Source organism: Pyrus communis, chromosome 14 (genome assembly GCF_041283825.1).
Source record: "Pyrus communis isolate YQ-2024b chromosome 14, ASM4128382v1, whole genome shotgun sequence".
NCBI classification, from domain to species: Eukaryota; Viridiplantae; Streptophyta; class Magnoliopsida; order Rosales; family Rosaceae; genus Pyrus; species Pyrus communis.
Genome location: NC_142578.1, coordinates 8,890,260 through 9,177,224, shown reverse-complemented (window position 1 = coordinate 9,177,224; position 286,965 = coordinate 8,890,260). Strand labels below are relative to the sequence as shown.

At 37.2% G+C, this 286,965-nt stretch overlaps 23 protein-coding genes, 3 non-coding genes and 1 pseudogene across 36 annotated transcripts; 16 read left to right on the top strand and 11 right to left on the bottom strand.

Annotated features, from left to right (window-relative positions):
- Positions 1–5,740: 5,740 nt before the first annotated feature.
- Positions 5,741–21,576, bottom strand: LOC137712272 (RING-H2 finger protein ATL20). The gene is made up of 2 exons (XM_088683623.1): positions 20,693–21,576; positions 5,741–6,355 (listed from the first exon to the last, which is right to left on the bottom strand). Exons 1-2 carry the CDS (start codon positions 21,543–21,545, stop codon positions 5,889–5,891), a joined length of 1,320 nt encoding a protein of 439 aa, XP_088539749.1. The 5' UTR covers positions 21,546–21,576; the 3' UTR covers positions 5,741–5,888.
- A 16,959-nt stretch (positions 21,577–38,535) lies between these two features.
- Positions 38,536–43,667, top strand: LOC137713105 (uncharacterized). The gene is made up of 6 exons (XM_068452360.2): positions 38,536–39,070; positions 39,219–39,336; positions 40,450–40,608; positions 41,635–41,895; positions 42,616–43,263; positions 43,411–43,667. The coding sequence occupies exons 2-6, from the start codon at positions 39,256–39,258 to the stop codon at positions 43,498–43,500; spliced, it is 1,239 nt and encodes a 412-aa protein (XP_068308461.2). The 5' UTR covers positions 38,536–39,070; positions 39,219–39,255; the 3' UTR covers positions 43,501–43,667.
- A 5,158-nt stretch (positions 43,668–48,825) lies between these two features.
- Positions 48,826–49,559, top strand: LOC137712274 (uncharacterized). Its single transcript, XM_068451380.2, has one exon. It carries the CDS (start codon positions 48,948–48,950, stop codon positions 49,284–49,286), a length of 339 nt encoding a protein of 112 aa, XP_068307481.2. The 5' UTR covers positions 48,826–48,947; the 3' UTR covers positions 49,287–49,559.
- Positions 49,560–53,975: 4,416 nt separating this feature from the next.
- Positions 53,976–54,918, bottom strand: LOC148691185 (uncharacterized). Its single transcript, XM_088684700.1, has one exon. It carries the CDS (start codon positions 54,871–54,873, stop codon positions 54,457–54,459), a length of 417 nt encoding a protein of 138 aa, XP_088540826.1. The 5' UTR covers positions 54,874–54,918; the 3' UTR covers positions 53,976–54,456.
- Positions 54,919–66,248: 11,330 nt separating this feature from the next.
- LOC137713085 (uncharacterized) lies at positions 66,249–69,227 on the top strand. 5 transcript variants are annotated; one of them, XM_088684348.1, is made up of 9 exons: positions 66,461–66,646; positions 67,024–67,266; positions 67,540–67,698; positions 67,792–67,897; positions 67,983–68,065; positions 68,278–68,341; positions 68,437–68,554; positions 68,656–68,810; positions 68,951–69,227. In XM_088684348.1, exons 4-9 carry the CDS (start codon positions 67,835–67,837, stop codon positions 69,026–69,028), a joined length of 561 nt encoding a protein of 186 aa, XP_088540474.1. In that variant the 5' UTR covers positions 66,461–66,646; positions 67,024–67,266; positions 67,540–67,698; positions 67,792–67,834; the 3' UTR covers positions 69,029–69,227. The 5 variants fall into 5 exon arrangements, with proteins under 5 accessions (XP_068308437.2, XP_088540473.1, XP_088540471.1 ...); XM_088684346.1 differs by having other exon boundaries at positions 67,787–67,897; XM_068452336.2 differs by lacking the exon at positions 67,024–67,266 and having other exon boundaries at positions 66,249–66,502.
- Positions 69,228–75,866: 6,639 nt separating this feature from the next.
- Positions 75,867–78,781, top strand: LOC137713086 (nucleoside diphosphate kinase III, chloroplastic/mitochondrial). The gene is made up of 7 exons (XM_068452337.2): positions 75,867–76,105; positions 76,822–76,959; positions 77,677–77,714; positions 77,811–77,861; positions 77,971–78,138; positions 78,216–78,328; positions 78,480–78,781. Exons 1-7 carry the CDS (start codon positions 76,021–76,023, stop codon positions 78,601–78,603), a joined length of 717 nt encoding a protein of 238 aa, XP_068308438.2. The 5' UTR covers positions 75,867–76,020; the 3' UTR covers positions 78,604–78,781.
- A 5,181-nt stretch (positions 78,782–83,962) lies between these two features.
- LOC137712046 (cytochrome b561 and DOMON domain-containing protein At3g61750-like) lies at positions 83,963–86,886 on the bottom strand. The gene is made up of 4 exons (XM_068451193.2): positions 86,168–86,886; positions 85,657–86,062; positions 84,868–85,154; positions 83,963–84,385 (listed from the first exon to the last, which is right to left on the bottom strand). The coding sequence occupies exons 1-4, from the start codon at positions 86,399–86,401 to the stop codon at positions 84,092–84,094; spliced, it is 1,221 nt and encodes a 406-aa protein (XP_068307294.2). The 5' UTR covers positions 86,402–86,886; the 3' UTR covers positions 83,963–84,091.
- A 10,323-nt stretch (positions 86,887–97,209) lies between these two features.
- On the top strand, positions 97,210–101,372 carry LOC137713222 (UDP-glucose 4-epimerase GEPI48). Of its 2 annotated transcripts, none has more exons than XM_068452500.2 (9): positions 97,210–97,978; positions 98,480–98,529; positions 98,630–98,765; positions 98,948–99,049; positions 99,180–99,407; positions 99,687–99,765; positions 100,021–100,103; positions 100,684–100,775; positions 100,854–101,372. In XM_068452500.2, exons 1-9 carry the CDS (start codon positions 97,796–97,798, stop codon positions 100,945–100,947), a joined length of 1,047 nt encoding a protein of 348 aa, XP_068308601.2. In that variant the 5' UTR covers positions 97,210–97,795; the 3' UTR covers positions 100,948–101,372. The 2 variants fall into 2 exon arrangements, with proteins under 2 accessions (XP_068308601.2, XP_088540769.1); XM_088684643.1 differs by having other exon boundaries at positions 97,225–97,978; positions 98,483–98,529.
- A 25,364-nt stretch (positions 101,373–126,736) lies between these two features.
- On the top strand, positions 126,737–132,050 carry LOC137713144 (dynamin-related protein 5A-like). The gene is made up of 16 exons (XM_088684742.1): positions 126,737–127,032; positions 127,420–127,483; positions 127,635–127,742; positions 127,998–128,099; positions 128,635–128,685; positions 128,771–128,832; positions 128,922–129,012; positions 129,205–129,269; positions 129,894–130,088; positions 130,224–130,343; positions 130,477–130,547; positions 130,665–130,890; positions 130,992–131,042; positions 131,193–131,421; positions 131,550–131,689; positions 131,799–132,050. The coding sequence occupies exons 1-16, from the start codon at positions 126,904–126,906 to the stop codon at positions 131,925–131,927; spliced, it is 1,833 nt and encodes a 610-aa protein (XP_088540868.1). The 5' UTR covers positions 126,737–126,903; the 3' UTR covers positions 131,928–132,050.
- Positions 132,051–134,276: 2,226 nt separating this feature from the next.
- On the top strand, positions 134,277–137,041 carry LOC137713457 (GDSL esterase/lipase At4g10955). Of its 3 annotated transcripts, none has more exons than XM_068452752.2 (3): positions 134,277–134,523; positions 134,941–135,046; positions 135,783–137,041. In XM_068452752.2, the coding sequence occupies exons 2-3, from the start codon at positions 134,985–134,987 to the stop codon at positions 136,777–136,779; spliced, it is 1,059 nt and encodes a 352-aa protein (XP_068308853.2). In that variant the 5' UTR covers positions 134,277–134,523; positions 134,941–134,984; the 3' UTR covers positions 136,780–137,041. The 3 variants fall into 3 exon arrangements, with proteins under 3 accessions (XP_068308853.2, XP_068308854.2, XP_088540240.1); XM_068452753.2 differs by having other exon boundaries at positions 134,472–134,653; XM_088684114.1 differs by lacking the exon at positions 134,277–134,523 and adding an exon at positions 134,535–134,627.
- A 1,989-nt stretch (positions 137,042–139,030) lies between these two features.
- LOC137713787 (uncharacterized) lies at positions 139,031–140,631 on the bottom strand. Of its 2 annotated transcripts, XM_088683785.1 has the most exons (2): positions 139,888–140,631; positions 139,031–139,454 (listed from the first exon to the last, which is right to left on the bottom strand). In XM_088683785.1, the coding sequence occupies exons 1-2, from the start codon at positions 140,491–140,493 to the stop codon at positions 139,419–139,421; spliced, it is 642 nt and encodes a 213-aa protein (XP_088539911.1). In that variant the 5' UTR covers positions 140,494–140,631; the 3' UTR covers positions 139,031–139,418. The 2 variants fall into 2 exon arrangements, with proteins under 2 accessions (XP_088539911.1, XP_068309240.2); XM_068453139.2 differs by lacking the exon at positions 139,031–139,454 and having other exon boundaries at positions 139,690–140,630.
- A 4,166-nt stretch (positions 140,632–144,797) lies between these two features.
- Positions 144,798–148,214, bottom strand: LOC137712892 (phosphatidylinositol 4-kinase gamma 2). Its single transcript, XM_068452077.2, has 2 exons — positions 145,854–148,214; positions 144,798–145,360 (listed from the first exon to the last, which is right to left on the bottom strand). The coding sequence occupies exons 1-2, from the start codon at positions 147,213–147,215 to the stop codon at positions 144,983–144,985; spliced, it is 1,740 nt and encodes a 579-aa protein (XP_068308178.2). The 5' UTR covers positions 147,216–148,214; the 3' UTR covers positions 144,798–144,982.
- An 8,004-nt stretch (positions 148,215–156,218) lies between these two features.
- Positions 156,219–158,328, top strand: LOC137712275 (GDSL esterase/lipase 7-like; annotated as a pseudogene). The gene is made up of 5 exons (XR_015956008.1): positions 156,219–156,717; positions 156,982–157,105; positions 157,194–157,446; positions 157,533–157,795; positions 157,892–158,328. The product of XR_015956008.1 is annotated as a GDSL esterase/lipase 7-like (transcript).
- On the bottom strand, positions 156,343–159,601 carry LOC137713666 (calcineurin B-like protein 5). The gene is given in 6 exon segments (XM_088684804.1): positions 156,343–158,604; positions 158,682–158,762; positions 158,906–158,958; positions 159,037–159,247; positions 159,367–159,449; positions 159,532–159,601. Coding segments are annotated over 6 exon segments (783 nt in total). The 3' UTR covers positions 156,343–158,319.
- Positions 159,602–162,781: 3,180 nt separating this feature from the next.
- On the top strand, positions 162,782–171,288 carry LOC137713040 (RING/U-box protein). Of its 2 annotated transcripts, none has more exons than XM_068452272.2 (15): positions 162,782–162,928; positions 163,086–163,191; positions 163,467–163,552; positions 163,666–163,756; positions 164,042–164,091; positions 164,342–164,411; positions 165,096–165,205; positions 165,307–165,372; positions 165,892–166,427; positions 166,608–166,682; positions 166,808–166,886; positions 167,652–168,933; positions 169,023–169,097; positions 169,559–170,683; positions 170,854–171,288. In XM_068452272.2, the coding sequence occupies exons 2-15, from the start codon at positions 163,120–163,122 to the stop codon at positions 171,076–171,078; spliced, it is 3,942 nt and encodes a 1,313-aa protein (XP_068308373.2). In that variant the 5' UTR covers positions 162,782–162,928; positions 163,086–163,119; the 3' UTR covers positions 171,079–171,288. The 2 variants fall into 2 exon arrangements, with proteins under 2 accessions (XP_068308373.2, XP_068308374.2); XM_068452273.2 differs by having other exon boundaries at positions 162,848–162,928; positions 165,924–166,427.
- Positions 171,289–173,933: 2,645 nt separating this feature from the next.
- On the bottom strand, positions 173,934–176,789 carry LOC137713982 (E3 ubiquitin-protein ligase SINAT5). Its single transcript, XM_068453342.2, has 3 exons — positions 176,373–176,789; positions 175,139–175,525; positions 173,934–174,491 (listed from the first exon to the last, which is right to left on the bottom strand). The coding sequence occupies exons 1-3, from the start codon at positions 176,586–176,588 to the stop codon at positions 174,165–174,167; spliced, it is 930 nt and encodes a 309-aa protein (XP_068309443.2). The 5' UTR covers positions 176,589–176,789; the 3' UTR covers positions 173,934–174,164.
- A 16,006-nt stretch (positions 176,790–192,795) lies between these two features.
- On the top strand, positions 192,796–198,660 carry LOC137713613 (putative inactive ATP-dependent zinc metalloprotease FTSHI 1, chloroplastic). Its single transcript, XM_068452934.2, is given in 16 exon segments — positions 192,796–193,664; positions 193,758–193,842; positions 194,324–194,758; positions 194,843–194,896; positions 194,994–195,059; positions 195,198–195,293; positions 195,398–195,526; positions 195,892–195,944; positions 196,094–196,289; positions 196,590–196,655; positions 196,657–196,705; positions 196,777–197,051; positions 197,388–197,471; positions 197,551–197,663; positions 197,758–198,007; positions 198,147–198,660. Coding segments are annotated over 16 exon segments (2,862 nt in total). The 5' UTR covers positions 192,796–192,969; the 3' UTR covers positions 198,363–198,660.
- A 457-nt stretch (positions 198,661–199,117) lies between these two features.
- LOC137713962 (SUN domain-containing protein 5) lies at positions 199,118–202,622 on the top strand. The gene is made up of 4 exons (XM_068453322.2): positions 199,118–199,678; positions 200,513–201,852; positions 201,963–202,048; positions 202,169–202,622. The coding sequence occupies exons 1-4, from the start codon at positions 199,402–199,404 to the stop codon at positions 202,422–202,424; spliced, it is 1,959 nt and encodes a 652-aa protein (XP_068309423.2). The 5' UTR covers positions 199,118–199,401; the 3' UTR covers positions 202,425–202,622.
- Positions 202,623–212,364: 9,742 nt separating this feature from the next.
- On the top strand, positions 212,365–214,761 carry LOC137713519 (F-box protein SKIP8). The gene is made up of 3 exons (XM_068452825.2): positions 212,365–213,158; positions 213,804–214,000; positions 214,236–214,761. The coding sequence occupies exons 1-3, from the start codon at positions 212,691–212,693 to the stop codon at positions 214,486–214,488; spliced, it is 918 nt and encodes a 305-aa protein (XP_068308926.2). The 5' UTR covers positions 212,365–212,690; the 3' UTR covers positions 214,489–214,761.
- An 818-nt stretch (positions 214,762–215,579) lies between these two features.
- TRNAQ-CUG (transfer RNA glutamine (anticodon CUG)) lies at positions 215,580–215,651 on the top strand. Its single transcript has one exon. It is a non-coding gene; the product is annotated as a tRNA-Gln (tRNA).
- A 2,237-nt stretch (positions 215,652–217,888) lies between these two features.
- LOC137713092 (RNA polymerase II transcriptional coactivator KELP) lies at positions 217,889–219,234 on the top strand. Its single transcript, XM_068452347.2, has 3 exons — positions 217,889–218,292; positions 218,421–218,526; positions 219,013–219,234. The coding sequence occupies exons 1-3, from the start codon at positions 218,005–218,007 to the stop codon at positions 219,102–219,104; spliced, it is 486 nt and encodes a 161-aa protein (XP_068308448.2). The 5' UTR covers positions 217,889–218,004; the 3' UTR covers positions 219,105–219,234.
- A 205-nt stretch (positions 219,235–219,439) lies between these two features.
- On the bottom strand, positions 219,440–220,536 carry LOC137712277 (uncharacterized). Its single transcript, XM_068451381.2, has one exon. The coding sequence runs from the start codon at positions 220,400–220,402 to the stop codon at positions 219,659–219,661; it is 744 nt and encodes a 247-aa protein (XP_068307482.2). The 5' UTR covers positions 220,403–220,536; the 3' UTR covers positions 219,440–219,658.
- A 3,773-nt stretch (positions 220,537–224,309) lies between these two features.
- On the top strand, positions 224,310–226,844 carry LOC148691184 (uncharacterized). Its single transcript, XM_088683932.1, has 3 exons — positions 224,310–225,269; positions 225,375–225,485; positions 226,275–226,844. Exons 1-3 carry the CDS (start codon positions 224,310–224,312, stop codon positions 226,842–226,844), a joined length of 1,641 nt encoding a protein of 546 aa, XP_088540058.1.
- Positions 226,845–230,864: 4,020 nt separating this feature from the next.
- On the bottom strand, positions 230,865–230,936 carry TRNAC-GCA (transfer RNA cysteine (anticodon GCA)). Its single transcript has one exon. It is a non-coding gene; the product is annotated as a tRNA-Cys (tRNA).
- A 1,658-nt stretch (positions 230,937–232,594) lies between these two features.
- Positions 232,595–235,132, bottom strand: LOC137712630 (DCD domain-containing protein NRP-B-like). Its single transcript, XM_068451743.2, has 4 exons — positions 233,887–235,132; positions 233,663–233,763; positions 233,255–233,449; positions 232,595–233,012 (listed from the first exon to the last, which is right to left on the bottom strand). Exons 1-4 carry the CDS (start codon positions 234,704–234,706, stop codon positions 232,971–232,973), a joined length of 1,158 nt encoding a protein of 385 aa, XP_068307844.2. The 5' UTR covers positions 234,707–235,132; the 3' UTR covers positions 232,595–232,970.
- A 7,980-nt stretch (positions 235,133–243,112) lies between these two features.
- On the bottom strand, positions 243,113–243,186 carry TRNAV-AAC (transfer RNA valine (anticodon AAC)). The gene has a single exon. It is a non-coding gene; the product is annotated as a tRNA-Val (tRNA).
- A 4,402-nt stretch (positions 243,187–247,588) lies between these two features.
- LOC137713555 (3-oxoacyl-[acyl-carrier-protein] synthase I, chloroplastic) lies at positions 247,589–251,322 on the top strand. Its single transcript, XM_068452866.2, has 8 exons — positions 247,589–248,232; positions 248,898–249,256; positions 249,356–249,787; positions 249,895–250,068; positions 250,180–250,293; positions 250,463–250,564; positions 250,673–250,739; positions 250,849–251,322. The coding sequence occupies exons 1-8, from the start codon at positions 248,067–248,069 to the stop codon at positions 250,914–250,916; spliced, it is 1,482 nt and encodes a 493-aa protein (XP_068308967.2). The 5' UTR covers positions 247,589–248,066; the 3' UTR covers positions 250,917–251,322.
- Positions 251,323–286,965: the final 35,643 nt, after the last annotated feature.

Below are 286,965 nucleotides of genomic sequence, written 5' to 3'. Positions count from 1 at the left end.
TTCGTATTTGTTTTATTTTTGTATCTTTAAGCTTTTGGAGTCATAAACAATTGCAAATTCGTCTAAATCAAGTTCTAGCTTCTATTTGAGTCAATTTGATTGTTTTAGACAATTTGAGTTTTTCAAAGCCTTTCTGAGTCATAGTAGTCTTGTTAAGAGTATTTTAATTTAGTTTTTATGTTTTTAAGTCAATTTAGAAGGTTTTAGCAAGCCCTCCTAATCCCCGGTCTAGAACGATCCCTCACTTATCCATTCTACTACAATTGTCAAACGAGGGTTTAATTTGAGTGTCAAGTAAATCTCGCAACCATAGGGCGCAAGATGTATTAGCTGCTTCGATGACACGGCTATATTTGGCCAAGTATATTGAAAGATTGTATCAAGTACGCACAACGATGTGTACAATGTCAAATTCATGGGCCTATACAACGAGCCCCAGCTGAATTACTTTACTCGGCCACCAAACCCTAGCTTTTCAGAGGATGTGCCATGGACATAATTGGCAAAATTACGCCATCTTCCAGATTAGCTAAGCATGTTTGGATACTTGTCACAACAGACTACTTCACCAAATGGGTCGAAGTAAAGTCGTACGCCGTGTTAACGTTTACAAAAGTTTGTAATTTTGTGGAAGAAAATATCGTAACCAGATTCAGCATACCAGAAATGATCATAACAGATAGTGGTACGATCTTTACATCCGACTGGTTTAAGGAGTATACAGCAAATCTAAAAATTCGACAAGAGTAGTCTACACCGTATTACCTGCAGGTGAATGGACAAGCCAAAACAAGTAATAAAGTTTTGATCGGTATTCTCAAAAACATGGTAAAAGAGAGGCCCGGTATATGGCATTTAAAGTTAAATGAAGCGTTATGGGCTTATCGAACTTCATTCCGATCAGCCACCAGAATGACTTCATACACATTAACCTATGGACACGAAGTGTTGTTACCAGTCGAGCTAAGTATAAACTCACTGCGAGTAATTAAACAAAGTAGTTTGTTCAGTGCTAAATACAATCAAGCCCTGAGACAATAGTTAGAAGACTTGGAAGAAATTCGGCTTGACGCTTATAATTTATTGGTGGCACAAAAGAAGATTGTCGAGCAAGCCTATAATCAACGAGTCAAACAAAAAACATACGGAGATGGAGAGTTGGTTTGGTAAACTGTGCTGCCCATGGGGATTAAAGACCCTAGGTTCGGCAAATGGTCGCCGAATTGGGAAGGACCATTCGTCGTTCATAAAGTTTTTGGCAATGGGGCATACCACCTCAAGGATCGGACTAGTTGAATTCACAAGTTGACAATCAACAGGAAATTTTTAAAGAAATATTATCCAATCACTTGGGAAATGAGGGAATAGAGGCATTTCATTAAAATTGAAAAGATACAAGTGACACAAAATTAAAGCAGCCTACAAATATACAAAGTTCTAAAGGGTCGAATGAAGGAAGGCCTCGAGAGCGGCATTTAATTCTAGCCATCTTACTTCACCCATTGTAACCTCGGTTTGTTGCGTCTTCTTGTCAAGTTTCATTTGTTCGATCCGCCTCTCGCCAGTTGCAAACTCTGTCAACTTAGCCTTGTTCGATTCGAAATTCTTCTTGAGTTCAGAAGTAACCACCAATCTCTGTCGTTGAAGTTCCGTATTTTGATGGTTGAGATCGGCCAACCGTTTCTTCTGATTTTTTATCACCTCAAGCTTTGGTTGAATTGCTTCTTGAACAACCATTGCAGCCTTCAAGTCATATTCTGCTCGAAGAGCCCTCTCAAAAGTAGTAAAATATTCTCGAGTTCTCTCCAAGACCGATGACAAGTGAACAATAGATTCATTGCTTAATTGACCTTCAGATGCAAGGATGTTCAGACACTCTTCTACGGAGTCGAGGCCTTTATGCTCTAAAACTTGTGAAGTTGAAAGAGAAATGAGTTCTTGTAGTTTGACAAAGGCGTTGGTTTTGGTCACAGTTCTAGTAGGTTCGGTCGAGGTGGTTGAGGGTCTAGCCGTCACAGAAGTACTCAAGATGAGAGTGTCGAGCTTGACTTCCCACAAAGGCTGTACACGAAAAGATTTTAGGCAAAAGGAAAATCGTAAGGAATATAACAGAGAGAATTTTTTTTTAGACCTGCCGAGAGGAGACTTTGGCCATGTCCCCTGGTTCATTGCTTGAACTTAGAAAGCTTAATGGCTGAGCCCAGTGTTTAAGACTGCTTCTTAATTCACGCGGCCAATGAAGGTTATCTACATTCGATAGTCACTGAGGTGGCCAGGAAATATAGATAACACCCTTCAGCATATAGAATTTTCGGTGAAACGAATAATCGGGTACCTGAAATTTAATATTTTTCGGTTCACACTTGTTATAGTAAAAGTAACCAGAGAAAGGAATTGAGTCTTATAAAAGCCGAAGTAACTTCTTGAGGAAGAATGCCAAGGTCTTAATCCTGCGGATGGATTGGTGTCTCCACCATCACTTCAGGCCAGACAAGAGGCCATTTTCCATGATCGGCTGTAGGAGGATTGACCTGGTCAGTTACCCCAACCGCAGGTGGAGGATTGGTGGTAAGAGGATTAGTTGGTCGATGTCGACTCGCTAGCAGAACTTTCTTACTATCGTCATCCTGAAATAAGAGTTGTTAGCATTCAGAATCTAGTCAAAATTGCCAGTAACATAATCATACCTCTTCTTCCAGAACGACCACTTGTTTTGTTTTTAGATTCGAGGGGAGGGTGGTAGACTTCCTAACTTCCTCGACGAGCCTCACAACCATATGGCAGGTCGCAAGTGATGATAAATGACCTCCAGGAATTTCAGAGATCAGTTTCCTTAATGTCTTCTCATGTCGATGTTAGGAAGATAATAGAGGAGAGGTACATTCGCCGATGACAAATCTAGAATTCATCGTCCGACAAGTCTTTTAGGCCAAATAAATATTTAAAGATCTCTTCAGCCGAGTGGGGAAGAGTGGGTCGTAAGGCCAGCTCAAGGCCCATAGCTTCAAAAGAAGGGAAACTTGCAAGGTCTGGCCGTATCGTCGAGAAATAAACCTGTAACCAGAGCTGGAAAACCCAAAGCAGGCCGTTTTGGTGGTGTTCAATTTTCCCCACAATAGTCTCGGTCAAGCACCTAGTGAGATTAGCGAGAATGGTCGAACTAAGGGCCAGGACATGACCGTTGGCCAAGGTTTCAGTGACGGACATATTTTTGTCCAGGCATTTATTTGACTTAGCACAAAATATGTATTTGCTATAACAATAGAATAAGAAGGCCTCGTGTTCACCTTTCTTAAGATCTTCCTTTCTCGAGTCGTCGAAGTGAGTGATTAGAGTGTTGTAGTTGAAGAAGTTCTTATGTAGTTTTTGCGCGTCTTCTTTCAGCGATTTTTTGTTCTCCTTTGTCAAGGCTTCGACGGCATGTTCCTCGAAAATGGTTTTCAGGTCTAAGTCAAATTGGTACCCGGAAAGAGAATTGTCGACTAGGATGCCATAGGAGAGGTGGCGGTGATGTCCATCACTGTTAGGCCAAAGGTGCCAAGGGGAAGGACCATCGTATTGGTGGCCGAGCACCAAAAGCTTAGAGCAGCCATCATGGGTTCTCAATCCAAGTTAATTTCATTGGTCGAAAGTTTAATGGCATTGAAAATACCGAGAGCTTTCTATTTGTCGTCGAAATATGGCTCCATTCAAGTGACCCAAGAAGCCCAATTTGCAGTGGTCGAAGGCCAAACGCCTTGGGCTTAGCTGGTTCCCATTTCAGCCAACCATACCCTTGGATTTGTGCCCAAAATAATATTATTAGAAACGAGGGGCAATGTTTGGGCCCAAAATAATATTATTAGGCCGAGCTTAGGTTTATGTTCAGCCCAATGCTCTTCCAAAAATCATATGGGTCGTCCAGTTATCATAAGCCACCCAATTAGATCGACCGAGTCCTATTGCAAGAAGGATTGATTTCGATAAGAGCGAAGAAGTCGAGTCTTGGTGCGATAAAGAGGGTTTCAGAGTTGGAAATGCGGAGAAATAGGAGTGAATATGATTTATTATAGAAGCTTGGTTCAAAAACCTATTGGAACTAAGATTGGCTGAATCCTAATCAGAATAGATTTGGGAATTATAGTTCAGATACATTTCTAGTTTGGCTAGGAGTAAGTTTGCTGCTATATAAAAAGGGTAGTGCATCATTCAAGCCCTTCAATTCAACACACAAACTGCCCTGCGCAAACCCTTGCTCTATGCGAAACCTTTCAACAACCTTGAGATTTTTTGTTTTTTTTTTTTTTTGTGCCAACACTTCATCAATTTCGATAAACAGCACAGTGAAGGCAACTGGTGACATCTTCAGTTTGGATAAACAATACTGTTGCCGTAGAATCAACCGACCGCGAAGCACCTTCAGTTTAGATAAACAACATTGCGTCGAGCCGACTGGTTATCTATCCAAGTCTCGGTCAAGAAGGATTTTCGAATCCTTATTGGCAGAGGTCATCTCATTAGCCTTCTCAGCAAAGTGAGGTGTTATATGTTACTATATTCGGCACATTGAAAGCTGAATTTGATATTGAACTTCGCAAGACTAGCAACCTTATCTTCAGGCGCTAGAAACCGAAGGCCGAGACGTGTTTCTTCCTCGGCCATAGTCGCAAGATCAAGAAGTCAACAGCGTGCCCAACGCCACATCAACATATTTTACTCCCTGGTCGAACTCGGCCGACGAGTTGGCACGCCTTGCACATAACCGAATGGCGTAGTTAGCTTATTAATTACTCGGCCTGCACGCCACATAGACTTAGTAGTTTTTAGGGTCAACATAATCACAAAACTCCATTTTCTAAATTGTTGAGAATGAATCCCACATTGACGAAATGGGGGGCTTTGCATGGGTTTATAAGAGGTTGGGTTACTCCTCATATTACCAATTAGTTTTATGGTGGAACCCCAGCTTTCTTCATGGTATCTAAGCAGTTTATCCCACGTGTAAAGGCAAACAACCATACACACTCTACGTCACCCCGTTATGTTGTCCACATGTTACGTTTGAAAATTCACCACACGTGAGGGGGCATGTTGAGAATGAATTCCACATTGATAAGAGGAGAGAGTCGAGGGACCTTGTATGGGCTTATAAGAGGTTGGAAAACACTCTTCATATGATCAATTGGTTTTATGGTAAAACCAACGTTCTTCATATATGACTCGTTATCAGGTGGTAATAACAAATTCGTCGGCACAGCAACGTTATTGTAGGTTTCACTGTTGAGGCAAGACAGGTTCATAATTCAATGCTGCTCATCTTGAGACATGCAGTTGAGGAACGTGTGGTTTTCAAGGCCATGCAGGTAGAAGAAGGGTGAATCTCTAAGACTGATGTCATGGTCGAGGAACCGCTTAGGGAAACAGTGGTGGTGTCATTGATTGATATGATTTGGTGCCAGTAGTCTATGCTCTCAACGTTGAAGTCCCCGGATAATGCCACAGTGAGAATGGTTTGGGTTTGGTTGTTACATATGAGAGATTAAACCTTGGATACCTTGGATACCCACAACTTGAGGGTTGAAGGTTGCTTAGCCGAAAAGGGAATCAAACCGGTTGGCTGCCATCGGCACATTTTGATCCACCATAGGTGGTAGCTCGTAGTGTTTGAGGGAGGAAGAGAACAAGAAGAATAAGCAGGTGAAGATTTCTAAGTTAGCCATATGATAGCCGCTGAAAACCAGACTAATATGGGAAATCGCCATAGCAAACCCAGTAAACAACCTCGTTTGATTATTGTAGTAGTACAAAACAATCATTTGTCTCCAGCTATTGCAAGCCCGAATATATATATACAAATCAAATCACAACCATACCTAAATTATGGCAAAAAATAACACGACAATCAAAATCTATGGTGATGCTATAGAAAAAGTTGAAGACGATATTGAGGAAGAATGGGTAGCAACAGATGAGCCCTCTGGTGAATTCCTACAAACCGGGCATGTCGCATTCATTTTAAGCCATTCGTCTATGCAACTAGCATGGAAATAATGATTACACTCTGGTATAGTCCTCAACGCTTCCATGGCCTCGTACTCACTTAAACATATTGAGCACGTGTTGTCGTTGGGCTTGGCCAATCTCTTACTCTCTCCGAGCAAAGTCTTGGGGTACGATTGAATGGTTGGGCCATCAAGCCCTATTGTAACGAAGGTTGGTTGCCGAGAAGCTAAGGTGGAGAGATCCATGCTTGGCTGATGGCGACGAGTGTGAGCCTTTATCCTGCCGAAGGCACAACTTGCGAGTCCAATGATGCACAATAGTCCGGGTATTCCCACGCCTATGATTATACCATATTTTGCACTTCTTGGAAGACCTGAACGTGAAAGACCATAGGAATTGCAATTGGTTAGTTCATATATTCAGTTCATTTTCAATGGAATGGACATCAGTATTAATATAAAAACTTTCGTTAGTAAATAGATGGCAGAAGATATGTTTCGTTTGGAGTGTTTGACATGTATATGTGAACATAAGTTGAGGAAAAAATTAAATAAATTTCAATATTTTGCAAAGTTAGAGTCTATTTGGTACACTACTTATATCCAAGTTTTTAAACTAAAAAACAATTTTCAAGTTTTAGGCCTTAAAAACTTATTGGGTAAGACTATTTTCAAAAACTGAACTCAAGACTAACTCAAAAATATAGTCAATTCTCTAAAAACATAAAAGATAAGTTTTTAGAGTTTTGAAACTTAAACTTACTGTTTTTTTTTTCTCTCCCTCCTCCCCTCTCACTCCAAATCTATCTCTCGTTTCTCCTTCTCTCCTTTTTTTTTATTTTTTTTTATTTTACCTTTTTTGTCTCTCCTCCAATCTGCTCTTTTTATTCTCTCGGTTCTTTCTCTCACTCCTCTTTCTCTCTTTCTCGTCCAATCCTGTCTCTTCTTTCTCTTTCCTTCAATCATCTCTTACTTTATTTCCTCATCTCTCCTCTTTCTCCCTCTCCTGTGAACCCCTCTATTTAGATCTTTTTGTCTAGTTTAAATCATAAATTTAAAATTTTTAAATCGCAAACCAATTAAGTTTTTTAGTCTTAAGAAAAAATTGTTTTCAAGAAATATTTTGAGAAATGATAAAAAATTTCAAATAGAATACCAAACAAGCCCTTAGATATTTTCCTAAGTTTTAAATTTGTTTTCTCAACTAACACTTTATTTGAATGATCGGTGCATGAATTCAGATCATAAGTGGTGTCTAATTAAGAATTTTTTTTTTTTTTTTAATAATCTAGTCTATTGATCACACTCTAAATTACAAAAACTATATTACTAGTGTACAAAAAATGTTTTATGGATCACTAGGTGATTCCAATGAATGATGGTTTCACTCGTCTTTATATTTATATCAAGGATATGTAGAATAAGTGAATGTGCATTTAGTGTTTTAATCTCAATCTTTAATATCAAATTAAAATATTATGTTGATCAAGAGAAAGAAAGTTAACTATCTTAAATTATTATGATCAAATGTTAAACTATGACAACTGCATTCAGGTCAGGTCAACACCCAATTTCTTTGAGAGGACATGATCATGACGTTAAAGGTTTTAAAACGGTAAGTTGGTATGCATGGAACTTTCAGTCAAGTTCGGCGCTTGTGCATCCCTTATTTCTTGTTTGACTACAAGAACACAGAGATCACGATAATCCCAAAAATCTAAGGTGGCACTTTAATAAAGCTACCAGGCTACGCGGGATTACCTAATTCCACGCAGTAGATTTGCTTTTTCTTCTTCTAACGACTGAAAGATATGTTCAACCTCGAGGGGCACATGCAACATTACCCCTCCCCAAGCATTCACTTATTCAATATTTGCTTACTTGGCTAGACACAGTGTCCTCTCTTGATCGAGGTTCGTTCGACTCAGGTGGAATGTTCGTATTCTATGTACAATAGTCAACTAAACATAGAAGATGCAGAGTGATTTCACATTTCTCGGTTAAGTTCAAATAGCAGTACCTTTTGTCCCATAACACCGATCGAAGATGTATAAATGGTTACAAAGAATTACAAGATTGGAAGAAATCCTAATTACAATAAGTCAACTCAGTTTAATTGTGCTGGCCGCACTTTAACAAGAATAATTATACCATGAATTAAGTAATTTGTATGTATCCTTCCTTTTAAACAAAAAAACAAAAAAAAAAAAAAAAATATTTATTTTGATGAGTAAAGTTTATGTCTCATTGCAACTTTTTTTTTTAATTATAAAAATAAATAAATAAATTAAAAAGATTGTCTTACTGCCAATTTGAATCATATATTTGACAAAACTAAACTTTATTAAAAAATTTGTCTTACTACCAATGATCTAGATGAAAAAGTTAACAATCTAAACAACATATATATCGTAATGAATAACACTTGCATCCGCTAATGTGGGCATGCAAATATTCTCTTATTTGCGAATAACGTATCTCGACCAAATGAAAATTTGATATTACCCTTTGAAACTATATTTTCCTCTACTAAAACCCATCTCCTTTTGTTTTCTTGAATAAAGCTCATTGACTAGCCTCCAACTAAACAAATTCTTTAATTAAGTTTGACTTTTCAAATTGTGTATTTTTCAAATGCCTAAACTACCCCTATTAATACTTGGATGGGGTTTTTGGATCACTTACTTGTTATATCTATTTAATTAATTATATATATTTTACAAAAATAATCATGCCATTCATTGTATATTCAATGTATTAACTTTCAAATTGTTATAACGTGCCAATTGAAAAATAATAATACTAATTTCATAATTTTGTGCATTACATATATAAGTTAATTTACCTACCAACACAACAATAAACCTAAAACAGCTTCGGCTAATATTCCAATCCCTAATACACAAAACAAAAGCTATATGTTCCGCACAATTCTTACCTACAAAATAGTCTAAGTTACCTATTACATCAAACCAAAATTTAAAGGGTCTAATTTACCTACATGATTTATGTGCATTAGATTAAAAGTTTATTTAATTGCCTACAAGCACAAACCCACAACATTCAAACATTATCTAATATCACTTCTTTTTTTTTTTTTTTTTTTTTGGAATAGATAAATTAATTTAAATGTAGGTAAATTAGTATAATATTAATAAGTAGGTAAATTAATTTAAATGTAGGTAAATTAGTATATTATTTTATAAGTAGGTAAATAAATTTAAATGTAGGTAAATTTGTGACAACCCGTTCCAAATTTTACGTTTTTATTTTATTTTAAAAGCGTGAATTTACTAAATTGCCCTAGAGGCAAGGACTTTGACTTCCGTTGACCATCGACTTGAGAGATGTGGGACTTATTCTTTAAGCATATCCTCGTAGTACTCTTTGGTACGAACGTATAGGCGAAAGCCGTTTGCGCGTCCGGATTATAACGGTATAGTTACGGACGTTCGAAATTGGTTATTCAAGGTTTAGTGTGTATTTAAACTAAGAAGCCCAAAATCAGAAACGGAGGGAGGAAAAAAAAAAAAAAAAAAAAAAAAAAAAAAAAAAAAAAGGGAAGAGAGCTTCCCGTGCACCCATACCCGCGCCACCACGAGACCATCTTCCAAGGCCGATTCCGGCCAACTCCGGTGGATTTTTTCGATGCCACCACCACCATCTTGAAGCTCTCATTCCCCTATACAAAACCCACCCAAGAACCACCTTGATTGACCATGGTATGAGGCGGTTTGAGGCCACGAAAGTTGACGAAAATCAATGGTGCTCCGGCCACCCTTTTCAATTTTCCGGCAAATCGGCAAAGCAATGGCCGATGCCACCACTTGGGCTTTGTAGCCCATCATCCCAGGAGCAAAACCCAACCAACCTTGACCCCGTTGGACCACCGTAGACGACGAATCGACGTCGGGAAGTTTTAGGCATCCGCCGGCTTCGTGGGCAAAATTGACCATCTTCCGTCCACTTTTGGACTTCGTGGCAGGTATGAAAGTTGCTCCACTCACTGAGATCTTCATTTCTGTGAAGTTTGAGAATTTTTGGAAATAGTTGGATTTTCCGACGAGTCGGGGCGGCCGACCGCCACCCGCGGCGGTGCGTGCGGCGGCGCGTGGCCAGTGGGCCGCCAATGTTATTTTTAGGCTATGTCAAATGTCTTGAATTCAGTTTTGTCATTTGAATGACGTAGGTTGATCGTTGGAACCTAAATTCGTTATGATACGTTACTTGATAAAAATGTGAATCGATGATCCGACCGTTGGATCGTCATCAAAATTGGATACATTATAATATGTAATATTTAAAGATTATAGGAATTTACGGATCGGGAATCCTACTTACGGATCTTCCTGAATTGGATTTGTAAGTTAGTAAAATAAATGTTCACGGCCACTTGTTTTAGGCAATTGGCGGAGATCTGACCGTTGGATCGTAATGAAATTTTAATATGTTATTCTAGAAACATATTTTGGATCGTTGGGAGTTGTGGATTGAAAATCTGATATGCGGATCTTCCGGGTCAAGTTATACAGGGTTGTAAACCCTACCGTCGATCTTTGATCGACGGTTGACTTGTGGTCAATGGGTATCAAACTATTTCAGAATGTCGTTGAGGTTGTGTTTTATGTGAATTTCGTATTCCATGGATAAGAGTTCTGAGATGTGATTTGATAATTGGCCACAGGGACCGATCATTCAGGACGCCTCGATGCGCGTGCTAGAGAAGTATAGTGTGGACTCCAGGTGAGTGGATCTTTTCCTTTTTATTGTGCATATTATTGAGAGTTCTATCGATACTTTTAAATTGATTAGGTATATTACCTTCATATAATTATTGTGAATGCTTGAAGTACCTATATGAACTACGAATGGCTTGATCCCTGTTTAGGGTACGTAGGCAGTCTAACGAGACGTTAGATGCAGCCATAAAATATTTGAGACAAAAGCCTTATTTGGGAAATTGAGTAATGCGAAGGAAATTGATAAAGACAAGTTTTAGTTTTGTGAATTAGTTAGTTAATTAGTGTTAATTGTGTTATTATGGATAATTATCCCTGAAAATAAGTAGTTACTGAGTAGAGCGTTATTGATTGTACATTTCACACCGTATTGTTTATAATTGAGAATGTTTCGACATGGTTGAGTATTAGATTGCATCATGATATATCCATATGTATATTACTTGCATATAATTATTGGGAATGCTTTCAAGTGCAAAGGTGAACTCAGGACACCCAGGTAAGTTCAGGTGAGTTTATGGTACTAGTTGAATCGATTACGTTATAGCATGACTACAGTTATGAGTTAGGCAACTTCGATACTGTCGTACTGGTTGCTATGAGTTGCACATGTTATATTGAGATGCATTGAGAGCTCATAAACTTGCACCCCGGTGTTAGTGCTCCCGCCCGTGGCCAGGGCACAGTCCTTCACGTGATGTTCACCTCCCGCACCTTATGCTCACCTTGGATTCAAGGTAGGTGCACAGCCCTGTCGTACAGACCACTTTAGGTGGTTCCGACTCGTAGGTGACCCGCGATTATTCGCCCAGTCTTCACGTGATCGTAGTACTTATTTACACCCAGGCTTGTCGTACAGACCACTTTAGGTGGTTCCGACTCGTGTGCAGGTATACTTATTGAGCTATGGGCTAGCCAGGATTGATGAGATATGGATAAGTCGTACAGGTCATTATAGGTGACTCCGACTTATATGCTAGCCAGGATTGATGAGATATGAATAAGTCGTACAGGTCACTATAGGTGACTCCGACTTATATGCTAGCCAGGATTGATGAGATATGAATAAGTCGTACAGGTCACTATAGGTGACTCCGACTTATATGCTAGCCATGATTGATGAGATATGGATAAGTCGTACAGGTCATTATAGGTGACTCCGACTTATATGCTAGCCAGGATTGATGAGATATGAATAAGTCGTACAGGTCACTATAGGTGACTCCGACTTATATGCTAGCCATGATTGATGAGATATGGATAAGTCGTACAGGTCATTATAGGTGACTCCGACTTATATGCTAGCCAGGATTGATGAGATATGAATAAGTCGTACAGGTCACTATAGGTGACTCCGACTTATATGCTAGCCAGGATTGATGAGATATGGATAAGTCGTACAGGTCACTATAGGTGACTCCGACTTATATGCTAGCCAGGATTGATGAGATATGAATAAGTCGTACAGGTCACTATAGGTGACTCCGACTTATATGCTAGCCATGATTGATGAGATATGGATAAGTCGTACAGGTCATTATAGGTGACTCCGACTTATATGCTAGCCAGGATTGATGAGATATGAATAAGTCGTACAGGTCACTATAGGTGACTCCGACTTATATGCTAGCCAGGATTGATGAGATATGGATAAGTCGTACAGGTCACTATAGGTGACTCCGACTTATATGCTAGCCATGATTGATGAGATATGGATAAGTCGTACAGGTCACTATAGGTGACTCCGACTTATATGCTAGCCATGATTGATGAGATACGGATAAGTTGTACATGTCATTTTAGATGACTCTGACTGATATATCACTTTGTATTGATTTAGTTCATTTGGCCTACTTATTAATGTATGGTGGATTTGATGGCAAACCGTGGTTTTGGTCATTTCTGAGTATGGTTTGGATATATGTATATATGTTGTACTGTCTTATAGAAAACGATACGGATTTTACATTTAGGGGCATTACTTTTAGAGAGGTAGTAACTTTGGGAAGCTTGGTTTTATTGCTTACTCACACCTTCTGTTTGGTGCCCTCCAGGTTTTAGCTGCTGAGTTTGTATCGACAAGAATATGTGGCGAATCTTAGTATTGATGGATATTTTTGAGGGTATGATTCTTACCCACATTACTGTACCTTACTTATGCTCTGACATCGCGTGTGAAATGGGTTCGCTCCCACTCATAGCGCACTCTGGTATTTAGACACTTTTAGATTCAAATTCATTCACTTTTTATACACTATCACATTTTATGGCTTCGTCACCTTCCAGGTGTCGGCCAGCACAGCTTGATTCAGGGTCCAAGTGGACTTTCTGGGTCGGGGTGTGTCAGTTTGGTATCAGAGCATATGTTGGGCAGTATTGTGTTCATCACACGCGTGATGTGAGCACTCTTGGTTTTTGTGTTTGACGTTCAAATGATGCCACCTCGTCGAATATGGAAAAGTATGCTAACTTTTCTTAAGTTTTGGACAATTATGTTGTCTTCACGACATTTTATAAAATCATTTTGGCGGTTGTCCTTAGAATTAAAACGAAGATTTTCCTTGTGGAGGAAAGGTATAAAAGTGAGGCGAGTTGATGGCCTAAGTAAATGTTTTGATAATCATGTATCGCCAGAGATATTACCAAATAATTCTATTATTGTCCTACCGCCGTTAGTATTGATTCTTTAAAGATTGGAAATCTTAGTTAGTCTTGATTTCTTAGTAACATTTCGTGGAAGATCATCTGAGGGATAATTATTGGTCGGTCCCTATTAGCACTAATATCTTCAAGCATACTTGGATTCATGTTGGATCTTTAGGAGGAAGATCGAATGTCAATGAAGTCTTTTTGAAAGTAGATATTAAGCAAGGTCTTTTTCTAGCATTGAGATTTTTCAATCAACGCTATTCCAGATTTTTGCTTTCGTAGTTGTACTTATTAAATGTGTGAGAATAGGCTTGCGAATGTAAGTTGTCATATCCTGGGAGTTGTAGAAATCCGAAAAGCAATCATCAAATCCCCCTAGGATCAATGAACTACTTCGCTTGAGCCGAATAAATTAGGATCGTGGAAGCTTAGGAATAAGCTTTGCAATAAGACGTTAAACTCATGATTGTTGTTTTACCTTATCACTTATTTAGGTAAACGAAAACCCTTTGACTAACCACCTCTCGATCACTTCCATAGACATTAGAATCGAAATGCGGGATGATATCTCACTGTTAGATTGTTATAAGTGTCGAGGAAACTGTGAAGACCTTTTAGTTCGTGTCGTAGAGTTGGTTAGTAGTACTGTAAATTTCGAGGACGTATACTTTTGGCGTCATATCCCAAAAATCCTACCGCGGATACCACCACATTGTTAAGTTGGTATGGCAACATGACGGAGTATTGCTTTTACTTTTCACGATTAGAATCGTTTGAAACGAATCATCTTATTCATTGACCTAAAGTCAACAGTCATCACCTTATTTCGAAGGCTAAATGACACTTCTCGGTGGAGATTTTGATGATGCATGATGATTGTCGATTGATGTGATAAGTCAATTCGGATTTAGACTTTCTTAGTATGTTAACGCTTATGTTTCTCGGTGGTAGAACCGCTAAAGATGAACCATCATACTTCTGACCTAGAATTAACAATTTCTAATTTCATTGGAATATTGATTGGGACTCTTATGTAGAAAAGTGTGTCCAAATCTTCATTGATCTTAGAACTTTTTATTACATTTACTTTTTGAAACAAGCTAAGTTCTGTCAGAGGCAATAGTAGAATTAAATTAGCATCTATGAGTGCACTATCGTGTATCTACTCTCGCACATTTCCAACTTGTCCTTTTCTATTTAATTGGGAAGTATCTTTTTATATGCGCAGTTCGAGATATGTGGTATATGTAAAGAATGTGAAATTCATTAATCGTGATGCTAAACCGATGATACGCCTATATGATGTTCTAATTGGTGGTTGTTTACTTAAGTAGAAAACAATATTCTTCTTGCTCTAAAAATTGAAGTATTGGCAATAGTTATTTCCTTAAAATGGGTGTTGAAATTTCAACAACAAGACACTTGTGAAGACCACTAAGATAGAAGTGGGATGTAGTCAACCTCTTCGGGTGATGTGATTTAGAAGTTCCCTTTGTGACGTGATCAAAAGTGGAAGTAGGGAAGAGATAAAATCGAGGCTTCCTTTGATGTGTTTTAAATGAATCCTCACTCTAGATGGACCTTGCTTTTGATTAATGTCGTGGGGATATGGAGGATATAGAGTTCAAACTTCCTTGGGCAACTACAATTTTCTAATTGCGTCCAGAGGACGATGACTTTTTGAGAAAACTACTCCTAGACTTCTATACAAATTCAACAAATAGAAACCTGACAAGATTATCATCTTGGTGTATTTATATTTCATCGTGTTACATGTTTCACTTCCAAGCCTTGGAAGTCGTTATGAAGGTTTTGAGTATTGGAAGTTGTTCAGTATCGCATTTCTAACCCTAGATTAACGATTAGTTTGAAATGAGTTACTCAGACCTTTGTGGACGAGTTGTATCTTGTTTGTCCCACCAGTAGCATGGTTGCAGTATATCTTTATCTCCATTCTAGTCATTTGTAACCATAGTTACAATTTCAGGTTAACTATGGTATCATTGGGGTTGATGTATGGAGATTTTACGCACATCGATGGACGCATACTTTTGTTAGAATTATGGGTAACTACGGTTACATTCCTGTTTAGGAGTATGGTATCCTTCGAAATATAATACAAATATTGTATGTGCAGCTTGTGATTTATAACAGATTATTGCGAACAAATTGAGATTGTGATGTAGAAAATTTATGTTATTGACGATGTTGCCTCAGAAGGTAGTGAATGAGTACGATCGAGGCTGGTATGTGTATTTTCCATTGAGGGGCAAGATGGTAATATTGCACCCTCGGGAATTGTTACTTGCTTATCAAGACGACAGTGAATTGTCAATATTGTGAACTGCATACCATAATATTAATAACTTATTCGTTGGGTTATTAAGCAAATAAACAAGTAGATTATTCTACGTTAATATTTGTATTTACTTATTTAATTCGTTAATGGTTGTTTGGGCTTGACCCAAAAATATTACATGCTTAATTTCGAAGTACGTTACGCTTTGAACACGTTTATGAGAGGATAGTAGGAATTTGGAGGCATGAAAGAAGAGTCACTACGCTCCGATCATGACGGAATGTCATCCTCTTTTATGTAGTCGCCATCACTTTGTATCTTCCTCGTGTATGTATTTACATACATATATCTCTTTAATTTTGAGTATTCTACTTTGGACTGATGATTTTAAATTTCGAGGACGAAATTTTCTTAAGGTGGGTAGATTGTGACAACCCGTTCCAAATTTTACGTTTTTATTTTATTTTAAAAGCGTGAATTTACTAAATTGCCCTAGAGGCAAGGACTTTGACTTCCGTTGACCATCGACTTGAGAGATGTGGGACTTATTCTTTAAGCATATCCTCGTAGTACTCTTTGGTACGAACGTATAGGCGAAAGCCGTTTGCGCGTCCGGATTATAACGGTATAGTTACGGACGTTCGAAATTGGTTATTCAAGGTTTAGTGTGTATTTAAACTAAGAAGCCCAAAATCAGAAACGGAGGGAGGAAAAAAAAAAAAAAAAAAAAAAAAAAAAAAAAAAAAAAAAAAAAAAAAAAGGGAAGAGAGCTTCCCGTGCACCCATACCCGCGCCACCACGAGACCATCTTCCAAGGCCGATTCCGGCCAACTCCGGTGGATTTTTTCGATGCCACCACCACCATCTTGAAGCTCTCATTCCCCTCTACAAAACCCACCCAAGAACCACCTTGATTGACCATGTTATGAGGCGGTTTGAGGCCACGAAAGTTGACGAAAATCAATGGTGCTCCGGCCACCCTTTTCAATTTTCCGGCAAATCGGCAAAGCAATGGCCGATGCCACCACTTGGGCTTTGTAGCCCATCATCCCAGGAGCAAAACCCAACCAACCTTGACCCCGTTGGACCACCGTAGACGACGAATCGACGTCGGGAAGTTTTAGGCATCCGCCGGCTTCGTGGGCAAAATTGACCATCTTCCGTCCACTTTTGGACTTCGTGGCAGGTATGAAAGTTGCTCCACTCACTGAGATCTTCATTTCTGTGAAGTTTGAGAATTTTTGGAAATAGTTGGATTTTCCGACGAGTCGGGGCGGCCGACCGCCACCCGCGGCGGTGCGTGCGGCGGCGCGTGGCCAGTGGGCCGCCAATGTTATTTTTAGGCTATGTCAAATGTCTTGAATTCAGTTTTGTCATTTGAATGACGTAGGTTGATCGTTGGAACCTAAATTCGTTATGATACGTTACTTGATAAAAATGTGAATCGATGATCCGACCGTTGGATCGTCATCAAAATTGGATACATTATAATATGTAATATTTAAAGATTATAGGAATTTACGGATCGGGAATCCTACTTACGGATCTTCCTGAATTGGATTTGTAAGTTAGTAAAATAAATGTTCATGGCCACTTGTTTTAGGCAATTGGCGGAGATCTGACCGTTGGATCGTAATGAAATTTTAATATGTTATTCTAGAAACATATTTTGGATCGTTGGGAGTTGTGGATTGAAAATCTGATATGCGGATCTTCCGGGTCAAGTTATACAGGGTTGTAAACCCTACCGTCGATCTTTGATCGACGGTTGACTTGTGGTCAATGGGTATCAAACTATTTCAGAATGTCGTTGAGGTTGTGTTTTATGTGAATTTCGTATTCCATGGATAAGAGTTCTGAGATGTGATTTGATAATTGGCCACAGGGACCGATCATTCAGGACGCCTCGATGCGCGTGCTAGAGAAGTATAGTGTGGACTCCAGGTGAGTGGATCTTTTCCTTTTTATTGTGCATATTATTGAGAGTTCTATCGATACTTTTAAATTGATTAGGTATATTACCTTCATATAATTATTGTGAATGCTTGAAGTACCTATATGAACTACGAATGGCTTGATCCCTGTTTAGGGTACGTAGGCAGTCTAACGAGACGTTAGATGCAGCCATAAAATATTTGAGACAAAAGCCTTATTTGGGAAATTGAGTAATGCGAAGGAAATTGATAAAGACAAGTTTTAGTTTTGTGAATTAGTTAGTTAATTAGTGTTAATTGTGTTATTATGGATAATTATCCCTGAAAATAAGTAGTTACTGAGTAGAGCGTTATTGATTGTACATTTCACACCGTATTGTTTATAATTGAGAATGTTTCGACATGGTTGAGTATTAGATTGCATCATGATATATCCATATGTATATTACTTGCATATAATTATTGGGAATGCTTTCAAGTGCAAAGGTGAACTCAGGACACCCAGGTAAGTTCAGGTGAGTTTATGGTACTAGTTGAATCGATTACGTTATAGCATGACTACAGTTATGAGTTAGGCAACTTCGATACTGTCGTACTGGTTGCTATGAGTTGCACATGTTATATTGAGATGCATTGAGAGCTCATAAACTTGCACCCCGGTGTTAGTGCTCCCGCCCGTGGCCAGGGCACAGTCCTTCACGTGATGTTCACCTCCCGCACCTTATGCTCACCTTGGATTCAAGGTAGGTGCACAGCCCTGTCGTACAGACCACTTTAGGTGGTTCCGACTCGTAGGTGACCCGCGATTATTCGCCCAGTCTTCACGTGATCGTAGCACTTATTTACACCCAGGCCTGTCGTACAGACCACTTTAGGTGGTTCCGACTCGTGTGCAGGTATACTTATTGAGCTATGGGCTAGCCAGGATTGATGAGATATGGATAAGTCGTACAGGTCATTATAGGTGACTCCGACTTATATGCTAGCCAGGATTGATGAGATATGAATAAGTCGTACAGGTCACTATAGGTGACTCCGACTTATATGCTAGCCAGGATTGATGAGATATGAATAAGTCGTACAGGTCACTATAGGTGACTCCGACTTATATGCTAGCCATGATTGATGAGATATGGATAAGTCGTACAGGTCATTATAGGTGACTCCGACTTATATGCTAGCCAGGATTGATGAGATATGAATAAGTCGTACAGGTCACTATAGGTGACTCCGACTTATATGCTAGCCAGGATTGATGAGATATGGATAAGTCGTACAGGTCACTATAGGTGACTCCGACTTATATGCTAGCCAGGATTGATGAGATATGAATAAGTCGTACAGGTCACTATAGGTGACTCCGACTTATATGCTAGCCATGATTGATGAGATATGGATAAGTCGTACAGGTCATTATAGGTGACTCCGACTTATATGCTAGCCAGGATTGATGAGATATGAATAAGTCGTACAGGTCACTATAGGTGACTCCGACTTATATGCTAGCCAGGACTGATGAGATATGGATAAGTCGTACAGGTCACTATAGGTGACTCCGACTTATATGCTAGCCATGATTGATGAGATATGGATAAGTCGTACAGGTCACTATAGGTGACTCCGACTTATATGCTAGCCATGATTGATGAGATACGGATAAGTTGTACATGTCATTTTAGATGACTCTGACTGATATATCACTTTGTATTGATTTAGTTCATTTGGCCTACTTATTAATGTATGGTGGATTTGATGGCAAACCGTGGTTTTGGTCATTTCTAAGTATGGTTTGGATATATGTATATATGTTGTACTGTCTTATGGAAAACGATACGGATTTTACATTTAGGGGCATTACTTTTAGAGAGGTAGTAACTTTGGGAAGCTTGGTTTTATTGCTTACTCACACCTTCTGTTTGGTGCCCTCCAGGTTTTAGCTGCTGAGTTTGTATCGACAAGAATATGTGGCGAATCTTAGTATTGATGGATATTTTTGAGGGTATGATTCTTACCCACATTACTGTACCTTACTTATGCTCTGACATCGCGTGTGAAATGGGTTCGCTCCCACTCATAGCGCACTCTGGTATTTAGACACTTTTAGATTCAAATTCATTCACTTTTTATACACTATCACATTTTATGGCTTCGTCACCTTCCAGGTGTCGGCCAGCACAGCTTGATTCAGGGTCCAAGTGGACTTTCTGGGTCGGGGTGTGTCAAAATTAGTATAATATTTGTATGTAGGTAATTACATGATTCAAAATGCAGTTTATTAGTATAATATTTTATAAGTAGGTAAATTAATTTAAATGTAGGTAAATTAATTACATAATTCAAACAATATTATTTTTCCCGTACAAGATTGTCTTTCTCTTTTAAATTTGGTAAATTAATTTATATATGTTGCTAATATTTATGATACAAGAAAGGTAAAATATCCATATGGATTTAATTGCTCATCATAATTAGGATGAGTAATAACATTTATTGACCAAATTAGGATTCTATGGCATAAGTTGTAATTGTATTGTAATAGTTGGTCATATATTTGTCTACATGGTAGTTTATTTGAAATTTGGATTTTATTTGAATGTTTAAATTTAGATGGGTTTTTATTTGGAAAATAAAAGTTTCAAGGGCCTATATCTAAAGAACTCATAAATCAATGATCAATTTTCATTTGAAGATCACTCCTACAAAAAATAGTTCGAATTGGATTTCGTTTTATCATCCAAATGTATCAAATAAATGAAATAGTTCATCATGAATATGTTTCTTGGTATTTACACTATCGATTTGTTCTATACATTTGTATGATTAAATGATCTCCAATTGAAATAATTTTTTGTAGAGATATCTCCGATTGAAAAAAATTTAACAAGTCCGATTATTGATTCTACTTATAGTCACCCAAACTTGTATATTATAACCAAGAGTGAGTGTTATTAATAAATTTCAAGATGTGTTCAAAGATAAAAGATTTATTTGTATAAGCCATGAAAATCAAGAGCAGAGTTAGCAGCTTAATTATACGCAAGTAACCTATAAAATAGTACATATAGTGGAGTAATTGGAAAATTAACCTACCTTCACTCTTAGCCTTAGGAATATTCGAGCACACAATCCGATCAGCATCTCTGTTAAACCCACAATCTCCACCACAGGCTTCACAATCACGACGGTCAGGCGTTGACCAAGTCAACACAACACCATCCCCAACATGCCCAAACAAATCCGCAATCTCATCAGCAGCTGTAGTCGGAACCATAACACTAGAAATCACCTGACACAAAACCTCTGACGGTGACGGTGACGGTGACGGTGACGGTGACAGCGAAGCTGACGAAGACGACATTGACTGAAGCCAATTTTCGTACTCCCCCGACCGAACAGCTAACACCATGTGATTCTCAGTGCTGAGACAGGAAATAATCGTGGCTACGGGTATCGACATCGCGTGGCTTGCTCCTGCCAGAGAGGAGCAGTTGAGGAAGGTGAGGTTCTGGACTCTGTCGACGTGGAACGGCGTGCCGTGGAGGTTGAAGGTGTTGTCTACGAACCGTTTGGGGAGGCAGTGGTTGGGGTCGTTAATGTAAAGCGTTTGGAACTCGTAGTCGATGCCTTGGACTATGAAGTTGTCGGAAGATGCTGGGAGGGTGAGTGTGGTCATGATTGGGGTTTGGTTGCTGCATGAGAGGTCAAACCCTGGATTGTTGTACCCACAGCGTGGGGATTGGAGGTTTCGAAGCCAGAAAGGGAATTGAACCGGAGGTCCGCCGGGGCAGTTTGATGCAGGGCAGATGGAATAACCCCTTGTTGGATGGAAGAAGAAGATCAAGAAAAGTAAGAATAATGAGAAGAGTTGTAAGGCAGCCATTTGATAGTACTGGAAGTTGTTTGGTGAAAGCCTTAGCCAGGTAGGCATTGTGTAGGGGTTCATAGCTGCTATATATGAGTGTCTTATAAATAAGAGTAAATTACTAACACTAAGACATTCAAGAGTAGATTATATTCCCTTCTATTCTCATCCTCTTCTCTCTTCTCTTCTTATAGATTGCTTTTTTATCTTCTTTTGACGATTAAAAAATTATCACAAAAATTTGACGTGGTTTAACCGAACCATTTAAATAGGAGAAGAGAGAAGGAAAGAAAAACTAAAAGGGGTAAAAAATCATATTCATAAGGACATGATATTGGGACATACAAACATGGTATTTGGCCAAACAAAATTAATATATTTATTTCATTAAAAAACCGACAACCGACATATTTATTAGTGTGTGTATATATATTTTTTTTTCTTTAGTACATTGATATTTTTACATTAAGAGGAGGGAGAGTTTGGCTAAGCCACACAATAGACAGCCTAATTTGGCATCGAATTCACCATCCATAAATTGTAGTAATTTTATATATCTATGTATTTTAATTATTCATTTCATCTTTCACCTAAACTATATATTTTGATAATTGGACTAGTCCAAATACCTAATGATGTGACAACTAAATGGAAATCGTCTGACATTTTAGCATTTTGATGGACGCAGATGGACGTCGTGACGTGCGTGTGGGTGGCGGTGGAAACTGGGGGAATGTCATCGGTTTCATACCGCAAACTTACTGGGAGGCCATGGAAGAGGTCCAGCGTTTGACTATTTGATAGAAAAATGGCAAATTAAAGAAGTTGGGTCATTGAAGGCATTGAATGTCTTTCAAACTCATATGGAGTGACAGGAGAGACTAGTCTTTGGTTTGTCTTGCACGGTTTTACAGTTTACCAAGACCCTTTTTAATTTTCTAGATTATGAGTAAGACTAGAATCACGACCTTAAGGAATCCTGGAGCTTCCAAAAATCAATTGATAATTAACAAGAAGAAACCATATTTCACAAGATCAAATCGACTTTACAGTATTTTGTATGAGAAACTATACTTTCTGTGAGCAATCTGCCTCAGGCTTTGAGATTTATATGTTATGTATTGGACCATATATAATATTAAGTCACATCCCAAATGTTTTGGGCCAAAACCCCCATTTAGCTATAAATAAAAAATCTCATGTGATCGAAATTACACTTTTATACAGTCCACTGATTTCATCAATGGGGTGCAGTGTTAAGATGGCTACAATTGCAGTTTCTAAGATAGAGAGAGAGATGAGGGAGAAGAGAGAAGATTGTATCAGTGAAATGCTTTCTTCATTAATTCCATATGGTTTACATTGCTCACTTATATAGGAGTTTTCGATACCAAACTTACAGAGCAAGTAAACCTTTTTAACTACCTCCTTATATCAACCAACTCCCTCTAACCAAAGCACCAGATTCCAACTAACTAACTATATGTATAGCAACCTATTTAATCTCTTGACAAGTGGCTTTGTTTTAACCATTGATAATTTCCTCACTTGGATCACACTCCTGAACTTCATCCTTCTTACATCCCCCCTCAATCTGATGCTCGAGGACACTAAGCATCATATTGCTGCAATGTTGTTGAAATAATGGTGCAGACAAGCCCTTTGTTAGTATATCTGCTGACTGATCTGTCAAAGATGCATGTTGAACTTGAAGATCACCTCGAGTGACTCTCTCACAGACAAAATGATAGTCGATCTCAATGTGTTTGGATTTAGCATGGAACACAGGATTTGTAGAGAGTGCAATAGCTGAGACATTATCACAATATATCATTGGAAAGGAATACAAAGGTATATGCATATCACAAAATAGTTGTTGAATCCAGGCAAGTTCTGCAACCATGATTGCTAGAGCTCGATACTCAGCTTCTATGGATGATCAGGATATTATGTGTTGCTTCTTTGATGCCCATGAGATAAGGTTTGAACCAAGAAATACAACAAATCCTGAAGTTGATCTTCGATCATTTGGATCTCCTGCCCAATTTGCATCACTATAAGATAGTGGATGCATTGGTCCTGGTTTAAAATGAATGACATAGGTAGATGTCCCTTTGAGATATCAAATGATTCTCTTAACTGCAATAACATGAGAAATCATGGGATTGTGCATGAATTGACAAGCTTGATTGACTGAAAATGCTATGTCGGGTCTCGTAAAAGTAAGGTACTGAAGAGCTCCAACAACACTCCTATATTGTTCAGGACTGTGATAAGGCTTCCCATCATCCTTGAGTAGCCTGTGATATGGTAGACATGGTGTAGCACACGGTTTAGAGTCTTGTAAGTCAACTTTATCAACCAACTCATTAATATACTTTGTTTGTGACACAAACAATCCTTCTAAGGTGTAACTAATCTGCAATCCCAGGAAGTAGTGCAATAGACCCAAATCCTTCATTTCGAATTCTACAGTGAGAGGTGTGATAACTTGGTTGATCAATTGAGAGCTGCTACCTGTACGAATGACATCATCAACATACAAAGGTAATAACACAATTCCCTTTGAAGACTGTTGTACAAACAAAGAGGGATCAACCTGTGAAACTTGAAATCTCAAACTTGGTAAGAAGTTGGTGAATCTTTCATTCCAAGCTCGAGGAGCCTGTTTTAGACCATATAATGATTTGTGAAGTTTGCAAACATAGTTTAAGGGATGTGTTGCACTCTTAAAACCCAGAAGTTGTGCCACATATACTTCCTCTTGAAGTATGTCATGTAAAAAAACGTTTTTAACATCGAGGTGCCTAAGAGACCACTTGAATTGAGCAGTTAAGGCAAAGATCAGCCTTATAGTTGTAGGTTTTACCACATGATTAAAGTCTCCAAATAATCAACACCCTCTTCTTGGCTATACCCTTGTGCTATAAGTTGTGCCTTGTACCTTGCCACAAACCTATCTGCATTTTTCTTTATTTTGTAGATCCATTTACACCCAACTAAATTCTTATTAGGTGGTAATGGGACTAAAGACCAAGTCTTTTGACAGTGAAAAGCTGTTATTTCCTCTTGCATTGCAATCTGCCATTCCGAAACTTGTGATGCAGTTTTGAATGTTTAGGGTTCTGAAGTAACAGTAGCTAAAAAGGCTTTCTTTTTTAACACCCCATTCTTAGACCATGTTTGCATGGGATGTACATTCATTGGTATTGACAGAACCACACTTAGTCTCTCAAGGTGGAAATCAGGATCCATAGGGATAGGGTGTTATGTACTAGAACTAGTTGGGGACAACTGATGTAGTGAAAAGTCACAGGGTATGTGTAATGTAGTGTTGTCATGTGTAGGTAAAGAATCAAACTCTGGACCCCTAGATGCAATTGTTTCCAAGGATTCTGAGGCTCGAGATGCAGAAAGAGATTCTAAGGCACTAAATGAATGCATAGTCAAGGAGTCTATGGTTTGAGATGATATTGAATGAGATGAGGGTGATAATGCTTGATTTGTTAATGTGATGACTAGAGTTAACTAGGGTGAATGCACTGGAATATGTGATCATGCAGAAGACAATTTGGAAGTGTGTGACAATTTGAAAGTTGAGTATGGAAAACTAGCTTCATCAAACAAAAGATGCATGGACACTTGAATTTTACCAATAGCAATATTTAGGCATATGAACCCCTTGTATTGGCTTGCATATCCCAAAAACACACAAGTTGTTGTTTTAGGCTGAAGTTTAGAGGTATTATAGGGTTTTAGTTATGGAAAATATGCACAACCAAAGACCCTGAGATATTTAATCTCAAGAATAGTATTATATAGCATTTGAAAAGGTGACTGCATATGTAAAGAAGCACAGGGCATCCTATTTATCAGGTAAGCAGCAATAGCATAAGTACGAACCCAAAATTGGTTAGGCAGTTTTGCAGTTTAAAGGAGTGTTATTACTGTTTTTGCAATATTTCGATGTTTTCTTTCTGCCAAACCATTCTGTTCAGGTGTATATGGACATGATTTGTGATGTAAAATATCATGTTGAACTAAATATTGTTGAAACTTAGTGCTTGTATATTCACCACCACCATCACTTTGGAATATTTTAACTATAACAAAAAACTGTGTACTCAAATAGGCATGAAAATGAACAAAATTTGCAAAAGCTTCTAATTTATTTCTTAATGGAAAAATCCATGTGTAATGTGTACAATCATCTATGAAGCTTACATAATACCGAAATCCTTCATATGATAGTAAAGGAGCAGGTCCCCATACATCACTGTGGATTTTCTCTAAAGGATGTACAGATTTGTTTACAGGAAAATTAAATGGTGATTTGGTGAACTTTCCCTCTAAACATGGTGTACAGATGGATGAACATGTGTCTAGTGATGCAAAGACTTGAGATTGATGTAGAATTGCAGAAGTAATTGCATTTGATGTGTGCCCTAGCCTTTTGTGCCATATGCTTGAATGAACTGGTTTTGCAAGGAAACATGAATGAGATGCAGGCGATGAAGATAACTACTTATGTGAAATAGTGAATGGTATAGGGTAGTAACCAGCTCTACACAACCCCTTGAGTAGTATTTTCCCTGTGGATTTGTCCTGAACCCAAAAAGAAACATCATCACAAATGAATCTGCACCTATTGTCTTTTTAGAGTTGATAAATGAATAACAGATGTTGAGAACGCTTTGGAACATGTAATACATTCTTAAGAGTGAGGGAATGATGTGGAACAACCAATTTAGAAGTGCTAATATTGGAAATATACAAACCTGCACCACTTGCACTGGTAATTATATCAATTCCTTGATAAGGAGTAGATAGTTCCAAATTCGTCAATTCAGATGTCATGTGGGATGTAGCGCCAGTGTCTGCAAGCCAAAACTATTCAAATGGTGCTGAAGGTTGATGATTGGCATGCATAGCAGTGAGATTAGTAGTTGGGGGCCTCTCTTAATAAGCAAAATTACTTCTGTGGTAGCATTGAAGGGCTGAGTGTCCATATTTCCAATAGGTTTGACATTGAATAGGAGAGCTTGAGGCTGTGTTGGTATGTCTTTGAAAGTAATATGCAACAACATGATCCTTCTTGTTGCATATTTGACAAGTAGGAATCTCAGAAGGGTGATCCGAGCAGTGAGACTGATATGGCTTTTGGAGTACCAAGGATGCCAGGATTACCATTGGAAAATCTTGGGCCCAAATTGTATTGAAATCTGCCTCTTCCTTTGCCTCTGGAATTTTTACCTTTATAGTTGTCATAGTTGTGATAACCCTCATTATTATAAGATCCAGTACCATGATTAGGAATAGCAAAACTTGATCCTCCATTTTGCTTGAAAGATTATCAGATGAGGACCTTGGATGATCTTGATCAAGAGCAAGTGTTTTCCCTTTGTCAAATTGAATTCCAGCAACCATGGCACTGCCAAAAGATAATCCGGAAGAACTGTCAAAAGATTGATCAATAATAGCTTCTTCTGCCAAAAGTTGAGACCTGAAATCTTTGAGAGATATTCCATTCTCCCTTCCTTTAACACACATCGAAATGTGTTGAATTTTGCAGGTGGCCCTTTCAATGCAAGTATTACAATATCTTGATCATTAAAGATTACTCCAGCTGCAGTAAGATGATCTCTTGCATCTTTAATCTTTTGGAGATAAATAGAAATGAATTCTGACTCTTTCTTGATATTCTGAAGTTCTGTCTTCATCTGGAAGATTGTTGCTTTTGTCACCACAAAGAATCGCTCAGTGCGATTCAACCACATTTCAGCAAAACTCTTGCACCCAATGATGCAGGAAATGGCAGTCGTTGATAATGTGGTGATAAGCAACTGCATCAGTGCATGATCGTGCATTTTCCATACCAGGTAGTCATCAGTTTCAACCCTTTCAATGTCAGAATCTTGGTTGAACCTTGGTGGGCACTTTCTTGAATTATCAATAAACCCCATAATTCCATGACTTTCCAAAAGTAGTCGAACCTGAAGGCTCCAAGTAAGATAGTTTGAATCATCAAGCTTTACTGTAACAGAAGTGGAGACTGTGGAAAGAAGATTGGTGATAGGCGACTGAACAATTTGCAACTAAGCAGCAGTGACCATTTTGCAAAATTCGTGAAGAATCTTTGGTTGAGACTTTTGATCGAACAGTTGGTGGGCAGACAAGAAGAAACCAACTTTCTGAGCGACTGGTATATTTTCCAACTTCATAGTCTTATTTTTCCACCCATTTTTTAATGAAAATTTTAGTAATGAATTTAATCTTATGTAAAAAGACTTCAAAAGCCTTGTTAAAAGTTAATCCTTTATATATTCTTCATAGTCAAAGAAAAAAAAAAGAATAGAAAAAAATTTAAAAACTAAAATGAGAAACGAATCAAATCTCCCAATTTTGTCTCTTCATCCCTCACCACTGTCAACTCTTTCTTCCTCATGCATCTTCTATCTCTTCCGTCCACCCCACCCCCTAAATTCTTTCTCTTTTTTCCCTTACTTTCAACCCTTAATTCTAAATTAGAATTGGGAAATTGAATCTTAAATCCAGATTTGGTGGGGGGAGAAAAAAAGAGGTAGAGATGAACATAGAAATGAGAAGAAAACAAATTAAAGGAAGATAACTTCCCCAGCGACAAAGGGAAAATGAGTTGTCACCGTCATATGTAGTGACACACCCCGACCCAAAATGTCCACTAAGACTTCGAATTGAGCCGTGCTGGGCGACACCTGAAACCGGCCCGGGCCCCCATCACATCCCGGGGCGGGATGTTACATGTAGTGCCTGGTTGTGGTTTTTTCGCTAGGTTAAGTAGGAACATTCACAGCCGTTCCATTCTCTTAAAGTTGATTCAATCATTTTTTTTATATTTATTTTATTTAGGAAACTGTTAGGGATATTTTAGGAATATAAGTAGGTGGGAAGAAAGTGTTTTATTTTTTTATTTTTTTTTTTATTTTTTATTTTTTATTTTTTATTTTTTACTTTTTATGATGGGTAAAAATATGACGTAAGTGGAAAAATAAAATTATGAAGTTGGCATAGTAGAACTCACTATTAATAACTCAACAAACAATTCACAGAAATGATTAACATTACTAAGAAAAGAAAAAAAGGAAAATAAATGGCAATCTACATGCGTGCATGAGTGATTGATCAAAATGTTTAATTTTCAAAAGTCTACCCTTTTTTGTTTTGATTCTAAAATATATTGATGTTTTGCCAATTAGTATTACAGTCTAGTGGTATTCCTCTTTACTTGTAAGTGAGAAGTCTTATGTTCGATTCTCGCCAAAGACGAATTTGAACTACATTATTGCTAACTTATTATGAGCCTAAGGCCACCCCGTCCCCTTTAGTGTAGATAATATTGTTTATTCAAAAAAAAAATTATATATATATATGAAAAATTAATATAAAATATTGATGTGGCTTAACCGTGACCACACAAAATAGGAAGGGATGGGAGTGTATGGGAACTGGGAGGGCAGAGAAGCCAGGTCCATGTTTTAGTGTTGCGACTAATTTAGGCGGGTTCTGTTGCCTGTGGGAGTGGACAATAGACTAGCCTAGGCATTTGGGAGGTGCGCCTAGACTTCTGAGGTGAGTCTCAACTCTTGAGGCGTTGACAAGGCGCCACTTATATGGGTGGGTTCAAAAAACCGAAAACCGAAAAAAGCCGACAATCGAACCGGACCGAGGCCGAAAAAAACCGAACCGAAATTGTCAAATCGAACCGAACCGAATCTGACCAGTTCGGTTTCGGTTTTTTAGGCTCGGAAACCGAACCGAACCGATATATATATATATATATATATAATTTTTTTGAATATTTATAAATAGTTTAGTCATACAATCATAACAAAACAGAACCTGTTGCCAAGTTGGTTTCAGTGAAACTTTACAAGCTGGAGGCATGGGTTCGAACCCTCATGCCTCCAGGATTTGTGAGATTATTTTTAATTTTTTAATCTTTTTAACAAAACCCTTAACTGTAACCCTAACCCTCCTCCTCCTTATTTTTCATTCCGCCTGGCCTCTTCTCTCTAGACTCTCGTTCCCTCCCTTCCCTGCCTTCAGTTCTTCTTCTTCAGTTCAGAGTTCGTTCGCAGTCTCGCGCAGCCTGAGGCCCTGAGCCTCTTTCCGCTTGGTCCCTTCCGCTTCGCCCCTCCCATCTACTTCTTCTTCCCCACAGCTTGCATACAGACAAAGAGAGAGAAGGAGAAGAAGGAGAAGAAGAAGAGCCGCAGAAAGAGGGCAAAGGGGAAAAGGTTTTGTTATGGGCTACTTGGTGAGAAGAAGATGGAGGTCTGATTCTCCAATTTTCCAATTTGTTTTTTTTTTTTTTTTATTTATGGGAAATTTATTAATATGTTTGGATTCTGAGAAATCATTCAACCCTTTTCACTAAAGTTCTAATCCTCTGTTTGTTTACACCCATATGAAATTGCAGAATCTAGGGCAAGCAAGGACAGCCGTCATCGATGGATCTAAAGTCGAACTGGGTGACCTCGAAAATAACTTCATGGGTATGTTTATTTTTTGTTTTGGTGAAATGGGTATGTTTTGAATAGTTGTTTTCGTGTTTGATTACTGTTTTTTCAGTGTTTTATGCATTTTGGTTGTCAGATTTTTGGTAGTTGATGAATCCAGTGTTGGGAAATCGAAAGGGAACTGTGTTCGCCAATTTCTCCAAGAATTGCTTAAATTTAGCTTTGTATCTCGATTTTTCGATTGTGTTCTACCACGAAGATCGTGAATTTTGTGTGTAATTTTAGTTTTCTTGGGTCAGTAGTGGCTAAGCGGTACGAGCGGGTGGTAGGTGATTAGCGCCGTTGAAATTGTTTATGTACTTTGCAATGGCAGTAGTCTGGTGTACTGAGCTGTACGAGCGAGATGTTTATATGCATAATCCTGCATCAACATTTTTGCCTTTTCTGCATTTTCTATATAATCCTGCCTTTTCTGCATAATCCTTCATGAAATTCAGGGGTAGTTATTTCGTTTGGTGTTCTATCGATCTACCTTGGCTTTACTCCCATAGCACTCTGCCACTCTATGTACTTTAATTTTGTTTCCTTTGGGTTGTGCTTTAATTTTGTTTGGCTTGGCTTCAGTTTGTTGTATTGCATAATTTTAGTTTACTATCTACAATTAGAGTTAGTGAGATTACTCTCGGTTTCAATATCTAATTGGGGTTTTTTTGGTAATCAAATTTTCAGAGCTTCATTCTTTCCTGTATCTAATTGGGTTTCTTTACAGGTTTTCATGTGGATGACTTTGAAGAAATGGCTTTGAATGTGAAGTGAACTTTCATATTTCCATTTTTTTTTTTAATAATTTTGGAGGGAGAAAAAAAAAAAAAAAAAAAAAAAAAAAACCGAAACCGAACCGAAGAAAACCGAATCGAAAAAAACCGAAATAAAATTGAACCGAACCGAAATTTCGGTGCGGTTTCGGTTTTGAGAAAAAACCGAACCGATTAGAACCGAACCCAGCCCTAGCCACTTAGGCATTTAAATTAAGGAAAATTAATGAAAATGGCTTGACAACTTTGAGTTTTAACGATAAGGACAAAATCAAGGGTAAAATGAATAGTACTAGGATTGACTTTTTAGTGTAAAAATGTGGTTTTTCGTTGAAGTGAACAGTACCAAGAGCTTTTCATTAAAGTTCCCTTTAAATTATTATCATTAAAAAAAGGTTTTTTTTTTTTTTTTTTTGTGTGAAATATCATATCAACGTTTACATATTTTTTAATTTGTCATATATACTAAAATTTTAAGGAATTTGTCATATCAACTTTCTAAAATCATTAATTTGTCATCTCATCATAACTCCATTAAGTTTACCATCCAAAATAATCCATGTTCCTTAAACATGACTTGGTTTCAAGGTTATTTCAAACTTTTAACTCCCCACACTCTTTCAAGATTATTTCGGACATTTCAAGTCATTTTTTGAAGATCAGGTGAACCGTGTTAAATTATCAAAAAAAAACTTGTGAAAATAAGGTCAAAAGTGCAAAATAATCCGGAACACAAGTCAATGCACATGACTTATTTTGAATGGAAAACTTAACGGAGTTAGGATGAGATGACAAATTAATGATTTCAAAAATTTGATTTGAAAAATCAATTAATTAAACAAAACTACCTCAACTATAGGTTGAACTACAATCTCATACCTCATGTTTTAAATTGCAATGTCATACCCCCAACTTATAAATTCATTGTAACGTCAGACATCCATTAAAATTTTTATCAATTTGGTTGCTAAGTGATGATGTGACAGGTGTGAGGCCCACTCATCACTCAACTGAATTTAAAAATTAATAAAATTTAATAAGTTAAGATTTTTTTTTAATCTGAAAAAAATAAGATTTATTAAAACAACCCTCCACCCCTCACGTCTCTCCCTCTTCTCTCCCTCATATTTCCCTCGTCTTCGAAAGATCGGCAAGGGAGTTATGGAATGCGCTGTGTGCTTGAGCGAGTTCGACAACTTCGAAACGTTACATTTGCTTCCCAAATCCGACCACATCCATCTAGATTACACCTGACACCTGACTCGCACTCGACGGGTCACTCGCAGATCCGACCCAGATTGGACACAGACTGGTTCACGTTGAGATTGCTGGAAAAGGTGAGGAGGCAACTGGCTTCGAGAGGCAACAACAAGAACCTGTGCCCACTGGACCACCTCTGGGAGCTGGACGATTTCCACGAGCCGATCCACCACCACAACCCAGCGAGGCAACGAAGTTTCAATCCTTGTCGTCAGTCTAGAACATAAGATTCTCGAGTTGCACTGGTACAAGCTCGCGGGGAATCAGAAAAAAGAGACACCCAATTGGGCGGTGGCTAAACCAATGTAGAAATGAAACTGATTGGTGGTGGCTGAAGCGGGGGAGGTTGGATTGGTGATGGTTGAAACGGGGGAGGCTGCAAAATCAAGAGACACCCAAGATCAAATGTATACATGTTCCTCCAAACTGTACTTACATATCATTGTTTTTTTTTGTAATTTGGGAACGTTGCTGCAAATCAAGGAGAGAGTTTTTTCAATTATCTTAATTTTTTCAGACCAAAAAAAATTCTTAATTTTTGACTTTTTCACACCAAAGCCAATGAAGTAGACGAGGGAGATATGAGGGATAAAAGAGGGAGAGAGACGTGAGGAGATAGGAGGTTTTTTTTAATAAACTTTATTTTTTTTAAAACTAAAAATCTAAACTTATTAATATTTAATTAATTTTTAAATTCAAAACAAACACATACCAAATCCAAACAACATCGTTCTAGGCATATTTTTTTAGAACCCAGTAATTCTCTTTCTACAAACGAATTCCAAATTTGTCATGCAAACTTTCCAGTTTGCCCTCAAATAAAAACTCAACGAACTGGTGACCACCAACCACATCCAAACCACCTCAACCATTTTTCTCTCATCTCATCTTTACCTCGAGTTCAAATAATTAAATTTTCAATTAATTTTATTTTTAATTAATTTTTTTATTTTTCATCATACTCATCCTTTCAAATGAAGTTTGAGAGCGTTTGAGAATGTACAAAAAAGTATGTGGAAAAGATGAAGCCACACACCCTTTGCATTTAACAGTCGCCTCCCAAAAACATGCATGTTGTGAATAGACATATGATTACTCTAAATACAAGCATCTGCATGTATTCAAACCACTGAAAATCATTTATCTTTTCATTCAAAGCATACTGAGAGAACCACAAAGATATTTGCCAGAAGTCTAATGTGAAGTCTAGACTTTTAGGTTTGGCTTTCCTTGTCAACATGGTAATTGTACCACATGCTCAATATTGCTTTAGGTTTTTCTCTGTTTATAGGCTATGTTTGCTAGGAAGAAATGTTCAAGAATGTGGCACATCTTGCTTCAAAAGGTTTGTTCATGCATCTCCATTAATTTCACATCTACATTTCTGTTACATTCTTACTATCTTAGTTGTCTTGCCAACCTTGCACGCAGATTTCCAGCAAGCTGGGCACGCAATTTAAACATGCCCACGTGGGCTAACTGATAACTTTTTGCCGAATGTTTGTTTTCCACCCTTGATTTTTCAAATCATTTTGAAGCATGACATGTGTCCCTTATTGGTTGAAAAATGAACCAATGCTTTTGGGGTTAAGATCCCTAGCAGGTTTCATTTGGTTTTTTGGGGTTTCTAGATTTATTTTTCTAGAGTGAGGGAGAGAAGCGTTAAGGCTTGACCTTCCTCTTTGTTCTTCAATTATGAAACCCTAGTTGCAAAACTATTTTCTTGCATTAAACACCCAATCATTGAAGAATAGGGTTGCATTGTCTTTGGGGTTTTACATTAAATTTATGGTGAAGTTATTCAAGTTTCAAATTTGATTATTGACACATTTGAGGATTCACATCAATTTCTTCCTTCAACTGTTTGATTGGAAAAACTGATTGGAAATTGAATCCAGATCTGCATATCATTATCATAACATCATATGCATAGTTTGTGTTGGTTTGATGCCATAAGGTGAAGAGCTCAGGAAGAGCTACCATTTCGCAAAGATTGAAGGAATCCTCAACTTGTGCAAAGTAAGGCTGCACAAAGGTAAAGCTGCTATGTAGACCATGTCTAGGAATTGAGCTTTACGTGGAATTTTTTAAGAACCTTATTTGTATTAGTGGATTGGACTTAGTGGAGAGTCCCCAATTTTTTAACCCAAAGGTGGGTTTTTTCGGACAAAAACTTCTTGTGTTGAAAGCCCTTTATTACTTGTCACATATATCATCTATATGCACATGTTACATGTACCTTTTAACTTGTTAATAGATATGTGCATGAAGTCATGCTCACCCAATACAACAATAACCTAAAGTAAACTAGTGAAGTGCTGACTAGGACGTTATTTATGTTTTAGATTGGAATATATAATCTGTGTTTGGTTGACTAACGAATATGTCTTAGTTGACTAGTATGCTTGACTAGTCAGTCCAATAAATCATATTTTTTTTTATAAGATATTCCGCCTGTACTAATTTCATCTAGTTTTCCGATGCTGGAATCTCGACCTAAATCGTTGAATCCTGGTGAAGTAGACGTCCATCAAACTACAAGCACAAAGTATGTTTCTAGGACATTGCAGTACGCAAGCCTTGATCATTGTTCTTACCTGTTTTTGTTGTTATTAGCATATTTGAACTTTTTCTATATATAAATTTGTCATTGATTGTTGATAAATATCCAACAATGCACTCTTCCACTCATCCATCCAGCTTGTATTCTATGGTTTATATCTTCATCCACTTCTCTGTTATTTTGCAAAATAGATCCAACATAACAAAACGTTCACTCTGTAGACCAGATCCTCATTTAGTACGTAATGGGGACAACTGCTTTGTCTGTTGCAAGAATTTAGAGTCAATCCAAAGTTAGTATTAGTTTCTTTCTTCAAAGACGATCAATTTTCAGCACAATCACAATAAGAAAAGACAGCCATTGAAGAAATGGTCGAGTAAGCTTCATTTTTCCTATCTCCAACTTCACAATAGACTGCAGAATTGGGAATGGCTGTACCGTTACGCAAACTTGCACATACCATATTGACATAGAGCTAGCACCATAAATCCTCATGTTAATTCAAGACCAAAAAACTTACCAACAGAATACAGGTGTACAAATATTGGTCTAATAGAAGATACAACAAAGATTCCATATGAAATGCTAATTTTTAATTCAAAAGACTCACCAATCCACTTAGATATGAATAATCATTGTGTATCTATCACAAAAATATAATACGAAGGGTTTCCACCTTTCTCAACATCTTGAGTAAGTTTACTTAGAGCCAAACCAAATGTATATGAATCATCAGTCTAGTTATCTATATCCTAATCAATTTTTGAAATGTATGTGGATACAAATAACTGCAGAACCTAATAAAAAGAAGGAAATAGAAAGAAAATAGATTATGCAGGAAGTAGATTGGTAAGAGCATAAATGGGTGCTTAACCAATGATCTATTTTATCAACATAGAAGTAGATTCTGCAGGGTTGAGGTTTAGGAATATTGTCCCTATTTTTGAAGTTTTAGGTCTTACGTACCAAGGATGATGTTTTGGGCTATGATGCACCTCTTGGCAAGCTCTAATTCTACCATATATTGTAAAACAAACCTTAGAATGGGTAAGAAATAGAGACATTCTTGGGTTCGAAAGGTTTCACTTGAACCATACGAGTCTTTTTGGTACATCCTCGCTGAAGCAGAGCATGTCATTCAGTAGGCTCCAACTGAAACTGCATTAGGCCATTTGGTAGAATCCAATCGAACTGGCTCTACACCGTTCAAGTACCTCCAACCAAATCATCGAGGTACCTATCTCTCACATTTGTGGTAGTAATCAAATTCAAGAATTTGGTAAACTTCTGCTCTCTACAATGCTACTTCAAAAGTAAGTTAGAAAAAATGAAAGGACGAGAAAACTATTCTCCAGTCAAAATTCAATCAGATTTATAAACTTCAAAATCGTACTCATTCATGGACATAAAGGTTTCAATCATGTCTTGCTTTGGGCAAAAGATCATCTTTACATGATTGAAATAGTCCGTAGAGCGAGCCAAAGAGCCATGGAATCCTCGTTCGGGAGATATTTTCATTTGTAATGCTTCGGCCATAAGTTTTCAAATGAAGATAATGATTGAGGCTTATTCAACTCTTCCATGTCATTGTTGGCTTCAATAGTTTCTTAGCTTCTTGATAGTCAAGTGGAGATTCACATCTTGTACCCATATAAAGCGGTTTCTATTGGAAATGTCCAAATCAATGAAATCGAACTTGTGATGGTTAGTCCATCCATTGATTGGACAAAATTGTGATTGGTGCTATGATAAATAATACATTATAAGCATCAAAGTTAGAAATTTTCAAGTTCTAAGATATGGTTTACATGAAAAACTTTGGCTTTGAAAGGCACTAAATTCGAAACTATAGGTTCAAGTTTAGTTATGAATTTCCGGTTCTAAATAGGGGTACCTGTAAGAACACATAATACAATATATAACTAAGTGTAGTGGATTTGGGTTACTTTAGGAACTAAATATGAGTGCTTTGGCTTTGGGACTACGAAAGTGAGTCAACAGTTTGAAGAAAAGAATAAAATATTGAATTGTTAATGTCTAAAAGTAGACTTCAAGCCAATAATTTTGGATGTCTTGTCAGATTAATCAATTGTTGGTCACTTTAATTAATTCAATAGATTTTAACCATTTAGCTTTGATCGTGGAAGCAAAATAATGATGTTCGAGCCATATCAACTTTGATTGGCTTTGGGCCAAGCGATCATGAAATTATAGCCTAATACAACATTAACCAAAAATGTCCCAAAAATATTTGGGTAGGTAAAGAAGCAAGGGATGCCAAATTATGGCATTGGGTCGAAAAAAAAGTATGCAACCCAACACACTTGGGATGGTTACAGTACATAAGGCTCTACAAAAAAGCTGCAAGCCTGTTGGTTCGGGGGAAAGGCTACACAATAGCCCAGTTTGGCTGCAGGCCAATGGGCCATGGGTTAGGAAGAGCCTAGTAGTGCAAGGATCCAGGCTTTGGGCCTAGTCATGGAGAAGCTAGCTTTCGCTAGCTTCAGGTTTGACGGAGGACAAGCCCAGCAAGCATTGGCTTGTTGGCAAGTGGGCTGAAGGCACGGAACAAGCCTAGCATGTGCTGGAGTGTGAGTAGCCCAACAAAAAAGTTGCTAGCAACAAAAAAGTTGCTAGCACTGTGGGCTTAGAAATGTAGTAGGCTTAGCAAGTCAAACCTAGGCCAGAGGCCTGGTCCACGCATATAGCAAAGCCCAAATGGCTGCTACATCACGGTGACATCAGAACGATGTCATTCCAGCACCCAAGCCTCGAGCTGCAGCCTCGACTTGGCATCAAATCGGTGTGGTTCCAAGTCACGGTTCAGCCGTAAATTTCCCAAAATTTTAATTTTTTTTTGAATTTCCTAGGATTTTAAAACCCTAATTGCTTCTACCTTCTTTTGATTCTTTGACTCACAAATTCCACATAGCAAATTTATAATTGCGTAATGCATGAACATATATATACGTTCATGCATTACGCAATATATATATATATATATATATATATTGACAAATATATGAACATATACAATATATATATATATATATATATATATATATATATCGGAAGGTAACTATAAATGTAGGGAATTCATGCATCATGAGGAATGTTTTCATGCTTCATGGTCATTTTAAATATCTTAATTTATTTTAAAAGAACTTGATTGGCAGAAAACAACTAAGCCTTTGAATTTGTAGAAAATCCTTCTCAAAAAGCCAGAATTGCATCTCCAATGATTTGTATCACGTTCAACAAAGAAAAATTAAATTGAATCAATAACATGTAAACCAATTTAATAAAATAATAAGTTAATCATAAAAAGAATGATTAAAAAGTAATACTCCCCTTGATTGAAGAACAAACTCTCTTTAGCTCAATGTCAAGAGCGTGTTGATAACATGTTGTAGACCTAATTTAGTTAACAAAATAAATGACAAAGAGCAAAGGGGTGAAGCGGCACAAAGGAGAAGAAAGACAGGTGTGATCTGAGTTATGTATTCTCACACTCATCATGTCTTTATATATAGTAGTAAGGAAGGTAAATTTCTTACCCAATTAGGATTACAACTCTAATAGATAATATCTAATCTAAGAGATATGGTAGAATCCCACAAGGATATCTCATATATGATAAGATTTACACAATCACATTCTTGAACTAATAAGATTGGAACAACATTTTTTTTTCCGTTGTAAAGATTTTCACATATTTCAATGGCAGTGGCACCCCCTTGATTATGATGTTATAAAGTTAAACTTTGATGGTTTTGTCCCTCCGGAGAGAGCTATTGCTGTCTTTGTGTTAAGGAATTCTAAGGGTTGGGTTATTGGTGCTAGTGCTTTAAACCTAGAAGGCGTAACTATTTCAATGGCTGAGGTTATGGGTTTGAGTGAAAGATTAAAGTTTGACATACACAAAGGGCTTCAAAACATTCTGGTGGAGGGAGATTTCAATGTTAATCATCTATGTAATTCAAGGAAGACGGGATGTCCTTTGGAACTTAAATTCTATTTTTGAGAATATTCGTAGGATGACATCAGAGTTCAATCGCATAAAATGGAACCATGTTTTTAGAGAATATTTTTTTTGTAGCGGCTGCGTTACCTCATCTTGGTTTCACTCTTGAAAATCCGCATTTCGTGGATCATTGTCTCCCTAAACGCCTTCCACTTTGATTGCCCGGGTAATGGTTGTAGTATGAGGTTTTTCCCTTGATTTAATGAAAAAACATATATATTGGACGAAGCGGGATGTGAAACTCTCACCACTATTGGTCTATAGTCTCTAGTCTAGTGGATCAATATGGCGGGAAAATGTCCTTATGGTCCTTACAAGATATAAAATCCCTAACCCCTCTTTCTCTCCTTCTCTCTCTCCGAACCCCCTCTTCCGTTCTTCAATCTCACACCCGCTTCACCATTCTCTTCGACCTCTGAGGGCCCTAATCCTCGCCCGAAAAATTGGTAAGTTTCGCGACATCCCACTTCCTATTTCTCGAAATCTGGGGTTCTTTCTGTTCTACTGCGAATTAATCCTTTTGTTTGCAATTATGTAATTGTCGATTAATTTTGTGCTTAATTTCTTGTTTTTAATTTTGGGTTTTGGGTGCAGAGGCTTTGGACCGAAGCAATCGGTTGTCTTTGTGAAGATGGACAGTGCATTCGAGGATGAGGCTGAGCACACCGTTTCGATCCAAGAGTATCTTAAGGATGTTGAGGAACAGGAACTGGTTTGCCTCTTTGATCATAATTAGTGGCTAATCTGTTCAAGTTTAACTGGCTGGAATTGATTAGTGTGATTAAATGGTTAATAATGTAGCAATTTTGTGTTTCTGGTGTTTTGAAATTGAAGACAATTCTGTGTTTTTTTTTTCTTGAGTAGAATTGTTATAATAGACTAAGTGGGTTGCAAATGGACAAGGAACGATTGTATAACACTTGTGTAATTCAGCTCTCGAGGTTTCCTTTCAAGTTTGATGATTTTCTTTTAATATGAATTGGGTGTTTTGAAATTGAAGACAATTCTGTGTTTTTTTTTTTCTTGAGTAGAATTGTTATAATAGGCTAAGTGGGTTGCAAATGGACAAGGAATGATTGGCATAACACTTGTGTAATTCAGCTCTCGAGGTTTCCTTTGAAGTTTGATGATTTTCTTTTAATATGAATTGAAGAAAATTGTTTCTTGTAATGCAAAATAAGTATATGGTGAAAACGACACTTTTAAAAGACAATAAACTTTTTAAGGAGGGTTTAAGTTGTGAAAAATTGCTACTTTTGAGGTTGTAGTTATGTTGGGAAATTTTGATCTCAGCTTGGTAACTTAGTCTAAGAGCTTGTCTAGAGTTTTAGCTAGGCGCAGAACAGCCTAGCTCACAAGTCTTAGGTAAGTTAACAACAGCCATGTGTGGTACTCTAGAGCAAGACAATTAAGCTATTGAAATGTTCAACTGAAGAAAGGGTTGGGACCCCAATATTTGATTTTATGAGGAATTACAAGATTATCGTCTGAGGAAGGATTCAATGAAATATCAATGGATTCTGCAATAAAACATAAATCAGTAGTATGTCTATTGGGAAATCTAGTCTTAATTCCACAATTCTCAGTCCCTCTACTTCTCAAATTGATTAAATGGATGTTTAGTCTTGGCTAATATAACTGTTGAGCTTCAAAACAATCCTGTTTTCTTTGATCAACAAGCCAAGACAAATCGTTCAAGGATCAGGACAAAAATCTCCGCGCACTTCTTTGTCTCCCTTCGTGGTCTTAAATTTGAACAGAATACAAATAACGAGTCACTAATTTATCTATTAATTCCTACTTTTTGGTGTTTGATCACTCATAGGAAGCTGATTTGGTTTTGGGAGGCGACGAAGGCAAGGAGTGTACCTATAACAATGGTTATATGAAGAGGCAGGCAATTTTCTCATGCCTGACTTGCACCCCAGATGGGAATGCTGGAGTCTGCACAGCTTGCAGCTTGTCTTGCCATGATGGCCATGAGGTATTTTGATATCTTTTCCGGTATAAGCCATTATCTAAACTGAATAAAATTAAAGCTGGGTCATTTCTTTTGTGATGTGATTCCAAACTAGTTGCACTATTTGATTCACTCCAGTCTCCAACTGAGAAAGAACCTCATATTTACCTTGTTGGCTGAAGGGAGTGATTAATATCCTTACAGGGTTCACAATCTTTGTTTCCTCATTGGCTTGAAAGATTTTTGGTCTAAAAAAACAAAAAGGTGGTTAGTACCTTATGATAGAATATGAATTGATTCAAATTTAAGACTTAGAGAGTAACATAGATAATATGGAGCAAGACAGGTGGCATTTATTGTGACATCCCACATCGCCCAGGGGAGTGATCGTTATATGTATTCCCATCCCTACCTAGCACGAGGCCTTTTGGGGGCTCACTGGCTTCGGGTTCCATCGGAACTCCGAAGTTAAGCGAGTAGCGCGGGAGAGCACTCCCATGATGGGTAACCCACTGGGAAGTTCTCGTGTGAGTGCCCAGATACAAAACCGTGAGGGTGTGCTGGGGGCCCAAAGCGGACAATATCGTGCTACGGTGGAATCGGGCCTGGGAAGTGGTCCCGCCCGGGCCAGGATGAGTGGGCCCGGGAAGTGATCCGACCCGGGCCGGGATGTGACATTTATGAGGCTGGGTTAGAAAGCATCTTAAATGGTTGCCTCTTTCCCCTCTGAGTCTCAAAAGATACCTTTGAAGTTGAACCATTTGTTGTTCTTTCCATTCTTTCTAACCAAACCTAGTAGCTCTTGCTCCCCCATTTTAAAGTCGGTTCAGATTTTTTTGTCTCCTTGATAGTTTCTACCTCTTGTGGAGAAAATGACATGTAATTTTGGGATTTGGGATTTGGGATTCATGGTGTTTTATATGTATTGCTTTATATTCTATACTTCAAAATTATTATGCATTGATGTTTTAGCGCTTTTATTTGACTAGGTTATTCTATTTGATTTATCTTCCTATATCTAATGATGACCGTTATTGTTACTCGGAGCAGATTGTAGAACTGTGGACCAAAAGAAATTTTAGATGTGATTGTGGAAATTCAAAATTTGGAGAGTTCTTTTGCAAGCTTTCCCCAAATAAAGATATAGAAAATGTTGAAAATTCTTACAATCAGAATTTCAAAGGATCATACTGCACCTGCAGTCGCCCCTATCCTGATCCAGATGTTGAAGAACAAGTAGAGATGATACAATGCTGCGTGTGTGAAGACTGGTTCCATGAGGAACACATTGGTCTCGACTCTTCTGATGAGGTTGGTAGCTTGGGATACATGTTTGCCATGTTTTCTGCTTCTTTGTATCATGTTGTAGGCTCTTGTTTTCTGCTTGTTTTGTATTATGTTGTAGGATTTATCTCAACATTATGTGCTTTAGTACCAAGTAGCATAATGGCATTGGGCTTTGGGTATTGCTGTCATTTTGAACTGTGAATATTTAGATGTAACATAAAGTAAACTCATATTGATGAGTTTGTTGCAATTTGAAACATTGGATAGGCCTCAAAATTTCTCACTGTTGTGCTGATTAATAATTGGTAACATAGGATCTAATATCTTGGGGCTCATCCTATGCTGCTGCTGATTTACTATGCCAATGATATCAGATGACGAGCTTTATTCTGATACTGTTACTGATCAGTTATTTCTCCATCAGTCTGGAGGAAAGTTGATCAACGTGATGGTAATTTTTGCATAGTTGTGTAGATCACCAACTTTTTAGCCACTTTAATTCTGAAGGTAGTTTCGTACTTTTATACCTATGTATTTCTAGACGTTATGAATGTTTGAAATTTTGTGTGAACGCTTATCTTACTATTTGTATATGGTTACAGTCTACATTGTTGCGAAAAAAAAAAAAAATATCTCACGTCTCTCAATTGCTAAAGGCCACATCCCAACTTTTTAATTTTCAAATGCTGATATTCTATCCAAAGTACGTTGCTAACATCCTACTTGTCCCCTTATGCACTACAGATTCCAAGAGATGAGGAAGGTGAACCTCTTTATGAGGATTTTATTTGTAAGGGGTGCTCAGCAGTTTGCTCTTTTATAAGACTCTACAATCAAACCATCTTGGCATCTGGGAGCCAAAAAGATGCTCCCGTTGAGACTGCCAAGGATAAAAAGGTTTTGAGCGATATGCCTTTAGCTGGTAGATCTGGAAAGCTAGAGAATGATATTTCTCAAAGTTCTGATACTATTTCTGAACCTGTATGTGGTGGGGATAGCTTGCTCCTTGGAGAAAATTCTGGGAAGAATACAGATTCGGATCAATGCCTTACAGATGCAAATGCACCTGTTACTTGTGTTATTGGAGTTAATCTGGTGGTTGCTTCCCCTGTTTTAGAGTGTAAGCCAATGTTTCTTCTGAAAAACTGGAGGGATGTACTCTGCAAGTGTGAAAAATGCAGTGAGTTTTACGAACAGAAGCATATTAGGTTTCTGCTTGACAAGGAAGACTCGATCATGGAGTATGAGAAAATTGCAAAGCAGAAGAGAGAGGAAAAATTGCAGCAACAGGAGGGGGCTGAGTTGACTATGCTTGATAAACTTGGCCATGTAGAGAAAATAGAGATTCTTAGTGGCATCGCAGACATGAAAGATGAGCTTCGTTCTTTCCTGGTAAGTCCTTGATGATTATAAACTTTAATTTTGTTTCAAGCGTTGCTTTTATGATGTAAAATCACATAAGAGACCATTTTAGAATATGACTTTTTGTAAATACATGATTTTAAGTTCTGATCAAAACTATGCTTCCTAATTTTGCAGGGATCATTTGATCCATCGAAGACAATCACCTCTGCTGATGTCCACCAGATGTTTGAGAATCTAGCAAAGAAACGAAGGCGTGTAGAGTGAGTTATAACTGGATCTTTACTGCAGTCATATGCACTTGGTTGCTATTGAAGTTAATCCTGGTTTCAGTAACATTAAAAAAGCCTACGTAGCTAGGCAGAATGCTGTACTAGTATCAGTGTTGCTACCTTGCAGACTTATATCCTAACAAATTATGGTGTTTAACTTGAGGTGCTTATTTTCAACTGCCCGACACGCAATGCTTCTATAGATAACTGGATCACGTAGTTTTCCATGATTGTGTTGCAATCTATGAGTTACCTTCCACTCTTCGCAGTATGAAATGTTAAAACATTTATGCATATTTTTTGGTATGTGCTTCGGACGGGTGCATGCGTTGGGGTGTTTTATTTAATCACGTGATTGTTCATGAAGCATGTGAAACTAAAGTAGGTTGCAGCGCTAGCAAATTATCTAACCTTGTGAAAATAGTAGGAACCATATCTAGCTAGTCGGCTACGTGTGTATGACAGTCAGTGCAAGACACAAAACTCTTGCGATAGTCGGCTACGTGTGGGTGACTCCCAGCCGTTGATATGAGTCACCCACACGTGTAACTGTCTGACTGGCCGACCCGTAGCATTCTTCTTAGAGCTTGTGGCACTTAAAGATTGGGGTGGAGCATTATTGTAAATCTTGGGGCCGTGATTTTCTGATTGACAGAAAGTATTCTTGTAAATTGCAAAATTGTCAAACACCCTTTCAACAAGAGGGGACAAAAGTAGGCAGTTTTTTACTCCCATGGGAAAGGGAAAGGGAAAGGGAAAGGGAAAGGGAAAGGGAAAGGGAAATGATAGTAAAAAAGAAAAGAAAAATGCATGCTGTTAATTTTAATTTTACAGTTGATCGAGTCTTAATCGATAATTAAAAAAGTAGTCATTGTCTTTACCTAAACCATGGAGACTGTCGAGTCCCTCTTTATTTTTTAACCCCCAAATGGAGAAAATTTTGTATTTTTGGTTACAATATTTGAAATTGTAATTGTATATTGTGGAAGATTCATATAATTTATAGTTATGTGGTTGTTGAATCTCGCGATATTACTCAGTACTATGGTCTGGTAGTATTCCTCTTCACTTGGAAGTGAGAGGTTTTAGGTTTGAATCTCGCGGTATTACTCAGTACTCATGGATGACGAATTCAATACCAAATTAGGCTGCTCATTGCGTGACATTGCCAAACTCTCCCTTACAAATATCGATGTACTAAAAAAATAAGTTATGTGGTTGCCTGTCATCTAGTTATATTTTTGGCAAGTCAAATTTTTTCGTTTTCAACTTGTTATGACTAATATTTATTTTCTGCAATTACTATCGCCATCTATTGTTATGATTACTTCAAGTTTTCAACACAGGGAGTTGAGAAACTTGCATGCAATTAGTGATATAACGGACGATAGCCAAAGACTTTTTCCTTAATTAGCTCATATATGTAAGGGACTTACGACTCATATGCAGCTTTGATGCTCAATCAATGAAATATTTAAGCGTCCGATAGATTGGAAATTTCGATTCCCTCTAATGTAACAAAAACAATCTCAAATATCCATCTAGCAGAACGTTTGAAAAAAAAAAAAAAAATCAACCGAGCTTTCATGGTAGAAAAATGATAATCTTCAAACTTCTCTTTTTCTAGCAACGTAAATAAACAGAAGTACGCTAAAACAAAAAGTAAGTGTGAAAATCGTTCCTCTTTAATAAGTTTCTTAACACTTCTTATCGTTGCTTTACAGTAAAATAATGATATATGGATGACTCATGAAATTCACATTCACACCTCTTTTAAATAAGGAGCATAAAATATGAGACAGGACCAGTTGATCTTGACAAACAAACAAACGAACAAACAGGTAGTTGTTGAATTGCAGACCAAATTGAACCTTCTGCACTCTTGATTTCAAACACAACTTTTATCCAGAATTCTTATGACATGATTCTTCTGTTTGTTACAACTTTTTCACTATATATCACTAATCACTTTAAGAGTGACTAAAGTTGAAACTCCTTTTAATGAAATAATTAAGATTACTTTTATCATTAAAAAATAATATAAGCTTAAGCTCCCCTTCTTTTCACCAGATCTATTGTCTTCAATCAAAGACTAAATCTATATATATATATATATATATATATATATATATATATATATATATTGTGTTGTGGTAAATGGTAATCATTTTCTTGCTTTACGATTTTCTGGTTCTGCCTTTGAAATTCATTTTTCTTTCACAAAAAAAGGGTATCCAGCATATCACTATCGAAAGTGGCATTTCACTTTAAAAAAAAAAAATCTCAATTAGGTAAATCCCTTAGACTTTTTTTCCACGTAAATTATGCCACACCACATGCACATTATGAAATAATGGACTCAACTTTCTTTTTCTCTTTTCTTTTACCTCAGTGGAATGATGACCTATTGTCTGGAATATTAAAAGGGATGAAGAAAAACAAGAAGAGAGAACAAGTCTAAAGAGATGGAGGGAAATGTATAAGGAAATACATTGTCAAAGTCATTTAGTATTACAGTTTGGTAGTATTAATCTCTATTTATAAGAAAGCGGTTTTAAGTTTGAATCTCATAAATAACGAGTTTGACAGCAATTTATATTCCATAGTATGTAAATATATCATTGTATATATATATAAAAAAATAAAAAAATAAAAAAAGTACTTGATTCCTATCTTGTAAGGAGTCTTTCTTCTGCGACACAAATCACAGCTTTATACATGTACAACATCATATCATTTATTCGTATGTTCTAGTATGGTATTTTAGGAGGTCTTGAGTTTGAATCTCATTAACGGCGAGTAAGAAGAAATGACATGTAAAATTCATGCGATCAAATCATGTAAATTGTGATTTACTAATAAGAAGAAATGACATGTAAATTGTGATTAAAAAAAAAAGGTTTCTATAATTTTAAACTGTGATTTACTAATAAGAAGAAATGACATGTAAAATTCACACGATCAAATCATGTAAATTTTTCAATAGATCCTCATGCTTGCTTTTGAGGTACGGGAGACGGAATCGGAGATTATTAGAGATACATTGATTCCACGAAAATGAGGATGGTGCTGGTTAGACCTTAAAATTTGTTGGAACAAAAAATATATGATTCTCATTAGACAACAAATAAAGTAAATCGTGAATAAAAATTGAGACGATGTAGGCAAAACTATAGAATAATAATATAAATGGTGTCGGTGACTGCATTATTTTCAGTAATTTAAACAAACAATTTTGCATCCGTGATTCCATGCATAAAACAAAAACTAATTAGATAGATTACGAAAAAAAGACAACTTCTGGGCCTGGCTGCGGCAACATATATCTATAAATTTTGGCACCTTGTATTATGTATGTCATGGTGGTGGTGGGCAGGGAGGTTAGGTTTGCAGCAGATTTCCTGTATGCCCGTGACATGTCGAGGAATGGGGTCTCTAATCTATGAATATGAACATGAAACTTCTACTGATTTAGGTTTGCAAATTCCACGAAATGTTCATATTTTCAACTGTTAATTTTTAATGTTAGCTCCAAATGGAAAAAAAGAAAAAAAAAAAAAAAAAAAAAAAAAAAAACTGTTGTTACACTAGAAAGAAATTGACAAGAGAAAAGCAAAATAAGAGTAAAGTTCTTGTACTGTGTCGGTATCTAATATAACATTTCCACATTTAGTGTGAGAATTCTGCATAACAGTGTATCTAATACATATAAAAGTTTCTCCTAAAGAAAGTTGTGTGTTGTTAGATTCTAATTAGTCTCACGATCTTGACCAAGAGGGGTTTTTCTCTTTTCGTTCGTTACAAAGAGATGCTATGTTCTCCTTGTTGAGGACTTGATGTAACTTCTTGTATGTTTTATATAGCATCTTTGAACCATCCTTCGTAAGCTCTTTTGGGTTTTGAAGTCATTTTGGCTTAATGAAATACCTATCGTTGCACCTCACAAAAAAAAAAAAAAAAATGATATGTTCTTTCCTTCTTGTTTTGTATCCTATATATCCTACAATTTTCAAAATTTTCGACCAATTATTTGGTGATTGCAAGTACCTTCCACTATTTCATAGTAAGGGAAAAAAAATTTAACAATAACAAATCAATCATCATCAGAAAATTGGGTCCGACGTATGATGATGTTCTTTGATTGCTTTTAATCAAAGACATCAGTTATGATCTTTGAAACACGGTACTGGAGCGGGGAGGTCCGGCAACTCGTGGAATTCAAAATTTTTAGATTTGGAAGCGGCATAGATTCCGCAATTAAAATTTTTTTAAATTATTAAGTTATTCCGCTTCTTATCATACCACAGTAAATATTCAAATTCAAAATAAAACCACTATTCTAAAGGCGATGGTTGGCCACTGTCCCAATTCGTTCATCTCTAGACATTTGAAAATTAAGAAAATGCACATAGACATGCTTAGGCGTCCACCTAGCTCGCTTAGGTGCTTGCCTAGCCTGCCTAAACTTGCCTACGGCACGACCCTGACTTAGACAGAACATCAATAACTTTCATTTTGCATTTTAATTTTTCAATAAAATGTAAGAAACTTGTTGAATATTTGGATGACCACTCATTATATGTTTGTTCCCTATGTTTCCAATATGTTCTAATATTTATAATTTATATATCATTTTATTTTGCAATAGATGTATCTCAATATAATTATGTGTGTGTTTTAAGTATAAATAGACACTTATTTATACAATAAACAATCATTTACTTAAATCTGCCTAGTCTGCCTAGGCGCTAGGCCCTAACACACCGTCTGACTAGCGCCTAGCGTCTTTTAGAATCTTAAATAAAACTATAAGTAGTGGATTGCCTTAATGATTAGGGTATTCATCTTCAACTCATTACATCGTAGGTTCAAACTCTCCCCCTCATTTAAGTAATTTTTTAAAATTATAAAATAACTGAAAAGGTTTTTGAAAATTCCAGTTACACCCTCATTTTAAAGATTTTTTTTTACAAAATGATCCTTAATGCTCCTGAGCCGAAGTACGCAATTAGCTCCCAACGTATCCCGCTCCCGCACCCAATCCCGGACAATAGTAGCGACTCGTGAGAGCTTTAGCAGTACATCATGGTCCCTTAAAATATCACACAAACAGACAAATATTTACATGACATGGGCAGTGAGCAAATAATTTTCTCACTTATTTAAATTTTAAAGTAAGAAGAAGAATCAAGGCTCGTGAACAATAAAACAAGTCTACATAATCTTTTTCTTTGTATTTTACTGTTAATTATTGGATTTTCACACCTATATATATATATATATATATATATATATATATATATAAATACATGTTCTCCTTTCGCATGCACCAACTATATATAGTGGTTCTTTTGTTGCCAACCAATGCTTTTCATGGTTTGATTTAAACAAAAAAAAAATAGAGTTTTATAATTTCTCATACAGGAATTAAGGTGGTTAATCATGGGAAATTGTGTGGAGACATGCAAACAAAAGCAGGAGCAAGAAGATGGTCAAATGCAACAGCAGCAGCAGCATGAGCAAGAAGACGATGAGAGAGAAAATAAAGATAGATTTGTGAAGGAACAAAATTTGGGGAAAGATGGAAACATAAGAGTAAAGATTGTGTTGAGCAAAGAAGAGCTGGAGTGGTTGATGCTTCAGCTGAAAGATAGTGGAGGGAAGAACTTGGAAGATGTTTTGCAGGAGATCCAGAAAAGCAGAGCCAAAGCTATTGAGGGGTGGAAGCCTTCTTTGGAGAGCATCATGGAATGCCCTGAAGTAATTGAGATGGATAGATGAGTCTAATATTTCGAAATTTTGCTGCTGCTGCTCTGCTGCTTCTTCTTCGTCTTCTCCTTTTTTTTTTTTTAGTTTGTTTATTTTCAACTTGTTTTTAGGGCTTTGAAGTGGCTGATGACCCAACTGTGTAATTAAGGTTTTTCATTTTGTTTTTTTTTTTCTCTCTGGAATGGTGAGCCCTGATGTTGTTTGTGAGATGTAAAAATAACTTCTTCAGATTTTTGATCGGGACCATCCAAATAAGGTAATGAGAAATGCTAGATACCTTCTTCATTTGCCTTTTTCTATTTACTTTTTTCATTCATTACTTAATACATGTATTTATTAAGAAATTAAACGACATAAGAGCAGTTCCAGCGTGCCCAGGCAATACACTATGTTATCTATCCAATGAACAGTAACTGCCCTTAATGAACAGTAATCGTCTTTTGCATCTCCACCGTTGCACTTCAATAGCCCTGGTATTAGGCAATAAAATGTTAGAATTTTTTTATTTATAAAATAATACAAAATAATTTTATTTGTAATTTCGGATAAGATTTTTAATCGTTCTTGTTGCGCCACGTGTCATTATCTGAAAAGTTATAAAATAATACAAAATAATTTTATTTGTAATTTCGAATAAGATTTTTAATCATTCTCATTGTGCCACTTGTCATAAAATCTGAAAAGACAATTATTTATAGAAAAGTAATTGTTGCACCATGTAAGATTTTTAATCGTTCTTGTTGCGCCACTTGTAATTTCAAGGATAATGAAAAGGTATTTATAGAAAAGTAAAATCAATTTTTTTTTAATTTTTTCATTTTTTTTTTCCGGATTTTTAATAATTTTTTACATTTTTTAAAATTTTTATTCACCTAATTAATCTCTGCCGTTGGATTAAAAAAATTTGAATTTCCAACACTCCAGATTGTGCCACGTGGCATAATGGTAACATTTCAGAATTTTAAATTGTTTTTTCCTTTTTTTTTTTTTTAATTTACATAGCCTAATAACATGGACTATTGATCTCAGATCCAACGGTTGAAATTAAATGAGGTTTTTAAATTTTTTTTTACCTTTGAAAATCCAACGGTCCATAAAATATAGCCGATGAAATCCAATGGACACGGGGAAGCCACGTGGCCTCCCCAATGGTAAGAAATTTGAGTGGGCCGCGGGCCTTATTTCTGAATTTATGTCTCCTGACTCGCGCCCACGTGCCTAATAGAAAAAAAATTAAAAAAACAGCTGACGTCGCCCTAACGTCACACCCACTCCGGGTTCTCGGGCTACCACACGCTGGACCAAATCCGTCGAGCTCTCTGGCCCTGTTCACTCCACTGTCCCCCGAGCAAGAGCTCTCGCTGGAGCTGCTCTAACTAATGCATTAAAATCATAAATTTTACTTTTCCATTTTTTTTAACAAAAGATATTATTTACACTAAGTGGGAGGGTGGACTTAGCCTCACAATGGACTAGCCATAATGTGGTTCAAATTCGTATTTGACGAAAATTGAACCTAAGACCTCTCAGACTGTAGTACTATGTAACTTTTCCACCTTAAAAACATAAATTACGTAATTTATTAATTTATTAGTAGAATAAATGTGTCAAGTGATGAGTGGAGAAATTAGATGGGAAAAGCAAATGGAGAAGATAAATCTTATATATTTGTACACGCATTTTATCTGCTTATATATTAGTATTGTGTTTCTTATTATTTAATTAAATAATAAAAAAGTACCGAAATTCTTTCTCCTAATTAATTTCCTCTCGCCATTAAACCATTTGTATTTTATTATGAATATTTGCATGTATTTACCGATAGGCATTTGCTCATACAATTAGATATCCGTACAAATTCAACTTGAAAATTGGTTTATAATCTTCACGGTCCAGGTTAAGTCCATGACTAACTTTTTATCTAAGAAATTCATCCTTCATATATTTTGTGGTTGATTTATAAGAATTCGTGTTTATGATCTGAATTGTTCATATTATATATAAATTATTATGTAAAGATCATTTATGCAAAAAATCAATAAAAGCTAAATTTGTTTATTCAGTCAAGTATAGCAAATAGATAAACCGTTAGTAATATACTTTTACTAATTCCGATCATTTATTTTTATACAATTTGATAACTAAAACAATCTTATATTTTATTATTTTTTAGAGAAATAATCTTTACATAGTAATTTGTAATATTAACAATTCTGATTATGAGCAGCGATTTATGTGATTGGCCACAAAGTGTTTGAGGGAATTCCTCCCCATCCTTTTGAGGAGTCAAGTCAGTTGCATTTTTTGCCTACTATTTTCTGAGTATCTAGTTAAGGGTTCACCAACAGAATTGTGTATGGTTTCATTCAAACGGTCTTCCACGGCAACAAGTTTCGAAGACGTGAGGCTCGTATACCAATTGACACAACAAAAGTATCCGGAGTTGACGAACGATTCCCCTTTGAAATAATTCTCAAAATCCAGATATTGAGAAAAGCTCTAGTTTAATCGACAATTTGGGGGAAGTTGAATCAATGCAACCCTAAAAGTCAATTATAAAGTCTTAGAGAAAACCATAGTTGCAAAAGGGAAATTACAAAATTACTCTAAACACACAATACAATTTAAAAGTTGTTTTAACCCCTTAAACTGTGTTAAAATGCCAAAAAGAGTCTTATATCACAATAAAAAAAAATCACAGTAAATCAGTGAGATAGACTCGTCTTGCTGTTGTCTTTCCAAAAGATATCGTGGATCCAAACAAACACATAAAATCCAAAATTTACTATTCATCGAAAAACTTTGGCGCTCGCCGTTCAAATCACTTCTTCCAGCCCCTCGTCATATATACTCGCTAAAATTAACCTTGAGAGAGCTCTTGGAGTTAATTTTAAGGTTTAGAGTCAGAATTAACTTTGAAAGAGCTATTGGTTTAATTTTAGGGTTAGAGAATTTTGACAAAATCTCTTAAGTGTGTTTTATATCTTGCAAATTACAATTCCTCCAAAAAAGCTAAACTCAAGTTTCTGAGTTTTTAATATTTGGTACATAAAATTATTTTCATTCCAGAGTGGTATCTAAAATCAAAATTTTGGGACAGTTTCATACATCCATTAAGGTTGCACTTAAGTCAACCATTAATTGATGATGTGACGCCCATGTGAACAATGATTGGCGTCATGTGTCAATCTGGCCCACGTGCAAATTAAAAAATAAAAAAATTATATTAAAAAAATAAAAAATTAAACTGAAAAATTAAACCTAAACTGAGGATGCGAACACATGGTCGCAAAGGAGTCCCTCATCGTTGAAGAGCGTGGAGATCGGGATCTTCATCACGTTCAACCAACTCTTGTTTCTCAGATCCAGAACCTCGCGGTTCATCCTTCCGATCTGAACGCTCGAGCCGAGCTTGTACATTCCCTCTTGGATGATCGATTTTCTAATGATTGTGTTAGATGTGGACGCATTCCTTCGCATATCCCGAGGTGATCATATCCCGATACGTGTTTGACTTCGAGATGGCGTCTGTGAAGGAACGCGGGGGGGGGGGGGGGGGGGGGGGGGGGAGTCGGCGAGGACAGAGGAGGAAGGAGACTGTGCGATGGCTGAGGGTTAAATTTAGGCTTTAGGTTTATTTTTTCAATTTTTTATTTTTTTTAATTTAAATTTTTTTCGAACTTTTAATTTTTAATATTCATGTGGATCCAGATTGACATGTTCTGCTAAGTTATTGCCCACATGAGTGTCACATCACTAGTTAATGACTGACTTCATACAACTTTAACAAGTGTATGAAACTGTCTCACAATTTTGATTTTAAGTACCATTCTGAAATTAAAAAAACTTCATGTATCAAATATTAAAAATCTATAAACTTAAGAGTAGTAAATTAAGATTAACCCTACGTTCAAATATTCCATCAAACTTCAAAGCATAAATCAAATCAAACTTAAGACTTTGGGCCTATAAGTTGAAGCAAGCGGGCAAATGCATGTCGCAGTTGAATTATGACTAATGAAACGAGTGATATGATATGATATGATATGTCTCACAACTATTGCGAGTTTGGCACCAGCATTAACTAGCCACAAACTCAATCTCTAAATAAGAATTGTTATTGACACTTTAAATTTCTTATTCTACATTCCAAACTTTTTATATTTAGAAAGAAAAAATACACTTGTGAGGAGTGTAGAATGAAAATTTTGAAGTACCAATAACACTTCCCTTTCTAAATACATTAATTTTTTTGGCTCCAACTCGATATGATCAGTGATTATTTTTGGTAAAGAAAAGAAGTGGGGGATGTAACTTGAGAACATTTCAAGAGGTCACCCATCCTAATATTACTCTTGGTCAAACTTGCTTAACTTCAGAGTTTTGATGAAATACGATGCATATGAGTTGGTATGATCGCATCCTGAGACCTATGTCTTTAGTAACATGTTTTTGGGATAATCTTTACCGATGCATCAACCAGGTCATAACACTTGTCCATTTTAATTGAAATGCTATGGTTCAAGTTGTCCTACCAAATAAGAGGTGAAGAAAAATAAAATAAATGAACATTGAGCACAAACCCCTCATAACCTGTCACACTAAAAAACAGTAGCTACTTGGCTCCAATTTGATCAGTGGACACCCCCACAAAGTTGAACTGAAGACAAGTTGTAAATGGTCAAAAGCCCAATCCATAGGTATGTCCTATAGTTTTGCCTATCCAAACCATGTTTGGGTAAGTTTGAAATCAATTTATTTCAAATTATGCCCAGGTGCAAACTGTAATTTTGAAAACGGAAATTACTGCTTAAGCCTGCATAATCCGGTATAATTTATAACAATTATACAAAAGGAAAGACAGTATCTTATCAGTTAAAATCTAAATTACAAGTACAAATTTCATGTAAAATTTTACAACTAACAAAATAGCTACTTCAACTTAGACTAAAGGTCTTAAAAACTGCAAGAAGCATGTAGCTCAAATAGTTAGTGGTGTATTCACACACCTACAGTTCCGTGTTCAAATCTCACCTCTCCCAATACTCTAGAGGGGAGGAGGGGGGGTGCCGCCGGGCGGCGGAAGGCTAGAAAAAACTAATGGTACTAATCAAGAGAGGCTAGTAATACCAATAATTATAAATTAAAAAATCGCAATAGTAAAATTACAAATAAACAACTCTCAGAATTCTTCAGGGATGCTCTTCAGAACTGGACATGCAGCACATAAAGTGCTAGCTGGGGACGCCTCAACACTGATATGACCCTTCGGAATCTGGGTAAACTCACCAGCTACATCCTTGAAATCAAGAATGCCTCCATTCTTGCACTTCGAAAGCATTCGTGCCGCTTCTTGCTTTGTCATCTTGACTTTCACTCTAATCACCCCTCCTTTCCCATCTTCTAACTCCTTCTTGATCAGTGGTTCAGAATTTTCATAGTAAATGCAGGTGCCATTAATTTCTTCCTTCCTCGAGGAGAGCTTCTTACTAATTAACTCATCTATGTATACAACATTTTTTACGTAGGGTTTCCTAAGTTCTAGCATGTTATCTATCGGTTTGATCTTATTGAAGAAAGAAAGCAAAGAGTTCAACATTGTTACAAGAGAGAGAGAGAGAGAGAGAGAGAGAGAGAGAGAGAGAGTTATGCAATATGTTAGGGTAGGAAAGTGTATATATAGAGAACCTGGAGAAGCTATGGAGTGTTAATTGGGTAAAGATAAGTCTTGATTGTGTGGTTTGGCCAAGCACAGGTGGTAGACTGTCTTATGAGTACTAATGGGACCCCGAAGTATGATTAAGTAAAATTAACGTTGGACAAGAAATCAGAACACTTTAGAAGTGGTCAAAGCTCTTTATATGTATTTGTATTAAAAAAAATGAAATAGTAACACTTTGCGAATTTATCATTATCAACTAAAAATTTTCTAGTATTGCTCATTCATTTTTTATTCTAATGTTTTGCTCGTCTATAATTGTATTTTTTATACGATAATGCACAGAAGCAGGAAATTAAGAAAGTATATAACTTATCTTGTAGAAATTTCAAAACCAAATTAAAATATTGAAATATATATGAGTGGCTTTCATGTACCCCGTGAAAGAAGGCAATGTTAACATTCAAAACTTTAGTCAGTTGGACGAATTATATGGTTGATTATCATGTGTTCTGCCGTCTGGTCGATTAATACGCGTTTTGGATATACAGTCTTGCAACTAATGACGCATGAGGCTGACTTGACTTGACAATTGTCATGATGAGTTCAGTACTAACTTGATCAAAGGGGCGGGTGAGGTTGAACAGGGTAAACGAGGTTCGTTCTCTACCCACTCAAGTTACAGACCTTAAATTTTATTTGATACGAAAATTGAAGGATATCTGTCTAATATTACTGAAAAACTCTCCAGTTATTCAAATAATTATATTAGTTTTTTGGTTTTATTAAGAGAAGTAAAAAAGGAAGAATTAAGTTATATCCTGCTGGGGATAAGTATTAAAGCTGAATCACAGTATATGAAAATATGTTACCAAACAAAGTTGTAAGATTTAATTTATCTTTTCATAGATCAGTACAATCAAATCTTGGATATGTTTAATTAGGATTTTTTCTTTTAGAAACGATACGATATTTACGATGCATTATTAGATTACATTCACAACAAAGCAACACCACACCACACTACACCACAATGACACAACTAGTTAGATATCAAATTTATCAAAAGTGTATGCCGTCATAGCATCCATATAGAGACAACCACAACAATCAGAAGAAAAATGCAGATAGACCATGAGGTCTCAATCACTTCAGCCTCATGGAATTAAGGTCTAATAGAAGCATCATTAAATTGACTAATTTAATCACGTAACGAATACACTGCGAAAGTAAGCAGAAGAAAATTCTAGATTGCCCGAAAGTGCCCTACAACAGCTTGCGCGCCGAACCTCTTTTCATTGGTTAAAAGATCTTTACCCAACGAAATATTCAGTTTGTAGAGGAAATCTGGTCAACATTACGGTTTACATAAAACCTTTACGAGACGGAAAGTATTTGTAGAGCAAACTTTTATTCATCGGGCAAGATTTTGGCGCCAAGAAGAAAAAAATGATGGGCAGTACTTTGAGGTTTGTGGGACGAACTCCTAGTTCTACAAAATGTATTTTTGGTAAAAATCTTCTTGTAATCCATGTCAAAAAATTCGAAAACAAGGATATAATTAGCAATAATGTTATTCTTACCATGTTACCACTTTATGTGGCATCTAATGTGGACAACCACATCATTTAAATTAATCAAAATTTAATTTAAATTAAAAACCATTTAATAAACAATAATTATAAAAAAAGCTAGAATTAAATGGTGATTGTGGCATATGAGGAGTCTTCTCTTTCCTTCCACGTTCAATCCTACTCCTTCTCCCGTTTCTTCTTCTACGCCAGTCTTTTCACACCATTTTTTTCAAGTCAGTCAAATCCACCACAATCTAAATTAAATCTCATATAGCAAGGTTCATGCACCCCCCCCCCCCCCCCCAATTTGGATTATTGGTACGCATCTATCGTTTTTACCAATGAACCTTGTCATACACTTGCAGTGGAATTTTCCAAACTCATTCAATTCCGATCAGCCCTGAAACCCCGATTTAGGAGATGGAATGCCTCTGGTGTCTTGAAACTAACTTTGAATCACCAGGAACATTTGAAGTTGGACTATGAGAACTCCCGGATGTCTCCGAGCTCTTGTTCTCTACATGCCCCTTCCTCACAAACCACAATTTGTCAAAGATTCTCCTTGACCTAGACGGCAGCAATTGCGCACCACTTGCATTGTTTTTGCTGCTATTCTTGCCAAGTTTCGCGTTCTTTTAATTCTAGTTTTTTTTTTTAATTATTTGTTTATTAAATGGTTTTTAATTTAAATTAAATTCTGATTAATTTAAATGATGTGGTTGTCCACATCAGATGTCACATAAGGTGGTATATAAATGTAGTATAAAAACATGGTAAGAATAGCATTATTGTATAATTAATCTAAACCTAAATCTAAAGGTATTTGAACCTAAATAAAGTAACATAGGAAAAAAATTCAATGGAAAAAAAAAAAAAAAAAAAAAAAAAGGGGAAGAAAAAAATAGAAAATGACATATCGGTACTTCGTTACTGATCTTCGTTGAGGATATCACTACCATGCTAGCAACTTACTCAATTAGACTTGCTAACTTCATAGCGATCCCTCCTTTTCAATTTTTTTGTTCTTTTTCAGTTTTTTATTTATTAATTTTTCTTTTATTTCTCTTACCATAACAACAAATTATCATATTCACGTTTTCCAATCAATTTTAAAAACTTTTACAAGATTCATTATAAGCCAAAATTTGAGTCATTCTAAGTGCACCACATGTTTTCTAAAATTAATTTAGGACATTCCAACATGTGGTGCAATTAGAATGACTCAAATTTTGGCTTATAATGAATCTTGTAAAAGTTCTTAAAATTGATTTGAAAACGTGAATATGATAATTTGCTGTTATGGTAAGAGAAATAAATAAAAAATTAATAAATAAAAAACTGAAAAAGAACAAAAAAATTGAAAAGGGGGGATCGCTATGAAGCTAGCAAGTCTGATTGAGTAAGTTGCTAGCATGGTAGTGATATCCTCAACGAAGATGATAATTTGCTGTTATGGTAAGAGAAATAAAAGAAAAATTAAAATGACTCAATTATCATTTTGCACTGAATATAAATTTATAGAACATTAAAGTGATAGTTTGGTGGTGTGGTATGGGAAAAATGAAAATTTAACAAAAAAATTAATAAATAAATAATAAAATAAATCAATTAATGGTTTAGGCGCAACGAGATGTAGCTCAAACTCATGCCCAAGCCCAAACTCGTGCCCTCAGGAAGGTCCAAGGTGAAGTAGAAGCGATGAAGGCCGATGAGGTTTAGAGTTTAGGGGTCTATGAATAGTAATGGGTGAATAGTAACACCCTGAGTTCAAGTGTTTAAAGGCATGTGAATAAGAACACCGTGAGTTCGCCGCGTTTTAGCACCTAGCGCACTTGAATTTTTTCCATCGCCGCAGCATAGCGGAGAAATGTTTTTTTATTTTTTTTTATTTTTTTTATTTTTTATTTTAAGAAAGGGTTCTATGTTAAAAGTTACGATTTTAGTGTGAATTCTATCATGGTTAGTAATGGCTTACAAATGTCCCACCCCTAATAATAATGCTTCGTCAGGCTAACCATGGCTGACCTCTAGGATTAAAACTAATCCCTACACCCTATTGATAACGATCTATAACTGCCCACCCCCGGGCACTAATGCTTTGTGCAAGCAACAACGATTGACCTGTGCGATTAAAATTAAACTACCCCATATAAATGCCCTACCATTGCCACTTATGGTTTGTACGGCAAACCATAGCTAACACGTGGGATTAAAACTAACCTACCTCTATAACTGCTCTACCCCCGATGCAATTGGTTTGTACGGGCAACAATGGTTGACCCATGAGATTAAAACTAAACCCTACCCCATATTTATAGTGGCTTATTTATGCTCCACCTTGACACCAATGTTTCATGCAGGCAACAATGGTTGACCTGTGCACCTAGGCTTGCATCATTTTGTGTGCCAATTCTTTTCGTGTGATGAGCTCGCTTGATTTTGCTTACCAAAAGTTTTTCATGAGATGAGCCCGCCTCATTATGCAGGTAGACTTTTTTGTGTGCCGAGCCCAATTTTTTTTTATTGCCTAGAAGCCCATCTCGTTTTCTATGAGTGGAGCCCGCCTCGATTTGCTCATGCAAAGTGTGCCTTGTTTTGTGAGCTACATTTTTCATGCCCTGAGACAGCCTTGTTTAGCATGGCAAAAGTCCATCTCGTTTTCCGTGAGCGAAGCCTGCCTCATCTTCTGTGCACCTGAGTTCGCATTGTTTAGCATACGTGGAATGCATCTTGTTTTAGGTGCCACATTTATTGACCACCAGGCAATCCACCAGTAAGTCCCATCAACTCTTTATCCAAACTAGAGGTAGGAAATTTTGCCATAAACCGATTTACCGACCGAACCATACTGATCGATTCATAAAGGTATGGTATATTTTTGGCATTTTATCATAATTGGTTGGCATTATACCAAACCGACAATTAATGGCATGGCTTTAGTATTGGATTTTGTATATCGGTGATATGCCATACCGACCAATATATATATATATATATATATATATATATATATATAAAGATATTTTCTATTTAGATATTTTAGGTATTTTTTACATGTTTGACTCCTCAGTTTTAGGGTTTTAAAAATAAAGATTGTTCAAATTTTTTTTTCCCTAACTCTTGCACGACTTCGAGCAACCTTGATCTATCAATTTTCTTCTTTTCTTGAACGCACACCTCCCTGGTTATAAGGAGATCTTATAACCAGAACCATACTTTTGAGTTTTGAGTTTTTGTTTATGCATTAGTTGCTACAATTGAATTTAGACAATTATATTACTTAGAATTTTGAGTTTGTAAACTTATAACTATTTGGATTATGTTTGCTGACAATTGTTGTTGGCTTATTAAGTTTTGATCTGATTTCCATTTTAATTTTTTAAGTCATCATTATGTTGGCTTATCATCAATTGAACAATAGCGGCAACAACTTCTTTTTCTCTTTTCTGGTTTGTTGTTTATGGGTCGGTGCATGCTCTTGTGCTATTGTTTTTGTAGCTTATTTGCAACCACCAGTTATGCCATTTACCAACTGAACCAACCAATAATTTTGGTTGAACCGATTTTTGGCAACCACAAGAAGACGGTTGGCTAGCGGTAAATGATTTTTAGTAATTATGTATATATGGCTGGCATGTGGCACAAGGAATTTGGCACGGTTTGCCAACCGAACCTAGCCCTAATCCAAACCATCTTCTTGAACACTTTCAATTGCAGTTCTTGCAGAACTTTCTGGTTTCTCTTCCTGTTTCGGCGGCAACCCATGCTGATGCTTCTTCCTCTTCGACATCTCTTTTAAGCTCTTGTAGTAAACCTGCTCCGCCATTGCAGAGCCCGTTGCCTAGCAAGATTTCGGATAAGTTAAATTTGGCAGAGGGTCTTAGGGGGTGAGTTGATGGCATCTATAAGCTTGATTTGAGAGATCACTTTTCCCAAGAAAATTGGATTTAAAAAAGGCCCTTGAAAGCTTGGAATAGCAATGCTAGAAGCCATTGTTTTACAGCTTCAATCAACTAATGAGAGCGAGAAGGTATTTAGGCTTATAACAAGCAAGAGATGTGGGCGCGATGCTACAAGATTGAAAATCGTATATTTAGTATTATTTACATTCAAAAGATACTTGATGTGTACGTGCACACTATTAACAAACAAAAGATTGGTAGATAGTTCTATTTACATGCAAAAGATAGTACTTGATGTGTATGTACATAATATTTACATAGGATAGATTATCTTATTTACATACAAAAGATGGTCACAACATTAAGAGTTGTTCATTTATCTTCTTTGGGTTGTTGAGGTGCCTTCTATCTTGTTAATGTATCTGTACCCTTCTCTACCAAGCTGTTCAAAAATAAACGCGACCTTTCAATAAAAATTAGAACCGGTGAGATACATTTTAAAATTAGATAGAAAAAAGGAAATTTGGAATTCAAACCTCTGCATGCATCTGGAAATCGAACCTTGGTATTGGAAGATCTTTTACAGATGGTCAAAATTGTACAAAGTGAACTAAAGTGTTCGATATTAGAATTCTTTATTCTGCACTTAACTCCCTACTCTTTTGGTAGATTATCTCATCAACCAATAAGTGGTATCCATTGAACCATTCATAAAGGAATAGAAATGAAGGAGTTCAACAATTTATCAGTTAAGTATCCAAACATTTCAAGGATATGCAGCAAAATTCATCAGTGTTAGTCGATGAAAAATGTAACACACTCATAGATGCATACTGAGCAACCGTAAATGAAGAATCTGAATTGACTATCAGCACTGCATAATTTCGAATTGACTATGATAAAGAAATCTAGTGAACAGTTTTGAGTTTTAGGAGAATAGGCAATCATGTTTGATCAATGTATTAAAAGCGTGAGGCGTGGGCAAGGCGTCTGAGGGATAGCCCAACCTAGGCGTGAGGCGAAGCCTCACGAGACCTAAATTTTCTAATATATACACTGAGCGTACACATATATTACATTAAAAAAGAAGAAGATTATTAATCAATAATCACCCTGAGCATACACATATATTATAAATACATATACACACACACATGTATATAATAGAGGATGAAAAGCATAATGAGCACATATATAACAATGCACGCAAACAACACACACATCCATTATATAAAAAAAATCAAAAAAAAAAAAAAAAAAAAGCAGAGAGATGATAGTGCAAGGAAGATGTATGAGGCAGTTAAAACCATACACAAATTTTGGGTTTAGGAGTAAAAATAAAATAAAAACCCCTAAGGAGCACCTAGGCGGCTTCGGCGACGCCTTCCGCCACCTTTCACCCACTCCCTCAAAACAGAGGCCGCAACCCTCAAGCCCAGCCTCACAAGGCACCTAGGCGTGCCCTGAGGTGAGCCTTTTAAAGCATTGTGTTTGATAGACAATTAATAATTCAAAAAAAATTGAGCGATGAAAGGGTGTATAACTGTTTTGCAAACAAAAAAAATATGGTTTCATAATTGCTTGGCGAATCTAATACGTATTTGGTTGGAGCCTTTGGAGTGGAAGGGTATACATATCTGGATCAAGAACATTGATAGTGTTTTAGCACCCTCTAACGGTTGAGATTCATGTTGTGGCCTTGTGGAAGGTGGCAAAATCCTGATACGGTTCCTAGACTCCCTAAATCTGCATTTATAATTATTTTTCAAATGAGGAGGAGGATGTTAGCTTAGTTTAGAAAGCTAATGTATCTACATGTTTGGATTTGAATGTAATTTTGGGTATTTTGAAAGAAGAGGTGAAAAATTCATATGATGCTCTGTATGAGTAATTTTGGGATGTTTGGATTGATGACCTGATTGATTGTTAACCATTATGCAAGATGAAGAGAACAAAGAGATTATAGAAATAGAAAGAGAAAACAGAGGAAACTTAGAGAGAGAAACAAAATGATTTCTCACTTATATTTTCTTGATTGAATTTCTTGTTACAAACTATTGCTATATAGATGGATATCACCTAACTGACTTATCCGAATCTTACAATTCCAACAATCCTAACTGCCTTATCTATATACCCTAACATCCCCTCGCAAGCTCATGGGGGTCTAAGCATGAGATTGTTGCAGTGAGTGTTGAACAATGGTGAACTCAGGCCTTTGGTAAGAATGTCAGCAATTGCTAGGAAGAAGAGACAAACTAAACCAATAAGCTTCTTGACAGATGACCATCATGAGAACAGATTTTGATAAGTCATAAAAGATTGATTGAATTCTTCCAACCAAATGCACAAGTAATCTAATTATAGCAATAAGAAATTCCAACTCAAACTGTAAAAGCCAGCCCAGTAACCCAACAATTAAGAAGGAAGAAATCATTCTCAAAGTATATCCAAGATAAATGCTTCTGAACAAAAACGTGGGGCCTCCACCTTTGTCAAAAATTCTCATATGGTAGCCTAACTGAGTATCACATATACTTCCACCATTGCATAACCGAAGTACATAAAATCTTCGGAACTCATGTACAACAGTTTGAGTAGGAACACCAATTTTCACCTTGTTGTCAGAGTTCAGAACTGAAAATGTCACTTGAATACACGATTGTAAATCCACTGAAATCAACTGAGAGTTTGCACTTTCCTTGTCAATACATTCCAAAACTTGTTTTTCTACATCATCTAAAAACATTTCATCACGATCATTCTACTTTGAAGCACTGATAGAAGCTCCCGTTGCGGAATTAAGTGGCAGGGAAGATTCAAGGTAATGAGATAAAGAATTGACCATAACAGAGTCTGTCTCAATTGAATCCATTGAATCAGAAACTCAAAGCTGATCCGGCAAGTTTGAATCTTGTGTAATAGATGAGTTAGTAGTTTGAGTAGAACAATGGGCAGCAAGATGATCCTTATATGAACAAGTTTGACATGTAGTAATTGCACGTGGCAGAAAACTAGGATATGAAGGAAGTGAGCTAAGAATTCCATTATAACTATCAACATTATTACTATAGCTTGATTGGCATGAACTAGAATTGGATTGGGCACGGTAACCACCATTGAAGCCAGCATGAAATTGAAAGCTAAAGAGAGGAAAGAAAGAACCTTTTTTTCTCACATTCAACAAGAGCACAATCCAAAATGGCTTCCTCAGTGAGCAATTATGAACAAAAGTCCTTGAGTGAAATGATACTCTCACGCCCTCTGAGTACACATTTAAATGTGTTGTATTTTGGAGAGAGTCCATTCAACGCAATGATCACAAAGTCTTCATCAAAAAATGTGACACCAAGAATAAAAAGTCCATCCTTTGCTTATTTAATTCTTTGAAGATACTGGGAAATTGAATTTGATCCCTTCTTAATGTTGTAAAGATCAATTTGTAATTTGATTATACTAGTTTTTGTACTTGGGAAGAAAAATTGGTTTTGAAGACGAACCCACATCTCTTGAGAACTCTTGCTACCAATCACATAGGAAATATCAAATGAAGAAAGTGTGTCAGTAATTAACAACATCAAGGAATGATCATACATTTTCCAGACTTTGTACTCACCATTTTCAATTCTTGAAGATGAAGTACCAAACGTTACCTCTGAATCTCCTGAAGAAGTAGAAGAAAACTGAGCAAGACAGAGATTTGATCCGTCAACAAACCCCGTAAGTCCATGGACTTCAAGCCTCAACTGCATCTGAAAATACCATTGTAGATAGTTGGTCTCATCCAGTTTTACAGTAACAGACATGGAAACGGATGAAATCAATGTAATGATCGGTGACTGCAAGATTTGAAGTTGATTTGCAGTTACCATTTTTGGAAAATTGTAAAGAAATCTTTCTGAGGAAAAGGCTCAAACACCTGGTGTGCACAATCTTTCAAAGCGATGAATGAAGAATTGGGCTTACGGCTGCGAACCCACAAAACAAAGCAAGTCTTCCCTTAGCTACCCACTTTATCAGAGAGAGAGAGAGAGAGAGAGAGAGAGAGAGCAAGTGTAGTTTGAATTGGCCAGCAAGTCGACTCAATTACCACAATGAAGATGCCAAGCGAGCCAACTCGGATAATCCTGGCAGTGAACGAGTCAACCATCAAAGGCTACCCGCACGCCTCGATCAGCAACAAAAGAAAGAATCGAAGAAGATGGTTACAGAAGAATAAAGAATTTCGTGTAGCGGAAGCAAAAGAAAGGATCGAAGAAGCTGATCAAGCTTTAATGGCTCTGATACCATGTTAACCATTATGCAGGAAGAAGAGAACAGAGAGGTTATAGAAGAAGAAGGAGAAAACAGAGGAAACTTAGAGAGAGAAAGAGAATGATTTCTCACTTGTATTTTCTTGATTGATTTTCTGATTACAAACTATTGCTATATAGATGGATATCACCTAACTAACTTATCCGAATCTTACAATTCTAACTGCCTTATCTATATACTCTAATATTGGTGACATCATTTTCTAGTGGAAAGAATGTGAATTCTGTTCCAAACTGTTACCGAGACATCACGTTGTAGAGACAAATTTACAGTACATTATAATTATTGGATAGGAACATCACGATGATGATAAATCAATTTCACGTAAGTTATTTTCTGTCATCCCAACGAGATAAAATTATAAATTTTCTGTTATATAACTGTGGAAGAAGTTAGTGCAAGCTAGTGCAAAGAGGTCATGTAAAGTGTAGATGTTGTAGTTGTGGAGTCCAATCTCGATGGTTGTGAGGCGTCGTATAAATCAAGGAATTTTCTTGCCTTTGAAATGATTTCATTCTTTGTGTTTAGTGATTGGATGATAATGTATTAAATTTGAGGGAGTCGATTCTGAACACATCTCCCACCAAAAGTCCAATTTCTCCAAAATTAGGGGTTTAATTTAAAGCTGCTAGACCCACCTAAGTGTCATATTTCTCTACCCACATTATATTCTCACTCACCATGAAAAGATAAAAAATTAAAATGTTATTTCTCAACCTACTATTATTCTTAAAATAAGCTTCAATATGCTATTTTCTCATCCACTATTATTTCTAAAAAATTAAAATGTTATTTCCCCAACACCGAAATCTCCTCCGACAATAATCTATCAGCAAATGAATGACATTTCAAATGCTCTGTTGCCGTTATTATGCACTCCAATAACTGTCATTAATATTCAATCATCATCATTTGCTAGCTTCTTATCCCTTAATTGAAAAGGGTATCCACACTTTTTCGTTCCAAAATTCCTCCTATCCTCATGCCTCGTTTTTTTGCAAATTCAAGTTACATATTGTCCATACATATCACAACTCAATGTAAGTTTCGAGCTCCTATTACCTTTTGGCATCCAACATATTATTATTCAATAGCTTTTAAGGTCCTTATCGGTCATTTTACAAATAGAAAAACTTGTAATTAAAATTCTCATTAAAAGGTGAGTGGGAAGATATGATATTGGCACGGGAATAACAACACTCTTAATTTATATGTTGTACTAAGTCACACTCGTTTTTTCACTCTCAACCACTAGTGTTTATAAACGCATGAGTAATCTGTGATAAAAACTTAACTCCTTATTTTAATTTTGATTATGAATAAGTAAACACGTCCGAAACAAATTTCATGATGGTTAGATATTCACCTTGATTCAACATAATCAATTATTCAAATCGATGATTCCCCAAAACACAAAAAAAACAATTGACATGGGATTTGGTTATAAAACAACGATGGCGCTCGGCCAATTAGGGAATAAAATATAAAAGAAATTATATCCAACAAATGCTAGGTGGGTAATCACACTTCAGACATGATAATTACAAAGTTTGGAATATAATCATCATTAAGGTTGTGTTCATCCATCCATTTGCAAACCAAGTAGAACATCACATGATCCCGGCGGGGGTAAAACAGTCATATCACATCTAAAGCTGAACTACTTATGTTACCAAATAGTCAACACCGAATGGGATCAAACGTTTTCCCATGAACACGAGGGGTCAAGGACCCTCCGACCTCCCATCAGCTTCCTTGTCTTCCTGTTAAACTCTCCTTGTACGGCTACGATTCCCTCTCTGTGCCCATAGCTTTTAGTTTCTACATAAAATAAATACAATTATCTGTGTCCAAAGTATTTCTTTGTTTTTATGCTGCAATTTGCTTGGTATGTATGCTGTATACTCAGTCGATCAAATTCAAGTAAGTTTTAATCTTGCTCTTTTTAATGGAATTGTTATGTTGTTTGATTTTGATTAGATTTATTTGGAACATGATGATTGTTTTGATTAGATTTGGTTTAGCAGATTCTTGCTGTGTTTTTTTTTGCTCTTCAAATCATGTATTTTTCTTGCTTTTACTTCTTTCCCCATGTTTTAATATCTCAGCTTTTGGTAGTTTCACAAATCATTCAGTGGAGAATTATGCGTTTTTTAATTAATTTGTGTTGAATTGAGTTCGCGTGATTAAATCCAAGTTGTTAAGACCTGCTTTCGGTGTATTTCAATTTTTCAAGTGTTAATTAATATGCTTTTTGTTTTTCTGCATTAAATGTCTGAAAAAAAAACATGGGGATGCAGACTTGCAGAGCAACATATAGCTATGGATCTCATGTGATTTAGTGTGAGTGATCAGAGCAGATGTTTTGGTGGTTATTAGAAGTTCAAGGTTAAGACATTGAAAAGGAGAAATAGTTAAAAAGGATAGCTGTTGGTAAAGATGACGCCGGTCAGAAGGCGAAATAAGGATTTCTGTGGTGAATCAAAGTAGTTAGTACGAGGCTTTGTTCTTTTGGTCTAAGTTGTATTTGTTGCAGAAAAAAGGTATTCCTCACATGAAAATTCTTTGATGTTATCTCAAGGTTTTGGCAAGATAACTTATTTCTACTCTAGGATCGAAAACTAGGATTCCCATTTCACAAGATAGTTAATTACATGAGATCCACAACCATATTTCTCTGCCATTGATCTTCATAGAATCTATATATATACATATATGATGCTGTGGTTGGATGAATAATTTATTGTATAATAATTTACAGTTTGTCATTCTATACGTGTTGATTATCGATTCTCATTAACATGGTATGAACACAGGTCTGCACTCACTCCTAGAAGTGTACGTAAGCTTCATGGATGATGTACTTGGAAATATAAAGATCGTCCCAGATCATTTTAAAGCATCCGAACTCAATATAGACTTTTTCAACACGTAGCTTCTTTTATCTTGCGACCAAGAACTGATAACTATCTGAGGTATTTCTTTTTCTTTAGAGAAAATAAAAGAACAAGAAAAATAAAAATTTAAGAATAAGGTCATTCAAATTAAAGCTATCTGGTGTAGCATAGGTCCCGTTCGTGGAGTAGGAGAAAATTAAGAAGTGAAGCATACATGTTGAAATTCTTTAGTCTGCGGGGACTGCCATGGGGGTCTAGCACAGATGGGGAAGAAAAGGTTGATTCAGTAACTCTTTCAGTTCCTCGATTGAGTCCTCTGAAAATTCCATGTCCCTAACAGCTAGAATTGTTTTAACTGTCAGGTTGAGCTAACTGCTGTAGAACTAGAATCACTTCGAACGGATCTTGCTGATTTAGAAGAGAAGGAAGCGCACTTGAAAGCTCAGTACGGGAATTTGATACTTTTACCATTACATGTGATTTGCGGCTTTGCACACTACATGATAGTTATAATGCTTTTGAACATTTTCAGTTTTTAGCTGAGGTCTTATATCACTTTGTGTTAGTGGACCAGAATTTGTTTTCCTTTTAGGATAGGCTTTGAACTGAAATTATGTCCTCGTCATATCAATCATGAACTGCTTATGTTTTATGCAGATTGGAACACGTTGATGAAATTTTGCGATCTGCTCGTCTCTCTGGCTATTTGTACATCCGAACTGTAATGACCACCCCCTAGTCAATTTTTACTTTGAGCATGTACTTAGTGCATAATGCCAATTACGGTTTGCTTATATTCTCTTTTCGATTTGATAGAGGTGGAAACCACTACCAGGAGAACCTCCCCCTCTTGATGATACTGACGTTGATGACTGGCTTCCTCGCTTTGTTGTCTTGCAAGGGCCGTGCATTTTCTTCTACTTGTTTTCCACGGGTAAATATTCAATGAATCATAGTCCCCTGATGTCCTAGCGTCATTCTTCCCATGCGGACTTGAACATATTCTGACAGCTGATGAGCTCCTTCTTCTTCCAGATTTGAGTCCTCAAGACTCCACCCTATTAGCTGATATTGTTGAAGTAAGCCCCTTGCCCAGCTTTACACGAGACGATGAAGGAACTCGACATGCATTTTGTATCTTAACTAGTCAAGGACTGCGATTCGAGTGCTCAAGCGCTTCTAAGGCGCAGGTACGCCAGTTTTTTCTTTATTTTGGTGTAGTGTTCTTAAAGCTATGCCTTCATTCTATGTTGATTTCTTGCGTTCTTTTTTCCTACTGCCAAATTGTCCGTATTATCAATTATACGATTAAGTTCTCGCGTTTTCTCAGGTGGACTCGTGGTTGTCAGCGTTACGAACGGACTGCGAATTGGAGGGTTCAGATGCCACAGATCCAAAGGACTCGTGAGATGCAAAATTAGACAGTTTAGGAGCAGCAAGTTGTAGATAGGTAGAAATGTAAAACCCATACTTACATTAGTTCGTCTGACTCTGATGTTATAAAACTGGTTCATATTTTCTGACGTACTTACCATATAAGAATTAATAACAGAACCTAATTGAAGCAGCAATGTTATTACTGATATTGGATGCCCGTCTTCTTCTTCCTCAGGTGATTACCATTACGTGTTGCCTTTTCATTTACTTTGTTTGAATGCATATCATTGTCTCTTTCCTCCATAAATGGGTGGCAATGGGTTTTGTTGGGGTTTATCCATGTTTATCTGTGTATTGTTCGGTGTCAAATCCACGGATTGATTGACACGTAAAACGAAATACGAAAAGTTATATAGTAAAAAAAATTGAGAAATTTTTTCATTTTAACTATAATAGTTCAATAGTGTTAAAGGTGGGCACATGGAATCCTATATTCGTGCGGATTCTAAGTCGCCTTTAATTTGACAGTAAGAAGCACCAGGTATTCACCCCAATTGAATTAAAGCTATATTTATGGAGGAAACTCTAATACGGTGTAGTTAATATTGTTTAGAAATGTGATTGTGTAAATTTAAAAATAAAATTTGGGATATCTAATCCTTTATGACCTGTATTCTTTGTGAGGCAACTAAAGCCAACCTTATTAATATAAATAAAGGTGTAGGGCTATGAGGAAGAGTGTGATTCACAACCCCGAGTTCTGTTTCTCCCTCTTGTTGTCCCCTCTTTACCCTCACCATACAAATTTTCCTTCAACACGTTATCAAGACGAATTGTCTCTCTGGAGGGAAGATTGAGTCAAGAACGGTGTCTTTGCAATCGTATGTCTAGTGGGGAAGTTAGTTAGCTGGTTGATAGTGCTACAACGCATACCATCTTGCGTGAATGCAAGTACTTCACCAACTTCATACATAAAATCTCGTCTCTGACAACTCTCTCATGCCCATGGTATCGTGTTTACCATAAATGAAGCATTATATTCTCCACATTTCTAGTAGAATGCTTTTCAACTTTAAAGATATTAAAGAAAATGGCTATTAAGACAAAACCACCAAAGAAAGAGGAGTAATATCTTTATATTACTTCCTATAATGGCCTAAGCGTATAAAAAAGATAGAGCGACTTCTAAATGGGTTGTACCTAATAACCATCTGAACCGCTAAGGTCCACTATGTGGCCAGCCCTAAGGTGGAAAACCCGTAAGTTCTTAAGCTTTGACACGATCATCTAGGACATCTGGGTCAGGATATGATGCACCGAATCCTTAAAGGTACAAAAAGGCATCCTCTTACTAAAAATAAGATTGTACATTTAAACGTGCCATGTCAAGCTTACTCCTTGGGACAATTAATCCCAAGACCATCTCCAACAAGTATTGATGCCGACCTTTTTGCTTTCGTCCAAAGGATTCAAGGAGATATCTGTAGGACCAATTCAATTACTACATCGACACATTGGTCACATGTTTACTTATTGTCCACAGGCAATGCTACCTCTGCGAAGATCATGGCGTAGATTGTTAAGCTGATGGCTCACCACCCTAATTATCCGATAAAGTCGATTCAACTGGATAATGTCGAAGAATTTATGTCAAAGACTTTGCATGACTATTGCATGTCTAAAAGTATCGAAGTTGAACATCTTGTTCCCTATGTTCACACCTAGAATGGTCTCGCAAAAATGTTCATAAAGCGCCTTTAATTGATTGCTAGGACCTTGGTCTTGCGCACTAAGCTTCCGATTTTTGCGTGGGCCTATGCAATTTTACATGTAGCAATACTTGTCCGCCTACAACCCATCACTACCCAACATTAATTATCGTTATAGTTGGTTGCTAGATAAAAGATTAGAGTCTCACATTTATGCATGTTTCGGTATTCCATTTGTGTGCTTATATTGCTGCCACAACATACCAAAATGGGTCCACAAATAAGGTTGAGAATCTTTGTCGATTATGTTTCACCTTCGATTATTCCCCATTAAAGCCCTTGACAAGCGGTCTCCTTATCACTAGATTTGTGGATCCTCACTTTGATGAGGCAGTCTTCCTACCGTCAGGGAGATGAAAGAATGTCAATGTTGATGATGAACAGTATGAATTAGCGTGGTTGGTTCCCACTATGTCTCATCCCTATACAGCATAATGTGAAATGGAATTACGACATATTCTAGATCTTTAAAGCCATACACTTTTAATTATCTAGCAAGAGTGATAATATCACATATATCAGCTATAAACGTGTATGTAAGGATTGACATGCCAAGAAGGCACCAAAGCCGCATGCCAGAAAGGTGTTTCATACCCAATTGTATTTCATCGAGGACAACAGCACCTAATGGACGTGCTAGTGCATTGACGGCCAACCAATTAGCTACCCAACCCTAGAAGCGAAGCAAACTAGTAAGTTTGAAGGATTCACACCCTTATAAGAAGAGAAAAACTGGCACAGCCTAATCCTAGCTAAATCGTTGTCTCTATTTTTGCAACACATGAGGTATTCTAGACTACGGTAGTGCCTTGGATGAGACAGAATCGCCTCTTGAAAATCAAGAGATTTGAGTCCACTATGCTTGCTTGGATGCACTTTAGAATAGGAAAGAGATGATCACTAATGATGCATTTGCATATACTGTAGCTACTGGGATCTGGCAAAATGATGACATCGAACCACGTTTCATAGACAAATGTCAACATAGATCGAACTTTATTCCTTAGCAAAAGTGAAAGGTGTTTGGTCCCATAAGGCCCACACCGCCTAATGTGAATTCGATTGGTCATAAGTGGGTTTTATTCAGTCCACCAATTGCCACCTTGTTGGAGCCTTTTGATTGGTTAATTCTTGTATACAAGGTAAAGTGAAAACCCAAAATATGGGTTACATCCTGAACCCATTCAAATGCCCGATTTAGTCAGAAAAATCTATAAAATTTGTCCATCTTATAGCTTGCTTAACTTATAAAATTGGAAAGAAAAATCGTTAAACCCGTCCAAAAAAACCAATGGGTAAACCTAGTCTATAAATTGCCCAATGCTTTCTTGCCTTCATGATGGGGGTTGATTGAAGCTCTGATTGGCTTTTCGGCGACGATGACAAACGTCTTCAATTTGCGAAGGAGAAGGTTCTTTCAAAAGTGTTTGCCTTGAGGTTGCGTAAGTCCCAACCACACGATCTCATTAAAAGAGTTTGGATGACTTTGCACACCATCTCTATTTATGGGCTAAAATAATGCAAAAACAACATAAATGGTGTTATCCACACATCTCTTTTTACCTCTCACACACCTTTTGTTGGAACCAAATATGTGCCCTTCCGCGAACGGAGACGAAATCCAGTCAAAATTACTTACGAGCTCCGACAAAAGGAGAAATGGGTTATTGGAGGATTTGACTGAATCCAGATCCAACTACCTATATATTTCTGGTGAAAGAGAATCAAATTACTAGTGTAGTTCTATGAAAGTCGTATGTATGTATGGTGTGTGCTACATCGGAATACATCTTTGATGATGGTGCCTTAGCTTGGCAGGCTTTAGAGATGTTTATCCAATCTTCATGTAGATGGCGACGTATATAAGAGATGTGTATGGTAGAGAATATCAATCCTCATAAAGATAATGATCAGAGAGAGGTAGAAGTTCTTGATACATACCTAGGCTAGAGTATTTATAGAGATCTTGAAAGTCCTTGTAGGGAGAGTAATCCCTATTAAACTAGGAGGTTATCTAGGAAGGGATCTAGGATAAGATTGTTGGAGTTATGCCCTAAAAACTAATTTAAGAGTTCCCTGTACCGAAAGAATGGTTTAAGAAATAACAAACAAAGTCATGCGAGGGTCGTAACAGATAGGCCCATGCTAGGTGCATAAGTCATTGCATTGGATGTTATTTCTTGACCAAGTTATCTTGCTTATGATCGATTGATGAAACCAGATTGGAATCAGTTAGAGGCTGATTAGAGGAGCCATACATAATTGAGGCTAATTTAAATTGGAGTTTAGCTCATGCAAGTGGCACGTTATGAATCTTGTGATTCCAGGCCCCAGTCTTGTTTGAGAGTTTTTAAAGCATGTAAAATTTTATATTTAATCATGTATACAATTAAATAATTAAAAGTACTGACCTCTTAAAGCGCTACCATGATTTCTACCAAGGTTGTTCACCCGTTGGATGGGCCTTCACGTTGTCTTCCTCATTAGAGTTCGAACAAGAAAATGTGAACTATGCAAATCCGCAAAAAATCACTGTTGTTTTGTCTGTAGTAAAACAACGATATATTCCTCGTTAGGGACTGGAACCAGAAGCCGTAAAATTCTATGGAAAGTTGACATCTGTAGATTTCCAACAATATAAGCCTCGTTGTCCAATTATGTCTGAGGAATTCCAGTTTAGTTCGCAAAGTGGACTCATGTGCATAGGCAGTTTGTTGATTATCGTTTACTCCGTGCTCGAGTTGGTTCTTGTTCCATGCTTACATTCCATTTTTTAACTATGTGTGGGTGATCCGAAGTTGCAAACACACTTCTTGTGTCCTTCAGATTAACTAATACTTGCACTTTAGATTATAGACAATGACATGTTGTCTAAGCTTAATTACGACACTTATTCATTTTCCATGAAGCATTCGGGATTTGCAGGATCGACCTAAATATTAAGATCATTTGTTGCGCTCGCCGATTCCTAGATTGTAGGAATCTCCAAGAATATAGGCAACCTACTTGATCCCCAACTGGATTAGGCTTCCATGTCTTTTGAAACAAGTAAATCTTGTCTGAAGCCTAACAAAATGTGGTGCCACATGGGTTCGTTTGTTTTCAGCTGATTTCAATCAGAGTTGTTTAGTCCATAACTGGAATATGAAGGCGCATTTACTCCGACTTGACTTACATTGGATAGTTTAAAAGTAAGAGTACCAATGTCGTTCGGATTTGTTTATGTGTAGGAATCCGGATCCATAATGACCATGGATGTAGGAGTCATTTCAGATTCATAAACTTTTTCTTCTACTCTATATTGTATGCCCCATGTCATTTTCCATTACAAACCAGCTATGAAGGAGAACAAGTGTGGAGTTGTCACTCAATGTTTTGCGAGTGACTTTGTTTTTAGCTTATTGAAGTGGACTTGTGTTGGCTGAAATCCTTAGGTTAGCCGTTGACTTAATCATTATTGTGTCTTAGACCCATATGTTGTTATAGCCTATTGCGCGTCGTTTGATATATGTTCAGATGAAGAACTTGAGGAGTTTTGCATAGAATTTCAATATGCGTTATGAGTGGTAAATTGGAGATAACATTTTCCACGTAGCTCGAAATTGCATTTCGTGTAATTCTACAAAAATATGACATTTGTATCTTCGAGATGGTGTATGGCACAAAACCCAGTTTTTTCTGAGCATGTACAGTTTAATCCGTCAAGTTGACAGTGCTGCTGCGATGTGATGGTTAGGCTGTCTTGTTGTTCAGCTGCTTTGTATGCCAGATTTAAGACTGTTCTATCTGCTGAAAAATTTTGAAAAAATATTAACATTGTATCTCCACTTCTTAGCTTTCCAGCCCAATATGGTACGTCACTTGGAAAGTCAAGAAGGCTTCAAAATCTTTGTTTTCACAACTATGCTAGCCATGAGAGAATGCAGCTTCGACTGTCTTCCTTCAAAAAACTGGAAGGATTGATTGTGTAAAAAATTATGAAAATTTGACATAACGATCTTCAGTACCTTAGCCTTTTGTTTCTAATTGGCCGTACATTGAAATTAATTTCAAACAGTTAGTTTTTCACCAAAAGTCATTCGAGTGAGCATAATGAGTTTTAAGGCACAAATACGTTGCTCCTAGAGCTTCACGAACACTTACCTTAGTCGAAGTGTTATTGGACTTGGGATAAATTCCATGAAAAGCTTATTGCAGACTTTAAACAAGAGGTCTATGAGTCGAACGTGCGATGAAGTGTTGGTTCGAACGGAGCCAAAGCCGCATTTACTTCTTAGCTTGAAAGTATGATCGTTGCATTTTGGAATCGATGCTTATGCTCTTTCTAAAGGCGACTTGCACCAATGAATTTTTTCCTACGTTGGGATTTTACTATGCTTGTCGGCGCAGTTGTGTCGTCATCGGAGTTATTGGCTCTACCAGAATGGTTGATAGAATTCGTATGATGGCATGGACTTGGATTTATAAGATTGCAGCAAAATAACATAGACACGTTGAAGAGAAGGGTTATGTGATCAACACATCTCTTTTGTAAAACGATAACAATTAGTCAGATTGTGTTCTTAGTTGTTTCACTCTAAAGCGAATTAAACTTTACAAAAAAAAAAATATTATTGGAAGAAAATAACTAAAAGTGTCATAAATCTTTCCTTTTGTGTTTTTCTAGGAAGACTCAAGCCTTGATCATGGATAGTAGCAAAACAATTCTATTCATAAAGTATTCTTCGTGTGAGTCACTAGAATTGGTGGTTGTCTCGAATTGTAGAAGATTTGTTTTTTAGAGCATCAATATCAAAGCTCTGCCTTCAGGATCTTCTGGGTTTTATTGTCGCTCATTGCAGAAGTCGTTGGCTAGGAAAATATGAATTCAACTATCAATGAAAGCACCAATTGTTAGAATCAAATTCGCGTACATCTGAAAACAAAGGCGAAATCCAATCATAATTACCATGACTTCTCTACAAATTTAGAAAAATACCACCGCAATACTAAGTGGCTCGTGTACCCTTGTATTAATTAAATAATAATCCAAGAAGTCATAGTTCCTAAATGGGCCAATTCCTTCCAATTATAGACCGGTAGGTGGCTCTTACGCATGGTATCGCATTGGCAATTTCGCACCCGTGTTGGCATTCGTTCCTTGTACTTCGGTTAGGTTTTTTGACTAAACCACAAACTTAAAGCTCTCTCATTCCCTCACCTGCTCTCTCATCGCTCTCTCTCTCTCTGATCTGAGCTGAGCTGAACTGAGAAAATGAGGTCTCAGATTTGCAGATCCGCTTCCAGAGCTGCGAGGTCCTTCCTCTCTACTCCCAAGGCCTCCTCCCGTTCCTACTCCGGTAACATTTCATCTCCTCTCTGTTTTCACCTTATTTTTTCAGCATTGATTTCTACGTGTTCGTTTCGTTTTTTGTTTCAGCTTTCTACTTTATTGATTTTAATCAAGTGTTTGATTGTCACAAATTCGGAGCTCGATCAATGATCTATACGCCATCTGTTTGTTTTCATGGAAATTGAATAAGAATTCGATCTTGACTAAGAAATGACTGGATTATTTTCTAGTTATTGGATTGTTTGGACGGTTCAACTTTGTTTACCTTTCCATGAATTGCTTTATCGTCAAAAACAATAAAAAAGGAAGTATTTTTTTACATGAATCATTGCTTTTCTTTTCTATTTTTTGGGAAATTATTATTGGGTTTTGCTTTCTTCTTTGATTTGATCTGTCGTCTCTGGATTTGACATGGATGGTCCACGTATTGGGACACCGATCTTGTGGGACTCACCTACCGACGGTTGATGTACTGATTCTTTGATTTTTTGATTCCATGATTGATAAGTAGGAACCGTTGTACATATAAAGCGGCATTGCTTTCTATCAACTGTTGTACATATAAAGGTCGTGGCTTTGTATGTGTTAGGCCCTTCCCACATCAAAAATCAGTGATTATTTCACTTTTTTATCGTGACCCACGAAAAATTTAGGATGATGCTTGTGTTTGTGTAAACCGGAGTGCAAGTTTTTTTATCGTGTACCATGTTGTCCACATTGCAGAAGGGCGAGCTGTAGCTACCGCAGCAGCAGCAGCGTTGGGTTCGAAGGTGCCTTTGTTTGCTTCAAGTTTTGGAAGAGCTGGTTCTGACAATGCATCTAGAGGATGGATTTCTGGAGCCCTTGCCATTCCTGCCGCAGGTATAGAGGAATAAAACTTTATTTCAGTTTCCATTTACTCTTTTTGTCATGATATGATTTTTCTTTTTGTTTTTTAATCTGCTTTTAGTGCTGTTCATGCATATCTGGTCTCCTAATGCAATTATTTTAATTGTCTAATCGTGTTTTTGAGATTGTTAGATTATGTTTCAAAAGTGTGATATAAACATTTTAGAAGGACATGACGGTATTAGATGTTAGAATACAGTACATTATCTTTGATGTCGATAAGTTTGGGTCCAAATGAAGAGGGGCCTTGTCCCTTGCCCAAGTTTTAGCATTGTGGCTTCCGGATCCTCTTCAACAATAATCATACTGTGCTTAAGCATGGTAATGGGTTGGAATTGTATCGCTTGGGATGTTTTCTTGACTTGACTTTGTTCCTTAATTTCTTCCAACCGGACATTATACATGAACCCCGCAATATATGTTACCTACCGTCAAACCTCTGCACTAATCAAATTCTATGTAGTCCTATTTATGTTTATGGGTTCTTCTCTCTCTCCTTCCCCTTCCTGTCTTCTTGTCTCTCTCACGTGCACATGCACATCCACACTTGAAAAGCTTTCGTGCATTTTCTGGTATTAAAGTTACTAGACAAAATCTTTGTAATAGCATGGCCAATATGATTCTTTTAATTTCAGTCTCTACAAACTAAATCCTAACACATCCTTGCTTTCTTTTCTCTGATTTCTCAAGCTTACATGCTCGTCGACCAGGAGGTTCATGCTGCAGAGGTGCTTTGAATACCTTCTGTGCCATTTTTTCTCACTGTTAAGTGTTAATACATCTTTTCATTCTATTTATTTACAAGTTTTTCATTCTCTAATCAGTTGGAACGCACCTTCATTGCTATCAAGCCAGATGGAGTTCAAAGAGGATTGGTAAGTTAACTGTTTGACCTAAGATTGTTCCCTGAAGCATGTGCCATGGCTTCCATGACATGTTTTATACCTTTTTTGTGCTAAGCCTTTTTTTTTTCATTGATTCCAGATTGCAGAAATCATATCTCGATTTGAGCGGAAAGGTTTTAAACTTGTAGGCATTAAAGTGGTTGTTCCTACAAAGGATTTTGCGCAAAAGCATTATCATGATCTGAAGGAGAGGCCATTCTTTAGTGGCCTCTGTGACTTCCTTAGTTCCGGCCCTGTTATTGCAATGGTTTGTAGGACTGATTATATGCTTGGATATGACAATATCCTTTCATCTGGCGAATCTCATATTCCTAACTCTTGCAGGTCTGGGAAGGAGAGGGTGTGATCAAGTATGGTAGAAAACTTATTGGAGCTACAGACCCCCAAAAATCAGAACCTGGAACTATCAGAGGCGATCTAGCTGTTGTTGTCGGAAGGTAATAGCTCGATCTTGAGTTTTTGATAATTTTATTGCATTAGTACTTTGCTTCTCAAACTACATTCAGTTACCTTTTATCTTCTATTTAGTTTTCAATCTCTCTATATTGTTCACTCCAATTCTAACTTCGATGCCACAATGCCGTGCAGAAACATCATCCACGGCAGCGATGGTCCAGAGACTGCCAAGGACGAAATCAACTTGTGGTTTACACCAAGTGAGTTGGTTAGTTACACCAGCAACCAAGAGAAGTGGATCTATGGAGTCAACTAATCAAAGTTTTTGTTTTCCTTGATTTTCCGGCAATGTAGGTCGCCCACATGAAGAGTGGGGTGAAAGTGGAGATTATTGTTAGAATAAAATTAAATTCCATTTGGGGTGAGTGAAATCTTTTGCTAGTATTTAGTACTCAATAAAATTCTTCACCGATTTCTAATAATCGTTTACGTCAGTTTGATTTGTAACTGCGGAGATGTGTATTATTTGATTTACTGCTTCACTTTCGCCGAGTTGATGTTGCTTAAGATTTCACTCACCAAATCTTTAGGAAAAAGACTTGCACTGACTAAGAAGCACAACCGTAGGACGAGTGTTCACATTGGCCGCGATAAAAGGTTGACGGCAAGTGCAGAGTCAATCCCAACGAACACTTTCTCAACACGAATGCTGTGAGCAAAACAACGCCCATAGCTCAGCCGCCATCAGAATCGCGGCTAATTCTGTCGATGGCAATTGCACCAGACCAGAAGAGCCATTAATATTGTGCTGGACGGAATCTATTAATTATTAAGCATGATATGAAGAACAATTTATTTTCTGATTATATTGGCAAGTAACGCATTAGCAGGAAAAAAAAAGAAGAAAAGATTAGCCTGGGCCTATTCATATGATTGGAATTTTCCTTCACTTCCTGGGAAAAAGTTGGATAGTTTGAAACTAGGGTTTAATCTCTTTCTTCGTCCCTACGCAATCGTCTTCCATTTCCCCTTCAACCCAGCGATTTCCTGCCTTTAGTATCGTGTTCAATCTGCCGCCTTCAACACTGTCTCCACTGCCCGTGATGTCTTCCGGTTCTAGAATTGAAGAGCAAGGAGAAGGAAGCAAAGGCAAAAGAGAGTTGAGAAAAAGAAAAAGAAAAAAAGGAAAGCTTATGACAAAGCTCTGCAGCAGCAAGCATGGGCTGCTGCTTCTACTTCGACCAGTAAAAAGATGAGGAATGCAAGGACTTGGGATGACGAAGACGAAGAATACCCGGAGACTCTGTCAGGTGAGAAGAAAAGGTTGGCGAGTCTTGTGACTAAAAGGTACCATCTTTGCGCCGTAGAGAAGTCATGGTACGAGAGGTGGGAGAAAGCGGATTATCCTCGGTGGATGCCAACGGCTTGAAGCCGTTTATGATAGTTTGGCCGCCGCCCAATGTAACCGGTACCCTTCTCATAGGCCGTGCTCTAACTGCTGCTATCGAGGACACAATGTCCGGTTATAACATTGTGCGGGTGCCTGGAATGGATCAAGCCAGGATAGCGACGCAGGTGGTTGTGGAAAAGAAGCTCATGAGGCAAAAACAGTTGACCAGACATGACAACGGCCGCGAGGAGTCGTGGCCAAGGTTTGGGAATGGAAGGAAAGCACGGGAGAACGATTCTACAGCAGCTGCGCCGTTTGGGGGCTTCGTGGATGTCTCACGATGGATGAGAAGAGATCAAACGCTATGACGGAGGTTTTCGTGAGGCTTCATAAGCAGGAGCTTCTCTACATGTGGCAGGTGGTGTCATGATAATTGCTTTTGTATTTACAATTTTATCTCTCTGTAATTGTAAAATGGATCTTTATTGTTATATTAATATTTAACATTGTGTGATTGTGTATATCCTTGGTAGATTTGGTTTAGGATTCATATGTAAACTAGTGATTCTATCCTATTAGGTTTTTTATTACTTGTAGGGCAAGTATATCTCTCCTTATGGTTTACTATAAATAAAAAGCACTGGCACAATGAAAACGTATCTACAATTTCTTGAGCTCTATTATCTGTCTTTCTCTCTATTGCCGCTGGCCCCCTTCCTTTCCCTTTTCTTTCCTTCGGTAAATAGGCCACAACACTATCAATCGCAGCTCACTCTCTTGGAGCTGCGCTAAGGAATCATAAAGGTATTGTCTGCTACAAACCAGTTCGCAATTCTCATCATGCAATCCAAGTATCTTCTAAAACATGGTCCAAATTGTCCATATTTTTCAGCCTTGATTGCATGAAACATTCACCGCCATGCATAAACCCCAAATTTTGGCATTTTGAATTTCAGATTCTGCTTAAATTGTTGTTTGGACTCAAATTTACACAATCGGTCTGTACGATCAAGGCTGTTGATTAAGCATAGCTCTCAACCGTCAGATGAAAAGTTGAAAATAATTTTATTATTATTGAAAGATAATATTATGATTTTTATCATAATAATTATCTTTAATACGATTCGTCATGATATTTTCTTATACAACAGAATAAATGAGATTCAAGTTATCTCTAATGGGAATTAATGACAACAGAGTTCAAATTAACTGGGGTTTGCTAGCAATGGACGCGTAGATTGAAACATCTCGGAATAAGAGATCAGCACGTGGGATTTGACATCACCAAAAGGAAAATAATGGTCATGGATAATGATAAAATAGGAAACCTAGGTAGGCTAGGCTTTTTTTTTTTTTTTTTTTTTTTTTTTTTTTTTTTTGCACCGTGATGGACGTTGTCAGATGGGTTTAAAGTGATAGGGGTACTTTGAAATTTCAAAGTCCTCTTTTAAAAGTCTATGGGCGCAAGGAGACTAAGGAGATTTTTGCTGAAACATGTGGAGTAGTGTTTTAATTGGTATGGTGTGATGGGCAGAAAGTCCATGGTGGCATTATGTCTTATGCTGAAGGATATGCTTCAGTTTGTCATGAAGATCCTCAACTAAAGGATAGGAGATATAGCGCATAGCTTAGATGCTATTCCATGAGATAGAATTCAATTAGGACTCTCCATGAGTATCAAGCTGCACTAAGCAGTGGAGTTTAACCTTCACTATAAATACAAAAGGTAGTGCAACATTTAGGGCCCCTCCAAATCAAAACACAAATTGCCCTACGCAAAGCTTCTCAACAACCCTTGAGATTTTATCCTTCTCCCCTTTCTTCTGCCAACACATCTTCAGTTTGAATAAACAGCACTGTGAATGCAACTGATGACATCTTCAGTTTGGATAGATAGCAGTGGAGCCGTAGAATCAACTGATCGATGAGCACCTTCAATTTGGATAGACATAACTGCTTCGAGACCGACTGGTTATTTATCTAAGTCTTGATCAACAAGGATTTCCGAGTCCTTGTTGGTAGAAGTCATCTCATCAGCCTTCTCGGCGAAGTGAGGTGTTACCAGATTACTACATTTGGCACATTGAAAGCTGAATTTGAAATTAAACTTCGCAAAACTAGCAGCCTTGTCTTCAGGCTCTAGAACCCAAAGGAAGAGACATGTTCCTTCCTCGGCTGCAGTTGCAAGATCAAGAAGTCAGCAGCGAGCCCAACGCACACCAACATATTTTACTCCCCGGCCGAGCTCGGCCGAAGAGTTGGCACGCCCTGCACACAACTGAAGGACGTAGTTAACTTATTAGTTACTCGGTCTGCACGCCACATAGGTTTGGTAGTTTTTAGGGTCAACAATTGTGTTCGCATTATTTTATATATTATATTTGTTGTGAATTTGATGATTGTGTGAGAAACCAAAGAAAAAGAAACAAAATTAGGGTTTTTCCACCATGACACGCGCGAGCCACGGCCTAAAGCCGTCTGAGCCTCGCCGCTGGAGCCTTAGAGGTCCCATCTAAAACCCAGAACGACGTCGTTTTGCGTCGTTCCTATCCTCGGCCACAGGCCATCGCCTGGGCTTTCCCCGCAGTCGAACCCAGCCCCTTAGTTCATGTTTTCTTGTGAAACCTTGCAGCCCCAACGACCTGTAGTCGTCCCCGACGAAATCCCAGTCAACCCCGACGACGTGGTCGAGATTTCGAACCATAATCTCACCAGATTTTTCAAGATTCAATTCAACTCTCCCATGTTTTCAACCATAGTCACGAGCTCGATGCTCACCGCCAACCACCTCAATATTATTGAGCTCGCGGATCGTCGCCAGGCTCTGAGCACAGCCCTGGTGCACCTACAGAGCACCCCTAGCCATCCACTACAAGCCCTGATGTCAAGAAATCTATCTCTGTCGCAACCTAGAGTTCCCGGTGAACTCCATAACTCGACTCAACCACCTTGAACCGAGATCACTTCATGCATCCATGTTGGTTTGCCCGAGACCCATCTCGATTCAATCTATTCTACACTACAATTATAACTGGATACGAGCCCGAAATCTTACATTAGTGTATTTTTTTATTGTGCGGTCTACGTGCCAATTGTGTCGCGCTTACGTACAAAAATGGATTATTAATAAACACAGTTTTTTCGTCATTAAAAGGAAATAAGAACGTCAACATTCATGTAGAACAACGTGACGAATCCCAATATATCTCATTTACATCTCTGCACTACACAGTTTGAAACTGAAGTGCGACGTATTCTAGATCTTCAAAATGTTACTTAAAGCATGTCGGATGCTTTTATTGATCTAATAGGGTCAGCCATCACCACCAATTGACTTATCTTTTTTCCTTGAATTGAAGCAGATCGAGCGGGGTTGCTCATGGCGGATGTGCATGCAAGGAAGGTGGAGGATTGGAGATAGGGAAGAAAACTTATGTTTGGGGGGATTATGAGATGGAGGCTGCGGATTGGGATAATGGATGAGGAAGGAGAACTTACGGTTGCAAAATTAAATTGGATTCTTGGGCTTTCATTTTATTTCAGTTATTGGGCTTCGAGAGGAATAGACTAAAAGGTTTGGGCCTAGGAAATACAAGTCAGGTCTGATAGTTATGTAAAATTATAGCATAAATTAATTTATATTAAAACCAGTCTGGTTCGGTTCAAGCCGGTTATTGAGAAGTAAGAACTGGAACCAAATTTAGTCTATTTGGTTCCATTCAGTTTCTGAACTGGTTTTGGCTTTTTTCGTTAACGCGATTTTTTACCTTTTTTAACAGGTTCAATTTGGTTTTCTGGTTCGACTGTTTTTTTGCCGATCTCTACTTGTGTATCTTCATAAGACCTAACTCTAACCCTAATTCCGATCAAACCCCGCAATTGACGATTGATGATCGAATCTATGTTCTCTACTCTTCATTCTATTCAAGAACTATCATGGAAAGGATTCCAATTATTGTTCCTATTTTCAAAGTCCGGTAAAAAAAAGGTGGCCCAAGAGTTAGCAAGTTTTCCAACCCTTGTTTTCTTTTTAACGTTGAATTGATTTATTGCCGTTTTTCAACTAAAGTTTTGCAAAATTCTCCGTCTGGCCTATGGAACTTGAGGGAAGGCAATTGATATTTTTACATGTCAACTATGTTCGTATGGTTTTGCTTCACTACTTACCATCAAGAACATTGTACAAAGACCAAAGACCAACTAGATGTTGATTTAGCGGTGTACGGACATCCTTAGTTCGAATCCCCTTTTCCCGTTGATTAGATGACCAAAAAAAAAAAAAACATTGGAAAGCTAAATGATTGATGTTTAATAACACTAATTGTTAAGATCTCAATTCGTATACTTACATAAACATCGACCATCATAAGAAAGTTTAATAAAAATAATTTACTAAATAGTAGTGGAATAAATGCTAAGTTCGCGGAGGAACTTGAAAAAGAGGAGGCTCATCAGCGGTAGTTGCAAGTGCTGCTCTTTTCCTCTGAAGCAAGAGCCGAATTTCCAGAATTATTTGGGACAAAACGAAAGTAGAAAAGGCGCACAAAAAAAATATCTTAAAAGGTTTCCCTCCATTTCCATAAAAGAGACCAATGAAAATATTGACAAGAGCAAGCACGACCACCCATCTCCCGACCCATCGATGGCTCTTGTTCCAGTACTTCCTGACCTTGGAGGTCCTGGATGGCCTCATGATAAACTGGCATATCTGTGATCACAACTACCGAAGTCAAATTTAAGAACTCAAATAAAAAAGTTAAGAGAAAAGAGCACCACATAACAGAATTATGCCGGAATGATCATATATATTAATATGCGACACCTATTTTCACATACTACATTGATCGATTTTCAATTTCAGAGACCATCTTGATGGGGTGAGTCAATTTCAGAAACTATTTGCGATAAAAACCTTTTCTATAATTGAGTTTTGGAAATCATAGAAAAGTATGGTTTGATGATGGATTTTCAAATAAGAAGTTGTGCATGCACCAGACCTTTTTGAGCGGTAGTTAATTTAACATTCAAAGTATCGACAGACATGTCAGACACACTCATTTTGAAGGATCAAGTGCGAAACGCATGCAACTTTTCAGACTTAAAAATGAATAAAATTCATCATATGGGACACAATGTAACAAAATTTTAATTGAGGCAACACGTGAGATTAAGAATTAAAGAAAGGATGACCTGAAGAACACTGAGTGCAAGCACAATGTACCCTATGGATCTGTGGCTGTTAAAGTCAGCATGTACTAGTTCATATAGTGTCCTTCCAACAGCCACACCAGAAAGCCCCACAAAGAAACCTATAAACTGAACTGATGAATGAAGGTAGTACCACAAGGGCTCATACTCCCTAAGATATCTGGCCATTGATGCTCCGAATGGAATTATTATGCCCCATCCAATAATAGTTAGTATTCCATGGGTCATCTTCACTTTCCTGCTGTCTACAAACCCTATACGAATGACTCCTGCATCCAGCAGAGACCAAATAATTAGAACACATATATCGTTTTTTATATACGTACAACGATATATTTACACTAAGAAGTTGGCGGATTTGGCCTAAACCACATAATGAGTCAATCTTAATAATTTAGTATCAATCTTAACTTGCCATTTATGAAAGTCAATCACACAGTGTACAACGCTATACTGTAGTGCTAAGTAGCATATATATTGCTAATTTACTGCAAATTCTAGCATATCGATTAATCAAAGACCATGTTTAAGAACCCAAATAACCTAATAAAAGCAAAACTGCAGGCTATCACTAGACCTCAAAAGCTAAAGTTGTTAGAAAATGAGTCAATCATGTGCAGGCTATCGTGGAGAATGAAAGAAACGTAGAAATAGTGAAACATATATTTTGCAAATCGAAGGCTCCATTTTTCACCGCCTCTTTACCGAAAAGCTTAAACTGTTAGAAAATGAGTAAATAACATGAGAAAATAAATCAACTTATGAACCAACCTTTAGGGAAATCAACTAACAAGGCGCTTCTATATTTATGCATTGGTAGGATGTTGTTAGCACCAGGCTTTCCATGCCCGGCAGCAAACAGAAAGGGTTGACGATCAAGACGACTGGAAAACTGGAGTTGAAACCCTAGATAAATGATTTGGTCCTTGACAACAATGGTGGGTGTAACATTAGTGAATTTCAATTCACCTTTATCTGGTATGCTTTCATCATTCCTCGTACGTCCTTTCAAATAATATTGCTTTACTGTGCCCGATCTGCCGTCTCTGTTCATCCATCCCACCACGGCACTCGAACCGACCATCATGCCGTCCTTTGACACCCCGACCCCGACCCAACTGTTCTCGTTCATTCCCGACAGTACAACAGTAAGAACAGCGTTATTGTCCTGAAAGAACTGTTATATCACATCATGTCATGGTCATATCACGCCATATAAAAACGTAATTAGTCAATGAAGAAATTGGGTTTAGTTCATAATCGAGAATATACGATCGCTTACACTAATACGGTAGCCGTGCCAATCGAGGGATGAACAGATGGATTTCGGTATATCATGGTAGGGTGGCTGGAGAACATTTAAACGTGTTGTGCAAAAATTAGGCAGTACTACGATATCATTCCGACCAGCATTGACCAATCTCTTATTTGGCTCTAATAAAAATATCATCATCGTGATCATGAAAACATAGCACAACATTATCAAAGAATTTGATGAATTCCCCATCATCAACATATGACCATATGATCTACAACAAGAAGAAAGAAGCTAGCTAATAGCTAAAAATAATTTATCTTAATCTGTGAAGTTGCATGTTGATCACGATGATCCCCTTCGATGTTTCTTGATTTGCACGTAAATATTAAAAATAAACCCTCCATAAAAGAAAGAAGTAGAAAGAAAGAAAGAAAGAGGAGAAGCTTCTACTTTTTTTTGTTACAAAATAAAAAATTATGATATTGGAATTGAATTAGGGTTTGTCATGAGGGTGTGGAAAAGAAAAAAATGATGGGGTATTTCCTAGGGTTTGAATTCTAACATGCATGGCCATGAAGAAGGTGATGGATGGTTCCCGCCATTTTTCTTTCCAATGGCCACTCAATCGTCTGGTACTCTTTTTTATGACCACAAATTCTGAGAACCTGGAGAGATATAGAGAGTAGAGAAGAGGTCAACGAGGTCTCTGCATCGTACTTGCATATACAATTCCCTCTCCACATTTAATTTAGTAGTTCCTCCTCCTAATAATAATCAAAATATATGATCATTATTCTAAATTATAACAACCTAGCTAGCTCTTCTGGTTTACACAAAGGCCATTGAAATCCAAAGTCCAAACGCAAATTTAGGGATAAAACACAAAGACACTCATAAAAAACTAAATATCTATAAGCTTTTGTAAATAATCTAACACTTGAAAACGCAAGAACTCAACTTATTTGTTAACTACATGAATATATGATAAGACAATGTTAGAAATTTTGTGTCAAATCCAATCAATAGATGACTTAAACATAATGTTACTATTTTAAAAATACCTGCATAGTGCCATCTAAGCCTTGCCTAGGCGCTAGACGGTTATTCATCATCATGATTAATCCCTAGGCGTTCAACATTAAGAAAGGGCGCCTAGACAGGTCTAAGTGCCCAACAAGACCGCCTAGGCACCCGCCTAACCTGCCCAAACCCGCCTAGGTCGCAACTCTCACTTAAACAAAAAATCGATAACTTTCATTTTTGCATTTTATTTTTTTCAATAAATTACAAGAGACTTATTTAATACTTAGATGAACACACATTATACGTTTGTTCCCCATTTTTTCATTATGTTCTAATATTTTATAAGGTACACTTTGGATACGGTCCCTAACTATCAATATTCTTTGATTGAAACCTTGTTGGTTTTCAATTTTTGATCGAAGTCCTTGAAATTAATGTGATAATGTATTTCTATGTAGGTTACTATATTTTTTTAATTAAAAATTGAAATTTATAGTTGTTTGTATTAATGAGATTTTAAATAATGAAAAAACCCATAATTTGTGGATTAAAATTATTAAAATATAAATTATACTCTCCAATATATTGTGTGTGTGTGTGTGTGTGTGTAAACACGGGTACATTCATTAAATTAACAAAAAATTATTGTACCAAAATATGGGTACATTCTTCAAAACCACACAAAAAATAATAGATATTAGGCTTAATAACATTAGTAAATTTCTTTGATTAAACTTGAGATGGATACATTCTCAAATCAAGAAAAAGAATGTACCCATATATAAGTTTAAAAATGAATTAGAAAAAAAAATTGAATAGATTTTACATATAATCTATATATCATTCTATTTTACAATTTATTTATCTCAATGCAATTTTGTATGTTTTAAGAATAAGCAAGCATTTATTTGTACTAAATATGTAAAATAAATATACTTAAATTTGTTTAATCCACCTAGGTGCCTAGGCACTAAGCCCTAGTCCCCCACCCGACTATCACCTAACATCGTTTAGAACCTTGCTTAACGTTGTTACTAAATTTGGGACCATGTACCATCATCAAAGTTCTTCTACTCAACATGTCACATGACATGAACAACTCACACAAGTTTTCTTACGTCCAACTTTGTGAGACAACCACTAGTCTCAAAAACTTAATTTATCAAGGAAGATGCTAACAACGTATTTTAAGCTTGCACGTTCTCTGACGTAAATCCTCAAATTGATTACATAGTTTTTCCTCTCCCTTTATATGCACGGGGGGAGTAAACAGGTCTTTGTGATTTGCGATTAATCAATTTGATGAGGAGCTGTACATGCATTATTAATTAGGAAAACTAACGAAAAATCTAAAAAAAACTTCAATTTTAATGAAAAATAACAAATAAAGGTGTAGTGAATAGTACCAGGAAAAGGTAAAAATATGATTTTCGTTAAAAGTGAACAGTACCGGGAGTATTTCGTTAAAACTTTGTATTATTAATGGGCCGATAACAAGCCAGCCACGTTTGTCGTAATGCACATTGCACAGTACATCTTAGCTTTCAAACTATTATTCTAACATCAAACAATTGTATTGCATTTTACTATCTCAACTTTTGGTCACATAACAAACTTATATCTTATCTTTTGAACATTGCAATATTATACATCAACTTGTATATTTGTTGCAATCTCAGACTTCTGCTAATTAATCTATTAATTTGACTATTAATGATGATCTATCAAATGTGGGAAATGTCAGGGCATCAACAAGTTTAGTAATACGGAGCAGTGGTGTGGCGTCGGGTCAGGCTGCTGTTGTTTCTTGAAGAACAAATTCGGGTCTGGTGGTGCGACTGCGACTTTGGTGACTTTAAGGCGAGCGACAGATGTTGTTGGTCTGGTGACTAGTGGTGGCCTTGGTGGGTCGAATCGTAGTGGTGGTGGCGGGGAAGAAGCAAGTGGGTTCAGGTCAAGCAGATTGCGGGTCATGATCTCATGGGTCTAGTGGCGGTTCAATGGTGCAAGGGTGCAGAGGTTCAACGAAAGAACAACGGTGGTGCAGTGTGGATGATTCGATTGGTATGAGCAGGTTGGTGCGGCTGTAAGAACATCCTCAGTGAGGGGCTTTTTGGGGCTTTACAAAAGAATCACTCTAAATGAGGGGTTATATCTTTTGGACTCTATATGGGGCCGTATATATTTATTTATATAGTAATTTGATTAAGTGATAGATTTTTTTTTTTTTTTTTTTTTTTTTTGTGTAAGCTTTTCTTAAGTTAATTTTTGGACGTGAAATCTTAAAAAAAATTTATGAACCTTTCAACCTAAAAAGTTCGAATTGTGACAAAATTAGATTTCTTTCCTTATGAATCATTCGTTGGATTAGATTCTCTTATCTCAATCTCATCCGTTGAAAGAAACAAATCCCCACTTCGCCATCTGAAATAATTTAATTTTTACGTATAACACAACAATTTACCTAGCACCAATTGGTAAATTAGTATCATACAATTTTGAAAAAAAATATTTGAAAATTTCACCCACCAATGCCCATGAATGTTAAATCAATTTGAAATTTTAATTCTTATGGAATTTAAAATTTAAAAAAAATCATTAATTAGCCAAATTGCAAGAAAAAAAAGTAAGAAAAAAGAATTTGAAAAAAAAAATAAAATGAGAGTATAAGCGTATTCGCAAGTAGAGGGAGAGTGATAGAATTTTGCTCATATAGGTTGCTACTTTTTGTTGGACCCATTGTTTTCTGGGGCTAGATGTAGTCCAATTTATACTACCCAAGAAAGGAAGTTGCTTTCCCCAGTGACGGATTTAGCCCCATATTCCAACTCATTGGGGATGAAATTTCTCCCTAAGGCTTGAAATGTAGTAGCCTCATAAAGGATAGAGCCCCCCATTAGGAATTCTCTAAGTTGATGCTTCAATATATTTTTCTTTAACTAAATCTCAACAAAATTGATACCAATCAAATGAAATTGGCACCAAATGATACAATTTAATTTGCTTGGGTGGAGGGATAGAAAGGAAGATGGAGATAGAGAGGAGTGGAAGGGTTAACACACTCGGGTTGGGGGCTACTAATGTTAAGTCTTTTGAATATAATTTAAAGGTTGTATTTTATTTTCATAATTTCATATAACTTTAATTAGTTGTTTGTCCACATGGCGTAAATTTGACATCACATCAGTAAAAACGTACGAACCGAAGTTGACACATTATCATTTAGCGGCCAAATTATTGACTAACGAGGTCTGACATTGCAAGGAATTCGTAAGTTGATGTATGATATTACAATATTGAAAAGATAAAGTATGAATTTTTTTATGTGATCCAAAGTTGAGAATGCAAAAGAATAATACTTGGCTAATTAAATGATGAGTACCAGTTTCTACTCAAAATTGTTCGTTGCAGATTTATAAAACTTTGTGTTTATGATTAGCACCATTCATATTATAAATCACTCTAAAAATCGCCTCCACAAAAAGAAACCAAATAAAACTAAAGTTGTTTAGTTACTAAATTGTATAAAAAACAGATAAATGAAATTGGTAAAAGCAAACCGTTTATGTATTTGCTACAATAAATTCACTAAACGATATTAGTTTTAATTCATTTTTTACAAAGATGATTTTTATAGAGTAATTCATAATTTGAACGGTTCTAATGATAAGCGCAAATCTTTGTAATAACAAGCAGAAGTTTGAATAACAAATCCTTCTCGTTCTTAAGTAACTAAATATTATTTAATGCAAAATATAATTTACCATATCTCGACGTCACGAAGGTCAGAAATACGGGAGAAAGATAGCAGCTTTGATAGATTTTCTGTCGGTTAAACGCGTACGTTGAATTATCTGGCACGACAACGTAATATCATGCTGATAGTAGACATTGAAAGGCCCAGGTGGTCTTGGCACCAAGTGTCCGTTAATTGCGCACTTTGAGGCTTTTTTTTTTTTTTTTTTTTTTTTTTTGTTTTAAAAGAGGGACAAATATGGCAAACCATGATTATTCATCATTTCTAGATCCGAAGAGGTTATGGGGAATTTTACCCTGCTCGTGGTCACAGTTAAGCAAACTCACCAGCTCGGAGCATCGAACCCGGGACCTCCCATATTTTATTTTATTTTATTGGAGAGTCGCAGTTCGCGCCCTTACCCGTTGGAAGCTTTTCAATTCATAGTTTTGAAAAACAATTCCATATATAAAATCATGTTCTCTAATTTCTATTTGTAAAATTTTGCCTTTATTTTTATAAACAAACCTTTATTTTTAGCACTTCCCTGCACATCAAATCCTAACTCCGTTCTTGCTCTAATTCAATTTTTGTTTTTAAAATGATGAAATTACTTCCTGCTCATTAATTTCAAACACCAAACAAACGCCTAAAAATTTGTTAAAGAAGTGTCGTTCCAACCTACATTTTGCATGTGTGAAGATATCTCATTGTATTGGATTTTAAAGTAAAGGAAAAAAACGTTAGAGAATGTGGAGTCATTGTGTGGAATGAAAATATGGCAATCACACTTCCACATGGAGATTCCTTATTCTTCTTCTACTTTTTGTTTGTCAATGCTCCCACACTTCCACATGTGAGATCATCTGTATTAAAATATGCTTACATCCTTTGAATTTTGATTAAGTTGGTGACCAAAACCAACGAACTAACTTCTACTCAAACAATACTTTACAGGAAAATTGAACAAATTTAATTATTTATTTTCTTCTCCTTTACGATGGGGTAGAAGAGAAAATTTTCAATGTTCCTGCAACATGAAGTGTTATACTACATATCACTATACAAGTGGAGGAATACTTGTGTCAAAAAATTAACAACTTAAGAAATAAAACTTCCCTCTATTTATATAATGACACGTGGTATGGGCATAATGAAAATTTTCTCTAGGTAGAGGGTCTGTAGATACTCGTCGAGCTCCTCAATCTTCCCTGTAGGCTCTCCGCTCCGGCATCGCGACAACTGTCCAAATCCTTTAATGCTTCTTCTCACGAATCGTCATTTTGTTTTTTAATACTATAATACTTTGTTCCTTTCTTATAAAAAATGTTATATCTTGACATTAAAAATATGTTCTTCAATGGGTAATACTTAATTTCAAGGAGACTACATTATTAATTGACATTCTGAATCATAAAACAAATTTCTTGGCGAGTGTAGATAGTTGTTTTTAATAAGATAATTTCAGATATCTGACAAAAAGAAAAGTTATAGTTTACAGATATGGTACCGTATGAATTTGCTATGATGGGGTATAAATACGATTATTCTTGTGTATGATTTGTTGATTTACTTTGTTATCTTATTTCTTAATTAGAATTTGATAGGTTTTGAGATCATAATTGGGTAATGCTTTCATTCACATCTGATAACTTAAGATCTTCTTGTCACATTCGTTTAATAACATTCTGACTTGGCATAATTTCTCTTGCAGTTTTCAAGCCTTTCTTTTTTGTTCAAGTTTTTTCTCTTTTTTTCTCATTACTTCTCTCACGTGCTAAAAAATACATTTCGTTCTCTCAATTTAAAGATAGGAATGTATTTAATATTGTCTATGATTTCAAATAAAAAGTTTTGAAAATCCACAATCTCGAGCGAATAATTTATACGCCAAACTAACTGAGCTATAAAATTTAACTTTTAGATCGCCTTATTAGTTTCGAAGACTTTTTGGCTTACTTGGTGAACAGGTAAAGCAGAAATGTGATTCCATGTTGAATGGGGCGATGAGAATCTTGTGACCTGCCTGCCGAATATTCACGAAAAGGAAAAGGTAGGTATGTATTGACTTGTTATTGCAGTTACGTGTCCTGCATTTCCGGAACAAGCCATGCATATCCTTGTGATCACATCTTCACATACCCCAACACCTACTCTTCCCCATTCTACCCAATAGTTCCTAAACTTCAAAACATATCCACCCCTACTTTTCCTTTTTTTCAAATTTTTTTTTTTTTTTTTTTTTTTTTTTTGCATTTTGAATATTAATGTAATGTTTCGACATATTTAAGCATTGTCGCGTGGTGTTAATATTTATTAGGTGATTGATAATGCACTTTTAATGTGACCCTCGTGATAAGAATTATTAATTAAACCCTTGTGGTGAGCTCCGTTAGAAATTATGGTCTAAACTTAAATATTTGTTAGTCTTCCGTTAAATAAACATATGTGAGCCTTGAATATTTTTTTGGTCGCACATAGCCTATACCAGGAACTTATCTTGTCACATCCCGACCCGGGCTCCACCACATCTCGAGCTCGATTTCGCCGTAGTATGATATTGTCCGCTGTGGACCTCGACCACGCCTTCACAGTTTTGTTTCTAGGAACTCACACGAGAACTTCCCAGTGGGTCACCTATCCTGGGATTGCTCTCGCGCGAACTCGCTTAACTTCGAAGTTCCGATGGAATCCAAAGTCAGTGAGCTCCCAAAAAACCTCGTGCTATATGGAGGTGGGATCTAACATATCTCATCCATAATAAAAAGGCAACACAAAAACGCCATAAACAACGACCAAAAGCAAGGGATGTCGTTTGTTGCCGCAATATCCATCACCAGCTAATGGAGGACAGAAGAACAAGGTCCTGCATACTTTCTCAGGATCCATCACCAAATCAAACAACAGATACCTTTGGTTTTCTTAATTTAGTTTGATTGGACAACTTTAACCGCTCCACGTGAGACTCACATGTGCTTTTTTAATGGAAACTAACAGACTCACATGTGCTTTTTTAATGGAAACTTACAGAAATTTAGGTTTTGACACCAATTAATAACAGAACTCATAATGAGGATTACATTAAAAGTTTGGTGCCACCGCATGGATCATACAAAAAATTTAGCGTCTTTATTAACATACCAAAATATTTATTATGTGATTGTCATTTTTCTCTGATTTGGTGGCAAACTTAATTATTATTTAGAGTGATAGGTTTGATAACATTATTTTACTCTTGGCTCTTATAAACGAATAAAAAAAAAACTAAAATGGAATCATTGAGATATCTTTAATATCTAGAATATGTTCTTCAATATTTAACCCTGAAAAATGAAAGAGAATAAATTCTTTATACACTTTCCTTTTTGGATAATGTCTATCAATCACTTCTTTAAACATACAAGCATCTTTCGTTTCAAATTAGAGAAAGGTAATAAAATGATTTTGTTTAAAATTGCACAAAATTGACTAGATAATATTCACAATGTGACATATTAACATAGTGTTACGATCAAACTCATTAAAATTATAGCACTCTTATAATTTTCAATATCTAGACCTTAATTTAAAAATGATCAACCCACGCGTATGGAATGCATAACACAACGTTAGCACAACATGTGATGTTGCCGCCACTTACAAATGCCAATGAATAATGCAATGTTAAGGCTTCGATGCATTTTAAAATCGATAGTCTCGTATTCATTGTTTTTCGATAAAACATAACAAACTAGAAAAATTATACACACAGAATGATGTCGAAGCCTATATATTGTAGGAAAACAAATGTTTTACATGAAAAAGAAAGGGGAACTTTGGTTCCAGTTACTCTTAAACCAAAATCTTAGACCTAAATTTTCTTAGTTTGAATACTTTCATTAAAGGACAACATATTGAATTTTAGTATGAATTAAGAAATTTAATAACGAAAATTAACAAATATATATATATATAATCAGGGAAAAATTAATCCCAAACAGGGGGTTTTTAATTTATTTTTTTCCGCAAAATTGAATAGAGGGATATCCCAGAATTTTTTTTTTAAATATAAGTACGTTTTAGATATAGGTACATTTTATATATAACAAAGTAGTACATTATAAATATATGAATGGGTACAAATAAAAAATAAAAATAAATTATGGATGCAAATAAAAGTTTAAAAATATAGGCACAAAAAGAAATTAAATATATGGGGTACAAACTAAAATTAAAAGAAAATTGGTGCAGTTTTAAAAGAATGTTTGCAAATTAAAAAATGAGTGCAAATTAAAAATTAAAATATAAAATTTAGCTACACGTATAAATATACATAAAGTAACGTTTCTAACACTAAATGAATGTGTCACATCCCGACCCGGGACGGATCACTTCCCAGGCCCGCTCCACCACCGTAGCACGATATTGTCCGCTTTGGGCTTACCATTCCCTCACGTTTTTGTTTTTGGGAACTCACAAGCAACTTCCCAGTAGGTAGCCCGCTCCACCACCGTAGCACGATATTGTCCGCTTTGGGCTTACCATTCCCTCACGTTTTTGTTTTTGGGAACTCACAAGCAACTTCCCAGTAGGTCACCCATCATGGGATTGCTCTAGCCCCCTTCTCGCTTAACTTCGGAGTTCCTACGAAACCCGAAGCCAATGAGCTCCCAAAAGGCCTCGTGCTAGGTAGAGATGAGAATATACATATAAGGATCACTCCCCTGGGCGATGTGGGATGTCACAGAATGTATTTGAAAACGATTAAATAATTTTTAATTATGAAATCTAAATAAGCTGACACATAAATATTTAATTAGTTAAATAATGAGGTGGATATAAAACCAAAGCGTCTTGATCAAAAATTAAAAAGAAATAAAATTTTGATCAATGAAATGGAAAACGAAACAAGGATGAAAACCTAATTTAAAAATAAAAAATGTCCAAATAAGAATATGATTCCATAAAAAATGTGACTCATTTCATCATATTCATTTCATTTTTCTTAGTGTCAAGCATTAAACAAGGTCAAATTATGTCAATTTCTTTTCTTTGTCTCCAAATATATTAGCATAAAACATCTTACTATATTTTTTCTAATTCTTATTATAGTACTTCAATCCAATGTTTATTGATATTTTTAATTTATTATTCAATATTACTTCTTATTCTAATCATACATTTTATTATGCAACGTTATAATTGAAATAGTTGATGGTTCTACATCTCAAGTAAGAACATCAATTTCAAGTGCTTCGAAGAATTGATTCATGGAAGATTTCACATGCATTGGTTGCTGCTACTTTAGTGATGTTGCATTATCAAAACAACAAGTTATTTGTTTTGGGATTATAATAAGGGAATCTTATAATCAGAACCATACTTTTGAGTTTTGAGTTTTTTGTTTATGCATTAGTTGCTACAATTGAATTTAGACAATTATATTGGTTAGACTTTTGAGTTTGTGAACTTATAACCATTTGGATTATATTTGCTACCATTGTTGTTGGCTTATGAAGTTTTGATTTGATTTCCATTTTAATTTGTTAAGTTATGATTATGTTGGCTTATCATCAATTGAAAAATTGCAACAGCAACTTCTTTTTCTCTTTTCTGGTTTATTGTTTACAGGTCTGAGCATGGTCTTGAGCTGTTGTTTTTGTAGCTTATTTGCAAACAATCAGTTGTACCATTTACCAATCGAACCAGCCAATAATTTTGGTTGAATCGATTTTTGGCAACCGCAAGAAGACGGTTGGCTAGTGGTAATTAATTTTTGGTAATTATGTATATGTGGCTAGCAGGTGATACAAGGAATTTGGCATGGTTTGCCAACCAAACCCAGCCCTAGGGATGTCCATTAAAAAAATGGAGAATAGTTGTGGGGTTCACACCACATCGAATTTCAACGATCCGAACCAGACTTGCAAAATAAACAACTCAAATCGTTGAAGTTCGATGTAGTTTGCACCCCATAACTAATCTTCATTTAGAAAAGATGGGGTTCCATTCACTTAAAGGTCTCCTATGATTTATACACGAATAATATAATATTTTACATATTTTGGATGAATTTGCAAACTCACGTTGGTGGTTAATTATTACTAACTCATTATAACGCTTAGGCCTTCTCCTTCACTCTAGATAATTTCGTTGTTCAAAAAAAAAAAAAAAATCTTTTTTAATTTTGAATTTTTTTCAATTAAAAAATATGTAATTAGATGTAAAAATAGAAATAAAATTTAATTTTTAAATTAAAATAAATATCAACCGCTAGACACGTAGAGGAAGTTAGTTAACCTTGAACTCAATAAGTCCAATTAAATTCAATGAAATGTTTCTTACCTTAATCTGGCATCCTCTCCAAGATTCCAGTCTTCATCCCAGATTTTAACCTAAAAAAAGCAGACGCCAATCACCGCCCGCCGCCGCCGCCTCCTCCGTAAATTTACACCCAAGTCCTCTCCATCACTCTGATGGTCGCCATGTGAGTCTTCCAACCTTCACAAATCACCACCCCACTCGAGATCGCTCCACGTGTCAGATCTGGTCCACCCCAAAACTTTACGTTGTTTATTCAATTAATTATTCCAAAATTTCAGTTACTCCCTCACTCAGGAGGAGAGAGAGAGAGAGGAGAGAGGAGAGAGGAGAGAGAGACGTTAAACTGCTTTTGCTTCGTGTTCTTCCTCCCTTTGGAAAATTAATTAACTAAATTAATTGGTTACTTAAAGTAATCGCTGGCGACTAGTACCATCAGCGGTTCCTATATATTGGCCTTCTTTCCATGCTTTTGCCGCGGCACCCAAAAATCTTCACGCTTTCCAGGAATCCCACCACTACTTCTCATTCCTCGCCCTCCTCTGCCTCGTGTACTGCGCTGTCGTTTTGACAGCCGCATTTCGCTTGCTTCCATGGCCAAGAGCATACTGGTCACCGGCGGAGCCGGTTACATCGGCAGCCACACCGTGCTTCAGCTTTTACTCGGCGGCTTCAAAACCGTTGTCGTTGACAATCTCGACAACTCATCTGAAGTCGCCATTAACCGTGTCAGGGAACTCGCTTGTGATTTCGGCAAAAACCTCTCCTTCCACAAGGTCTGGATTTTGGTTTTTGTGGTTAATTTTTTGTTTCATTTGCTGATTGGGTGATCATTTGTTAAATTTGATCAGTTGTTTCTAATTTTGAGGGGCAGAAACCGACATTCTTGGTTTTTGAACTGAGTATTTATGCCCAACTCTCAGAAATTGGTATTTTAATTAGTTGGCAAAAACAAAAAATGTATATATACAAATTGGGTTTTTTTTTTTTTGTTTTTGGTGGGTATTTTTGGAGAACTGTAATTCTGCTTTCTGGGTTTCCAAGTTTGTGTTTTTATATTTGAAAATTTGGGAAATTTATGCAATTTCTTGATTTTTGTGCCTTAATGGTCATATAACTGCTGAAAAAAAGTTATGCAGAATTGATGGCTCAAGTTTTGCACCTTTTTTTAGTGATGGCTGAAATTTCTTATGGGGTTGAGTTTTTCCAGTGTGTTCACTGTTTCATTGATTCATGATCATGATTTCTCACAATTCTGTTTCCAATTCCACCTGCAGCAGGACCTCCGGGACAAAGCCGGACTCGATAATCTCTTTTCTTCAACACCGTAAGCATCTTCACTCGAAAAGCGCCCCCAATCATGACTTTGCCGTCGATTGTACCATGTTCCAGATATAACATTTCTTGTTCATACCTCCAAATTGCAGATTTGATGCTGTCATACACTTTGGTGGACTCAAAGCGGTTGGTGAAAGCGTTCAGAAACCATTGCTCTACTATAACAACAATATAATTGGGACAATTACTCTGTTGGAAGTCATGGCTGCCCATGGATGCAAAAAGGTTCTCTCTAATGTTCCTTCAACTTTGTTTGATATAATGTTGATTGCGCATCAGTGGTTTCTCATTTTCAAGTTCCCAAAATCTTATATGATAGTTCTTCTTGGGAGAATTTTTTAAATTCAGATGTTGAATGTATCTGATCTTTCATTGACATGGGTTTCACATACTTTGAATACTTTCAGCTTGTGTTCTCATCGTCAGCAACTGTTTATGGTTGGCCGAAGGTGGTCCCATGTACAGAAGATTTCCCACTTGTTGCAGCCAATCCTTATGGACGAACTAAGGTAGAATATGGCCATAATTAGGTGTATCTAGTTCTAAATGTCTGGTTAGCTTCTCAGTAAGAGTATCACCATGCAGCTTCTTGGTTCAGATGATGTACCTTTTATTCATCCCCTTTATCTTCTTTTTCAGCTTTTCATTGAAGAAATTGCTCGTGATCTTTACCGCTCAGACTCTGACTGGAAAATCATATTGCTGAGATATTTTAATCCAGTTGGTGCACATCCTAGCGGCCTTATTGGTGAGGATCCTCGTGGGGTACCAAACAATCTCATGCCGTTTGTGCAGCAAGTTGCTGTAGGCAGGCGTCAAGCACTGACAGTGTTTGGAGCTGACTATAATACCAAAGATGGTACTGGGGTATGTATTCATTGTAGCCTTTTTCTGTACGCAAATTTTTTCATGTCCGCACTAACTTGTTTGGGCCATATCCAAATTTGTATAGATGCTCAGTTTAATTGATTACTTGAGATTTTCATAAGTGTTTTGGTATATGTGTTCATTAATATTTTACCTTTGTTATTGTATGGATTAATCACAAATTTTTGGGGATTTAGGTGGCATCATTTGCTTTTCCTTTTCTCTTAAGCTTATAATATTGCTGGAGGATTAATTTTGATGCTGTTTATCCCATTTCAGGTACGTGATTATGTTCATGTATGTGATTTAGCAGATGGGCACATTGCTGCATTGCACAAGTTAGACGAGGGTACTATAGGTAGGGGTTCTAATATCGCCATTTTCTTTGTCTGTGATACTTGACCTGTTTCTGTTAGTTTGATATGGAGATTATTTTATGCCAGACCACACCCTCAAACTATGTAATACGTCTTGCCTCACATGTGATGCTTTGGTGTTTATATATTTCATGCTAATGTGGTTCAGACAAAGTTTAATCTAGAACTTTCCCGTTTTATTTTGCCTTTGTTCCACAGAGATGTTGAATGTATTTACACTCCGTATTAATCGACAGGTTGCGAGGTGTACAATTTAGGAACAGGTAAAGGATCATCAGTCTTGGAGATGGTTGCAGCATTTGAAAAGGCATCTGGAAAGGTTTGTTTTTGCAAATATTTCTATATTTTTAGTTGTTGTATTGGTTACCGGACCCTAATTCTCTGTTATGAACATCGTGCTGCTTGTAAAACTGGGGTCTCATTCTGCGAAATGTTGTCTGTACATCACTTTAATTTTAGTTGTTAGGATAGAGGTGACTCCTATTTGCATAGTCAAATATTTTATATCAAATTTGGACAGAAGTGTGGTAACGTTTCAGAATTTGGACATGGTTGGAACGAGATGTTTACCACAGTGGTTTTAGCTTGGCTCATCTGACAAGAACTTTTTCGTTTCCCTTTATTAGAAGAGGTCAAACCTAAGACATTCCAAGTCCACGCACTAGATCGCTTAACCACCCCCAGCCCCCGGCGGCTAAAGAATGACTATTCTGATTAAGCGAATACTAGGATTTCTGTAGTTGGAGAATAGTGTTCATTTCTGTTGATTAACTCACTATTGGAAGAATCTTGGACCTTGTTCCACTTCCACAATATATGTTCTGTTCAACATTTGCCAGTCTTTCTTTGACCATTTATTATTTTGGTTAAGCTTATTTGTTTACTTGTTACTTTTTCAGAAAATTCCTCTTGTCACGTCTGGGAGGCGTCCTGGTGATGCTGAAGTCGTATACGCATCAACAGAAAAGGCAGAGAGGGAACTGAACTGGAAGTGAGTACTGAGTTTTCATGAAAAATTTATGCGGTCTGTCATCAAGCCTTAAATCTTACATTTGTAATTTCCTTGCAGGGCAAAATATTGCATTGATGACATGTGCCGGGATCAGTGGAACTGGGCTAGCAAAAATCCATATGGCTATGAAACTTCAGACTCTAGCAGCTGAGAGCTGATAGTTTCATACGCTTTATATGTTAGTTTAGCGTTTATCGACAGTGGAACTAGACTAGCCAAATCCGTATAGCTTTGGACGTGCAGGCTAAGCAACTGTAAAGTGATAGTTTCATATGCTTTATATTTAGGTTTAGTGATCGTCATCTCTCACACTCGATGTAAAGCTTTAGCGGCCTTGCAGAGATTAGGTTCGTTCTCATGAGCTTCGTTGGCTGATCCTTAACCAGTTAGTCACTGTGGTGTTAAGATTCTGGCCTATTAATGTTATGTTTTGGTTTTACAGTTTTACTCAATCATCACGGTTTTAGTTGTACAGTTCTAACCAATGCCTGTTACTTATGCTCCTCCATGTATTTTGAGATCAGACCGTGTTATACCATTATTTGCAATACAGGAATTTGGAATGTCCAGAAGAAACTTTGTTGTTGGAAACATATATGCTTTTGATTTGCAGTCTGCACTTTGTTGTGTGATGGATTCCTTGGGAGAAATTCTTGGGTGCGGCCAAACGTGCAACGTCGCTAGTGCCGGAGAATCTATCATGGCCAAAATCGCCCAAGGCCGCTGGCAGTTTGTAGCCATTGCATGTTGCGAGGCCTGAAATTGTCACTCTTGGGCTGCGTTTCTCTTATAGTCTCATTCAATGTCAATTTTTGTTGTTTTAGAGATATTTTATTAGAAATTTAAACTACGAAAGATATTATATCTTCCAGATTTAGGAATATAAATTCGGGTAGTAAGCTAGACTTAATATTTTTAAAAGAATTGATTCGGAATGCAAGAAAAGAAACTACTTCATGGGGCAAAGTCCACTACTGTCCCTTCACTTAGGGTTGTGAATCAAGGCCGTACCAATTCAGTCGATCCAAAATGGATCGGTTCAACATTGTATTAGAGAGCCCGGTCTTGACCCTTATGTGTGGTATTCATTCTCATTCAACTCTTGGAATCACATCCAAATCAATCTAGGAAGATTATTCTAGCATCGGACAACTCGCTTGAGTCCACCTTTCTTGGATGGAATCAGAAATAGTACAAATTCAAACTCGCATAGGTCGGGCTTGAGTCCGATTAAGTTAACAACGGCAGTGCATAAATTGGAAAGAGACTATATTCGGTAGTACAATTCCAACCAACTGCTGTTAATGCCCATTCCTTCCAATGGGGATCGGCCTGTTTCATGATGGCACTCCCAGAGGCAACAAGACCGCAACTAACTGGCGCGTGTATTCATACATGTACTAATGGGTTGCATTCGTGCTGCCCAAGCTTCAAGAAGACGATAATCGCTAGTTGGGCAGTGGGCTGGGGCGTTCGGGCTGGGGTTTTACGCCTAGACAACGGATATTATATATCATGTAAATAAGTACATAATTATATACATAGAAAATATATAATTGCAATGGTATACATAAATTGCAAAATAGAATGACATATAGATTATAAAGTATTAGAACATAATGAAAAACATGGGAACATATATAATGTTTGCTCATCCAAGTATTCAACAAGTCTCTTACAATTTATTGAAAAAAATAAAATGCAAATGATTTTCTGTCTTAGTGAGAGTCACAAATTAAGCGGATGCCTAGGTAGGTTTGGGCAGGTTAGGTGGGCGCCTTAGCGGTCTAGGCGGAGATTTTTATAACAGTGGTGCTGCCTGTGCATGTGGCATCATGAACTTGTGTATGCTACATCTAATATACTAAATTTGTATTATATTTGAGTCGCGCGCATGCGCGCACACACCCACATATAATATATATATCAAATTAGGATTTAGAGTTTGAGATTAATTAAAGTAATATCGCTTGTATTTCAAAAGAAACAGAGAAGCATGAATGAAAAAAAAACTTGAAATTATTTTTGGATTTTGGTTTGTAACTTTGTTTTGTTATACCCATCTTTATAACTTTTTTTTTAATACAATCATTTAGTCATCTATGAAATAAAAATGAATCAAATTAAACGTCATTTAGTCACCTTGGTATACTTAAATTGATTTATTTATTTTATACATATAAAGGATTATACCGTCGTTAGTTTGATTTTTCTATAGGCACATAAGATTAAGAAAATTACCAATTTTGATTACAATATTTACACGGTCAAAATATATAAATAATCAAAATTGTGTCGAGAAAGTGGACGCAGGTATTGTCCTTCACATTATTGCTAGGAAATATTAGAGGAGGTAAGATTTTCTCTCCTCTTATTCTCATCTCCTTCCTCCTATTCTTCTTATATATTGTTTTTTGTTTTATTATCTTTATAAATAAAATCAATATAAGATGTTGACGTGGCTAAACCGTAATCGTTCAAATAGAGAAGGAAGTAAGGGAAGAAAGGTTAAGAGGGGGAGACAATCCACATGTAAACCATGTCTAAATCATTTCTTTAATAAAAATCTAACTTGTCCAGTGTTGAGTAATATACAGTTGTCATGCATACGATGATGATGATCCCAATGTTGCCAAGACAAAAACTGAAAGAGATGTATAATGTATTTGGTTGGTCATTACCCAAATATTAAAAATTAAACTTGATCATTACCTCCTTGTCTCCTATTCTCCATGCTTCCAGGCATAACCCCCAAAAAATAGTGAACCTTCCTTCTTCGTTGAGTTAGGATCCTCGTCGGATCTTCTTTGTGAGGATTTCGGAAATCCTCAAATTACATTCGTTTATCGTACATTATAAGGTCATAAATTATTGTAAATTCTTTTATTTAAAATTGAATATAAACAATATTGGACGAAAACTAATTACACGATGTATGATGAACATATGTGATTAGGATCCTCACAAAGAGGATCCGGCGAGGATCATTTCTCTTCTTTGTTGTTCAATAAGTTAATAGCCGCACTGCATGAATTGGAAAGTCAAAAGCATTCTTTCAAGTTTACTCTTCTTGTACTAAGATTTTTTGACCCGCTATATAAGTTTGATTATTATATTATTCAACCCATTATGCAAAGGGATTCCTATTTTTTTTTTAAATAGGGATTAGTTGTGGGACAGCTTCCATATCGAACTCCAATGATCCAAACCATCAATTTTGTAAGTCTCGATTCATTTATCATCCTTTCAAAAATTCAATTCAATCTGAAACCATTTGCTTATTTAATTTTTTTCTTATTGTTGACCCTAAAAACTACCAAGCCTACGTGGCGCGCAGGCCGAGTAACTAATGAGCTAACTACGTTATTCGGTTGATGCGAGCGTGCCAACTCGTCGGTCGAGCTCGGCCGAGGAGTAAAATGTGTTGATGTTGCATTGAGCGTGCTGCTGACTTATTGATCTCGCGATTGTGGCCGAGGAAGGAACACGTCTCAGCCTTTGAGTTCTAGAGCCTAAAGACAAGATTGCTAGTCTTGCGAAGTTCATGGATTGTCGGCGCCGGGTTCGGTTACAGTGATTATATTAGTAAAAGTATAAGCACGCCGAACCGGTACCATACTATATAGACATAAGTACTCAAAAGAGATGTATGTCTTGATGGTGAATGTGGTTTGGTCGTCAGAATGCCGAACTCTAAAACTTACTTGTGAATACCCAATCATAAAACAAACTCGGCGTTCAATGTGCCGAGCCCAGTAATCTATAACACCCTACTTCGTCGAGAAGGTTAATGAGATGACCTCTGCCAATAAGGTCGAAAATCCTTCTTGACCGAGACTTGGATAGGTAATCAATCAGTCTCGACGGAGTGCTGTTTATCCAAACTGAAGGTGTTTCATGGTCGATTGATTCTACGGCAATAATGCTATTTATTCAAACTGAAGATGTTCACCGATTGCCGTCACAGTGCTATTTATCCAAACTGAAGATGTGTTGGCGAAAAAGGAAAACAAAAATCTCAAGGTTGTTGAGAGGTTTCACATAGAGCGAGGGTTTGCGCAGGGCAGTTTATGTGTTGAATTGGAGGGGCTTAGAATGATGCATCCCCATCTTATTTATAGCAGCCAACTTTGTCATGGCTGAACCAGAACTATACTTGGGTTAGGATTCCTCATCCTAATCCAAACAGATCTCGGCCAATCCTTCCTCCATTAGGACTTTGAACTAACTTCTTTATCTAGCCACATTCACTTTTCAAACCTCAGCATCCTTATTTCATTGAGACTCCTTATATTACTAGGATTCGACTCATTTGCTCCTACCTAGACTAATCCATCTTGTAATAGGACTCGGCCGACCTGACTGGGCGACTTATGACCACTGGACTGCCCATAGTATTTTTGGAAGAGCTTTAGACCGAACATAAACCTAAGCTTGGCCTAATAATATTATTTTTGGCCCAAACATTGCCCCCTCGCTTCTGAGGTCTTCGGCATATAATTCTTTGGCCGAGTTTCAACCTTGAAGAAGTGAAATCAAACACTCGATGTATCTCTGGAAGACAACGAAAAGTCCCGAATATCCCATCCACTCAAGTGCATTTATGAAGCACGATTGCACGATCTTAATTTGTCAGATGCTCTGCCATGTGGTGACTCATAAGCCTACTTGTCTACCATTAATAATGACCCTTGAAACGTGCAACCATCGAAACATCTCTTCACCATTAAATTCACCGTCACACATACACATGCATCCTCAATTCGCGAGTTTTTCGGTCTCTTCGCCTGGGTTTTTTGAATACCCATCATGATTATAAAATTTTCCGATTGTTTTTACCCTTCCAAAAACTGCTGATCTTCCACCTAAACACTATAAATACTTTACTCTCCTCTACTCAATTTTTACTCAATTTTTACACTTTCAGAAATCCTGAACCTTTCCTTCCAGAACACCTTCAAAGCTCATTCTCTACCCAGAAAACCCTTAAGTCCAGAAATTTCTTCGAGTTCTCCACAATGGCTTCCAACACCTTCATTTCCAAACTTTTCGACGAATGCACCAAGTGACGGGATTCGAAGGTAATTTGAGCGTTTCTCATCAAATCTTGGGGTCACTCTTCAAAGACATTGTGCCATCGCCCATCACCACCCTCCTCAAGGCTCATTGCCTGGCACCCTTGTTGCAAGGGTTCAATTGGTTGAAGTGGGACCTGACTAAGCCTCAAGGAGCCTGGCCTTCGACCACCACAGCCTAGGCAGCTTGGCTCGAATGGATGGAAAAATTCTTTAGCCAAGAATGGAATACTCTTGGTATCTATGATGCTATTAGACTCTATACCGTTGAAATCACCATGGACAAAGAACTTCTCATGGCAGCTTTGAGCTTCTAGGGCTCGGCCACTAACACCATGGTTTTCCCTCTCGACCCTATTAGTTCTACCATCCTCAACTTCATAGTTATCCCTGGGACTTCTCCTTCTGGCCTCCCAGTTGACGTCGCCCTCTCTGGGTACCCGTCTAATCTCGACCTCAAAGCATTATATGACGAGCGGGCTATCGAGACACTAAGCAAAGAAGGCCAAGAACCTTCAAGAGAAGAAATTCAGTAGCTACACAAGAATTTCTTCAACTACAACACCTTCATCCTTCATTTTGCTGGTCGAGGGGAAGAAAACCCTCGGAAGGGGGAGCACGAAGCCTTCCTATTCTATTGGTGCAACAAATTTATTTATTGTACTACGTCAAATAAGTGCTTGGTCGAGAATATGTCGATGGCCGAAGCCCTGGCAAGTGGTCATACCTTGGCCCTCAGTTCAGCCATCCTTGCCAACCTCATATGCTGCTTGGTCGAGACGACCATTAACAAAATCGATCCGCACCAGAACGACCTTCTTTGGGTTTTCCAACTCTGGCTGCAGGTCTATTTTGCCACCATTTGACCAAAGATGCCCAACTTCCAATCCACTGAAACACTCAACCTTTAATTAGCATCTCGATCGGTGCCTCATCATCGGGCCGAAGAAGTCTTCAAATACTTCTTTGATCTAGAAAACCTCTCTGACGACGAATTTCTAATATGTCGTCGTCAAGAGTACCCATTCTCCATCAGGCTTTCATCATCAACATGGAATGAAGCTGAAGATGCTGATATTCTCCAAAGCTAGGGTCGTTCGTGTTAACACGCGACCTTCCCCTCGACTGCGATGCCCGTCGAGCAAGCTGGGAAGTCTACCACCCCCATTTCACTGCTCGAAAACTTGGCTACCTCCAAGGTTGCCCGGTGCCTCTGCTTACTTCCCGCTCCCTCCTAAGCTAAGGATGCTTCTCTGGTTCTTCAGAGAAAGAATGCAAGGAAACGACGTGTGAATTTTAAGAGAGGTGCCAATCCGGCCGAATGTCCCCAAAACCCTTAATACCGGTACCTTCGTCAACTAGTGGGAAACTTACATTCAAGACCTTTTCCATACACCGATCGATGACGCCGTCTAAAAGGTTTTCGATGACTGCCCAAAGAAAGCCCTTACCCCTCAATCCAAAGAGACAAACCAAGGTATATATCTACGACCACCCCCTTTCATTGTTAGACACTTTCAGACTTTGTTCAAAATATTGACTTGATTCCCTTTTTTCAAGCGGTCGAGCGCCAAAGCGAGCAAACGTGGTAACCACGGTTGCGGTCAAGAAGAATTTGTCCCCTCTTCCTCAGACTGTTTTGTCGACCTAATTAAGAAAACGGTTTCACCCGGAGGTCGAGACGGCAAGTAAAGTTCCCCGGCTTACAAAACGCGTCAAGTAATTGGTAAAGAAAGGTGAGCGGGAGATTCACATTATCTCCAACCAAACCACCAGAGCGACATCCCCGATGCATTTCTTCCTGTTTCTACCTTCCAGGACTTAACGAAAGTGCAACCCGAGGATCGACCCGATCCTTATATCGTGGCTGAACCGGTCGTTGCCTCGGTGGTTGAGGAACCTACGGCTCCGGGACTGGCCATTACTCCTACCTTTAAGAAAGTCTTTCCCTTGATCGAGAAAAAACTCCCCTCTACTCCGAAAAAATCGATGATCATTCTGGAAGAGGAGGTATGATAATATTGTTTGGTAATCTTTTCCCTTCAAATAGATTCTGAATACTAAAAACTCTTGTTCTAGGACGACGACAACGAAGAAATCTCGCTAATGAGTCGCCCTTGACCAACTAAACCTTCTACCACCAGTCATCCACCTGTGGTTGAGGCGACTGACCAGGTCGATCCTTCTGCAATCGATCATGAAAAAGGCCTCTTGTCAAGCCTGAAGCAACGACGGAGACACCAATCCATCTGCAAGATTAAGACCTTGGCATTCCTCCACATTTCTCTCGTTACTTTTTACTATAACAAGTTTGAACCAAAAAATATTAACTGTCCGGTGTTCGATTATTCGTTTCACTGAAAATTTTATGCCCCAAATGGTGTTATCTATATTTCTTGGCCACCTCAGTAGCCGTCGAACATAGATAACCTTCATTGGCCATGTGAATTAAGAAGCAGTCTTAAACAATGGGCTCGGCCATTAAGCTTTCTAGGTTCGAGCAATGAACCAGGGGACATGGCCAAAGTCTTCTCTCAGCAGGTCTAAAACAAATTCTCTCTGCTATATTCCTTACAATTTTCTTTTGCCTAAAATCTTTTCATGTGTAGCCTTCGTGGGAAGTCGAGCTCGACGCTCTCTTCTTGAGTATTTCTGGGACAGCTGGACCCTCAACCACCTCGGCCAAACCTACTGTAACTGCGACTGAGGCCAACGCCTTTGTCAAACTACAAGAGCTCATTTCTCTGTCAGCTTCGTAAGTCCTAGAGCGTAAAGGCCTCGACTCCGTAGGAAAATGTCTGAACATCCTTTCATCCGAAGGTCAACTGAGCAATGAATCCGTTGTTCACTTGTTGTCGGTCTCGGAGAGAACTCGAGAATATTTTACTATTTTTGAAAGGGCTCTTCGAGCAAAATATGACCTGAAGGCTATAATGGTTGTTTAAGAAGCACTTCGACTGGAGCTTGAGGTTAATAAAAATTCAGAAGAATCGGTTGGCCGAACTTAACCATTAAATTGCGGAACTTCAACGTCAGAGATCGGCCGTTGCTTCTAACCTCAAGAAAAATTTCGAGTCAAACAAGGCTAAGTTGACAGAGTTTGCAGCTAACGCGAGGTGGATCGAATAAATGAAACTTGACAATAGGACGTGACAGGCCTAGGTTACAATGGGTGAAGGAAGATGGCTAAAATTAAAAGCCACTCTAGAGGCCTTCTTTCCTTCAACACCTTAGAACTTTGTATATCTGTAAACTGCTTTAATTTCTTGTCACTTGTATCAGTTTCAAAGTTAATGAAAAACCTTTATTCCCTCATTTCCCAAGTGATTGGATAGTATTTCTTTAAAAATTTCCCGTTGATTGGCAACTTGTGAATTAAACCAGTTCGATCCTTAAGGTGGTATGCCCTCTTACCGAGAACTTTGTGAACGACGAATGGTTCTTCCCAATTCGGCGACCATTTACAACCTAGGGTTTTTAATCCCCATGGGCAATATAGTTTGCCAAACCATCTCTCCCACTCCGAATGTTTTTCATTTGACTCGTTGATTATAGGCTCGCTCGGCAATCTTTTTCTGTGCCACCAATAAATTATAAGCGTCAAGCCAAATTTCTTACAAGTCTTCTAACTCTTGTTTCATGGCCTGACTGTACTCGGCAGTAAACAAACTACTTTGTTCAATCACTCGCAACGAGTTTATACTTAGCTCGACTGGTAACATTGCGTCATGTTCGTAGGTTAACGCGTACGGGGTCATCTTTGTTGCTAAGCAAAGCGAAGTCCGATATGCCCATAAAACCTCGTTTAACTTTAAATGCCACATACCAGGCTTTTCTTTTATTGTTTTTTCAAGAATGCCAATCAACACTTTATTGCTTGTTTTGGCTTGTCCATTCGCTTGTGGATAATACGACGTAGACTATTCGAGTCGAATTTTTAAACTTACCGTGTATTCTTTGAACATGTTGGACGTAAAGATTGTACCATTGTCCGTTATGATTGTTTCTGGTACGCCAAATCTAGTCACAATGTTTTTTTTCTACAAAATTGCAAACTTCCTTGGATGTCAATTCGACGTATGATTTTGCTTCAACCCATTTAGTGAAATAGTCGGTTGCCACAAGTATCCATGCATGTTTTGCTGCTCCAAAAAAGGGTATAATTTTGTCGATTACATCCATGGCCCATCCTCTGAACGGCCAAGGTTTGGTGACTGAGTGAAGTAGTTCGGCCAAGACTCTTTGTTTAGGCCTATGAATTTGGCATTGTACACATTTTCGTGCGTACTCAATACAATCTTTCAATATACTTGGCTAAAAATATCCGTATCGACAGAGCAACCATCGCATCTTGCATCCAGATTGATGGACTCCGTAGATTCTTTCGTGTACTTCTGCAATTGCTTGGGCAGCCTTCTGCGGGCCGATGCATAGTAAAAATAAACCATCCTCACCTTTGCGATACCACTCATTTTGGTATGTTACATAATTCGTGGCATAAACCCTTGTTTTACGGTCATGTTTACCATTGGGATTGTCAAGATACCGTATAATTGACTTTCTCTAGTCATCTAGTATTGCCTCAACTGCGCAAACCTCTATAGGGTCATTCCATTCCAACAACGAAGGTAATGACATGACTCATGTACGGATCATGCAATCGCATTGGAGAACTTGCTGATTAACTAAGGTTAGGTGTGCTCGTTGTGACACAGGTATCTCTCGACCTAGTTTGCCCCTAGGAGTTATGCTCCGGAGGCTATTTGAGCTAATTCATTTGCGTCAGTGTTTTAAACTCGTGAAATATGTTTAAAGGTAACGTCATTGTAAGACTCGGCCAAATAGCTGACAACCATGTGATAGGGCGCCAAAGTGCAACTCATGCAACAAAAAGTCCCATTAAGTTGGTTAATCACAAGTTCGAAATCACCAACAATAAGGACATGAGTTGCCCGCAAATCATGTAGGATACCAAAGCCGATGACAAGGGCTTCGTATTCGGCTTGATTATTCGTATAATCGAAATCGAGCTTGAGAGAAAAGTACCAACGGCTGTGATTTGGGGATTGAATAATGATCCCAATGTCAGCCGAGACTGAAGTACTAGAGACATCAAAGTACATCGTCTAGTAATTATCACGTGTTTCGACCATGCCGATTTCAACGTCATTGCCCCCAAAACCGTATGGTGAGGGATGTTAGGCTAAGAAATTGGCCAACGTTTGGCCTTTGACAACTTTTTGGGGTACATATTGTAAACTAAATTCAAACAGTGCAATTGTCAACTTTACGATTCGGCCTTTTACTATCGGCCGAGTGAGCATGTAACAAATGACATCGGTCTGGGCAATGACCTGAGTGACCGACGGGAGCATGTAATGCTTGAGTTTTGATGCAGTGAAAAATAAGGCTAGGCAGAGCTTCTCGACAACGGAATAATTAATCTCTGGTGGGTTGAGATTTCGACTAAGATAAAAAATGGCCTGTTCTCGTCCCGCATCATTGTCTTGTGCAAGAAGGCATCCGATGGATTTTTCGGCTGCTGAGATGTACAGTTTGAGAGGTCTGCCATGTCATGGTGGGACCAGGACTGGTGGAGTCGTGAGGGAAACCTTGATCTGGGTAAATGTCTTTTGGTGTTCTGCACGCCATTCGAAGACTTCAGAATCTTTAAGTTTCAAGAGCGTGGAGAAGGCTTTCATTTTTCCCGCCGAATTGGCAATAAATCGACAAAGAAAGTTAATCTTGCCGAGCAACGACTGTAGTTGTTTCTTAGTCGTCGATGGTGGAGCATTGATGATTACTCGAGCCTTATTTTCATCTACCTCAATACCACGATGATGTACAAGGAATCCTAAAAAATTGCCATCTGATACACCGAAAGCACATTTGGCGGGATTCATTTTAAGGTTGTGCTGGCGCATACGTAGGAAAGCCTGACGAAGATCATCCAAATGTGTCTGTCGACGTTGTGATTTGATTACCACATCGTCAATGTAGACTTCGACGGTAGTACCAATCAAATCATGGAAAATAGTATTCATGGCTCGTTGGTATGTGGCATCGGCATTCTTGAGGCCGAATGGCATGACGACCCATTCGTATGTGCCGAGTGCCCCCGAGCAAAGAAAAACGATCTTATAAACATCAGCCTCAGCGATGAAAATCTGGTTATAACTAGCATGTCCATCTATAAAGGATAAGATCTCGTGGTTTGCTGCCGCGTCGATTAACAAATCTGAAATTGGCATTGGATATTCATCTTTAGGAGTTGCTAGGTTCAAATTTCTAAAATCAATGCAGATACGCAAGGCACCATTTTTCTTTAAAACTGGGATGATGTTTGCCAACCATTCGACGTATCGAGCTGTCCAAATAAACCCAGCCTTTAAAAGTCGAACGAGTTCGTCTTTTATGCCGAGTTGTACTTCGGTTGAGAAACGTCAAGGTAGTTGACGGAATGGTTTACGCCCAGGTTTAACACGTAATTCATGTTCGACTAGTGTTCGATCTAAACCAGGCATCTCATGATAACTCCAAGCAAAACAATCCTTAAATTCTCTAAGCAAATTACAAATCTTGGGTAACAAAGCACTAACGAACAAAGGTCATGGGTCTTCGACCGTTCCAACATTTATTTCCTCTAAAGGATCTTTGACTTGAGGTTGACTATCCTCGAGCTCGGTTGGTGCAGCCTGAACTTTGTCTAGTGAGAGTACTGGGCTGTTGTCTCATTCGACCAAAATTTGACTAAGTTTACGCCTGAATTTGGTTGCTAGGAAATAACATACCAATGGGTCAGCAGTCATTCTATGGTAGATGAAACTGCAACCCAGCGTCTATCCTGGCTGCCTTCAGACATCAGTGTCTCCAATCAGGTCGGCCAACCCATGTCTCGCCGAATCCTGATGGATAGTCTCGTCGCCTACCTCGATTGCTTTCTATACTGAAATTCTAGTAGGCCGTTCTTCCTCGTTCAAACCCTGTAGGGTAATATAGCTGATGTGATCATCATAATACCATGCATGAATCATATTAGCTTCAAACGGTTAATTATCGATTAGATAAACCACAACTGATTTGTCGTCCAAAAGATAATCTAATATAATGAAGAGGGAATGCAATTTGTTTAATGGATCCAATCCCGACCAAGCAATGCATTATACTCGGTCTTAGAGTCAACAATAAATAATGCGGTCATGTGATTATGACCTGCAACGCTTACCTACAAAGGAAACACTCATTTGGTCTGAGACTTGTCGCTAACTAAGCTACTTATGGTTATTCCTAATGGAATGAGTTCGTCATGCCTTCATGATGAATACGGGCATGATATTAACCGTAGCCCCACAATCGACAAAGATTTTGGAGATTGAAAACCTTCAATATGAGCCATAACATACAACGACTTCAAATGTTGAAGATTAACCGAAGAAAAGCAGGGAAATAGTATGGCTAGAGCTGCTTTAAGTTTTTCATCTTTACTGGCTTGCCCATCTTCCTCGATGGCGATGAAATCGACTTGTGTTGTTTCCTCGACAACCACGTCCCCATCCAAGAAATTTGGTTGGTATGTGGTTGGTTAAAATTCAGCAGGTAAGACATGGACCTTGTTGATTTCTATATTTTTTAGGATTGAAGGGCCCATTGGGTATTGGTCATCGTCCTTCGGGTTATCGAGTGAGGTCTCATGCTTTGGAGTATTCTCGACCTGATCATTTTTCACCTCATCGGGTACCTGCTCTCGTGGTATACCGACTGAACCTATTTTATGCCGACTGTCGTCCTCGAGCTTATTCGTTGCTGAGGTTTGATTTTGTCCCTATAGTGCTTTACAAGCCCGTTCTTCATAGGCGATTCTGGGGTCCCTTATGTCTAAGTAGACGTCCAAACGTGCCACATACTCCTTCTCATCGGCCGTAAAGCCGACAAGAGATACGACTAAAAAGACTTTGAAATGATGTCATAAATACTGAATGTCTTCGAGAGAAAATGAGAGCTCGACAGTGTCTATGTTTGTGTACGAATCAACCTCGAAGTCGAAGACCCGAGCTTCTCGTATATGTGGGAACCTGGCCTTCATTGTTGGATCAGTGGTTTTCTGGATAATCTGTTCAGCGTCAGGGCAATTTAGGGCCAGGTCGAGGGCTTCTTGACACACTTTGGGTAGTCCATACAAGTCATTGGCAGAATGTTTCTTATGAAATTCTCACATGTACTCTAAAGACTCTCTGAGAAATTGAGGGTGTAGATTCCGTCGGACTCTTACTAACGGCTCTTGCGGGGGTAGTAAGGGAAGCTTGCTCTCAGCTTCTTTTTTGAAATGCTCTAAACGGGTTTTCATCTTCCTAGGCCGAAGGAGGAGTTTGATGCGCTTCTCGGATTCTTCAATAGTGGTTTCAAAGTCACGATCAATTACCTTTTTTCCTTGAAGTAACTCGGCCATGATTGTCGAGGGTTGTTAGTCGTCTCCATTTCCTACGGCTTCTTTCGGCTGCCATTTGGTAACCGAAGTAGCTTGTGTTGCCTGTCGTCGAGCCATGCAGTCTATCCGTTGGTGTCGACGTTTCTGAGATTTGGATAATGCAGTATACATGCCGATAAGAGAATTGTAACTATACCAACGTTGGTCTCGTGGCTCAGGTGGCTTAAAGGTTTTTTTGTGCACCGATGAACTTGAGCTGCTAGAGTTATACAAGTAATAATCCTCATTATAAAACGGCGCATCGAAATCAAGACATTGTCTGGCTGAAGTTGGGTCGTCCATTTGTATTTGAGCGCCGAGCCTATCGAACACCATCTGGTGCCGGCCTGCGTCAAGTACCTTTGGAGGTGTTGTTGCGGTCATGGATGGTTACCATGGTGTTGGGACCTGAGTTGGTTTTTCCTTTGGTTTGATTAGGAAAACGCATCTTTTGCAATGGCTGCACAAAACCATCGGTCCATTAGTTTCGTCTGCACTAGAGTATGACATAAATTTGACTATGGCTGATCCCGACAACTCTATAGATGGTTCGTTTGAAAATAGATCAAACTTGAGTCGCGGTCAAGAATTCTGCTTTGGGACATATTGTATTGGAACGAACTCGGCCTTCCCCTTCCTTTTGTTCTTAGGCAAATGAGCATCTACCATGCCAACTATCGCCGAAGGGAAGGGATCAACGTCGGCAGTCATTTGTTTTTCAGGAAATTTTAGCTTGCCTTTATCAATCCAGCTTTGAATGGCATCATGGAACATGATGCAGTTGTTTGCGGTATGCTTATTCGAGTTATGGTACTTACAATACGTTTTGCCTTTCAGCTTTTTGGCTTTTGGAGTGTTATGTCCTGGCTGAAGTTTGATGATCTTTGACAGTAACAACTGGTCAAAAATTGCATCGGCCTTGGTGATATCAAAGGTGTAAACTTTTCATGTTTTCACTGTCTCTTCAGAAGCCAAGCGGGTTTTGGCCTCCTTGGAATTAACTTGAGCCAAAGCCTTGCATATGTACGGTTTATCTATCACTATCTCGGCCGTATCTACACTGGCATATCGGGGCTCATTGCCTTCGGCTGATGCATAGCTAACCGTGGGATTTTTGTAAATCATTCCTCGGGTTGGGGATTTCGAGATCTTTTCTTCCCGAGGAAAATAATCATATTGCTCGACGTGTTGGGCCACTTCGTACATATCTTAGAAGTTTGCCCCCAAAAATTTCTTTTTATATTCCACATCTTGGCCGTTCAAAGCGATTCTAACGAATTCAACATCAGGGAGAGGTACTCGGCACTAATTTCTTGCCGACTTTAACCTCGTTAAGTATTCTATTGGTGACTCATCAGATGTTTGAGCTATCCTAGCCAGTGATGAAACTGAAATTTCCATCCCCGGCCGATAGAATTGTTCATAGAATTTCTCAACCAGTTCCTCCCAACTTTGGACGGAATTAGGCGGGAGGTTAAAGTACTAAGCGAATGTCGAACCTGTTAACGAGAAGTTGAATAATCGCAGTTTATAGAAGTCGCTATTAATATCTCTGCATTATGCAGAGCCACATGTTCTAATGAAGACAAGGATGATTCACCAACAAAAAGGTTGAAGTCTAGGATTTTGAAACCTTTAGGATATTCGAACTTCTCTACATAAGTTGGGTATGAATGGATGAACTTTAGGAACTTTGGCCCCTTTTTTACGGTCGAATCAATCATTCTTTGGACCTTGATCACATCGACAGATGCCATTTCCTCTCTCTGATCAGACCCATCTGATCAGCTGCTTGATCTTCCTTTTTTTTCCAAATCAATCATTTTGAGCCGAGCAGATCATGTTTCGGCCTATAGCGTTGATACCAGATTACCTTTAGGTGGAAGTTGCCGGGAACGATCGGTGCGTTCGCCATCGTAAACTTTACTAACCAACAGTTCGAGCATTTTGTTATGTGCCTCACCATTACTGCGTATTACTTCAAGTATGCTTCTTACTTCTCGACTGAAAATCTTAGATTGCTTTTCGAGTCTTCTCCAAAGAAAAGATCTAGTCAGTGGATCAAAACCTTAACCACCATCTTTATCGCAATCTTCGATTATTCCTTTGACAAAAATTGCTTTTGTCACTCTGGTGGTGTTCTCCGCACCACGAGCCTGTCCGCCGAGACTAACTTCCTTTTCTTGGCGTGTCACACTCGTGGCTTCGGGTGTGATAGCCGCATGAGGATTCTATACTTGTGATAGGCCTGCATGATATGGGTTTTGGACCATAGGTGGAAAGTTAGTCACTGATTTACCCATCCCTATTTTCTTTTTTACTGATCGTGTCTCAATGGTCATGAACTTCATAACTTCAGCAATGGGTCCCATTAGGCGTGCCAAAATGTTGACCCTAAAAACTACCAAGCCTACATATCGTGCAGACCGAGAGTAACTAATAAGCTAACTACGTCCTTCTGCTGACGCAAGCGTGCTAACTCGTCGGCCGAACTCAGTTGAGGAGTAAAATGTGTTGATGTTGCGTTGAGCGCGCTACTGACTTCTTGATCTTGCAACTGCGGCCGAGAAAATAACACGTCTCGGCCTTCGGGTTCTAGAGCCTGAAGACAAGGCTGTTAGTCTTGCGAAGTTCATGGATCGTTGGCGCCAGGTTCAGTTACAGTGATTATATTCGTAAGAGTATAAGCACGCCGAACTGGTACCAAACTATATAGACACAAGTACTCAAAAGAGATGTATGTCTTGATGGTGAATGTGCTTTTTATCCAAACTGAAAATGTGTTGGCAAAAAAGGAAAACAAAAATCTCAAGGTTGTTAAGAGGTTTCGCGTAGAGTGAGGGTCTGCGCAAGGCAGTTTATGTGTTGAATTGGAGGGGCTTAGAATAATGCACCCACATCTTATTTATAGTAGCCAACCTCGTCATGGCCGAACCAGAACTATACTTGGGTTAGGATTCCTCATCCTAATCTAAACAGATCTCGGCCAATCCTTCCTCTATTAGGACTTTGAACTAACCTCTTTATCCAGTCACATTCACTTTTCAAACCTCAGCATCCTCATTCCATTGAGACTCCTTATATTACTAGGATTCAACTCATTCGCTCATACCCAGACTAATCCTTCTTGTAATAGGACTCAGCCGACTTGACTGGGTGGCTTATGACCACTGAACGGCCTATAGTATTTTTGGAAGAGCTTTAGACCGAACATAAACCTAAGCTCGACCCAATAATATTATTTTGGGCCCAAACAGAATCACACTGTAAAGATCATCTTTGCAAAAAAAATAAATTAAAACTAAGGTTATTTAGTCAATCTATTGTAAGGAATACATAGACGGTTCGTAATACTTTTACCAATACCATTCATTTGTTTTTAAATAGTTTGATGACAAAACGACATTACTTTTAATTGATTTTTTGTAGAGGTGATTTTTATAGGGTGATTTATAATATGAATGGTTCTGACTTTTACCAATACCATTGATTTGTTTTTAAACAGTTTGATGACGAAACAACATTAGTTTTAATTGATTTTTGGGTAAAGTACAAAAAACTACATCAACTATTGGTATCACGACACTTTCATACCTCATCTTTTAAAATTGACATTGTCATACCTCATCTTACGAATTTGTGTCAATGTTAGACCTCCATCAGTTTTTCTGTTAATTTTTCCGTTAAATACTGACGTGGCTTAAGATGGGCTCCACTCCTTAGTCCAACTGGATTAAAAAATTAATAAAATATTAAATAATTAAATAATATTTCTATTTAATTTTTTTATCCCCTACAAATTCATCACCTCTCACCAAATTTAAATCTGTAACCAAACAACCCCACAATCCTCCTCTTCCACCATCGCCACAACCCCAAACTCTCTCTCTATACAGTTACACCACATCGACGCCATAGTGCTTAACAAAACCCCCACCCAACTCTTCCACCTCCACCTCCAGCGTGACGCCTTCAGTGTCAAAACCCTTACCTCACTCGCAGCTGCTGCAACATCCCCAAATAGAACAACCAGAGGCGGCGGTCACGTCCCTAAACAAAACAACTAGAGGCGTCTTCTCCATCACCAGACACTTCTCTGTTTTCTTTCTCATCTCCATTCTACACCATCGTCGTCCCCTATCGCCGTTCCCCATCGCCGTCCCCCACAGCCTCTCTTCCCCTCTTTGACTTTTCTACCACTGATCCGCTGCTTTGACCTCCCCCGCCGCTCCTTTCTTCTTTGCGCCAATCACTACCACCACTTACAACCCATCATCCAAAACCAATTGACACCAAAAACCCATTTCTGAAATCAAATTAAATTAAATAATTTCTGGATACCCATCAATCGAAATCATTAGAAATCCAAAACCCATAGCTTGAAATATTTCAAAAGGTTGTGAAAAGCCAGGAAAATATGTACTTGAAATCAAAGATTGAATTTTTTTTTTTCCAGGGGAAACAAAAATGAACCATCATTCAATAGGAACATGCAGAGAGGAAGCTCGCGCTTGAAGGCATTGATCTTCCTCATGGGATCTGGGTTTGGGGTGTTTGGGTTAGGGAAGACGATAGGGGGAAGGTTGGGGGGATGGGTGGGAAAGGTTGCCCAGAGAGAGAGAAGAGAGAGAGAGGCGAGAGTGAAAGAGAGGAGAGAGAGAGAGAGAGAGATAAGAGAAAGAGGGTGGTGGAGGAAGGTTGGGGGGATGGGTGGGAAAGGTTTCTGGGATTTTGGGGATGGGTCAAAGAGAGAGTGGCGGGGGAGGTCGAAGGGAGAGTGGCGAGGGAGGTTGAAGCGGCGGGGGAGGTCAAAGGGAGAGTGGCAGTAGTGATTGGCGCAGAGAAGACGGGAGTAGGATAGGATCTAGGTTTGGGGTATTTGGGTTTGGGGAAGACGATAGGGGGAGGTTGGGGGATGGGAGGGAAAGGTTGCCCAGAGAGAGAAAAGAGAGAGGCGAGAAAGAGAGATGGTTCCCACAATTTAATATAAAAAAATAATTTTATTTTTAATTTTTTAATATTTAATTATTAAAAAGATATTTAATTATTTTTTAATCCAGTTGAACTAAGGAGTGGAGCCCATCTTAAGCCACTTCAGCATTTAACAGAAAAACTGACGAATGTTTGACATTGACACAAATTCATAAGATGAGGTATGACATTATCAATTTTAAAAGATGAGGTATGAAAGTGTTGTGACACCAATAGTTGAGGTAGTTTTTTGTACTTTACCCTAGATTTTTTGTAGAGGCGATTTTTATAGGGTGATTTATAATATGAACAGTTCTTATTATAATCACGAAGTTCTATAAATTGACCATGAACAATTTTGAGAAATTTTGAGTAGGAATTTCTACTCATCTTTGAGTAACCAAGTATTGTCCTTTAAGCTTTAGATATAGTGGTTTTTAACTTTTTTCTATTATTTTTTTAAGTTTTAAGTTGAAGTTCCTAATATAGCAACTAGATCTTATTTTTTTTCCAACATAAGCCACATCACAAAGAGTCAGAGTAAATGCCAAGTGCAAGTTGCGCTCCAACTACACTTAAAAGGTCAAAGAAATTAAACTCAACACCTTATTTTGTGACTTACTTAGGGTTGGTTTGGTACTGCTGTGCTTTGAAAAAAAATTGCTTATGCTGTGCTGTGAGAATAAGCAACAAAGTGTTTAGTAAACTTTTTTTGTAAAAGTGCTTTTGAAAAAAGAAAAAAAAACAGTATTATAGTGTTTGATCAACTTTTATGTAAAACAGATGTGAAAAAAAACTGGTTTTTCAAAGCTGGGTTTTGCAGCTTTGTGTTTTTGATTTTTTTTTTCACCCAAAACTATGAAAAAAAACTGAAACCAAACATAAAAAAGCTCCCAGATTTTTTTTATAGCCACTTTTTTCAGAATCACCTCAGTACCAAACTAGGGCTTACTTTAACGTCAATGTTTAAGCAAAGAGAAATTCTTAAGAGTGGGGAGCCATGCCATATCATCAGTACCTGAGTATCTCTCATGTCATGGTCACCAGTGCATGAATCGCAGATTTCAAATTTTCTTTTCAACTTATTAGGTTCCGAGTTTAAACTTTTCTCTTTTCTCTAGTGTAAATAAAAATAGTGATATCTCTTGTATTTCAAGAAAACAAAAAAGAGAAGAATGAACGAAAAAAACTTGAAATAATTTTCGGTTTTTGATTTATAATTTTCTTTCCTTATACCCATCTTTATAAATTTTTAACACAATCATTTTAGCCATCTCCGGAAAAAAAAAAATCAATCAAATTAGAGATTGTTTAAGTATCTTGACATACTTATAACATTTAGTCATTCAATCATTTAATCATTTAGTCATCTCATGAACTGTCTGTTTGTTTTATAATATAAACGATTATATCGTAGCTAGTTTGATTTTTCTTTTGTACATTAGAGGATTAAGAAAATTACCAATTATGATCACAATATTTGCACGGTCAAAACATATACAAGGCTCTAAAAGACGCTAGGCGTTAGTTGGGTGACGGGCTCGGGCCTAGCGCCTAGAGGGCTAGGGCCTAGCACCTAGATGGCTAGGCCGAACCTAGGTAAGCGCCTAGGCAGACTAAGCAAATTTAAGTAAATCTATTATATTTCGTGTAAATAAGTGTCTGTTTTTACTTAAAATATATATAATTTCATCAAAAACTACAAAACATAATGACATATATATATATATATATATTATAAAGTATTGGAACATAATGAAAATATGGGGAACAAACATATAATGTATACTTATTTAAGTATTCGACAAGTCTCTTACAATTTATTGAAACAAATAAAATGCAAACTAAAAGTTATCTATTTTCTGTCTAAGTGAGTCGTAACCTAGGCGGGTGCCTAGGTAGGTCTGGGCAGGTTAGGCGGGTGCCTAAATGGTCTAGGTGGGCGCCTCAATAAGTCTAAGCATTATTTCTTAATTTTCAAACGCCTAGGCATTAATTAAGGCGGTGATCAGCTGCCTAGCGCTAAATTTTTAGAACAGTGTTACATACATAATAAAAATTGTGTCAAGAAAGTGGACTCGTGAGATGGACGCATGTATTACGTTATTGCTAGGAAATATTAGGGACTTGTCAACCACATCTAAATCATTTCTTTAATGAAAATGTAACTTGTCGAGAGCTGAGTCATGTACGGTTGTCATGCATACGATGATCACAAAGGTACCAAGACAAAGACTCATCTTGATTTCCGAACGGCAATGCATCGTGGGCCTATATTTGTATTGTCTTGCTAATACACGGTCAATCAATATTTGTACAAAAATTCTTTCCGGCATCATCCCATTTTGAGGACTCATAGAAATGCTCGTATGGTGCCGCTAGAGATATATAATGTATTTGGTTGGTCATTACCCAAATATTAAAAGTTAAACTTGATCATTACCTCCGTGTCTCCTATTTTCCATCCTGGCATAACCCCCAAAAAAGCTGGACACCTATTCACGTAGATAGGGGTGTCGTCAAATAAGTTAACAGCCGCACTGCATGAATTGGAAAGTTTGTATTTTTAAAACAAACGAGATTATATATACTAAGAAGGTGGAAAAGTGGACTAAGCTTCACACTAGACTAACCATAATAATGTGGTTTAAAATTGTCTTTGGTGAGAATCGAATCTAAGTTCTCTCACTTACAAGTGAAGAGGAATACCACTAGACCATAATATTAAGTGGCTGGATGAATTGGAAAGTTAAAACTATTCTTTCAAATTTACTTTCATTGCATTCAGGTTTTTTGACCTGCTGCAAGAGTTTAGAATATTATTAGTTTAATTGTAGCAATGGTCATTGAATTTTATCCCTAGTTTAATTTTGTTCCTGAATTCTCATATTATGTTCTTTAGTCTTCTAACTTAACAATGTGTTCTATCATTAGTCATTTTTACCAACACCGTCTATTTTTTTCGTTACATTTATGAGTATATTAGGAACTTAATCCCACATCACTAAAAATGATTTGAAAATGAGAAATGAGAAGGAAAAAAAATAAAAAAAAAACCTTCGAGGAAAGACACAACGTTCTATTCTGAAAAGTCACTTCTACGTCTATATAAGGGCCTCATCATGTTGAGTCATTAGTGAATTTGATTAGTTGAGTCATACATGTTCATGTGAGTCATATCATATCCTTGTCTTGACCACTATTTTTAAGTTTTTCTAATTCGCTATGTCATGATCATTTACCATTGGTTGATCATTTGCACACATTACATTTGGTATTTATGTGCATGATAAATTTTGAACCTTTTATGTAAATAATATAGCAACTAGACCTTATATTTTTCCAACATAAGCCGCATCACAAAGAGTCCAAGAGCTAAATGCCAAGTGCACAATGTTCTGTGCTCCAGCTACACTTAAAAAGTCAAAGAAATTAAACTCAACACCTTGTTTTGTCCCTTGCTTACATTAACGTCAATGTTTGAACGAGAAGAAAATTCTTATGAGCGGGCAGTCGTCCCATGTCACCAGAATCCGAGAATCTCCCATGTCATGGTCACCAGTGCATGAACCGGAGATTTCAAACTCAGAAAGAATCATCATTTAAAATAAACAAATGAAACAAGAGAAACCAAAATGATTGTCCGTACAAAAGTTTATCCCCAACGGTTCAACAATAACCTATTAGGATATGATTCAAACTTCAAAAATGGTATTGGCGCACTTCAATTGAAATCCTTCTTTCTTTCTTTTTTAGTGTTTGATAACCTTATACATCTAGTAGGGATTTTGGTAGGGCAACTAAATTTCGATGTTCTTCTTTGTTAGTGAATCTTTTGTTATCAGTTTAAGACCTCATGATCATTCCGATAAAAATGACTTAAGTCGACACCCTTGATGGAAAAAAATTATGTATAACAAAATAAGAATCGAACTTAAGATCTCCCACTTCAAGTTGAATATTAAGATCCAAAAACATTTTTGGTAGGTAATAATAGTTGTTTTCAAACTTTAATATTTAAAAGGGAAAGAAAAAGACCAATCGAAGTTGACGGACAAGATGGCAAGGATGAGGCTACAAGACACCCTTCCCCCCTTCTATTGAGTACCATTTTCCTCTTGTCATGACCTCCATTTGCATAAAAAAAAAAGGATTGAAATAGAGGATCAGAAGAGAAGAGAGAGAGAGAGAGACGGAGAGAGAAGAGAGGAGATGATCGATTCCGATAGGTAGGAGGGGGGATAGTTCTTAGGTTCAAATATTGTGGATATCGAGTTCGATACGAATTTATTTCAATCACCTTCATATCGTTGTATCAAAAATTATATGTAGACTGGCATTTATTGTCCTTAGGCCTTCCAACGTCATTTAGGTAAGTTTGATTCCTATATATAAACACTTTGATTTTGATTCCTGTAATATTATTGCTATGATGGTGTGAATTTGATAAAGTTGAGTTCTATCTATTAATTGTGCAGCTAATCTATTTATTCTTTTTACTTTATATTTTTTATTGGTTTATTCACTTTTATTTCTCTCTAATAGTTGGTCATTTGTGGTATAAGATTCAAACTCATGTATTTAATATATTGAGGTATTTATCAACATCCCTCGAACTTGTAAGGAGCTTTTAATTTTCTTTCTGAACTTTAATTTTAGTTGATTACCCCCTTGAACTTTTATAATTGGTTCCCCCTGAATTTTAATTTTAGACGATTACCCCTCTGAACTTTTATAATTAGCCAATTTCCCTCTAAACTCTAAACTCTAAAATTCAAACACTAAGTGTACGAAATGAATTAGTGGAAGAGAAGAAGAAGGAAAAAAAAAACTATATGTTGTCAACATTATGGATAAAATTACCTTTTGTAATTATAAAATTAAAGTTCAGGGGAAAAATTGGCAAATTATAAATACTCAAGGGGTTAGACCATCTCCAACCCTGACCTAAAACCTAAAAATATTTAGCCCAGAAAATTTAGGTTTTAGCCCAGAAACAGTTTTTCTGTTCCAACCCTTATGGCCTAAAATTTTAGTCTGAGATTATCAAAGAATGAATTAAGGCTATTTTTTTTAAATTAACTTTAAAAAAAATTATGTAGACTATCCTAAATTAATTTTATGAACATTTTAACCTAAAAATATTTAAAATTTGAAATTGTGCACGTATCTTTAGGTATGGTTTTTGTTCATTCTTGCAATTTCACTAGCAAATTGTGCACGTATCGGATCTTGAGACTTCACTTTTCTCTTTGCTTCCTTTTGCTTATCTCTACCCGGAGGCGTTGCAAAAGAAGAAGTTGGGGTCATTTGTTCGACACCTTCCTTGTCGGCAAAATTCACACCTTCATTGACATCATTTGGGGGTGGGGCTTCACTATGAAATCATCGGTTCCCCACCTCGGACAATCCTTGAGGATGTTCCAAGCATGATGCAACTTAAAAACTTGATTTTTTGGTGTAGTTCTCGTCTTGTAAATTGCCATTGCTTTGTCACCCTATGCAAGGAATACATAAAAACAATTAGTTGCAAAATACTATTATGTACATGACAACTAAAATATCAACAAAGAAACTCACAAATTCTGAGGCGCCCCTTCCACTAGGCATGTCAACCATGGCTCTCTCCAAGCTTCCCTTCCACAAAGTGCATGCTTTGTTGATAATCTTACACCGATCATAAACACCACCAACTTCCCTTCGACCGGGGTTGGAGTTTTCATGGAACTTATCAACGATTTTACCCCACAAAACCTTTCTATTTTGATTCATGCCGATGGCACCATCTTCGCTAACAGAAATCCATGCCAAACATAAAGCAATATCTTCGTCAAAGGTTCAATTACGACCTCTAACGTGCTCTTTTGCCATCTTGAAAAATTTGGAAATGAGAAGAAATGGTAGAAAGAAAAATTGGAAGAATTGTAGGAGAAAAGTGAGTTTTGTGTGGATATTTGAACAAATACATAGGTATTCATAGAGTTTTTGGTTGAATTTTAAGTTAAATAATTTTTTTAAATTATTTTAGCTGTTAGATTTAAATTTGGACCGTTAGATCTTTTTTTTTTTTTTTACCGTTAGATTTGATTATATTCGATCTAAGCCGTTGGATTCAATAAATATATAAATATAAAACTAAAAAAAAAAAATTGAACCTGGACCGTTGGATTAACTAACAACGCATTTAAATCGAGCCATTGGATGAAGAAAAGTAGCCGTTGGGCTACTTATTGGTTTGACACCCAGGGGAACAACCCCACGTGGGTTTGTCACCCTACAGCAAATGCCTAGCGTGTGCAGCGCATAGGCGAGTTCGATTTGAGAAGTGGGCTTCACAGCCCTGGTTTCAGTCTCAGTTGGTGGGCCTATTTTGCTTTGTGGCCTAAAACTGGGCCGGTATTTGACCCCATATCGGTTTTAGGTTTTAGGTTAATTTTAAGTCATGGGTTGGAGTAGATTTTATTGGGGGGGGGGGGGGGGAATTTTAGGTTTAAGCCCATTGTTGGAGATGGTCTTATCGACTAAACTTAAAGTTCAGAGGGGTAGCTGGGGGAGGAGGGAATTGGCCAATTATAAACGTTTAGGGAGTAATTGGCAAAAATTAAAGTTTATCAAAAAATTGACAGCTCCTTATAAGTTCGGAAAGAAAAACGACAAAGACTTCTAATATATTAAACTCAAGAATTGAAATTGCTATCATAAAACTCAATATTTTCAAGTCACTTTACAATTTCTATAAAATTAGAATCACAACCACCTTTCGAACCTTATAAAAAGAGAGTTTTAACGAAACACTCTCGATACTATTCACTTTTAACGAAAAATCATATTTTTATCTTTCTCTGGTACTATTTACTACATATTTATTCGTCATTTTTCATAAAAACTAAAGTTTTTTTTGGACTTTTCATTAGTTTTCCTTATAAAAAAAAATATGAATTCCAGAAAAATAAATAAAAACAAGAAAATACTTTTTAGCCAAAAAGGTTTTCTAAGATTGACATAATTCTTCATTTTGGTTCATACCAATTAAAATCGATAGAAATGGTCTCTGGGTTTTGTCATCGTAAAATATTTTGATCATTATGTGAAAATTCGGTCAGTATCCTCATAAAATTGTCATGTGGACGACCATGTGTCCACCTTTTTTAGAGTATTTTTATCAAACTAACTCTTCACTTAACGAGAATACTGACAAATTTTAAGTGAATGACCAATATGATGATTTGTAGTGGACAAACTATAAGAAAATGTCCCCGGGCACAGCAACACGCAAGTAGTGGAGAGTGACACGGAGACGCAAATCTAGAGAGTCTAGTCGACTCGATTCGCATCGCGTCGCGTCGCGTGGAGTTCAGGTTCAATTCAACGCAAGTCGTATTGTTTCCACTCTCAAACTGCTCTTTCACCGCGTCGCACTAGCGAACATTTAACGCTCCCTTCAAAACGCAAACGCATTTCGAAATTTCAAAGCAGCTCTCCTCTTCTCTCTGGCCGGCCCGTCGTCATCGTCTCTACGTTTCGAGGCTCGCCTCATATCATGGCGACCTGAGTCTGAAACCGCAGTCGCCGCCGCCACCGATAGCTGAAGCCAAGAATGGAGAACCTGATATCATTGGTGAACAAAATCCAGAGAGCTTGCACTGCTCTAGGTGACCACGGCGAAGATAGCGCATTACCGACTCTTTGGGACTCTCTTCCCGCCATCGCCGTTGTCGGTGGCCAGGTCCGCTCACGGTCCCTCACCTTCCATCTTATCTCTACGATTGATTCATGCATATGAGTTTTGCTTGTGTTCATCGTTCTGTAGCTTAGTTATTGATTATGTAATTTCCAGTGTTAGTTATGGCGGTTCGGTTTAATTACTTTAACTCTGTTGCACAAATTGGTGCCAAATTGTAAATTCGTTTGATTTTCCACAGTTCACAAAAATTTGGATTCAAAGTTTGAAACTTTAAAGTAGCTCAATTTGGAAGGAGCAAAAATGAAAAACAAGAAAATAAGACATGTCAAATACAATAGTCAATTCGAGAAGAAAAAGTAGAGGGAATGGATATATTTTCATGTGATGGTGTTATATAATGTATGCTTATGATATTGTTCTGTCCTGCAGAGTTCTGGGAAGTCTTCGGTTTTGGAGAGCATTGTTGGGAAGGATTTCTTACCACGCGGTTCTGGTTAGTTTAGTGAATCCTGGGCAATCTTAGTTGTTTGTGTGGTTTAGTCGTTCAGTATAGTGACTTCAATTTCAGAGCTATTTGTGCGGTATTTGTTTTCGATTCTTGTTCTTGGATGTTTGGGAAATAATGCATGGGGAAATATTTGTAGGAATTGTTACGAGGCGTCCTCTTGTCTTGCAACTTATTAAGATTGACGAAGGAAGCAGAGAATATGCGGGGTTTCTCCACCTTCCAAGGAAGAGGTTCACTGATTTTGGTAGGTTTCTTTCTCTTCATTCTATCTTGTTTGCATTTTTGTGCAATGTTACAGTGCCACTAAATTTTATTGATATCCAGATTTTTCAGTAAAGATTTCGCCTCTTAGAAGATTTTCCCGATATGAAAATATCAAAATCATATCACAAAGAAGAAAACTTTGTGGCCAAGTATATTTTATTTGTGTTAGTGTGGAAATATACACACAGAAATATCTGTATTTTTATTTCATTTTAAATGTTTGTCAACTGTGCAGCTGCTGTGAGAAAGGAGATTGCAGACGAGACAGATCGAGAAACCGGCCTCAGCAAACAAATCTCGAGCGTTCCAATTCATCTTAGCATATATTCTCCTAATGGTAAGATAAGCGATCTTTGACTTGTGTGCTTCTATTTATTTAAATTGGCGGTTCATAGTACCTAAAACTTGGAGCATCATGATTTTGGGAATGGGAATGAGAATGTGGTTCTGCCATGTATCTTGGAACATGGACCAGTTGGGGTAGACTCAAATGAAGTTTAATAGACTGTTTGATTACTAGTTTGAATGTGATAAGACAAATCTTGGGTCAAATGTCTTTTTATGATATCAGCCTTTCTTGCCATTAAATATAAACGTCAGTCTGCTAAAGTCTTGTACATAATAGTTTCACGTTTCTTTTCAAAACGATAGACAACAGATCAAGTGGAAAGATGTTTTTACTTGGATTGTGTTTAAAATATAAAGGCGTTGGCCTCAGCTAATAAAATTTGAATATCTAGGACTAGGGTCCAGAATTTTCCTGTCTTTAATATGTCCACACTATAACATTTTCATGTAATGTAGTTTTTTGTATGCATATTTTGATCTTCTCTTTTACTGATGAACCAATTGTTATTGTTAATTCTTGGCAGTTGTTAACTTGACACTTGTTGACCTTCCCGGGCTTACAAAAGTGGCTGTTGGTAAGTGTCATGGATCTCATAGACTTGGCAACTGTTATGCAGGCACTTGATATGCAGTTTCTAACAAGCTTTCTTGGGAATGTAGAGGGTCAGTCGGATAATATTGTGCAAGACATTGAAAATATGGTTCGCTCCTTCATTGAGAAGGTAATATCCACTGGAATCTTGTTTTCCTTTTCATTTTTTTTTTTTTTTAACTATTCTGAACCGTATTGTCTGATTAACATTTGATGCAGCCCAACTGTATCATTCTAGCTATTTCACCTGCCAATCAAGACCTTGCCACATCTGATGCAATTAGGATCTCTCGCGAAGTGGATCCAACAGGTGAACCCAATACTGTTTTCTACACATTGTAAATATTCTCTTGCCATTTTTAAGTCAAGGAATCATTATATCAATATACTGAAATGTGATATCTTGTAGTCCTGGCCACAGTTGACTACTTTATCTTGAAAAAGCACGTTGGAAAATTGTAGACGTTGAAGGATTCTGTATATTCCCATTTTTTTTTTGCAGGGGACAGGACACTTGGAGTTTTGACAAAGATTGATCTTATGGACAAGGGTACTGATGCAGTTGAAGTAAGTTGGCCTAGCAACGTCTTGTTTTCAGTGTTTGAGACTGGATGATTTGGTAATCAACCATTAAGCTAGAAAGTATACAGTATTAAAGAATTCTCGGTTGATTGCCCAAAAGATCTTTCTTTGACTTTTTTATAGTTAAGAAAATGTGGAAGAAGGTTTAGAAAGACATTTATGTACATTGTATCATCTGATGTTATTTAAACCTACATATTTCAAGAATTGCTTATAGGACATAGGTATCTAGGCTGATTCATATCCATTGATACGAAAAGTTTTATTTAGTCATACATTTTTTTTTGGTTTGGTTATGAGTATTTAAATATACCATAAGTCTTTAAACTCTACCTCTCCAATTAGTCTCCCTCGTTTTGGGATGTTCCTTAAATTTTTTTTATGGAGTAGATACTAAATTATGACATACATTCAGTAGTGGGCACTCCAGATCAGTCATGTATGTACACATACATATGTAATCTCTTTTCAAGTCACAATGAGTAGCAAATCTTATATTTTAGTGGTTGGCAATACATACATTTTGGATACCCTTATTTTATAGATTGAAGTTGCATAAATTTTGCATTTTTATATCCCGATTTTCTTCTCCTATTTTGGGTTACTTAGATATTGGAAGGAAAGTCATACCGGCTAAAGTTTCCTTGGGTTGGGGTCGTGAATCGCTCACAAGCAGATATTAACAAGAATGTGGATATGATTGCTGCGAGGCGTAGAGAACGTGAGTATTTTTCTACCACCCCAGAATACAAGCACCTTGCTCCCAGAATGGGTTCTGAGCATCTAGCTAGAGTGCTTTCTAAGGTAGGCAACTGATACCCTACTTCAATCTGATTTCAGTATATTATAACAAGAAATCAAGTTAGTAACTCCTTTGTATTTACCATTGGGTTAATCTTGGTCGCTTTCACTAAATTCTTGTGATGGTTACTGCCTCAGCATTTGGAAACTGTAATTAAGTCAAAAATTCCGGGCATCCAGTCCCTAATTAGCAAGACTGTTGCTGAACTTGAAACTGAACTGAGTCTTCTTGGAAAGCCTATTTCTGCAGACACTGGAGTAAGTTTGCTTTGTTTTTCATCGTATCCTTTTGAAATGTCTTGCTTTTAAAATCAAAGTGATAATGAAGATTGACCTCTTTTTTTTAAACCTTTACAAGAGTTGCTACTGATTGATTGATCTGGACTTGCAGGGTAAACTGTATACAGTCATGGAGATTTGTCGTCTTTTTGATGGGATATATAAAGAACATCTTGATGGCGTGTATGTATCAACCACTATCATCTTTTACAATATTGGACAGTGCCTCGGAGGTGCTTGGCTTTTGTCTGTTACTCTATTGATTTAGTAGTTTTAAACTATGTTCTTCGCTGTCCACAGGCGTTCAGGTGGTGATAAAATTTACAATGTTTTTGATAATCAGCTTCCTGCTGCTCTGAAAAGATTGCAATTTGACAAGCAACTTTCAATGGAAAATATACGAAAGCTCATTACTGAAGCTGATGGATATCAACCTCATCTTATAGCTCCCGAACAAGGGTACCGTCGGCTCATTGAATCCTCCATAGTTAGTATGAGAGGTCCAGCTGAGGCAGCTGTTGATGCGGTATTATTATAGCTTACCTTTCCTTCTGTGCAAAATTTAGGTAATTATTTTGTCATGCTGCTTGTACTAGATGAGTTATTTTGAATTTTCCATGATTCCAGGTTCATATCATTTTGAAGGATCTGGTTCGCAAGGCTATCAATGAGACTCCAGTATGTTCACAACCCTGTTTGATTAGTTGCTTCCGTTGATTTTTCTGTCCTTTTATTATCTTTCGGTGTTAGTCTTGTTTCAGTGTCCATTTCCTCGTTTTTTGTTATTCTTTTTTGTCTTGGATAAACACTGCCCTTGTCATCTCACAGGAGCTAAAGCAGTATCCTGCTCTCAGACTAGAGGTGACAAATGCAGCTACTGAGTCACTCGAGAGAATGAGAGAACAGAGCAAGAAGGCAACACTACAGCTAGTTGATATGGAATGTAGTTACCTGACGGCTGATTTCTTCCGTAATCTTCCCCAAGATGTTGAGAAGGGTGGAAACCCATCACATTCAATTTTTGACAGATACAACGATTCATATCTCAGGCGGATTGGTGAGTCTCGTGAGTGAAAAATTAACCTTGCATGTATTCTATGTAGGTTAAACTTTGCTTTCTCTTCTATTGAACCAATATCTAGACACCTTATTCTCTTGGTATATTCTTTTCTCTTAATAAAACAGGGACCACGGTTTTGGCTTATGTCAATATGGTATGTGTAAGTTTGCGTAACTCCATTCCTAAGTCTCTGGTCTATTGTCAAGTCCGAGAGGCAAAACGAGTCTTACTAGACCATTTCTTCATCGAATTGGGAAAACTGGAGGTAAGTACAACTTCTCCAACCCATCATTTCTTATTGTGCGGTGAAAATTGATCATTCTCGTAGAGAGCAACTGTTAGACTGTAGATTGACTCTGAATTTTTTTGCACAGACAAAGAAGTTGTCGTCATTACTGAATGAGGACCCGGCAGTAATGGAGAGGCGTTCTGCCATAACAAAGAGGCTGGAGCTATACAGGAGTGCGCAAGCAGAAATCGACTCAGTTGCTTGGGCGAAGTAGATGTGCGTGCAGCACATCTGTGATTTACGATTTAGTTGTAATGGTGGGAAGGAGAGGAGGGAGGGGGGGTGGGGGTTCTAGGCAGAGTTTGGAGGCATTCTGTTAATTTTTGATCATGTAGTAACGAATTGGCGAGAGGTGATGCAATCTTTAACTTGATGTCGCTATACTTGTTTTTCCAACAGCAACATTTTTATAGTTTATGATCTGCTTCTGATGTGCCATTTTCTTCAACTTGTTTCTGCTTTGAGCATGCTTGTGAGTTGCAAATTAATCTATGCTTTTAGGTGCCGAAAAGCATAAGCTTGCATGTTGGGCTTTTTAGGGGATATACTCAACAAAATGCTTTCACAAGCAAAGATATAAAAGGCGCTAGGCGCAAGCAGGGGTCTAGCGCTTAGATGGGGGTATAGGCGGTTTTTTAAATTTTGATTAATTTATTATATAACATATAAATAAATGTCTACTATACTTAAAAAACAATGTAATTTGTATTGAGATACATAAATTATAAAATAAAATTACATATAAATTATAAAGTATTAGAATATATTAAAAACATGGAAAACAAGTCTTTTGCAATTTATTAAAGAAATAGGATGCAAAATGAAAGTTATCTATTATTTGTTTAAATGAAAATCGCGACCTATGCGGATGGCTCAACAGGGCATAGGCGGGCTAATGGGTGTCTAAGCAGGTTTAAGCGTCAATTCTTAATTGTCAAATGTTTAAAGATTAATTGGGACAGTGACTAGCCATCTAACGCTATAAATCTTTACAACAGCATCCACAAGGAAAATTAGTAAATACTTGAAATTTGAATCTTTTAAGTAAACAACAAAAATTAAAAGTAAATGGAACGGTTCGTGTTTATGACCATTTAGTTAGTTTAATGGGGTTATTTTGATATAGGCCAATGAGAGTTTGAAACTCCTATTTTCCAAACAAAAACTCACCTAATTTTAAACATTCAAATAAAACCCAAATTTCAAATAGACTGCCATCTAGACTGTCACATCCTGGCCCGGGCTCCCACCACATCACGGGCCCGTTCCACCACCATAGCACGATATTTTCCGTTTTGGGCCCCGACCACACCCTCATGGTTTTGTTTCTGGGAACTCACGCGATAACTTCCTAGTAGGTCAAACCCATTTCACCCGCACTAGTGTACTTAAACACTTTTAGGTTTTAATTTATTCACATTTTATACACTATCACACTTTATGGCTTCGTCACCTTCCAGGTATCGGCCAGCACAACTCGATTTGGGGTCCTAGTGGACATTCCGGGTCGGAGTGTGTCATAGACAAATATGTAACCAACTATTACAACACATTTACAACTTATGCCACAAAATCCTAATTTGGTCAATAAATATTATTACTCAACCTAATTATGATGAGCAATTAAACCCATACAGATATTTACCTTTCTTGTATCATGAATATTAGTAATATATATATATATATATATATAAATTAACTTACCATATTAAAAAAATAGACATATCTCGTACGAAAAAAAAAAATATTGTTTGAATCATGTAATTACCTACATACAAATTAATATACCTACTTATAAAATATTATACTAATTTACCTACTTTAATTTACCTATTCCAAAAAAAAAAAAAAAAATAGTGATATTAGATAATGTTTGAATGTTGTGGGTTTGGGCTTGTAGGCAATTAAATAAACTTGAAATCTAATGCACATAAATCATATAGGTAAATTAGACTATTTTGTTTGCGTGGAACATATAGCTTTTGTTTTGTGCATTAGGGATTGAAGTATATATGCAATTACCGAAGCTGTTTTAGGTTTATTGTTGTGTTTGTAGGTAAATTAACTTGTATATTTAATGCACAAAATCACGAAATTAGTATTATTATTTTTCAATCGGCACCTTATAACAATTTGAAGGTTAATACATTGAATATACAATGAATGGCATGAAATATTTTGTAAAATAAAAAATATATATATTTTTTGTCAAATGTAAAATAATATAATTAATTAAATAGATATAACAAGGAACTGATCCAAAAACTCAACCCAAGTATTAATAAGGGTAGCTTAGGCATTTGAAAAATACACAATTTGAAAAGTCAAATTTAATTAAAGAATTTGCTTAGTTGGAGCCCTAATCAATGAGTTTTAGTCAAGAAAACAAAAGAAGATGAGTTTTAATTAAACATAATATAGTTTCAAGAAGTAATGTCAAATTTTCAGAGAGTAATATTTATAGAGTAATATATAATATAACTGATACAAAATATTTTTTTTTATTTTAATTTCAAACATGACATGAGTCCATTAAAAATGCGAAAAGTCTTCGTTGGCCGTCGGGGGAGGGGGGCGAACGACATACCTTTGAGAACATAGCCTAGAATCCCATAAAAATGATTAGAACTTAGTAGGTAGAAAGTAGAGAGGGGACCAAGATTTCCAAAGCGGGTCGTTTTTAACAGTTTGAGGATCCAAACCCGACCCAAGGTAGTTGGGATCTCAAATTCCGATAAGCAAGAGACGCAGACACTTTAACGTTCGAATTCACCAAACCCCTCAGCCTTTTCAGCAACACAAGTCACCTGGTCAGATCAGCCTCTCTCATTTCTCCAACCTACCTTTTTTATTTTTTATTAATTTCTCATTTTCCAATTATTTATCTGTCATTTGAGTTTACCACATTTTGATTGTATGTTTGCCTCTCTGCTTTATTTTGTAAGTTTTGCATTTTCTGGGTTTCTTTGAGAAATTGTGACCGATTTTTGTGTATAAATCTTCTGAGTTTATGGCTTAGTTGATAGTTTTCACTGTTTTTAATCAGTATTAATCTCAAAATTATGAAAGTTAATGGATTGTGGTCAGATCTTAAATCGACTTAGATAAAAAGTACGAACCACGAATTGGGTTCGTACTGTTTTTGCATCTCAATTTCTTTGGAGTGTATTTTGTATTTTATATATATTTGATGAGTACTGACTTCCTTGTGGAATTGCGGAATGCAGGACTGCATTGGAGGATATCGGGGAGAGTAGGGTATATGGTGTAAATGGCGTCGGAGAGGGAAAGTTTCGACCTTTCAGGACCATTGCTCCTAACTTCCGTTGACTGGTGAGACCTTAAACCCCCTCCCCCCCCAACAAACACATACACGCAATTTCTTTCGATAAGTGAAGTTTTTTTTACCAAAATGGTATGGAGGAAGTTAAACTAATGAAAAAGGCGTATGAGGAATGGATGGTGTGGAGCTGTTTCCTTGTTTTGTGGAGTTGTATGCTTGTTACCTTATGCAGTCATCGATTCAAGGGTTTTGTATTCCTTGTAATTTGACACAAGGTTTTTATTGGCCAAATTCGAGGGAACTTGTTTAGAAAAACACTTCCAGCATGAATCAATTGCGTCGTTATATGAATCATATCCCTTGTGTTATGTCTCTTCTAATTTGAATAATTGACTATGCAGTTCATATGCAGACTTGTGCAAACCGGGTTGAGACTTATCTATTGTTCTTTTATTTTGCGTTATGTATATCTTTACGAGCTATGCAACTTGCCTAGACACTTAGATGCACTAGTGTCAGATCTAGCAGTTATTCACGTTTCCATGTGGTACGTAATATCTCCAAGTTTCTTTCTAACTTGCACGATAAACTTTACTTGTACAAAGTTCATACACGAAATTTGAGTTGATTGTGTACTAGTCTATCCATTGTCAATGTTGGTCAAGTTGGGAATTGTTTCTATCTGGAATTCCAGTGCTTCCTCTACTGTCTCTCAGCGGCTACCTTTTCCTTCTTTTGGAATTTGAAAGATGATATGGGATTTAAAATCTGTGCCATCCTATGCAGGCAGAATACTCAGCATCAAAGATCTGTTGCTGCCTGTTTGGTTCAGGGTGTCTACATTCTTGAACGGGACCGCCAAGAGGAACGAGAAGGGCCCCAGGCCCTTGCTCCTCCTTGGTGGGAGTTCTTCCATTTTAAGCTGCTCCGTAAGCTTGTGGATGATGTTGGTTTCTCTATCTTTGGTGCCGTATATGAGTTTAAACCTCCACCCTCTCTTTGTAACCATCCATCGGAAGGAAGCCCTTGTTATGTAATTGCTTTCCGAGGCACCATAACGAAGTATGACTCAGTCTCACGAGATCTTGAGTTGGATATTGAGGTGATCCGAAATGGACTTCACAGGACATCTCGCTTTGAGATTGCTATGCAAGCTGTCCGAAATATGGTTGCTGCATCAGGTCCTTCAAATGTTTGGTTAGCTGGCCACTCCTTGGGGTCAGCCATGGCAATGCTTGCTGGAAAAAGTATGGCTAGCTCTGGCAATTATCTCAAATCTTTTCTCTTCAATCCGCCATTTGTGTCGGCCCCAATAGAGAGGATTAAGGATAAGAGAGTGAAGCATGGCCTTCGGATTGCAGGCAGTGTGATTACTGCAGGACTCACTCTTGCTATGAAGGCTAAACAACAACAACATCATCAACACAGAAGTCGACCAGAAAATGAACCATTCACTGCTCTAGCTGCATGGTTCCCTGGTCTATTTGTCAATCCATCTGATGACATCTGCTCTGAATATATAGGGTATTTCGAACACAGGAAGAAGATGGAGGACATTGGAGCAGGGGCCATTGAGAGGTTAGCAACTCAGAATTCTCTAGGGGGTCTACTGATGCACGCGATGGGAAAGAAAGCAGCGCCCGAGCCCCCATTGCACCTCATTCCTTCGGCGAACCTGACTGTTAATTTAACCCCTTCAAGGGATCTGAAAGAAGCCCATGGAATTCACCAATGGTGGAGAGACGACCTGCAATTGCTTTCCGAGGTCCACAAATACAAATAGTTTTCGGTTTTATTATTTTGCCGTGTGCTAGTATCTTTGTGTGAGTAGTAAAGCAGCCTCCAAGCTTGTTTACATCAGCCATCATTTTGGAAAGAAAAAAGCAAAGAAATGAGGAAGAAGAGCAATTGGGAGGCTGTTTGGTTCTGATAGTGTGAAGCTGTTTACTAAAGTTTTTGTTGATCGGAGTATGAACGGTATTGATTCTACATAAGTTGTTTATTCATTTATTTGATCGGAATGTAAATCACAATGATTACAAAGATGCCCTCGTACATTATTTTGTATGCTAGTTTCTCTTAAACTTTGAAAGTTTGCACTTCTCGAAAAGATCCAATTCCTTCAAAATGAAGATTTGAATTCTTTTTAAGGAAAACTAATGAAAATGACTTGAAAACTTTAAGTTTTAACGATAAGGACAAAATAAAAGGTAAAGTGAATAGCACCATGATTGATTTTTTAGTATAAAAATATGGTTTTTCGTTAAAGTGAACAATACCGAAGCTTTTCATTGAAGTTTCCTTCTTTTTATTATATAAGACATCAATTGCTATTTTGATTTCTCCATAATTGGTAAACACAGAAATACTTTGTAAAAATGTAACTTCCTTCTATTTTTTCTCTTTTTCAACTACGAATTATTAACTTATGTCAAAACAGAATTGTTGCTATTGATTGAAGCGATATTAATAAAAACACTTTATAGAGAAACATTTTTAAACAAACCCTGAAATTGTGGAAGCAAGCTTTAAATTTCCTTGGACCACGTATGAATTCGTTACTCGATTGAACCTTCTTGTTCCTTGATGATGCTCCGTAGAAATCCATGGCTACCCCTTTCTTTGACCGATTGAGGCATTCCCGCGTGCTGATGGGCTCTCTGTTTTTCCGGACACAGGTGACGTGTGAGTGATAAGGCAAATAATTTAATAGCTGCCTTTCTTTCTTTTTACCCTTCGTAACCGGGACAGTGTGTGAACAAACGTGGAAACAGTCAAAAAGCAGTATCGAATCCCAATGGCATGACCATGGCTGGAGTCCTGTCCACTGTTTGGGTCTCCACTCAACCACTGCCATTTTTCTGTTTGCTTTTCTCTTTGGTAACCGCCGAGAGTCCGGATCCTTTTGTGAAAATTTTAGAAGTTTTGTAAATCGTATTTGTTTATTGTATATTGTGCGATTAGAAATTATTTTAAATTTTTTATTTAAAATTAAACATAATAGTATATGACAAAAACTAACTACATAATGTACGATGCAATGACACGATTCATTAATTTGTGAAATTCTCACAGAGAGATCCAGAAAAAATCCTGTTGGAACCGCCGCAACCCCCAATTTAGCATTGTTTTCTTTATTGGTAATAAATCAATCATGAATTGTTACTTGCTAAAGCATTTTCCGTTCCGAATATCCCATGACCATGTTTACTCAATTACCATTTACTGGTTGGCTTAAATTTATGTTTCCGTTCTCTCACACTAGCTATGGTTCACACTTATAAGGACTTTCGTGTCCTTGCAAGAAAATGTTAAAGATAACAGTATATCAAACTAATTACACACTTTGTTCTAAAAAAAATAATAATAATAATAATCACACTTTTCTATGTGCAGAAGTTAAAATGTATGATTAGCTTTGAGCATCACACATTCTCATCTCATTGTAAATTTCTTCTGACAGTTGCATACAGTTTTATTCTAATAGTTTTTTTAACCTAGTTATATACTGTATTTTGAAAGATCGAAACGCATACTGATATAATTTGAGAGCATTTTTGCTCACCACTATAACTATAATATATGCTCATTAAACATTTAATCGTCTGCTATGCGTCATTTTACTTACGTCTAATTAACTTTCACATTAAATGTTTTTTTTTAATTTAAAAAAAAATTAACCAAGATCAAATAAAAAAACACGTGGCAGATGATTAAATGTATATCGAACATAGGGGATATGTTGTCTTCGCATCCCTTTCTACTTTCCACACATCTCTCTTCATTTTGAACCGTCGGATCGAATATATTAAAGAAAAAATCAAAGAATAAAAATTAACAAGAGGTTTGAAAAAAAATTTTAAAAAAAAAGTGTGAATAAAACAACCGTGAACATACCTATAATTTATAGTGGTAAGTAAAATACCCCCATATAACTTCGTTCCAAGTAAGTCTTCCTCGGTAGATTCATGCACTTTTCACTTATCCCGGTGATTATATTAACTTGTTAAGTTTTCCTCGGTAGATTCATGCACTTTTCACTTATCCCGGTGATTATATTAACTCAACAAGGACCCGCATTTTACGCTTCTTTACATAATTTTACCGACACAATTAGGCTCCAGTCCACAGGCACAGATTGGATCCCAAACTTGATGATTGGGACCTTGGAGTTGGGATCCATTACCTTAAATCACACCTTTAATAAATCCCTCAAGTAATTGGCCAATTATTTTTTTACTTAACCAACTGCAGCACTAGAAAATTAGGATTATGGTAATATCAAACTTTAATTAAACACTAATTAATCTCTAAGCCTCAGCATTCATCAAACTCCAGAAAACAAAAGGCCAAAAGCAAAAGGCCACCTCTTCAACTGTTCCCATCTTCCCTTCTCTTCAAGGCTCAAGGCCAACAAGACTTCTAACTAAAGGCTTCAACTTTATGAATTACAATCACCTAACAGAAAAAAAAAATTGTTTAGTATTATGATTTAGTGATATTCTTCTTCACGTGTAAGTGCAGAATTTAAATTCGATTCTCACCGAACAATTATTTTTGTTAACAAATTGTGATGCTTAATCTCCTCTCCCAACCGTCAACGTAAATTATTTCGTTTGTTAAAAAACACAAAAAGAGAAACACACAAATTTCCCCACTAAAACAAAAAACTCGATGCACAACCACATAGCTCCAGCGAAATTAATTGTCAAAAATTACTACTTTTTTTACACTTCCGTTGATGGATTGGGGTTAACAAATTGGACACCCCAGTTACCAATTTTGGCAAAATCTACAGAAAAACTACTCTTTCCAATTTCACTCACCAAATAAAATAAAAAAAGAAAACCAACAGCTAACAGTGAAAAGCCAACACAGATCCATCACTCACAGCAATGTACACTTCACACGTAGATTTTGCCTCCACATGGTGGGTAAGAAAGTGCATGACCCGAATCCGACCCCCCATCTCCAACCGCGACTCAATCTGCATCGTGGAACCGACGGGTCCGGCGCCGGTGCCGCTCAACCCGCTCAACCCATCTCCGAAAGTGGGGCCCAGTGGGTTCTGGACCATCCCGGAAGCCCGATTGGGATCGGAGACCGGGAACGACTGGGCGGCGAAGGTGGCGGCCATGAACTGCGTCTGACCCGCTTCGATCTTGCCGGCGGGTATGAACATGAACCCGACTTGGCTGCCGGAGTAGATAAGCTGGAGAGTGCTGTCGTAGTGGCTGAAGGCGGCGCGGTTGGGGTTGTGGACGGAGACGTATTGGGAGAAGGTGAAGTTGACGGTGGAGTTTTGGATGGAGAAGGATGGGAGCTGGACGGCGGAGACAGAGATTTTGGGGTCTTTGGGCTTGAAGACGGTGAAGTAGACGATGAGGATGACGATGACGACGAAAATTAGGAAGATGGTGGCGACGATGCAGGAGGCGAGGTTCGTACGGCCGGACGGCGGCGGTTTGGGCCGCTGAGGCCGCTGAGGCTTGCTCATGGTTGATTAAATGAGCTTAATTGGGGAATTAAGAGAAGCGGTGGAGTAGTGGGATCTTTGAGAGAGAGAGAGAGAGGGAATTTAGGGGAGTGTTTGGATGTGGGATTGTATTATTGTAGTGGCAAGAAAGAGTGGGGGTGAGAAAAAATGTGGGAAAGATGAAAGTGATGGGAAGATGTCTTTGTTGAGAGCTGAGACAAAAGAACGAAATTTTGAGACACGGAGAGAGAGAGAGAGAGACTTTGTCTTTTTCTTTTATGTTTTATAAATTTTGGAGGGTAATTTTTTTTTTTTAAATTTACGTCTTCAAGTCAAACCTGATTGGTAGTTTAAACTCATAATTTTATCGTAAAAACATTTTATGTTGTTAAATTGTTGGATTGGAGAAACATTTTGAGAATGGAGCTATTCACACACCCATTTTTACTTTTTACATATTTTATTAAATTTTTGATCATCAGATCGGATGAATTAAGAAAAATCAATGATCAAAAATAAAAAAAGATATATAAAAAGTAAAAAAGAATATTTGAATAACATTATCCTTCTTTAAACTTGGACTCCCTATATTGCTTGGTGTAGTGTTGGTTTTACAAATTTAATATGAATAGTGATTGTAACTCCACGCATTTTAAGAAAATGTTAGAAATCTCTTTTTTGTTTCCTTAACTCACGCCTCCAATAATTTTTAACTAAGAGAGAATCTTCGGTAGGAGTGTCACATTGTCAAGTATGTAAGGTAAGTTAGTAAGACGTTGTCAAATTGACACAAACAAAATTAACCAAAAAGCCAGACATACTTGTTAGGTCATCTCCAATCAATCCAGCCAGAGGATCATAGGGCTAAAAATAACCCGAAATGACAGGAAAACCGTCTCCAACCGAAGGTTAGGCTGAAGGGTTCATGGGCCCCACTCGACCAAAATTTTGCAATCAGGCCAACCGGCTGGCTCGAACTAGCCAGCCCCGAGTAGGCCCAATGGTTCAAATCCAATGACTATCTGGCGTCAACATGACGCCAGTTAGCAATGACTAACTGATGGTCTGATGTCATGCTAATGCCAGATTACCGTTGGATTTGAATTTTTTTGACAAGATTTAAAAACAAATTCTAATTTTTTTCCTTTAACTACCTAAGCCATTAAACAACATTAAACAACATTATACAATATTAAACAATATTAAACAACATTAAAGAACACAATCTCCACCCTAGTACTACTTGGGGAAGTTATTCAAACTTAAACAACATTAAAAAAAACATTTAACAACATAAAACTTAAATGCATATTTCATGCTTCCTTTGCCCCAAAGATGTGCAACAAGATCTAGTTGTAGGTACTTGTTTGCGACACGCAAATGTATCATTCTATGACGCCTCATGTACTCATTTAAATATGGAGAGTTACTCACATATCAACATGTGTGTCACATCCCGGCTCGGGCCCCTACCACATTCCGGGCTCGACTCCACCGTGGCACGATATTAGCCGCTTTAAGCCCCTACCACACCCTCATGGTTTTGTTTTTGGGAACTCACACGAGAACTTCCCAGTTGGTCACCCATCCTGGGATTGCTCCTGCTCAATCTCGCTTAACTATGGAATCCGAAGCCAATGAGCTCCCAAAAGGTCTCGTGCTAGGTAGAGATGAGAATATACATATAAGGTTTACATGATCTACTCCCATGGGCAATGTGGGATGTTACAATCCATCCCCCTTAGGGGCCCGACGTCCTCGTGGGTACACATCCGGCCAGGGATTGGCTCTGATACCAAATTGTCACATCCCGGCCCAGGCCCCCACCACAACCCGGGCTCAACTCCACCGTAGCACGATATTGTCCACTTGGGCCCCAACCACGCCTCACGGTTTTGTTTTTGGGAACCCCCCTTGGGAGGTTCTTGTGTGAATTCCCAGAAACAAAATCGTGAGGGTATGGTCGGAGCCCAAAGTAGACAATATCGTGCTACGGTAAAGTCGAGCTCGGGTTGTGGTGGGGGCCTAGGTGCTAGATAGATATGAGAATATACATATAATGCTTACAGGATCCACTCCCCTGAGCGATGTGGGATGTTACACATGGCACTCGAATCCTAACTGAAAAATTATTGAGATTACATATAGAAAAGAAATCTGGAGAGTTACTCACTTTAGTGACACGTGTTACTCTAAATCCTATCCGAAAAATTATTGAGATTACATCTTGAAAAATTATTGAGGTAGTTTAATTTAAGTAACCATATTAATTCAATTAAAATAATAAATTATGTTTGGCCTATAGCCCTTTGACCCCCTTGGTTGGAGATGATTTTTTGTCACAAGGCTATGTTTGGCCTATGACCCTTTGGTCTTTTCGGTTGGAGTTGGTAAAAAATATGGTTGACATTGTTCATTAAAATATTAATTTTTTGAAGAGTTATAAGGTTAAAAGGTGTCATCTGATCATTCTTCGGTTAAAGATGACCTTAGGGTAGGCTTTCACTGTCTGTATGGCTGCCATGCCTACCGAGGCATGGAATTTGGTCCATGGCTCGAAGGTTTCAATTACTAAAACGAGGGTGGGCCCAACAAAGAAAATTAGGAAAGTGGGGTTTGACAAGTTAGTTACAGCCATGTCAATTTTTACTGCATGTTGATAGGGTTAAATTACACTTTTTATCTAACAATTTGGGTTGTTTTAAGAGAGTTTTAACGAAACATTCATAATATTGTTTACTTTTAATGAAAATGACATATTTACTCTAAAAAGTCACTCCTAGTACTATTCACTTACAACACCTTTTTATCATTTTGATTAAAACTCAAAGTTTTCAAGTCCTTTTAATTAGTTTTCCTTTGTTTTAATCCAGGTAGTTCAAACTTAAATAACCATATCTTATAGCTTGTAGCGCAAGGGTTAAAGAGTGTTTATTCCTATACCTGAAGTCTTGTGTTTTTTCAAGTGGTTAAGCGTGTTTGTCCTTGCCACTTAGTACTATAGTCTACTGATATTCCTCTTCACTTGTAAGTGAGAGAGCTTATGTTCGATTTTCGCTAAAGGCGAATATGAATTATATTATTGCAAGCTCATTGTAATGTTTAGCTCAATCCCCCCACACCCTTTAATGTAAATAATATCGTTTGTTAAAAAATAAGAGCATTTATCCTTGTATCGACGGTGTTGATTTTTAATTCAATAACATATGTTCGTATTGAGAATAAATTGAGTGGGAACCACAAACTTATGTGGCTTTTTATTTAAAAGTTTTGGATAAAATTCGGTGGACGGGTGATTATTTATTAGGATCCTAGTTTTGATGAGTTGATAATTTCTTGCAATGGGGTCCACCTAAGCACTATATTAGGAAATCATGTGCCCCTTAAGTTGCTATGCTAATCTCGGTAATTAAATTTAAAAGATTGAAAATGCTGAGGAATTGAGTTCATAGCAATCATGATAAGCAAGTTGAAGTCAAATCAAATTCGATGCTGCAGCTCCTGTTTCAACATAATATTCTTGATTTTATTAGAATTATTTGTAGCTCTGCAGAGATTTTTTGTTGTAATTTACTTCTGGGGTAAAAAAAGTAGATGAAACAATTCAAAATCACTTTATTCAAAAGCACTTTTCCCTTGCTTTGTACTGGGGCTCGTATAGGGCCAAAGAGTTGGTTTCAATTATCAAACTGACGAAAACTCACATGGGTTTTGGCATCATTGAAGGTCAGCATCGCAGCAATGTTGAGTATAAGGTTTGGAGAAAAACTTGTGCAGCGGAAACCGGACCACGTGTATTGCCTGACTGCTTAGAAACCACTCGTATTTTAGGGGTTTCGCACGAATCCTCTAACCCCACCAGGAGTTAGGCAGTCCTACCGAAATTTCTCTTGTTAGTTTGAGCACATAGAGATGGTAATCATAGGTGAGAAGATGCCATGTCTTCTGGCCTCCCTTCTTTAGAGGAACAATGCCGGTATAGAAAATAACGGAAATTAGAAGAGAAGTTTCTAACTTCCTATTTTCTGATCAAACTGCAGTCTCTGGTTTGAAAAAAACCTCCATTAAACAGTCTAAATCGCGCATCGATGAGAAAATTATCGACTTGTCAATAGACGTGCAGTTCCAATCTTCAAATCCTTAAGCTGCATATGAATGTTAACAGCTAAACCCTAAACTATTTTCGTAAAGTAGTATCAGACCAGGAAATAAATTCAATGCAGGAATTCTTGAGCTCCCGAAGGAGCGCTGCAGTACCTGAGCTCCCTACTTGCGAAACGCTTCCTGTAATCCATAAATATGAAAAGATCTTATCCATGATCATCTTAAAAAACAGTTGACAGAAGTCTTTGTATTATCTCCATCAGTTGACAGAAATGAAAGCGAAAGTTTCAGGCTTATTATATGAAACTACATAAGCCATCAACACTTCATACAAGCTTGCAGTCCATCCGAAAATGGACTGGTCATTCATTCAATACATACATATATGTACCTATAATATAGGAATTTACTTTGTAAGCTTGTCGAGCTGGGAATCCATGACCTCGGAGATGGCTTCAAGAAATGCAGCTTCACTCATGCCCGGGAGCAAGGAATCCTGAGCTTCACGCACTATCTCCTCAATCACTGACTCCTTGTTTATATTTTCTCTACACATGAGGCTCCCAATGGCAAAAGGGGTGAGACCTCTCTGTACCCCTTTCTTCAGAAGCATGGTGGAGATACGGAGCGTGCGGGCACACTCAACTGGAATGTCCCACCCGTAAAATTTCAAAAGTGCGATATCTTGTTCAGCATCCAAAGAATTTATGTACTCAATGGTGTCAGGAGAATAGGCCTGGCGAGCTTGTGGCCAATAAAGCCAATCGAAAGTGCAATCTTCAAACTGCAGAGACAGCGAAGAACTAAGCTTATGAGTTAAAGAATATAACCAATCATATATACTAGAAATCTTGTTGAAAAAAACGTGTATGAAATCATTCTGGCAGGTAAAGAAAAAACACCAAATAACGACAACGTTCACATGACCATTACTAACAACTATTTAGATGTGAGACTGCGGAAAACAAATAAAAAACATCTTAAGTTGAAAAACTCATTTATGCATTAGACAATCTTTCCCAACCTAAACATTAGCTATTGTTGTAGTCGAATTTTCAACCTGTTTGTCCAACATGAACCCTACTTTTGGCACACCTAAATTACATTGCATCCACACATGGAGATTGAGTGAAACTATATGTCGTATTCAAAATTCTACTGTTAGAGTTTCATGATTTACACAAAATTATGGAAGGAAAGAGAAGGCAAAACAGTGATGCGAACATTTAAAAATATCACTAATATAGGAAAGCATGAACGAAAGAACACACACTTACATTCTCTGGAAGGCAGTACCCATGATCAATAGGAATGAGCTTTATCTCACCATCTTCCCCTTTTCTAAACAAAATATTCCCAGCATGCCTGTCTGCATTTGCCATTCTTATATCAAAAACGCTAATCTTGTGCACCTCCTCTGCCGGGAAACGACTAGGACCCATGTCCTCACAACTTCCATCATTCCTCATGAAAACTTGCAATGACCCCATCTTAACATTCTTTGATGAGCAATCATACCCTTGCGGATGATTAAATGCTTTATGCAAGCACCTAACCAAAATGGTCGGAGGCACCCCAGCAAAGCCAATCGTCTCGTTTGATAAATTGTGAGGCCCGCTCTTGGGATGATCCAACAAGTACGCTGCCACTTCCCTCACGGATCCTTCTCCTACCCTTGTTCCCCTTTTCAAACCCTCACCATCCAGGGACGCGGGCAAGCCATGGGGATTGTTCACTGCATTAGGCTCCTCATCCACAGGCTTGAAAACAGAAACAAACTCCTGGAAGGAATCTTGCATGAAATAAGTTCCTCCAGTGCCTTCAGATGACCTAATAGGTTGATTGCCCATCTTCAAACCATTAAATGTGGAATTCAGCATGTCCCAAGCATAAGAGGGAAGCTTAACCTTGGGATTCACAACAATTGGTTCCAACAAGAAATCTGGATTGCGATAAGGTAACTGCCATGTTACAACATGAACCCTCTCGGATCGGTGGTTGACCACTCCATTGACCTCTTCTCTGCATTCATCAGAAAGCGGTGCCACAACAGAAAGCTCCAAATCTTTATCATAATGCTTAGCCATAACCTTGGCAGATTTCTGAACCACCAAGTGAATGACATCATCATTGTTCTTACAAATATCATCAATGAGCCTCTGGTCATCAAGCTTTTCACCATTGCAGAAAAGTTCCTGATCCTCGGGATCATAAGCCTTCCCCTTCTTTAAAACCCGTTGCTTGAGGTACCCGACATTTCGATGTCTATCAACATGGAAATCAAATTCCTTCCCACCAATGGTGCTAACAGTGATATGCAAAAGATCAGAAAGCCTAAGAACCAAATGCAACACATTCTCACCAGTGATGCCATAGTTCTTAATGAGAGTATCGTTCCGGGCCAATTCCCTGCCTTCGAAAACAAGCTTCTGCTTCTTCACCACGAACCCTTTGCACGTTTGGATCCTTAGCTTCACCGAAGCAATGGAATCGGACTCCAAAACGCGCATAGGGATCACGGAGCCAGCAACCCTGAGATACAACATGATTGATTCACTAGAGCAATGCCCCAGCTGGCTTTCGAAAAACCCAGCAGCAGCAGAATGTCCCGGGCTCAGGGCAACATCAGCAAGAGACATTTTTCAAAGATTCAAACTTTTTTGTTCTTCCTTCAAATTCAAACCCCCCCAAATCGAAAATAAAAGACCAGGACCCTCCTTTCTTTTTATTTTATATTTGTCTACCGATATTCAAATTCAAGGCGCTTCAAACCCAAAGCCCTTTGATCTCATTGATCAAAAACCCAAATGTTAAATTAATTCAAAAACAAGACCCAAAAAACCAAATTCTGTACAAACAGAACCAAACCAAACCAAACCAAAAGGGAAAAAAAATCCAAAATCCCCCGAAAGAATTGAACTTTGCAAATCCAAAATTCAAAAGCCCCGGGATTCAAGAGAAACCCTCTGATTAATCAAACCCAGATCCCTAAATCAAATTAAAAATTAAAAAAAAATGTAAAACTCCAACTTGTTCTTGAAAGCTCCCACAGATATTCAGTGGATTCAAAATCCAATCACGATGTGAAAGTTGGGTTCTTCAGAAATTAGGACACACAATTGGGAATTCTTCTCTCTAAATCGAAAAATGAATCAGATGATCAATGCGCGGATAATCGAATAAACTCTCACAAAAAAGAATGGGGGGCAAAGAATTGCAATTTGAGGAGAGAGTGGATTCTTACCTTAAGGGAAAGAATCAAATGAAATGGGCAAAGGATGAGAGCTTAAATTGCATGACCATTTCAGGGGTGGCGATTAATTGCCGAGTAATTCAGCCGAGATTTTGCATTTTCCCAGAATGGAATGTAATAAGTCTAAGCTCCCGCGATCGTCTCTCCCGAATTTTTCTGGGTCCGATTATTTTGTCGTCGATAAGAGAGAGAGAGTGAAAGACTGAAGAATGAGGAGAGAGAGAGAGAGGTGGGAGACGAAATTATAACCGTTGGCTTTTTATAAAAGTTTGACCAGAACGACTATAACGGGAAGTGCTCGCCGGTTTTTAGTGTTTTGAAAAAATCCGAGATACGGACGACCGGTAACTGTTTTTTGTAACGGCCGTTTGTTTGTTTGTCTTGTGGGTCGGGGAGCACATTTAGGTGGTAAATAATAACTCCCCGGGAAAATGAAAAGAGAGAAATAAAAAAAAAAAAAAAAAAGATTATTATTATGATAACTAATAATGGGTAAATTACATAAAACTACCTTAATTATTGGGCCAATCATAGTTTCATACCTCATTTTTAAAACATTTCAATGTCATACGTTATCTTCGAATTTATTGCAACGTCATACCTTCCATCAGTTTGTCTGTCAATTCTTCTGTTAAGTGTTGACGTGGTTTGAGGCGAGACCTCCCTATTAAAAATTAATTAAATATTAAAAACTAAAAAATAAAATCATTTAATTTTTTTTTGGGTAAATACATAAAACTCCCTCAACTATTGGGTTAGTCATAGTTTCATACCCCATATTTAAAAAATTTCAATATTATATCTCATCTACGAATTTGTTACAATTTCATACCTTGTGTCAGTTTGTCTATCAATTCTTCCGTTAAATAGTGACGTAGCTTAAGACGGGGCCTACTCTTTATTAAAAAATTTATTAAATATTAAAAACTAAAAAAAATAAAATCATTTAATTTTTTTTTTTTTTTTGCATGGGGGACCTACCCCTTATCCCCCTCACGCTTCTTCCCCGCTCTCGTCTTTTCCCAACCCAAAACTAGAAACACCCCAAACCCAGATCCCACCTACCCCTTCTTCCCCGCTGCCATTCTCCGCCACATCAACAATCTCATCCACCACCCCTAGCCCTTCCTCCCTCACCTCTCTCAACGCCCTATCTCCACCGCACCTGGACAAATTGAGCAGCGCACCCACCACATTCTCCTTGCTCCTTAAGCTCGACCCGATCGAGAGATCTAGCAAATCCGCCAAAACCCTAACCCCAGAAACCCTCTGAAACGCTTCCTCGCTCTTCTCGCACCTGACCACCTACGCGATCACCGCCTTGGGGTCCTCCGCCCTCCCTTCCTTTTCTCCCTCTCCAATCTCACCATGCTGGACCAATCCTCCAACCGACTATGTGGCAAAATTCCACCTCAAATTCTTAACCTCAAACAACTAAACCACCTCTGTCTCACATATAACTAACTCTCCAGCGACCCCTCTCATCGTTCTATTCCTACTCGAAGGGTTCATTTCTCAGAGCATACATAAATCTTGTCCTCTGCCGCAACGACTTTTCTCATAACCTTATATCTCTCCCTCGCTTGAACTCGACACCTCGTCTTCCCCAATTTCCGGCTTGAGATCCAAATAGATCCATGTGGGTTGAAAGCTTTTTGGGTCAGATCTCCAATGAAGAGCAACTTGGCGGCACTAAGTCACGACAATTTCAAGGTTCTTAATGTATTGGGCAAGTTGAAGAATGGTTTTGGTTGTTGATATGGGATTCGGCGGTGAGGAGTGTCAGTGATGAAGATGAAGTTCTGCATTTTTTTTTCAGTTTTAAAATAAAATATTAATTTTTTAATAGAGAGTGGGCCTCGTCTTAAGCCACGTCACTATTTAATGGAAGAATTGACAGACACATTGACAGAAGGTATGAGATTATAACAAATTCGTAAATGAGGTATAACATTGAAATTTTTTAAAGATGGGGTATGAAAGTGTGACTGACCCAATAGTTGAGGTAATTTTATATAATTTACCCTTTTTTTTTTTTTTTTTGTTTTGTTAAATGGGTGACCTACCCCTTCTTCCCCATCCACCCCATTTCTCCCTTCTCTCATCTGCAACCCCACCCACCCTTCTCTCCTCTGCAACTCGCACCCACCTTCATTTCTCTCCTTTTCATCGTTGACTCCATCCACCAACGACCATCATTTCTATCTTCGCGCCTCCTTCCACTGCAAAGTCCAGCAAACCCTAAACCCTAATTGTCTAACCTTCAAATCAAACTATGCAAGAGACTAGGTAGCGGTGGTTGGCGCGTGATTGCTGTTGTGTTTTGCTGGGCTTGAAGATGGTGCTAGGCTGCAGGAGCAGAGGAAGGTGGTAGAGGTGGTTTAGACTTCAATTATTCGTCTTTGGCTTGATTTCAGCGAACATGGCTGCAGATTGAGAACGGGAAAATGAGAAATTTCTCATTTGTTGCTACCAGTGCTGCTTGGCTGCCATGGTTGGGTTGTTATGGGTTGCATAGGAGAGAAGGAAAGGTGCAGGTTGCCAGAGTTTGGGGTCTTCGGCGGGCTTGAAGTAGAGATCGAAGCCACGAGAGATGTGGGAGTGGAAGAAGATGGAGTGAGAGAACTGGAAAGAGTGGTCATCGAGGAGAACCAGAAGCGGCAGTGGGTTGGGGATTCCAGAGAATGAGAGGCAGAGGAAGGGGAGGAGTGTGAGGACACCCATTTAAAAAAATTATTAAATGATTTTAATTTTTAGTTTTTAATATTTAATTAATTTTTAATAGGGAGTGGGCGCCGCCTCAAGCCACGTCATCACTTAACGGAAGAATTGACAGACAAACTAACGGAAGGTATGACATTGCAACAAATTCAAAGATAAGGTTTGATATTGAATTGTTTTAAAGATGGGATATGAAACTATGATTGGCCCAATAGTTGAGGTAGTTTTGTGTAATTTACCCAATAATAATCAAAAGATTATGGTAATTAATCTAAAATATAGGGAAAAAAAATCCAATTGTTGCAAAGATATGGTTTAGATCTTTTTCACTTTTAATTTGTATGTTAAACTCGAACATTACTCATATATATTTGACGTATTATGTTTCAAACTTAGGTAAGAGCGAGTGAGAATTCGACGCTCAATGCTAAAGTTTCCTTTTTTCCGTTAAATTTGTTTAATTAGGAAGTTGAATAAGTCATGGGTTAACACTTAAGACTTGTTTATAGTTAGACAAAACTAAGATTAGGATAATATATATATATATATATATATATATATATATATATATATAAAGGATAAAATCTAAGGACAATCTTAGCAAATGGGAAGAAGAATATAATCCAAATTGGACGAGTGGCTAAGCATTGGTGTAATATTCAAATTTGTTTTCTGGATTGATTAATATGCATTGTTGGATAGCTTTGTTTGATTCGGATAATCCTTTTTATAATATTTCTTAAGTAGTACGTGCTGGGTGCGGCCTCCGTTTCGCACCATCAAAGTCAATTGTGGTGGTGCTTGGGTTAAAGAAACTGGGAAGGGAGGATATGGTTGGGTTGTCCGTGATTTTGCAGGAATCTTCAAAGGAGCAGGTGGCTTAGGAAACATCCTCTGTGAGTTCAGTCTGATGGCAGAGGCCGAAGTGATATGGGCGGTTTGATAGCTAGCATGGAACAAGGATTTAATTTGGTTCAATTGGAAAAGGACTCCGAAAGCCTTGTGGAAATGCTTAATAGGATCATGCCTCCTAATGGTGTTATTGGAGGTATTCTCTTTGATATAAAATGTATTTAACAACCACTGAAGTCAGTAGAGTTTATTTTTGCTTAGAGTATGTAATAGGGTAGCACATCTAGTGGAATCGTTTATTTCTTGAATGGGTAATCTCCATATTTGGTACTAGATTGAACGGGAGTGGTTGTTTAATACTCTTAACTTCCGATGTAAATGTTTCTATTCAGATTTAATATTATTTCACTTTTGAAAAAAAAAAAAAAATCACAAGTAGCTGCTTAGTACTATGGTCTAGTGGTATTCTTCTTCACTTGTAAGCGAGAGGTTTTATGTTCGATTCTCTCCAAATGCGTGTTTGAACCACATTATTATGTCAAGTCCATTGTAAGACTTAGCTTACTCCCTCATCTTCTAGTGTAAATACTATCGTTTGTTCAGAAAAAAAAAAAAAAAAAAAAAAAAAAAAAAAAAAAAAAAAAAAAAAAAAAAAAAAACCTTTCACAAGGAAACTTTTAGAAGTGTAGTCAAGTTTATCGATGTATATCAACAACCACATTAATTATATATCCTAAATTGTTGATCAAAGTATGGACAATATCAACAAAATGAACGTGTATCAACGACATATTCACATATTAATTTGGGAGAAAAATATTAGAGAAATGCTAAGGAGATTCTCTCAAAAATAGAATTCTCTGCCTGCTACTTTATATTTTTTGCATAATATTTTATAATGTTAACACAAAAATTAACATTAAACTATGAAATAACAGAAAATCTATAAAAAAATTTACTTTGAGATAATCTACTTAACGTTTATGAAAATATTATAAATTAAAAGGAAAACTAATGAAAAATATTTGAAAACTTTGAGTTTTAACCATAAAGACAAAATAAAAGGTAAAGTGAATAGTACCAGATTGACTTTTTAATGTAAAAATGTGATTTTTGCGTTAAAGTAAACAGTATCAAGAATTTTTCGTTAAAGTTCCCTAAATTAAAAAGTAGGCGGTTCTTCTTTTAAGTGGCCATATACATTTGCTCCAACACATAATTTGAAATTAAGTGGTCGGTTTCTCTATAATTAGTCCACATGTGCACTGTCCACACACGTGTATTTGTCATCACAATAAAGATTAGTAAGATTTTATACTTATTTAATCAAAGTACCAAATTTCACATGCCCCTTTCCTTTCTTAATTATTCGTTTAATTATGCTAATTAAGGTTTTGGGTCCAAGAACCAACCTGATCGCCGGTGCACCCGAAAAGGGTCCCCAATCTTTACTGCATATCTTCCAAAGTAGTCACCACTCTTTTCGTTTTTTATCAAGTCGTATCTTTCTGTCTCATATTTTACAAATATTTGAAGCCATTTGTTAAGCTGGGATCCTAAATATAAAATATAATAAAATACAAATTGTTAGAAAAGTAATGATAATTTTAAGTTAATTTTGCTTAATTAGTGATGTGTTAGCTTAAGCATTGATTCATTTCATCTGGCCTTTATATATATGCTTGTAAAGGCTAAAGATCGAAGGTAGGGTTCCTCGAAAGAATTGGTAGAGAGTACATTGAACATGGGATCTAATTTCTATAAGAACATTGGGATGGCTTTAAGCTACGTTTGTTATCAATTTGATGTGCTGGGTGCAAGTTAATGATTTTATAAGATCACCTAATGTATATGTACTAGGGGTGCAACTTGGGCGGGTTAGAAGGCCAACCCAACTCTAACCCAACTTTTACAATTCGGGTTCGGGTTTGAGTTGGGTTTTAATCGGGTTCGGGTTTACTTGGGTTGGTTTCGGGTTGCCCAACTTTTTCAAGTTTTAATTGGGTTCATGCAAAGTTTGAATTAAAATACAAGAAATACCAAAGCTAGTACCAAAAGAAAAAAAAAAGAAAAAAAAAAAAAAAAGAGGAACACTTTGTTGTCCAAAGCTAGTACCCAACTCAAGTCTTGTCTTTCGAAGCTCCTGCAGAAAAACAAAGCTAGTACCCAATTCAAGTCTTGTCCTTCGAAGCTTTTGCAAAAAAATCAAAGTATGGCTGCCAGAAAAACAAGTGCTTTCTGCAACTCTTCTATCATAATCCATCAAAAGTCACTAGTGAATCCTCCACGAAGGTGCAAAGGTCATTGAGAAGCATGTTGCATAGCTCAAACCAATCGGGTTTGGTTAATCGGGTTGGGTCGGGTTGGACAAATGATCAATCCAATCCAACCCAATTAATGAACGGGTTGAAATCGGATTGAGTTCGGACAGGTTATAACTAAAAAAAAATCCGTTTGTTTGGGTTTAAAGTCGGGTTGAACATGGACGGGTTCGGATTGGCCCAACCCAAGTTGCACCCCTAATATGTACATATGGTTCTATCACAATTTTATTCTATGCCTGCATTGAGATAAGTATTGCAGAAACGGATCAAATTCCGACAAAAATATTACTAAAACACTCTAAATTTACTTCAAGTCCATATTTAATTTTTGTAATGCATTCCTAAAAAATTTAAATTAAATTTCATAAAATTTTAAAATCTCTCTTATAAGCGCACTCTAAAATATATATTAAAAACATACATTATATTGAAGAATAATTTTTAACACATTAGAAAGCCATATATATATATTCATGAATTGTAAAATATAAAGGAAAAAAAATGCATTTCGATAAATGAAATATGACCGTTTTAAAGTGTCAATAATAAATAAATATCTTCTTTCTATTGGATTTCTTAGGTTGCAGGTTGTAAAAACACACATAATATGTGTTTTAAGTGTAAATCTTTCGAGAATTATGCTATTCAAACATCTCTTTTTACTTCCCACACACATGTTATTTTTGTTTAATGATTTTTCTCAATTAATTTGATCCGACGGACAAAAATTAAGAAGAATGTATGAGAAGTGAAAATAGTTGTGTGGAAAGCACCACCGTTATTTGAACGGTTCATAATTTTCATCAAAAGAAGTACAGCGATTTGTTCAGTTTCTTGTGCAAAAGTTTCTACCTTTAATCATAGAACAGCATTATCTGTCATATATGCAACGAAAAGCTTTATATGTGCAACTTTTTATGCTCTTTAATTTTATTTTGGGCAAAGCTAATTGTAGTGGTTGCATTATTTCGATGATCACGAACAACAATAATTGAAGGAGATTGTAGGACTATCGTGTTTTCTGAGCCGTCTGATAGCACTGCATCATGGCTCTTCACGTGCCACACAACCCTACACTCCATATCTGAACCCTCTTCAGAACAGAAGCATTATTGCAGCACCATGATCAAGCTCCTCACCTAATTGATATCGAAAGAGTCGAGCACTGAATACGGACCTTGAAAGTAAGACAAACGATATTAATCGCTTGAATTATAAGTAGATGATCTTAATCGCTTGAATTATAAGTAGATTTCTACGTTAATTTTTAAGGGCTATTTAATAATCATTTTGTCTTTAAAAAAAAAAAAAAAAAAGAGCCATTTTGTTTTGAACGAAATTATTCATTTATTAAAAATTGTTGATATACAACGGTAGAAGAGGAGACCTCGTGGGACCCACTTATGAGGACGACTGCATGGTAGTCCTACTCATTGATAACTAGTGCGAGAGCGAGGGGGAGACAGATTGTCTGCCCTTTTGGTTTGGGTGTCATTCTCATTCCTTCATATTTGTACGGTTACAGTTAAGTCACGTCAATATTTTATATTTCTATTGCTTTTTGTCTTATTATCTCTATAAAAAAAATTGATATAAAATATTGACGTGCCTTAACCATGACCGCACAAAATAGAAAAGAATGAGAAGGACACCAAACAGAAGGGCAGACAATCTGCTTCTGAGCGAGGGACCGACTTTCTCAAAAAGGAAGATGCTCCTCCTGAAGTGGCCGTTGGAGGAAATTGGAATACCGTTATGGTCGGCTGCCGTTGGACACGTGTTGACATCGCCTCGATCTGCAACCACATCTTCTTACCCCGCTTTGACGCGAGTTTGTCAGAGAAAAGCGACATTTCTTCAAGCCTTAATTTGGGAACACATGGTTCTTACAATGCTCACGACTCATGAGATGATAATAAGTTTAGGACTTGATTAATTCTTGAAGCCTTACAAAATATGTACAATAAAATTATTTGATCATGAAATATTGACACACTTGTTGACACACTATATAAGACGTGGGTCATACCATTGTATTTTGTCTGTGTTTGTATTATAAAGTGCGTAAAAAAATGTGTCTGTTTTATGTTTTCAAATAACATCACCCGGAAATATATGAAGACATCTTATTAAGTTCTTGGCTTAAAGTGTGGATATCATAAGTTTAAACATTGATAGATAGCAAGACTGATACACATCCTTCTACTCATGATAACAAAATGAGAAGAAGTATTGTGAGGACTTGTAACTCAAGTGACAAGGACAAGAAGCAAATGCACTTGACCTGAAAAAGTTTAGCAAGGCTATATACACTAGAAGATATGAATATTTGGGCCAATTCACGTTTCTTGTTCTTTCTTTATTTTTTTTTTATTATACAAAAGTATATATTTATAATAAGAGAGCGGGAAAATTAAATATTGATATTAAACTCGTTATTCACGAAATTCAAACATATTTTACTAAGAAAAACCCCATGATTGTAAAGCCCACAAAAACATTTGGGCCAGTGATGAAATTTTATGAGCCCGTGGCTTTCAACCCCAATGCCAAGATTGCAATTTGCAGTCCGTAACTGCCCCCATTTTACCCACCAAAACCCCATCTTCTTCCTCTCTCTGTCTAAACGACCAACAACCATGGCGATCAAGCTTCTTGTTGCTTTGCTCTACATTCTCTTATCCACCACCGCTGCACAACCATGTTATCCTCTGTATACCCAAGAGCTCATCAATTCAATGGGTCCCACTTTCTTACCTTCTTCTTCTTCTTCTTCTTCCTTCCCTCCGACCCCAACAGCCTCAATCGAGTCAAACCCAACTCCATTTGTCTCGGTGCTCTTTGTCATCGAAGACTCCTCCGTCGAGTGTGGCACCAACAACTTCCTCAGAACCTTCGCCCGTGCCGACCGCCTCCCCTTCAGGCGAGACTTGGATACCCACCAACCCACTAGGAGGTTCTGCAATGGCAGAATCCCTGTTGATTATCTTGGTAATGTTGCTTCTTTAACCATTTTCTTGCTTAAATTCTAGTTTTTTTCATTTGGTTTTTTTTTCTAAATTCTTGATTCATTTAATTGTATTTATTTTTCTAAGAAATGCAGAGGTTGAGAGGAGTTTTTGATTTTCTTAGAACCCCAAATGGAAGACATCTAAAAATATAAGGATTTTTGTCCACCAATTTTCATTTCATGAAGGAATTTTCTGATAAAATTTTCTATCAAGATTTTCTCTCTGGATTTTTTTTTTCTATTAGCACTCTGTCTCAGGCTTCCTTTCGTACCAAGTTATCTTGGATAGAACGGAAGAGTGAAAGAGATGATTCACGAATTGAATTTTGCGTCTGCCAATGCCGGAATTATATTCACCAGCGGCTTAATGTAGCATTTAAGGTTTGTTTAATATAATCTCTTCAATTAATATGTTTAATGTAGCATTTAAGGTTTCTTAATTCGAGTGTTGATGTAGTTTTTCCCTGCAGGGTTAACATGTTTCCTTCAATCAGCAAGTTCAGTAGTTCACAGACACCTATCAGTAGTTTATAATAAGTTTGGGGGAGTAAGCTACAATTGATCTCGTCTCAAATTCGGTGCTCTACATTTCGATTCGAATCAACGACTACATACATTACTATTTGCACAAAGTGTCCAACGTACAAAATCTGTACTTTCCCTGGGGTTTTAATCAGTTTCTAACATCCACATTGAAGTAGGAAATTAAGGTGATCTTTCTAATCACGCTCAATTAGTTTCCTAATTCAGAGTTTTATCGATTACTCAGAGATTTCTGTGTATTTTGATGGTGCAGAACTTGTACAACATAAATGTGATGAACGTGGTAGTAATGGGACTCGCACTGATAGGCTGTGCGCCTCACTATTTATCTCAGTACAGAGTGAATGATGGACAATGTATTGAGGAGATAAACAACATGGTAATGGAGTTCAACTTTGTGATAAGGTATATGATCGAGGAGCTCCGCGAAGAGCTTCCCGTTACCAACATCATCTTCTACAATACGTTTGAAGGTTCCATGGATATCATAAAGAACTTTGCACGTTACGGTGAGAGGTTTTCTAAACTTGTTAATTCCTATCAGTTACCGAAAAATTTCTTAGCAGAAAGTCTGCATACTAATGATGCGTGAATTTTATGATCTTGTTCAAGTTTCAATGAAACTACTGTTGCTTTCTGTGGGTTAAGGGAGCACAAGGGTTTTGTCATGTGTTTATCACCGGATATGGCATGCAATGATGCTTCTAATCATGTATGGTGGGATCAGTTCCATCCAACTGATGCGGCCAATGCCATCCTAGCTGATAATGTGTGGAATGGCCTGCACACGAAACTGTGTTATCCAATGAACTTAGGGGATATGGTAGTATCGAGCTTCTATTGATTCGATGGAGAAGCTGTAACAATGGCCATACTCTCTATAAAACAAAGATCAAATAGAGAAGCTCCTCGAAATTTTTGTTACTATACTTTTTGCATCAACTGTTTACAACATTAAATCGTACATTTCAGTATACAAGTGACATTACTAAAAGTGCATTGTATATGTTTTGCCTTTTGGTAATGCAATGGGATCCGATTTAGAGGTAGATGTTATTGCTGTCTTCATTGTCTGTTTTCATCACGAAACTAGGAAATGAGGTTGTGATGTCCTTGCATTGAATGAAATTCGACATAGTGTTTTGATGGTTGTAAGGTTTTACTTGAATTGTAATGAAACATAAAATTAGATATTGGTAAAGGTGGAAATACTTGAGGTATGGAATTGTCATGTTCTTCAATAAGGACGGATTGCGATTCACGAGCTCATTCCACTCTTTGAGATCAATCTTTCCGTCTCCCTTTAAGTCTGCTTCCTCAAATGTCTATAGAGTTTCAAACCAAAAGATGAACTTATTCGATAACTGATTACATGTAGCCTTTTAAATCTTGCATGTCTTACCTTATCAATTATCACTTCAACAATGTCATTAGACAGGATCAAGTCCGACTCTTTCAAAAGCTCGAGAACCATTTCTTTCACCTTTCATAACGTACCTCAAACGATTAGTACTTTATCTATATATATCTACTAATTCAATTAAATGCTTGGAAGTAAGATTTGATATGTCTTCTCAAGGTGTTCGTGTTAATCATTTCGTTAAACAACTTAATCATTTTGTTTACTTTTTTGCTTTCGATGAAGCTTGTCTGCCATATATCATACAATTGATATGCAACTGCCAAATCATATGCCAAACTTTTTTTATGCAATCTTTCATACTTATTGCCACATGCATTCAAATGAAAGAAAAAACAATCTGCAGGGTTTCTTACATTAGCCTTCTCTGCTTGGGGTGCTTCTGGGTGGAACACACTCAGACATCGAACAAACTCTTCGAATTCTATCACCCCATCACATTTCGTGTCAAACATATGGAAAACCTATTAGGTTAAGCAATGCAAAGATGAGTTGTCCGAAAACAAACAGAATGTTTTCACTGGCCGTAAAAGATCAGCATTCCAAATCTAGAAAAACTGAGGCCACGAAGCTCACCTTATGACACGACGCGTAAAATGATATCGAATCACAGGATGAAAATCTTACAACGAGTAAATTAACTTATAGAAGAGATGAAGCTTATTACTTTGCTTATAAGGCCATCATCAACTATAGAACTACTCAACTTCCTGACCAACTCGTACAAAGATTTAATCTCATTTACCTTAACTGCAAAAACCAAAGAATGTAAATGTACACAGTAAATTGCAATTAACAAGTCAGTTTCATTTGAATGAAGAAGCTTAGTTACAGCAGGTTTGAGAAGCAAGAACTGCTAAGTTTTCACATTCAAGTCTCTGCTTCATGCAAACACAACCCATTCTAAACGCTTTACGTGATCGAAAAATTGTCTTCAGTTGGAAGAGATTAGTACAGAATGATCTTAAATGTTTTTAAAAAAATCTAGAGTCAAGAGAGCTTGTGCAAACGTGGACTTTGCACGTTTCTCTGACGGTTCATGAGCTTGCAACGTGAGAGCTTGTTGGGGAGGGTTTTGTAGTTGTACAATACAATGTACCCTAGAAACGGGTAGGTCACATTATATAACCCTATAAGCGTCACACTTTGTCAGCAAGGAGGTATGTTTACCCTCACTCCTTGTTTCTATTGATTTATGGGATGGAAAACTATACGAAGTTAGTGCCAGAAACATGTTTCGAATTACTTGAGTGACAAATCTTGTAACTTTTTTTTAGAGGTGGCACGTTACAACTCATGTATAAGTTCACATATGAAGTTTTCCCAAAAGCTAGTGGAACTTACCGTTTGTTCTTTCGAAGACTGAATTCAAATCTCATAAACGACAATTACTGACTGACCAACGAAAGTCAAATATTTTGTATGGCTTATGTTGAAACAAGTGTTTGGCGAATGGTACGATGACAACAATTTAGGGCTCGATGGGATGTGCTTTTAAAATGATTGAAAACACTTTTAGAGAAAATGTTTTTTTGGTTCCAAAAGCACTTAAAGTGCTTTTACAGAATTTACTTGCATTTTTACTAAGGATTGGTTCCAAAAACATTTTCACCAAAAGCATTTTCAATCATTTTAAAAGCATATCCAAACGAGCTCTTATATGGGCAGATGCTAATGTGACAATTAACGAATAATTCTATAACAGTTACATACGTTATTGGCGTGGATTTATGGAATATTATATGAAAAAAGAAGGGTGAATATAGTGTGAGGGCTTAAATATTTGAGCTCACCAATTAAATTCTAACTTGTAATTTGTAAGCATTTCCACGTGCATTGATTGAAGACCAACAAATTAATTCCCTAGCAATGCTCATTGTTTTAGATTTGAAATTTTGGAATCTGGTTCTTCTCTTTAATAAGTTCTTCTTGGAAAAACACTCCTTGTACAATAAATCTTAGGCTGATTTTAAGAGACGTGGACGTAAACGTCGACTATTAGTTTCTACTGATTGATGTGTGTTTCTCGATAATTAGTCATATCAAATTAGGTATCCAGTTCGAGTGTTTTCCTAAAAAGATAACATGATTGATTGATAATATCTTAGCAAAATTTGGAAAGAAAAGAAATATTTGTTGCAAAGGCAGTGTTGTACCAAATTCGGCTATTTTCAACAATGTTTCCACCTGACAACTCCTGGCACCCTACAAGAACAATGGGTAAACGAAGACAGATCAATTCCCTTTTGTTCTTAGGTACAAATCAATTTACATTTAAAGAAAGGAAAACTAATGAAAAGGGCTTGAAAACTTTGAATTTTAATGATAAGGACAAAATAAAGGGTAAAGTGAATAGTATCAGGATTGACTTTTTAGTGTAAAAATATGATTTTTCGTTAAAGTGAACAGTACCGTGGGCTTTTCGTTAAAATTCCTTTTAAAGAATGGTTATGCCAGGGGGAATTCTCACTCCGGCTCTAATCAAGCCTCGGCCAAGGAAGATTATTTATTTGGCTGAAGAAGAAGTTAGGTCACTTGTTCGTTTGGCTGAGATAGAAAATTTGGTTGGCTTAGAAGAACATCTTCGAAGTTTAACTCAAAAGATGATTCATCAGAGCAATGTTCCAATGACGAACAGGGCCAAAACACAACCTCCGATGCAAACACCATGTCAATCAATATGGTTATTAGAGATAAAGCCGATGTGAAACAATTCCATTTAGCTGAACTGTTTGGGTTAAAAGCCAAAATTGGCGAAGTGATTATGCTTTGTTGAGGGGTGGGGGGGGGGGAGAGGGGGGAAAGGGGGGCAATAATAGCTTAATGTGTTTGGCGTCCGAGAATAAAAAGTATTTGGCCAAGTCAAGAATATTTGAAGATGATTCTTTATTTAGCATGTAGCGAGATTGGATTGAAAACGTTGGCATAAAAAGGTGTCGACTAGTAAGAAAGTATCGTTGGCCTCCTCCTCATCATAACCTTTATTTTCATTTGCTCAAAAAAATAATAACTTTTGTTTCCTTTACCATTCGATTGCACAAACTGATACTCAAGAAAATAAGGGAAGCAAAATAGTATGCTCACTAGTGAAATACAAAAAAAGGATGTGGTCGAATAAAAGAAAAGGAAAACTAATGAAAATGGCTTGAAAACTTTGAGTTTTAATGATAACAACAAAATAAAAGGTAAAGTGAATAGTATCAGGATTGACTTTTTAGTGTAAAAATATAGTCGTTAAGAAGAGATAGGTGACTGCTAAACCATGGAAAATGAGTCTCAAAAAGAGCAAGGAAAAGCAAAGTGGCATGCCGACTTGCAAATGGTTTTAACCTTGTTAATGGTTTACATTATTGGTTGATAGAGAATCAAAGTAGATTTACCAATGAATCACGAAATGCTATGGTTCTTCAATTTTTTTCAGAAGAAATTCGTGCCAACTTTTGGGCTTCGAAATGTGACTGAGCCTGTGTGTAAAATTATTGGGCCCTAACGCACATAAGTCATCAAACCTCTCACACCTCTTTGAACTAAATTAAATTTCCTATTGTAGGAATATAACTCTTAGTTTATTTCTTTGACCAGACCAATTGGTGATATGTGACCATACTGACAAAGTTAGTGCAACAGGGAGGATGGAGCTAGGTAGAGGGCATGATGCAAGTGGTGAGAGAGTTTTTGTGTGTGCAATCTGTAGGCGAACATGACTCATAGTCCGAACGTTAGTACTTAAGGAGAGGCTTTCCAGTGTACTCGAAACACAAGTCGACATGCCATGTGTTATAATACAAGTGACAAAGCGCTTATGTTATGACACTATACAAGTGAAAAAACGATTATGTTATGACACATCATGTACTGATTTGTATTCTCTGATTTGTGTTCGTTCTGAGTACATGAAAAAAAATCTCTCATACCCTAGCATTCCACTCTCCTTAATTTTTCCTCCTCTCAAAAGAAAAGACTTTTACGTGACAGTTGGGCCGTTGAATCATGTGGGCTTCAGGGGTTAATGATGGAGATATTTTGATCCCAGAAAATGATGTCATAGCATTTGATTGGGCTTACAGACGTTAATTTCTTTTGGGCCTTGTCATCTCGTTGGGTGGTAAGCGGTAACAAACGCTTCCAACTTCCAGGTCTCCGAGTTTCCAACACCCTGGCGTCGATCATCCCCCCATCGCTCTCTCCTCCCAAAAATACACAGACATGGCGGTCTCTCTCGTTCACCGGTAACCTCTCCGCTCTCGTCGCTTCCATTTGATTTCCTCCTTTCCAATTTTGACCTCTGCGATTCTAGTTATTTTCATCGTCAAACAGCTCATCTCCAAATTATACAAAATCCGATTTTTATTTCTTCTAATTTTTCGTAATTGTTTGTTTAATTAGGTTTTAATTAAGCTGCGAGTTCTTTGGTTATACAATGGAGGTGGATTTAGTTACAAGTGGCATACAAGAGGAAGAAGCTTTTGGAGTTGATGAGAATTATCACAATGTAAGCTTCAAGTTCAATTTTTTAATTTTTTATTGAGATGTTGCAAGTAGTTTTCATGCAGTTGAAACTTTATTCATTTTGTTAAGATTGAAATGATCAGTTTTGGAAATTCAATTACTGAAATTTGAAGAGCTGCGGTGTATGGTTGAACCGTTTTCATTTAGTGTTAATCGTGACCTGCTTGTTCGTGTGTTTAGATACGCAAGTTAAGTGTAGCTGCTTGGTTTCGTATCTGTAAGAGATTAACTTTTTTATTTTACTGTCATAATGTGCAGGACAATCCTAATTTCGAGGGTGAAACATGTGGGATATGCATGAATGCTATTATCGACAGGGGTGTTCTTGATTGCTGCCAGCACTGGTATGCGTTTTAGACTGTGGCTTTGTATGTGTGTGTGTGTGTGTGTGAGAGAGAGAGAGTGAGAGAGATAAGAATTTTGTTTAATGACATGGGTTCATCTTGTGGTTTTCCAGGTTCTGTTTCGCATGCATTGACAATTGGGCTACCATTACAAACCTCTGCCCGCTTTGCCAGAATGAATTCCAAATGATCACATGTCTTCCAGTGAGTGGTGCAAATAAAAAGTTATTTTCTTTTTTCTTTGTTCTCATCCTTGTTGTATCGTTTTAGTATTATTTCCGTTATGAACTTATGCATGATATGGATAATAGAATTATATTAATGTACAACTTCTTCAAAGCACAGTTGTTACTTTGATTTCTAAACACTCTGTTTTCGATAGTGTTCCTTTTGTTGCAATGGAAATTTTGTTTTGAAGTTTTCTTGAATTAGTGAGTTGATGCTGTTTCAAAGTGGTGCTAAAGCATATGAGTTTGATTCAATGTGAAGGTATATGATACGATTGGGAGCAGCAAAGTGGACGAGGACTCAACTTATAGGTACTTTGGTAATTAAGGATAATACAAATTTTGGTAATTAAGGATAATGTGTTTAAGTATACTGGTGAGGATTTGTTCACATTTTTATGTGGCTTAGTCCCTTACACATGGTTTTCTTTGGCTTACTACTCATATGTAGTGTTCATATGAAATTTGAATTCAAGGATTGTGTTATAGAATTCACAATCAAGACATTTGTTTTGTGAACAAGTTTCAACAGAGACTAATTTTTCAATATTCATCTGTGCAGTGATGATGACTGGAGTATTGAAGGGAAGAATAACACACTCTCATTTCCATCGTACTACATTGATGAAAATGTAATTATCTTTGCATGTATTCTTTTTAAAATATTCTTGCAATCCTCATAATTTCTTTCAAAGGTTTTTTTATTAAACTTAGTGACCACTCACACCAGTGTTTCCAAGAAGATTGTACATATTACAATTGTGGTTTTTTGTTCTAAATTTGTTTTCCTTAAACGATTCTACATTTGAATCCCTTGAGTCAGGACCCATGAGTTATGAATTTTAGTTCGTTCCCCAGGTTTCTTACGTGCCATGCATCAATATCTTTTGAAGACCCAGTGCTTTGGTCTTACAACAGAGATGTGGTGTTGTGCTTATAAGCATCATTAGGGAAATACGTAGCTGTTCCCATTACACCAAGATGCATCCGAGAGGAATTGAATTAGTACTTTATACAGGATATATGCTTTCTTATGCAGGAGTGTTATGTGCTCCATGAAAAATAATCAAATAACAAAAGCAAAAAAGACGAGTTTGGAGGTTAATGTAGCTCTAAACTAAAGTAGTGGTTAAAAGTAAGGCTAATGCTAGGTGTTGAAAAAGACTTTTCAAGTCATTCCCATTTAGATCTGATTCAGAAACCCCCATTGTTTCCTTTTCTTCCCAAGGCTGTTTGTCTTTATTTTGTCTTCAAGTTTACTTTTCAACATTTGATCAGATGAAATCACATTCTTTTGTTACTTTATCATTTTCTAGGCAATTTCCTGCTTGGATGGAGATGGCTGCAAAATTCGAAGTGGATCAGTGGCTATTGAGGGAGATTCCAATCTCGACACATCAATTGCTTGTGATTCATGTGACTTATGGTAAAGAATCAAGCAATGCGATACATTAACTCTTTCCAAACAGATAAATGATTTTGTAAAAATGTTGTTTTCTAATTGCTTTTTGACTTGACTTGAGACAGGTACCATGCTTTCTGTGTGGGATTTGATCCGGAGGGCACATCTGAGAGTACATGGTTATGCCCCAGGTAAGTTACATGGAGATCATTCCTTTGTTCATTGGTGTTGCACTGTTGCTCCTTTGCCAAGTCTAGTCCGTGGCTTTTCCTTATAGCTTCAGTTTCATTAAATTATCAATAACAACTTGTCATGCATGTGCCAAGCATTGGTGATGATTAAAATCAATGTTAATGGAGATAATTAGGTTGTGGGTCCTTTCTATGGGTTTTGTTTTTGTTGTGGAGATCCCTATCTTGAGTTGTCAACCAATTAGATTAAACATTCAAATCAGGTAATGATACCATCTCATTTGTGACTCCGGGACAAAGAGAACCATTTATGTTCACAATTGCTGCCAAGTAACAATCCCTCTAGGGTTGGACTGATTAGTGAGCTTTGGTTATCTTTATTTATGTACTCAAGATTCAGGCATAATGGATTACAAATTTCTCTTTTTTCCTAAAATTCCTAGGTCTCCTTTTTCATATATCTTGTCATACTGATTTTTTTTTTATTATGGTTTTTTTTTTTTTCCTTTCATTCTGTAGATGTGTAGCTGATGAAATGACAAAAAAATCAGATGCAGATTCAGTACAGAGGTCTAACAGACAGTATGGTCCAGAAAATGCTAATGGTAAACCTGTAGCTGAGGATAATCTTTCTGGAAAGGTATCTGTATCTGTTGCTGATAGTGGTGAGACGGCTGTTGTGGTCTCAATGGTTGGTGAAAATCATTGGTTTGGAGGACCAAGTGAGAGTGTTTTGCCAACTGGTGAAGTTGGAAAGGACCTGGAAACTAAAGAATTGGTATCGTCTTCTGACGATAGCCACAAATTGAGAAAACTTTCCCCGGAAAGAACTATTAACCAACCAGTTATTGTAGCTCAGCAACTAAAACTGTCCATTTCCAATGATACCTCCAGTTTACCTTCAAATTCTTTAGCACAAAAGCCTAGTTGTTTTGATGGCATCACGAATCCTTCCGGAAAGTCCTTTGATGAATCACAGAGTGATAACAAACAGTCTGACAGTGACTCCAATATGGGTCTTCATCTTGGGTTATCTGTGGGCACATTTTTGTCGGGTAATTTACATATTTTTCCTTTTTTGAGCCTCCTCTATTTCATGTTAGGATAGTATATAACTGAAGTTTTCATATGCTTATTGTTGAAATGTTTCTTGTTTATGGGTCTTCATACATTTTTGTCTGGTGGTTTACAACAGTAACTCATGTACCATTTATTTATTGTTGAAATGTTTCTAGCTGACACTCTCATACCAAAAGAAGTGATTGAGGATGTGAAACAGCATGATCCCTGGGAAGGATATTCACCAATAGGTATATTGAGGCATTATTTACTGTGTTTAATTTTTCTTGGGAGCGGAACCAAACAGATTTCAAAAATTAAATTGTTTATTCACCAGTCACTCATGCGCTTTGCTTAATTATGGAAATGTTTTCAGCTGACGAGATTGTACCAGATACTAATTTGGATTCCCCTGGATCGACTGCTGGTGGAAAGAGAAAGCGAATTGATTGCAGGTCACTTGTCATTCTTATATGGTTTTCAGCAATTAGTGCTAGCTATGTAACCTCAGGTTTTGTTACTGCTATCCTCTTTCATATTATGTCACCGTCAGTTGTGTAATTGTCGATATAGTATTCCTAAATTATGTTGGATGTATTTTTTTCTACTACCCTCAACTCTGCATGTCACCGATGTTTCTTACATTATGTTGGATGTTTTGTGTTTCCATTATCCATAGTAGACCTTGATTCATTCAGATGGCATGTTTCTCGTGTATTAGATTTTGGGTTCATAGGGCTTATCTCTTTTTCTTGTCTTTTGGTTTCCAGTAAGGTGGTAACTATATTTCTAATTCCATTGTCTTATGGTAGTTTGTAGATTAAACCAAACCAGCATGTTTTTGTGCGATTATTGTCTTATAACTTATTCACATTAAAAATACATGCATGCAACACAAATTTTCTATTTCTGCTTCCTCTTTATAGATTTCCTCATAAGCTCTCTTTTATTTCCCTTTGATGCAATACAAACTCATCACCAAAATATCAAAAAGCATTAAGAAAATGTTGGCAGAAGTCAATTCAACTGGTTGAACAAAAATGCAGGTTAATTTAAGTGGTTTCACTATCCTCACACTTGTATCTTAGCCTTCTTCTATTTTTATTGTCGTTTTCTTGAAAAAATTGTATTTCAAATGTCGATTTGCTTGCTTTAGATGCTTCGTAGCAAGTAGAACAAGGGTTCTGACTTTATTTTACCTTGACTTTTTGAAATAATAGTGATGACGTCCATATTGATTATGGTGGAGATACTGACCCTGAGATTGAGACCAAAGTTTCTGTTAAGAAACTCAGAAAGGATGAGAAAACACAACCCACAGCTTCCAATGACCAAGCCAAAGAATCTGTTCCAGATGACTCTCAAAACTGTTCTATACTGACTGTAGCTCCTAAAGATAGTACGTTATCATCTCCTCCTGTTGAGGGGAACACCACTTCCGATATAATGAGCATTGTTCGAACTACGAAGCGTAAATCTTCTAAGGGCCTTGCAAGCTCTAATCCTGCAGATAAATTATCACAAGAACAAGAAACTGTGCCTGGTTTGAGAGTTAAAAAGATCATGAGGAGAGCCGCTGAGGACAAGGACTCGTCTGTGACAGTTCAGACACTAAGAAAAGAAATAAGAGAAGCTGTTGGTAAAATTTCTTCAAAAGGTATTGGCGAAAACCTTTTCAATCCAAAGCTTCTTCATGCCTTCAGGACTGCTGTAGCAGGACCTCAAACTGAACCTGTTAAGAAGGTACCAGATTTGGCACTGAAGGCAAGGAAGGCAATGTTGCAGAAGGGAAAAGTACGTGAGAATCTAACAAAGAAGATTTATGGGACATCAAATGGAAGAAGAAAACATGCATGGGACCGGGACTGGCAAATTGAATTTTGGAAGCACCGCTGCATAGGAACTACAGAGCCTGAAAAGATTGAGACTTTGAAGTCAGTCCTTAACCTTCTGAAAGAGAGGTCAGAGCGTGCAGATACAGAGCAGGAGTCCGATAAGCAGTCCACAAATCCAATTCTTTCCAGGTTGTATTTAGCAGATATATCTGTACTCCCAAGAAAAGATGATATTAAGCCTCTCTTAGCTCTTAAAACTGGTGGTAATTCAGAGCAGAATAGTAAACAGCTTACCTTGAAGGAAAATTGTTCCAAGTCATCTCTTAATGTTTCTACATCAAATTCCACAGAAACGAATAAGGTTTCATCAAAAGGCAGGGTTCATTCATTGGAGAAATATGGGAATAAGAATAACGTTCCGAGCTCAGAGAATGGTGCTGCACCTAACAAAGTACATCAAGACAAGCGCTTGGAAGGGTCCTTGGTTTCTTCATCTGGTGCTTCCAAATCCAAAACCACGAGTGAAGTGGTTGATAAAACTGGAGATGTAAAAACTGACAAAAGAAAATGGGCACTAGAGATTCTTGCCAGGAAAAGTGGTGCTGGCACGAACACAACAAATGAAAAACAGGAAGATAACACGCTCAAAGCAAATTACCCTTTGCTAGTATGTAACAGCTTTACTTTTAAAACCATTCGTTTATGCTGTTTGGCTCTGCAGATTATATAATATAATTTTGTGATTGTTTTGAGCAGGCTCAATTGCCGATAGACATGAGACCAGTTTTGGCATCCAGTCGTCATAATAAGATCCCCTTATCAGTGAGGCAGGTAAGAACTTCTTTGTGTATGCTTCTATTAACCAAGATTGGTGCGTGTTAGATATTGATATAATTAAATCTCTTGTTAGGTTACTCTTTTAAGTTCTATTTTATAATAAAAGGTTGGGAACATGAAAAGGGTGTTCTGCCTTCTGTTGGTCTTTGAATGGAAATTACAGAGGGGGGAAAAATTTTGACTTTCTTATGAGGAAATGGTAGAAATGAACCTCGCCGCCTAATTTTGAATAAGCTTGCATGAGGAATGATTCATTAAGCAAACATATGCTAGGCATACAACTGCTTCCACCACCATCTCATTCAAACCACCACTCCGATGAGAGCATTAACAAGAGTTTCTTAGGATATGTTATTACGAATTAAAAAAAATCTTTTTAGCCTCATTTATTTGTTTAATTTCATGAAACTGGGGGCTAATTGGTGGTTTGGACTTGTTAATCATCTGCTTTGCAGACACAGCTGTATCGTCTGACTGAGCACTTCTTGAAGAAAGCAAATCTGCCGGTGATCCGGAGAACTGCGGATACGGAGTTAGCTGTTGCAGATGCAATTAATATAGAAAAGGGGGTTGCTGATAGGTCAAGCAGCAAGCTAGTGTATACGAATCTATGTTCCCAGGAGATATTGCGTCGTTCAGAAAATAGGAAATCTAGTGCAGGTGCAGCCCCAGTACATGGTTCATCCCCATCTTCAGTCCCCACTGATAGAGCAGAACAAGCTGCCAATGAACTTTCAACTGATCGTGTAATTGAAGCAGCACTGAGAAATGCTGGTCTTCTGTCCGATTCTCCTCCAAATAGTCCACATCCTGATATGGAAGTTCCTGCTGAAGAAGATGGCCCCGCATCAGATATCAGAGAGGAAGGGCCTCATAATGTCTTTGAAATGGATTTTCAGCCTGATCTGGACATATATGGTGATTTTGAGTATAATTTGGAAGATGAAGACTACATTGGTGCCGCTGCTGCAAAAGTAACTAATCCACAACCAGACGAAGGGGCACCGAAATTGAAATTGGTGTTCTCTACACTTCAGCCTGAAAGATCTAATCATAATCTAGATCTTGAGAAGCCTGAGACAATGGTTGAAGTACAAAAAGATTCTTCCAGCATGCTCGAGAATCATACTTGTTCAGGTTTGAAAAACTCCATCACGGAGGGTGGCACTGATGAGACTAGCGTTCCCTTGGAATCCTTATTCGGCAAAGAAGGTGAAGAGCTCACTGTTGCAGAATGTGAAGAATTATATGGACCCGATAAAGAACCACTGATAAAAAGTTTTCCAGAAGCATCAGAAAAGCTATCTGGATTGATTGACGAAGCTTTGGTTAAAGATAAAGATTCTGAAGAGAATGAAGATTGTGTGCCAAAGCCAAAACCAAACCAAGCAGTAAAAACAAATGAATTGGGTAAGGAGAACAATGCGCAAAATATGCTTGTTGCCAGCGTTGGTTGCAACTCCTCTGCTGGAGAAGATTCAGTGAACCATCCACCACCAGGTGGAAATGTTAAAACTAAGAAGAAATCGAGTACGGAGTGCAACAATCAGTCTAATAGCAACAGTACTGTGTCTAAGAAGGTTTTTCGCAGCCACTTTTCCCTAAAACTTATATTTACCTTTAGATTGCTCCCTTCGTTCTGTAAATCCGCATGAAATGATTTTTCTGTTCATGAACTTAACGTAATTGAATTAGGAGAGTTTCTTCTCCAATACGTCATTTTGGCTGACTTGTTTCCAATCCTTCACAGGTGGAAGCCTACATTAAGGAGCACATCAGACCACTATGCAAGAGTGGCGTTATTACGGCTGAACAGTATAAGTGGGCTGTGGCGAAAACAACTGATAAGGTTATGAAATACCATTCTAAATCCAAGAATGCAAATTTCCTGATCAAGGAAGGTGAGAAGGTGAAGAAACTCGCCGAGCAGTACGTTGAGACAGCCCGACACAAGGAAGAAGCTGATCCTCTGTAACGACAGTCATTTCCAGCTCTCAAATTATTCACTTATTCAGAACCTCCACTGATCTGTAAATAGTTTCGAGAGACCTTATATAAGCACCCCGAACCCCAAACATTGTATAAGTTGAGGAAGGAACTTGTGTCCGGGCGCTTATGATATATTCAGGTGTGTTTTCCTGCGTGAGCTTTTCGACCATATACAAGAATTTCATCACTTATTAAATGACTCTTGAAGCAAATAAGAATCATGTAGTTAAAAATGGTATCACGGCCCTCTCCACTAGTGAGTAGGAGTTCTCAGTTCGACTTGCTTGGTTGGGGGTTTATTATCATTGTTGGTTCATTGTGTGACTTGGTCTAAATTCTCAACCCGTTAAATAAAATATCGTTGTATAAAAGAATAAAAGATAATTTAGCCAAAAATTAATAAAAACTTTACTATTTAAATATATATCGATGACATATTTTTGTTTTAAACTTAATCAATGATATATTTTTATTAATTAGGCCGAGATCAATGATGAATGTCATATAAGCTTTCAGTGATTATAAATACTAAGAATTTGACTTTTCTATCCATATTTACTTATCTTTATTTATATTTTAACACACGTTATGTCCAACCAACCCTTAACTATCTCCTCTTCACTGTCTCTTCTCTCTCTCTCTCTCTCTCTCTCTCTCTCTCTCACTACAACAAAATGTTTGAATTCATAGAACATGAAACAAACACTACAACGCAGTGTCGGAATCACATAAACTTTCGAATATCAAAGTACAATCACAGAACATGAAATAAACACTGCAACACATTGTCTGAATCCACATAAACTATTTGAATATTAATGCACAATCACATAATATGAAACAGACACTGCGTTGCAATGTTTGAATCTACATAACAGGAAACAAACAATGTTGGAATCACAAACTTTTGAATATCAAAGTACAATTGCAAAACAAGAAACAAACGCTGCAACGTAGTGTTTGAATCCACGAAAACTATTTGAATATCAATGCACAAGCACATAACATGAGACAAACACTATAACGAAGTGTCTGAATCCACAGAACAAGAAATATAGACACTGCGTTGCAATTGGTGGTTGTCACATGCTCTTTTGAATATCAATGTACAATCACAAAATAGGAAACATACACTGCAATACAGTGTCTGAATTCACAAAACATTTTGAATATCAATGTACAATCGTAGAACATGAAAAAGACACTGCGTTGCAATATCTAAATCCACAAAACTTAGAATTTGAAATGGAGTACATAACCTAAGAAAAATAGCACGATGAGTGGGGATTAGACTAAACGACATAGCCACCATGAATAAACATACATAGAGCCAACACATATATCCAAACAGACTAAATCTGTGATATACCCAAACCAATTTTAACATCCAAACAAGCTTAAATTCAAAACCAAAAAAAGTGTAGTGTGCAAAATTACAGTAAATTTCTCAAAAACACAACTCAAATAAACTGAAACATAAGAATTGAAGAACAAGAAGAAAATAGGAAGAAAAAAAAAAAACTTGATTGCGACTTCTCAGGCGCAAGTGCGAATCATTTGTCGGAATCGGGCCTAAAGTATGAAATCGTTTTGAGCAGCATAAAGTTAACAAGACAAGTGTTGTGAGGCCAAAAAATGGAGGTTAAAGGTGGTGGGAGGCGATGGAGGTTGAAATTTGAGAGTGTTTTATGGCTGCAAGGCGATGGAGGTTGAAGTCTGAGAGTGTTTTGCGCGGTTTACAATGAGGGAGTTGAAGAGGTTGAGTGTTTCAAATGACAATGGTATGAATTGTAATTTTTATTTAATTGAGGTGTTTTAATGAGCTCGAGTTCCCCCTGTCTGTGGGGGTTTTTCTCTCCGTTTCTGAGAGAGTTGTAACAGCTAGCTTCAATTTCTCACCCTCTCTTCCGTCTTCTCCACCCCCTTCAACAGTTTTTCCCTCAGATCACCGTTTTGAGAGTCGACGACCGGGGATTTTTCTTTTTACTTTCTGCGTTCCTCTCTCATCCTAGTCCCCATCTTGCAGCCACTTTCCCTCAACCCCATGCCCTCCATATTTCCACCACCAACCTGCAGACTCGTCCATTTCAATCATTTTCTTCCCTACCATCTTCCTTTTCCCTTAACCAAACATCAGGTCTTGAAGTTTTGGGTTGCTTCTATTTGATGTGGATTAAGATTTTATCGGCTGTTTTTACTTTTGGGACTACTGCCCTTGATGCCTTCTTGTATCCGTTTACTGCTGGTGCCGTTCTTCGACTTTACCACATTTGTGGATTTCACATATGCGGTGGTGGGTTTAGTTCAAGGGTCATGTTCGACTCATCATTTGATCGATTGAGGATGACGCTGGTTGCTGGCTCCTGTTGGATGCTACAACACCATCCTCTCCAGATCTACTGTTGAGGCTTCGATCTCTTATTTGATGCTCGGGTTTCTGGCGGCGGCGATAGCAGGAAGGCTGCAGAAGTTGATAGGGTTTTTGTGTGTTTTGGTTTTTTCTGTTGTGGGTTCCAATGTCTTTGGGGTCTTACTTTTGTTTATATGGAGGGTCCAACCCAATGTCTTGTGCTTATTTTTGTATTTCGGCCTTCTTTACTTTAAGCTTTCTTTGTTGGTAATTGATGTACCATTGACCAAAAAAAAAAAAAAAAAAAATCTCATTAACCTATTTATAATTGAAATAAATTTGACTGACATATTTTTTTTAATTTTCGATCGTCGGATCGGATGAATTAAAGAAGATCAACATAGACAGAAATTAACAAAAGTGTGTAAAAAGTAAAAAAGTAAAAAAGAATGTGTGATAGCATACCTTGATTTTATATAAAATCACCCAAGAATAAAAAGGAACCTTGTATAGAAAAACTCCATGTGCCTTCATAAAACACCGTCCTGGACTCTGGTTTTTACTACAAAACAACACCAAAATTTGCCAACGAGCTTCAAGGTAAGAAAACGAAACGACGTCAAAATTTGACACAAACAGACGGACAAGTGAGCATTGAGCATAAGAGCAAAGGGCTTCAGATGCCACCAGCTGCATAGATTGGGTGCGCGCACCCCCTCCATCTAGTTGCCGTTGTCCTTCCAAATCCGGCCAGAGATCCGAAGCTTGAGCTCCTTCCTGTCTCCACCCGAGAAAAACAGTGCCATGTTACGCTGGATTATGAGACCGTCATGGCTGTTCCTGACCTTCTGATGGCTGTCACGGATGCTCCGAGGGGTTCCTTCCCATATTAGTTTCCTGCCGTTGCTGCCCACCTCCAGTCTGTAGCAAAAGCTTCGTGCCTCAGCTGCGTCGCCCATGAAGCGAAGGAATGCAATGTAGACCGGAGCTATGCCGAGGTGGAAGGCTTCAAAGTGCAGACAGAAGTACTTGTTGTAACAGTTAAACACCTAATAAAACATGAAGAACATGGAAGGTGAGCATCTAGGAAAACAAACGCATCGTTCTAGTTACCAATTTACCATAGACTCCACGAAGTGGGGCCAACCCATTTGGTAAAAAGGCTTCGTGCTCGTTGGGGGAGGTTTTTCTTGGAAATGTATATGCTCATAAGTGTTTTTATTAGAAGTAGGACAAAGTTCTTAGGGTCTATTTGCAATTGTTTTTGGAATGGCCATTAGTACTTTATGACAACTAAAAGTGCTTCTGGTTGCATTAGCAGGGAATTTTAAAAGTACTTTGGGTTATATACTGCTTTCTGGAGAAGCACTTGTCAGATGTCTCTTAATAAAACACTCACAAATGCTTTTCTTCGTACTCAGATTTTTATTAAAAATTTCAACATGTTTCTAACAGCATTTTTAGTAGAAGTAATTCTACAAAAGCAATCCTAAACGACAAAGCACTTTTGGAAGTGCTTTTTGAAGTACTTCTCTATAAAGCATGCACTAAAAATTGCTTTTATAATCCTTATGATTTTATGCTAAACATCTAAAAGTAGTGTCAAACGAGCCCTTCATTATCACTTACTCTAAACTACTCTAAATTCATTCTCAATTTCAACAAATCAAAATTTAAACAACGAAACAACACTTACCATAAGCATCCTTGCTGCACACTCCACTTCGAGGCGATTCGACTTAACATAGAGGTGATTAAACGTAGGCCCAACGTGTAAGTCAACCTTGTGATCTTCTCTCAGATGGTCAACCAAAAAAGGAACATCCCCAACCTCTGAGCACTCATCAGATCCAGGATAAGGGCAACTGTATGGTCTATAGTTGCAGTGAGCCTCATGCCTGAGTTTGATGTAGTAAGGGAAGATCTCCATGCACCCTAAAGAACAATACTTGCATGGAAGTTCTAGTGACTCTGCCACCTTCTCCAACGCCAGACATCGAATGTCTCCGAGTTTTTCTCGACACGCCGGGCACCGGTTCACCGTCAGCTTGCAGATTGAGCAAAGAGTGTGACCATTTGGGCACTGCAGAACAGACTTTTGGGATCAACTAATTTTAAGTTCTAACACACGTAATGTAAGTAGTCAATCTGAATGAAAGTATAGTAGCTACTGAAGATAAAACCTCACACCTGCTGGGCTATGCAAGTGGTAAGTAGGGGTGAATATCAGTATTAGACCAATTAGTAGTTGTTACTGGTCCGTCTTTGTGAAATATCTAACCTCGTGTTTTGAACGAGGGACTTTTAAAAATAATAGAGGGACTTTTAAAAATAATGGAGGGACTTTTAAAAATAACTTAGATCCAAAACATTTGAGAGAACTTAATTTCTAATGACATTTATCAATGTGTCATTTTGAAAGTCTTTTGTAGTGACACATCGAGTAATTCATTGTGCACGTTTTGTAGTGTATTTGTAGTATTTTATGATGGTTTTATAGTGATTGAGTAATTCATTAATTGGTCTTTGTAGTGCATTAGGAAATACCCTCATCCTAGATTTGCATTTCCTAAACCAATCAAAACTCATCATAGTCACCAAAAGCAATCATAATAACTACAAAATAAAAAAAATAAAAAAAAGGGGGAATTTTGAAAAGTAATCACATTTTGGACTCTTTAAAGACTTCTAGGCTTCTAGCCACTTATTTTAGATTCAGAATTTTAACCACATGCGATAGAAAGATTCGAGTGTTACTCTCAAGCAAGCATCTGAAGATACGCTTGAGGGAGTCTTGAGTGGTTAAATTTCCAAATCCCAAGAAAAAAAAAAGGCTAAAAATCTTCCATGTGTTAAATATATTTGACTAATTTCCAAAAATAAATAAATAAATGTCACCGCATTATGGTAAATGATATAACTAAACACACCTGGTGGATTGGTGGGAACATGGACTTTGAGCAGACAGGGCATTCAAGAAGCTCACGAACTGTTGTGGCTGGACTCAATGCTCTGTTGTTGGACTTGGCCGGTGCCAAGAAACGGCGGCGGCGGTGGCAAGAGCGTCGGCTGCGGTGATAAGTGTCTTCTCCCTCATCGATCCCATCATATGTTGTCAAACTATCAACAAAACTGTCCTCCTCCATTGTAAAAGTATTTCATGCAGGTTTTGAACAAACCAAAAAAACTAAAACAAGTCCTTGATGTCTATCTTGTCTCCTCTTTTGGTCCCTTCTGTAAAGTGAAGGAGCAGAGAGAGAGAGAGAGAGAGAGAGAGAGAGAGAGAGAGAGAGAGAGAGGCAAAGGATACAAAGAAGTTGGCTTTCTTGGGAGCATTTGGTGGAGACAGAGTAGTCTCCATCGGTCCTCCCCAATATATAATGTTCACTTCTACCAAATGCCAAAAGGAGTTAATGCTGAAAACTAAGGACCATCTGTACCTTCTTCAAAATTTGCTTCCTAACTAGGTAATTTTAGGTGTGATTCCCTTTTATGTTTTCAAAATCAATTTTGGTTAACGATGTTATTGATAGGAATTTTACCACAAATGCAAACGAGTTAAAAACTCCTATATTACTTGCAAGAATGACAAGAATATTGTAGTATAAACGGTTCTCGCAAGATTGTTCTCTACAAAGATTATTAAATAAATTGAAGTAAACCAAATTCCAATTAATTATTGTAAAGCAGAAAGTTGAGATGATTGATTTTGATGACCTAATTTAATAAAACAAATTTAATTAATAAAAGAAACTAATATGCAATATTAAAGATGAAGAAAAAGAAACGGTTTTTAAAATACCAATGTATAAAAGCACTAGAGTTTCACCATCATCTAGCAATCCTATGCATTTTTACCAATTACTTATGATCTACACATGCCACTTTGAATGTTAGGTTTTCCTAATATATATCCTACTTGGAACCTCTAACATAGAACGTATATCTAACATGCAATCCATCCGGACGTTCAGATCAAATATAAACATGAGTGACTCATTAAGTTTTATGAAAACCCTTTGAAAAACCATGTAACCCCTAAGACGTGGTGTTTATCTTAAGTAAAATTACAATTATTAATCACAAGAAGCTAGCGTCAATTTCAGGGAACCTTCCAACCAAAATTGCATCAAATTACTTTTCTAAAAATCCTAATGGTGATCAGGCATTAAGACAATTAGATAGTTTTAATCATGCTGATTAATAATTCAAAGTATGCACGTAATCAATCATAAGCAATTAAATAAAAATCACATATTCATGCTAAGGCTCAAGCCTTCGCCCTAGCAAAATGAATTAGTTACGCATATTCATAATTTGAATCATAGAAAATATCATTAAGAATAAAAGGAATGAAACCTTAAGGTAGAAAATCTCCAAGAACCCCATCAATTACTCTCTGTCTCCAAAGTTGCATAAAAGAAAGCGTAGTCAACAACTAAGAACGGCAAAGCAATATAACCTGCTATGCCATTGCACAATCCCTAAAAACCAGGTCCTTTATTCCAACTAGGAAACTGAGAATAATAATAAAATAACTTAGAAAATAGAATCCTAATCAAGCTAGAAGAATCTGCACAGAAACTGTCCAGCCACGTTTTAGCCTCAAATCTCCTCCAAATTCGGCCCATGATAGCTTGTTTTGAAGATCGGGACGTTCTGAACACATCTCAAGAAGGTCACTAACCATCCAAGGTCATCTTAGGCTCCAAAAACGCAATTCAAGCCAAAAACGTCACTATTCCAGCACCGTGCACTGCTCCTTTATTTTATCGCCAGAAAATCATCGCTAGGTAGAAAAATCTGATATTTTAATACGATCAAGCTAACTAACTCATGAACGCCCTCCAACTAGAATTACTCCAAAATTCGTCAATTTAGCTATGTTTTGCTCCAGAGGAAGTCGAATGTCCTAGATTGAAAATATAAATCAAAGTATCAAAATTCTACCAAAATAACTACCAAAACATACTAAGAATAGGGTAAAATATACAATATGAAATTGACTCATCAGTTATCAATTTTAGTCCAAATCGAACTTTTAGTTTTAATTTTGACCAATTTTATCTATGTGAATATCAAGTGCAAAGGTAAACGTGTCATTTTAAAACATTGAAGTCCATTTGATCCTTAAATCGAGTGAGAAATAACATTTTCACCCACATTGACAAGAGCGAGTGTGCATCCTCTAATTACTCAAATTTACCACTTAGTACTACAGTCTAATAGTATTTCTCTTCATTTGTAAGCAAGAGGTCTTATATTTGATTTTCACAAAAGGTGAATTTGAATCCCATTATTGCTAGTCCATTGATAGGCTTAGCTCACACCCTCACCCCTTTAGTGTAGATAATATCGTTTGTTAAAAAAAAAAAAATTACTCAAATTTGAATATCATTGCCCTCAGTTTAGAGTACAAGTATAATATCACTCTTGTATTAAAACAAGTGTAGAGAATCACATTAATTAAGAATAAAAATAATAAATGAAAATGTGAAAGTAAAAAATTGGGGCCCTCTTCCATTACAAATGGTATCCATTAAGATTGGCAATGTATGTAATTACTACGGTAAACTACTCAATTTAACAAAGGTGTTTCTCTCTCTTTCGATGAGAGTTCTTCTATTAGATTGAGGGTGCTTCTCATCTTCTGTGTGAGTGACCGGAGATACTGATTTTGATCAGCTGTCGGCCCTAGCAGGGCCTGGGTCAGTGGTAACGCCTTCTTTTTCTACCTTCTTTGTTTTCTTTTTATCCTTTTTCCTCTGCTTTTGCTTGTTTCCGACCGCTCTTTTTCCTTCCTCTTGCATCGGATCTAACGACACCTTGGCCTCCATTAGAAATTTCTCAATTCATAACATCTTTTTTCTCTTCCCCTGCTACTTTCCAACATCCATGATTCTTTTCACCCCATCTTCTACCTACCCCTGTGAATTTTGGCCGTTCTCTATCCCACTATTTCTTAGATCTACAACCGTGTTTCCTAACCGCGGTTCTTGGCTCTTCTGGAAGGTGTGTAGAGCATTTGCCCAGGTGGTCACACCACCAACTTCCATCTATGTGCCTTTGTTGGCACAATTACTTGTGGGATGTTTCTTCCACAAGTTTCATTTACATGATGGTTGCGGATTTGGATATTGTGGGATGATGGAGGAGGGTGGAATCTTCTTGATTTTGATTTGGAGGCTTCGTTTGTTTGGATTCCGATGATTGCAAGAGGTGGTCGTGGTTCGTGGCCGGCGGTGTTCATGGCGGCTTTGTTCTTAGGGTTCTTGTTTTTTTGTTTGTTTTTGCTCAATCTTTGGATTGGGCCTTTTGTTTTGGGAATCGTTTTGCAGTTCTGGGCTTTATCTGTATTTGAATCCCTGTTTGTAAATGTGTTGTTGTGTTGGTAATGAAAATTTACCTTTGGTAAAAATAAAATAAAAAGTACTCACTTTAACAACCATGATAAACTATTCATTTGTGAGGATAAGAGATTTCTCTACAATGTGAGTTCCCATTAAACTGGTTAAAATTATGATTGAGTTATTATTGTGAAGTTAAAGTCGTTAAATAAACATATTCACCAATTTATTTGCCATATTAGCACATAACAAAAGTTTTGACAAAATTATGAAGAAGGACCACATTGATTTGAGAAGCCTATTTCTAAAACTACATTGATTGATTTTCAATTTTAGATATCATCTTAATAGTATGGGTCAATTTCAGAGACCATTTATGATTAAAAAAAAAAAAAGAACTTATGGGACCCATTATGTGCCACATCAGCATATAAAAAAAATTTTGACAAAATTATGACGGAATGACCACATTGATTTGCAACACCTATTTTCAGGAACTACATTGATCGATTTTCAATTTTAAGGACCATCTTACTGGTATGGGTCAATTTCAGGGACCATTTGTGATAAAAACCCCCCAAAAAATGAAAAGATCAGGAAAAAGAAAAGATGGAAAAAGATAGAGAAAAATAAAAAAACGATTTTGTTAACCAGAGTTGCTGAAGTAAAAAAGAATTTGTTTTTTTTCCTAGGCCACTTTTTGTTGTTTTTTGGTTGGACCACATGTTGTTTTGGGGACCCACACAAGTTGTTGGTTTGTTTGGAAGGTTTTTTGTGACTATTACTAGAGTGTTTGGACTTGTGACCACTCGAGTGATAATGTTGTTTTTGTCCGTTCTTTGCTGCAATTGGCATAAGGCAATCTCGTTTGTCTAGTGACGGGGGAGCACTCAAATGTTTTCTTTCTGTACTTTCAATGTCAGCCAATCAGAATAGGAATCAAATTTCTAGTCCAATTAAGATTGCAAGTCAAGTTAAGTTCGCCAGTTCAAGTCAAGTCTAGTTTGGTTTCCTGTTCGCTTACCAGTTTGGTTTCATGTTCACTTACCAGAGCCTACCTGCCTGACTACTTAATTAAGCTTGCATCTGCATAGCTTGTTGGCAACCTGTTTGGATCCAAAATTACACCATCGGCCCGTGCAGTCAAGGCCGTTAGTGAGCATAGCTTTACACCATTGGATGGAAAAGTGAAGATAATTTTATTATTGTGAAAGAATATTTTATGATTTGTTATCATAATAATGATCTTTTAATAACAAATTATCTTGATATTCTCTAATACGGGATAATAAGATGCGAATTATATCTCCAAACAAGTAGTACTGTCACATCCCGACCCGGACTCGACTCTGCCGTAGCATGATATTGTCAGCTTTGGGCCCTGACCATGCCCTCACGGTTTTGTTTCTGGAAACTCATGCGAGCAAAACTTCCCAGTAGGTCATCCATCCTAGGAATGTTCTCACCCAAACTTGCTTAACTTCAGAGTTCTGATGGAACCCGAAGCCAGTGAGTTCCCAAAAGGCCTCGTGCTATAAGAAAGTGAGCATGTACATATAAGGCACATCACCCTTTCTCCGTTGGTCGATGTGGGATGTTACAATCCACCCCCCCTTAGGGGCCTGAGGTCTTCGTCGACACACTTACACCACACGACAGAGTGGCTCTGATACCAAATTGTCACATCCCAACCCGAGCTCCACTGCATCCTGGGCTCGACTCCACCGTAACCTGAAGTCAGTGAGTTCCCAAAAGGCCTTGTGCTATAGGGAAGTGAGCATGTACATATAAGCCACATCACCCCCTCTCCGTTGGTCGATCTGGGATGTTACAATCCACCCCCCTTAAGGGCCCGACGTCTTTGTCGGCACACTTACACCACACGACAAAGTGGCTCTGATACCAAATTATCATATCCCGACCAGAGCTCCACCACATCCTGGGCTTGACTCCACCGTAACATGATATTGTCCGCTTTGGGCCTCGACCACGCCCTCATAGCTTTGTTTCTGGAAACTTACGCGAGCAGAACTTCCCAGTGGGTCACCCATCCTAGGAATGCTCTCCCTCTCCCTCGTTTAACTTCGAAGTTCCGATGGAACCCGAAGCCAGTGAGTTCCCAAAAGACCTTGTGCTATAAGAAGGTAAGCATGTACATATAAGGCACATCACCCCTTCTCCGTTGCTCGATGTGGGATGTTACAGTACAATTCAAATGGACTTAGGATTCTTGTTATCAGATTGGAGCAACTTGGTACATTAAGATGAAGGTTGATCAGAATAATCAGGATGCATGGTTTTCATGCATGCATGGGATAATGATGAAGTCAAGATAATGATGCAATCTGGAATTTCATTGGTGCAAGAGAGTTTGTACGACAAAGATCCACGTAAACTTCGATTCAGGCATTTAAAGTTTGGATTAGATCGGTGCTTTGCAAAGATGAGAAGAGCACGACACTAAGCCAAGAAATCTTGACTTTGGCTAAGGCTAAGGAATATTATCAAGAGGATTTTTATCACATTATCCGAATGCTAAAAGTTAGAGTGGAACTGGGATACTCTATTTCAGTGGTTAAGTACTACAAATTCTATAAATATAAGATGTTCCGTAAAGGAAAAAGCCCCTTCAAATCAACACACAAATTGCCATGCGAAAAGCTTTTTAACAACCTTGAGATTTTATCCTCTTCCCTTTTCTTCACGCCAATTAATCTTCAGTTTGGATAGACAGTATTGTGAAAGCAACCGATGACATCTTCAGTTTGGATAGACTGCACTGGAGCCGTAGAATTAGCCGATCGAATAGCATTTCAGTTTGGATAGACAACATTGTTTCGAGACCGACTGGTTATTTATCCAGGTCTCGATCAACAAGGATTTCCAAGTCCTTGTTGGTAGAGGTAATCTCATCAGCCTTCTCGGCGAAGTGAAATGTTACCAAGTTATTAGGCTCGGCACATTGAAAGCCGGGTTTTATTTTATGATTGGATATTTGCAAATACATTTTAGAGTTCGGCATTCTGACGGCCGAACCAAGGCCGGTCCTGAGTTTTTTGGTGCCTAGTGCGAAAGCCCAAAATGTGCCCTTTTTAAATACAGAAACATATGTTTAAAATAAATATTTTGCAAGGATAATCACATGTATGTGTAAAAAATTCATCATTAGTAGCATGCAAAATGCCTTCCAATTTCTGTCATGTATGTGTAAAATTTTATTCACATCAACCAAATTATGATTAAAAACAGATGGAAAATCACATATATGCAGAATGCATTAAAGACATCCAATACATCCCAATCCAATCATATAAAATAACATATCCCATTAAATTAATCTCAACTAAAGACCATGTGAACCACCAAGTTGTTGAAGAGAAGAGCATGCAAGAACCAACGGTGCAACTCCGGTAACCAGTTTCGCCTTTGTTTCCTTGTCCATCTTTCTCTTCTTTCTTGTTGTTCCCACCACTGTCTCCACTCACGGTGTCCGTGGTGGAAGTAGTAGCCGAAGCCAAATAAGGTTCTTTAGCCACCGGTCCATTTGTCTTTCCAATGCTTTTTTTCCCTTTTGGAAAGGCTGAAAAGCACCCCCATTTCTCTTCATCTCCATCACTATAGCCTTTAACTTGCTCCTCCTGCCATTGCCCTGCACCTAAAAATCAATGCTTTCCACTTCTTCACCTCAAATTTTATAAGCAACCAAACAAAAGGGCAGTCACAAAATTTACTAAAATTGATGAGGGTGGAGTCTTTTTTTAATACCTCTTTGAGTGGTGCATTTGGAGTTGTATGAAATCCGTGTTGATGGAATGAATTCCTTAAAAACATGCCCCTCACTTGAAGACTGCTTAGAACACTCAAATTGTCCATGTAGGTAATCTACGATTGCATCTCAAATCTGCTGTTTTCACCTCTCAATAGCTACAAAAAAACCCCCAATTTTGAAAAAAAAACCCAGAACAATTCAAGCAAAAGAAACAAAGCTTCTGACTCAGAACACAAAAATTAAGCTGAAATTTGAAAAGGGTATGTGTTCTCCGTAGTACCTTAGGCTTGGGAAGTTAGGTGACAATCTCTAAGCAAAGAGGGAGCTCCTTCTGAAAAACTTGAATCTTATGCCTCTCCTTCATGCCCAAAACCTGGAAGACTTGTCCCCTCCAGATCCCCTTTATGTTATATTGTTTTTTAATCCCTAAAACCTGGACAAGTTATCCCCTCCAGCCTTTATTTTGGGCTTTGGACGAAAAAAAAAATTTATACCTAATTATTTGGATTTTATTTTTGGGTGCCCCTTTCAACTTTGGGCTCTGGACATTGCCCCGGTTGCACTGCACCTAGGCCAAGCCTGGGCCGAACCACATTTACAATCAAGACATTTATCTCTTTCGAATATTTGTGTCATTACAGTCTGGTACCAGTTTAGCGTACTTATACTCTCACGAATATAATTACTGAGACCCAACCCTGTGCCGACGATTTGTGAACTTTGCAGAACTAACAACCTTGTCTTCAGGCTCTAAAACTCGAAGGCCGAGACGTGTTTCTTCTTTGGCCGCAGTCGCAAGATCAAGAAGTCAGCAATGCGCCCAACGCTACATCAACATATTTTACTCCTTGGCCGAAAAGTTGGCACGCCTCACACACAATCGAACGAAGTAATTAGCTTATTAATTACTCGGCCTGCACGCCACGTAGGCTTAGGAGTTTTTAGGGTCAACACAACCTCATGTTGTGTACTGCCATTAAGCTAGTCATGATGTAACATTTTTTATTTATGTCATTTTATGCCAATTAGCTAATTAATTGTAAATTACACACAAAAAACCACTAAACTGATCAGTTCCTATCTCTTCCAAAGAGGCCGGCCACACCCTGTAAATATCACCCCATTTTCTCTAAAAACCTAAGTTAAATCCTCTTGCAAAATTCTTTAAATTCTCCAAACATTTTTCTCTCAAAATTATAACTTTGGCATCAGAGGTTCTTCGGCCAAAGCCCCACCCCTTCCCCCAAATTCATCGCGGGCGCATGAGGCTCTTGACATTGACCTAAGGTGTTAATTGTTTTTGCAAGTACATTAATGGGGAGGATGGTAGACTTAGTCTCACAATGGGCTAGTAATAATGTGATTCAATCAGATGTTTATTAAATATTATTTTCTCTATTTTAAACACGTTCAAAACATCTTAATAGATATGTAATGCTGGTTATAAAAAAAAAAAAAAAAATCTTTTGCAAGCGGATAATAATATGATTAAATTAGTTGTCAAATGATTATTATTTTTTTTTTTTAGCAAACGATATTATCTACACTGAGAGGGAAGAGGTGGGTTTAGCCTCACAATGGGCTAGCAAAAATGTGATTCAATCAATTGTTTATTAAATATTATTTTCTCTATTTTTAAACACGTTCAAAACATCTTAAGAGGCTTGTAATGCCAGTTATAAAAAAGATTTTTCGTATGCGGATAATAATGTGATTAAATTAGTTGTCAAATGATTGTTGTTTTTTTTTAACAAACGATATTATCTATACTAAGAGGGAGTGGGTGGGCTTACCTCACAATGAGCTATCAATAATGTAATTCAATCAATTGTTTATTAAATATTATTTTCTCTATTCTTAATGTAATTATATAAAGATCGATTTTATTATGTTTTAGTTGCTTTAATTGGTTTATGAAGTGTTTCTTCTAGCATGATTTAAGATTATTAATTTACTTCAAATATTTGACTTTTCTTTTATCAATTTGCGCATATAAAAACATTTAAAACGTGTAAGTTGCGTGTAGCATACCATGATTCAAAAAAATACCTTCTACAAGCGCGTCAACGCGTGCATGAAGACTAGTATAACTTAAACAAAATGTGTAGTGTGAAAGATGTATACATATATACTTTCTTTAATGCTTGTGTGTTGTAGATTGGTGCTACTATTGCATATGATCAGACAAATCTCTTTATCTTTGACTTCCTTTGCTGCATTTTGTTTTTTTGTGAACTTTTTGTTGTTGGTTTGTTGCCTTTTTAGCTGCAATTTTGCTTTTGATGCTATTTTTCTTTGCAGTTTTGCTGCAGGTTCATTGATTAATGTACGAGGAAAATGAGATCGTCTTATGCGCAAATAGGTGTAAATTTAAAATTATAATTTTTTTTTTTCTTCTCAAAAAATCGAACTGAAACGGTTTGAAACTGCACCGAACCAAATCAAACGGCTTGATTTCATTTCGGTTTTGACTTCAAAACTGCATCGAACCGCACTGCAAAAAAGTTTCGATTTCAATTGTGGTTTCACTCTAAACTACACCGTGCTCAACCCTAATTTTAAAATGAATTGTCTGGGCTATTTAGATTAAAAGTGTAAATACACTTATACAATTACTATTCACTTGGGTGGATGCAATTAACTATAGCTGAGGCTTTTTAGGAGTGGAATTGATAAAGAAAATAAAATTTCAATTTTTTTTGTGTGAATCAAATGATATTATCTACACTAAAGAAAAGAATGTGAGTTTAGCCTCATAATAGACTAGCAGAAAATAAAAATTCATTTGAAAAAAGATAAAGTAAAGAAACACCGTGTTATAAATAGGTAAAAGTTAGAAAGATAACCTTTACTAGTGATAGGAGTGAAGCATGTGTAAAATATTACACTGTAACTATAACACAAGGGGATGACAAATAAAAGAAAGAGGGATAGATAATGTTATTGATCTTTCTTGTTCTATCTGTATTTTGATAACACACAGAGTGCTCTATTTATAGAGCAACTCCAGCACACAACTTTTGAAAAATACGATCTCCTTCATTTCCAAAGTCCACATTACCATGCGGGTATTGAAAAATCTACCAATATTTTCAATATCATTGTGGGCATTCATTAACCCACCAATATTTTCAACACTTTCCCTTGGATACCCACGTATCAACATCAGTTGCCTAGTTAAAACCTTGCTCGGAAAAACCCAGTGGGAAAAAAATCATAGCGAAGGAAAAAGAGTACAACTTTATCTAAATTGTTGATATAGTGTTAAGTATTCTTATGTTACCTCGTTAAAACCTAAATTGTTAATATGTTACCTCGCATTTTTCAAATTTATCTGATTGGTAAGTCGACGTAATCCGATACTTTGAACTAACTTCTGAAACGTGCACTTTGGTAAAGATTTGGTGAACAAATCTGCCAAATTTTCATTGGAACAAATTTGACTGACTTCAATAACTTTAGCATTCTGAAGCTCATGTGCACTTAAAAACTTTGAAGATATGTGTTTAGTTTTATCGCTCTTATTGAATCATTCTTTCATTAGGGCAACACAGGCTGCATTGTCTTCATGGATGATAGTTGGAGTGTCTGTCTTTGAAAGTAGACCACATGAATTCCGAATATGATGGATCATTGATCTTAACCAAGAACATTCACGACTTGCTTCATGTAAAGAAAGTATTTATAAATGATTTGAAGATGTAACAACTAATGTTTGCTTTGTTGAGCGTCATGAGATTGCTATATTTCCATTTTTGAACACATATCCAGTTTGTGAGCAGGCTTTATGCGAATCAGAGAGAAAACCAGTATCTGTATATCCAACAATGACCTGGTCAGTTGTGGATTTCTCTGAGTAGAAGAGACCCATGTCTGTTGTCCCACGAAGGTATCGCAATACATCTTTAATTTCCTTTAAAAGACAAATTGTTGGAGCATAGCTATACCTTGCTAACAAGTTGACTGAAAAAGCTATATCTGGTCTAGTACATTGTGCTAAATACAGTAAAGCACCTATTGCACTCAAATATGATACTTTTGGACCAAAGACCAATTCATTATCTTCTTTTGGACGAAATGGATCATTCTTAACGTCCAAAGAATGAACGACCATTGGCGTGCTTAGTGGATAAGCATTGTCCATGCCAAATCGCTTCAGGATTTTTTCAATATAAGCCGATTGGTGGACCAAAATTCAACTAGCACAATGCTCGATCTGCAGGCTGAGATAAAATTTTGTTTTTCCAAGGTCTTTCATTTCAAATTTGCTTTTCAGATATTCAGCAGTTTTATTGAGTTTTTGAGGGGTTCCAATTAGGTTCATATCATTGACATATACTACCATTATAGCAAATTCAGAGTTTGATTTTTTTAATGAACACACAAGGACAAATGGCATTGTTGATATACTACTCACTGAGACGATTATACCACATTTGTCTAGATTGTTTCAGCCTATAGAATGATCGCTTTAATTTGATTGAGGGCATACATCGTGATTTGTTAGTTGTTTCAGGCAACTTAAGTCCTTCTGGGACTTTCATATGTATGTCAGTATCTAATTCTCTATATAGATACACGGTGATGACATCCATAAGTCGCATGTCAAGTTTTTCTGAAATCACTAAACTTATTAAGTAACGGAACGTAATTGCGTCTATTACAGGAGAGTATGTCTTCTCATAATCAATTCCAGGTCTTTGCGAAAAGCCTTATGCAACAAGTCGTACTTTATATCTTGCAATCTCATTTTTCTTATTACTTTTTCTTGTGAATACCCATTTGTAACCCACGGGGTTTACACCAACCGGGAATTGGACTACTACGAATGCGAACATGTCGTTGATGATTATTTCATTCCGATCCTACAATTCATTAGTACAAGCATAGTTTATAGAGATTTCTTTGCTTTCATATACCTCTATGTCTTCAGGTACATGTGTCTCATTAAGGACATTTTCTTTTTCTGAAAGTAAAGAATCATGAATTGTGGATTTGTCATTCATTTTCTCTTCTTGAATGATTTCATTTAGATTTAGTTGTGCCCTCATCTTTCTCTTCCGAGGGGCTGAATCTTTTGAACATGAAGGTTTACCACACTTCAGGCGTGCATTAGATGAATCATTCGCTGCCACTTTATTTTATCCAATAGGGACATCAATTCTTGCAGGTGCATTTGCAGCTGGTATATGTGATTTTGTCACTTCCACAACATCATTAAATGCATTTGGCATTTGATTGGCAATACTTTGAAGATGAACATCCTTTTTACTTCATTTTCACATTGAATTCTTGCAGGTGCATTAGCAGCTGGTATATGTGATTTTGTCACTTTCATAACATCATTAAATGCATTTGGCATTTGATTGGCAATACTTTGAAGATGAACGATCCTTTTTACTTCATTTTCACATTGAATACTTTGAGGATCAAAATGAGATAAGGTGGGAACAATCCATCTCAGCTCTTACCGTTTTTCTGGAACGGTCTTTTCTTCCCCTAACGACAGGAAGACTGTTTAATCAAAGTGACAATCAACAAAACGAGCTGTAAACATATCATCTGTTAAAGGTTCCAAATATCTGATGATAGATGGTGAATCAAAACCCATATCAATTCCCAGTCGGTGCTGAGGTCCCATTTTAGTGCGTTGTGATGGTGCAATAGGTACATAAACAGCACAACCAAAAACATAAATGTGAAATGTTTGGCTGATGTCCAAACACGAGTTGTACTGAGGAGTATTGGTAGTTGGCTATATATTTTAATCGAACCAATGATGCAGCATGTAAGATGGCATATCCCCATGCAGAAACTGTCAATTTTATTTTCATGAGCAGAATGCGGGCTATTAATTGAAGCCGCTTGATTAATACTTTTGCTAAACCATTTTGAGTATGGACATGAAGAACAGGGTGTTCAACATTAATGCCCAATGTTATGTAGTAATCATCAAAGGTTTGAGACGTAAATTTATCAGCGTTATCAAGTCGGATTAACTTAATGGGGGTAATCTATGAACTATGCTTGCAACTTAATTATCTGAGCAAAAAGTCTCACAAAAGCTACATTCCGAGTAGACAAGAGACAAACATGTGACCATCTGGTAGATGCATCAACTAAAGCCATAAAATATCGGAATAGTCCACATGATGGCTGAATAGGACCACAAATATCCCCTTGAATTCTTTGTAGAAATAATGGGGATTAAGCATCAACCTTTAGTTATGATGGTCTAACTACCAACTCCCCTTGAGAACAAGCCTTGCAAGGGTTATTATTTGAGATAGCAATGTGTCTACTCAATAATGGATGTCCATTAGAGTTGGTAATGATCATGCGCATCATGGTAGATCCTGGGTGATCCAGACGATCATGTCAAAGCATGTAAACTTTTGAATTAATGAAATTATGGTTCATGATAGTATGTGATTCAACTGTCTTTATGTATGTATAATACAATCCATTTGTCAAACCATACAACTTTTCCAATATACGTTTTTGGGTATCATTGGAGATAATGCATAAATACTCCACATTTTCTGTACTTTTCGTTTCAATGTGGTATCCATTTAAACGTATGTATTTAAAACTCAACAAATTTCTAATAGATCGAAGTAGCGTACAACGCATTCTGTATGGACAATATTGTTTCATTTGGTAACATAATTTGGGCTTTCCCTGAGCCTTCAATTACATCTGAATGACCTAATATTGTTGTTACCCTTACTTTTGTAAGCATCAATCTTGAGAAATACTTTCAATCTCGAAATACCGTATGCGTGGTTGCGCAGTCTGCAAGATAAATATCTCCGCCATTTCTCATGTTTTGAGAATGACCATAGTTTTTATCAATGCTATTTAAATAAGGGAATCACAGTTAAAAGTAAGTTATAACAGGAAATTTAAACACCACTTTTATTGAATTTGAAATGCTAGTTCTGAACTACAAGTTTAGTACATCAAACATAAATGATTTAGTCAGACCAGTATACTTCATTCCTCATTTCCACAATAAAATCTGAGACATGTAGGTGAGTTGTGTTCAACTGCCCTGATAATTCACACACTGAATCAGATATATCCATTGGTTTAGCTTGGTCAAGAAAATTGGTCTCGACACCTTTTTCTTTGATGGAGGCTTGATATAGATCCACCAGATGTTTTGGGGTTCGACAAGTCCGCACCCAATGCCCATTGTCACCACACCTATGGCAGGCTTCTTCAAAGTTTCTGGGAGTATTGTTCATATGAGTTTTGCCTTTGTGGCGATTCACATTTTTAAAGCTTGGACCTGAATTATGCATGGAACCTGGTTATGAAACTAGACACCATGATTCTTGCCTTTCCCGTTTCACCGTTCTTGCTTGTGGTCACGTTCTTGTTTATGATTATTGCCACCAGAGGATGTGGCATTCACTTTGAGAAAAGCAGCATTCACTTTTGGGAATGGTGTAGATCTAGTAGGTCGGAACTAATGATTTTTCATCAGGAGCTCATTGTTTTGTTCAACTACCAGGAGCATAGAAATCAGCTGATTGTATTCAGTGAAACCTCGCTCTCTATACTCTTGCTACAAGAGCACGATTGAGGCATGAAAGGTATTGAAAGTCTTTTCTAGCATATCATCCTCAATGATGGTTTCCTCCACTGAGTTTCATCTGGGAGCTAATTCTGAACATTGCAGAATTGTACTCAACCACTGACTTAAAATCCTAGATTCTTAGGTGAGTCCACTCATAACAAGCTCTTGGAAGAATCAATGTTTTTTGGTGATTGTATCTGTTTCACAATGCCTTCTAGAGTGCTAACAGATATTCGACCGTTAAGTACTCACTTTTTAGTCCTTCATCAAGGTGGCGACGGATAAAGATCATGGCCTCCCCCCGATCTTGAGAAGATGCACTGTTCCCCTCCTTGATTGTTTTTCCAAGATTCTCTGCTTCCAAATGGATCTTGGTATCTACTACCCAGGTAAGGTAGTTTTTCCTAGTAATGTCTAGGGTAACAAAATCAAGTTTTGCCAAGTTCGTCATTTTCTTTTCTGAAAGAAAACTGAGATGTGTAAGAACTTGGAATAATATGTATTCTGGAGGTATGTAGTGTTAGAACTTCTTATTCTTATAAATTTTTCATTTTTATCTTCAGGCCAAAATGATAAGCACTCAAAACTTCAGGCTCAAGATTTTCAAGATGAATGAGGAGGACGATTGTACTGCACCATTCTCATTGAAATAACATAACGTAGGATGGGCGATTATTCCGCACCGCTTAAGTAACAGAAAATTTTGAATACGCAGAATAGGGTGGGCGATTATACCGCACCATCTAAAATTGCAATGAAATTAAATAGCATACAAATTTAAATATGCAGGGTAAGATGGCCAATTATATCGCTCCATCTAAAATTTGCAGTAAAATTAGATTTGTAGTCCAAGATAGGAGATAATACCACACCATCTTGGATATGCACTAAGATTAAATTTACAGTTCAAGATGGACGATTGTACCGCTCCATCTTGGATTGCAGTAAAATTAACATAAATAAACACTGGGTTAGTAATCAAGATCTACACCAAACAAGAAATCAAAAATATATGTAACTGTTAGGTTAAGAACTAAAAGCAGGCATGGCGCAAACAGTTCTTCACGAGGGTATATTTAGCAGTTGAGACAGAGGAAGAAGATGAACAGTAAAATATTTAGAGGAAACATTTTTTTCTTTCGTTCGGCGAAGATAAATGAGAAAATGGTTAGATTTTAGAGAATCGTGCTAATAACGTGTTATAACTAAATAAAAGTTAAAGAGATAACCTTTACTAGTGACATGAGCGAAGTAAGTGTAAAATATCACACTGTAACTATAATACAAGGGGATGACAAATAAAAAAGGGAGGGATAGATAATGTTATTGATCTTTCTTGTTCTATCTGTATTTTGATAGTACACGGAGCGTTCTATTTATAAAGCAACTCCCACACACAACTTTTGAAAAATACAATCTCTTTCATTTCCAAAGTCCACATTACTATGTGGGTATTGAAAAATCTACCAATGTTTTCAATATCACTGTGGGCATTCATTAACCCACCAGTATTTTCAACACACCGAACTTCGTAGTGGTGGAGAAACCAAGACCCAAAGGTTGATCGAATTCGGACCCTGAATCTGAACCCGCCTGAAAAAACTTGACCCGGATAATATGAAACAGAACCCAAGCCTCTCTCAAATTATCGAAGTTTCAAACTTTCCAGTTTCCAACTCAAAGTTCATGCAACAAAATTGCATAATAAAAAATGAAGAATCTTAAACCCAAAAATAGATAAACCCCAGAAAATTATGAGCACAAATTGCAGCATTTCCCTCCAAAATTAAACCCCAATTGCTCAAATTTCTTCGTCTTCCCCAGCAATGGCATCCATTGACATTCTCAATCCACCCAAAATTTACATTCCCAAACCACACACCCACTTCAAATCCCCAGCTCAGTCGAAGCGTTTCGGTTTGATTCGGAAAGTTCAACCGCAGCTGCCTATCCGCCACCGGTCACTCACCCTCCTCTGCCAATCGTCTTCCCCGCCGTCGTCAAGGTCCGGTGACAATAGCAAAGCCCCCCTGGACGATTATGTGACCAGGGTCTTGAAGGAGAACCCTAGCCAGATTGAACCCAGGTACTTGGTAGGCGACAAGTTCTATACTTTGAAAGAAAAAGAGAGTTTGGGGAAGAATTCCAATGTGGGTTTTGCTGAACTCTTTGCGAAAAGGCTGAATTTTTCGAAGGCGAAAAATGAGAGAACTGAGGGGCTAAGTGATGGTGGAGTGAAGGATGACGCTGTATATTTGAAGGACGTTTTGAGGGAGTACAAGGGGAAGCTCTATGTGCCTGAGCAGATTTTCGGGACAAAGTTCCCGGAGGAAGAGCAATTTGAGAAGAGTTTGGAGGAATTGCCCAGAATGAGCTATGAGGAGTTTCTGAAAGCTGTGAAGAGTGATAAGGTTAAGTTGTTAACTTCCAAGGAAGTGGCAGGGACTTCTTATGGTGTCTGTGATTTCATTGTTGATTTGAAGGAGATACCGGGTGAAAAAAGCTTGCATCGAACCAAATGGTAAAACTGACTAACCAGTTTGTTGCTTAGGGAGTAGTGATTTTTGTGGATGTTTTTGGCAGCTTATTGATATATGTTTTTGCAATTTTTCAGGGCAATGAGGCTGGATGAGGGTGAAGCTCAAGCTCTTTTGGAGGATTACACAGGCCCGAGATATATGATTGAGGGGCATACTACGGTGATCAATCATTTAACTCATTTCTGCTAAGTTAAACATAACTTATGAATGAAATGGAAATTGGTTTTAAGAAAATGCAAACTAGCTAGTGGTGAATTATCTTGTGGTACTTATTTTCATGGTGTAAAATTAGAGTGTTTGGTATGTAGTCCCATTTTATTCGGAAGTTCTGGTTTGAGTGCTTAAAAAGTAAGGGTGGCTGTATTAACCTTCCTTTAGTTATTGTAGTATCAGTGATCAGAAAATATTTGGGCTCATTGAAAATAATCAGGTTCAAGAATTAACTTCAGACTTCATTTTTTTCAGCCATATCTTGTACCATATACCTAGACTTGAGGTTTTGGTCCTAGAACACAATGCATTGGTGTCATAGAATTGGAACCATATGTTTAAAGAGTCTGGAAATCCGTTTGGTTTATCTTTGTCTTTTTATTCCTATAGAAGGTTAATCTTTCCTTACTGTTTGATTCCTTTGCTGCAGTCGTGGGTTGGAAAGGTACCACAGTACCCTCATCCGGTGGCATCTTCCATATCTAGCAGAATGATGGTGGAGCTTGGAATGGTAACAGCTGTAATGGCTGCTGCAGCAGTTTTTATTGGAGGATTCCTGGCTTCTGCTGTATTTGCTGTTACCAGCTTCGTTTTTGCTTCAACTGTATATGTCGTATTACCTATAGTCAAACCATTTTTGAGACTTTTTCTTGGTCTCGTCTTGGGTATTTTGGAGAGAGTATGGGACAACGTTGTTGACTTTTTCAGTGATGGAGGCATTTTCTCTAAATTTTCTGAATTTTACACTTTTGGTGGTCTATCTGCCAGCATTGAGATGTTAAAACCGATAACAATTGTCCTTATGACCATGGTCATTCTTGTCCGTTTCACACTTTCAAGAAGACCTAAGAACTTCCGGAAGTGGGTAATGCTGCGTCATTTCTACAGTTTCATGCCTTGTATTATTATGCCATGGATTTGATTACCATGTGTTGCACTTAATATGTAGGACCTGTGGCAAGGGATTGATTTTTCACGATCCAAAGCGGAAGCCCGTGTTGATGTTAGTTTTCTAATAGTTACTCATTTTGCAACTTCCTAGCTCATTGAAGTTGTTCATAAGATTCTTAGAATTCTATTTTGTCTTGGCATGTGTTCAGGGGTCAACTGGAGTTAAGTTTGGTGACGTGGCAGGGATTGATGAAGCAGTAGAGGAACTCCTGGAGGTATTCGTTATCACTATTCTTTGAGAATGAATTGCTTATATATTGTAATTCATTCGTGGTCATATGTTGTTATAATTCTTAATGCTACATTCCTAATTAAGGGAAACTTATTAGTATCTTTCATATTCTGCTGATTAGTTGGTGAGGTACTTGAAGAACCCAGAACTATTTGACAAAATGGGAATAAAACCACCGCATGGGGTTCTTTTAGAGGGTCCACCTGGATGTGGCAAGGTTTGTACAATACATGAAATTAAGCATTACTAACTTTTCAGTTTTCTGTGTACAATACTTAAGTTAAGCATTACTAACTTTTCAGTTTACTCACCTTTTTCCAGACCCTGGTTGCAAAGGCCATAGCCGGTGAGGCTGGTGTTCCGTTTTACCAAATGGCTGGATCTGAATTTGTTGAAGTCTTAGTTGGTGTTGGTTCAGCTCGTATTAGGGATCTATTCAAAAGAGCCAAGGTGATTATACTTCCCATTTTGTAGTTGAATTCTGTTAATTCTGATCGATCTCCTTTAGAATTTACGCCATTTTTAATTCTGAACATTTAAACCTGGACATATTTTTGGAGGTACCATGCGGCTAACAAATTTGGTTCTCGCCATATTATCCCACTGTCACCCTGAAGGGGAAGTGAGGACACAAACAAGTCACGCTCTGCTATCAGTTTCATAGTTTCGACTTTAAAATCTACTTTCCTCTTTAAAAGTGGTTCTGACTTCTGACTTCTGAGAGAGTATTTTAATCAATTATAGCAACATATTCACTTTCTTGAAGTCTTTATTGGGACTTTTATGCTATGAATTTGTTTATTTTTTTGGTGCAGGTAAACAAACCATCTGTTATTTTCATCGATGAGATTGATGCATTGGCTACGAGGTATGCATATTTCTCTTGGTGAACTTTAATGATTTGTGGTTTTAATTTTGTTAACATACAGTTGTTACCTTTATGACATATCATTAGTGTTTAACTTTGAACTGGATGCTAATACACTTACGGGTATTTGTTTTCTATCCTATGCTCAGGCGTCAAGGAATTTTCAAGGAAACTAGCGACCACCTGTATAATGCAGCCACTCAAGAGAGAGAAACTACTCTGAACCAGCTCTTAATTGAGCTTGATGGATTTGATACCGGTAAAGGTGTTATATTCTTAGCTGCTACAAATCGCAGGGATTTGTTAGACCCTGCACTTCTTCGACCAGGTCGTTTTGACCGGAAGGTTTGTTCTCTTTCTAAAGTAAACGACTGTTGGAGCTAGGCTACTGCATTAGCTTCATGGAATTTGACTCTGTTTAAACTTGAGATGACATACTTCAGTCATATTATACATCTGTATCTGATTCTAAATGAGCCATTCAACCATTCTCCAATCATTGGTTGGATTTGCGCAGGTTGATATCAGATGATTCGCTGAAACTGATATTTTCTGCTTGGTTATCCATAAATTCATTAAATTGTATATGCTAGCTTTGATGAATGTAATTTAGTGGCTCATTATTATTTGGGTTGCATCCTGCAGATAAAAATTCGTCCTCCTGCTGCGAAGGGGAGATTGGATATTTTGAAAATTCATGCAAGCAAAGTGAAAAATGTCACCATCTGTTGATTTGTCCAGCTATGCACAAAACTTACCTGGTACGCATCTGTCTTTGGCGTTCCACTGGATTTGCAAACTGAAGGCCTGAGACCAATTTTCTATTTATCAGGATGGACGGGAGCAAAGTTGGCTCAGCTGGTCCAAGAGGCTGCACTTGTAGCAGTGAGGAAGGGGCATGATTCAATTTTTCAGTCAGACTTGGATGATGCTGTTGATAGACTCACTGTAGGACCAAAGCGGGTTGGAATAGAGTTGGGCCATCAGGGTCAATGTCGTCGAGCCACTACTGAAGTTGGAGTGGCAATGACTTCTCATCTGCTTAGGCAATATGAGAATGCAGAAGTTGAACGATGTGATCGCATTTCAATCATCCCTCGTGGTCAGGTGCTCGTTCTGCTCCTTCATCTTCTTTTTCCTCCATAAGCTAATTTGTCATTCTTCTTTGCTTTGTATGTTTTTGACAGTCTTATGAAATAGTCACTGTTATGTGGTTCATCCTTGTCGTGCTGTTGCATACTTAGGTAACCTGAATGATTTTATAGACAACCAACTATCTTCTTAGATTACTTCAAGCCTCAGAACTATCTTATCATGTTAATTTCGCAGTTCTGTAACATGTGATGGCTACTTTGATATCAATAATAGAATTATTTGACTATGGTATTTCCTTTTCCTATCACTTGTTAATTATGGTGTAACTTTGTCAAGTAATTTGTACAGACATTGTCACAAGTTGTATTTCATCGACTTGATGATGAATCATACATGTTTGAACGCCGGCCACAATTATTGCATCGCCTTCAGGTTTGCTTCTTTTTGTTATAGTTTCTTTTAATACCGTATCCTATCTTTTATCTGAAGGTTTTGTCTTTCTTATGTGCAGGTTTTAATTGGTGGGAGGGCCGCTGAAGAGGTCATATATGGACGAGACACATCAAGGGCATCGGTTGACTACCTTGCTGATGCATCTTGGCTTGCTCGTAAAATTTTAACCATGTGAGGCCCCTATTCACTACTGTTTTTCTACCTCCTTGCTTTCTGTGTGGTTGACAGGTTGTAATGATCTGATTTGATTAATCTCTTCTTACAGTTGGAATTTGGAGAATCCGATGGTCATACACGGAGAGCCACCACCCTGGAGGAAGAAACTTGAATTTGTAGGCCCTCGGCTGGACTTCGAGGGATCACTGTACCACGACTATGACCTGATTGAACCACCAGTGAACTTCAATTTAGATGATGATGTTGCAAAAAGGGCTGAAGAGCTGATACACAAAATGTATGACAAAACACTGTCTCTGCTTAAGAAGCATCACACGGCCTTGCTTAAAACTGTGAAGGTAATTGGTCTGAACGCAAATTCATATCTTAATATCTTGAATGCAAATTGAGATTACATATGTGTAGATGAGCTGACTGCATTTAACCTCGAAGTGGTTCAATGACTTAGTGGGATTCATTGGCTTTCTTTCATTTCAGGTTCTTCTTGAACACAAGGAAATTAGCGGTGAAGAAATTGATTTTATCTTGAACAAGTACCCTCCACAAACACCCTTAAAGCTTCTTTTAGAGGAGGAAAATCCCGGCAGCCTTAAGTTTATCACACAAGAACAAGAACAGGAACAGGAACAGGAACAGAAACGTCAGTTAGAGTACGCCCTTCTATCTCAATCCAAAGGTGAAACCTATGATTAAGCGAATGGGGGCTCTCTGCAGACTTGGCGTATCGTGCATGGATCGAGGACTGCATCGAAAGCTTCAGTTCCATCAAGAGCATGAAGAGCGCGAATGAGATTGTATCTTGTAATTTTGGTGTAATCTGTCTCTCCTGTATTTCAAAAGAAAGGCCATTTTTCCTTTTTGTTTGGCTTTCTTTATTTTCTTTATTTTTTTGTTTTTGTTTTTTTGCTTTGTTGATAGATAACGTAGAAATATGCACTCTCTTTTTCCATTTACACATGAATGAGATTACTACTCAGATAGTTGGATGCCATGATCTCATTATAAACTTCTTTTTCATCATGCTGAAAATCTCATGTCACACAAATCTTTTTCTTTATTTAGCTCCTGAGAGGACTTGCATAAAACGAAGATGTCAAGATGGTAGTGTCCTAAGCCCCTCATGCAACACCATGTGGCAATCCGTGATAAGTTTGGACATAGCCTTGGGCGTCCATGTTTCATGTCAATCTTTTCCTTGTAGAACGATGAAGCAGAGAACAGTTACACTCAATTTGTTTACCAATTTTTTACTCGTTATGATTTGTCAACGTCTCATTTATTCAAATTTCGGTTCACTTGTTTACTCAAACAACAATGTGATCTAATTTAAACTATCGGGGCAAGATAAGAACTTGATCCGTAAGAGTGAGCATAAAAGCTTTAGTGAACTTGAGAACGCTCGTTTCTACAAATTAGGGTTCACTTTAGGGAGCAAATTTGGTGAGTCTGGCGGTGGGAAGTGGCGGGTTGAAACTTGGCACCAAATTATACCGTTATTAAGAAACGGGTCAAAAACTTAAAACTCCAAACTTGATCCGAAAGCGACTTCCGCGCCTCTCAACGGCAAAGAGCGCTTTCCGCAAACAATTTGCCACAAAAAGCAGACAAGGACTTTTCCCGATTCCAATTCCTGAGGAAATCCCCCATTCTCTCTCTCTGCTATGGCTTTTGATGAAACAGAAAGACCCACCAAAACCCTCCAACCCAAAGGCCATTTTTGCACAGATGAGAGATGAAGAAGCCCCGGAACGGCTCCTTTTATATCAAAACCCAAACCAGAGACCACCACACCAGCATTGACAGCTTCCATTTTCAGAAAAGCAGCAGTGGAGGAGAAAGCTGCAGTTTTCAGAAAAACATTGGGGGAGAAAGCTGCAAAAGCAAAAGCAAGAAATGCTACAACAACAAGAGCAAGAGCTTCTACGAGCTTTCTCTCTCTTTGATCTTCTCTCTCTGGTGCCTTGTTTTCCTGTTCTACTCTAGGCTTGGTCTCGGCCATGGCAATGGAGGTATCTATAATTTATCTTTTTTTCATTTGTCTTTGGTTCGTTTGGTTTTCTGGATTTGAATTTTTTTTGTTGTAAAGTTTGCCCCTTTTTACCTGTAAATTCTAATTCCTTGATGCCCATTTCTCAGTTTTGTATTTTCTAGCAAACCCATTTCCCCAATCTGTATTTTGTATCAATAGATTGGATAGACAGGATAGAATGCTAATACGTGTCTCAAAGAAAAGATATCCAAATGTTACAAAATAATGAGTTGAGAAGAAAAATTTGTTTTGGACACTGCTATTGGTGAAATGAATTCCAAATTTCCTTAATGGGTGTGAAAAAAATGTCAATAGGTTCCAAATTCTTTTTCATTCAACAACCTCCGGTGGAGGTGGAAGTAGAGCAAGGGCTTCTCCGCCCATTTCCGATTGGTTTTGGGTTGTATGCTCACGTTTTATCATTAAGGGGGTTTGTTTCTTATTACCCGCAGTTCGGTTTTGAATGATTTTGTTTCTTTGTTAAAGAATGTTCATATCTTAAGACTCTGGATTCTGGGGAAATCCATGTAGGTTTTCTATTTCTTCTTCTTTTGGATAATATGTTCCTTTGCTGAAGTGTAATGTTGGGAAATTCTCTTCTGCTCTTACTCTTCTATTCTTCGTCGTGACTCGTGAATGAAAACGTTTCTGTGATTTACCAAATCTTTTCTTCATCTGGAGCCAAGAGGACATTTTCTGCTATATTCGGATTCATGCTTTTAGGATAAGCTATTTGGATGGCATTTTAGCTTTTAGCTTTGGCTATTTATTTCTTTCAGGTTTGCTCTTTTAACATGAGCTATATTTTCTTCAGGGAACTCAGCTCCTGATAACAGATCTACACATTGTCCTAGTGTTCACAATGGTAAGCACGGTGACGATGCATGCTCATTTATAGAAAATGGAAGCGGGAAACAGACAAATGGAATGGTATTAGATTTTACTTCATCTCAAAACTTTTACAATTCTGGAGTTTGTGACAACTGTGCAATTTCCAAGTACTCACTTCCACAGACGAATAGATTAGTTTGGAGTATTTTAGGCTATGCTGATTTGGTTTGTGAACTACATCAAGCACAAGATCACAAAACAAATCATTCAGGACAACTGAATGGAAGAACTTCTCATCCCTCCTATCTCAATTTTGACGAATTTCGAAACATAACAAAGCAGGAAAAAGGTCAGGATATCCCTAGTCAGCTAGTTAACATAACCCACGGGCTTGAATCTGATGGAACAGAGTACAACTATGCCTCTGCATCCAAGGGTGCAAAAGCGGTGGCTCACAATAAAGAAGCAAAAGGAGCAAGCAACATATTGGGAAAGGATCACGATAAGTACCTTAGAAATCCTTGCTCCGTTGGGGGAAAGTTTGTTATAGTTGAGCTTGCAGAAGAGACTCTGGTAGATGCTGTCAAGATTGCAAACTTTGAGCACTACTCTTCTAACTTCAAGGAATTTGAATTGTCTGGAAGCTTAAGCTATCCGGCAGAAGCGTGGTCGCCATTGGGAAACTTTGTTGCTGCTAATGTCAAGCATGCTCAGACCTTTAAGCTGTCTGAACCCAAATGGGTAAGATACTTGAAGTTAGATTTACTAAGTCACTACGGGTCAGAGTTTTATTGCACATTAAGTGTTCTAGAGGTGTATGGGATTAACGCATTTGAGCGGATGCTTGAAGATCTGATTGTGGCATCTGCAGAACCTGCAGCCAATAAATTGCCAGAGCCTAATTCAACTGTAAAATCCTCTCCAAAAGAAGAGGTTGGTTCAACTGACTGGAAAACAAGTAGTGTTGGTCAAACTGGGGTTCAAACAGCTAGTGTAGGGACAGAAACTGTTGAAGATCCACAAAAAGTCAATGTAGACATTACCAACTATCCGGTAACTGCAAGCAAGATTCCAGAGCCAGTTATGAAGGTTAGACAGCAGCCGAATGGAAGAATTCCTAGTGACTCAGTTCTGAAGATTTTGATGCAAAAAGTGAGGTCACTCGAGCTGAACTTAGCTGTGGTGGAGGAGTATATCAAAGAATTAAATCGAAGACAAGGGGGTATCTTGCCGGAGGTTGGTAAAGAGCTGTTGAGAATATCATTACTTCTGGATGAAAGCAAAACAGAGATTAAAGATCTCTTGCAATGGAAGGAAATTGCGGTACTCCATTGTTTTTTTTAACATTTACTACACATTTTATGTTTATGCATATAATTTTCGGGACAGTAAGCATTATCAACCTAATTGTTTCTCATGATTTGATTCTTCAGGAAAACAGCATTACCGACCTTGAATCATGGAAAGCTGTTGTCTCATCTCAAGTGAATGTATTGGCCAGGGAAAATGACATGTTAAGGTTAGATATACATCTAACTTCTAGGCTTTTGTTCTTATCAACCCAGCAGTTATTTTTCGTCCTCGTTGCCTCACATCAATCTATAGACTCACTCACTGACATTGATATTCGTTACTACAGATTAGATTCTGAAAAGGTTGTGAAGGATCAAGCGAGCCTCGAAAGCAAAGAGCTTACGGTTCTAGCAGTCAGTCTTTTCTTTTTGTGCTTTGCAATTCTGATACTAGTTTCATTTGAAGTTTTGACATTTTTCAGAGGAGCCTCCTCGTCGTCGTCTCAGTCTCGGCCTGAGAATGCATGCGGGAAAAAAGGGGGTTGGGTTTTGATGATTATTAGCAGCAGTATGACAATATTCATCACTTCAATCTATAGTTAGAAATTCCTCTTAATTTTCTTCTAGTGCAAATCCAGCTTTAGCATTAGGTTTTTGGCCACTTTTTAATCTAGATTTGTTTTTTGGTATAATAGAAAGAAAGGGTGTTGTAGAAAAAGAAAGAAGTTTATATGTCGTTCTATTTATCGATGAATCACAATTTAGGTGGTCAATAAGAAAAAAATCCGGAGTTTGATTCTTTGTTTCTTTTCGTTCTAAAGTCGTGAAATTAACAATATTAACAAACGTTAGTTATGTCGGTCGGTTAGAACAATACAATGGCCTCTAACTTACAAATTCGAATCCCACTTGCTCAGCAAAGTTGAAGAGGAATAAAAAAAGATTTTTCCGGGCCCTTTCCTTGGCTTGAGCTGAAAGGGAGAGGAAGCGTTACAGAGAAAAAAAAAATGAGGAGATGAGTTAACGCCGTCACTTTAGGCTATTGTGAGGGAGACTTGTGGGAGTTGTCGTGAATGGACATTAAGTTGACGCTGTCGATTCGGAATCGGATTATAATTTTTTTTTTTTTTTTCAAATTTTCTGTTATTTTGTTTGCCGACGTGGCAAAATGTGATTTGACAATAGACCTGACAGTTTCTGATACGATACGAAAATAACGAGTTTTGGGTCAACACAATAACTAATCGAGTCATTATTGGGGTGATCCGTTAAGAACCTGTTAATAATGGGTTCTTAACACACGCGGGTTAAACGTGGGTAACCTGACACAACCCAACCCCAATCGAGGCATACTAGCCGTCACGTGAGGGTGATGTAGTCATGTATGCTGTACGGAAGTGAACGTGATATGAAAATACGGATAAATAAAAACTTGCTAACTAATTACACTAGACTAACATATCACTGCAAGTGAAAATGTTTAGATTAAAGGACACACATAACTCAAGCGTAGGTATCAGAATGCAGTCCAGAAGTTTAATTACTAATTATACATATCATAAAAGAAACCCTACACTAGTGAATGTTTGTCAGAACCGCCCTTCCAGGTTCTAGATATAAGTTCGTGTCGGTGGCTCGATTGGCTTTGTAAGCCTTATATGTATATTTTCATCTCTACCTAGCACGAGGCCTTTTAGGAGCTCAATGGCTTCGGATTCCATCGGAACTCTGAAGTTAAGCGAGTTCTTGCAAGAGCAATCCCAGGATGGATGATCCAGTGGGAAGTTCTCGTGTGAGTTCCTAGAAACAAAATCATGAGGGCGTGGTCGGGGCCCAAAGCAGATAATATTGTGCTACGATGAAGTCGAGCCTGGAATGTGGTAAGGGCCAGGGTGGGGATGTGACATAACCCGTTAAGAAAAAAAAATATTTTGATAATTTTAAAGATTAATTACTAAAAGATTTATTATAAAATACAATAGCCATATTAATATATTTAATATATTCTATATTAAATATATAGTTTTGTATTATTATGTTAAAAATAAAATAAAAAAAGTTTTAGTCATTATTTATTTTTATTATGAGAGTTCCTTATTATCATTACTAGGATAAATTTTACTTAACATGTTGTTGTCCAAAATTAAAATAAACTAGTATAGTATTTGTAGGGGTGTGCTATCCACACACCTCATTTTACTTCTTGCACACCCCTTGATAATTTATGTCCGTTGATCTTGTTCAATTCATTCAATCCAACAGTAGAAAATTAAAAAGGTGTGTGAGAAGTAAAATGGGGTGTATGGATATCACACTCCTATTTGTATAGGCAAGAACTAAGAAGACATACATACAAGTATGAAAAATGTGAAAGTATATATATAAACACTCGTGATTCATTATTATTCCCCCACGAGTAGATCATGGTTACACTTACATTATCGTTTAGATTTTTAAAATCCTCCAAACCCTCATGAATAATGTTTTTTATTTGAGGGCAAAATTAATAAAATTAATAATAATTATTGTAGAAGTGTAAAAAATGTAAAAAAAAAAAATATATACAATCACTCATAGTGACAACCATTACAACTTTCATGAAAGGGTCACCTTCGAAATCCAACACTACAATCCATAAACCTTAAATTTATATTTAATTATCGATTGTCATTTATGCTTTATTCTTCTTACTGAATTTCATTTTTAAAATTTTCATTTTTGAAAACATGATCATCTAGCATATGTAAGAAGATGAACGGTTCAGATCTTTGATATCACATTTCAATATTTACGGTTAACTGAAATATGAGTCAATGTCATATAGTTTGTAGAAACTTTATAAACATCAAGCAATATTTTCACTAACTGTAAAACTCTGAATATAATATCAACGATCCAAACCGTTCATCTTCCTGCATCCTTTAACAGATCATGTTTTCAAAAAAGAAAATCTGAAAAATACAAAATTTGATGAGAACAATGAAGCGTAAATGTAAACAACAATTAACGGTTAAATTTTGATCTATGATTTATATGATTATAATGGTGAATTTCAAAGTTAAGCTCTTCATGAAAGTTGTAAAGCTTATCATTACAAGCGTTTATATATTTTTTCTATATTTTTTACACTTCTACATTAATTAAAAAACTATTAAAGACTTTACTTAAATAATAACCGTAAGATAAATGAAAGTAAATCTGTACCGTTGGATTCTATTTCACTTGTATTCTTAGAACTTTTTTGGATGAAAAAACCTCTTCTCTATTCCAATATTTTCCAATTTTACCATTTGATCAATTTAGGTAAGCGAAAATATACTTAAAAGAAAAATGTGTTTTTATGTTTTGGATGTGACAATATGGTATGTATATACTTATTTAGTATTATGTTTTTCATTTGATTATTTATTGGTTTAAAATATATTTTCCTTAACGGGTAACGGGTTGGATCATATTACTTGTTAATATTATCAGGTCGAGTCATTTTACCCGTTTATTTTAATGGGTGTTACACAACATGACCCGTTAAGATATTGGGTATGATATGAACATTGAAAACACGACATGAATGCTAGGTCTATTTGACAATATGAAGGGCCTTAATTGTCGTTTTCAAAGAGAATAAGTTTTGTCATTAAATTTTTTATTATACTGTGGGTGGAAAGTTAGGACAATTGAGTTCAGTAGCACTAAAAAATAATTTGAACAAGGATTTTAAGTGATTTATTGAAATTCAATCAGAATTTTAAAATAGTTTATTAAAATCTTTAAAAATCTGGGTGTATTCAATTAGGATTTTAAAGAAGTTTATAACATTCCAAGTGTTTTCAATTAGAATTTAATTTTAAAGAAGGGAATTGTTATTAGTAATCCAAAATTTTTATTCTACACTTCTCACAAATGTATTTTTTTTTCTTTTCTAATTATAGAAAGTTTGAAGTACCAAATGAGATTTTTGGACTGCTAATAACAATTCCTTTAAAGAATTTGAAAACATTGAGGAATTAGAGGAAATTGGAGAGAAATTGGAGTGTATTTTAAGTATTCACAAATCTCACATCTCCTGACACACCCCGACCGAGATCAGGGCATGGTGGCCGTCACGTGGAAGTGACGTAACCATGTGCACAATGCGGAAGCTAATAAATAAAAATAAAAGTACGAATAAATAAAAACCAGCTATACACGAAGAAAGAACATACATGTGCAAGCGTAAGTGTGAAAAACAAAGTTCAGAGCACGGAAGACCTAATGCAGTCCGGGAGAAACAACACTACATAACCATACCCAAAGGTGGTCCTACACTGGTGATAATCTGTCAAATATGCGGGAAAAATCCTCTGGGGAGCCACCAAAAGTGATAGCCAACTAGAACCTGGAAGGGCACAAAACAGAAAGTGTGAGTGGGCAAAAACAAAACTTTTCAAAAACCATTTCATAAACAAAGTTCTAACCCCTCGCCGTAAAACTTGTATACTTCTCAGAAATAGAATATACATATATATATAAGTCATGCTCAGAAATATGCCATATCAAATGCCTCTAAATAAAATGCAAGTACTCAGGTAATGCCAAACAATGCCATGTAATCTGTCAGCTGGAGTCACCTAACGTGACCTGTACGGCTGAATCTAGAGCGCAAATCTCCAACTCACTAACTATACCTGCACACGAGTCGGAACCACCTAAAGTGGTCTGTACAACAGGACTGGGTGTAATATAAGTACGCTCAAGTGCTACGATCACGTGAAAACTGGGCGAATAATCGTGGGTCACCTACGAGTCTGAACCACCTAAAGTGGTATGTACGACAGGACTGTGCACCTAACTTGGATCCAAGATGAGCGTGTGGTGCGGAAGATGAACATCATGTGAATGACTGTGCCCTACTCTGGGTGGGAGCACTAACACCGTTGGTGTAGGTTATGAGCTCTCTATGCATCTAAAATCACTATTGAACATAAATATAAACCATAACTTACCTGGCACTTACCTGTGCGTCCACAACACCAACATATATATATATATATATATGCAACTAATAATGCATAAACAAACGGCAAACATAATGCATGGCATATAAACGTATAAACGTTCCATTTCACTTTCTGGGAAAAACATAAGTATATAGGTATATACGGAAAACCAAAAGCCCACTTACTGGTATGTAGAAGGGTCGTAACCCCCTTGCCTCGAGTGACCGCACTCGTCCTCGGGATAGGTTTCACCTATATGCGAAATAACTATAAATACATTAATTTTAAAGCACATAACCAACCATACGAAATAACTTCTCATACAAAGCTCAAATGAGGTGTATGAATACACTAATGTGATCTACTCAACCTCAGGAACATTCCCATATTTTTAAAATAATTTTCCGACGCCGCACGCGCCTTCATGCGCCGCCCACGCGTAGGCACGTGCCTGGCACACTGACGGCGTCAGTTAACACCATCAGGAATATTCCGTTAACTCTGACGGATTCCGTTAACTCTGACGGATTCCGTTAACGCCGTTAGAAATATTCCGTCGTCGCCGGTGCTGGAAAATCGGGAAATTTTCAAAACTTCGTATCTTCTTCATTTTTCAACCAAATTTCACAAAATTGGTACCAAAATGAAGCTTACAACAAGAGGAACAAATCCATACCACTTTCAAGCACTAAAACCAACGGAATCTCGTCGGGAAAACACCACCAACTCTAGCCAAACCTGCAACTCATGATCCCGACGTCCAAAACCTTCAAACGAACCACCCCGAGACTCCTAAGGACCTCACCAAGCTTCCTACAAGCTTGAAATTCCCAAAAACACAAGAATTAATGTGTGCATGAACAGTGACCAAATCGGGGGATTCGAAGTTCGACGTGAAAACGAATGTATACTTACCTGAAATGGGTATGGTTGAACTCCTAAGGACCTCACGAGCACAACTATATAACTTGTTTCCTCGATCTGTGAAGGTTTCAAGGGTTTATGGTGTTGTCCGTACAAAAAGATAGGAAAGGGAGAGAGAGGGAGAGCTCGGGACAGATAGGGAGAATAGGAGAGAGGGATGAGGATGATGATGGATGTGTGGCTGGGATGCAACCAACCAAGAACCCAAAACAACCACACAAACAACAATTATCCATTAGGGGCAAAACCGTCATTTCACCCCTACGGTACGAAAAGTTCGGGACAGGCTGTCACAACTCCCCATGAGATTTTTAAGGAATTAAATCAAAATTTTACATGGAATCTCTACAAATCAATTAAACTCCATAAAAAGGGTAATGCAAGGGAGACTAAATTTGTAGACAAAGTTTTAAAAATTAAAGGACATGGAAGTTAATGATTAGTTTGTTTCTTAAACATTGATAAACATGTTTATTTCTATTGGTAACATATTATTTAGTTTGCAAATTTAGTCTCCCTAGCATTACTCCCATAAAAATCCATGAATTCATAAATGCATTAGAATCTCTAAAATTCCCAATTGAATACATCCCCTTAAGTGTTCATCCCCAAGATTTAAATTAAAAAAAAAAAAAAGAATAAAGAACATTTAATATTTTTCTTTGGGTAATACTAGGGAGACTCAATTTGTAGACAAAATATTGCAAACTAAATGACATGTAAGTTGATGATTGTTATTACTTAAACGTTGATAAACGTGTTTATTTCTATTGGTGACACATTATTTAGTTTGCAAAATTTGTCTACGAATTTAGTCTCTCTAGCATTACTCTTTGGGTAATTGGCTTTAGGGTAATACTAAGGAGACTAAATTTGTGGACAATTTGCAAACTAAATGATTTGTCACCAATAAGAATGAACACGTTTATCAATGCTCTTGGTAAGTTCCAATATACCTATCTTAGGATAACGAGGTTTCAAATTCCCTTTTCCGCGTCAACAGCTAATTCACGACATGAAAACCGGTCAATAATTTGTTCAAAAGAGAGGTATGCATTAGGGTAACCTAAAAGAAATGAAGCCCGCCCTACAAAGACAGATGAGGATGTGAAAATAGCTCTGTCGGCCCTAGGGGACGGTAAGACATCCAGAAAACAAACAAAATTCTAGGATTCCCCCTTAGGGCAAATACTTTCATGTATATCTCTTATGGTTGATCTATATCATACTCTATTCTCGTAAGAGGATACACACTAGCTAACAGCCCACCTAGTGCTACTTCATATCCACATTGGGAACATAGATAATTGTAATCATATACATATAAAACGACAACAAAGCATATCCATCATTTGAGTCTCCAACAATTATTCCAATAATTACATATCCAATTTGACCTATGGATGAATACGTAAGGATACGTTTCATACTTGTTTGAGTAATAGCAATGAGATTCCCTAGTATCATGCTAAGAATATCTAGGATTTCCAAAAGAATATATAGAATATCAAGGGAGAATTATTGAGCGCACTAAAATCTAGTTGATGGGTTCAATATTCATGAAAAGCCGGGTTTGAAATGATCCATGTTATGGAACCAATACAACCTAATAAAAAAGAGGGGTTAAGGGCCTCCAATGCCTATAAATGTAAGCTTATTTCGGTCTTTCTTTGGCAAAGGGAACTTAGAAGTCGGCAAGAAAGAGTTTTGAGTAGCCATGGATATTGCTAGCAGACTTGCGATAAATAACTTTCATGTCATTTAGTTTATAATATTTTATTTTCAAATTTAGCTTCCTTAGCATTACCTTGGCTTTAATGGCTCGCTCATAAACACGCCAATCTCTACTAGCTTTGGATTAAACATTCAATCTCTACTGACAATCTATACCCAAAATACCCAACTTTTATCTTTCTATCAATAACTCCTCCTTTACTATCCCTCTTTACTAGACCTAGCAATTTCTTACACAACTTGTTAATACGACACGTAAACAACATGAAAATAACGAGTTTCGGGTCAATACGATAACTAATTGGGTCATTATCGATCACACGATAAGAACCCGTTGATAACGGGTCCTTAACAGGTTTATACGCTGGTGACACACGAGTAGCCTGTTTTGACACGTTAAGAAAAAAGATATTTTGATGATTTTAATTCTTTTTTTTGGGTTGCAGAAAGGGGGAAGAAGATGAAGATGAAGGAGAAGAGAGAGAAGGGGGGAAAGAGACTGAGGTTTTTTTTCTTTATTATTTTAATAGTTTTTAATAATATTTTAATAATTTTGTTTAATAGATAATGGGCCTCGGATTAATCCACGTCAGCATTTAACTGAGAAATTCACGCCAAACTAACGGAATGTATAACATTGGACCAAATTCTAAAGATGAGGTATGATAATGTCGTGAGACCCATAGTTGAGGTAGTTTTTTGTCATTTACCCAAATATGTATTATTGTATTATTTTTATTTTACTTCTTGTATTACTGTATTAAAAAAAAGTTTTATTTATTTATTTATTGTTGTAATATACGGTAGGAAAAGAGTGATTAAAAAATCATAAAAACCATTATATTAAAAATATTAAGTAATTTAAAAATATCAAACACATTTAAAAAGTTACAATAATTAATTTACAAGTGTGAAAAAAGTGAAAAAATATGCCAAAGTTCGTGATTGCGTGAATAATATTTTTAAGAAAGTTCAAAATAAATAAAATTTATAATTATTAATATACAAGTTTGAAAATGTGAAAGCATATATAAACGCTTGTGATTGCATCCTCCACTCTTAGACGATGGTTACATAGTCATTTAGATTTTTAAAACCCTCCAAATCTCATGAATAGTGGTTTTTTATTTGAGTGCAAAATTAATAAAATTAACAATAATTATTGTAGGATTGTGAAAATTGTGAAAAATGTAAAAAAAAAAAAAAAAAAAAATACAATCACTCGTAGTGACAAACTTTACAATTTTCGTGAAGGAATCAACTTTGAAATCTGACAATATAATCCATAAACCTTAGATTAAAATTTAGTCGTCCATTGTCGTTTATGCTTTATTCTACTCATCAAATTTTATTTTTTAGATTTTTATTGTTTATTGATTTGAAATGTATTTTCTTTAACGGGTAACGAGTAGGGTCATATTATTTAATAATATTAACCGGGTTGATTTTCGGGACTGGTCATATTTCCCGTTTACTTTAAGGAGTGTTACATGGCACGACCTGTTAAGATATGGGGTATCTAACGAAAACAACACGAGCACAGAAACTACGACACTTTTTTCCCGTTTACTTTAAGGAGTGTTACATGGCACGACCTGTTAAGATATGGGGTATCTAACGAAAACAACACGAGCACAGAAACTACGACACTCTTTACCCATCGTTTTAGAATGAGAATCCTCGCCTGATCCTTCAATCATATTCGTTCATCGTACATCATGTGAGCAGTTTTTGTCAGGTATTGTTTATATTCAATTTTAAATAAAAAATTTACAATAATTTATAACTATACAATGTACAATAAACAAATGTAATTAGAAATTTCCTTAAATTCTCACAAAAAAATCCAACAAAGATCCTCTCTCATCGTTTTTATCTCTCCACAACAAATAAGACCTCATTCTTCAGTGCCCCGTCCTCAGGCGTGCACAACGAACATAAACGCCAGCCTCACCCCTCTCGAATCACCATCCGACACTGGCGCCTACACCATAGACTACAAGGACAACAATGACGATAACCCATATGCCCAATTCTGGAAATTCGAGCCGAATTTGGAAATTTTGTGGGCAGTTTTGGCGTGCTCGACGACGCTGTATTTCGAAAAAAGCTCCGCGGGGAGGTTGGTGTTGCCGATGTTGGAGTAAGATTGAGGGAAAGAGTGCTTGTGGTGGCAGGAGGAGAACCAGATGCGAGACGCAGCAGAACCTTCTGTTTTATTTTTTGTTGCATCTCTTCGCCAAATTTCAGCTCTGGCATTTAACCTTCAATGATATTCTAGTTTCAAATAGTGGGAAGTTGGCACTAATAGTGATTTTCTAAGTCAGGAGTATTTTGGTGAAAGAGAGCCAATAGAGAATAAATTTGAAGCGATGCTATTTTTAATTGATAGGTTAGTAAGGCGTCCCACAGTGATTTCGGTGAATGTGATATCTATATATATAGGAATTAGTCATTTTGAGTTTGATTTCTATAAACTACTGCTATCTTAGTACAAGTTTAATATATTAGTACTGGCCACTCAGTATTACGGTTTAGTGGAATTCCCTTTAACTTGTAAATAAGAGATCTTAGAATTTAATCCATATTATTGCTAGTCGATTATGAGGCTAAATTTAACCTCTTCATATATATATATATATATATATATATATATATATATATATATATAAGGAAATGTTATTAATACTTCAAAAATCTCATTCTATACTCCTCATAAATGTATTTTTCTTTCTTAATATAAAATTTTTGGAATGTATAATAAAATTTTTGAAATGCTAAAAACAATTCCCTATATATATTGGTATCATAATTTAATATATTAAACTCATAAATTTAATAAATTAATATCACAGTCAAATACTTCGGCCGGCCTACTATAAAAGGGTTATTTTTACCAATCTATTTTCATCACAGGGCTAAATATAGCAAATTTTCCATTTTCTTTTAATATTTGACCCGGTACTCGCGGTTCGAGTTGATTCTCCAGAGCTCAGCCCATTACGACTCGCGAGTCACCAACTCCCAACCTATCTCTCTTTCTCTCTTTCCACACTTCATCTCTGCAAAACTTCAATCTCTTCGGAATTTTCTAGGGTTTTTCAAACCTGAACCCGGCGAGCCAAACCGGCGCAGTTTTGCCCCCACCCGCAGACGTAGTACACCCTTTTCGTGGACCTCGCACCACCAGATTTCTAGGGTTTTTCATGTTCTGCAGAGCTTTCATGTCTTATGAATGGAGATTATTTCCCTCACTCTCTCGTCTCCTCAAACCTTCTTTGTAGCCCTAATTTTCACTTTTCTCTTCTTTTTCCTTGCCCTCCTCGCCGTCCGATTACTCCCTGACAAACCCAAATCGGGCGGCGCTGCCTCTGCCACCTTGTCGTCTAGTGGAAGCGGGAAGGTCTGCACTTGCTGTGCTCGTCACCGGGAAGAGGTCGTTTTGGGCTCCGATTCGGGGGCCGTGAGCGCGCCGCACTTGAACGGGTGGACGGGTGCGGACGTGACGGAGAAGCCGACGACGACGGCGGCCGTACTGGAGCGGCAGACGGGCGCGTCGATGATGGAGCAGCTGGTTCCGGAGATTACGACGCATGCCCTTAGCTATCTGGACTACCCGAGCCTATGTAGGCTTTCGATGACCAATTCGCTCATGCGGAAGGCCGCCAATGATGATAATGCTTGGAAGGCACTTTACCATAAGGTATGTGATTACTGAATTTGAATTGCATTTGAAGTATTTGGATTTGGGTGTTTGTTGGATTTTGATTTGAAGGCAAGGTGGTTGCCAATTTAAGGGATTAGTGTGTTTGGCTGCCGAGAAAATGTGGGAAAATTGGGACCCTTTATGCATCTCTATCAATCGAAAATCCATTGTGTTTATAGTATTGGAACAATGGAATTGGGTTCCTGCAAGTTACTTATGATACATTTTCTAACTTGGGAATGTGGTTTGATATGTGGGATGAGATTAGGCTGTTGTATGGTCACTTTTGGTACATTATGGGTGCCTGAGAGATTACAGGATTAACCCATTTTATTTTCTTTTGGTGTCTGTTTCGGTTAATGGATATCCTTGGATTTAGTCTCCATATTATGGATGCATGATTCTTTAAATGATGAAATTCCTTCAATTTAAACTTCCTAATGCTCAACCCTTTTGGTTTATGGATAACATGGGATTTAGGCCGAGAGATTGCTCGTTGAGACACCTGTTTAGTTTAATTTAGAAGCAGCAATTTTGTCCGTCTTTGAAACCCTAATCCATGTCGGTTTTTTATTTTTGGCATCCGATACCAAAACCATTTTGTAAGAATATTTTGTTACGAGTTTTCAAATTTTCTTTCAGGACTTCACATTGGAACAGGATAGTGTGACACCAGTTAATGGATGGAAAGCTTACTACGCTGCTACAAGAGTGATTGTGAATGTCAATACCGAATTCTTTAACCATATCCGAGGAAGGTCACTTCCAGAAATGAGTCGTTTATGGTTGAATGCAGATTATGTGAAGTGTGTTCATGCCTCTGGAGAACTCTTTTCAGGGTAAGATGCCTCATTTGTGTGCAACGCTGTACAACAACTGCATTTCTTTTATGACTGTTTTCTTCTGTTAAGTTCGTCCAAGTGATTGGGAAATTATGTTTTTTCTTTCGTGTTAAGTTCGTCCAAGGAAGGAAACTTTGGTTTGTCGTTTTAAATACCATACCGTCTCTTTGGTTTGTCGTTTGCACCTTATTAATATGACACCAGAGCTAAGTCGTTTTTGCTTCCTATTTAGGTATAATGCTGTTATACAGAGTTGGCAACTAGCATTTAATTGGGAGCAAGGGGTTAACTTTCAGATTCGAGATGTGTGTGCCCGGGTTCTGACAGATATGGCTTGGGTTACCATGAAAACCTTTGTTGAAATCGACACTGGGCTATTCAGTGTGACTAACGTCTATGAGTTCCATAACGGGCGATGGTACATGGTGCATCATCATAGCTCTGTGATGGATGGGGAGGGTGAACAGCAGATTGTGCAGGGGTAACAAAGAAAAGAAGATACGGTGATACCGATTATATAACATAATACTAGTTTTAAGAAAATAGTGGTATCGATTGCAGTAGAAAGTCGATTTAACTTTCGCTATATTTTCCCCGGAAAGATGCTTTCAATTTTTCCAACCTCAGTTTTGGTTGTTTTCTGGTCAAGAGGTTATCATTTCCTTTCCCTTTCTCGTCCTGTTATTGTTATTATCATAATTGTTCATAATTTGTTTTTGCGAAATTAATTAGTTGGATATGAAAATGAGTTTGAATGATATTTAAAGCTTGAATGAACAAAGGTGCTCAGTTCTAGTCTCTTGAAAAAAAAGTAAGATTTCAGCAAGTGGCCTTTTACCATAGCGGTGGAGAGGAGTGTTGTTTTTGCACCACGGCGTGGGTTCAAATCCTGTCGGTTTCTAATCTAACATCTTATTTAACGAATCTATTGCATGACAAAAAAGAAAAAAGTAAGATTTTAATATGTTTGAGTGAGACATTGAGATGCATATACATTAGGATTTCTCAAGATTTTCCCGTATCCTAGTATTTTTCTGTTCTTTCTCAATGAAAGATGGTCCATAAGCTGATGTTTTCTTAACAAAAATGGGTTAGTGAAAGGATGAGAGAATTTAGAATTAGAAAAAGTAAGGAAAATGAATCGGATCAACTAGTCACCCTAGCTGATCCGATTGTTAATTGTTAGTATTTGCTTATGGATTTAAAATGAAACTTAAGAGGTGAAATGATTCTTACACATGTTTAAACGCATGGAACTAAAAAAAATTAAGCAATTCTAATGCCTATTCCTTGTAATGGTCTATGAATGTTGAAAACATGACTGGATATGTGTTGAGTGTCAAGACCTGATTAGTAACGAGTTTTATAGCTTAAAACGAGTATGATCAATTAAAGCTCGATCGAAACATTATTTTTTATGTGTGCTTGTGTTGAGTTACCATGATGTATTGGTGTGCGTGATTTTGTTAGGTCTAGGTGAATTTAACCATGATTCTGAAAGTGAGTAAAGAGAAGCCAAAAGGGGTTGTCAGAGTAAATGAGTAAATATAATAAGGTGAAGTAAAGAAGCATCTGAGGTTCCATGGTCTAGCGGTTAGGACATTAGACTCTGAATCTAGTAACCCGAGTTCAAATCTCGGTGGAACCTCCCTTCGTTTTTTTTTTTCCCCACTCTCTAATATCATATATTTTTGGCCCGAAAACAAAAAATGAAAGAGTGGGAAGGAAATTATCCAGCCCTCTCACTCCTCCCATTCTACTGGGAAAACAATGGGACCATCCCTTCTCTCACTCCCATCCCACTCTCTCACTTCCCTCACACCACCACCACGACGAAGACATGGCTGCAATTCCATCCCTCCACAGCAACAACTCTCATCAAAACCTCCTCCCCATATTTAAATCTTCCATCCTTCTGTGTTCACCTTCCTCAGTTGCAGAAGATGATGATTCCCTATAGCTGCCCAACCACGACCCCCCACTCAACAGCTGCCCCTCAGGTACTCCAAATCTTTCACCTCATTTTATCACAAACCCACCAATTTTAACTTTCATTCCTTCCTAAATTATGTATCTTTTTGCTGATTGTATACTTTTTTTAGGAGCCAAATTAAGGGTCAGGTTGAAAGTCATTAAGGTTTTTAGTTTTTAGTACGAAATGGTTATCAAACGGTCCTTACGTTTTTCTATGAAAATGTTGTGAACTTTGGTATGCACGTGTTATGAAACATATCATAGATTTCACAAATAAATGTGTGCAAAAAGAAGTTTCTTTCGATTCTGAACTTGTCATCTGGTTTGCGCTAAAGTGTAGCCTCCACGAAACATGGTATGAAATAAGAAAAACAAAGTTTAGCAGTAAGGAAAGATGAGGACTAGAGAGAGCTTTCTGTGAATTACAAAACGTGTGTAATATTTGGTGAAAGTAGTTGGCTACAAATAACTTACCGGTCTCCTATGTAATCCGCTGATCGTTGCTTATCAATGTGTAATTCTTCTTCCATATAACAACTCCGATGTTTTTACTGTTATTTCGATTGCCTGACATGTTCTGCCGGATTTATTGGCTGTGTCATATTCTTGGTTAGATTCTTGTGCTTATTTTGCATCATTTCGAGTCATATGTGCAGCTAGAATAGGCAAGGTCTGTGGACAATGAAGAGATAACTGCATCTTGGATGACAACCAATGGAACCGATTGGTACCCAAGTCAAGCATAAATTGTCTACCGAGTGAGTAAATTCGCGTATTATACTCGTATCTACTTCTCAGTTTTGGTACTATGAACAACGAGTTGAAATGTTTCCCAGACCCAAATTATCTATTCCCTGAAACAAACACTGGCCAATGCTTATACCTAACACTTTGTGGGAAAAAAGTGCATGATTTCCATACAAAAATGATGTAAACTCGTGACGGGAATCGTGATAGTATAAATTGTTAAATTTTGTACAGGCAGTACGTGATGTGTGAAATCTTGTAATATAACTGTGTGGTGACGAAGATGAGGTAGGTTAATATTTCAACTCCTTCCAATGTAACTATAAGAACCTTTGAAATCTATTCATCCTTGAAAATGGAGAAAGTCTAATTTCATGTTTTTGTAATGGGTGTGTTACTAATGACCCGAACAATCGTCCCTACTCAAGTTTTTCTCTAGCGTAAGAGCATTTTCAAAAAAGAAGTCAAAATGTACGTATAAGTTATAACAGTAAAAAAAGACCAAACTAATATTCTCCAACTGAAGTGCCAAATCTTATGTGGTGATGATATAGATTGGCAGCAATAGAGGTTGCTGTCAAATTTGACAATAGCTTCAAATGTTTTTTTTATTAATTATTAAGTGTACTTTATTAATTTTTAATTAGTTTAATCATTTATTAGAATTAATGTTGAGTTGACCGATGCAATTATCATACTTTTTTCTTCTTTTTAATTAAGAAATGTGAACAGATTACTGATTAAATTTTAATTAGTTTAATAAGTTATTTAATAAAATTATAAAATATTAATTTAATTTGACATATCGGTTGGAGAACAAAACTTTAAAAGATGTTAAAGTACCACGTAAGCTATCAAAATTTAAATTTTATGTTCAAAAGTTGACATTCCCTTTGGAGATGGTCCAAAAAGTCGTAAAATGCTTTTACACATTGGATGAGTAAAATAGTGAAACGTGGATGAATCACTGTGCTCCATTGCGCACAGGATAAAATGGCACCCCCCAAATACACGAGAAATTTTGAATTGTAACGGAAACACAAGTGTTACATCACGTATTTTAATAAAAATAATATAAAATTTTATTTTTTAAATTATTAACTTTTTAACATATATATATATATTCAACCATTGTATAATAACATATGGCCGGTGACACTCAAAAATCTCTCAGTCCACAAGAACACAGAAGTGCACGGTGACAGAGAGCCTCCCCAAGTAAGCAAAAAAGAAGAAAACTCATAGATTTTTCTGCGCCACGATCGAAAATAAAATTAAAAATGGAAGCCGAAACCGAGCAGAAAATCGAGGAAACGGTGCGGAGAATCCTGGAGGAATCGGACATGGACGAGATGACGGAGTTCAAGATTCGGAAGCAGGCGTCCGAAGAGCTGGAGCTCGACCTCTCCAAGCCCCCATACAAGGCGTTCGTCAAGCAGGTCGTCCAGTCCTTCCTCGAGGAGCAGAATCAGAAGGAACAAGACGCGGCGCAGAAGGATCAAAACCCGGAAGCCGATGGTGCCCGGGAACGGGAGTACGATGATAACGGCGATCTCGTGATTTGCAGGGTCAGTTTTTTCTGTTTGTTCCCCGAGAAAATTTGAATGGAGTGGATTTTCTGTTGTTGGGTTTTGATTTTTTTGTGTTTTTGTTTAATGGGGTTTTGTGGGTTTTGGGTTATGGTTGTGATATGCAGCTCTCGGCGAAGAGGAAGGTGACGCTTCAGGAATTCAGAGGGAAGAATTTGGTGTCGATTAGGGAGTTTTACTCTAAAGATGGGAAAGAGCTTCCTACTGCCAAAGGTGATTTACTTAACTTTAATCCGATTTCTAATTCTGTGTATTTATATCAGGAAATGATTTCAATTTGTAGCTGCAAGTTCTGATTATACAGCTTAATTACTTTTCATTTGTATGGACTTGTTGATGGATGATGCAATGCCATCATTTCGCAAGATATTGAGCAATCGGGTTGTGATTAGCTTTTGTTTCATGTTTACATTACCTTCGAATGCATTCTCGGGCTTCTTTTTGTACAATCTGACTCGTGAATATGTTCCTTCGGGTACATTTAAGTTATGGGTTAGCTCGTTGTCTTGGTAGCAAAGAATCGGTGAGGGAATATGAAGAAAAAGGCCGAGTATCAAACTGGTCATAGTAAACTACCAAGCTAATTGCTCTACTTTGCTTGTTTCTTGATTTTCTTTTACTTATGCATTGGATGTATGGATACTGGGTGACCGTCTTTAGTTTATTTACCGTGGTATTTATGTAAACATCTGTCTGCAGGAATAAGCTTGACAGAGGAGCAATGGTCGGTCTTCAAGAAGAATGTACCTGCAATAGAGAAAGCCATTAGTAAGATGGAGTCAAGAATCTAGTGAGAATATATCATCTGAAAATTTCGAATGTCTATCCTTATATTACGATGTTTGTTGTGAAATGAATTGGCTTCGGCTTTGGGGCTTCGTATTGGTCACTTGATGACAGAATATTTTGTTTGGAACTTGAGTACTGCTGTCATGTTTCTAATTAGCCCTTCATGTTACAAAAACAACCTGTTGTGTTCTCTGTTATCTACTGAAAGTTCGTAGTTTATCTCTGAAACCCTAAATAGAATTTCCTAGCTAATATGAAAGGGTGTTGTTGAATTGTTATATGTTATCTCCCCTGTTTAATTCAAGCATTCCAACAAAGAAGAACAACTAGGAGGAGATAAGTAAAGCATGAATGGAGGATGCTTTTTTCTGTCTTTTTCGAGGATTAAGGAGTTCTTTGAAACAAAAAAAAGAACAGACGGCGATACTCATACACATCGAACTGTTCATAAATCCCTTGCCTTCGTCATATGTACAAAATACTAATACACTGGGACAGAGAAATATGATGTTTCATATGACCCAGCCTTTGTACTTTCCAGGACCAGGGAGGCACCTTAAAGCAAGTTGGAGAAGTTAGACTTCCTCCAACCACCACCTCCTCCCCAAAGGCTCTTTGTCTTCTTTGGAGTGCTTGCCCAGCCTCCACCTGCAGCCATCCTCATCGTCTCAATCAACGCCCCTGCATCGCCATTTTCAGAAAATAACTCCTCCAATTGCTTAGTCTCGATCACCAGCTTCACCCTCCAAACCCCGTCTCCACCAGACGGCAGCACCTCAAGAGCCGATGACCCTTTTGCCAAATTCTCCACGAAATCTGATCCTGCACAAATTGACTTCTTCACTGGCTCAGCTTCAGCAGCCTCCATGACTCCAACTTCTGATCCTGCACCACATGACATCTTCACAGGCTCACCTTCTGCAGCCTTCTCCAGGACTTCAACTCCAACACCTGATAACCCGTTCACCAAATTCTCCGTAAAGTCAGGTTCTGCACCAAATGACTTCTCCACAGGCTCAGCTTCTGCAGCCACCGGTTTCTCAGCAACCCGATTTTGGCAAATGGGCTGGTCTGCCTTCAGTGGAAGAAGGTAGTACTGGCCACTAGTAAGGGTTTCTTGGTCAGACATTGGCAAGTAGGCCTTGCCTTGTTGGAAAATGCCATAGCGTGGAAAACCAGTGAGAATTTCAGCAGCTAGTATAGGGCCTCTAAATTCTAGGACACCCCCAGAATCTGTAAGAATCCTAATAGATTTAGGACACTCCCCAGTGGTTCCTTTGAGAGAAGAACAATTCCCCATTTGTGAAATTATTTTTCCCACCTAGGGCCACAATTTCAGTGCCTGTATATATTTAAGGTTTTGGAATCTTTTGGCAAGATATTAGTGGACAAACATTGGATTGGAGGGTTGTCAGAAGAGATACAGATTGTGTTTTTGTTCAAAATATGTAAATGGATGCATGTGAAATTTTGGACCGTTGGGACAATTATTTTAGGGTCAAATTTTGAGTTGATCCAAGGCAAAGGAACAGAATAAGAGGTAGAGTCGTGAGTTAAAATAATAGTGGGAAATACGACAGTTCGTAGAAGACTAGATTCAAAATTTGCGTCGGTAGGGGATTTGTATTTGCCTGTAAACTTTAGGTGATTGATGGTACATACACACAAAAACACACACACACATATAATATATATAGCATCTCTTGAAATTAGGTTGTCAATTTTGCAAATATGTTCAATGTATCAGCATCACGGGTTGAATAGAAGGGTGCATCTATTTAGCATCTCCGAAAGAAGCTCTAAATTTTCATTAAATTAGTTTGAGTAGTGATTCACACACTTTTTCATTTGTTTGAATAATACTTGATTACTCAAAGAATGAGTAGAAAATCTTACTCAAAACTTTTCATTTTTTATTCATAAACCTCCGTGTTTATGATAAGAGTAGTTTATATTATAAATTACTCTCCAAAGATCTTGTCTGCAAAAAATCAATTAAAACTAAAGTCATTTAGTAATCATCCAATTGTATAAGAAACAATGGATGGAAATGGTAAAAACAATACGAATTGTTTATCTATTTGTTACAGTTGGTTGAATTAACAACCTTAGTTTTAATTCATTGTTTGCAGAGATGATATTTACAAAGTAATATGAACAGCTTCGATTATAAGTATAAAGTTCTGTAAATCAAACACGAAAAATTTTGAGTAGAAGTTCCTACTCATCCTTGAGTAGCCAAACATTGCTCCTTTTGTTTATCTGCATACCATGAAAGAACATAAGCATATTCATCTATATGGTGGAGCTGAAGAGGTAAAACAATAAATAGACAAATTTAGGTTAAAGATATATAGCTCATGTTTTCGAGTTTTGGATTTTTTTTTTTCTTTTTAACAAATGATATTATCTACATTAAGGGAGAGTGGATGGGCATAGCGTAAAATGAATTGGTAATAATGTGGTTCAAATTCAGTTTTGAGAGGAACCTTTAAGTTTTAAAATAAAAACGAGTAAAGCATGCAAAGAGAATAGTAATACGTACCAGAGCTGTATTTGGCAGTGAACAACCAAGTTTGCAGAAGTGAAAGTCTGATCCACAACGGTTGCAGCCTCAGCCGTTCCACTCATGTTGTAACTTTTCTTCAACGCATTCTGCAGTGAGAGGCAAACCGCAATCTTGAAGACATCTTTCGAGACATTTTCCGTCCACTACTAGTGTAGGTCTGGTGCTTAAGAGAGAGATTATCATCATAATCACCACAGCACTGAGCTTGTATGGACGACGCCATTCAACTTTATTTTGATAAATTTCGAACTTAAAAGTCAATATTTGACGGTGTACTATAATTTTCAAACAGTTTGTGTGCCAATCCAGGAGCCCAGGGACACCTTTATACAGGTCTCACTGTCTTGACAATATGTAATTTTAATCCCTTTATGTATATAAGGAAGCCACTTAAAGTTTACATATTAACAGACAGATTAGGTAAACAAGTAAAAATTTATTTTGAAATTCGTAGTAACATCTTTGAACGGATATGTTTAAGATAATGCTAAGAATATCACATTTTTGCACCACACCACCGTATGTGACAGTATATGTGAACATGCCACATCAATTTTTGCACCACACAACCTTAGATTTGTATTAATTGGTGCATGATACCGAATAATTTCTCTTAAATCTCAATCTTGTTTTCTTTTTCTTTTTACCTGTGAGAGCACACACATTCTTGTGGGTTTTTGATAAAACAATATTGGTTTAGATTTGGTTTTATGTCATATAGTTCATCCTTGTTTCAATGACATAGTTATGATGAGTTTCTGAAGGACATCCTAATTAAGGACCTCTACTGCGAGTAGATCCTGTTGGGTATATGCAACGAATACCCTAAAATAATATCGAAGAGCCACCTAATTATTCAAGAGAAACTTTTAGATGGGGATGTCATAAAAACCGGTGAACCGAGCTAAGCAACTCACCTTCCAATGGCCGTAATAAAGCGACGAAGGATCGGGATGAGAATGATAACCGAGAAAAAGGACTGAAGAATGCAAAGAAAGTCGAACTACGGAAGCAAATCGAAAAGATAGTGAATTGTACAAGTCACAGACCCATGCCGGGCTTGCGGTGGAAGCACTGACAGGGATTTGTAAGTCGTCATTTATTGATGACATTCTGAAAGCTAAAAAACCTAGCAAATTCACTCAACCAAAGTTCAAACTGTTTGAAGGCATGACTGACCATGTCAAACACATTTACGATTTCCGGCAACAAATGGTTCTCAAAGGGGATGATGAAGCTCTTCCATGCAAGTTTTTCGTCTCAAGCCTTTTGGGATCAGTCCTAATTTAGTTCAGGCAGTTGAAACTAAAATCCGTTGCAATTTCACAGAACTTTACAAGGGCTTTAATTGTTAGAGTATATTAGTGGTCAAGATTATGACATGTGTCACTGGATTATATGAGTTGAGATAGATAGGTTGACATGTATTTATAATGAAAAATATCTCTTGTAATAAACATAACTGAAGGAATAAAGTTGAGTTACAGCTCTCTCTCTCTTTCTGAGCTTTCTCCCTTTCTCTCTCTAGTCTTTCCTGATCTTTCAGATTCCATAGCTATTGTTAACATGGTATCATCGCCGATCAAGGGTAACACCATTGATTGACGATCCTCTGCTTCCGCATTGTTTTGTTGTTCTCGTCGTTCGTCGTTTGTCGTTGATTGGCGTTATTGCTCGTCGTTGGTGTCGGTTGTTGAAGGTTGCTGGTGCGATTGATTGTCGATTGCGTCGCGAACTCTCTCTTCTGGAGTTCTTCGATTCATCGCCGGCGGTTGTATTCTTTCATCTTTGAGCTTCAGGAAGGTGATCTTGTTTCTTCTCATATCTACTGAAGTGGTATTGCGATCTTGATAATCTTGATCCCGTATTGTCTGAAACCCTAGATTGTGGAATTTTGGTTTCTGCGCTTGTAGCGTCATTTGTGGATTGCTTCTGAGTGTGCATTTTGTATATTTGCGTTACTTGCTTTGTGGTGTTTTTTGGTTAAACAATGGTTACAACTGCTCAATTGGCTCTTACTCAATCCCCAATTTCGTCTCTCATTCCCACTGTGGGTAATACTGTCACTGTCAAACTTGATGATTCTAACTATGTGACTTGGAATTTTCAAATGGAGTTATTGCTGGATGGAAATGGCATTTTTGGTTTTCTTGATGGATCTGTTGTATGTCCTGATAAGACTGAGTTGAATTCTGATGCTTATGATGTTTGGAAGATACATGATAAGGCTTTAATGACGCTTATTACTGCTACCCTGTCAACTGCTGCTTTATCATGTGTTATTGGGTGTAAGAGTTCTAAGGAAATGTGGACTAGTCTTCGAGAAAGATTTGCAAATATGACTCGGACGAGTATTGTTCAAATGAAGATTGATCTTCAGAATATTAGGAAGGGTCCTGAATCCATTGATGCATATCTTCAGAGGATTAAAGATGCTAGGGATCATTTAGCTGCTGTTGGGGTTGTTATTTCTGATGAAGACATTGCTATTGTTGCATTGCGGGGGTTACCTCCTGAGTATAACACTATTAAGTCTGTCATTCGTGGACGAGAAACATTGGTCTCTCTAAAAGAACTGCGGTCTCAATTGAAAGCTGAAGAAGATACGTTGAATGAAGTCACTCAGCAAGTTCCTCTTATGTTTGCTATGTTGGCTCATAAGTCTTCATCTGCGTATGACACTGGAGGTACTTCTGGTACTAAGGATGGTTCATCTAGCAGCTATGTTGGCTCTCAGTCACAATATTCCTATGTGCCTCTTCAACAACCTCCTCAGTTTTTCCCTATTCCTTTCTCACAACCTTTTTCACAGCAACAATTACCCTATCCTCAGTTTCAACAACTTCCTTTTCCTGGACCCTTGGCTTTTGTCTCCCAAAGTGGTTCCGGTACATACAATAATTTCAGAGGGAATAATTTCAAACACAAAGGCAAAGGCAAGAAGTTTTATCAGGGTAATCAAGGCCAGTTTCCACAACAGTTGTCATTTGGTGGAAATCAGTTTTCACCTCAGCCTCCTTTCCATTCAGTATCAGGACCACAACAACAAATGCTCTCTCCACAGAGTTATCAACCATTGCAGAAATGCCAAATATGTGATAAAAAGGGTCACTCTGCTATCAATTGTTTTCAACATGGTTGTCAGATTTGCCATAGAGTGGGGCATACGGCTGCAACCTGCTTTGACAGAAATAATTCTTCAGCTCCGGGATATCAGTCATCTCAGCAGTATTATCAACCACCTTTTCCACAGTTCCATCCTCAACAGCCTTCGGCCTCACACCAGTCTATGAATTTCCCTGGTCAGTCCTCTGGCATGCATTTCAGTGGTCAGTCCTCTGGCATGAGTGGTTCTTCTTCTTCTCCTGTGGCTATGACAGCTCAAGCCACTCCCACTCCTTCTGCACCTCAACAAGAGTTTTGGCTTCTTGACTCCGGTGCTACTCATCACATGACCTCTGATATTTCTAAACTTCATATGGCCTCTCCTTATCCTCATACGGATACTGTCACTGGTGCTAGTGGTGAAGGTTTGCTTATTGCTCATATTGGCAATTCTAACCTTCCAACCAAGTCTCATAATTTTAAACTTCAATCTGTATTGCATGTTCCTCGTTTGTCTCAACATTTATTGTCTATGCATCAATTATGCAAAGATAATAATTGTCGATGTATCATTGATGAGTTTTCTCTCTGTATACAGGACAAGATCACTGAGAGAATATTGTTCCAAGGACTGAGTAATCATGCCGTTTATCCTCTTCCTGTGCTTCCAAAATCAAAGGTCTTACCAGCAACATTTCTTGGTCAAAAGGTGTCTTCTTCATTGTGGCACTGTCGCATGGGTCATCCTACTAATCACATAGTTAAGCTAGCTCTTAGTAAGTCTGCCATTCCTTTCCATTGTACTGCACCACCTCAGCCTTGTACTCCCTGTTTGGAAGGAAAGTTTACAAAACTTCCTTTTCCTTCTCATGCTTCCAAATCTGTACTTCCTTTTGCAGTTATACATTCCGATGTATGGGGACCTGCACCTTGTATGTCTATTGAGGGGTATAGATACTATGTCTCTTTCATAGACGAATGTACTAGGTATACATGGATTTTTCCACTCATCAATAAAGCTGCTGTCTTTGGTTTTTTTGTGCAATTTCATTCCTTTGTATTGAATTCTTTTGATGCTCATATTAAAATTCTTCAGAGTGATGGGGGTGGGGAATATATTGGTGTTTCTTTTCAGTCTTTTCTTCGGGAAAAGGGTATTACACATCAAAAGTCTTGTCCTTATACTCCTGAGCAGAATGGGTTAGCTGAGAGGAAAAACAGGCATGTTGTTGAGACTGCCATTACTCTCTTACAGCAAGCTTCCTTACCTTATAGGTTTTGGTATCATGCATGTGCCACTGCAACCTATCTTATAAATAGGATGCCAACCTCCACTTTACTCATGAAGTCTCCCTTTGAAGTCTTGCATAAATCACCTCCTCAACTTGCTCACTTACGCATTTTTGGTTGTACTTGTTTTCCTTCTTTGAAACCCTATAGAACAACTAAACTTGATCCAAAAACCACTGTTTGTATTTTTTTGGGGTATGCCTCTCAGTATAAAGGTTATATTTGTTACTCTGTCAACGATCACAAGTTAATTGTGTCTAGACATGTCCTGTTTGATGAAAGTCAGTTTCCTGGTTCCACTAACCTTCATCATCTACAGTCTACTTCACATTTGTCCTCCGGTGTTCCACTCTCTGGTCTTCATTCACACTCTTTTGAGCATCCTTCCTTAAATCACACTCTCTTACATCGGGCCATTGTTCCTGCATCTTCCCATACTCCTAGTCCAATTACTCAGTCTCATATTCTCAATCAAGGTGATCTTGTCTCCACATCGACGCATATCTCTGGTTCAGTCACAGATTCTGCCGTAGGTTCATCCTTACATCCACCTACTCCTCCGTCTCAACCTCCTATGGTTTCGGACTTGCATCCAGATACTACTACTTCTCAAGCTCCGCAATTACAACTTGTTCCCTTGACTTCTCAGAATTTCCATCTTATGCAGACACGGTCTAAATCGGGGATTTCTAAGAAGAAGAAGGTGTATCATACTACAATTCATCTTGATTCTGTTAAAGAACCGACGTCTTACTCTGCAGCTTCTAAGTCTCCATAGTGGCAGCTTGCTATGCAGGAGGAAATGGATGCATTACTACAGCAACATACCTGGAATCTTGTTCCATTGCCATCCCATAAAAATTTGGTGGGTTGTAAATGGATATACAAAGTCAAACGACATCCTGATGGGTCAGTTGCTCGATATAAGGCTCGTTTGGTGGCCAAGGGTTTTTCTCAAGAGGCTGGGTTGGATTATTACGAAACATTCAGTCCGGTGGTGAAGCCTACTACTGTGCGCCTTATTCTCTCTCTCGCAGCCACTCAGGGATGGAAACTGAAACAACTTGATGTCAAGAATGCCTTTTTACATGGCTTTCTTGAGGAGGAGGTGTATATGTCCCAGCCACAGGGTTTTGTTAACAAGGATCATCCCGACTATGTTTGCAAATTACAAAGGTCACTTTATGGACTCAAACAAGCTCCCCGCGCTTGGAATGACAAGTTCACCACTTTCTTACTTTCATTGGGGTTTAAGTCTTCTTATGCCGATCCTTCCATGTTTGTTCACCATAATGGTATCAACATGGTTGTGTTATTGTTATATGTGGACGACATCATACTTACTGGTGATAGTGATGCTTGTGTTCAGTCTGTTATCTCTCAGTTAACCACAGAGTTTGACATGAAGGATTTGGGGATTCTTCACTATTTTCTTGGCTTGCAAATTGACTATCACTCTTCGGGCTTATTTGTGCATCAGTCTAAATATGTTCATGATCTGTTGCAACGGACGAATATGCTTGAGAGTAAACCATGTCTAACACCCTGTCATCCTAATCAGAAACTTCTCACTCATGGCAGTCCTAGTTATTCCGATCCCACACATTACAGGAGCATTGTCGGAGCTCTTCAATACTTAACCTTTACACGGCCTGATATTGCCTATTCTGTGAATCAAGTGTGCCAATTTATGCATTCTCCTCTGGACTCTCATTATGTTGCTGTCAAGCGGATTCTTCGATATCTCCGTGGTACTATCGGCTGGGGTGTCTTTTTTCAACCTGGTTCTCTGTGCTTACGAGCTTACACAGATGCTGATTGGGCTGGTGATCCCAACGATAAGCGGTCTACTACAGGTTTTGTTGTCTTTTTAGGCTCCAATCCCATTTCTTGGAGCTCTAAGAAACAACATACTGTTAGCCGGTCATCGACAGAGGCTGAATACAGGGCTATGGCCACTACCACTGCCGAAGTTGTTTGGCTTCAACAACTTTTGAAGGATCTTCATCTTGACATTTCCTCTTCTCCCAGTTTACATTGTGACAATGTCTCTGCTATGGCTTTGGCTACAAATCCGGTTTTGCATTCTAAAGCCAAACACATCGAGGTGGATTGTCATTTTGTGCGGGAAAGGGTTCAACAAGGTGTTATATCTCTGCAATTTGTTGCTTCCCAAGCTCAATTTGCCGATATTTTCACCAAAGGCTTATGTTCCCCATTGTTTACCACTCATTGTTCCAATCTTATGCTTGGTTTACCTAAGTCATAAGATTGAGGGGGAATGTTAGAGTATATTAGTGGTCAAGATTATGACATGTGTCACTGGATTATATGAGTTGAGATAGATAGGTTGACATGTATTTATAATGAAAAATATCTCTTGTAATAAACATAACTGAAGGAATAAAGTTGAGTTACAGCTCTCTCTCTCTTTCTGAGCTTTCTCCCTTTCTCTCTCTAGTCTTTCCTGATCTTTCAGATTCCATAGCTATTGTTAACATTAATAAGGATGCCACAGTTTTGTTCAGCACAATGCAGGATATGTAAACGGTTGCATGTGAAATGTTGGACATTGGGACCGATTATTTATTTTAGGATCAAATTTTAGTTGATCCAAGGCAAAGGAATAGAATAAGAGTTTGACTCGTGGATTTGTATTTGCCTACAAATGTTAGGTGTTTGGTTTTTAGTCCGTATAAATTATAGGCATCTGTTTGGCTCTTCAATTTGACGAATATGTTCAATGTATCAGTATCACAGGGAAAATAGTGAGAAGTTTCGATAATTTAACGTGCAGTTCTGATCTGAGTTTTGATTAACTAAAATGGGGAATCAAATTTGAAACTTAGGTAAAAGTGAATGCTAATATAATAACCAATTCAATTTCAAGTACTTTTGCACAGAGATAAGATTTGTTATAGGAGTTTTGAGCACACAAGAGTTAAAGAGTTTGAGGTCCCCCCAAGTAAATGGAGCGACAACACAATGACGTGAAGGCATTCAATTTGGGGTGGGTACGGGCAGGCCCTAAATTTAGAGACACTGTACCAGACTCATTTGGAATAAAAAAAAAATAAAAATAAAAACAAGGCGGGGCAGAACGGATCATATTATTTTAAAAGGGGTGTGATATCCACACACCCCATTTTACTTCTCACACGTCTTTTTAAATTTCGACCGTTGGATCAAATGAATTGAAGAAGATCAACGGACATAAATTATCAAGAGTGTGTGAGAAGTAAAATGGGGTGTGTGGATAGCACAGCCCTTTTAAAAATAGGATCGGACTTAACCCAAACGGGCTAGTTCCTACAGGTCCACGGGTCTTTGAAATACACGCTCTTCTAAAGTACGGATCTTATGTGCGGACCAAATTTGGTCCATTGAATCTAATATGAATGGCCGAAAATAAATCAATCACAACAAGCTTAGGGCGAAACAGGGTTATACACGACCAACCATTAAGTCCAAAAAAGGACCTGACAACAATTTTTTTTTTTTTTTCAACTTAAACTCTTCCTCTCCCTAACAGCAATTACCATTCTTAAAGTTGTTGTCCCCCTCGCCCAAAACTCTCTCGAAAATGATTCCAAAAAAATTTCAGTCGACTTCCTCCCTGTTCGAAACTTAGTCGAATTTGTCTAGTGCTTGTCATCTCTAGCGTGGTGTTCAAAACTCAATCAACTTCATCACCATGCGGTTGAAACTCAAGCGAAGTTTGTTCGAACTTTTTTCCAATCGGTTTGACTGAAAGGACATGGTGCTTGCTTCCTTCAATTCACATTCAGAGTCCTTGCACAATACTCGACGTCATACTTTTTCCTCAAACTCAATTTAAAATTTGGTGAGTTTGGAAATTTGATACCCTAGAAATAAACATTGCTACTTCCATTGAACTTGATTAATTAGTTAAGTGTTTAGGGTTAATTATGCATGTCCGTTGATGAAATTAGTTGAAATTTGGGGAGCTAAGTGGAATTTTTGGAAAATTTGGGTGCGATGTGGGGTTATGAAGTGTTTATGATAGGTTGTGTATAGGGGCTATTCGTTAACTTTGGTTTTGTTGAATGAGTCGGGCACATTTGAGAGGATGATGAGGTTGTCACGTGTGGAGAGAGGGTGGGGTGGAAAGCGTGTGATGGGTGTGGTGGGACCAGGTTTGTGCCATGTATATAGTGTGGCGGGAGTTATAGGGTGGTGGTTGGGGATAAGGGAGTAGGATTCTCTCCCCTTCCCTCTCTTGTTCTCACACTTTCCTTTTTGTGTTTTTCTCTTGATAAAAAATTCAAAACAAGATGTTGACATGGCTTAATCGAAACCGTTTAAATAGGAGGGAAAGGAATGGGAGAGAATCCTACTCTGGGGATAAGAGGGAGAGGTGTCCCCAAGTGTAACGAGGATGGGTTGGTCCACTACGTGGCTTGATGGTCCTCTTATTCCAATTCTTAACATGGTTTGACACGAGAAATGCATACTCACGATGGGAATTCTCGTTGTGGTCAATTATATACAATTTGATATTTCTAGTTTTATTGGCGTAACGCGTGATTGCATGAGATATAACCATGATGACATTCGTTGTAATTTCCTGTCTACATGGTGTTGTGTATGTTGGAGTTTAAACTATCTTTTTCTCCTAACGTTGTCTTAGGTTTTGTATTGAAGTTAATAAATATACAATTTCTCGTAAAATTGATTTGTAAATTATGGCAAAAACAGCTAAAGAAAGATGATGATTTGTACGTAGAAAGTTCAGAGTAGGAAAACTAAATACAAAAAAAAGGGTATAAACCAAAGGAGGGCCCAACCGGGTTCGAACCGGTGACCTCTTGATCTGCAGTCAAATGCTCTACCACTGAGCTATGGACCCCTTGTTGATCTATCTGTTCCAATTAACTCTATTTACCCAAAACCACGAATTGACCTATTGTTGGTTCCGACTAGAGGAAAAAGAGAGAGGAGAGTGACGCGTGCGACCATGAACACCGAAGAAATGGACAGCCTTCCAATTTGTAGGAATCTGTTCCAAAAATCCATGACAAAATTTAAAGTCTTAAACATGAAGTTGTGCCTACGAATTCAATGCTAAAATTTACCGACACTAATCCGTATGATTGGAAGATAATTAACGGGTTACAAAATGACACACAATGACCGACTCGTGTAATATAATGTTTGATAAAACATCTTATTTAATAAAAAAAGATTGACTGGCCCGTGAGAAACAATCAACATTCTGAACGGTCATCTTCAAGGAAGCGCACCCTTTTAGACTTTAGAATCTGGATTATCAATTAAATATAACCAAGCCTTTTCAACCGTTTCTGTCACATTTTGGAGTCAATATTTTTGTTAGACTCGAGAGCCAGTCAAAATACTTCATAAATTACGTTATCATAGTAACGTTAACGTTACGGACTAAAGAAATAACAAGGATTCAAGAATAGAGAAAGAAAATGGGATAAGATGGGGAGAGTGTGAGAATACTAGGAAAAAGTTTCATGTCGGTGAATGATCAAACTATGCAAGTGTTTATAAGAAGTTGAGCAATTCTTCACATTTCAACTTCCTTCATGGTAGCAAAGCAGGTTGGCCTACATATGAAGTCTAATGGTCACACATGATCCATGCCACCTCATTTGTGTTGTTTACATGTTAGGTTTGAAAATTCTTCACAAGTTTTAATCATCTAACGCAATCTAAAGACAGACCAACATTTACTTATAGACATTCATGATGAGCAGATATAACACAAGTATGAACAAGTCATAGTTTGTAAAAGCAACTAATAATAAAATGATAAGGTACAAGACCTTTATTATTTCTTAAGTAAGATATGACATTACATACCTTCAATCATAACGCAACTAAAGAAACTAATTAACATATTATTAAGGTAAAAACTTACTCACAAATACTAAGTTCGAAATGTTGCTCAAACTAGGGAGGACTAGGTCGCCGATAACAACCGTACCTAAACATATACAGCGAATTAACCACACAATAGAGTAAACTGACTTATTATTTTAGCATATTCCCGCAATGCTTGTTATTACATACACTTAAACGCAAACGGAAAGTCATGTATTGAACAAGTTATGCACATTTCAAGACAAGAGACAAAATTGTAATGCCGCGCTACATTTTTCTTCCAAAAATTTCTCGGCTGTCAGCTTTGCAGCAGACTGCAGACTTCGCCACTAGTTCGGACTGGTTGCAAGTTGCAGCTCAGGCAAGTGACGAATTTGTTTAATATGCGTCTATGAGCTTATAATATGTGTCTATGAGTCTACAAGCTTTAGGTGCCTCATCTCGCGAAACTAACGAGTAGTCATTGTTCTGTCCCAGCATAAGGATGTTGGTGATAAAGATCAAGGGGATTGAAGTGCATCGTAGTGCAGCTCGGATTGAAGCAAAGTGTTCTTAGTTTGAATGTTGAGGCTTATAAGCCATTTGTAATGGACGGTCTAGATTAAAATCATTACATTCAAATTTATTAAAAGCAACATGATCTTGCTAAGTAAAAAATGCAGTAACAGAGGTAGTATTTCGATAATCCAAGTTCTTTCCATCCCCCATATACACCTCATATTCCATCATAAGGATTCGGTTCTCATCATCTGGACTTGCTTATACATTGCAAGAGAAAAACAAAAAGGACAAAAGCATAATTATATATGGGTTCTTTGCAAAGAATTATACAACTATATTATTTTGCACACTATTTTTATATGTATATATTCACTGTCTTCTGATTGATTGATTCTTCTAAAACTCTTCCCAGATTCTCAACGCACTATATCCATATTTGGTGCCATGTAAGCCCTACGGTTCACTATTCTCTCTTTTCTTCACTAACTTCGTATCTTGTATTTTATGTGCGGCCTTTGTATTTTGTTGTTGTTCAAGGGTTTTGGTCTGCAAATATATCCAACAGAGACAGTGCCTGCAGAATTGTACAAACATACATTAATACATGCAACTCGCTATATGATCCGACGACAATCAATGTGCAACATTATATGGTGAGACGTGGTGTTACTAATCCAAACACGTTATATTCGTTAATACGAAAAACACAACACATAAAATCGCTGTCAACCCATATTGTAATACATGGATTAGCAACAAGAGTGTTATCATCACACAAATGTGCCAAGTAGTGAGCTTTGGTTATGTGGGCATTACCTCGGGTACGCTAAGTTCAAGTCGGAATTTAGGGCCGTCGTAGTGGTGAAGAATTGGCCTGAACGAGTCCTCTTCGAGTGGCTCACAAACTTTCCGAGGAAAAACTCGAACCTGAGCTGGAAAGCGTGACTCGCCGGGACACTTCTTGTCCTCCCAGGCCGACGGATCAAAGTTGGTCCCTCCAAAACTCGCAGCCTAAACATTAACACGCAAGAAAGGTTGTTAGGTTTTAGCAAATATTAGGTAAAACTAGTAGTTGGGACGTTTCTTCCAAACAAAGAACAAAAACTTCCGTCTAGAAGTATGGCCAAAAGTTGAATAGAACAAGTAAATTCCACTCTAACTACTTCAAAAATAAAATAAAATAAAAGTCTAATGGACAGATGTCAGCTGCAGAGGAATACAAACCTCAAAAATACCATGGAGTTGGTGGGTGGAGTAGTTGTAAAGGAACAGGGGCAACCCCGGAGTTATCGCCCTCACTGAATCACGATAACGTGGAGGCAATCCTGCAAATTCACAATAATTTTTAGATCCAAACCCTACCTAATATTAATTTAGAAAAATAAAAATAAACTGAGCAAAAATATGATGGGAAAAAAATTAATAAAAATTATAGGGGAATGGCATACCAAAAAGCTCCCTCTTGAGATTCTCTTGCATGGTATCATTGTTGCAGACAAAGATGTACCCACCAATGGTCTCATTTCTAGGCAGAGACTCGGCCGGCGGAAGCGTCTTAAACCTCTTATCCACGCCACTCTTGCCATCCTTGTTATTGTCATCGCCGCCGGCGCCGGCGCCGGATTTCTTCTTACCGGGATTGCTGTTGTTGTTATTCTTCTTCCCAGTTTTCCCGCCATGAATCTGATCTTCCTCGTGGGCCTTGTTCTTGTACGGCTTCAAATTCATAACGTTGTTGTGAATTGCAGGCTTGGAGTAAATCCCCTTGTTGAAACCGCCATTGAGACCAACGGCACTATTCTCCGACCCGGCAGCGCCGCGGAGTTTCCACCCGTCGTTGAAAGCGTTGTTGAAGGCCGAAGCTTTTGGGTTGAAGCTGTTCCATCTGTTGTCGCTGAAGTCCGAAGCCTTTGGGTTGAAGCTATTCCATCTGTTGTCGTTGAATCCGTTGTTCAACTCCGAAGCTTTCGGCTTGAAGCTGTTCCATCCGTCGTTGGAACTGCCGTTCGCGTCGGAAAACGCCGCTTTCGGCTTCAGATTGTCGACCCACGAGTCGTTGAACCCGTTGAAATCGGACCCTTTCGGAGTCAAATTAACTATCGGACTCACTTCTCCGCCGACCTTTATATCGAAATTTCTCCTCTCATCAGGCCTCTTGCTGTACGAATTGCTCCAAATCGAATCGTTGATGTTCAGATTTGCGAAATTGGAGGCTTGGACTCGAAGCTGATCGCTGAACTGCCAAAACGACTGTTGGTTGTTCTCCATTTTTGTATCAAAATTCGATTAAAAACTACAAATCGCGATCTGGGTTTTTTAGAAAACTGAAAAAATCGATCTGGGTAATTGAAAGATTAGAATTTTATGCAGTATGCATGGAGATTGAGAAGACTGAGTAGATAGAAAAGCAGAGAGAAAAACAGGGGAGGTGAGAAAATGTGAGGGGAGAAGTGTGGAGTGGATTGCTAAATAAAGGGCATAATTTATTTACTATTGGGATCGTGAGAGGAGGAAATTTCTGAGAGTTAAAGGGGTTTGAAGATTGCGTGTTGATTTGTCAAAGGCAGACATATACAAATATTTTTTTAATTAACTTTTTCGAAACGAAATTGGAAGAAAATCACAAAAGAAATTTTTATTTTCGTGAGATTATTGAGTTTGAACTAAAAAGTAGGGGTGATGATGTTAGGTGATGACAGCATAAACGCGTTGAGAAGTGGGGGCTAATGTGGCAGATGGAGAGGAGGAGAGAGAAAGTGAGGAGTGAGAGAGAGAAGATAGAGAGAGGGGCAGTGTTTGAGAATTGAGAGCGGAGTGGGGTTGGATTTTGTTGCGGTTTCTAGAAGGTGTAGGAGGTCCGGTGGAAATTGGGAGAGTTCATACTAGTGAAGTTGTATTCATTGCTTGGGAGCTAAGACTTGGACAAAATGGAATATAGACAAGGAGGACGCGTAATAGTGTGCGTATACATCAAATGTATGACTTGGCCATGGGGGGTTTACACGTCTAAATCAAGACTCTACACGTGAAGGGCTTCATTTGGAGCTAAGATATGGTGGATTGTCATCTGGTGACGGATTGAGAATTGATGATGGATGGAGAATTCTAATATCGAATGGTTTTAATCGAGGTACTCTAAATGCTAGTCGAGTATCAAACTGAAGTCTAGTTGTCTAGGGCTTATGCGTCTAGACTTTAGACATGATTTAGGTAGGACTAACAGACTAGACAAGTTTAAGTAAATTTATTATGACATATAAATGAGTGCCTATTTGCCTTAAAAAAACTATATTTGTATTGAGAATTTGTTATTATAATTGGTTTACCGTTACATGTAACATACAAAAATATTAGAATTTTTGCTTTAGTACTTTAGTGAATTTGATGACATGAGATGAAAGCTTAAGTGGTCATTAGTCCGCAGTATCTTACGAAATATTTTTCAGATGTATGAATTTATAGTAATTTAAAAAAAAAAAAAAAAAGGTGTTCGACAAAAAAAAAAAACAATCTTACGAAATATTTGTCCAGATGTATGAATTTATAGTAATTAAAAAATAAATAAAGGTGTTCGACAAAAAAAAAGTGTCAAACATAATATAAAAGTATTGGTTGAGTAACAAACTATACCTTTATTAATTAAAATGCTATTTTGTGGTATAACATGATTGGATAACAATTGAAAAAGAAAAAGAAAAAGAAAAATAGGGAGTTGGTCATGTGGGAAATGAAAGGGAAAGTCCTTCATTGGAACCAAGGTCCAAGAACAACAAAGTCATGGTGGTCTTCTTTATGTTCCTCTTCGTTTAAAATTAGATCTTTCTTTTTGGTTCAAAACTTCTGTTACACTTCATTGTGATCTTCCCTTTTCCACCACCTGCCCAAATTGTTGGGTGGTCCTCGAAGGTCCTCACAGACGCTTCTTTGGACTTCTAGGTGGTCCTAGGACCACCTAGATCCATTAATAGAATCGCCCCAGTTGTCATCTTACCATATGGTTACTATGTGCATTATACATCTTTAAAAATTTATGATATTTTGGAGTATAATTTTTTTTTAACGCTTTTAGCGATTCAATTTTTAGTAAAAAAAATATAAAAATAAAGATTTGACAGTTTTGGAAGTCCGAAATATCTCCTACTTCGGATCACTAGAGTTTTTATTTATTTATATTTTTACTAATGAATAACATTATTGTTCATTAACATTAGAACGAAAGTGAATTTACTCCTGTCTATGGTTAGTATTTTTCTTATAATTATGTTTGATTTACATAACACTAAGGTTTGAAAAAAAAAAAAAAAAAAAAAGCATGAGATTAAAAGTTTGATGGGCCAACTAATTGTAATGATCCTCGTCACTTCACACGAGCCTTTATTTAGCAACCGAATTTTCTTGCGTTATTATTTTATTTCATTTCTAACATTCAGAGAAAGATCAGTTAAAACAGCGAGTTAAAAAAGTCTCATGACTCCTTTATAAGTATTTTTAAAATGGTTAAAAGCGTTTTTTGTGAAAATATTTTTTGAACCAATCTTTAATAAAAATGTAAATGAATCTTGAAAGAGTACTTGAAGTGCTTCATACAAGAATCACATAAATGTTACTTATTGCAGAAAGCACTTAGAGTACTTTTGAACTCAAAAATATTTTCTCTAAAATCTTTCAATCATTTTAAACTCAAAAATATTTTAAGTATCAATTAAAGTACTTTTGAACTCAAAAATATTTTCTTTAAAATATTTCAATCATTTTAAAAGCACTTCTAAACAAGCATTTAGTAGTATTCCAGTCCATTTCTCTTTTGTTTCTCTTCCATGTTTTGTGGAATGCATTGAACCATTTTTATGTACCTTTCTTTCAAATATCAATTAATTAGCAAAATATTTTCACCATTGTTTTGCACCATTTAAGGGCCCGCTCTATTTTATTTTTGAGTTTTTGGTTTCCGCGATAAGATTAGACAATCTAGCGCTAAAGAAAATACCCCTCAGACAAAAGGGTTTGGGCGGATTAAAGTTTTGTCGCCTAATGTTTTACCTGACAGAAATTCGTCTGTCAATTTTAGAACAAAATCGTCGCTAAATGTCTACCCGATGAATATTAAAACCCTGTCAGACAAATACTGTTCGCCCGATGACAATTTCGTCGAGCCAAGTACAATGACCAACTTGACCTGACAAATATAAACTTGCCCAATGATAGCATTTGGTCACTAAAACTCATTGTTAAGCTAGAATAGTATCATAAATAACCAAAATTGTACAATTTGTCCAACAATTTTTTCCACTATTTAGTCTGGCAAAGTCGTATTTTTAGGGAAATAAAAAAAAAATTACTCGACAAAGCAGTCGTGGGCAAGGAATTTAAAGAAAAATAAATAAAAATTACAAACACATGCTCGACGAAGATTGTGACATCCCACATCGCTCAGGGGAGTGATCCTTATATGTATATTCCCATCTCTACCTAGCACGAGGCCTTTTGGGAGCTCACTGGCTTCGGGTTCCCTTGGAACTCCGAAATTAAGCGAGAGGGAGGCTAGAGCAATCCCATGATGGGTGACCCACTGGGAAGTTGCTCGTGAGTTCCCAAAAACAAAACCGTGAGGGAATGGTAAGCTCAAAGCGGACAATATCGTGCTACGGTGGTGGAGCGGGCCCGGGAAGTGATCCGCCCCGGGCCGGGATGTGACAATTTGGTATCAGAGCCTAAACCTGGCCGCGTGTGTGCCGACAAGGACGTCGGGCCCCTAAGGGGGGTGGATTGTGACATCCCACATCGCCCAGGGGAGTGATCCTTAAATGTATATTCCAATCCTTACCTAGCACGATGCCTTTTGGGAGCTCATTGGCTTCGGGTTCCGTAGGAACTCCGAAGTTAAGCGAGAAGGGGGCTTGAGCAATCCCATGATGGGTGACCCACTGGGAAGTTGCTCGTGAGTTCCCAAAAACAAAACCGTGAGGGAATGGTAAGCCCAAAGCGGACAATATCGTGCTACGGTGGTAGAGCGGGCCCGGGAAGTGATCCGCCCCGGGTCGGGATGTGACAGTTTGGTATCAGAGCCAATCCATGGCTGGAAATGTGCCGACGAGAACGTCGGGCCCCTAAGGGGGGTGGATTGTGACATCCCACATCGCCCAGGGGAGTGATCCTTATATGTATATTCCCATCTCTACCTAGCACGAGGCTTTTTGGGAACTCACGAGCAACTTCCCAGTGGGTCACCCATCATAGGATTGCTCTAGCCTCCTTCTCGCTTAACTTCGGAGTTCCAAGGGAACCCATTGTGACATCCCACATCGCCCAGGGGAGTGATCCTTATATGTATATTCTCATCTCTACCTAGCACGAGGCCTTTTGGGAGCTCACTGGCTTCGGGTTCCCTTGGAACTCCAAAGTTAAGCGAGAATGAGGCTAGAGCAATCCCATGATGGGTGACCCACTAGGAAGTTGCTCGTGAGTTCCCAAAAACAAAACCGTGAGGGAATGGTAAACCCAAAGCGGACAATATCGTGCTACGGTGGTGGAGCAGGCCCGGGAAGTGATCCGCCCCGGGCCGGGATGTGACAATTTGGTATCAGAGCCTAAACCTGGCCGCGTGTGTGCCGACAAGGACGTCGGGCCCCTAAGGGGGGTGGATTGTGACATCCCACATCGCCCAGGGGAGTGATCCTTAAATGTATATTCCAATCCTTACCTAGCACGAGGCCTTTTGGGAGCTCACTGGCTTTGGGTTCCGTAGGAACTCCGAAGTTAAGCGAGAAGGGGGCTTGAGCAATCCCATGATGGGTGACCCACTGGGAAGTTGCTCGTGAGTTTCCAAAAACAAAACCGTGAGGAAATGGTAAGCCTAAAGCAGACAATATCGTGTTACGGTGGTAGAGCGGACCCGGGAAGTGATCCGCCCCGGGTCAGGATGTGACAAAGATAATGGTCGGGTAAAATTTTTAATTAATTAGTTTTAATTATATTAATCTCAAAAGAAATCACAATATAAAAAATTATTTAATTTATATTAAAACTGAAATATTCGTACAATTATATTGAACCTAAATAAAAATATTATTATTGCTGGAACACGGTCTCTAAGTGTCACATCCTGACCCGGGGCGGATCACTTCCCAGACCCGCTCCACCACCGTAGCACGATATTGTCCGCTTTGGGCTTACCATTCCCTCACGGTTTTGTTTTTGGGAACTCACGAGCAACTTCCCAGTGGGTCACCCATCATGGGATTGCTCTAGCCCCCTTCTCGCTTAACTTCGGAGTTCCTACGGAACCCGAAGCCACTGAGCTCCCAAAAGGCCTCGTGCTAGGTAGGGATAGAAATATACATATAAGGATCACTCCCCTAGGCGATGTGGGATGTCACAATCCACCCCCATCAGGGGCCCGACGTCCTTGTCGGCACATTTCCGGCCAGGGATTGGCTCTGATACCAATTTGTCACATCCCGGCCCGGGGCGGATCACTTCCCAGGCCCGCTCCACCACCGTAGCACGATATTGTCCGCTTTGGGCTTACCATCCCCTCACGGTTTTGTTTTTGGGAACTCACGAGCAACTTCCCAGTGGGTCACCCATCATGGGATTGCTCTAACCCCCTTCTCGCTTAACTTCAGAGTTCCTACGGAACCCGAAGCCAGTGAGCTCCCAAAAGGTCTCGTGCTAGATAGGGATAGGAATATACATATAAGGATCACTCCCCTGAGCGATGTGGGATGTCACACTAAGTACTTCATCTCCAACCATTGTTCTCTAGAAGACGTCCCCCTTGCAAGTTGAGAGCTAGATGAGGAAAATCACCCAACCATAAGCTTACCGGTTAGTCATATTTGCCCTTGATTTCCAATGTAAATAAAAAAAGGAAACTTAGAATCTCCTACAGTTTTTCTATATCATTTAGATTAAATATTTGTGCCTTTTTAAAATTTAATTAAAGTGATTTGATCAATAGTCACCTCTATTTTTTAAAATTAAAATAATTTTTGAATTTATCCTTTTTTCTGTATGATGCATTTTTGTAACATCCCACATCGCATAAGAAAGTGGATCTTCTATGCTTTGTATGTACATGCTCACCTCCTATAGCATGAGGCCTTTTGGGAACTCACTGGCTTCGGGTTCCATTGGAACTCCGAAGTTAAGTGAGTTTGTGCGAGAGCAATCCCAAGATGGGTGACCCACTGGAAAGTTCTCGTGTAAGTTCCTAGAAACAAAACCGTGAGGGCGTGATTGGGGCCCAAATCGAATAATATTGTGCTACGGTGGAGTGGAGCCGAGTCCGAGATGTGACAATTTGGTATCAGTGTTAATCCCTGGCCAGATGTGTGTCGACGAAGACGTTAGGCCCCTAAGAGGGATGGATTGTAACATCCCACATCACTTAGGGGAGTGGATCCTTTATGCCTTATATGTACATACTCACCTCCTATAGCACAAGGCCATTTGAGAACTCACTGGCTTCGGATTCCATTGGAACTCCGAAGTTAAGCGAGTTCGCGACAGCAGCCCAGGATGGGTGACCCACTAGGAAGTTCTCGTGTGAGTTTCCAGAAACAAAACCGTGAGGGCGTGGTCGAGACCCAAAGTGGACAATATCATGCTACGGTGAAGTGGAGCTAGGTTCGGGATGTCACAAATTTTCTTTATTTAGTGGAGATATTATTAATTAAACTATATTTTCTCTTCTTCCAAATATGTTTTTTTTATCACAATTTTTTTATGCAAACATTTAATATTATTTCTTTTTCCAAATGGTTTTTTTTTTTTTTCAAATAGTTGGTGATCAACATAAAACCTCTGTGTAATTTTTTTAATTTGTTTGTGAAATTATTATTATTTTTTTAAGTATAGTTGTTGACGAATTATTATTATTATATGCGGATACATTTGAATTTACAAAAATCATTAATTGGTATGCTTATTTGTAATTTTTGGTACGTTTGATTTGATACATATTATTAATATTGGTACATTTTTTTTATTTTCGTACATTTTATTTTGTACACATTTTGTATTCGTACGTTTATATTATTCTCAATCCTATTTTCTCTTAACGTAGTAAAAGAAAAACTTATTTCGGTATGTTTGATTTTTGGGGATTTAAAAATATTTTAAACTATTTTGGAAAGAAAATATCTTAAATCATAGATAAATATTGCTAAATTATAGCATTATTGTGAAAATAAATTGAATCTAACCAACTTTGTTTTTTTTTTTTTTTTTTTTTTTTTTTGACAATTATCTCTAACGGATGAGAGTGTAATCAAAAGGCTAAATTATAGGAAATTTGTTACAATATAATGTGCATATAGGACCAAAATTATGACAAAAAAAAAAGTTTAATAAAATCACTAAAGGGCATGGATGTTTGATTTAAAAAATTTAAAATTGAGGCGTCTATATCAAAAGATCCCAATAAAAAAAATAAATAAATAATGACATGAAACTTGAAAAAACTTACCATAAATTCCTAACTCTGGGAATGACCATTGAGTCAATGTCAGCCGTTCATCATTTCTACAAACTTTGAAGTGGGTCGATCAGAGCTTCAGTTGTAGATGCACAAGTGTTGTAGTACTTATGCAGCTCACATTTTCACTCCTTAAACTGATTAGTCCACACCTTCGTTATGTATTCAGACATACTTGACTCTTCCATATCGATCTCAAAGTTGACCTCAAATAGACCAAAAAAAAAAATAAAAAAGTAAAATTAATAAAAATAATAAATTAAAAAAACCGCACCTATTGAGATCTTTGTCACCTCGCGCCCTTCACCTTAAGGGCGAGCTTCTTCTGTGTAGAGGCTTTTATAGGGCATTTCATGCGTAAGATCGCTTTAATGTCGTGAGTCAAGTGGTGGTTGGCTCTGGCATCTACTTGCTGAGTAAATGGGTCTCAAATGACCCTGATCTTGTATTACGTTATGCGGCGGCCACTGGTGAACAACCGTTGTGAGGATATCTATAAGTCGCACTTAGCTCTTGTGATTTAAAAAGGCCTTTTGTGAGCGCGAACGAGCGTGCATAAAAGCCAATAAGAAAAAATCAAAGGAAAATTTTGGTTCAAGCATTATAAGGTGAAAAAATATTACTCTACTCACAAGAGTTGGTCATAATTATGAGAGCAACTTTTATAGAATGAGTTTGCTGCTATAATGACGTCTCGATCCAAAAAGGCATTGTCATGTGAGTATAAACTTAAATGGAGCAATACATTATTGAGTTAGTGACATCACATAACAATGAATTCATTTCATTAATTCATTCTCTGCAACTAGCTTTAAAGCCCTTAATACGAGGGTTAGGTTCAAAATTATGAGTTTGGAGATGGTCCTTACGTTTTAAAACCTTAGTCAAAACAGATAAAAATGCAGACCTACACTATAACCCACCATTAGGATTGTATCTCATGATGTGTCCGTCAATGTGTTGATGTTGCAAGATTGTACACTAAGCAAGTCGGCAATTGAAAACAAAAGTATTGAAATATTAGTAGATCCAACTGCCAACAACATTCAAACCCTTAAATCTACATAGGTGGAAATAAGAAGGGTCCACTGAGATTTTGAATTGGATCTACATTTGACCGGCCCCGCTCGGTGAAGTCGAGTCAATACGCTAGACAGGAAGAAAAAAAAAAAAAGGATTAAGCGCAAAATAGGATGTGGCTTCGCCCGGGTTCGAACCGGAGACCTTCAGTGTGTTAGACTGACGTGATAACCAACTACACCACGAAACCATTGTTAACCAGTGGCCAAATAGTTTTATATATATAAATGGGCAGTAGAGAGGCCTGTCCCTGGGCTGGGCCTAAGACAGTTGGCAACTTGGGCCGTTAGGATTTCACCCAAAAGCTCTTGCAGTACCTATGGAAAATTAATGCAACCAACATCAACGCGTCACATTGGATATCATGCTGGACTTCTTCCTCATGCTTAGTTAAGTGGCCCGTAAGCGAATGCGGTGTCTCATCTACTGAGCGAAGTTACCGAGGCCACGCCACTTGCATGTAATGCGAGGCCAAGCCCGCGTGTGCCTAACTAGCATTCTTGTCGATCGGGGCTTTTTTATGGCATGTGCTTTGGGCACCAAATATGTTTTATCTCATGCATAAACATTTTTAGTATCATTTCCCCCTTCTTCCCAAATAAACGTATAGAGAAAGTAGATATAACTATTTATTACACGACTTATTAATCCGACTTAAAACAATACAAAAATAAAAGATGTCGGGTCAACATATTAATTAATCAAGTTGTTATTGGGACACACGCTAAGAACCCGTTAATCAAGTTTACTCACAGCTAACCCATTTCATTCGAATAACAAAAAAGTTAGTTTGATAATTTTAAATCACTAAAAAACTTAGTATTATGGCCATAGTATTTACTCTCACATAAGTGAGATTAAAAAATTCCAAAGCACATTAAAAAATTTGTAAAATTAATTTACAACTGTGAAAAAATATGCAAACGCTCGTGATTGCATCTTTTACGCTTTGACGATTGGTACATCGTCCAAATTTTTAAAACTACAAACCCTTGTGAGTAGTGTTCTTAGAGGAGTTCAAAATAAATAAAAATTCATAATTATTCATGTAAAAGTGTGAAAATAATATACAAGCGCTCATGGTTGCATCCTCTACATTTAGACTATGGCTGCATCGTCATTTTGGTTTTTAAAACCTTCCAAATCCTCATGAATAGTGTTCATTGTTTGGATGAAAAATTAATAAAATTCCTAACATTAATGTAGAAGTGTGAAAAATATAAAATGAAACATATACAATCACTCATAATGACAACCTTTACACCTTTCGTGAAGGGGTTAACTCCAAAATTTGACACCGTAATCCATAAACCCTAGATTTACATTTAACAGTAGAGTGTCATTTATGCTCTACTCTTCTCACCGGATTTCGTTTTTCAGATTTTCTTTTTGAAAATATGATGTGTTAGCGGATGCATAAAAATGAACGGTTTGGATCCTTGATGTCATGTTCTGATGTTTACAGTTAATTGAAATATGAGTCAATGTTATATAGTTCCTAGAGACTTTATAAACTCAGAGCAATATTTTCACTAACCGTAAAAATCTAAACATGATGTCAACGAGCCAAACCGTTCATCTATCTGCATTCGCTAAAAGATCATGTTTTCAAAAAAGAAAATCTGAAAAACGAAATTTGGTGAGAATAATAGAGTGTAAACATAAACGACAATGACGATTAAATTTAAATATATGGTTTATGGGATTATGGTGGCAATTTCGGAGTTTACCTCTTCACAAAAGTTGTAGAGCTTGTTAATAGGATTTTTACTACTTGCAAAAGTAGGGATAAAAACACATAAAAATACTTCTAAGAGAATAAGGTAGTTGTAGTATAAACGGCACAAGCAAGATGTTTCCACAGGAATTGAATGACTAATTTGTATTTAAACTAATTCTTAATTAACTCTTTAAAACAAAGTTTGGAAAATGTTGATTTGTGACTTAAATTATTAAAAACGAATTTAATAAAAAAAATTAAATAAATCAGCTAGAAAACAATTTAATGAAAATCAATTTAAAGAGACACTAGGGTTTTGCCATCACCTAACATAGTTCTTCCAATTACTTATGAATTACCCATGCATATTTTGAAGGTTAGGTTTTCCTAAAGTATGTCCTATGTGGAACCTCCAACATAGAACGTATATCTAACATGTAACCCGTCTAGACCTTTGGTTTAAATATGAACATGAAAGACTCACTAAGCTTTGTGAAAATCCTTTGAAAAACCATGCAACCCTTAAGACGTGGTGTTCATCTTAAGTGAAATTACAATTATTAACCACAAGAAGCCAGCGCCAATTTCAGGGAACCTTCCGACCAAAATTGCATCAAATTACTTTTCTAAATATCCTAATGGTCACGAACACTAAGACAATTAGATAATTTACACTGGTGATTAATAATTTAAAACATGCATGCATAATATTATAAGCAAAATGAAAAGAAACTACATATTTTTGCTAAGGCTCGTGGCCTCGTCCTAACAAAAGAAACTAGTTACAAACAATCATAAAATAAAATATTATTAAGAACATGAAAAGAAAACACCTTGTAGGTAAAAAGTCTGAAATTCTCTAAAGTAGTGTGTCTCCCTTCTTAACCCTAATGGCTAAATATCCTTATTTATAGTACTACAAAATAAAACCCTAAAAGGTCTTACAATAAAACTAGGAAACATAATAAAATAATAAACTAGCAAATAAAATGTTTCTTATTTGAACTGAAATTCTAAAAAAAAAAATCAGACCTTTGACCGACCAAATCAACTCTGATTTGGTCCCAAAAGGTCTCTTTTGAAAGCTGATGACACATCCCGGCCCAGGGCGGATCACTTCTCGAGCCCGTTCCACCACCGTAGCACGATATTGTCCGTTTTGGGCTTACCATTCCCTCACAGTTTTGTTTTTGGGAACTCACGAGCAACTTCCCAGTGGGTCACCCATCATGGGATTGCTCTAGCCCCTTTCTCGCTTAACTTCGGAGTTCCTACGGAACCCGAAGCCAGTGAGCTCCCAAAAGGCCTCGTGCTAGGTAGGGATGAGAATATACATATAAGGATCACTCCCCTGGGTGATGTGGGATGTCACCATCCACCCCCCTTAGGGACTCGACGTCCTCGTTGGCACACCACGACCAGGGTTAGGTTTTGATACCAAATTGTCACATCCCGGCCCGAGGCGGATCACTTCCCGGGCCCGCTCCACCACCGTAGCACGATATTGTCCACTTTGGGCTTACCATTCCCTCACGGTTTTGTTTTTGGAACTCACGAGCAACTTCCCAATGGGTCACCCATCATGGGATGGCTCTAGCCTCCTTCTCGCTTAACTTCGGAGTTCCTACAGAACCCGAAGCCAGTGAGCTCCCAAAAGGCCTCATACTAGGTAGGGATGAGAATATACATATAAGGATCACTCCCCTGGGCGATGTGGGATGTCACAGCTGAAGACGTCCCTATGAATCCTTAGAAGGAATCTTCCTCAAATTATGCCATCTTGACCTCCAAAATATCCAAAACGTCCAAAAACATCAATTTAGGAAAGTTGTGCGTTGAGACTTCTTTTCTTTGCCATGGTCAAACGGCTTGGTAGAAAATCTTAAACTTTGACACAATCATCTTGATAGACTCACGAACATCCTCCAATCGGAATCACTCCAAAATTAGTCTGTTTGATTACTTTATGCTCAAGAGCAAGTCGAATGTCCTACATTATAAATATGATTTAAAGTATTAAAATTCACACAAAATAATCAATAAATTAATATTAAGATTAGGGTAAAATATATATCAAAATATTGACTCATCAAAAGTACATTCCTATTTAACTATGTTTATTCTCCTTTGATTTGTCTAAATACTAAAAATAATAAACATGAGTATGCAAGGAATTATAGAAATCATTCCAAGCAGTATGATAAGTATTGAGCTTTTATTCAAAATAAAGTGAAATTCACACTGCTCTTATGGTAAATGAAAAGTAGTTCAACTTCTTAATAATAGTGCATCGGTAAAAAATAAGAAGACATTTCATGTGCTTATAGAGAGTTGACTACTCCTCCAATTCGTCAATTGATTTTATTAGGGTAAAACCTCAATTATTTTTTCATTACAAAAGGTAGATTGGTTGAACTATTAATTGTATATTTTTTTTCTCTCACTTCTACATTATTAAAAAAACTATTTGAAAACCCTACTACAACACTAGCCATAGGATTTAATCTCACTTATGTGATATTAAACTCTTACCGTTGAATTCTTTGATCTCATTTATGTTTCTAGTATTATATTTTTATTTAATTATTTATTGATTAAAATATATCTTCTTTAATGAGTCGGGTTATATTACCTGTTAAGATTACGGGTCGATTCTGGTTGGATCTTATTATCTGTTCATTTTAACGGGTATTATACGATACCACCTGTTAAGATATCATATATGTCATAAAAACGATATGAACACGAAAAACCGACACTAATACCAGGTCTAGGAGAAAGTGATGTTATCTGGAGAAAGATACAGTGGAAACAATTGACAAATAGACGATGTGCATAGCATTTAGGTAGGTAGGCAACATTGTAATAAAGTACCGCAGGAACAGGTAAGCATTGAAGGGCAAGGCACCCAGAACCACAACAATAATAATGTCCTTCCTTCATTGAATACGTGAATTCTTCTTGTAGAATATTTGAATTCTTCATTTTTTTTAGGTATTTGCATTGAATAAGTTGAACCCCAAGTGGTTGTTTGTGGTGGTTAAGCGGCTGCAAAGAAAAAAAAATGAAACCAAAACCAAAAGCAATCGAAGGACTCTTTTGCTATCATCGCCCTCAAACTTTGTTCTCTAAACGAATTAGATAGGTGGCGGATTTTCCAACCAAATTATTTAAAGCCAAAACAAAACAAAACCCTCTCTTTGTTACCTCCTCCAAATATCTCTCTCTCTCCTTCTGAGTTTCCTTTTATCTATTAAACCCTCTTCTTGTTTTGGAAAAATAGTTAGAGAGAGAGAGAGAGAGAGAGAGAGAGGAAGAGGAAGAGGAGAGAGAGGAAGAGAGAAGAAATCATGGCTGGTATTGCTGGTCCTTGTTCTTCTGGTGTGCTGTTTAGATCAAGAGAAGCTGGGGGCATTAATGGAGCTTCCATGGCACAGTTTGATGGGCTTAGGCAAGTGGAGACCATGCATATGCCTGTAAATGGTAACAAGTCAAATGGCTTGGGTTTTACCTCAGGTAAATAAACTCTCTTCTGTTATTGTCAATTTTCCTTTTTTTTTACCTTCTGTTTTTATGATGCAATGGCATTATAGTTATTATAAGTGATAGAGATTAAAAATGATATTAAAGGAAGTGAGGTTCCACTATAAAATCAATTAGCAGGTAATTAACTAGGAACGACTATTTTCAAGGGAAGGGCTAAGGATATTCCTTCCAAATGCAGTGTCTATGACATCTTTCCTAGCTGTAGTGAGGCTTGAGATTCAAGCATGGTTGGATATTAGTTTAGTTTGTTCCTAAATTGATTCTCAATTTACAATATTGAAAAGCTTGTTACTTTATAAATATGCTAAATTGGTCCATCCTTCTTCTAATTCTTCTGTTTTGTGCCCTTGCTACTACTATTAAGTTTTATCTTGAGAAATCCAGTCTGATCAACCTGAAGTTCTGAACTATTTATCAAGTTTATTTTTGTTCGAGTTTGAGGCCTATACTCCAATCTGACAACCTAACACGCGAGATATATTGCAAAAGAACTTACCTTATCAACTCATCTAATTAATTCGAATGTCCTCTTCTCATTGTGGGGCATTTGTATTGGTTTGGTGCTTTGGTTAAGGATCAGAGAAGTGATTTTTCTCAATTGGGTGTCCAGTTCTAATCTAGTTCTCCATTCTCAGCACCAAAATGCAGGATAATCAAGGCCATGGCGTCTTCAACTGTTTCTGGTCCCAAAAGAGAAACTGATCCCAAGAAACGAACTGTAATAACAGGAATGGGTCTAGTCTCAGTTTTCGGAAGTGACATTGATACATTCTACAACAAACTCCTGGAGGGAGAGAGTGGGATCACTCTAATAGATAGGTTTGACGCTTCAACCTTCTCAGTTCGGTTCGCTGGACAGATACGTGCTTTCTCCTCCAAAGGCTACATTGATGGGAAGAATGATCGCCGTCTAGATGATTGCTGGAGATACGGTATTGTTGCTGGCAAAAAGGCCCTTGAAGATGCCAACCTTGGACCTGAAGTTCTCCAAACTGTCGGTCACATTCTTACCATCTGAAAAATGCATTTCAGGTTTTCTCGCCCGTTATAGCGTTGAACACTTATCTGATACATTGATTTTTTGTTTTAACAGATGGATAGAACAAGGATCGGAGTGATTGTGGGGACTGGCATGGGAGGCTTAACAGCTTTCAGCGCTGGAGTTGAATCTCTTATTCAAAAGGGATACAAAAAGATTAGTCCATTTTTCATTCCTTACTCCATTACCAACATGGGGTCGGCTTTGTTAGCAATTGACACTGGCTTAATGGGACCCAACTACTCCATCTCCACTGCTTGTGCCACCGCAAATTACTGCTTTTACGCAGCTGCGAATCACATTAGAAGAGGTGAAGCAGATATTATGGTAGTTGGTGGAACTGAGGCTGCAGTCATGCCCACTGGTGTTGGTGGGTTTATTGCTTGCCGGGCTTTGTCTCAGAGAAACGATGAACCCCACAGAGCTTCCAGACCATGGGACAAAAATCGTGATGGTTTCGTTATGGGAGAAGGTGCTGGTGTACTGGTAATTAAAAAATCATATATCGTTCTTCTGTAGTGTGACTTTACATATGATTACATTGTGTATGGATCCTGGATCTTACTGAATATTTGTTTTTTCGTTCTGCAAAGGTTATGGAGAGCTTGGAGAGTGCATTGAAAAGAGGAGCACCGATAATTGCAGAGTACTTAGGAGGTGCTGTGACGTGCGATGCTCATCACATGACTGATCCTAGGTCAGATGGTCTTGGTGTATCGTCTTGCATAACCAGGAGTTTAGAAGATGCTGGAGTTTCCCCTGAAGAGGTAAGAGCATTTGTTGTTCTCCAAAACTAAGGAAATTTTTATTCGCCAATTAATGTATCTATGGCCATTCGAGATTCTGATTTTTTTGTGTGGACAAACTATGATTCACAGGTGAACTATGTGAATGCTCATGCAACATCTACATTAGCAGGGGATTTGGCTGAGTTTAATGCAATCAAAAAGGTCTTTAAGGACACGTCCGAGATGAAGATCAACGGGACCAAGGCAAGAACCTGAATTCCATTTACATATTTACTCTCAAAGAAATGATTTAGTAACTCAGTGTGCATACTATTTCCCACTAAAATCCGGCAAGACGGATTATTTTTACACTAAACTTATCACACGAAAACAGGTCATTCCAATTATCTTTTTCTTTTTTTTTTTGTTTAAGTCAATGATCGGACACGGTCTTGGAGCTGCTGGGGGATTGGAAGCCATTGCAACCATTAAAGCAATCAACACTGGCTGGCTCCATCCTACAATTAATCAAGATGTATTGCTTTTTCCCCACTACATTCACTTTCCCCTGCTTTTGCTTCATTTTTTTCATATCAAATTATGCTGTTTTAATTCAACACTTACTAATACTTGTGGTTCGTAGGACTTGGAGCCTACTGTTACAATTGACACTGTCCCGAATGTGAAGAAGCAACATGAGGTTAACGTTGGTAAGTGCTTTTACACACTCTCATAAATATGCCAAAATATAGTTTCTAAGTTCCTTGTATTACAAGATACGTAGTTTCCCTTGGCTAATCAAAGATCTCCCACTTGCAGCTATTTCAAATTCATTCGGCTTTGGCGGACACAACTCCGTGGTTGTCTTTGCCCCTTTCAGTCCCTAAATAACATTCAAGCCATGAAGAAAAGAAATATCTTACACTAATATTTTGCTACTTAGAACCATTGATTCGGTGATGTTTCCATTTCTTTGAAGCATACAAGATGAGTATGAGCATCAAGTGCACCTCAAGCTCATGTAGCCCTTTTCCGTGTGCAAATGATCGGATTTAGTGTGAGAATGAAGTGCATTGTCAAGAGTCTTCACGCGCATGAAGCGGATTTAGGGTTTCTACATTTTTTTTTTTCCATTGAATAAAACATGAAATCAACTTTTTATTTTTGCTGTTCTTGCCCCACAGTGTCTTGTTTGCCCATTTTTTCTGTTTGTAATTTAAGTGAATTTTGTATGGAGGAGTTCAAAACATAATTGGCCCACTAAAGGACTTGAATGAAATTTCTTTCACCTTATTCTTTGTCCAAGTTAATTGCCATTGTTTATCCAATTTGAAGAAAACTAATATGTATTAGGAACTAACATTCTGCTAAGCTCCAGAAATTAAATATGACCATTAGTCATATAATTTGATATTAGAAACAATTAGGCAACTAAACCAAACGATGATATTGTAGCCTTTCCTCAAGAAATTGTTTTCTGGACAATTTTCCTTAAGAAATCAAGAATAAGAATGGTCATCATTCATCAAAGTATGTAGCAGATTTAGGATTAACTCAAACAATGAGGATTAAATAACTGGAATTGTTGTGGGATCAGCTGGAGTAACCATCTTCTTATTTGGCCCAGCCACCGCCCACCGGAGTCGTAGTAGCAGCAGAAACTTGAGCAGGCTGCTGTTGAGGAAAGGGAGCACTGAGCCGCAGGCTGATAAGGAGCTCCATTTATCTTAAAAAAAGAACATAGATAATATATTAGAGAACTGCCCAAAAGCTTAACCCTATAAGGAAATGTGTCAACAAAGTATTAAATTAGCACTCTCCCTCTTATTCAGCCACCATGATGTAGATGGAGAGACAATCGGACACGTGCATAGTAGCACAGTGGAACAAGTGTAGCACCCGAAGGTAAGTAGTTGAAAATATGTGGGGGATGGGGGCTCTAATACCATGTTAGAAAATCATTGCCTCAAAAGTTTAAGGTATATATTAGAGAAATGATCCAACAATGTATATCAAGCTAGGGTAATGGCTAGCTGTTGAAGAATCAGGGTTGTCAATTTTATCACCTCAGTTGTTGTATACCCCAGCATAGGACACGCATATATGCATTATAGCACACAAAAATGAAATTTGATCATCGCCTTAGAAGTGGTGTAATGCTGAAGGGACTCTGGAATGGAATGTCCGTGGGAGCAGGATATGACGTCGTCACTGTATCCCAGAAGGAAATTAAATCTGACGTCCAGCTATCATATTCATATCAGACTAATCAGATCATTAACGTACTGTAAGTAATGTCATGTGTTATGCCCTAATTTCAGTATGATGCTATGACGTGACATGCAAGGGAATAAGACAGGGGGATCCATCAATCACAAACAAACTGATCGTGATTTGGCTGACCTAAGCTTTCGGCTTTGGCTGCTGAGAAGAACTAGGGTTTTGGCAATTATTCAACATCCTCTGCTAACGCAAAACCTAGCAGATCTTGCAGCACGTTTACCAAATGGGCCAAAATGCATAGTGATTAGTGAGTGTAAGCAAGTCCACTTGGAGGGGCCTAATGACTGAGAAAGCCATCTCAAGAAGGCATATATTTCCCATACCTTGTTTGATTAAATGCACCAAACAAGGTTTTTAATTAGATTCATCTTATTTTAAATCATTACAAAATTAGATTTTATTTTGGCTGAATGGAAACGATAGTTTTAGTTGAATAAACTCAACTATAATATCAGAAGGATCCTCAAAATTTAAAGGAGTTTTTCAGTTGCAGTTCTAATACATAAAGGTTCATTGAAACGGTCTACTGCCTTTTTTTTTTCTTTCTAAATTAGTTAATGTGGATTGGAACCTCAAGACTACAGCAATCAATTATATACCCTCTTCTAGGTTTTGCATTTGTATACAAGCACAAGCTTGAAATTTACAAATAAATCAAACCTATAACAAACAAAGATGACGAAGTCATAGCGGATTTCAATAGTAAGCTTCTCCCTCTCTTGCAGAAATAATATACTCAACTTACAATAGGCTTAAGTCCAATAATATGTGTGTTCTTCGGTAAGAGCAGCTACCACTATTTATATAGACAAACAATCCATATGAATCTCTAATTATAACCCCTTGTAGGAAACCAACATTGTCTCCCAGTTTTAATATAAGTGAGTAATTTAGGATCAATTCCTAGTTTCAATCGTATATAAACTAAGACATCCAAACCACTTCCAATTAAACTTTTCTAGGCCAATTTGAACTCAAATATCTGGCCCAAATTCTCCTACAATATGCACATATTCAAGCATGAACGTGATAAAAGAGACAAAAATCACCACTTCATTTCACGAAACCGCCTCTCACATATCCGAGTTTGAGAGAAAGAGACACAACCGGACGATCTAAGATGTTTAGAAGATATGAGAAGCATAGAGAGAGAAGAGATCAAGCGGAATTATCGTTGACCCCAGAATCATAGGCAAGAGTCAGTGTAGAAGGATTTTATGAATAATGTAATCCTAGAATTAGCAAAGATATATATATATATATATATATATACACACACACATATAGATTGCTTAAGGGGAGGGATCCCCATTTTTCTGAAAAAATAGAGACACACTACCCACCGTTAGATTTAACTTTAATGAAATTGTGTGATTGAGATTGTGTGGCCTGTGTTTTAATTTCAACCACATAATTTCATTAAAACTAATTTAACGGTAAAGAGCGTATCCCTATTTTTTTTTTTTTAAATAGAGATCCCTCCTCTTAAGCAATCTAATATATATATATATATATATATATATATATATATATATATATATATATATTCATTCAAATTCATTTCTACAAAACCCCCGGCTCCCGTGCATAGCCATCATTAATCAATTGATTAATCATGTGCTGCAGCCTTTTCTATGCAGATGGAATGTCACTCTCTAACTAATGTTTAATTATAATTAAGCAGACAAAGAAAGTTCATATTAGAAACAGAAAGAGATAGATACCTTCCAAGATACTTCAATTAATTGGGTCTTTTTAGTTTTTGTCATTCCAACCACTAGCTGCTGCAACTTGCTAGAGACTAAGACCTCTTGTTAATCATTCACTCTAAATAAAAATTCTAACGAGGTGATGAAGTTGCTTCTGAAGCTCAATTTGTGGATCATATTAGCACCCAAATTAATTAATTTAATTAACCATCTTGTAGGCCGACATTAAAGTTATAACTAGTAAACCCACTTGGTTGTTGGTAATAATTATATTTAGCTAGGGCTTGTTAGTTGTTATTAGGCAGAGAATTATTTAATTTTTTTTTTTAAGTCCCTTGATGCTGACGCATCATAAGCTTTAGTATAATTGAGTATATTGTTGGAGTTTGAGACTCTCTTGTCCCACATTGGTCAATAATATTTTTTCATAAGCCTTTATATAGCCTTATTCCTTTTTCTTAGTAATTAGAACTTGAATCATTTGGAAATGGATTGAAGACTTGGGCCTTATGATTGTGTGGATTAGGCTTAAATATAATATAGCCTAATTACAATTAATATTAATTAATCAAGACAAGGGCCTTGGGCACTTGGGGCCTTGGAATTTAAAATTAATCAGATTCATTAATTTTAATTTTCGGATTAAGTTTTTTTAATTAAAAAACGTTTTGATTAAAAGACACATCTATTAGAAAGAGTTGTACGTTTTGATTAAAAGACACAGCTATTAGAAAGAGTTGTGTACTTTCAAATACACTGAATAGGTATTTGAAAGGGTGTGAAACAGCCTATATATCTGCAATCACAGTATCCAAGTGAGAATCATCTTTTCTTCCTCCTTATCTTTCGTACAAAATTTCCAGAGAGTAAACACACAAAACAATTCGCTAGAGTTCTATAATCTAGCGCGGGTTGTAGAATTAGGTAGTTGTATCTTGGTCGAGCAGACGTTGTAGAACCACAAGCACAAGAGTGGGACGAAAATACTGTACGAAGGACATAGCTTTTACGCTAGCCTCTACCTTCTGTGATCAAGTTAGTATCATTGATATTTTATATTAGTTTATGTATTTATTGTATAATTTCATTCTGCACATCAAGTATATTTGGTAAATAAAATATTAGAATTTTAAATTCTGTTTATTTCTGTTATTTTTGTTTGTTTCTGAATTGTTCTCCAACATATATAATCCTTTGTTTAATAACAACAAACAATAGGAATATGCCTTTAATAGATCCTCATTTTTCTTCAACAATTCTGTGCTATCATATATCTCATCTAACCTTCAATCTTTATGGCCACATATATATAAATATACATGTGTATGGGGAATGTGTTTATATACGTATATTTGCATATTTTTGTTTAAGTTGTCTCCTTTTCCCCATACACCAGATGCGAATTACACATGAAACAGTATTTCCGTCAAATAGGTACATATTGTATACGAACTTGTATAAATCTGAGGTTTCGAAGATCGGGAAACCAGAAAACATTTGATAGGAAATGACTTAGAAACACAAGAGAGATTTGTAATAACTACTTGCAAAAGAGCAGTCATTTCAAATATCTCCCTAACATATTTTGTATTACATTTATAACCATTTTAACCTAAATCTCTTGATACTCGAAAATTCTCTATCGAAACGTCCCAAGAGCTTAGAAATGGCAAAGAAAAAAAAACAGAGTTTTGAAGCAGAAAAGAGGCTGCTTCCAGTACACTACTTCGCTACATTTGCTTCAAAACACTATATTTAAAATAAATAGGCATTTGCCACTTAGTACTACAGTCTAATGATGTTTCTCTTAACTTGTAAATGAGAGATCTTAGGTTGAATTCTCGTCAAAAGCTAATTTAAACTACATTATTACTAACCCATTGTAAGACACCTCCTTAATGGATAATATTATTTGTTAAAAAAATAATAATATATAAAGGGGTATTTTGATTTAGACCCACTCAACTCACCAAGGAAATCCCAAATTAATTGTTTTGGTAACTAATGTCTATTCAATTGATTGTTTCTCACCAATTTGCCATTTTAGATGAATATAAAAACAATTTTAAAATATTTATTAAATGCATTATTTGGTCAAATTATACCTTTTGGATTTTGAAAGCTTGCATTGTCACCATAAGAAACAATTTGTTAGTCCTAAATCCTATTGTTGAGGGAGAATTGAATGTCTATTTTAAAAATAAAAAACAACTTAGTACTACGATGAAGTGATATTTCTCTCCACTTATAAGTGAAAGGTTTTAGATTCATTCTCGTCAAAGGCGAATTCAAACTAAATTATTATGGCAAGCTCATTGTAAAATTTAACCCACTCTCTCACTCCATGATGTATATAATATAGAATGTATTAAAAAAACTCAATGCCATCAAAATATGGATACTTAGAGCATAGTCAATTGAAACCTTATCAATATTTAAACAAATCCTATCTACATCACCTCTCCAAGGTAACGAAACCTATATATCCACATTACATATACATTCGATGTCAAACTCATCAACATTATTTAAACATTCAGTATTAAACACATCCACATTACCACTATATAAGACTCAAATATAATAAATTATACGCTAAAAATTAATTTGTTTCACATAAATTATATGAAATTGAAAAAATTATGGTTGACAAAAATAGTAAATTGTAGAGGATAAATAGCCATGAAGAAAGGAAAATTTTATTTAAACTCACATAATTTCCCTCTCCACCATGTTACCCCTTTTTTTAAGGAAAACTAATGAAAATAACTTGAAAACTTTGAGTTTTAAGAATCAGGACAAAATAAAGGGAAAAATGAATAGTATCATAATTGACTTTTTAATGTAAAAATATGATTTTTCGTGTTAAAGTGAACAGTACAAGGAGTTTTTCGTTAAAGTTTTTTTATTTTTTTATTTTTTTTTAAATTATCAATATTCTTTAAACCTAATTTACTATTTAAACTACTCTCACAAACCAATTCAATATGTAAATTTCCTTTACACCCATTCAAAAAATAAAAAATCATGTAATAAGTGCTTATTATCGGGAAAAACAAAAGAAATCATCTTTACAACAAAAATTAAAATTTTATCGGGAAAACAAATTATGCATGTACGAAAACGCACGCCGCAACCATGGAAAATCGTATGGCTACCTTACAAAAACCACATTTGCAGAGTCCATGGAAAATCGCATATGGCTACAACCTTACACTCCTTAACCCTCTAAAAACTCGAAATCAAACGAATAAAACTTGATTGGCATAAATCATTTTTTTCTTTCTTTTGTTTCGCACACATCGGGTTAACAAAGTCCCTTTTTGTAGACAATTCACATATAAATTCTAAAAAAATTGAAATCAAACGAAAAAAAACTTGCATAAATCGATTTATAACTTAGTTGGAGGATTCAAAACTTCAAAATCAATATCCATCAGTCAAAAAAGAGCTTGTTTTCTCTATGAGAATGTCTGAGGGTTTTAACCAGAATAAATGTAGGATAAAGATTGTGTGATGGTAGAGTTTGATTATTGAGGGTCGGTTTATTGGTAAATGTTACTTTTATAGTTAATTTCATCTTGTATTTTATGGTAATTGTGCAATACGGTAAAAAAGACATTTAACGTTTTAATTTTAAGTTGGGTATTGATAGGAGTTAAATAGGTTCACATAAAATTTTCCGAAATGAAATGACAAATGAGAACCTTAGCTATTAATTAACCTCATCATCTCACTTTGGTAAGTTTTTTAACGTGAAAAGATAGTAAAATGATTTGTGGACTTTTTATTTTTTATTTTTTTAGTACATCGATATTTTTACATTAAGGGGAGATGAAGTTCGGTTAAGTCGCATAATGGGCAACCTAATTTAGTATTGAATTCGCCAACATTTGTGGACTTTATCAAAAATATTCTAATACAATTTGTTGATATGTATTTTTCCATAAAATAAATTCTCATAATTTATAGGATCATTTTGGTTCCAATCCCTAATCAACTTAATTGTTAGAACAATAGTGCAAGATAGCATTGCCCACATGTTTGAATTTGAGGGTAAATCTTCACATCATTTAAGATATTTAACTCATGCATTTGTGCATTTAATGTCCCACATATTATGAAATTTAAACGAAATTCAAATAATATCTTTAAAATATAATAAATACTTAAAAATAAATATTAGAATAATATTGTTCTTCACAAAATCATAGCAAGAAAATAATGTACCCACTGTTGTAGTCATATTTAGAATATGAAAGTGATTGTGTAAATCCTAGGGAATCTGAGAATGTATCTTATATTCCTTTTAGGAGTAGATTACCTATTCAATGTTGTAATCCTAAAGGGAAAAGTTTTTACATATCCTACTACTATAAATAAAGGCATCAAATACACCTCACAATTAAATTAATCTCTCTTCTCTCTCAATATTGTCGAACCCCTCTCTCTCTAAACCCTAGATCATTCAATCAAATAGGCCTACAACACGTTATCAGAACGCTTTTGCCAGAAGCTGAGGAATTGACGCATTGTAGGAGGAGGCTATCATCCACCACATTCAAAGGCTTATTCGTTTTCTGCTAATCAAGTACGCTGAAAATAAAGGAAGATATTTGAAATGTCCACGAAGCATGAAAGCATTTCCCATGATGCATGAACCCTTCTATGTTTATATTTTCCTTTTGATATATATATATATATATATATTGTATATGTTCATATATTTGTCAATATATATATATATAAATATATATGTATATATTTGTTTCATGCATCGCACAATTAAATTGTTATATGGAATTTGTGAGTCAAAATATATAAAATAAATTAGAAGCATATTTAGGGTTTCCTAAACCTTAAGGGATTTTTTAAACTATATGGGAATGGGATATGGTGCGGCATACCACCGCACCATCATTATGGACACAGCACCAGGCCACGGCCTGGATTTCAACTCGGCAGAGCCTGAAGCACCAAGCTCGAAACACTGCCAGCCCAGATTGGCTGGGTCCACTATTGCATGCCGCAGCCTTTATGGTTGCTGGGCTCACTGCCTACCCCGACCTGCATCTAATCCAGCCCAGTTAGCTAGGATTTTCCCACAGCCCGCATTCCATGCAACCAGCCCTTGCAGCTGGGCTTCCTGCACCAAACCCGCAAGCTTTTGAGCTTGCTCCCGTGCCCCCTTCCCTCGGTCCAACTTCAAAACCTAGCTGCGGGTGGGGTTTCCTTTCCTCACTTGTGGCCTGCAGCCATCACTCGAGGTCCTTTGGGCTTTACCTTATGCTTAAGGCACCCAAACTCGTGCCATATTACCCACGACACTGAGCCTAAATTATTTTGGGGCTATATTTTCAACCAATAATATTATTTTAATATTATTTTGCTTCTACAATCGACCCCGTATGGTCCGATTTATTGAATTAATTAAAAGTGACATGCAGTCCATTAATCTGATCATGAATCCAAAATTATTGAACTGAAGATCACTTTTGGACATTAACGATTCAATAATTTATTTTTATACTTTGAATCGTCACATACTTTCGTAGTAACGAAGCTCTCACACTTGAGTTCCCGAAGAACCTCAAATCCACTATATCCAAATTAGTATATTGCATTTTGTGTTTCTTGCAGGAACCTCTCATTATGAACTAATTGTTCATAAAAACTAAATTGAACCTGTAGTTTCAAATTTAGTGTCTTTGAAACCCGAAGTTTTCATTCAAAACATATCACATGAAACTTGTAGTTTTCATGCATAAATTAAACCACTACATGTCTATAGAACTTGTATGTTCTACGATATATGTCTATGGTTTACCATATGACTAATCATGTTTTCTCCCTCCGTTTTAGGGACATGTCAAACTTGAATAAGCTCGATTTCTCTGCTCTAGAAGTCTCTAGAAGAAACTATCTGAAGTGGGTACAAGACGTGAAGCTTCATTTAACTGCAAAGGGTATTTGAGCCACCATCGAGGCACCTATTGCCAACAAAACTGTTAGCGAAGCTCAGAAGGCTACTGCAATGATCTTCATTCGAAGACACATCCATAATGCACTGTAGATAGAGTATCTCACTGAGGAGGACCCACACACCCTCTGGTTTGCTCTGGCCGATCGTTTCGATCACCAGATTGACATATACTTGCCTGAAGCAAGACACGACTGGTAGAATCTTCACTTCCAAGACTTTAAGTCCGTGAATGAATACAACTCTGAAGTTTGTCGAATCCGTTCTTTGTTGAAATTCTGCAAAGTGAAACTAACCAAATCAGATCTCCTGGAGAAGACTTATTTGACCTTCCATGCCACCATATTGTCCTGCAGCAACAATATAGGGCACATAAATTCACCAAGTTTTTGGATTTGATCTCTGTTTTACTTCTTGCTGAAAAGCAGAACCAGCTTCTGATGAAGAATCATCAAGCTCGACCCACTGGCTCGAACACCGCGCCTGAAGCGCATGCGACCTATTCTAATAACCATAAGCGATGAAAGAACCATCGTGGCCGTGGCAATGGGCGGGAAGCCCAACTACGGGTCTAAGGTTAACAGAGTGCCGCACCTAAAGGAAGAATTGCGACCCAGCAGCGTCCACCACTCACCCCTAAGGTCCCAAACTTCAAGAACACGGGCAAAGCTCCCGTTCAGGCTACTTCTCCTGAACTAGACATGTGCTATCGCTGTGGATCAAGGGATCATTGGTCACACGTGTGCCGAGCTTCCCCTGAGGCTATTACCAAGTATCATTCCCGTCGTGAGTCTAACTTTGCATATGTGGATCATCCAGAAGATGCAACTACATTAATGGAGATATCGGATTTTCAGGAAGGGTTAGCGCCTATGGATGAATAAATTAGACATGTTTTTTTAGGATGTTTACCGCTAGTGGCCGAACCCACTAGGAGTGGCCAGCCCTTACCCCCTTATTTTGCTAGGTTTATGGTTTAATTTTGAACAATTTTTCTATGTATGTGGAATAATTTGTTTGGTTTTGGTTTGTTTTGGATTATGGATTGTTATTTGAATGGATATTATTTTCTCGAATTGCTTAATTGAATGAATGGACTTATATCTATGCATGTGACCAATTCAATCAATTTATTTCTAGGTATGTCTAGTGGGGAAGTTAGTTGTTTGGCAGATAGTGCAACCACGCACACCATGTTGCATGAACGACACTATTTTACTAACTTAATGCCCAAGAAAGAGCATTTGACAACTCTCTCAGGCCCATCCAACCTGATTGAAGGATACGAAAAGGCACATATCATGTTGTCTAATGGTACAATCTTGACCATTAAGGAGACACTCTATTCTCCACGTTCTAGAAGAACGTTGATGAGTTTTAGAGATATTCGAGATAATAAATATCATCTTGAAACCACTAAAGATCATGGTTTTGAATTTCTTTGTATCACTTCATACGAATATGGCCAGAAGCATATTCACGAGAAGTTGGAACGATTGCTGAGTGGGGTCTACATTACAACCATTCACGGCATAGAAGCCCACAGTGTGGTCGGCCCTATGCCTGAGTTCCAGGACATTTTGTTGCTTTGGCATGACCGTTTGGGACATCCTGGACGTGACATGATGCTTGGTATCCTCAAATCTTCTCACGGGCATAAGTTACATCCCTATGTTAGAGTTCCGCCATGCAAAATGGGTTATTTAGGGAAGTTGAATACTCAACCCTCCCATATACAAAGATTATTCACGACCCCCCTAAATTTCTTCAGAAGATTCAAGGGGACATCTGTGGACCAATCCAACCAACCTGCGGACCAATTAAATATTTTATGGTGTTGGTTGATGCATCGATAAGATGGTCACATGTTTTCTTGTTGTCCACACACAACGCCACGTTTGCTAAACTCCTCGCTCAAATCATTAAGGTAAGGGCTCACCACCCTGATTATCCAATTAAGTTAATTCGACTGGATAACGCTGGAGAGTTTACGTCACAAACTTTTGACGATTATTGCATGTCAGTAAGGATTGATGTGGAACATCTTGTGCCCTATGTTCACATCTAAAACGGCCTAGTAGAAGCTTTCATAAAGCGCTTTCAAATGATAGGTCGGACTTTGGTTATGCGAACCAAACTGCCGGTATCTACCTAGGGCTATGCAATATTGCACGCAGCTATGTTGGTCCGCCTAAGGCTCACCACTACTTAACCACATTCACCGTTATAGTTGGTCACTGGATACGAGCCTGAAGTCTCGCATTTACGGGTGTTTAGGTGCGCCATATATGTGCTAATAGTGCTGCCGCTACGTACCAAAATGGGTCCTCAAAGAAAAATGGGAATCTATGTCGGTTACGATTCGCTATCAATTGTTCACTACTTAGAACCTTTGACAGGAGATCTTTTTACCGCACGTCTTGCAGATTGTCACTTTGATGAGACAGTCTTCCCGTCGTTAAAGGGAAATAAGCATGGTAACATTCCCGTAGAACGCCACGAATTGTCGTGGTATGCTTCCAATAAGTCTCATTTAGATCCCCACACTGCCCAGTCTGAAACTGAGGTGCGTCGAACTATAGATCTTTAAAGCATTGCTCAAAGCATGCCGTATGCTTTTAATGATCTAGCTAAGGTGATAAGATCATATATACCCGCTGCAAACACACCTGCAAGGATAGATGTACCCCGCATATGTCAACAACCCGCATGGGAAGGTTGGACTGTCCCCGAAGGTGGGGAGCAACACTTTCCACGCGGTAAGGTACATTAGCAGCTAGCCAATCATCTGCTCCAACCTTGAAGCATGGCAGACCTCTTGGTTCAAAGGATTCACAACCCCGGAAAAGGAAAATGGCACCAACTAGTAACCCTAGTTTGAATCCGACCATCGCTCACTCATCCGTTCCAACGCATGAAGTTATTCTAGATTACGGTGATGCTTCAGACGAAACATGTTGGTCTCCCGAGAATCATGAGATTTCAGTCCACTATACAGTACTGGATGAGGTGTGGAATATGAATGAGATGATCATCGATGATGCATTTTCGTACTCAATAGCTACTGACATTATGCTTAGCGATGACATTGAACCATGTTCCGTCGATGAATACCGACGTAAAACCGATTGATTAAACTGGAAACAAGCAATCCAGGTTGAACTTGATTTGTTCGTGAAACGTAAAGTGTTTGGTTCTATTGTTCCTACACCACCACGCGTGAAGCCTATTGGCTACAAGTGGGTTTTCATAACGAAGCATAATGAGAAGAATGAAATAGTGCGATACAAAGCACGCCTCGTAGCGGAAGGCTTCTCTCAGCGCCCAAGGATTGATTACGAGGAGACGTATTCCTCCGTAATGGACATTATAACATTCTGTTACCTAATCAGTTTGGCAGTTTCTGAAAAACTGAATATGCAGCTTATGGATATGGTAAATGCGTATCTTTATGAGGATCTAGATACGGAAATTTACATGAAAGTTCCAGAAGGACTTCCATTAACTGGTTCAAATAGTTCTAGACCATGGAACACTCTTTCAATTAGGTTGATGATGTCACTCTACAGGTTAAAACAATCCGGGCAGATGTGGTATAACTGTTTGAGTGAATATTTGACAAGTCAGGGTTATGTGAACAACAAACTATGCCCATGCATGTTCATAAAGAAGTCACATTCTAGATTTGCAATCGTTGCAGTTTATGTTGATGACATGAATCTCATTGGGACTCCCGCAGAGTTTGAGGAAATTGCTACACACTTGAAATTGGAATTTGAGATGAAGGATCTTGGGAAAACTTAATATTGTCTTAGCCTGGAGATCGAGCATTGTTCGGATGGAATCCTAGTACATCAATCGGACTACACCCAAAAAGTGTTGCATCATTTTAATGAGGCTAAAGCGAAGCCTTCGAGTACATCCATGGTTGTTCGGACTCTAAATGTTAAATGAGATCCCTTCCGTCCAAAGAAGGATGAGGAAGAGATTTTGGAACCGGAAATTCCTTACCTAAGTGCAATTGGGGTTTTATTGTACTTGGCTTAGTGCGCTAGACCCGACATCTCCTTCGTTGTGATTTTTTTGGCAAGATATATCAATGTGACCACATGCAAACACTGGAATGGTGTTAAAGACATTTTCTGCTACCTTAAAGGTACTACGGATTTGGGCTTGCTCTATACCCACGAATCTCCAAGTGTTGTCGCCCCCTATGGCCCTCAGATTGATTCTCGCCTTGTTAGTTATGCAGATGTTGAATGTCTGTCTGACCCACATAGAACACGTTCTCAAACGGGCTATGTCTTTACTGTTGGAGACACCGCTATATCTTGGAGGTCTACTAAGCAAACGCTAGTTGCGACTTCGTCTAACCATGCTGAGATTCTCGCCCTGCATGAAGCATCATGTTAGTGCTTTTGGCTGAGAGAAATTATGGAACATATTCAAAGCACTAGTGGTCTTACATCAGTCGTTGACCTTCGTATGATGATCTTTGAAGACAATGCAGCATGTATCGAGTATTTGAAGAAGGGATACATGAAGGGAGACAACACCAAACACATAACACCGAAGTTCTTTTACTTACACTAGCAACAGCAGCATCAGAACATTGAAGTCAAGCAAATCCGTTCCTAGGATAACCTGGCCGATCTCTTCACTAAGTCATTGCCCAAGTTTACATTTTAGAAGCTCGTCCAAGGAATCGGTATACGTAAATTATTTGAGTTGAATCGCTTGTAGTTCTCTTATTTAGAAGTTATGTCTAACTTAGGAAGAGTATCTAGAAGCATACTCACATGATCTTAATGTACTATTTTTCCTACGATTAGGAGCATTTTTCCCATTGGGTTTTTGCTACCTAACGAGGTTTTAATGAGGCACCCATCCTGGGATCTTCATACTCCGTTGAGTTCTCTACCTTCATCCAATTTGATGTTTGTTTAAAGACATTATGCATACTTCTTACTTTTCTCCTTAGTTTATGGGTTTTCCCCATGCCTTGGATTTTACCATAGCGAGGTTTTGTGAATTTTACTATACATGCATACTTCAATTAAATTTAAGACTCACAATCACCCGTTGTGCCGATGACTTCATCAACTATTCTACCTTATCTGATGAAGATCTGAAGCGATGGTTTGTTGAGTATTTACACACTCAAGGGGAGTGTTGCAGTCATATTTAGAATAGAAATGTGATTGTGTAAATCCTAGGGAATCAGGGATTGTATCTTATATTCCTATTAGGAGTAGATTACCTATTCAATGTTGTAATCCTAAAGGGAAAGGTTTTTACCTATCCTACCACTATAAATAAAGGCACAATGGGGTGAATTAAATACACGTCACAATTAAATCAATCTCTCTTCTCTCTCAATATTGCCGAACCCCTCTCTCTCTAAACCCTAGATCATTCAATCAAATAGGCCTACAACACCCACATAATTATTAACATATTTTTAAAAAATAACTACTGATATATTTTAAAACATAAAATAAATACATATAATTAGCATGGGTACATTTAGCAAAATTAAAAATGGTTACAAATAAATTAAAAAACATGGGTACAAATACAAATAAAACTTTAAAAAATATGGACACAAAAAGAAATTAATATATGGGTACAAATTAAAAGTGAAAGGGAAATTGGTACAAATTAAAAAAAGGTTGCAAATTAAAAATGGATACAAACTAAATATAAAAATATATGATAAAAAAATTTAGCCATAAATATAAATATACCAAATGTAACATTTCTAACGCTAAATGAATATATTTAGAAATAAAAATGATTTTATTATTGAAATAATTAATGACGTTTATTAGTACCTAAGGATCTTGATGAAAAATTGAAAATGAATAGGATTTTAATCAATGGAGTAGCAAAAAGAGAGATGAAAACCTAATTTATCCTAATTTATATGTTTGATGTGGCCTGTTTTACTAAAGGGAAGGGGGAGAGACGGTGCGGCAACAAAGAGAGTAAAGAGAAATTGTAGAATTAGGGATTGTGTGATTTTTCCTATGTCAGCGCCTTTATTTATAGTAAATTAAAAAAAATGTAAATTATCCTCTAAGTAATATAAAGTCTAATAGGAAAAAATTACTAGAATAATGAATTATTTAGAGCCTAAATCTAATTAAAATTTACACAGTCGCATATTAAATAATATTCAAAACAATATACATGGGACCTTTCTTGATTTTGTTTTTGCTCAAACGCGCATGATACTAATTAAGATAGTAACAGTGGAGGAAGAGGACCAACTGGGTAAGGCCAGATGACCCTACGAACCTCATTGTTGACGGCAAAGGAATTTTATTTGATGACCTTTGTATATTTTAATTCAATAAAACGACCCAGAAAATGTGCCCATTAGTCATTTCCCACAATCTGAAATGCTGCCGAAAACCAATTTACAAAACCAGACATAAAGAGAACCAATTTTTATTTTTTATAGTTTCTTCTTTAAACAAAGAAATAATATAAACGCTGAATGTAACAGCGTAAGAACTAATTAAGTAAAACATTAAAGTGTTCGATTGCATGAAAGATAAGTCAAAGTAGGTGAATAATTCATCATTCTTATAGAAAGTCTATCTAATTAAGCACGTCCTAAACCTCAGGTTAGTATGACAACTCTGCTTTCAATAAGAGAAACCCTATCAACTTTTGCATTTGAATATTTTCACTTCTTCAAATGAGATGTGTCATATTTTACATAAAAAATAAGAACTTTAATGCCTTTGAAATTATATATATTTTTTATTTTTATTTATTAATTCCTAGCCAAAATTTTGTTTTTTGTGTAATAAAACGACAAGTGTCATTTGAATAAGTGAATCCAAATACGAAAATTAATGCAAAGATTAGTGGAACTCTCCCTTCCAATCATTCCAATAAATGGGTAACAATTCACCTTGACAAAACACTGAAAGGACATAAAAATAAAACTTGGATGGTATTATAAAAATTAAAAAAGCAGCCCCACTGAATAAAAATTTAGAAAAATGTATATATTAGCCTGCAGAGTTTTATTTACTGAGCAGTTGGCTTTGTTCTATGTTTGTCATCAATCTTTACTTTGACCAGGATTTAGTCAAATACAGCACAATTAAATCACATGGTTCAACGACTAATTATGTTTCATCTTCGATCATACCGACTTGTTGGTAGGTAAGCTAACATTTAACATTAAATTCTTCGACCTTAATATAATATGCAACAAAAATTAACCTTATTTCCTCCAAGAGCAAAGCCACAAATGGACAAGTTTAGGTGACAAAAACTATAATTAGGGGCTTAATTAGTTTACACTCAAGTTCTTTGTTTTCATAACTCACTTTTCACACTAGCAATTTGTAGCTCAAGAGGTTAAAATTTTTTATCTTTGCTTCTGAGGCTTTGTTTTGATTTTTCCTTCTCACAACATCGGTTGTATAAAGAAAACTCGTTTAACACAAAAAGCTTTTCACATTCTCTTTTTCTCATTATGTACACCTTTATTTATTTCTGTCTCTTGATTTTTCTTTCATTTATTCAATTCAACGATCATAAATAAACATGAATGTGTAGTGAGACAAAAATATGTGTGAAAAACTGAAAACCACTTCTCAATATTCTTCATGTGCATGCTTATGAGATCCTAATTTAACATCATGAAACTAATGCTAGATCTCCATAAGATCTCAACTTTGTATTTGATCCAAAATGTCATAATCCAAGACATTACTTCTGTTGGTCATGGCACTAAAAGTAGAAGAAAAAAAGAATGGTGTGATACAATTTATTTGTAACATGGTAGGCCATTATAGTTAATTAGTGCTTGAATTCTACACACTTCTACACGATTAATTTTGATATGAACCTTTAAATTATTTTCCCCTTTGGGACTATGCTAAAAGGATGGCTTGATTTGTAAATTGTATAATTGAAGGAAATGCTTCTATCTGGATTGGAAAATGCTAGGAAGCTTATCTAAATTAATCTAATCATATTGTGCAATGTAGGTGTCCATGGGTCCTAATTTAAGCACTTAATTGATTGCTTATAGGCTTGTAATTAACCAATCAGATCTAAGTAACATGGAATTTGACTTTATTAGTGATAAATAATCATGGTTAACCAATCTCTTAGAACTAAGTATGACTTGCTTAGTGATAAATAATCGAAGCGGTTAAATTAGGAGGAATCTTGTGTGGTTAGTTAAACAAGTACACGTCTTAGTTTAAACATAAACGAAATTATGGTGTGTCTACTTTATACACGCGTGCGTGTCTGTGCTTTTTAATGTGGGAAGAGCATTTCATATGTTGTGTATCATTTTTATTTTGGAACCAAATTAACTTTAGAGTCTCTTTGGTGCATGAAAAAAATAAATAGAGATTGATGGAAAATGGGTTGGATTCGGTATGAATAAATATACGTTTGTCTTAGGCACGAACGAAAATGACATTGCATTCTAATTAATTAAAGTTATAGAGTTATTCTAATCTTTCAAAGTTTATACTTTAACACATTTTGAGAGATTTAATATAGCAAACTGAACTACAAATCCCTTGCTACATTTTGAGAAATTTAATTTTGAAAACCAATTAAGTAATGGAATAATCTAAAATAGCATCTAATAATGTATTAGACATTCAAGTTAGGATAAATTACAAAAAACTACCTCAACTATGAGTCGAACGACAATCTCATACCTTATGTTTGAAAAATGATAATGTCATACCTCATCTTATGAATTCGTTTCAATGTCATACCTTCGCCAGTTTTTCTGTTAAGTTTCACTGTTAAATTATGAGCTAGCACACGTGAGACCCATATTCGTAACCAACTAAATTAAAAAATTAATTAAATACTAATAAATATATTTCAACAAAAAAAAAAACTAATAAATATAGAAAATCATTTAAAAAAATATTAAGAAATCATGGGACCCACCCCCCATCCCCCACCTTTTCCCGTCCCTTACCTTGTTCCTCTTTTTGTTCTAGAACCCCCTCCCTTTTTTTCCTTTGTAATTCTCCCCCACAGTCCCCAACAACACTCACTCACTCACTCTTTTCCTCACTCCCTTTTTATCTTCTCAATGCAACAAACCAACATAACATCATCATCACAAAAATCCCAAAATCCAAAGCCAAACCAAAAAGTTGCAGGTTGGACTCGAGAGGGAATTACCATGGTATTCATCTTCAAACCCTTATCTCTTAACATCCCTGACTCTTTCTTCAAGTTATGGCTCCGCAACAATGGCTACCCAGAAATCATCGACTAGCACACCTCTACCGCCATCACCACCTCTTCCGCTACCACCGCTGACGCAGCCTCGAACACAAACGGCTTTTTCATCTCACTATTCTCTCGCATTTTCACCCTTCTTTCTCTCTTCACCATTAACCCCTTCTCCAAGCTCACCAACGACGACTTTGCCACCTAGACACCGCCGTGGACCACTGCCTTTATTGGGTCCTCTGAATCCTACTTTTTCCCTTCATCTGTTCGTGCTCATCTTTGCTTTCTCTTTGTATGCTCTCTCTCTGTGTATGTATATTTATGTATTTTGATTCTTGGGTGAGTTTAGAGGATTGGGTTTGGGGGGAATTGGGGTTTTCTGTTTGAAATTAGGGAATTAGGGTTAGGGTTTAGGTTGAAGATCTTCGAAAGGGAGGGGTTCTATAACAGAAAGAGGGACAAAGGTAGGGGACGAGAAAAGGTAGGGGATGGGGGTGGGTCCCACAATTTCGTGACGAGGCTCGCCGTCACAACACCACCCACTCCTACCACTTTTTTGCTCGCTACGTCATTTTCAACTCCGACCCCTCCTCCCTCTTTGCCGCCATTGAGTCCTACTCCCTCGACAAGATTGTTTATTGATCCAACTCCAGCAGCCTCCTCGACGTCCAGCACGACATGGTCGTCCTAAAAAATTACGACGGCAAGTACTGGCACAACCTCTTTAACTCCTAGAGAGAGAGAGATAGAGGAGAGAAAGGGTGGTGGAGGAAGGTTGGGGGGATGGGGAAGGGTTTGGTGGTTGTCGAAGAGAAGAAGAAAAAGGGTTGGTGCGGGTGGAGGAAAAGGAAGGCCCGCATCCCTTGGCCATTTTTTTTTATTCTTAATTTTTTTAATTTTTTTAAATTTTTTAATATTTAATTATTAAAAATATATATAATTATTTTTTAATCTAGTTGGATTGGTGAATGGGCCTCGTCTCTAGCCACATCAGCATTTAACAGAGAAATTAACAGAAAAACTGACGGAAGTTTGACATTGTCACAAATTCGTAAGATAAGGTATGACATTGTCATTTTAAAAAGATATGGTATGATAATGTCGTTCGATCTATAGTTGAGGTAGTTTTATGTAATTTACCCTTCAAGTTAAATCTCACTAGATAACTTAGCCTATTCAAATTGCCCTCGCCTACCTGCCCTGACTTCCTTGCCTTAAGCATTTAAAAAGTTAAATTTTCCCTCAATTAGTTTTTCCTTCGGCAACGAACATTTCTATCTAAAAAGTTTTTCAAACCCGCATCAAAAGACATATGTTAGTTATAAGAAATCTCCTATTAGATAAGGCAGAGCAAGGGGAAGAGCATGAATCTCTAAATAATATTGATTATTGCTTGATAGAGACACATTCATGGGGTGGTGACTTCCCCAAATCTGTGTTGTAAGTGTCAAATGGTAAATTCCAAGAAAAGGAAAAACCAAAAAGAAAAAAACACTTCATAAAAATGTTCAGTAAATTTCAAGCTTTTTGAATTAGAGATAAATTGCAGCAAGATTACTTGATTAGGCAACTCTTATATTAGACTCAACATAGGGTCAAGTGAAAATACACACTCGTTTACCTCGTTATAGATTCTAAGTTATATTTTGGTTAACAATTTGATGGAAGGGAAAATTAGAATCCCCTATATTTTTTTCCTATATCATTTAGATTAAACATCTGTGTCTTTTTAAAATTTGGTTAAAGTGCTTTGATCAATAGTCACCTCTATTTTTTAAAATTAAAATAAATTTTGAATTTATCCTTTTATCTGCAGGATGCACTTTTCCTTATTTAGTGGAGATTTTAGTAGTTAAACTATATTTTCTCTTCTTCCAAATATGTTTTTTTTATGCAAACATTTAATATTATTTCTTTTCCCAAATAGTTTTTTCTTTTTCAAATAGTTGGTGATCAACATAAAAGCTCCGTGTAATTTTTTTCAATTTTTTTGTGAAATTTTTTTAGCTGTTTTTTTAAGTATAGTTGTTAACGAATTATTATTAGGTACAATATGTTACGTATATATTATCTACGGTTAAGTTTGAATTTACAAAAATCATTAATTGGTCTGTTTATTTGCAATTTTGGTACGTTTGATTTGATACATATTGCTAACAGTGGTACATTATTTTTATTTTGGTACGTTTTATTTTGTACACATTGTGTATTGGTACATTTATACTATTCTCAATCCTATTTTCTCTTAACATACTAAAAGAAAAACTCATTTCGGTACGTTTGATTTTGGGGGATTTAAAAATATTTTAAACTATTTTGGAAAGAAAATATCTTCAATCATAGATAATTATTGTTAAATTGTAGCATTATTGTGAAAATAAATTGAATCTAACCAACTTTTTTTTTTTTTAACAATTATCTCTAATGGAGGAGAGTGTAATCAAAATGTTAGATTATAGGAAATTTGTTACAATATAATGTGTATATAGCACCAAAATTATGACAAAAAAATGTTTAATTAAATCACTAAAAGATATAAATGTTTGATCTAAAAAATTCAAAATTAAAGCATCTATATTAAAAGATCCTTTGGAATGACCCATGCCACAAAAGAGAGGGCAGCAAGTACAGAGTCGATAGGTAGATATGGTATGACTCCATACAACGAATACACATTCAATGAAGTAGGTTCGACGTGCCCGATACAGGATCGATCTTCTAGCCTAGCACCAAGGTGATTTTATTTATTTATTTTTTTTTTTTTGTAATTTTGTGATAAGTGTCCAACAAATGACATGATTTAGCGCTTTATCCAAGTTTATCATGTTGGACTAAAAAGTCCACATCGTTTCTAGCCTAAAATAAGGTCCAAAGTTAAAAGGTTAAACTCAAAACCTGTGGTTGTGGGGACCAAAAATCTTATTCACCTTTCCCTATCACTCTTTGTTCGAAGAAAAGATAGCTTACGTGGAGGCAATTCCAGGGTTTGCTCTCCACCCACAAACTCAAAATCTTGCAATTTGCCCCATGATTGGCTTCACATGGATTCCAACCCCAAAACAAGTTTACACTCAGGTAGGGAAATGTTTAACGGGAACTCTCAAAAATCGGACTTTGTGTAGACTCTCTATTTAACGTTAATTTTTGTTTCAACATTATGAAATATTGTGCTACAAACATGAGGCGATATAGAATCTATTAAGAGTCATATTTTCAGAAAAATCCCTTAACATTTCTATACAAGGTATCCCTAATCCAAACCCACTTCAATTCTCTCTCTCCTTTCTTTTTTTTTTTTTTTTTTTTTTTTTTCAGAACCAAAGTCATTCATTTTTTTTTTTTTTTGGGCAGCTGTGAGTGCAGCCAAGGAACACCAACCAAATTGGTCTCCACATGGGGTGTGCATATACGATACCACAAACCCCACCAACTTGCTACTTTCCCTTTCTTGTGGACAAAATTTTAGAAAAGTAAAATATAGAAAAATGTATTTTTCTCTCTTTTGAAGCACATTTAATTTAATATCGAGTTATTTTCTTTTTTTTCTTTTAAAGAATTCTGGTCTGTAGTCTTTAGTGGTAAGAGCATTCCAGGTTTGAAGGGTTGTGGTGGGGCAAATACACAGCATGTTCCTTTCAAAACCCTAACAGTGGATCAGCATGCAGCAACTTCTCTGAGGACGTCGTCAGGATTGGATGGAAGAGCTCTCAGATTTTATCCAAGCCATGATAAAGTTGGCATGGAATACTAATCATGTTGGATGATTTAGTTATACGCAGAATGATAATTGTGGAGAAAAAAATAATTTAGAAAAGTTTAGAGTTGACACGTCGGCTTTTATCCACTATTGATGAGAATGCCTTATCTGGTAATGGACCTACTTATCTGTGGACCAACTACGGAGCTAACCCTTGCTCTATTGGTTTGCCCACATTCGTTCCAAGCGCATTTCAACCAATGAAGAAAACCTGAGTGGCTTACTACAATTTCTCCAAACTGCTTTGACCGTGCCAAGGATATAAGGCAAGGGAATTCAAGGTAGAATTAATAACTAATTCCTATGTTTAAGGTTCCCAGTTGAAGACATATTCCATTATTCAAGAAAACGCCATCAAATCCAATCAAGGATTCTCCAAAAATAATTCTTAGATATTATTATTTATTTAATAATATATCTAAGGATTATTCTCAAATATCTTTAAGATATCTTAATATCTTCTAAAGATACTTTCCTACTACATTCAACGGATGACACAATCTGGCTAATCGGACGTTGACACATGGCATGCGATCCCTTACACATGTGGCCGGCCTTAGCATCTATAAATACCCCATCACCAGTTCATTCTATGGTAAGTTGATTCTACTCAATTCAACTCTAAACCACTAATTCTTTCTACAGAGTTCCATTTCTATGTGTGTGTCTTTGGTCGTTAACCTAAAGTGTCTCTTTGTTTTGTAGGTGCAATTTGAACACAACAAAATTTTGCTACCATAAATTGGTGCTTTCATTGAGAAATTGATTCAAACCTCAAATAAGCTATTTCTACCTCTTTAAATTTTTATCGTGCACTAAATCTTCAGAATTTTAATTTGATTCATATGCCCTAAAGATGGAAACACGGTTGGAATTTCTAAAACCACAACGAATGACACTCCCTGCATGCTTGGGTTTGATCTATCGACGGAAACCACAGCATGGCCCCAACCCTTGCCTTGCGTTGCTTGTTCTCACAACTGAGCATGGAGTAAAGCAACCTTGGCCACAAGTAACGACAACAACTTAGAACCAAACCCAGGGAGCCCAAGCCGTGCGGGCTCAGACCGCGCAAGCATCACCAACTGCAGCATCTCCAGTCCAGTGTGCACAGGTCCAGGTTGCGCAATCCTAGCAAGCTAAAGCTCTTCAGCTTGCAATCCACGTTGGTTGATTCACTTCAGAGTTCGGGCTCGCGCGTTTGATATGGTTATACTCTAGTATACTAGTCCCATAATTGTTATAAGTGAATGGGTTGTTGGTCTCTAGACTGGGTTTGGTTTGGACTGGACTAACCAGCTTGACCCACAAACTGAAGATTGAATCAGGATTTTTTTGGCTAATTTTTTCGGCAAATTTGACCCAGCCTGGCTCAAATTTTATGTCTGTTGTCCACTCTACTTTAACCATTCACGTAGGTGCCTATCATCCTAGCTCATCCACTCTGAATGGCGATCCAAACTATCTGGCAAGTCGTAGACTTGACAAGCACACTCGCGTGGGAAAACAATTTGGTTAGTCAACTTCTCGAATGCATCGGAACAAAGCTCCCTTTTGGCGAGGTATTTTGAAGTAGGACAAAAGATGATGATGATATCTTTTTCCATAGGCATCCCAGCAAGCAGCCACTCTACCAACCTTGAACCGAGTGTTCAACCAGCGTGAACTGCTGCTTTGGCCCTCGTGAAAACATTCTTTTCTACCTTGGCATGCAGAGAAGTGTTTATTCCCAACTTGGCCTAGAAACACGTGTACATTCACGGTTAGATCCACGCTTTGAAGGACATTTAAGATTTAAGCCCAGTGTGCAGTGTCTACTTGCGATTTGGCTCGCAAGGAGCTTCTCCCTTCTCACACTGGAGCAGACATCATAGGGAACATGGAAGAGCCTGAGAAAACTCAGGGTTAAACTCAATTGACGACACTTAACACCAAATGCAAACACGAGCAACTCGCTCATAGCTAGAGATGAATAACGTGTTCTGTAGACGTGACATGAATGAGCAGACTACTAGAAAGAGTAACATAAACATGTAGACCATCACATGGTAGCCTAAGCCACCATTGGCCCAATAAAGGCAAATCCAGGAGAAAGTCCAAAAGGTCATTAATTGAGCGACTGCGTGATTTCCAGCGCATTGAGGCTAAGGATGAAGTACTTTGAGGAGATGTGACCAACGTGAGTAGGTCACCATTCACTGATGAGATTAAGCGGACGGATCCACCTCACAAGTTCACCATGCCTCACTTTACTCCATTCAAAGGAAATGAGGATCCGAAGAGACATCTCAATCATTGCTGCAACGTTATGATCCTTTACCAACATTGATGCACTTATGTGCAAGATTTTTGTTACAATTCTGCAAAGCAATGTGCGATGCTAGTTTCACACCTTAGCGCCATGATCAATCTTGAACTTCAACAAACTTTCCTTAGAAGTTTGACCACCTCTTCAACATCAAGAAGGACTTGAAGGAGTCAATTCACAACTATTTCAAAAGGTTCACGGTGGAGAAGACTAAGATCATCCGATGTGACGGTATAATAGCTAAAGCAGCATTCAGATTAGGGCTTCCACCCGCTACGTCGCCAACTTCATCCCACGGCTCTTAGCCGCGACATAATAAAAGAAAAGAAGAAGAAGCAGAAAAAGAAGAATTTCTTACTCTGGAGGTGTGACAACAACGACACAGACAACAAACAACTCTTCATGGGGCAAAAAAAGAAAATTGGGGGGTAAGGAACAATTTTCACTATCTTTCTCTCTTTCTTGTGTTGGAAAAGAATTGCTCTCCATGTTTATATAATCCTGTATCTATAATAGAGTAAAATAAATTCTTCAGTCAATTGGACTCTATCCCCAGAAAATTTTCTCCATAAGTCAAGGCTCTGAATTCAAGGTAGTCAAGAAATCTATTTTTGGCAAGCCTACTCAACTTGAGATTTCTACACCTTATGCGCCTTCTACGCCTAGTACATCAGGTGTGGAGGCAGTTATGGAGCAAAAGATAATTCAGAATATCCTAGAGCTGACACGTAGACTTTTATTCACTGTTGATGAGAATGCCATCATTAAATTAGGGAGACCCACATTTGTTCCACACACAATTCAACAAACGAAGAACACCTGAGCTGTTGACTATAATTTCTCTCCAAGCTCTTTTGCCCATGGCAAGGAGATAAGGCAAGAAAATTAACGGTAGAGTTAATAGCTAAGTCTTACCTTTAAGCTTTCCTAGTTGAAGACATATTGCTTTATTCAAGGAAATCCAATTAAATTCAATCAAGGATTCTCCAAAGATAATTCTTAGGTATTATTATTGTTTAATTATATATGTAAAGATTATTCTCAAGCTTCTTTAAGATGCCGGCCCTAGCTTTTATAAATATTTGATCACCATTTCATTATTTGGTAAGTTAATTCTATGCAATTCAACCCTATACCACTCACTCTTTCTACAGAGTTTTTGACTTAGGCATTAGAGGTTTATTGACCAAACCCCCCCTTTGGACGCGTGGCCTTGATCATTAATCTAACTTTGTTAAATTCAAAGACGGCAGAATACTCCTAAAGTATTTTAAGTGTGATTAAAGCAGGTCACTGTGTATAGATGTATTTGTTCTTGGCTTCATTGTTCTGTTTTTATCAGTAAAGCTTCCTTTTAGACCTACAACAAGAGTTGGTTTTTTGTTAGACCACCCAAGAAATTTCTTTTATTATTCTCTTTAAAATCTATTTTGTCAATTCAATTTTTATGCTAGCATTATACAGTTTTCCTGAAGGCCTTCTTTCTGTATTAGAACAAAGAAAGTACAATTATCATAATAAAAGGACAGGTGTCGGACGATAAAGTTATGTATAAGAAAATCCAAGTGTTTGGGGCCTAATTATGCAAAGCCATAGATTAGAGAATTGAATAGGTACAGCCAAACACACACATAACCAAACTCTGAATGGTTTGTCCTTACTCTCATCCACCTTCTCCAATTAAAAATTATTAACAAAAGTAATTAGACCTTAATTCACATTGCTCCTATGCTTATCCCAATCGTTGTTTTATTAGTATTAAACAAAACCAAAATGCTCATCAGAATTCACTTTGCTTTCACCAAAATGTTGTCGAGCATTGACTTGCAGCTAACACCAAAGGTATAAAACGACAAATAATTAAATTTTTTTTTTGTTAAAATTGATATTATTATTCTAAATAGCATTTAAGACAAAAACGGTTTGAACATGATGTGTAGCGAGTAGATGAATAGAGTGTGAAAATAAGGTTAAACTCTGTTTACTACCCTGAAGTTTTGTGGTTTTCAACATTTAATACATCAATTTTTTTTCGTCCCAGAGTCATACCTAAACTGTAAATTTTGGGACAGTCTCATACATCCATTAGTCAAACTGTTAAGTCTCCCGTTAACTGTGACGTGGCGCCTATGTGGACAATGACTGGGCGCCACGTGTCATCCATGTGGAAATTAAAAAAATTATTTTATAAAATAAAATAAAAAATTTATATAATAATAATAATAACGATAAAATTAAAAAAACCTTCATCTTCCCCAAATCCCACCCGTGCCCACCTCCCATCACCCACCTGTCTTTTACCTCCCCTAACCCCCTCCCTTCCTTCTTCCCTCTGTAACCCGCACCTCTCCCCCAAAACCTCCCCCAAGCTTACTCCAACCACCAAAACCAGTCTCCCCCAACCTTCCTTCACCACCAAAACCAATCTCCCCCAACCCGCACCCTTTTTTCCTTCTTCCCTCAGATCTAAGCTCACTCTTGAAATGATAACCCACGGCCAAAACCATAACCCACGGCCAAAACCATAACCCACGGCTAAAATATTTCTCTAGTGCTCCTCTCCACTACTGATTTTCGACTTTCTCGACACATCTCCCTCCCCTGATCCCTCTGTACCCAACCTACTCCATCTCCACCTTCTTCACCTCCCCTCTTTTCTCTTTCCCCACTATTCCGACCTTTTCAAAAACCCTAATCCCTAAAAAATTTCAATTTTCAGAAAAATTAAGCAAACCCAGCATGAAAAACCCTAATCCCTAAAATATTTTCGACCCATTCGGCTTCGACTTCGATTTCTCGCTGTGGTGGCTGAAATCCAAACCAAATGGTGACGGCAGATTTCGACAATACGGGGGTGCTCGGAGAGATGGTAGCGTCATTGTGCTGGGCGTGCAACTCGTTTGGTTGAAATCTCGAAGAATTTGGTGGGTTTTGATTTGAGGATAAGCTAGGATTGAATTTGCGTGTTGGATTCAAAATTTGGTCGTTTTTTGGGTGTTTGATGGTTTTGAAAGTCCAAAACCCAAAAAGCAGAGCAAAGCACTATAAGGAGGGATAAAAATGACTATGGGTTGGGGGGTCGGGTTCTGGCGATAGGTGGAGAAGTATGGGTCGGTGGAAGTTCCAAAAGCATAGTGAAGGAGCTAGCACGAAGAAGCGGCGGCGACGTGGGTCGAGGTCAGTTTCTAGCAAGAGGAGTGAGCAGAGTGGGACCTGGAGGTGCTGCTCTGTTGGGACTTCGGCGGGGAGGTAGGTGCAGGGAAGAGAATGAGGGAAGGAGAATGAGGGAGGGGGTTGGGAAGTGAGGGTGGCAGGGAGGGTGAATGAAGTCTTTAGTTGCAGATTGGACATTTTAGGGGGTTTGATTAAGGCTCGCTAAGTGCGAATGAAGGTGGGATTTAGGGAAGTCGAAGAGGTGGGTGATGGGAGGGTGGGCACGAGTGGGATTTGGGGAAGATGAAGGTTTTTTTATTTTTTATTTTATTATTATATAAATATTTTATTTTATTTTATAAAATAATTCATTTTTAATTTCCACATGGATGGCATGTGGCGTCCAGTCATTGTCCATATGGGCACCACGTCACAGTTAACGGGAGATTTAACAATTTGACTAACGAATGTATGATACTGTCTCAAAATTTACACTTTAGGTATGACTCTAGGACGAAAAAAACTCGATGTACTAAATGTTAAAAACCACGAAATATAAGGGTGGTAAACAATCTTTTGCCCTAATAAATAATACTCTATTCACCAAAGCAATTCACGTTAACAATGATCATGGTTAGGGTTGTTTAATACAAGAGTGAAGCACAACGTTGGTCTCTTTTCTTCTTACACTGTTTGATTGAGATATATATATAAAATCCTTTTTTAATATGTGACCTTTGCCAAAAAGAGTATAGTGTAATTAATTATTTTCTCTCGCACTTAGAAACCCCATTATTTGTAGGGATTTCTTAATCTCTCTATCGGATATGCGCACAATGACACAATTACGCATCCACTTCCTTATTGCTACATTTTACTTTCAGTCGCCCACACATGTTTAACTTCAAACTTGAAATAACTTTTGTTTTTCCTTTTATTTAATTGTGTACGTAGATGACCCTTATCGATCGATTTGACAATGATATATCCAAATCTTGCAGGCCAAGCAACGGCACAACGCCACGGCGAAACATTGAGAAGGGGGCTATGCATGGTGGCCGATGAGATAAATTTGTGAGTGGTGACGCCTTTCTAATTCAAATTTTATTATACAAAAGGACAATATTGTTGATATGTTATGAAGAGTGGTTGTGGTATTAAAAAATAGATACACGTTATAATTCGAGTAAAATTGTAAGATTACACCGTAATGCGATCACACTAAAAACTAACTTGGCCTATGGAGGAGTGGGAGGAAAAGGATGAGTATTTTCATTTTCATTTCTTTGTTTCAAATGTATGAAGTAAAATAAATAACATATCTGATTTACTACAGAATATTATTAATAACTGCGTTTTCCACACTTCTAATGGATAGTCATGGTGACCCTGAGGCTTGGTGTACATTGAAGAACCCGCTCAAAGTGACAAGATGTACGAAGATAAATTGATGGTAGTAATTGCAACAAGTCAAGGACCCAAAATTTGAAAGGAAAAGAAAAACATTTACAATCAATCATTATATACATATCAATCAACTTATGGCTATAGTTTTGGATTTGATTAAGATACTTATAAATGTATAATACTATCACTATCTGATGGTCATATATGTTGTAATGACATCCCAGGAGCATATTTGACCATAAAATGATGACATGTCATACAATAAGTTTGTGCCCATGTACATAATACTTTTTTCTTTTTTATTTGACAAAATGCACGTAATACTTATATATGGTATGATCAATAACAAATCTTACCCACAAAGAAGAAAGAAGATTATGTATGACGTTCAAAAAATTGGATTAATAAACTAATTGATGATTAAGAGAGAGCATATAAAGTGTGTGTAAAAGGCATCTTGGATATTAATTTGATTAAAATCATAATTCAAAATATTCATATATGATAAGATATATTCTGGTAAGGGGGACGGAGAGTTGCTTAAGTTGTTAAAAGATGCAAAGTAGGGAGAGGAAGACTACTTAAGACTAGTAATTAACTTGTTTAAATAAGTCAAAGGTGGGCATTTTTTCTTCCATTTCGTTGTTCTTCATAGAGAGGGGAGAGGAAAAGCAAACCCTAATCTGACGTAACATGCATGCTTTCTCATCATCCTTTTTACAGTTTACTATGATTATTAATCTTTTTTGAAGCAAGAAAAGGAATTAAATTAAAAATAAGCCTCGGAAATATCCAAGATCTCTGGAATCAAACTGAAGAGTGTTTTTGGCTTGGAGGGAATAAGCCATCCCAAACACACATGCTACTAATATTATGCCTTAAAGAAGCAAATATCATTTGCTGTAAAATTTGTTTCTCTAAAAACATGATTTCATTCCACCGACTCAAAGGAGGATACAAGTCATTTGATTGTCAAACTTTGATTCTTATTATCTTCTCCCTAATAAGATCATTAAAATAAAAAGGAAAAATTATTTTTGGTGGGAATCGCTCTTGTTACATTGGGTGACATGTAGTGCACGTTCGCTATAATATATATACATATGAAATATTGAGTCACATGTACTATCCTATTAAAACATAACACGTAATAACAAATTTTTATTTATAATTTTTTTTTTTTTTTAAACTTGACATGTTTTAACTGAACAACACTTACTAAACATTATATGGGGCACACCATCAAGCTTTTCTTGAGCGAAATGATACTAACTTAGATGTAGCCCCTTTTAAAATTAAAAACCAAATTGTTGTCTCGTCATAATTAAGATAAATCAATAATCATACGCACACCAACTAACGTGATACTAATTAAATTTATGCTTTAGTTCAAATTGGAAGTTGATAATAATTGTACTAAAAAGTTGTAAAGTATGGAATGTACCATATTATTTAGTGTATCAATTTGATGCATAAATTTGGTGTCTCTAGTATTATCCAATTAATTTGTTAATCCAATTAAATGTTTTCAAACAAAATAGCTCATCTATTGGAAGAGTGTAGAGATGGCAACGGTTCGGTTAGGGGACGGAAATGTTGTATCCATCCCACATAATCCCGAAAATTAACTATATGCATAACCACAAATTAACCATAAGAGATTATCCATAACCATACCCACCGGGTAATGAATTCACCATCGGTTAACGGTTATATTCATCTTCGTCAATACCAAAAATATATTAGTTCAATTGAGGTATTATAATATAATAGATACTAATTTTGTCCATTTAATATAATAGATACATTGATGATGTTGGCTTATGTTTGATCTCTCCCATAAGTATCATTGGATTCTTATTGGTTTTGATTCAAAACTTTTGAACTTTCTCACAAAATGCAACTTTTGTAATTCTCGAAGTAATGGGTTTGGTGAATATACATATGTATTATACAATACTATATTTATTATATGTAAAATATTGTATATATACACATATATAATATGTATTATTCGGAGCGGTTTTGCGGACGGATACAAATCAGAGACTCCTATAACCATAACCGAATGATATTTTCAGGTTTTCACCATATCCGAAATATAACTGAATTTTCATCCCCAAATCCATTTCATTCGGGTGGTTATCGAGTTTAATGGTTTGAATTGCCATCCCTACAAGAGTGGGATAATTAACCACGTGCTTATACTGCTTTATTGGTATTTTTCTCCTGACATTGATTGACACACCCTGACCAAAGTTGAGGTATGTTGGCCGTCACTCGAGGGTGACGTAATCAAAACTATAAGTGATGAAAGAATGTGAATAATTTAAAACCAAAGCTGGAACTTATTTAGCTAATAAAGTGAGTGCGCAATAGTGGGTAAAACCCATAAAATACAAATATTCAGAGCACAGGTAACAAAAGAGTGCAATCGGAACTAAATGTAGTGCTTAATACACAACCAAGAAAGGCTCCCTACATTTATTTAGATATGTCAGAACCTGCCGGAGTTTCCTTGTATGCCATAGAGAATTTGGCTGTCTAAGACCCAGAGGGCGAAGAACAGAAGGGTAAGTGGGCAGAAAAACAAAGGTTTATAAAACACATTTATTTTTTGAACATACTAACCCCTCGCTGTATATCATGATAGTTTTCAGAAAATCATACTGCGTATAAGTATGAAAACAACTGTAAATAACAATGATGCTAGAAATATGCCAAACTACAATATCTCAACAATAGCATAATGAAAACAGGTTGCTCATCAATCTATGCTAGCACATGAATTCATGTAGATAGTTTCTGACATGAACATGAATGTGGTGTAATGTATAAATACGCTCTAGTGCTACAATCATGTGAAGACTAGCGATAATCGCGATCACCTACGAGTCGGAGTTGCCTAATGCAACCTGTACGACATGACTGACACCTACTTGGATCTAAGGCGAGCATGTTTTGCAGAGGTGAACATACATGTGAAAGACTAGCACTGGCCCCGGGTGAGCATTAACACCGAGGTGCAGCAATGATGAGCAGACTACATAAATATAAACATGCCATACCTATTCAATAATTCTAGTCAACAATGCAAACTTACCTGTGCATCCCGTAGGATTGTTTTAGCGTTCCATAGGATTATAACATTTCTTATAACGTCTTTAATGATGGCATAATAGGCGTAATATCAATCCAAAAACAATAATGGCATGATATGCATAAATCAATTCAAAAGCATTTGTGGAAACTATAAGGTTTATATATATATATATATATATATATATATGAAAAGAAAATGCCCACTCACTGGTACGTGGTCGGATCGTAACCTAGCCTCGCTTGACTCGTACGTCTTTGGGATAATTTTCACCTATATGTGAAATAACTAAACTAATAAAGTAAATAGGACATATTCAAAAGGGCTAGGTAAATCTTTCATACTTTGCTCAAACAGAAGGTTTGAATATCGAAAATGATCTACAGGAAATCACAGACCCGTATATGTCAAGCATTCATCGGCCAGAGGCCGGACATGCCTTCACGTGCCTCCTAGCCCAAAGCTACACGTAGTCCCACGCGTAGGCCACGCACCTGACAGAGACTGACGGACGTTAGAAATATTCTGTCAAAATTGACGGAATATTCGATTAAATAGTAACGGAGTTACTTAACGCCGTTAGAATATTCCGTCAACTTTGATAGAATTCTTCGTCTTCTTCGGTGAGCTTTCGCAGGTCGCTACCGTCCATTGCCGTCTGGTTTCGGAGGAAACTGGAAATTTTCGCTGGAAATTGGGAAAATTTTCAAAGCTTCATATCTTCTTCATTTCTGAACCATTTTTGATGTACTTTATAAGGAAATGAAGCTTATGAAGAGTAGAACAAGATTGTACCTTTCAAAAGTCCAAAAAATGGATAGGAAATGGCCTGAAAATGCCTTGAAAGTCTCAGCCTAAAACTCAACTCCTTGAACTTGCTTGTTTCGATGTCAACTCGACTCGAAACCTAGTCTAGGGACCCTAGGGAGTTATGTAGAAGCTTCCTTATGTCTTAAAACCTTGTAACTCAGCCTGAGACTTAAGCATTGCACCATTGGTTGGTACGGCTGGGTTCGCGGGTTTGAGATGAGTACAATAATGGTGTTTTTGAGTTCGATCAGTAAGTTTTGATGATGATGTGTGTGTATTGCAGAAGGGAGAGAGTCACGGGTGTGGGAGAGAGAGAGAAGGAGAAAAGAGAGAGTGATGGAGTAGTTTCTAATTGAGGGAAAGGTGTAAGGAGAGGTTTCTGATTGGTTGTGAGGGTTTTAGGGAAAAATGAGTGAATGTGAGGGATTTGAGGGCACACGGGACAATTTTTAAAAGAAGAAAATGATAAGGTTTGTACATCTTTCAGATTATGAAATCTATCCCCTTATCAAAAACAATGTTTCTAGCATTGAAAAATTAACATGCACGTGTGTATAATTCTATCCGCTGTTAATGTACTTTGACTGAGCGTAACTTTTTCGCTATAACTCCGATTTGGGTCTAACTCGCGCACACACGTTCATACGATGGGCACTATTTAATTACGCTACTAGGAAAATAAAATAAACGCTGAATGCTACATCCACGTCACATTGCCAACCAGGGCAGAAATGTCAATTTATACACTCGGGGAGAAATTACCTAGAAATTTAGGGATGGGTCGTCACATTGATCCCTCCACATAAATTTTCTCAAGTTCAAATGTGAAATCTAGGGATGATAACGGTTTGGTTTGAGACGGAAATGTCATATCTATCCCAATAACTACGAAAACTAACCAATTCATAACCGCAAATTAACCATCGGAGATTATCTATAATCATACCCACTGAGTACCAGATTCTCCATTGGTTAACGGTTATATCCATTTTCATCAATGCAAAAAAATTATTCGTTCAACTGATACATTATAATTTATTAAATACTAATTTCGTCATTAATATCCACACCCAAATCATCAAAACATAACAATACATTATGGAGGTGTTTATGATAAGTCAAATATGATAGAAAATTAAAACAAATTGGTCCAATGAAAGAATAAAAGAGATGACAAAAGCAAATACAACAGCCACCATGGGAGAAAGATGAAACAAATTATCAAATAATTTCAATAATTGTGAATACAAATACATATTATATTTTAATATATTGTATATCCGGGGCATATTTAGGGACGGATACGAATAGGGGGACTTCTATAACCATATATGAAACCCTAATCAAATAACATTCAAGTTTTTTTCTCATGTCCGAAAAATAGTCGAATTTCATCCCAAATTCACCCCATTCGAATGGCTATTCACGGTTATGAAGTTTAACTCGTAGAATTGTCATCCTAATGCAACCTGTTGTATATTCCAATTTTAACTTCACGGTAAAATGTAGTAGTTTTTTTTATTTGATCAATTGAAATGTAGTTTTGCATTCAAAATTGTAAACGAAAGGTTTAATTGGATTAATAGTCCCGTGGTGATAGGGTAGTTGGAAGATAGTCCATGTGATAAAAAAATAGGATTTATGCCCCCATGGTGAAGTTTGTTAGGATTTATTCCTAAATTAAAAATTCCGTCAACTCTCTGTTAATTATTAGCACGTGAGCTATATATATTAAGCTAAAACGAAACTCTCCATTAATTGTTAGCACGTGGGGCTTACATGTGAGACTAACTTTATCTTTTTAGTCTCACATGTGAACCTTAAGTGCTAATAATTAATGGAGAGTTGATGAAATTTTCAATTTTGGGCTTAAATCCTAACAAACTTCACCACAAAAGCTTAAATCCTAATTTTGTAACCACATGAGCTATCTTGCAACTATCTTATCACCACATGAACTAACAATCCAATTAGACCTAAACGAAAATGTTGCCACATCATCATAGTCAGACAGGAAAAAGATTAAGTGGGAGTTAAAATAAGAAGGGTAAATTACATGTCACCATGGAACCCTAAAGCGCTCACATATTGTCTGGGGAAAAAGAAAAGATGATTAAAACCCAATCAAGACCCAAACAGTCACCACGTGTTTCGGGGGTCCCACCCTCATTACCTAGTGGCATGTAATGTAATTATCAAGCCAAAAATTAAATTAACGAAAAATAAATTAAATAAATAAAAATTCAGCTCCACGAGTTAACTCGAGCCAACCCTGTTGCTTGCTTCGGAGCAGACAACAAAGGTGACGACGACAAATGGAGTGACACACCCGACTTAACATCTCTCCAATATCCCAAACCACACGCATCCCGAAGCGCCCTTCACATCACATGAATCATTGATTATGAAAATTCTCTATTTATTAAGTACCTAAATCCCCAAATTTTTTTGCTACTTAGTACTACGGTCTAATGGTATTCCTCTTCATTTGTAAGTGAGAGGTTAGGTTCGATTCTCGCCAAAGACGAATTTGAACCATATTATTGTTAGCTCATTGTGAGGCAAAGCCCACCTCCTTTCCCATAGTGTAGATAATATCATTGTTTAAAAAAATCCCCAAACTTATTAGTGTCATTTCAATTTTGTCTCAACATTTTTAAACATTTCAAACATCCAATTAATTTTTTCATTAAATGTACATGTGGCAAGAATAGGTCACACTTATTTGCTTACTTGAACACTAAAATAATAATAATAACTTAAAAAAAATATGAAGATGAAAAGTTAAAAAATAAAATAAACAAATTTTACAATAAAATGGAAAATAAAAATGAAGATCAAGAAGGGGGTGATGGTCTGAAGGAAGTGATGGTGACCGTTATTTAGTAGAAGTCATTCTCCTTGACCTTGTATTTATGTAGGAGACAATGTAAGCCCTACTTAATTTAACAGAAATTTAATTGGGGCTTAACGAATGTGAAATTTTCAATAGGTTGTGTACTTGTTTGTAATGTTTAAAAATGTTGAGACCAATTTAGAATAACACTCAAAGGTATGGGTTTATAGTACTTAATCCTTATTTTATTTAGTATTACAATTTACCGATATTATAAGTAACATGTTTTAAAGTCGATTGTTGTTAAAGATGAATTTGAACTAAATTATTAAGATTACCATATTGTCAGA

Bases quoted from the DNA above. Each gene is read 5' to 3' on its own strand.
- LOC137712272 (XM_088683623.1), bottom strand. From the start codon at position 21,545: ATGAACCCCTACACAATGCCTACCTGGCTAAGGCTTTCACCAAACAAC. The intron at 6,356-20,692 runs GTAGGTTAATTT...TTTCACGTTCAG, and splicing joins TCCTAAGGCTAAGAGTGAAG to GTCTTCCAAGAAGTGCAAAA.
- LOC137713555 (XM_068452866.2), top strand. From the start codon at position 248,067: ATGGCTGGTATTGCTGGTCCTTGTTCTTCTGGTGTGCTGTTTAGATCA. The intron at 250,294-250,462 runs GCAAGAACCTGA...TTTTTGTTTAAG, and splicing joins TGAAGATCAACGGGACCAAG to TCAATGATCGGACACGGTCT. The intron at 250,565-250,672 runs GTATTGCTTTTT...TGTGGTTCGTAG, and splicing joins ATCCTACAATTAATCAAGAT to GACTTGGAGCCTACTGTTAC.
- LOC137712274 (XM_068451380.2), top strand. From the start codon at position 48,948: ATGGGAAATTGTGTGGAGACATGCAAACAAAAGCAGGAGCAAGAAGAT.
- LOC137713105 (XM_068452360.2), top strand. From the start codon at position 39,256: ATGGACAGTGCATTCGAGGATGAGGCTGAGCACACCGTTTCGATCCAA. The intron at 39,337-40,449 runs GTTTGCCTCTTT...GATCACTCATAG, and splicing joins ATGTTGAGGAACAGGAACTG to GAAGCTGATTTGGTTTTGGG. The intron at 43,264-43,410 runs GTAAGTCCTTGA...CTAATTTTGCAG, and splicing joins ATGAGCTTCGTTCTTTCCTG to GGATCATTTGATCCATCGAA.
- LOC137713085 (XM_068452336.2), top strand. From the start codon at position 67,835: ATGTTGAAATTCTTTAGTCTGCGGGGACTGCCATGGGGGTCTAGCACA. The intron at 68,342-68,436 runs GTAATGACCACC...TCGATTTGATAG, and splicing joins GCTATTTGTACATCCGAACT to AGGTGGAAACCACTACCAGG. The intron at 68,555-68,655 runs GTAAATATTCAA...TTCTTCTTCCAG, and splicing joins CTTCTACTTGTTTTCCACGG to ATTTGAGTCCTCAAGACTCC.
- LOC148691184 (XM_088683932.1), top strand. From the start codon at position 224,310: ATGTTTGCTATGTTGGCTCATAAGTCTTCATCTGCGTATGACACTGGA. The intron at 225,270-225,374 runs GTATTGCATGTT...CTCTGTATACAG, and splicing joins ATAATTTTAAACTTCAATCT to GACAAGATCACTGAGAGAAT. The intron at 225,486-226,274 runs GTGTCTTCTTCA...TATGCCTCTCAG, and splicing joins CAACATTTCTTGGTCAAAAG to TATAAAGGTTATATTTGTTA.
- LOC137713982 (XM_068453342.2), bottom strand. From the start codon at position 176,588: ATGGAGGAGGACAGTTTTGTTGATAGTTTGACAACATATGATGGGATC. The intron at 175,526-176,372 runs GTGTGTTTAGTT...TCTGTTCTGCAG, and splicing joins TGTTCCCACCAATCCACCAG to TGCCCAAATGGTCACACTCT. The intron at 174,492-175,138 runs GTAAGTGTTGTT...ATGTTTTATTAG, and splicing joins GTGCAGCAAGGATGCTTATG to GTGTTTAACTGTTACAACAA.
- LOC137712277 (XM_068451381.2), bottom strand. From the start codon at position 220,402: ATGGGGAATTGTTCTTCTCTCAAAGGAACCACTGGGGAGTGTCCTAAA.
- LOC137713222 (XM_068452500.2), top strand. From the start codon at position 97,796: ATGGCCAAGAGCATACTGGTCACCGGCGGAGCCGGTTACATCGGCAGC. The intron at 98,766-98,947 runs GTTCTCTCTAAT...GAATACTTTCAG, and splicing joins CTGCCCATGGATGCAAAAAG to CTTGTGTTCTCATCGTCAGC. The intron at 100,776-100,853 runs GTGAGTACTGAG...ATTTCCTTGCAG, and splicing joins GAGAGGGAACTGAACTGGAA to GGCAAAATATTGCATTGATG.
- LOC137713457 (XM_068452752.2), top strand. From the start codon at position 134,985: ATGGCGTCGGAGAGGGAAAGTTTCGACCTTTCAGGACCATTGCTCCTA. The intron at 135,047-135,782 runs GTGAGACCTTAA...CATCCTATGCAG, and splicing joins CTCCTAACTTCCGTTGACTG to GCAGAATACTCAGCATCAAA.
- LOC137712892 (XM_068452077.2), bottom strand. From the start codon at position 147,215: ATGTCTCTTGCTGATGTTGCCCTGAGCCCGGGACATTCTGCTGCTGCT. The intron at 145,361-145,853 runs GTAAGTGTGTGT...CTGTCTCTGCAG, and splicing joins GGTACTGCCTTCCAGAGAAT to TTTGAAGATTGCACTTTCGA.
- LOC137712046 (XM_068451193.2), bottom strand. From the start codon at position 86,401: ATGTTGATGATGGGGAATTCATCAAATTCTTTGATAATGTTGTGCTAT. The intron at 86,063-86,167 runs GTAAGCGATCGT...GTGATATAACAG, and splicing joins GGCACGGCTACCGTATTAGT to TTCTTTCAGGACAATAACGC. The intron at 84,386-84,867 runs GTCATCCTTTCT...TTGTGATCACAG, and splicing joins TTGCACTCAGTGTTCTTCAG to ATATGCCAGTTTATCATGAG.
- LOC137713519 (XM_068452825.2), top strand. From the start codon at position 212,691: ATGGAGATTATTTCCCTCACTCTCTCGTCTCCTCAAACCTTCTTTGTA. The intron at 213,159-213,803 runs GTATGTGATTAC...ATTTTCTTTCAG, and splicing joins GGAAGGCACTTTACCATAAG to GACTTCACATTGGAACAGGA. The intron at 214,001-214,235 runs GTAAGATGCCTC...CTTCCTATTTAG, and splicing joins TCTGGAGAACTCTTTTCAGG to GTATAATGCTGTTATACAGA.
- LOC148691185 (XM_088684700.1), bottom strand. From the start codon at position 54,873: ATGTTGAACTCTTTGCTTTCTTTCTTCAATAAGATCAAACCGATAGAT.
- LOC137713144 (XM_088684742.1), top strand. From the start codon at position 126,904: ATGGAGAACCTGATATCATTGGTGAACAAAATCCAGAGAGCTTGCACT. The intron at 127,743-127,997 runs GTAGGTTTCTTT...TCAACTGTGCAG, and splicing joins GAAGAGGTTCACTGATTTTG to CTGCTGTGAGAAAGGAGATT. The intron at 130,891-130,991 runs GTATTATTATAG...CCATGATTCCAG, and splicing joins CTGAGGCAGCTGTTGATGCG to GTTCATATCATTTTGAAGGA.
- LOC137713040 (XM_068452272.2), top strand. From the start codon at position 163,120: ATGGAGGTGGATTTAGTTACAAGTGGCATACAAGAGGAAGAAGCTTTT. The intron at 165,373-165,891 runs GTAAGTTACATG...TTCATTCTGTAG, and splicing joins AGTACATGGTTATGCCCCAG to ATGTGTAGCTGATGAAATGA. The intron at 169,098-169,558 runs GTAAGAACTTCT...TCTGCTTTGCAG, and splicing joins TCCCCTTATCAGTGAGGCAG to ACACAGCTGTATCGTCTGAC.
- LOC137713092 (XM_068452347.2), top strand. From the start codon at position 218,005: ATGGAAGCCGAAACCGAGCAGAAAATCGAGGAAACGGTGCGGAGAATC. The intron at 218,293-218,420 runs GTCAGTTTTTTC...TGTGATATGCAG, and splicing joins GCGATCTCGTGATTTGCAGG to CTCTCGGCGAAGAGGAAGGT. The intron at 218,527-219,012 runs GTGATTTACTTA...ATCTGTCTGCAG, and splicing joins AGAGCTTCCTACTGCCAAAG to GAATAAGCTTGACAGAGGAG.
- LOC137712630 (XM_068451743.2), bottom strand. From the start codon at position 234,706: ATGGAGAACAACCAACAGTCGTTTTGGCAGTTCAGCGATCAGCTTCGA. The intron at 233,764-233,886 runs GTATGCCATTCC...GTGAATTTGCAG, and splicing joins TCTCAAGAGGGAGCTTTTTG to GATTGCCTCCACGTTATCGT. The intron at 233,450-233,662 runs GTTTGTATTCCT...GTTAATGTTTAG, and splicing joins AACTCCATGGTATTTTTGAG to GCTGCGAGTTTTGGAGGGAC.
- LOC137713086 (XM_068452337.2), top strand. From the start codon at position 76,021: ATGAGGTCTCAGATTTGCAGATCCGCTTCCAGAGCTGCGAGGTCCTTC. The intron at 76,960-77,676 runs GTATAGAGGAAT...TGATTTCTCAAG, and splicing joins CCTTGCCATTCCTGCCGCAG to CTTACATGCTCGTCGACCAG. The intron at 78,139-78,215 runs GTTTGTAGGACT...TAACTCTTGCAG, and splicing joins CCGGCCCTGTTATTGCAATG to GTCTGGGAAGGAGAGGGTGT.
- LOC137713962 (XM_068453322.2), top strand. From the start codon at position 199,402: ATGAAGAAGCCCCGGAACGGCTCCTTTTATATCAAAACCCAAACCAGA. The intron at 199,679-200,512 runs GTATCTATAATT...TATTTTCTTCAG, and splicing joins TCTCGGCCATGGCAATGGAG to GGAACTCAGCTCCTGATAAC. The intron at 202,049-202,168 runs GTTAGATATACA...TCGTTACTACAG, and splicing joins AGGGAAAATGACATGTTAAG to ATTAGATTCTGAAAAGGTTG.
- LOC137713787 (XM_088683785.1), bottom strand. From the start codon at position 140,493: ATGAGCAAGCCTCAGCGGCCTCAGCGGCCCAAACCGCCGCCGTCCGGC. The intron at 139,455-139,887 runs GTGAGTGATGGA...TTTTTCTGTTAG, and splicing joins CGTGTGAAGTGTACATTGCT to GTGATTGTAATTCATAAAGT.